The 288358-nt window shown below is 28.5% G+C and overlaps 27 protein-coding genes and 2 long non-coding RNA genes across 63 annotated transcripts in view; 14 read left to right on the forward strand and 15 right to left on the reverse strand.

Moving 5' to 3' along the window:
• Positions 1-514: 514 nt before the first annotated feature.
• On the reverse strand, positions 515-6660 carry ATP6AP2 (ATPase H(+)-transporting accessory protein 2). 2 transcript variants are annotated; one of them, XM_011643652.3, is made up of 8 exons: positions 6500-6660; positions 6052-6179; positions 5604-5843; positions 5169-5477; positions 4592-4678; positions 3017-3211; positions 1736-1844; positions 515-881 (listed from the first exon to the last, which is right to left on the reverse strand). In XM_011643652.3, exons 1-8 carry the CDS (start codon positions 6540-6542, stop codon positions 802-804), a joined length of 1191 nt encoding a protein of 396 aa, XP_011641954.2. In that variant the 5' UTR covers positions 6543-6660; the 3' UTR covers positions 515-801. The 2 variants fall into 2 exon arrangements, with proteins under 2 accessions (XP_011641954.2, XP_011641963.2); XM_011643661.3 differs by lacking the exon at positions 3017-3211.
• A 548-nt stretch (positions 6661-7208) lies between these two features.
• On the forward strand, positions 7209-23388 carry Vha100-1 (V-type ATPase subunit a family protein Vha100-1). 4 transcript variants are annotated; one of them, XM_011643674.2, is made up of 8 exons: positions 7209-7526; positions 7656-7961; positions 12390-12502; positions 20136-20262; positions 20478-20654; positions 20802-21014; positions 21089-22470; positions 22693-23388. In XM_011643674.2, the coding sequence occupies exons 1-8, from the start codon at positions 7410-7412 to the stop codon at positions 22793-22795; spliced, it is 2538 nt and encodes an 845-aa protein (XP_011641976.2). In that variant the 5' UTR covers positions 7209-7409; the 3' UTR covers positions 22796-23388. The 4 variants fall into 4 exon arrangements, with proteins under 4 accessions (XP_011641976.2, XP_011641985.2, XP_011641994.2 ...); XM_011643683.2 differs by lacking the exon at positions 12390-12502 and adding an exon at positions 18246-18346; XM_011643692.2 differs by having other exon boundaries at positions 7210-7526; positions 12417-12502.
• A 967-nt stretch (positions 23389-24355) lies between these two features.
• Gpdh1 (Glycerol-3-phosphate dehydrogenase 1) lies at positions 24356-32730 on the forward strand. Of its 2 annotated transcripts, none has more exons than XM_089079372.1 (8): positions 24356-24556; positions 25211-25388; positions 28869-29009; positions 29115-29256; positions 29753-29865; positions 29992-30222; positions 30465-30664; positions 32115-32730. In XM_089079372.1, exons 1-8 carry the CDS (start codon positions 24522-24524, stop codon positions 32170-32172), a joined length of 1098 nt encoding a protein of 365 aa, XP_088935498.1. In that variant the 5' UTR covers positions 24356-24521; the 3' UTR covers positions 32173-32730. The 2 variants fall into 2 exon arrangements, with proteins under 2 accessions (XP_088935498.1, XP_088935499.1); XM_089079373.1 differs by lacking the exon at positions 24356-24556 and adding an exon at positions 25113-25131.
• A 432-nt stretch (positions 32731-33162) lies between these two features.
• Positions 33163-42810, forward strand: LOC105429993 (glycerol-3-phosphate dehydrogenase [NAD(+)], cytoplasmic). Its single transcript, XM_089079374.1, has 8 exons — positions 33163-33629; positions 35088-35268; positions 39238-39378; positions 39871-40012; positions 40162-40274; positions 40843-41073; positions 42019-42218; positions 42641-42810. Exons 1-8 carry the CDS (start codon positions 33583-33585, stop codon positions 42666-42668), a joined length of 1083 nt encoding a protein of 360 aa, XP_088935500.1. The 5' UTR covers positions 33163-33582; the 3' UTR covers positions 42669-42810.
• Tpx-4 (thioredoxin peroxidase 4) lies at positions 35373-38778 on the reverse strand. The gene is made up of 5 exons (XM_011643280.3): positions 38578-38778; positions 36465-36621; positions 36099-36316; positions 35796-35871; positions 35373-35652 (listed from the first exon to the last, which is right to left on the reverse strand). The coding sequence occupies exons 1-5, from the start codon at positions 38658-38660 to the stop codon at positions 35524-35526; spliced, it is 663 nt and encodes a 220-aa protein (XP_011641582.1). The 5' UTR covers positions 38661-38778; the 3' UTR covers positions 35373-35523.
• LOC105429989 (complex III assembly factor LYRM7) lies at positions 42257-44083 on the reverse strand. Of its 2 annotated transcripts, XR_016139814.1 has the most exons (6): positions 43846-44083; positions 43604-43676; positions 43449-43519; positions 43214-43295; positions 42971-43119; positions 42257-42547 (listed from the first exon to the last, which is right to left on the reverse strand). XR_016139814.1 is itself a non-coding variant. In XM_011643278.2 (5 exons), the coding sequence occupies exons 1-5, from the start codon at positions 43867-43869 to the stop codon at positions 43025-43027; spliced, it is 345 nt and encodes a 114-aa protein (XP_011641580.1). In that variant the 5' UTR covers positions 43870-44083; the 3' UTR covers positions 42837-43024. The 2 variants fall into 2 exon arrangements, 1 of the variants encoding a protein (XP_011641580.1); XM_011643278.2 differs by lacking the exon at positions 42257-42547 and having other exon boundaries at positions 42837-43119.
• A 777-nt stretch (positions 44084-44860) lies between these two features.
• Sec71 (ADP ribosylation factor guanine nucleotide exchange factor Sec71) lies at positions 44861-53395 on the forward strand. Its single transcript, XM_011643277.2, has 13 exons — positions 44861-45140; positions 45210-45514; positions 45624-46954; positions 47076-47516; positions 47647-47924; positions 48317-48691; positions 48780-49281; positions 49366-49661; positions 49785-49957; positions 50084-50304; positions 50408-50611; positions 50708-51285; positions 51352-53395. The coding sequence occupies exons 2-13, from the start codon at positions 45388-45390 to the stop codon at positions 51899-51901; spliced, it is 5076 nt and encodes a 1691-aa protein (XP_011641579.2). The 5' UTR covers positions 44861-45140; positions 45210-45387; the 3' UTR covers positions 51902-53395.
• Positions 53396-53527: 132 nt separating this feature from the next.
• WRNexo (WRN RecQ like helicase) lies at positions 53528-57521 on the forward strand. Of its 2 annotated transcripts, XM_011643275.3 has the most exons (7): positions 53528-53856; positions 53919-53978; positions 54609-54736; positions 54917-55141; positions 56083-56227; positions 56309-56410; positions 57380-57521. In XM_011643275.3, exons 1-7 carry the CDS (start codon positions 53815-53817, stop codon positions 57428-57430), a joined length of 753 nt encoding a protein of 250 aa, XP_011641577.2. In that variant the 5' UTR covers positions 53528-53814; the 3' UTR covers positions 57431-57521. The 2 variants fall into 2 exon arrangements, with proteins under 2 accessions (XP_011641577.2, XP_011641576.2); XM_011643274.3 differs by lacking the exon at positions 57380-57521 and having other exon boundaries at positions 56309-57095.
• Positions 57522-59459, forward strand: Lipt2 (Lipoyl(octanoyl) transferase 2). The gene has a single exon (XM_011643276.2). The coding sequence runs from the start codon at positions 57522-57524 to the stop codon at positions 58224-58226; it is 705 nt and encodes a 234-aa protein (XP_011641578.2). The 3' UTR covers positions 58227-59459.
• A 149-nt stretch (positions 59460-59608) lies between these two features.
• On the reverse strand, positions 59609-75663 carry Epg5 (ectopic P-granules autophagy protein 5). Of its 2 annotated transcripts, XM_089079370.1 has the most exons (31): positions 75053-75663; positions 74368-74613; positions 73486-74226; positions 72854-73270; positions 72350-72754; positions 71907-72126; positions 71609-71781; positions 71284-71424; positions 70874-71034; positions 70435-70564; positions 68901-69445; positions 68041-68218; positions 67801-67824; positions 67344-67571; positions 67108-67271; positions 66569-66754; positions 66390-66513; positions 65787-66308; positions 65374-65516; positions 65037-65214; positions 64551-64748; positions 64339-64470; positions 63969-64208; positions 63646-63829; positions 62975-63534; positions 62649-62818; positions 62368-62576; positions 61448-61693; positions 61122-61338; positions 60837-61046; positions 59609-60759 (listed from the first exon to the last, which is right to left on the reverse strand). In XM_089079370.1, exons 1-31 carry the CDS (start codon positions 75077-75079, stop codon positions 60408-60410), a joined length of 7671 nt encoding a protein of 2556 aa, XP_088935496.1. In that variant the 5' UTR covers positions 75080-75663; the 3' UTR covers positions 59609-60407. The 2 variants fall into 2 exon arrangements, with proteins under 2 accessions (XP_088935496.1, XP_088935497.1); XM_089079371.1 differs by lacking the exon at positions 67801-67824.
• Positions 75664-76403: 740 nt separating this feature from the next.
• Uvop (ultraviolet-sensitive opsin) lies at positions 76404-80590 on the reverse strand. Its single transcript, XM_011643271.3, has 6 exons — positions 80175-80590; positions 79676-79891; positions 78775-79156; positions 78168-78352; positions 76838-76965; positions 76404-76756 (listed from the first exon to the last, which is right to left on the reverse strand). Exons 1-5 carry the CDS (start codon positions 80396-80398, stop codon positions 76863-76865), a joined length of 1110 nt encoding a protein of 369 aa, XP_011641573.1. The 5' UTR covers positions 80399-80590; the 3' UTR covers positions 76404-76756; positions 76838-76862.
• A 113-nt stretch (positions 80591-80703) lies between these two features.
• LOC105429981 (bifunctional FAD diphosphatase/FAD synthase) lies at positions 80704-90534 on the reverse strand. 4 transcript variants are annotated; one of them, XM_025219024.2, is made up of 6 exons: positions 90181-90526; positions 86314-86494; positions 84622-84868; positions 83802-84240; positions 82610-82751; positions 80704-81466 (listed from the first exon to the last, which is right to left on the reverse strand). In XM_025219024.2, the coding sequence occupies exons 2-6, from the start codon at positions 86470-86472 to the stop codon at positions 81041-81043; spliced, it is 1413 nt and encodes a 470-aa protein (XP_025074809.2). In that variant the 5' UTR covers positions 86473-86494; positions 90181-90526; the 3' UTR covers positions 80704-81040. The 4 variants fall into 4 exon arrangements, 3 of the variants coding, with proteins under 3 accessions (XP_025074809.2, XP_088935214.1, XP_025074811.2); XM_089079088.1 differs by lacking the exon at positions 90181-90526 and adding an exon at positions 86924-87065; XM_025219026.2 differs by lacking the exon at positions 90181-90526 and adding an exon at positions 85314-85517 and having other exon boundaries at positions 86314-86455.
• Positions 90535-90999: 465 nt separating this feature from the next.
• On the forward strand, positions 91000-102355 carry mahj (LisH and WD40 domain-containing protein mahjong). 5 transcript variants are annotated; one of them, XM_025219015.2, is made up of 16 exons: positions 91000-91131; positions 92130-92397; positions 92829-94202; positions 94528-94737; positions 95193-95359; positions 95938-96178; positions 96267-96389; positions 96479-96778; positions 97241-97438; positions 99466-99713; positions 99825-100076; positions 100184-100373; positions 100457-100750; positions 101046-101454; positions 101601-101840; positions 101990-102355. In XM_025219015.2, exons 2-16 carry the CDS (start codon positions 92137-92139, stop codon positions 102235-102237), a joined length of 4755 nt encoding a protein of 1584 aa, XP_025074800.2. In that variant the 5' UTR covers positions 91000-91131; positions 92130-92136; the 3' UTR covers positions 102238-102355. The 5 variants fall into 5 exon arrangements, with proteins under 5 accessions (XP_025074800.2, XP_088935149.1, XP_088935146.1 ...); XM_089079023.1 differs by having other exon boundaries at positions 91057-91241; positions 102005-102355; XM_089079020.1 differs by having other exon boundaries at positions 91058-91241.
• Positions 102356-102501: 146 nt separating this feature from the next.
• LOC105429979 (uncharacterized) lies at positions 102502-108488 on the forward strand. The gene is made up of 3 exons (XM_011643265.3): positions 102502-104650; positions 105308-105605; positions 106381-108488. The coding sequence occupies exons 1-3, from the start codon at positions 104226-104228 to the stop codon at positions 108109-108111; spliced, it is 2454 nt and encodes an 817-aa protein (XP_011641567.2). The 5' UTR covers positions 102502-104225; the 3' UTR covers positions 108112-108488.
• A 636-nt stretch (positions 108489-109124) lies between these two features.
• LOC105429978 (uncharacterized) lies at positions 109125-118876 on the reverse strand. Of its 2 annotated transcripts, none has more exons than XM_011643264.2 (5): positions 118482-118876; positions 116636-116793; positions 116437-116545; positions 110030-110238; positions 109125-109464 (listed from the first exon to the last, which is right to left on the reverse strand). In XM_011643264.2, the coding sequence occupies exons 1-5, from the start codon at positions 118586-118588 to the stop codon at positions 109358-109360; spliced, it is 690 nt and encodes a 229-aa protein (XP_011641566.1). In that variant the 5' UTR covers positions 118589-118876; the 3' UTR covers positions 109125-109357. The 2 variants fall into 2 exon arrangements, with proteins under 2 accessions (XP_011641566.1, XP_011641565.1); XM_011643263.2 differs by having other exon boundaries at positions 110030-110241; positions 118482-118875.
• LOC148935902 (uncharacterized) lies at positions 110237-112225 on the forward strand. Its single transcript, XR_016139764.1, has 2 exons — positions 110237-110417; positions 111726-112225. It is a non-coding gene; the product is annotated as an uncharacterized LOC148935902 (long non-coding RNA).
• A 5985-nt stretch (positions 118877-124861) lies between the features above and the next one.
• LOC105429977 (uncharacterized) lies at positions 124862-141699 on the reverse strand. The gene is made up of 11 exons (XM_089080211.1): positions 140934-141699; positions 140687-140850; positions 140157-140296; positions 139400-139563; positions 138399-138518; positions 138022-138240; positions 128777-128928; positions 128411-128640; positions 127350-127699; positions 126899-126966; positions 124862-125203 (listed from the first exon to the last, which is right to left on the reverse strand). Exons 2-11 carry the CDS (start codon positions 140842-140844, stop codon positions 124981-124983), a joined length of 1824 nt encoding a protein of 607 aa, XP_088936337.1. The 5' UTR covers positions 140845-140850; positions 140934-141699; the 3' UTR covers positions 124862-124980.
• A 147-nt stretch (positions 141700-141846) lies between these two features.
• On the reverse strand, positions 141847-149913 carry LOC105429976 (transmembrane protein 26). The gene is made up of 6 exons (XM_011643261.3): positions 148277-149913; positions 146491-146668; positions 145119-145526; positions 144178-144542; positions 143133-143462; positions 141847-142707 (listed from the first exon to the last, which is right to left on the reverse strand). Exons 1-6 carry the CDS (start codon positions 148468-148470, stop codon positions 142668-142670), a joined length of 1515 nt encoding a protein of 504 aa, XP_011641563.2. The 5' UTR covers positions 148471-149913; the 3' UTR covers positions 141847-142667.
• Positions 149914-150063: 150 nt separating this feature from the next.
• Positions 150064-162530, reverse strand: LOC105429975 (tyrosine-protein phosphatase non-receptor type 11). 2 transcript variants are annotated; one of them, XM_011643259.3, is made up of 11 exons: positions 162371-162530; positions 159636-159758; positions 159328-159522; positions 155969-156131; positions 155299-155411; positions 154833-155184; positions 153622-153801; positions 153383-153559; positions 152617-152863; positions 152167-152318; positions 150064-151598 (listed from the first exon to the last, which is right to left on the reverse strand). In XM_011643259.3, exons 1-11 carry the CDS (start codon positions 162409-162411, stop codon positions 151440-151442), a joined length of 1902 nt encoding a protein of 633 aa, XP_011641561.2. In that variant the 5' UTR covers positions 162412-162530; the 3' UTR covers positions 150064-151439. The 2 variants fall into 2 exon arrangements, with proteins under 2 accessions (XP_011641561.2, XP_011641562.2); XM_011643260.3 differs by lacking the exon at positions 162371-162530 and adding an exon at positions 160420-160720.
• A 546-nt stretch (positions 162531-163076) lies between these two features.
• On the reverse strand, positions 163077-168383 carry DNApol-alpha50 (DNA primase small subunit). Of its 2 annotated transcripts, none has more exons than XM_011643257.2 (8): positions 167296-168383; positions 166856-167028; positions 166627-166777; positions 165758-165933; positions 164590-164788; positions 164310-164520; positions 163541-163934; positions 163077-163455 (listed from the first exon to the last, which is right to left on the reverse strand). In XM_011643257.2, the coding sequence occupies exons 2-8, from the start codon at positions 166950-166952 to the stop codon at positions 163430-163432; spliced, it is 1254 nt and encodes a 417-aa protein (XP_011641559.2). In that variant the 5' UTR covers positions 166953-167028; positions 167296-168383; the 3' UTR covers positions 163077-163429. The 2 variants fall into 2 exon arrangements, with proteins under 2 accessions (XP_011641559.2, XP_011641560.2); XM_011643258.2 differs by having other exon boundaries at positions 166656-166777; positions 166856-166902; positions 167004-168383.
• A 144-nt stretch (positions 168384-168527) lies between these two features.
• On the reverse strand, positions 168528-180963 carry LOC105429973 (uncharacterized). 3 transcript variants are annotated; one of them, XM_011643256.3, is made up of 6 exons: positions 180596-180963; positions 180408-180511; positions 174393-174852; positions 173511-173773; positions 172263-172803; positions 168528-171338 (listed from the first exon to the last, which is right to left on the reverse strand). In XM_011643256.3, exons 2-6 carry the CDS (start codon positions 180507-180509, stop codon positions 170926-170928), a joined length of 1779 nt encoding a protein of 592 aa, XP_011641558.2. In that variant the 5' UTR covers positions 180510-180511; positions 180596-180963; the 3' UTR covers positions 168528-170925. The 3 variants fall into 3 exon arrangements, with proteins under 3 accessions (XP_011641558.2, XP_011641557.2, XP_088936335.1); XM_011643255.3 differs by having other exon boundaries at positions 180408-180515; XM_089080209.1 differs by lacking the exons at positions 180408-180511; positions 180596-180963 and adding an exon at positions 176987-177232.
• A 3317-nt stretch (positions 180964-184280) lies between these two features.
• LOC105429972 (uncharacterized) lies at positions 184281-194700 on the reverse strand. Its single transcript, XM_011643254.3, has 2 exons — positions 193833-194700; positions 184281-186756 (listed from the first exon to the last, which is right to left on the reverse strand). Exons 1-2 carry the CDS (start codon positions 193847-193849, stop codon positions 185787-185789), a joined length of 987 nt encoding a protein of 328 aa, XP_011641556.2. The 5' UTR covers positions 193850-194700; the 3' UTR covers positions 184281-185786.
• Positions 194701-195190: 490 nt separating this feature from the next.
• On the reverse strand, positions 195191-198220 carry Sce (E3 ubiquitin-protein ligase Sce). Of its 2 annotated transcripts, XR_016139970.1 has the most exons (5): positions 197926-198220; positions 196421-196796; positions 195993-196295; positions 195567-195860; positions 195191-195358 (listed from the first exon to the last, which is right to left on the reverse strand). XR_016139970.1 is itself a non-coding variant. In XM_011643253.2 (4 exons), exons 1-4 carry the CDS (start codon positions 198166-198168, stop codon positions 195643-195645), a joined length of 1140 nt encoding a protein of 379 aa, XP_011641555.1. In that variant the 5' UTR covers positions 198169-198220; the 3' UTR covers positions 195528-195642. The 2 variants fall into 2 exon arrangements, 1 of the variants encoding a protein (XP_011641555.1); XM_011643253.2 differs by lacking the exon at positions 195191-195358 and having other exon boundaries at positions 195528-195860.
• A 384-nt stretch (positions 198221-198604) lies between these two features.
• Positions 198605-230149, forward strand: mwh (multiple wing hairs). Of its 7 annotated transcripts, none has more exons than XM_089078811.1 (8): positions 200646-200791; positions 200940-201396; positions 214465-214744; positions 215414-215486; positions 220417-220646; positions 224520-224811; positions 225894-226112; positions 226445-230149. In XM_089078811.1, exons 4-8 carry the CDS (start codon positions 215424-215426, stop codon positions 228887-228889), a joined length of 3249 nt encoding a protein of 1082 aa, XP_088934937.1. In that variant the 5' UTR covers positions 200646-200791; positions 200940-201396; positions 214465-214744; positions 215414-215423; the 3' UTR covers positions 228890-230149. The 7 variants fall into 7 exon arrangements, with proteins under 7 accessions (XP_088934940.1, XP_088934937.1, XP_088934936.1 ...); XM_089078810.1 differs by having other exon boundaries at positions 214465-214624; XM_089078812.1 differs by having other exon boundaries at positions 214465-214615.
• A 337-nt stretch (positions 230150-230486) lies between these two features.
• Positions 230487-241860, reverse strand: LOC105429997 (sodium-independent sulfate anion transporter). 5 transcript variants are annotated; one of them, XM_089078816.1, is made up of 10 exons: positions 241505-241860; positions 236563-236616; positions 234537-234755; positions 233754-233949; positions 233252-233472; positions 232601-233165; positions 232301-232527; positions 231902-232075; positions 231432-231594; positions 230487-230780 (listed from the first exon to the last, which is right to left on the reverse strand). In XM_089078816.1, the coding sequence occupies exons 3-10, from the start codon at positions 234738-234740 to the stop codon at positions 230620-230622; spliced, it is 1911 nt and encodes a 636-aa protein (XP_088934942.1). In that variant the 5' UTR covers positions 234741-234755; positions 236563-236616; positions 241505-241860; the 3' UTR covers positions 230487-230619. The 5 variants fall into 5 exon arrangements, with proteins under 5 accessions (XP_088934942.1, XP_088934945.1, XP_088934943.1 ...); XM_089078819.1 differs by having other exon boundaries at positions 241703-241857; XM_089078817.1 differs by lacking the exon at positions 236563-236616.
• A 394-nt stretch (positions 241861-242254) lies between these two features.
• On the forward strand, positions 242255-262959 carry Ack-like (activated Cdc42 kinase-like). Of its 3 annotated transcripts, XM_089080320.1 has the most exons (9): positions 242259-242610; positions 244713-244844; positions 245482-245574; positions 246648-248243; positions 248548-248781; positions 250148-250287; positions 250696-250926; positions 259821-260422; positions 261534-262959. In XM_089080320.1, the coding sequence occupies exons 2-9, from the start codon at positions 244841-244843 to the stop codon at positions 262462-262464; spliced, it is 3831 nt and encodes a 1276-aa protein (XP_088936446.1). In that variant the 5' UTR covers positions 242259-242610; positions 244713-244840; the 3' UTR covers positions 262465-262959. The 3 variants fall into 3 exon arrangements, with proteins under 3 accessions (XP_088936444.1, XP_088936445.1, XP_088936446.1); XM_089080318.1 differs by lacking the exons at positions 259821-260422; positions 261534-262959 and adding an exon at positions 254015-259718 and having other exon boundaries at positions 242255-242610; XM_089080319.1 differs by lacking the exons at positions 259821-260422; positions 261534-262959 and adding an exon at positions 254015-259718 and having other exon boundaries at positions 242255-242610; positions 250148-250272.
• A 3458-nt stretch (positions 262960-266417) lies between these two features.
• LOC105429969 (golgin subfamily A member 1) lies at positions 266418-286180 on the forward strand. Of its 2 annotated transcripts, none has more exons than XM_089080322.1 (8): positions 266418-266523; positions 267804-268197; positions 269989-270077; positions 270884-271012; positions 275382-275909; positions 283810-284337; positions 284760-284990; positions 285819-286180. In XM_089080322.1, exons 1-8 carry the CDS (start codon positions 266440-266442, stop codon positions 285972-285974), a joined length of 2139 nt encoding a protein of 712 aa, XP_088936448.1. In that variant the 5' UTR covers positions 266418-266439; the 3' UTR covers positions 285975-286180. The 2 variants fall into 2 exon arrangements, with proteins under 2 accessions (XP_088936448.1, XP_088936447.1); XM_089080321.1 differs by lacking the exon at positions 266418-266523 and adding an exon at positions 266672-266961.
• A 383-nt stretch (positions 286181-286563) lies between these two features.
• On the forward strand, positions 286564-287220 carry LOC148935903 (uncharacterized). The gene is made up of 2 exons (XR_016139979.1): positions 286564-286787; positions 286885-287220. It is a non-coding gene; the product is annotated as an uncharacterized LOC148935903 (long non-coding RNA).
• Positions 287221-287360: 140 nt separating this feature from the next.
• The window catches only part of LOC105429967 (uncharacterized), a 3011-nt gene continuing 2013 nt past the window's right edge, over positions 287361-288358 (forward strand). The window contains exon 1 of the mRNA XM_089080323.1: positions 287361-288069. Within this exon, the coding sequence (XP_088936449.1) occupies positions 287481-288069 (589 nt within the window). The 5' untranslated portion in view covers positions 287361-287480. The remainder of the gene's footprint in view (positions 288070-288358) is intronic.

Consider the following 288358-nt stretch of genomic DNA (forward strand, 5'->3'; position numbering starts at 1 on the left):
ATAAATATTACAATGTTCATACACTTATATAGAACATACTTATATACAAGATGATATTAAATAAGTATTAAATATGTATTTAATAGTCCAGTATTTAATATGTCCCTTTTTAATAACATATTCTACTTTTCTCAAGGATGAAAAAAATATCATAAGAAATAAATTCAGAAACTCTACCTTTTCAAGATATGTAGAAACACTTATTGTTTTGTTTATAATAGAAAGTATTTTAGGAATCGTTAAAATTTATTTTAAAAAATTGTTAAAATAAATAATTTCCTTCTGCAATAATACACGCTTCACATCGAAAATTGTTGATCTATTTTGTCACATATGATAATAATCCAATTTTTGAGTATTTTCAAATTATCAATAGTATTATTATCACAAAGTAAACTTTTTAGATGTAAAAAAATAAAAATCCAAAGAAGTTAAGTTAGGAAAGGCACGCGATTACATTATATTTAGGATAATGTTTAGCCTTTACGGAATATGCGAAATAAAGATACAAAAATTTTATAATGATGTTCCCATATTTCAATAGTGATATAATTATGTATATTCTTACAATTTAATAATTCTGACAAGTTTAGATTATTTAATTGAAAGACTTCAGAAGCTATAGAAATATACAATAAAATCCTATTTTCTTACTTGATACAATCACATACAATCAAATTAAATTTGATAAATTACATATACAGATGCTCTGACGAATTACATTTCGCATAGCATTTTACAGAAACATATGTTACAAAATTATATTATCTATGTATAATATGTATAATTATGTATTTACCCTTAATTATCTTTCTTCATTCTATTCGATGTCATTCTATAAATGATGGAATCTCGTCCTGGATCCATATCGGCAATAGCGACTGAAAATATCAAAATTTACGTTCAAATTTTTGTTTCGTATAAAGAATAATTATATGTAATGATTCGTTTAAAAAAACTTGTAAAGAAGGGAGGTGTGTGTTACGACGGGAGCTTGCCCTTGAACCAGTCGTGAAAAATTCTCATTATTTTGTGAAAAATATCATCTCAGCTAAGAATCGAACTCGGATCCTCTGCTTACCGGGCACCTTTCGAGGCATGTGGTAATATAAAATTTATCGCAATAATTAGATGCGTTTAGAACAACACACCTTTTTTGATTGATATAAATGATATACAATGTAATATATATATATATAATTGATAAGGTTTTTATGGGACATTGTGTGTGTGTGTGTGTGTGTGTGTGTGTGTGTGTGTGTGTGTGTGTGTGTTTTGTACATAATATAATTGCCGAATTATTATCATAATCAATTTGAAATGAAAGAAACTTTTGTATACATTTGCAAAAATATTATCAGATTAAGATCTCATATTATGATCACATCGTTTGTGTGCAGATAAAGCAAATTAAAGAAAAGTCCTTAATCATATTGCAATTTTCAAACAATTATGAGTTATTGATTAATAAAAATCACCAAAAAAGTGCGTATCTGCTCGGACTATTGGTTAATGCAAGCGCACAGCGAGATGCAATTATTCAGCGTTACGTATATTTGGAATTACTAATTCGCGACGAGATTATAAAACAGAAAACTTTTCTTCTTAATTTGTACCTGCTCTGTCTGTACATACACGAGCACTATTAATTATAAATAATTGGAATGTTTTTAAAAACGTCGTCATATTTCCAAAATAATTATCAGTATAATCTTGTATTTATAAAAATACATACTACAAGTGGCTAAGAGGGAGAAGACGAAAACAACGCCAAACCACAGTATTATGTTAAAGATGGCAGGATAATTGTCCGTATAAGGTTTTGCGCGACCGGAAAATTCGAGCTGAAACAGAGAAATTTTTGTAACGAAGATATAAACACAATTTGAGAACCTACAAAAAAATTTCAATTCTGCAAATATCTTTCTCTGTAAAATTTGCTAAAATTATTAAATAGTACACTACATTTCTTAACACTTCGCGAACAAATACGATTAAAAAATCTAATGTATTTATAAAAATAAAAATACCAAGGCTTTGGCAATTAACATATGGAATGATCAAGAATTGGCAAACGAAATTTGCTTTCGATATTTGTTATTAACTAGCTGGTTAAATCTTCATGTTGATGAAAATTTTCTATCAAAAGTCTTATCATTTGTAGATTATTGCTAAAATGCACGCATGCAGTTGGAAAAGCTTTCATGCAAGATTATAATTTTGCACTCGAGAAGCACAAAAATTATTGACATCATTTATACGCAATAATATTTGTATAAAACGGTAATTAAACTTCTTGAACTTACATCCTTTCGCTTCTCAAGTACAGCACTTGCTATCTAAATTTTGCTATGTAATTAAAAATGTTTCTATAATTAAGCATCATTCACATAAGCAGTAATAATATAACAACAGCAAATTTTACAATCTTAATGCAAAAAAGATAATGTAATACGATCTGTAAAGAATTGAACTTAATTAAATAAGTAGATATAAAAAAATCCTTTGTTAATATTGTTTCGCTCTACTGGAGTACTTTGTAAACATTAATTATTCATCTTCCTAAAATTCAAGTGCTAATATTCTAACAAGGTCTGGCAGAATGAAAACAATTGAAGAGGCTAAGAAAAGAATTGGACAAGTCACATTTTGTTTGTTGTTGTAGTCAATTTCTTTCATATTTTAATATTTATATATTTTATTTATTCTTGAAATGATTCAAGTATTTAAATATTTTAACTCTGTTTGTAATTACATCTTAGATATGTCATTATGTTTTATTTCTTATTATTTTTTGTAAGCTTATTTTATACAAAATTTCTTTGATATAAAATTGCTTTTTTTATTGGTAATATTATACTATTAGTCACATTAGTAAAAAAAACTATTCATATATTTAATCATAGAATGGCAATATTGAAATTGAAATGAATATTGAAATTGACAAAGAAGACAGACTTATCCGATTCTCTCTTAGGCTCATCGATTGTGATGCATGTTAATATGTTTGCGATACCTGTCCTATTGTCTGTGTGTTAGTATTTATCTTATACTCCTGATTAACTTCGTCGGACTTTTCCGACGTCCCGCTATTATTCTGAACGCCCGTACGTTCAGTAGTGCTGACAGAGTTGGTTTCAATAGTACTAGTCATTTTATCTGTCCCCTCTTCGTCCTTTTTATTATTTTGCTCATCTTGCTCGTCGTCTTGCTACAATCAATGTTGTTCAATATCTGAGTAAAGTGATTAACACACGTCCAGTCTTGAAGACTCCAAAAATGCTAGAACTTGAAGCACTTAACTTTGCCAAGTACATCGATTTATTGACGTTGAATTTCAAATTTTATCGATATATAAGGATTAGAAATTTGTAGAAAATTGATTAAGACAAATATTCATATACCTATATCGAATTTCGAATTTTATCGAATAACAATTTTAGTGACAATTAGTTAAAAAAATTAGTTAATGACAATTTCAAGATTATATTAATTTATATTAACTGTTTAAAATCATCAATGTCGAACTTCAAATTCAAATTTTATCGACTCCAAGGGTGTCAAGGACTCAAAGATTCAATATCTTGTAAGTACATCTTTGTAAGTACGAAACTTCGATTGTTTGAATTTCGGAAAAAGGTGGATATTGGACAAGTTTGTAAGTACGTTATTAGAGTAATTAAAGAGTAATTCGTCGTGTTCGCGGTATCCATGCAAAAAGCTACCTCTAAGTCGGAAGAAAAACACTCTCAATCAAGTAATAGTCCATGCAATGCGATTCGAACGGTACTTTGACGAAAAAATTATCGTTAATATTAATAAATTAATTGGCGCTCCCTTGGCACCACCAATGAATTTAACATTTTTAGTATTATAAACCTATAAAATATCCCGTAAGAATTAAAAGCTGTATAAACAAAAGAGAACTCGTTTCAAGCGAATTAATATATCGCGATGCTAGATAGATCTGAATAATTGGAGCAAGATTGAAAAAAAAATTGCTCAAATTCATATTTCATAATTCTTTATACCTTTTTTTGTATTCCGACATAGAAAAGAAAATTTTAATTAATTAATATTGAGATAAAGAGTCTGACACTTACTTAAAAAATTGATTGCAAAATTCATATATCATTTATGTACTCAATTATATATTGTCGGAATTGTCAAACGGAAAAAGAACGATAAATAAGATATAAAATAATACTTTTTTGTATTTATAATTTGATATTAGTAAATTTTAATAATTATATTATGTTCTTATATTTTACTAATACCTATTCCGTTACAATTTCGATAAGAAAATGACAGTGAAAAATTTCTTTCTCCAAGAAATCTGAATCCTTAATATTCATAATTAAATATTTTACAAAATATTTAAAATAATCGAGTTTCAAATGAGTTTTAAATGAAGATATTTAACATAATTATATCGTATCTTGATCTATAACTATGAAAAGTTATGATAAGTTATTTAATTCTATTTTGAAATATTATTTTTTATTCCCAAAAATTGTTAAATATTGCTTTTGAAATACAGTAGGCTGAAAAATAGTTATATAAATGTAAAATAGTAATAGATAACACTCACCGGAGCATCTCTACGTTTTCTCTCAAGACGGACAGAGCGGGCGTTTCTCACTTTGCTGGCATCGTTTGTGAAGGCCGCAATGACAACCTAGAACAGTTTGTCACGAATTTCACAATTACTTAGTTATTAATCAATAAAAATTTGCAAATAAAACCGCAACTGTATGAAAAGATAGTCGTATTATATGCATCGATGATTGCTAAGAACATTTTATAATATATACCATTCTTCTTTAAAAAATAGATACATATTTTTTTACAATAAGATTTACTTTTTATTATTTTATTATTTCATAAGAGTATGTAGATAACATAATTATATAAATAAATATTATAAATATTTCATAAATTATTAATGTCCCACATGATATATCACATATTATAAAAAAAGATCGCAATGAATTCTAAAAGATCTAGAGAGGATTTTGTCGTCATTTCTAATAAATTCTGAGAAAACAATTTGTAATACTTTGTGAAATCCACCTTGTATAGTGTAAAAATAAGCTAAAGAATAATCAAATGATCAATACAAATTTTTACTTTTATTTGCAAATGAAATCAACAATGAATTCACATACCTTGCCGTCGTAAGTATTTACAAAAGCCTTGGAAACATGTTCCATTGCATCATTCAACAATGTGTATGACTCTTTAGCTGGTGCAGAATTGTTCCCATGCAGATCCAGAACAGGTCTGAGTGCTGATACCACCAACCAATAAACATCCGTGCCAGAATCATGCTTCTTTGCAGAGACTGCATTGTCGGCGATAGCATGGAGAAGTTGCATTTCCTCGACAAACCTGCGATCCTCCTCGACCTCTGAACTCAGCGACTTCAATTTCTCCATGTTAACAGGCTTGAGCTCACCAAGAGCTGATTGGCCAAGCTGTATGTTGGAAAAATTTTAATTATAATATCTAGCATCTTTAATGAAGTTTTATATCATTAAAACATGTTTTACATTTTATCAAGTTATTGTTTATTCATCAATAGTTGTTTATTTAATACTTACAGCATCAACTCCATCACTCAAATTAATCCTGACCAATGTATTATCATTGCTTCGCTCTTCTACTCTGCTTCTAATTGCTTGCCAAGTGGTCTCTTCCGCTTCATCAACAATCAGAGGATATGTAATTTTAGTTTTGTCTTTTAAGAATGGCAATTGTTCTATTCCATCTATAGGTATAGCAACTAATGCCTTGGGCATTGAAAATGGATCCCATATGGCAATGCTATGCTCTGACTCCCTCTGTAAGATTACAAATGCATTTTTTTTTTAGGAAATTAATCTTTAAATATATTGCCAAATGTATCAGAAATTATAGATTACATATTTAAAACTTTGAAAGATTCAATTTTATCATTCAATCCATGTTATACAAATTTAAAGATTTGTTGTTCAAAACTCTCAAATATTCTTAAAATTTCGTGCAAGAATTTAGAGAGATCAAACATACCTGCTTTCCAGTATAACCAAGAGCTGCCGATAGGATCTCTTTAAGACTGCTTTGCTCAACCTCTCCATTTACAGTAAATTCCACGCTATCAGGTGAATGAAGAACGACAAATTCGCCACTGGCGTGAACTAGAAAAACAAATATTAAAATAAATCTCAATCAAAATGCAAAGATAATATCAAGATGCAAAGACAAATATCTTGAGCAAGATCTTTTTCATTAAAAAAAATATAAATCTTAGTTTCATTTACATTCAAAACATACAGAAAAATATTGATTTTGTTTTAAAATAAAATTAAGTTCAAGCATTATAAGAATTTTGTAAATTTTAATAAAAAATTGTTTGTTAGGAAATACATCGACTCTCACGATCAGAAATATAATTGCGAAAAACTCGAAACGTTTTGAATATCCCAAAAAAATTGTTTGAAAATAAAGAGAAAATTACCTGCGGCAAAAATGGCGAAAAAGAGTGACAATTGTCGAAGCATTGTTGCACGAAAAAAATAATTAAATTCGAAAGACACTCCCTTGACGTCGATCAATTTCAGACGCGATCATGTGATTATGTCAGACAACATGTGACATCAAGAGTGAAAAGCCTGAGACATACTGAAAAGGTACAGGAAACAGGAACAGGGAATAGCAACAGGCAACAGATTTCGACCAATCAGAAGCTGTGAAGAATATCGGAGATATTTCTGATTAGTCGAAATCTGTTGCCTATTCCCTATTCCGTGTTCCTGTTGCCTGTGTTTTTTATTGTGCATCCGGCTTAATGTCTCGGTTCGCGGGACAGAGTTCGCGACACTTTTTTCTGCCAAATTCTTTCATTTTAGGCAAAAAGGAATCGAATTAATGTAAATTTATTTAATTTTAAGGTGAGAGAGACCTAAGCTAAACTTTTATCATAAAATGCTTCGAAGTATTTTTGTAGCATCACGTGATGACTGCACCCTATGACGAAGAACGGTTTCTTCCATACCTTTGAATTTTTTCTACCTTCCTCGCCTAAACTAATATTTTAGATTTCACCCCTCTATTCGTAAGTTCGCGGAGCAAACATTGCGCGATCAGTAAGTTCCTCGAATCTCCGCGTGATGGCGTCACGATCACAATGGGTGTAGCGAGGTCATCCATACCACGTGATTCGCGCTCGCGCACCTCGTGACTACTAATCGATCGTCTTGTTCTCCTGTCGTCTTGCCATCGCGGCATCGTGACTACTAGTTCCAGGAAAACGATAAGACGAATCTAGTGTCATTGTCGAAGCATCACAATTTTTTTTGTGTAGTCAATGTTCCTGGAGTAAAATCTACTCGTTTCTCTCCGCGGCGCGTTACTTCCAACCATTGAAGATGGGCTCGCTCTTCCGCAGCGAGGAGATGACTTTGTGTCAGCTGTTTCTCCAAAGCGAAGCGGCGTATGCTTGCGTCTCCGAACTTGGCGAGCTCGGTCTGGTACAATTTCGCGACGTGAGTGACGTGTTTTTCATAATTTTTTTGTCGCCCTTCCTGATAGCCAGTAATAATTCTTTTGCTATTCCTAGATTGCCCATTTAGACGTCAACTATTAGTTTTTTACGTCACTGTTTTTGATTTTAGTTAAATCCTGACGTCAACGCTTTCCAACGAAAATTTGTCAATGAGGTGCGTCGTTGTGACGAGATGGAGAGGAAGCTACGCTACCTGGAAAAGGAAATCAAGAAGGATGGTATCCCGATGTTGGATACTGGTGAGAATCCAGAAGCCCCACAGCCCCGTGAAATGATTGATCTGGAGGCTACCTTTGAAAAGCTAGAAAACGAGCTGCGGGAAGTAAATCAGAATGCTGAAGCGCTTAAGCGCAACTTCCTAGAGCTCACCGAGCTCAAGCATATCCTGCGAAAGACTCAGGTCTTCTTTGATGAGGTAAGTTACTGACAGGCACTAATCAGGCAAATATTTTTTCTCAGTTTGATGATTCAGATAAGATCAGGTGAATTTACTTATAAATTGTCAAAGATAATTTCCAAGTTTATTGGAAAAAAGGAATGACGAGAAATGATATGGAGTTATTGATGGGATTGTAAAAAGTGAATGTGTAAAGTATGTCTTTTAGGTTTTTTAATCTGTCATTTTTATATATAATTGGAATGTGAATATTGTTGGGAACAGGACTCTCGTAATGGGTTGTAAATATCAATAATGGTGTTATTATTTGTGAATGTCAAATCAATGAACATATAAGAATTTTTTCTCAGCAATATTTTACTATGAGCAACTATCAGCAACATTTTACGCGCAGTCATTTATTTGGCTTCAATAATATTTGTCACCAAACGAGGAGTGTTCCTGCTCTGTTTGTCGCGATTGAATTTTTCTAAGGAAGCAAAAACGTGAAACGTTCGTGTTGCACAACTTGCAGTCTTGTTTGGCTTACATTTCCATAAATCAATTAAGCGCCGCGACTTTTCTTTCAGATTTAGAGAGTAGTTTTAACGCGCGCTTTAATGGAATGGATTATCTTAATGAGATTTCTTCGAAAAATCGCTTGTTTTTAGCATATAATATACGTCATTTAGATATATTACCCTCGAATCTTAAAAAAAAAAAACTTTGGAAGGCTTTTGCACGAAGAAATCTCATTGAAGCGACAATCTTGCAATGTTCTATGAAAAAGGAAAAACTAAGTGATTGATCTAGCTGCACAACTGAGAGAAAGAGAGAGAGAGAGAGAAGGAGAAAGAGGAAGTTGGAGGAAAGAAGTATGAGAGAGAGAGAGAGAGAGAGAGAGAGAGAGAGAGAGAGAGAGAGAGAGAGAACAAGAAAGGGAAATAATGATAATGGAATAAGGGAAGGAAAAAGGGTGTAGAAAGAAGATGGAGGGATGAGAGAAGGAGGGAAATGAGAGAGAGGATGGGGAGGGAAGAAAGTGAGGAGATTAATGGAGGGAGAGAGGGGAGAGAGAGAGGGAAAAGGGAGAGAAGGAGAAAGAAAGAGGGAAGAGGGAGAAAGAAAAAAACAGTGGGAAAGGAGAGGGAGGGATGGAAGGAAAGAGGAATAAGCGTCAGAAAGGAAAGGGAGAGGAAGGAGAAAAAAGGGAGGAAGAGGAGAGGGAGAGAGGGGAGGAAGGAGGGAAGGGAGGGAGGGAGGGAGGGAGGGAGGGAGAGGGAGGGAGGGAGGGAGGGAGGGAGAGAGAGAGAGAGAGAGAGAGAGAGAGAGAGAGAGAGAGAGAGAGAGAGAGAGAGAGAGAGAGAGAGAGAGAGAGAGAGAGAGAGAGAGAGAGAGAGAGAGGAGAGAGAGAGAGAGAGAGAGAGAGAGAGAGAGAGAGAGAGAGTGAGAGAGAGAGAGAGAGAGAGAGAGAGAGAGAGAGAGATGCGCAATGAGCTGAGGAGCTGATCAAAATTTTCTCTGATGCATGAAAAGCTAGAGATTTACTATGTAAATTAGATTATACACAGAGGCTTGTCCTCACGCTTGCGCAACTTTATAAGAATGCAGCGGAGTTGCTTAAAAAGAAACGGATTGAGATAAAACTATCTGACAGGATTGCAGCGATCACTTTTAAGAATTGCCAGACATCAGAATATCTTCATTTTGTACGTTACTAATCATATATTGTTGAGTGATTTTAGGATTATTAATGTGTTAGTGTTGCCAACTAACCAAAAGCCACTGCTGCAAAGGACACAAGTCACTCGCTACGCCCTATCTCCCTTTATATCCCTTGAAAATTGTTCAGTGCTGTCGTGATTTCGTACGGATTTATATATATACGTATATGTTTATATTTATGATATATATATATGTATATATTTAATTACATTTAACGTTTTTAAATTGAAAAGAATATTGTTTTGTTGCTCCCTCTGTATCGTGCAATCTCGAATTTTCTGAAAAATTGTATTGTTTCTCTTGTATCGACAGTGCTTTGGCATTTGTGCATGTGAACTAAGGTTGCTTTCCTTTTAGGAAACAGAATTAACATATTTGAATATGTTCTATAATTTACTGTTAGTATGAAAATTAATAGTTCACACAACGTATATTATCACTTATATCATCACTAGTAAGAAATTTTGGGACACACCTTTTTTTACAAATAGATGCTCTCAAGAAGAGTGTCGATTGAGTTTGAACAAAATTATAAATGTGAAAGTCGTTCAAAAGATGTGTTTCAAAATTTATCGCTAGCGCTGATAATACATTACGCGAATAGACTTAATATTAGCTGTAAAGCTTTTAAAACACATCCACATATGTCAATTGTGTGTTTTTTAAAAGGAAAGCAGCTTGAGGCCCTGCGTACAATGGAAGAAATATTAGAAACAGGAATGAATATTAAATGTTAAGATCTAGGCACAGTAAGCAACAGGAATGACACAGGAAGAATAACACAAGCAATAGATTAATAAATTGATGTATCAATTGATACATTATTTTCTATAGATTGAAATCTATTGCCTGCGTTATTTTCCGTTCCTACTGTCTATTATACAAAGATCTTAACATTTAATATTTATTTATTTCTGTCCTAATGTTTTCTTCATTATGCACAGGACCTTAAGCTAGTATCAGACTAGACATTGAGATTGAAATTCGATTGAAATTCCCTCTTTGATTTTTTATTGTCTTTTTAATGTATTGACTACGTAGCTTTAATTTCTATCTCCTTTCATGTTTTGTTCCAAAAATTATTTAAATTTTTCTCTTTATATAAGGATAAAAATATAATTCATGAAGTGCATGTTTTTGGGAATAAACATGTTGCACGTATTGTATTATATTTGACAAGATATTTATATACACATAATTCTTGAAAATGATAAGTAATGATAAAAAGTAATGATAAAAATAATTTATCGATATACATATAATGATTCTTAGCATCATTTATTTAAATGTTTTATGTCATTTCTCTGAAGTTTTACGGACAGGTAACAATTTGACTGGCGAATAATAACGATATTACAGAGATAACAGTAAGTGATAAACATATAAAATATTACAAAATATAATTGTTGAAATTGACAATAATAAAGATTAAAAACGTAAAAAATTCCAATATGAAATAATTAGACGCATGAAATCTTGTTATTAATATATTAATAATAATGTATTAATAGGAATGTGCATGATTTGTACCAATGTTTGCAACAGTATGCATTTATTTGCATTTATTCAACATTTATTATTTTAAAAATTACATCTTGTACATAATATTCTTTAAAGGCTGTCCGTGATTAGTTCTTTGCACGAAATTTATTAAATTTATAAAATTTTTTTACCTGTTTTCACACACAACATCCTTTTTATACTTTCTTTTAAATCATTACAATTCATATAATATTAATGTAAGTTACTTATTAGACATTATTAATTAATAATTTTATTTTCCATAAAATATACTAAATATTTATTTCATATATTTTAATAATTTTTTATTAATATAAATCAATAATTCTTACATAAAAAAATATTTAATAATTATATGAATTCTTATTGTAATTGCTTTTCTTTAGTAAGAAAATTGAATTTATATAATTTAAATTAAAATAATTATATCCTAAATATAAGTTAAGTAATAAAAAATAATGAAAACATAATTACGGCCTTTACTGAATTAAATAAAAATCTATGTGCATGTAATACGTGTAAAAGATTGTAAGTCTATATGTAATATATATTTTCACTTTAATTAATTTATTGTAGTTATTATAGTTATGATTACAATTAAGACTCAACTATATTTTAATTGTTAAATGTAAAACTAAAAAAAATTAGAGTTGCATGAATTTTATGCAATTTGTGATGCTCTCTACTTATCAAAATAAATTCTTGATTTTGTAGATTTTGTAGATTTTTAAATTAGACTTCAATGTCTTAGATTTCAATGTCTGACATTAGGATTTTTAAATTTGAACTTTAAATTCTAATAAATTTGGATGTGCAGGAATTAAATTTTTATTTGTAATTCTGAAAATATTTTACATATTTATCAACTCACTTAGAAGATTGCTTCTATGAAAGTATTCGTTAAATTTTATAAGATTTTTATTTAAATTCTCTGATTTTTAATTTTTCTCCTATTAAAATTGTTGGGACTTTTACTTTTCTTTACTTCCTTCGACAATTTAAGTATTATCACGAATTTATTATCACGTTGTTAGACCTAGCATTAGAACGATGCAACTTCATGAAGAGATCTCTCCTTCTTCTTTTTCCTCTTTTTTTCTTTCTTCTTTGACATCGGTGAGTTGAAGAAAATTTTGAAACAGAGAGAAGGGAAGATGGTCTGATATGAGTGAGTGGAACGGGAGATAGGGCGAAAGAGGGGTGACCTGTGTCTGTTGCCAGGCTGAGCATGGAGGTGTCGTGTCGCAGATGGCAGACCCCAGCCGTGAAGAAGAGCAAGTCACTCTGTTGGGTGAGGAGGGCCTCCGCGCCGGCGGCCAGGCTCTCAAGCTCGGGTAATTAATGTGTGGCGTACGTTCATTCGAAGCAGAGCGTGGCGACTTCCCAAGATCTCTCCAAAAAGCAAACGGATCCAATTAAGCTGCTCGAAGTTTTAATCTCTAAAAATTAAAACTGTGCGGATCCTTTTAAAGTTCGTTTGAATTGAAAGCCGATAAACGTCGATAATCTTCTGTCCTGTTTGTTTTCTTTGAAGTTACTTTGTGAAAATTCTTTCACTTTTAACTATTAACACTCCAAAACTTTATGTAATTGAATTGAAATGTTAATATTAGTATTCGTAACTGATGCCCATGCAAAGTTCTTAAAATTAATTTGTTCAATTTAATTCCTTCTACTTTTAGCTGTTTTTTTTTTTTTTATATCTCTTGTTTCTTTAAAGCCTTTAAATCTTTAGATTTCTTGTTTAAATATTTGATTCCCAAAGTTTTTCGTTTATATCTTTTCAAAGTTTCCCGATATTTACCATAAGCTTATATACTGCTAATACTTGAAAATTATCATCAATTATATATCAATTTTACAACAAACTTATTTCATTTATTATATTTTTCTTATATCTTAGTTCAAACTTCAGAATTATGTACTGAAAATTTGTTAAAACAAATTTAGACTGTGCAATTCCGAATCACCACGCTCTGCATTTTAGTCTCCACATGACTGAGAATCATCATCAGTACAACATCGCATGCCATAGTTTATGTTTATGCAGAACATGAATCTGATGCACTGCTGCACTTTGTAATAATATTCGGTCTAATTGCTAATCTTCGAATTATGACGTGCAACTGTATATTTCGAATTTTTGTTTTGAACAATTCTCTTTTATAATATATAAATATACTTTTATATATTATTACCATTTTGATGCATATTATCTTTATTTTTTATATAATCTATCATGTAACTTATTTAACATTTTAATAGTTTATAGAATTTTATTGACTTTATCAAAGTGGATAAATAACGCGCTGAGGTTCGAATGGACCGTTTCATTAATTAGTAATTCGAGGATTAAAATTATGTCAGGAAATGTGCAGCCAAATAAACAAAATGATTCGATAAATATTCTTATATGTACTCTCGAATGCGATTTTGTATTAGGACCGAGATATATATCGTAAAAATAAGAACCGAACCTTTAATACAGTTTTTCAATTAAATTTATAATTCAATACTACATATGTAGTAAATTCTTTTTATATGTGTAAGTTTTCAATATTACATATATAACATAATGTAATTCTATATAACGTAACATGATATAACGTAATTATCGTTACAACATTATTCAAAAATTATTAAGAATATATTTGGAAAATTAAGTCTTTGGAAAATCGGATCATTGCGTTTTAACATTTAACATCATAAATTTTCAAATTTATTAAAATACTGAATTTGGAGCTGGATTTTAAAGATTTTGATTGTTGGAAAACTCAAGTATTTTTTAAATATTATTTAGGATTTTTAGTAAATCTTAACATTCTGAAGATTTTTTTACATAATATTTTATATATATATATATATATATTTATATAAATAATTGAAAGAATTCTCTTATTGCGAAACTAATTATTATTATCTAATGTAAAAAAAATGTTGCAAGAAAAGAGAGACGCCATGATTATCCTAATCTACAATAAATACCGTATCACAGGTTCGGTTTTCGTTCCATCGTGCAGAAATTGCGTAGTGTTCGAAAAAGAGAGAGTTTAAAGGGGATCGATCTCGAAGAAATACGCCACTGACTTTCCAAATATTTCCCCCCCCCCCCTTTTTTTTTTCTTTTTCCTGCACCTCCTCTCCCTGTTCGCGTAATTATAATCGTTACGTTGAAGATCCGTCCGATACTCATCTTAGATCCTAAATAGTAGTAGACTCGTCCTACGTTAGCGTGTTCTGTGATTACAGCACCTGTACACCGCGGCAGACATCGTAGGAGCACATTATAGGAATCCGCTCAGGCAAGCTGTTATCAACCGTTATTTATATAAAATCTGTTTGCGAAATTGTTTTTGCCTCATTGTTTTGCCTATGTCTATATTCAAGACTCTCTGTCGCTCGAACGAACCATACATTGTTGTTGGAGCACCTCTTCGCGAAGACTCCTCTCTCTCGTTTGGAAAGAAACGGTTTTTCTGAAACTAAAAATTTGATTAACCACGGATCTGAAGAAATAATTTTATCTTGGATCATCGAAATAAATTATACAGGACACTTAGGGTATGATAATAACACTAAGATTTTTGTCAACTCCGATAATTATTTTGATGCTCCAAACAAAAAATTATTTTCAAATTCTATGTTCAAATTTTTATATGTTTCTAATAAAACAATTTTTTTTCATGTCATCCCTCATTTCGACGTGTAAAAATTTCTTCTCTCGCTGAGTATTCATTTCTCATGTCTATTTCTACCAGTGTAGATTAACTGTAATTTCAGATTACCTTTACTCTTTTTGTAATTTTATGAATTAGAAAGAATAAATAAAATTGAGATTAAAGTTAATCTAGTATTAGTAGAAGTGAACACGAAAGGAATTTTTATATCTTGATTGTGCTTCCTCATTTTAAAATTCTTTTCACAATTTGAATCAGAGAACTTAGAATCTTAAATATTTAGATTGTTATCCTATTATATTATCTCTCTAAATCGTTGGAATTCCTGATCCGCAAATATTCTAGTTTCTTCTTAAAATTTGAAACGTTTTTCTCAATAAGTGTATAGGATTGTCGGAAATAAATATCTTTGATTATCTAATTTATCATATCCCCGTCCCAAAACATTTTCATTGTTCGTGCCTCTTGAGATTGATCAAATTGCCACAGTTAATTCTCACGTTAACAGATAAAATCCCGTTTTTTTTTTTCCCTCTTTTTTCCCTTTGTCTTCGGGGATGCTTCAGCAATCAGAATCGCATTTGAAAGACAAACGCGATTTTTCGCTTTCATGAATAACAGATTGTGCAAAACAGGGCTCTCACTCATTTTATGTCGCAGTTGTACGCGTGTTTTTTATATGATATGAAAGAGGAACACCGGCATATCGTCGCGCCGATTGATAACAGTTGATACAGTTTGATGCAATCACTTGTTTTTTAACACCCGCTCCAATACCCTAAGCAGAGAAATTCAAACTGTATCGAGTACTTTCGATCTATGACGAAAATGAGATCGAGATCCGAGCTCGCTTTCCAATCCAACTCTCGCGCGCAGCCAAATTGTTGTAATAATTCTCACTGTAATGATACAATTGTTGTAAATAACAGTAAATGATGATGGTGTGGCCATGGGTATGTATAACAAGGTCTCCCTTTTTAACAAAGGACTGTCTGTTTATATATGTTTCTTTTTTTTTTTTTTTTATATGTGCCGCTTACTCGCATGCTCTCGCACACATTTTTATCAGTGGATTATTAAAGGATCGTTAAAGATGCTTCGTTGAATTTTATTTTAAAATTTATTGATTGTTAACAAGACTTCAAAATTTCATGAAATCAAATAGAAGAAAGGGGAGTAAGATGACGAAATGTACAAGATGACGATTTGTTAATTTTAAGCTAATAGATAAAGAGCCGGTGCAAAACTTATTAGAGATTTGTAATGATAATAGAAAATCTATTATAATTTAACTTTAATCTATCAACGACAAACTTGTATAATTTACATAAAAAGTAAATTAGGTAAATTAGGTAAATTGTATTCGAAGAATTAATTATTTTATATAATAATTATATATTATAATTAATTATAAAAAATAATTATTAATTTTCTTAATATAATTTAAATCTATTTATGTAAATTATATAAAATTTAAAATTATATATATAAGATTATAATATGACATTATAATTATTATAAAATAATATGAATTATTAATACTAATTTTTCAAATCAACAATCATGACAATCGATTATTTAGAAAGAAAACATGCGTTGCAAATGTATTCCAATATGTATGCAAAATCTAATGTTTAGATTATTTCTATCTGTATGTGTCAAAACATTTAACATAACATTCTAATCGAAATTATCGTTTCATATTATGTCTTCATATTTTATATCTCGGAGATTTATTGTTAACTATCTTGTACGATAAGGAAACTCCGTAAAATTCTAGTACAATTTTGTAGATTTCAATTAATCCATAAATTTCTAAAACATGATTCAACGAAACTCCTTTAATGATTTAACAGCTTGGCTTGTACCGTGCTTTACTTAAAGATAAAAGTTATTACTTTATATTTTACATTGGACAATAAGAATAATGCAAATGAAATACATTAACTTAGTCATTTTTTGATCGATTAGAAAAAACTGAAAATCGAATAAATCTGTTAGCAGCAATTTCGATTTTAACATAATTTGATTGATTGTCTTTTTCGAGGGAATCTCTTTATAGCAGTATGAAGGATCACTAAACGAAATAATCATGGCTTATAAATTTTTTCCAGATTGTTCAATAAATAGGAATTGCCATATATCCTTTCTAATGTTTATTTAATAATTTCGACATTATTTAAAACCCTCAATAAACAAAAATGGATTAGATAAAATTGAGAAAATTTAAAACATTTTTTATGATATAATATTTTGTTTTTTTATTTGAATAAAAAAATTATTATTAATAATTAATAATTATAAATATTTTATTTAATTTTTCTTTGTTATATTATATATAAATTTTTTTTTAAATTAAATTATCTTGAACACATCATTATCAAATTTGTTTGTGTGCGTGCATGCGTGTGTGCGTGTGCATGCGTACGCGTGTGTGTATATGTTACATCGTAAATACATCAAATTGACTTCAATAATTTTAATAATTATACATATAATTATCTAGAACTGTATGAAATTTATATATTTTGCCTTTCTTACGAATGTTAATATAAATTTAATTTATATGTGAGCATTTTCACGTGAATAGTTTTTTTGGTCACAGTTTTGACTTTATAACCATTATTATTCAATGATTGTTTAATTTGGTATAATTAATTTCATTATTGTTATGTTACATGTTGGCAATTCCTATTTAGCTGAAGAACTTGACGAACCTGAGGTACCTCCAGCGCAATAAACTATTTTTAATGATTTTGCGCTGCTCCTAAAATTGCATTTTACAATCTCATTTTTAAATACAATTTCCAGATATGAAAATTAAATTTTCAACGTTAAAATGAATACTGTATTTAAAAATATTGTATTAAAAAAAAAAAATGAAAAATATAACAAAAAGAAATTAATAAAATTTATGAAATTTAAAATTCAAATTCTCGTAACTTTTTTATATATAAACTTATATATAAACTTTTTTATATATTTTATCACTACAATCTTTTTCATCTTAATTATGTAAATCATTTTAAAGTTTTCGTGAAATTGTAAAGCGATTATCCAATTAATTGCGAAGAAAAAACTATGTTGTTCAAAATAATTTGAATACAATAATAGTCGAGTCTGTCATATTCTCATTTAATTTACCTCAACATTATACCATTGTACCATCATACATGCGGAAGACATGCTGTAACATTACCATCATTTCTGATTGGCGTGATCCTCGCTTCTGTAAACGTTGCATCGTTATGAGATACCTCAAGTTCGTCTAAGATTCAAAAGTAACAAAAAAAAAAAAAAAAAAAAAAAACTCGGATGCAAAACAAGAGACAGAGTTTGGAGCATTGTGGTCGTGTCTAGTGTGGCTAATGTGGTTGTGTCTTGTCTGTTGTGTCGTCAGCAAGAGCACGCGGGCTTGAACCCCACCGAGTCCATGACACGCGCGTTGATTAGCGATGATAATATCGCCCGCCAGTCCGCCCTTGGCCCTGTCCAGTTGGGGTACGTACTCCCATTACTAGTTACTCCTTCCACTCTCATTGTGCTAGATCCCAGGAATCCGAAGAGTCGAATAAGTCCAGGAATCGCGAGACCGACATTAATTCGTAATTCTCCGTATGAAGTATTATTTGTACGGTGATGATGCGAGAGAAATTTGAATATCTTTGAATTGTGCATTTAAGCAGGACACGATTAAGCACAGATTATTATTGTCAAAATAGAATTGTTTATCTTTATCTTTGCTCTTCTTTTCTCATCATTGATTAATATATCCGAATAATTTTTGTTTTACTCGGCTTTTTTCTTCCTTCTTCCTTTGTTTACATTTTAATCGATGTTTTTTTTTTTCTTTCTAAACAACCTTTTCCCGAATTTTAATTACAATTTAGGAATTTTGGCCTTTTTGCAACTTTGCTTATAATTTTTGATACAATTATAATTCTGGTAAATGTTTAAAGAAATTTAAACTAAATTTAAACCTCGCGTAAATTTACACCTCGCGAATTAGGAATATCTGAACATTCGATAACTATCCGATATTTGATCAGTCCGGCTACTTTTTCTACAATCCGATTGAATAGTCAGATAAAATTGAATAGTCAGATAAATTGCTAACTAGCGATGCGATCACGGTTTGGCCATCTTTGCACTTGTATGCATTCTTGGAATTTTTGACACTTTGGATACTTGGTATCTTATTACCCCGATATATTAGATCCTTAGAACCCTAGATCTTTGGAATGTTTTTTAGTATTATAGTTTTACTATTACAGATCTTTAGAGGTTTAAAACTTATGAAAATTTGAAATTTTATTATATCTGTCAAACTCCAAAATTTGCATTTATGCTAAAAGATTGCATACTTTGAACTATTGAAGTATGCAATCTTTTCTTTTTACTTTTTATTATACGAATATTGTAAGCAATATTATATAATAATTAAATAATTATAATGAAAATATAAGAAATTTTTATAAAAATATAAGAAACCCATCTGAACCTTTAAGAATATGGAAATCCCAAGATTTAAAAAATTCGAACTATATCTAGAACTATATCTAGAAGAATATAAGGGTCTAACGCAAATTTCTCCCGTACATCTAGTAAGAGATTTATTAGGTCATTGTATATTGTAATAAGTAATAAATCTCTTACTCTTTTATCGATTTGAGGTAACTGTCAAGAAATTTATATAATAATAATAATTTTAATCGGCCTCTTTATTATAAAAATAAAAGAGAAATTGAAATGCTCAAGAAATTCTCTCCTTCTTCGTATGCAATAATCTGATAAAAATGTATTTGACAAGCAAGTTTTATGGCATAATTATAACCGGTGTACGAGCCTATATCCGATTTGTTCCTGTGACACACGTATGCTATTTATTGAAGTTAGTCGTTCAAAGAATATCTCAAGAAGGATCCCTAAACTCGTTGACAGAAGTGCTCCGAGGTACGTAGAAAGAAAAAAAAGAGAGAAAGAGAAGGACCATGGCTACAGAAATCATCATTTCTCAAATTGGTTACTAATACCACGGAAAACCCGCACCAAGTGACCGATACAGATTGAAGGCTTCGCCATAACACCTTCGTAACGATCATCATTACGACGCTTTGTTTTCAATTACCATAAGAACAATGATCCCTCGTGAATCATGATCGTAACGAATCTCACGCAGTTTTCTTGCGTTTAGTACACATACATATCTATCGACATCCTAAGTATCTGATTTTCTGTTCTATCACTGCTGCTTATTAACATGATGTTTTCTGTCTCGCCGTGCGAGCAGCTTCGTCGCGGGAGTCATCTTGAGGGAACGGATTCCCGCGTTCGAGCGTATGCTGTGGCGTGCGTGCCGTGGAAATGTCTTCCTGCGCCAGGCAGAAATTGAGACTCCTCTGGAGGATCCCTCGACGGTGAGTAATCGCATCAGTCTAAACAGTGTAAAACGAAAAGTTTAAGGATTGCGAGATTGCGAGTTATGAATTATGGATTAGTAGAGTATAATCGAGAGATTATAGAGATTAATCTAGTTATTAGATTAATCATTAATAAGTCATTAAATAAGAAATTAAATCGTTTATCTATTTAATCGGTAAACTCAGCACTAATTCGGCAATGATGGATTCAGGGGGACCAAGTGTATAAATCGGTCTTCATCATCTTCTTCCAAGGCGATCAGCTGAAGACTCGTGTGAAAAAGATCTGCGAGGGATTTAGGGCAACCTTGTATCCCTGTCCAGAAGCGCCAGCTGATCGCAGAGAAATGGCTATGGGCGTTATGACCCGTATCGAAGATCTAAACACTGTAAGAACATTATATTTTTTTATTTTTATATTAATTTGATTATAAAACAATATTCTTACTTATTATTACTGCATTGAAGAAATTTGTTTTAAGTTTTGATTAAAAATGTGTATTAAACAAGCATTATGATGCGATCTTGGTTTCCAGGTTTTGGGACAGACGCAAGATCATCGTCATCGTGTTCTTGTAGCTGCAGCGAAGAACATCAAGAATTGGTTTATTAAGGTCCGCAAAATTAAGGCAATTTATCATACTCTGAATCTTTTCAATTTGGATGTCACTCAAAAATGCCTGATCGCTGAATGCTGGGTGCCTGTTTTGGATATTGAAACTATCCAATTGGCACTGAGACGAGGAACGGTAATCAAACATTATTTCAATGATTTTTCTATCACGATATGAAAGTCTAATGTTTTTTGTATTATTGTCTTTAGGAGCGCAGCGGGAGCTCCGTTCCTCCCATTCTAAATCGTATGGAGACTTTTGAGGACCCGCCGACGTATAATCGTACAAACAAATTCACGAAAGGCTTTCAAATATTGATTGATGCTTATGGAGTCGCATCTTATCGCGAGATGAATCCCGCGCCTTACACTATCATTACATTCCCGTTTCTATTTGCAATAATGTTTGGTGACACTGGCCACGGCCTCATTATGTTCCTGTTTGGTGCATGGATGGTGCTGAAGGAGAAGCCATTAGCGGCTAAGAAGAGCGACAACGAAATCTGGAATATTTTCTTCGGTGGTCGTTATATCATTTTTCTCATGGGCTTATTCTCCATGTATACTGGTCTAATTTATAATGATATATTTTCAAAGTCACTCAATATTTTCGGATCTAACTGGATGGTAAACTACAATCGTAGCACCGTTCGACACAATAAAGCTCTGCAATTGAATCCCAATTCTACGGATTATGTTGATTATCCATATCCGATCGGCATGGATCCAGTGTGGCAACTGGCAGAGAATAAGATTATTTTTCAAAACTCCTTCAAGATGAAGATCTCCATCATCTTTGGCGTGCTACACATGTTATTTGGTGTCGTGGTGGGATTATGGAATCACATGTACTTTAAGAAGCGCGTCAATATCACGTGCGAGTTTGTGCCGCAAGTGATCTTTCTCATGGCACTGTTCTTCTATATGGTGATCCTCATGTTCGTCAAATGGATTAAATACGGCCCAAAGAATGATGTGGTCGATGGTCCCGGCTGTGCGCCTTCGGTCCTCATCACTTTTATCAACATGGTACTTTTTAAGCCTGCCGCCAAACTCGGTGATTGCGACCCTTATATGTATGGAGGTCAGAGCGGTTTGCAAAAGTTCCTAGTGATCGTGGCAGTGCTCTGCGTACCATGGATGCTGCTGGGAAAGCCAATCTTGATGATGCGCAACCGCAAGAAGCAGCATTATCAACTCAACAATCACGGCGCCGAGAATGGTGATGTAGAGGCGAGCATGGGAGCCCTTCAACAGAGCGGAGGTGTCACGCAGGGCGGCGGCGGCCACAAAGAAGAAGAGGAAGACATGATGGAGGTGTTCATCCACCAGGGTATTCACACAATCGAGTATGTTCTTGGTAGCGTGTCGCATACTGCGTCCTACTTGCGTCTTTGGGCTTTATCTCTGGCACATGCTCAATTATCTGAGGTATTGTGGACTATGGTAATGAGGAATGGTCTAGCAAGGGAAGGATGGGACGGTGGCATCGTTCTCTATGTCATTTTCGCCTTTTGGGCGGTTCTCACTGTAGGGATTCTTGTACTCATGGAAGGTCTTTCGGCATTTTTGCATACGCTTCGTTTGCATTGGTAAGATTTCAAATTTTTTTATATTTTTTTCTTTTTATAAGCTTAACTTATAATGCTTGAGCTTAAGTTTAACTCTATATATATACTGTTATATGAATAAATTGAATAATTTTATATGGAATTTTATTAATTGATTTTATATTATCGCAAATTTAGATCGATAATACTCATCGATGAAAATGTATATTAAATTATTTTTGATTGTCATTTTATATATTCCAGGGTGGAGTTTCAGAGCAAATTCTATGCTGGTTTGGGCTACAGCTTTCAGCCATTTTCCTTCGAAATTATTCTCGACGCTGCGCAGGCCACGACCGAAGATTAAAATAATTAATCGTTAATTAATAACAGACTCTGACTATAATTAATATAAGGGCGTCGTGAATTCGAGCTGCTTGATTGAACAAGTCAGTTATGAATAATAAATGAGCGAGCTGTCTTTCTCGAATCAGAATATGTATGTATGTAGAGTATTGATTATAATAATTGATCAAAGTATGAAAATTATTTTCCTCTTTATCGCGTGTAGTCTTTTAATTATACGAACGGAACTTTGATTAAAATCATAAAACATAAAAATTATGGTATATACACAAGGTCATGACAAACAAATATTTTCGTGATATTATTAAAGTTCTTCTTTAATCGAATTGAATTATGATCGAAAAGATCTAAAAAACTCTTCCTCTGAATAATCCTTTAAATGAAAAATCCTCTCTAATGGAATGTATTTGTCTCATCCGTCGTTGTTCGATGTTAGAAATATCTCGCAATTTTAGAAATTTTGATGCGAGTAGTGTGGAATTCTCCATGCACATTGTAGAACTTGTAGATCTGAAAACAAATGTATGTCGCTCGTGCGATTGATGTTGTTTCATATATCTGTACGTAATAAAAAATGTGGCATATTGAAGAATATTTGATGAAAATTTGCTGATTTCACTGTGTTTTCATATAATATATTCGATAAGATGGCTTGTATGCAATTCATCGAGATCAATTTCGTCTTAAGATTCATCTTAAGAAATATTTCTCCCATTCTTTGCTTTCATGTCCCTTTTACGTGAAAAGCGTTAATCCAATAATGTATCAATTATATTAAATTAAAATTTAAACGAAATTTACATTATAATTAATTAAATGGGATAATTGAATTTTCTGGGGACGTTTATAGAACAGGCTCTGACTATAATTAATGACTATAATTAATTATAATAAATATCGAAATTCGAGAATCTACAAGAGAATTATCTCGAAAAATATCAAAATTAAATTCTGATTAAATAACAAATCGTGATAATTAAATTTTTCATTATTGTCCGAAGAGATTTATAAAAAAAAAAAAAAACTAAAAATTTTCTCGCACAAAACAAACTTACGTCAACTAATTTTAAACTTCATTGATTTAACAAGTTTAAACATAAAATAAGACGCTAATTAATTACAAATCTTGTATAACCGATAAAAATTACTAGTGTGTAATACAATAGATAAATAATGAAATACAATTTAAATTTATAATATAAATAATTCACGATTTATATTTATAATGTAATTATAAATCATAATCTCTACAATGAGAGTTTCTAATTCTATAAACTTTCATTCAATAATTCTGTTGAATTCTGTTGAATTCTGTTGAATACTGAATATGTTGATTAAACGAAAAAAGCGATAACGTCATAATTCTGACAAAATACATAACGATTGCAAGTTTTATCTAAGACGACGATTCCAATTTGAGAAATCATCGCTACATTTTGCCCCTTCTTCCAGCTCGGGCGTTCCTCGTAATCCTACCCGGCCTAAAGAGATATTCTTATCAACCTGTGTTTCGATTGGCGTGCAGTGTGACGCACGCGTTCTTCGGCCTCGAGCGGTCTCCTCTCGCCGAGTCTCTCGGCGGCGGCGGCGGCGGCGGCGGCGGCGGCGGCGACGGCGGCAGCTCCAGTCGCTCGTCAGCGTTCGGACGAAGTAGTGGTTCGCGCGTCTTCGTCGTTGGTCTTCATCTCGCGTCTACGTCTGCGTCGAAATATATTCTCAAAGAAGCAATGGCATCCGTGTGCATCATCGGCTCCGGCAATTGGTGAGTTTGGGGGTGAGATAGATAATCGCTTCTCGAGGTGGCAGTAAATACAACGGCAGATTCAAGCAGGACCATCAGGAGGAAACGTCGACGAGCGCGGCGATCGATTCGCACGTGCCTTTCATGCGGATGTTGGCATATACTTACTTTATCGCGCGCGTGCTCCGATCTCAGGCTGCCGCCTTCGAACACTGTCCTAACGGAAATTATTTGCGTTGTTGTTACGCATCGCACGATTTCGCATCGCATTCTGCGATATTTCGACGATTCAGCACGTGTCGAGCGAAAGAATCCGGTCTCGGAGCGATTGTCCAGCTGGTTTCGCTCGAATGCCAAGAGAAAAGAAAATTAATTATCTACGCATTAATTACCTAGGACACAAACTTTGCAACTATATTGCAGCGATATTGCTGCAATATTACAATATTGGAGCAATATTGATGCAATATACCTGCGAGATCTGTGCTGTATGAGTACTATTATAATTTTGGAGGAAAATCGTAAACGAGATGTAGGAAATGTAGAGAGACGGCAAATAAGAGAGACGAAAATTGCTTCAAGTGATTAACTGATATGTAAAAGGACATCGATTTTACTTATCTCGTAACTGTTCTCCGAGTTAGAATACTAATTTACGCAATTGTAAACTTTCAGGGGCTCGGCCATTGCGAAAATAGTCGGCGCGAATGCGAAAAAACAGAGCCGCTTTGCCGATCGGGTCACCATGTACGTTTACGAAGAGATTATCGACGGGAAAAAATTGACGGAGATCATCAACGAGACGCATGAAAACGTCAAGTACCTTCCGGGACACAAAATTCCCGAGAATGTGGTAAGATGATATTTTAATCATAACTAATCACATAGGCAGTGTTATATATACATATATATAAAATGCTTCAAAAGTGGAGTTAGTCGCTCGAAAGGTAATTGGGTATTCAAAAATAAAAAAATACAAAAATAAAAAAAAGTCGGTATGAACATAGGTCTGGAAATGCGTTATTTTCGAGTTATCTTCATTTTTATGTTAAAATTTCAAATTGCTTTGCTTTCGAACTTTTTTTAAAATTGAAAGAAGAAATAGTCTTTATGAGTTGTATAGCATAATTGAAATCAAAAAGTTGCAGACTACTTTAGCATTATCCAGGATACACCACATGGACGAACTAATCTTTGTCAAGATAGTGTAATCAGCGATCCAAAAAACACATATAAAACACATATAACACACATATAAAATATAATTTAAATAAAAATTATCACCAACATACAAAATTTATTCACATATATTGGATTCGCTATTTTAAATTTTTAAAAAATTTATGTTCAGATTTATTAACCATTTAAAAAAACATATAAATATTAATGGAAATTTGTTTAGTAAAGAAATATGCTCTTCGGAGCGTTAAATTGTCATGGTTGCCACAAGTCTGGACAAAGTTATGGAAATTTAAATTGGCCAGAAAAGGCAGGGAAAAAATATAAAAAAGTCTAGAAGTCTTGTTCACAATTCTTTTTAATCTTTCTCTTCTAAAAAATGCTTATTTTTTTAGTGTTTTTATTTAATCTCTTTTTTTTTTGTCATTTTTGCATATTTGCATCTTTTTTCTGTACTTACTTATTTTTGTTGATTTAAAATTTGCATTTAGGATTGTATTATATTATTAGATTTCTAAAGTTGTATTATTTATCATCTAATAATATAAGTTACCTTTCTTGTTTCCCTATTTCTAAATGTTTAAAGTTTAATATTATTGATTATGAAAAATTTTCCACTGTTTGTAAAATATGGAAGCCAGAGAATTCATTCAGAATTCATTTTCTGTGGCAATCATAATATTTTCCGAGTAATTCTGAGTATTTCTGAGTCTGTACATTTTAAAGATATTGTGTTATTTCAAAATCGCAACTCAATTTTTTCTTGAGACTTTTGGGACTCTTTTTTATAATATAATATTTTCATAATTTTGAGAAAGGATTTTCTAAAGGTTTTAAGGTCGCTATGAATTGGTATTTATGTGACTTGGAGTCTTTTGTTTCAAATTTTTGGCGTGTGAATGAGAAGCACTGAATGAGAGAGGATACAGATAAGAAAGATCGAGCCTGGTTAATCATTATCATACTGGAAACACACTAACGTACATGGTCAACTGAACTTTAGTCGACGTACTCTGATCGCAATCAAGATAGCCGTGTTGATTTGTTGCGTATCTCAATATCTCATCTTCTGTCTCTATAACTGCAACCTTCGACTTTTTTCGTCATCTCATCAATATATATAGTATTATGTACTTTGTTTTCTATGTATTTCCGTTTTATTGTCTATCTATTTTTTTTTAAATCATTATTTCATTATTTTTCATCAAAATAACTTAATAAGAATAAGTTATTTGATTTATTGTAGGACTTTATAAAATTGTGCCCTTGAAATATATTCCTTATATACGATAATCTCTCGCTGCTTTCCCTCTCTACAAGAATTACTGCTATAAAGCTAGCTAAAAATAACATATTTTCATGAAATATTCATTTCCTGAAAACATGTCTGTATAGACGCATTTTGTTAAAACAGAATATGTTAAAAGAAAGGCGATAAAAGAACTAGCAATTTAAATAACATTTTTATTTCTGATTAATCTGGAACCAGTTTCTCTGCTGTTTCTCAATTGATTGCAATCAATGAAATTACTATAAATTTGGAGATATCCAAGAACTTTATGAGATTCTGAAAAATTTTATTAAGCAATAATTTTATTTTATTTTATTTAATATCAATAATTTATCTAAATTAATATTTAATATAATTATTTAAATAATATCATTAAATTAAATTTTTAATCTTAGTAGGCTTGAAGATACGTATACAAGTATGTGTATTTGAACGAAAACAACGGCAATGTGATAAGAATAAATAATAAAAACTAAAGATTTAACTTGAAGATTTGACTCAAAACAAAATTACATTAATGCTTTTTTTATTTCAAAACATTTAACATTATATGTTGTATCATTGCGTCACTTTTTATTTCAGTTATATTAGACTTGATTACTTTCTTTCGAAATTCTTTGAAAATAAAGATCAAATCTGTCACTTTAAACCGGTTTGTCATTAACTATGCACAACTTTCACATTGCACATTTCCAAGGAAATCAAAAGAATTCCAGAAGTCTAGTTTAAAAAAGAAGAAAAGCCGAGGGAGAATTGCAGAGCAAAGATCTATGAAGTTTCTTAGAAAAAATAAAAAAACATATGTAGGATATAAAAGAATTAGAAACATTAGGTTCTAAATATTCACATTTTTATAATATTTTTTTTATAATTCAAAAGTATCAATATTCAAAAATATCTACAAGATACCTATAATTTACCTACAAAAATCATTCATTATAATCACGATGATCTCAAATGAGTATTCGAAACGATTTTATTTTATGAAGTTGTAAATGGAAAGATTCTCTCTTTATCTATACAGAATAAATAATAATTTGAGTTATCTAAAAATATATACGAAATATCTTGAAATTCCCGCATATCAAGTACAAAACGTGATTCTTTATTTTACACAAAACAACTTTTTCCTTTGCATTCGATAAGTAATTTTTGTAAGAAAACAAGTTAAATTAACGAACGAAGTTTATCTTATCTATGGTGCTCAGGAGCGACGCACGCTCCTCACTCGCTTGTATCTATTCTGATAGTAGTCGATTTTATATATTTTATATAAATGTTCCCGAAACTTGCTTATTTTCAATTGTTAATTATTCGGACTTATGTACTACAAATATTCTCAACTCTCGGATTTATTTTAAATCATCTAAAGAATTTACGGTAAAAAGATTTCATTCGAGATCATCTAAGAAAGAGTGAAACAAATGGAAATGGTAATAATCGTTAAATTTTTTGCTATTTTTTGTATTGTACGATTGTATGTCAAGCGGTGTTCAAGGTTGCAATATTTTCTATCTGTTTTTGCCCTTCGTCGGATTAAAGTGAGTCGATAATATCAAGAATATCTCGCCGATGAATATTGCAACTTTTCTACATTATACATACATACATATCTCGGCACCATCCGTCCTTCCGATTGTAGTATAATATATTTATATAGGATATATTTCGCCGATATTTAGGGATTTTTTTTTTAATATTTTCAGATATTTTTCTAAAGATATACTAGTTCTAAGATATACTACTGATTTACAGCATTTTTTTTCAAACCCAAAGCGATTTTTTTCTTCTCATTTTTTGTAAAGATACTTATTCGCTTTAACGTCCGAATTTAATCATTTCCGAAACGTTGATTCGTTCCAGGTTGCGATCCCGGACGTAGTGCAAGCTGCGAAGAATGCGGACATACTCATATTTGTGGTTCCGCATCAGTTCATTCAAAGGATATGCAGCACATTACAGGGTAAAATTAAACCTACCGCCATCGGATTGTCACTGATCAAGGTAGATTCTTTCCCTTGTACTTTTGAGAATGTCACGTGCGACGTTTATCTAGACGTTTATCCATTGATGATTTACAATCGAACGTACTTGGAATATCTCTTACAGGGTTTCGATAAGAAGGAAGGCGGCGGTATCGAGCTTATCTCCCATATTATTTCGAAACAATTACAAATTCCAATTTCAGTTTTGATGGGTGCTAACTTGGCTTCCGAGGTGGCCGATGAAATGTTCTGCGAAACCACCATTGGTGAGAGAGATTAAAATTTCTATTTTACATTTAATTGTTTAAAAGTATATATATATATATATATATATATATATATATATATATCAGTTTAATAATCGATAATTTGAAGCAATATTTCTCTTGACAAATATGTTAGATAACTTTATCTTTGCGAAAATAAGAAATGTACATTTTGCGATAGCATAGATTTTTCTTACGAATCACGTGGTGAATGACAGAATTGCAAAAAAATCTTCTCTGATCTAATTATCCTATTCTCTAACTATTTTATCTTATTTTATTTTGCGCTTCATTGATAATTCTTAATGCTGAAACGTGATGTAAATTAATGCAAATCAGTTATCAGTTATCAGTTAAAGAGTGTTTACGAATACGCTTTTAAAGTGATATGCATGAAGATATGGAAAGTTTTGAATAAGTCAGTTCTTGTTGAATAGCTGAATTTAAGATAGTTTGCTAATGAAATAAGTTCTTCAATTCAGATTGGAATTCGCAGGCTGCAAAGACAAAGCGATGGCACCGGTACTTCGCGACTTAATCCAGACGTCATATTTCAGAGTGGTAGTCGTCGAGGATGTGGATTCCGTTGAATGTTGCGGAGCGTTAAAGGTGACAATTATCTTTGATCTCGTTAAATTTATTTTATTTAAATATGACTTTAAGATGGTTTTTTTATTCTAAAAATTTACTAAGACTAGATAAATCTTAATATAAATTTGTATTAATAATTTATAGAATATAGTTGCCTGTGGCGCCGGTTTTGTCGATGGACTGAATCTGGGTGACAACACAAAGGCCGCAGTGATCAGGCTAGGTCTTATGGAAATGATCAAGTTTGTCGATGTGTTCTTTCCGGGCGGAAAATTAGCAACCTTCTTCGAAAGTTGCGGAGTGGCCGATCTTATCACGACGTGTTATGGTGGACGCAATAGAAAGGTCTCAGAGGCTTTCGTCAAAACCGGCAAGGTTAGTAATATAACAATATAATAATGAGGTTTATCTTGATCAATTTTTGCATTTCTAACAGACTTTCTACATTGCTTAGATTATTAAAAGTTTTTTTAAAAGTTTTAGTATTCGTAAAAATGTTTCCAAGGATATACAATATTTTAATGATTGATATTGGTGTGTGTGTGCGCGTGCACGACTTTTAATCGTTTTTATAAATTTTTACATTATATAAATAAGACAATGAATGTGATTTATAGTCGATCGAGACGCTAGAGAAAGAAATGTTGAATGGACAAAAGCTACAGGGCCCATTTACCGCCGAAGAAGTCAATTACATGCTAAAATCGAAGAATATGGAGAACAGATTTCCATTGTTCACAGCAATTCACCGAATTTGCATCGGTGAACTAAAAGCAACGGATTTAATCGACTGTATACGCAGCCATCCGGAACACATGTAAGCTCATAATTGTTATAACATTTTAAAGATGGTTCATCAACATAAATTGGGATAATTAAAGCCTTTCCAGATCTATAGATCTTTTATCATTGAAATTTTAATTAATCTGACTTCCGGAAGACCCAAAATTTTGCGTGTTAAAAATTTTAAGAGTATAAATTGCTTAAATATTCAAAATTTTGTTTTCAAGCAGAATTAGTTTAAATTCTGTAAATTGAAATTCTTTGGTAAGATAAGTTAAAGAGAGACAGAGAGAGAGAGAGATTTTATAATGCAACACAGAGCCCAATAAATCTCAGATTTAGTTTAATTGTATTTTGATTAAAGAATTTTAATCAAAATATAATTAAATTTCGTATTACTCGAAATTTTTTTAATAGCTCTAAAATCTTATCTATGATTTCTACATTCAAAAAACTATGATTTCTACATTCAAATTATAATTCGTACAAGAAATTTATATTTTAATTAAAAAAGTTTCAAATATATTCTCTGTAAACATAAAATTGTATGAATATAAAATTTTATAAATTCATAATCTCGAGATATTGTGCTTTATAATTAAAAATTTAATGTAATGAGAATCTCATTCATTTTTAATTGCTTAAATTGCTTAAATTTGCAAATTGCTTAAATTTTTATTTTATAATTTCATAATCCATGTATCAGTTTCCATAATCCATGTGCCATGTTTTTTTATCAGATCCAAGGGCTCTAAGAATGATAGGTTTAAGAAGCTCGAACAATTTAGTCATAAAATCCTACATCGCAATGAGCGCGATGGATAAATAAATTGTTACATTTTAAAATGAATATATATATATATATATACATATATATTTTATCGCGACAGAGATTTTATTCAATGTTTTGACCGAGTAGAATTAGATCTGTAGATTCTCAATCGTTGATTGTTGTATGTGTTGCCGAATCAATTTCATTATGTAAACTAAAAAAGAAAACAAATATAAATAATTGTTTGTTAATAAAAAAAACCAGACACAAGACTTAGCTATTCTGTCCCTTGTTTTCCTGGAATCTTAAAGACAATGTCTCCTTTCATTCGATCAAAAAAGTCCTTTTTTGATCAAATTTTTCTCCTGATGAAATTATATTATTAAAACGTTTAAACGAATTTCAGAAGTGAACTTTTTATACTGACACAATGTAAAAAAAAAATAAAATGCATATATATATATATATATATATATATATATATATATGTGTGTGTGTGTGTGTGTGTATTATATAAATTATATAAACTTATATATACATATAGGTAACGACTTTGTTACTTCTGAAAATTTATTTATCTCTTATAACGTTTCTTATAATCCTCATCCTTTAGTTAGCTGATGCGAAAGTTATTTCGTTCGGGCTGATGATAAATAACATGAAAATTGTTATTCGGCCTGAAGGGGTTAATTCGCATTCGCTCCGTATTTAGGGACGAGGACACTTCGCTGTCATCGATGACGCTCAAGTCGCCCAAGTGCCACCTTTGAGGATGCCGGGCATCGTTTCTTGAGGGAAGATTGGTCACCATTGAAAGTCAACGTCTTAAATCGTACGAAAGTGTGATACTAGTTAAGTGATATATTAAGTTCATTCATCAATTTTCAAATCAGAATGAAATATTAGTTATCGAGCTGAAGTTTCAATTCGCATTCTTGTTGTATTGCTTATTACAATGCTGATAATTGGCTTAATTTAGTATTATTTTTTATTATATTTAGTATATTTTTTTAGTAATAAAATAGTATTAACATAACATTTGATTTATTTATCATATTTTTTTAATGTATTATTATTATTATTATTATTATTATTATTATTATTATTATATTTGTAGAAATATTATTAAATTTTGAGAATTCCTTTTTTTATCGAAAATTTGAGGAACATTTGAAGAACAAACGAATGAAATGAGTGAATTTGATGAGGAAGTCCTGGATAATCAATGTATTCAAAGGGTGTTCGATGCAACTGTGATAATTAACAGACTTGCAAATCTGTGAACTGTAATAGTTTATAAATTATTAAATAATTTATTTGTATCATGATTTTCGATTACTAAATTATTCTTTTACATATAGCAAGGATTTTTTCAAGGGTTTTATCTAATATTGCATATAATGGACATAAGGATAATTTTTTTGAAACTTTTTAAATTTTCTGATAATTTTAGTGAATATCGGTGAGATCATTAGATGTTGTTTCTTTATAAGGAATTGTTTCATAAAATATCTCGTAATATAATGAATAGTATAAAATGTAATTTGTAATTGTAATCAATATGTAATCAAAAGTTATTTTAACAAAAAATCAAGCAATTTGTAAACATTCGAGTAATTTATCTCTTTTTCTTTTATGTTGTTTCTTATATTTTTAAGAGATTTTAATCTTTAAAATCTCTTTTAATGTGTGTTCTAGAATACAACATATATATAAAATATAAGAAGATACAAATGATATTTTTGGTTTTGCTGCCAAATTCTGATTGAATTTATAAATCAATTGCTAATATTTTATTGGCTGAATTTCTTTCATTAAACTATTTGAGGAGGATTTGATTCATTTATGATATTATGTTTTTTATTATCTATTAAGAAATCTATTATCTACTAAGAAATCAGATGGAAGACTCACAAAGTCAAGTTTAAATTCCTTAACTCATTATCACGATTATCAGTGTATTGCTAATTTCATCGTGACACTTGTCTGTCGTCACATTCGCTCTTGGCTGGCCTTAGTCCAGAACTTGCGCGCAAACCGCTGCAAAATAATTCACGATCGCCGCTAAGGTCGGCAGGCTGACTTTTAAGTCAGTCGGCAGTCGAGCCTCGCGATTGATCGATTGTCAATCGGGAATATCATTGTCTGGTTAGAAGAAAAAAATTAAAAGGGGACGAAAGATGCCGAACGAAAAGAAGAAAGTGTGCATCGTCGGTAGCGGCAATTGGTAATTTTTTTTACATCAAGAATTATTAATTAAAAATTAATTGCGTGCTTGAGAGATCGTTTTTCCCCGTTTTTTTCTTTTTTCTTTATCTTGCGTTGATTTATTAAACTGCGTGTGCAGTCCATTGTTTGTTGGAGTAAAGATTCATCTAGGAATGACAGCTGTATGTTTTTTTTTTCAGGTAAGTTTATATAATGTGTGTGATGTTAAATAATCGCTTGAAAATAAATTGACAATAAAATACATTTGGAAAAATACTTATACTGTTTTTAATATTTAATATTGAATGAAATATTGAATGCATTATTATTTAATACTACCATATAATAAATAAGAATGGAATCAATATATTACAATAATGCTATCGTAACCATCTAAAATGGTTTTTGATATAAGAATTTTATAATATTTTTACAAAATTACATAAAAATAATATTTATCTATAATTTAAGAAAAAAATTTATGTATTTGTTTTTTATATCCTTAATTAAAGAAGAAAAAAGATAAAAAGTATTATAATATATATTTTATATATATATATATATATATATATATATATATATTAAATAACATTAAATATATATTATAATATATAAATATATTTGATTTCAGAATTGAATCTAATTTTAAAATCAGTAATGTAAGGACAGGTCGGTTTTATTTGATCTAGTTTACAATGACAAGCATGCCGTAATACAATTGTGCACCTCAAGTCTGTCTGCTTATTGTTCCAAAATTAACTCGACGCATCATCACGTTATTTCGAAGGCAGTTGCATATTATTTAATAATGCAAATTTGTGATTAAATGTTCAAATTAAATTTTGATATCTTTTTTTGACGTAAAGAATAAACAAATCAATGTAATACATCAAGAATATGTTTAAATAACGAAATAAATGGCATTATTTAGCAGGTGAAATTTTAAGCATCTAAGAGCATCTAATAAATAATATCATATTTGATTTATTAAAGGAAATATTTAACTATTTTCCATTTATTAAAGAAAATATTTAACTACGGCTCTGAGTTGCTAAGAAGCTGAATTATTATAAATTCATTAAAAAATGACAATTATGGCACTATATAAACATTTATCTTGAATTTATAAATATAAATTTAAAAAAAAATTATTAGGCAGATCTAAGATTTTGTCTTCCGCGTAATGTCACTTATTAATTTACTTTATTATTTGATTTTTTATATAATTAGTTATATATTTTAAATATATAATTATAATATATATATATATATATATATATATTATAATCATTAATATATAATTAATATATTAATTATTTACACATTGATAATATATCTAATTTTTAACACACACACGCACACACACACACACACACACACACACACACACACACACACTCATACAAATTATTATTTACAAAGATATTAATTATATATTTATAAAATATTTTTTTATGACAAGAACAAATTGTTCCAGGGGCTCAGCAATTGCGAAGATTGTTGGAACAAATACAATGAAATACAATAACATATTTGAGACTCGAGTAACCATGTATGTGTATGAGGAGATCATCAATAATGAAAAATTGACTCACATAATCAACACCCTTCATGAAAACGTTAAATATCTGCCTGGGCACAAACTTCCAGAAAATGTGGTAAGTACCATAGTTACCATATATTACATTTTTTTGTCTGTAATTGATATTTGATTGCTAAACCAGTAGTTTTCTGAGGAAAGGCATACTTAAAGACTTAATAATTATTGTCAAAGCTGAATGCAATTTTTATTAAAAGAAATCTTATCATGTTACGATCCTGTTTAAATCTCATAAACGTGTTTTAAAATGCTGAAAGTTGAGTAAAGTTCTGAAGTGAATAAAAATATATTTGTAAACAAAATATTTTTACAATTAGTAATTAGTAGTAGTGCGGACGTACACCTTTCCGGACGGCATGGATACGCGATCGACGCCTCCTGGGAAGAGTTTCGGGAGATCTTCCTCTTTGACTGTTGGCAAAATCATTACTTTTTCGCCAGGCTGCAACATGATTCACATAATTAAATTGAGTAAAATCTCATTTCGTCATCATTATTGAAAGTTAATTATCGTTATTTATCGTTAAATCTAACTAGATTCTATTGCAAATGGCACACAATAAAAGGGATAAAGGTAAGACTTACCACCCAATTGGCGGGAGTTGCTACTTCCGGTCTTCTGTCGACAAGTTGCAGTGAATCGATTACACGTAATATTTCGCTGAAACAAGAAGAGATTATTAATGTTTATATAATAAATTCAAATAATATACTTATCTAAAGAATATCTCAAAGATGTCTTTAAAATGTATATTTCTGCGTTTATGACATTTTTAAAACATCTCAATAGCATGATATTTTCTAAGAATGTAAATAACATATATATCATTCATTTATGAATGTCTAAAATATATCAGACGCCTACAATGCAGCATTCGATTAACTTACTCGACGTTGCGTCCAGTAGAGGTCGGATATTGCATGGAAAGTCGCAGACGATGATCCGGACTGATGATGTACAAAGCTCGAACAGTTTGAGCGGTTTCTGGATCATCTTTACTCTGCTCGTCGATCATGTCCAGTTGCACGGCAAGCTTGCGCTCATGATCAGCGATTATAGGATATGGAAAAGCCCCAGGAATATCCTTGCAGTATGATTTGATGTCCTGGGATGCGAGAAATTAGAAATTACAATAGTTAGAAAAATAATTACAAATGAAATTAATTTGAGATTTGACAAAAAATACAAATGCGCATAAACTCTGAAACGAACGAATACGAATACGAAACGTTCAAAGATTGATCGATGCCTACATTGACCCAGTCCACGTGATCTTTGAGCTTGTCGACTGAATGAGCTAACAGCTTGGTGTTGCGCTTTTCAAAATATGGCTGATGTACCGCGATACGACCTAATTCGGTGGTACACACAGGAGTGAAATCCGCAGGATGAGAAAACAGGACTACCCATCTGTGAAGGATAAATGATCGTTAACCGGGACAGCTATATTAGAAAATGAAATTAATATGAAAGTATTAAGTTAAACGTATAATACATAATTTCAAATAAAGAATATATCTATATACATAATTCTTATAAAAGTGTAATATTATATAAGTACATAAATTTTATATATATATATATAAACATAATTAAAAATATATTTAGAAAAAAAAGAAGATATTTGTGGTACAAGCGAGATATTCAACTTGAGAGAAAAAAAATTGAATAGTCAAGTGATACAAAATGAAAATTTGATTGAAAGTAATGAATTTAATTTGTAATGAATAAAATTTTAAATAATGAATTTTACTTTAATTTATATAAAAATTCATTAATCATTAATGTACTATGTAATTTTAATTTCCGAATAAAAACCGAATAAGGTTTAAGCAAATATCAGTGCGAATCCCGCTGATAAGTGTCGTATCACGTAATCACTCCGGTATTTATCAGAAATACAGTGATATAACCACGGTCACGCGATTACCCTGGTCGAGTGCGACACTTTCAAGTACGAGTACTTAATATAATCGACTGTTCACTTTGATATTGTGCCAAAAGCAGATCCAGTTGTTGCGATATACATTTTATTTCAACTCACGGTCATCCTTTGATTCTTCAATGCGAGTTGCCAGATGATCTCAATTCGTATTTGCAATGCATGCGCGTCGCAATACTGCATATTTGCAATTTTTAATTTTTAATTTTTAAATATTAATAAATTGAGTATGTAATCCTATTAAATAAATTAATGTAGTGATTAAAATTTATAATCTTTACAATACTTTAAGATCACCTTTGTTTTTTCAAGATAACAATTCGTCGTGCAATAATCAAATAATTTATAAATTAATATAAATTTATATAAAAAAGTTTCATTATCATTATGACAATTATATAAGGATAACTGGATAATTTGTTATACACAAATATATCTTTTATTATTATAAGTTATACGAATTATAACTATTGGAAAATTTCCATGATATAAGCGTTGTCTCTAACAGGTTGTTATCTTCAACAACCTGTCACACTAATGTTGTTATGATAAAGAGGATCTATTCTTGGATCATACACTTTGCTGCAAATTATACGCAGCGAACGAATGCAAATTTATCTGTTTATTATTCACATTCATTTCAACACGATTTCGTAATCTCCGTTTGCCGATAGATTATTATTACGAAAAATAAATCAGATAAGACTTCATTAACGCAACTAAAATTGACTTTGACGATATATTATCTAATATCTTCTTACATTATGTCACGTTATATTTAATTATGTAGATTTTTCCCTTAAACTTGATTACAAACATGAAAAATACAAATTCATAATTATAAATACAAAAAATATATAAGTTCAAAAGATTAAAAATTGATAACTGAATTAAGACTAGACTAATGAGTCAAGTTTAATGTTCGTGTTTTTCTATTATAAAAATAATATATAGATAAATATATAGATATTATATAGATATTATATATAGATAAATGTTTAATACATGATGATTGTGATTTTATCTGTTGACTGGATTACGACAAACTTTAATTTTGACAAATAATTTAATCTTGTTATAAATTGAAATATTTGCGTTGTTCTCACTATAGCATTTTCAAGAGTTTGATAATTAAAGTATTTAAAAAAAGATATATAATTAACGTAAATGAGTAGAATAATACATACAATAAAATGTTGTTTCTTTTTTTGCAAATTAATATATAATTATTAAATTATATATAATTATTATTTAAGCATATTTATAAATCAATATTCATATAATATTTATAATATTATATATATAATATTTATAAATCAATATTATTCATAGAAGAGTAAATGAAGAGTAAATAATGAATAGATTGTAATAAATAAAATTGTTTTATATATATATATATATATATATATATATATGCGACTCACGATTCGCCCTGCCAATCGTAAAAGTCGATGGGGCCTTGCGTGGTATCAGCCTTAAAATTTGGTACGATACTGTTAAGTCGCATTATGGCTCTGTCCTTGATGTTTAATGGAAAAAATTACTCGTGCCCACGATTATCCGTCTCGATGGAATGCTTTCCGAGCACTGATCTGGACGAGCTACATTGTCCGTACGCTTTATATACGGCGCTCAAATCGGTTCTACAACATGATGCAAACGTTACATGCAAACGTTACATCATTATACCGGTCAGATATCGTATCTCCATATCCGATGTCGTTGTTTCGATGATGTTAGGTATTGATTCTTTGACATTGATATGAGATTGCTTGATCTTTTTATTTTTATAAGAACATAAGAAAGAGGAAGCAATATCCGTCTAAAAAATTGAAGATATTCTAAAAAACAGATAGTAAATATAATTGCAACGATCATGTCATCGGATGATCATCATTATCATTAGAAATTGATTATCATTATCATTAGAATTTATGCAATCTTTAATCATACGAAATCAGCTTTTTTATAATATCTTTTCATCTTATTATTAGCAAGAACATTAGGCAAATTGACAGAATAGATTGTCTTTTTTATTTTCTTATAAGAAATTTTCTTGTGTAATGTATGTATGTTATGTCCAGGTTGCCGTACCTGACGTTGTAGAAGCTGCAAAAGATGCCGACATTCTCATCTTTGTGTTGCCGCATCAATTTATTCGTACGTTGTGTTCGACATTGTTGGATAACATAAAACCAACTGCAGTTGGTCTTTCTCTTGTTAAGGTATTAGATATGTGCAAAATATTTTTAATACCGAGTCGATTTGGAAATTCTTTTTTTTTTTCAAATTGAATTCAAATTGAAATAAATTAATGAAATTTCTCCGAAATAAATTAAATTAAATTCGGATTAACTAAAAATTAAATCGACGAAATATAATTTTTATTTATAAATTTATAAATGAAAATTATATTAAATTAATATTAATTATGTTAAAAATAATTATTAGAAAGTTGCATATAGCATAAATAATGAATTTATGATTTTATATAATTTTATTTAATATATGTAATTTGCATTTCCTGAATCTCCTGGATTTAAAATTTTCAAATAATTCAGATTCAACTTATACAGATTCGGATTTCATTGAATTCGGATTGGAATTCTCCCCTGATTCGATTCGAATTTAAATAATTTGCACCTTTCTAATGTTTCAATCAATTTTTTTCTGTGTATCTTAACTCGTTGGAATAAATTAGCACATCTGAATTGAAGGGTTTTGGCCGAGGCGAAGGAAACAGTATCGAATTAATTTCCAAAATCATCGAAAAGAATTTAAGAATACAGTGCAATGTTCTGATGGGCGCCAATCTGGCCAATGAAGTTGCCGAGGAAAAATTCTGTGAAACTACAATTGGTAAGTAACTTTGAGTTCAAGATATATAATATAAAAAATATATAATTTTAATTTTCTGAATTTTTTCAAAATTTATTTTACTCAAAATCTTTTATGTCAACATACGTAAAGCTTACGAAATTCTCTAATAACCAAATTTAAAATCACAGGATGCAAAGACAAACGATTGGCACCGATTCTAAGAGATCTTATTCAGACTCCAAACTTTCGAGTAGTTGTCGTGGAAGATTGCGAGACCGTGGAAGTGTGCGGGGCTCTGAAGGCAAGTGGATTACTTTTAAGGAAATATCTTCGACAGTCAGGGACAGATTCTGCAAAGTGTCTAGAAAGTTTGCTGGCAAAAATATTACGGATTGATTTGATCTAATATATACAATATATGTTGTTGATAAAACAACGGCAGGAACAGTAAAATTTATTATCAAAATATAATAGTAGAAATCAAGTTAAAATTATCGAGTACACTTTGACGTTGCTAGTGACAGTTTAACGCAAATTGGCAAAAATAGAGCAGAATCTGCGTTTGATAGATTACGTTTGATTCCAATTGCCAATTTGCTATTAGATTATAGAAATTATAATGACAAAAGTGAATTTAATACAGACACATTTAATGCCGATTTGCTAGCAATTTTTGAATTTACCAATCTATTAACAAATTGCACGTACAGTTTGCATACTGATATTATGACTGACTGTAAATATCACTGTAAATATACGTTTATTTTTTTCATCGTTATTTTTGCAATCATGATTTCCAATGATATGTACTTTTATAGTTTTTATTCAAATTTTGTTCATCATTTTATTAATCGAATGTTTTGTCACAGAACATTATCGCGTGCGCAGCTGGTTTCGTAGACGGTCTCGGATTAGGCGACAACACGAAAGCCGCGGTGATCCGATTAGGGCTAATGGAAATGGTCAAATTTGTCGATACCTTCTATAGCGGTTCTAAGCTCTCCACATTCTTCGAGAGTTGCGGTATCGCAGATTTGATTACTACTTGTTATGGAGGACGAAATCGCAGAGTTTGCGAACAATTCGTCAAGACTGGCAAGGTGAATAATTCTGGCAGATCTTTATGGATTCATTTCATTCTTCATTTCATTCTTCTTTGATTTATCTCTAAGAGATTAGACGAGTAAACGATTAAAACTAATAATTAAAACTCATTTTCATTATTTCAATTAAGAGTTGAAACTTCAGTTAATATTGAGATTGATTTAAAATTTATTGTTAAGCATTGTTGCATTAATAGCGAAATAATCTGCACGCAATCCATACAAATTGCATAAAAAGCTTTTATAAAGGTTTGGAAAAATTGTTTGGATTTTTCATATCTAATATGCAACAATTTTGAAAAGATTCTATAATTTGTTATATAAAATGATACAACAAAAATATCTTTGAAACCCTTTATGTAGTAAATTTAAAAACATAATTGCAGGATTGCTGTTAGGAGGCATTCGTTTCTTGCATGTAAAATTTATGCTTTTTATATATTACTGAAATCTTCGGAATTAAACTATTTTAATAATTATTAATAGTTGTAATTAAATTAGTTTATTTTTTTAACTAAATTAAGCTATATGTCACATTAAAGTTAATCCTAATAAGCATTATTTATAGTAACTTGTAAAATGTTAATTAATTTTTAAAAATTATATTTTAAACAATAAAACAATTACGTAGTAAAATTAAAAAATTTGGAAAAAACTTAGAAAAACATTACAAAATTAAAGTAATGTTTTAAAAAACTAACTGGAACTTAAAGATTAACTGATCTGAGTTAACTAAATTAAATTAAAAGTTATTAATTTCTTAATTTTATTACTTAACTTGTAATTAACTTGTAATTAACTAGTTATTAGTTACTAACCTTAGAAATCGAAAACAGTTCACGAGGAGCCTAAGTTACTTTAATAAATGAAGGATTCTAAGTTCAAGCTCAATCGAATTTGTTAATTTTTCCAATCTCTCACAATATATAATATATCGTTCAGACTATCAAAACGTTGGAAGATGAGCTGTTGTCTGGACAGAAGCTGCAGGGACCAGCAACGGCAGATGAGGTCCACGACATGCTGAAAGCCCGCAATCTGATGGACAAATTTCCACTATTTACCGCAGTACATCGCATCTGTACTGATCAGCTGCGACCAGCAGATCTCATCGACCAGATTCGCAGTCATCCTGAACATGTGTAAGATTTCCATAAGATTTATAGATACTAAATTATCATTCTAGTATTTATATGAATTTTATTATCAATAGTTCATTTTAGATAAATTTTTATTTAACATATAGCTTTTTAATCTCGATTAAAATAAAATACAAATTCTTTTATATAAAATAAAAAAATCTTGAAAATCAATTAGTTCCACTGCACTATTACAATTAATTAAAAAATGCTTTCCATTGAATCTATCCCTACAGATTTGCTCCAAAGACTCTTTATATGTACTGAGCTCTTCTCCTTGCTAAATTTTCAAATAGAAATTGCAATAATATCCATTCTGCAATCCTTACTTCCTATAAACATAAATAATTATGCAAGATGTGAAACAGGTAAGACATCATCGTGAATATAGAATTGGAATCTAAAGCAATTTTCGTATATTTCAGGATGAAACTAGAGGAAGGAAATGCATAATTTATACACAGCATATATAAATTTAACATGGGTTATAGAAATATGCGATGCCAAGAAGGAATTGTCAGCAAAGACTTGTATATACTTTGATCGTTCCCTTCTGTAATTTCTTTATTGTAAATAAAGATTAATTATAAAGCCATATTTTTCTATTAAAGCCACTAAATATGTGTAGTATACTTTTTATGCTTGAACATTTATAGTATATCTTATGTAATACATTATTTGCAAATATTACAGATTTTAATTTCTAAAAATAAAACATTAGTAATTTATATAATTATAAATTATTTTTAACTAACTTCAACAATCAATTTTTATTCTTGAGAGATCATTATTTGATATTATAAATCAGCTTATTTTTGGTCTTTGCTTTCCTTGCCTGATTTTTTCTCTTTTTGATCTTTACATGGCACATTATCTACCAAGACATCTGGAGTAAGTCGCAGAGCTAAAATTAATTATAATTTATTTATTAATTAGATATACAACATAAATAAAGCAATTCATTTCTTATTATTTTCATATTAACTTAGAATTATTACCTATTCTCCCAGATGCTGTTTCAACTGCCTGTATGACATTTGTTCGTATTTCACATTCAACTTCCTGTGCGAATTTATTCAACTGAAACAATAATAATAATATGCAAATACAAGTCTTGCCATATAAGTCTTTGTAGACTTAGATACAAAATTCATTTATAAATATGAATATTTTATGTTTTAATTATATATCATTTTAATGTATATTGTCTATATGCTTGAAATAAAAATGTACCTCTTCAATCGCCACCTGATTTGTGACATTTTTATATTTTTTGTACTCCTTGTTTATCCTATCTCTTACAACTAAAGACCACAACAGAATATTATTTATTGAAAATGCATTCGGTATATTAGGAGAGAAATACAACAAAATGTGACGTGTATTACCTTGCAATGCATATTCATCACCTTCAAATGTCTTTAACCTTGTTCTATGGAGTTTTTTAAACACTCGCAAGATCTAAAGAAATTATCATGAAAAATAAATGAATGAAGAAATCAATGAAATAAGCAAAATAGTCTCACAAAGCTAAAAATATCTTGAAATATAAATTTTTTATATATATATAAATTATATTCCTCAAATATTGTTGTCTTTATAATTCTAATATATATAGTCAATAATTAACCTCTCGTCGAAAAGAGTCACCCATTTATGCAAATCCTTGCTATTGTTGCCTATTTCAACAATAGATATCTATCTTATTTATTAAATAAAAAAAAATGTTAATGAAAATTCGCCATTTTTTAACTTGTTCTTTCTCTTCTTCTCTTTTCTATCTGGCCGTGATTCTAATTATACCAAAAGACTTAACACTCATTCTTTTAGCAAAGTAGTTCATGGGACTGATATGAAGCAGCTGTCATACTAACATTTTCAATAATTTTAAAAACGTCATTGAATTGCTAGTCGTCTGCTGATTTTTGCGTATCTTTTTATTTTATTTGCTTAATTATTTTAGCAAAACAAACAATAATAAGTAGTGGGGATAAAACGGCGAATGAATTTTTACTATTTATCCGTTACCATTATCCGTTTTTCATCAATCAGCGCTCGGTGTCAAAACACCAGCGTCTATATGAGGAGGTGATACCCATTTGACCACGTTCCGATTGACTACTAGCCATTCACAGGAGCCTAGAATTTTTCCACTGTTCAAGCGCTGTGAGTGGCTAGTAGTCAAACGGGTGTCACGGGTGGGTCCAATCGGACACATTGCCGATTGGTCGATTAAATAAAAAAATTTTTAATAGGCTCAGTAGAAAATTTCTAGGCATCGGCTGATGTGAATGGTGTGTCCGATTGAAAATGTGCGCATCTGGGACCTGGTTCACCTTAGTGTCAGTCCACAATAAGTATTTAATCTTTAAGTCGTAAGAAATTGACCAATCATAGTCGATTATTCTTTTCATATTCGATTATAATTGGTCAATTTCTTACTTCTTAAAGCTTAAATCACCTATTGTGGACCGACACTTACATGAGGATCCAAGCTTATGCTGGATTCAGACCAGCGCGATGACGTGACACGCGATATTCAATGAGCGTATAGCTTTTCTCGGAAATCGTTGCGAGCGCTAAATGGAACACAGTCATAGAAGTTTATAATCGATGGTTTGCGATCCTTTGAGCAGTCCGTTTGTGCATGCGGCTTGCGATACTGTGTGAAGTTGGCCGCGCATCGTGGAAACAAAGTGGATGGTAGTTCATAATCGTCATTCGTGGTTACGTTCCGGTGGCTGTCAGTGCGAGTGTCAATGGTGTCAGTGCCGTCAAATTTTGTTTGATATCTGTTTAAAAACCGCTGACGGGTAATGTTATAGTTATAGGCCACGTAGCGCCATTCTCGAGAAGCGCAGTGCAATGTTGTTTTTGGAAAGCCATCCGGAATAAATTTGATGCGATCATCGTTCTGTCACTTAGGTGAGTAATCTTATACCTGTGGAATTTTGCTTATTTTTATCCTACCGAATGCTTGCGTGATGTTCTCAGATTCGCAAGAGAAGATTGCGCAGTAATAGAGGCCAAAGGTAGCAAAAGATGTTGGCGGGCAGCCAGCCGCGCCATAGCCACATGTATTGCCTTTCGCTAGCTTGTTACAATGTTGACACACTGAGGAACGAGTATTGAACGAGCGTAGATCTCGAATTGCCGCGTGAGGAGTAGGGTGATGATGCAAAATAACTCCAAGACCAGAGAAATGTTTATCGTCCGAGCTTTGGAAAAGATACTAGCCGATCGAGATGTTAAGAAATCGCATCTCTCGCAACTCAGGAAGTCCTGCGAGTCTGCGCTCGGTAAGTCGAGATTTTTTTGAAGCATATACAACAGCATATACTATTTTGTACATGCAGTCTTGATAATTATTAAGCTTTTATTATCATTCATATGTTTTTACTTTTGCAGAGGATCTTCGCAATGAGATTAAAGATGTACCAACTATACAAGGGGAAGAGATGATCTCAAATGCCCTTCCACAGCCAAAGAGTGATTCTAATGTCATCACCGCTGAAAAATACTTCCTGCCGTTTGAATTAGCATGTCAGAGCAAGGCGCCACGTATTGTGGTGACAGCATTAGACTGTCTACAGAAATTAATTGCATATGGTCATCTCACTGGCAATGTGCCAGATTCGACCGAGCCTAACAAGCTGCTAATTGTGCGTATTGTTGAGACAATCTGCGGTTGCTTTACTGGTCCACAGACTGATGAGGGTGTGCAGCTACAAATTATCAAAGCGTTGCTAACTGTAATGACAAGTCAACACGTGGAGGTACATGAGGGTACAGTGTTATTGACTATCCGCACTGTTTACAATGTTTATTTAGCATCGCGCAACCTGGTAAATCAGACAACAGCCCGTGCAACTCTTACACAGATGATCAATGTTATCTTTACACGGATGGAAACTCAGGCTGAAGAGGAGAACATAAGGATTGATGGAGAGCATCAGCAGGAAGTCTCCATAAATGGCGAGACTGAATTGAATGCAGAAAATGCTCTTGGTAATGACATTATTGATTCTCAAACGATTGTCAAGAGTATCCTCAATGACGTAGTGAACTCTATTGTGCCATCGGAAGAGGAAGTTAGTCTGGAGAATGGCAGTCCAGAAGACAACGGTGACGAGGCGGCCACTGAAAATGATAACATGGTTACTGCAAAATTTACTCATGTGCTGCAAAAAGATGCATTTCTCGTGTTTCGTGCTCTCTGCAAACTCTCTATGAAGCCGCTACCAGACGGCACTCCTGATCCAAGATCGCATGAACTCCGTTCTAAGATCTTGTCGCTTCAGTTACTTCTAGGAATCCTGCAGTATGCCGGTCCAGTGCTGCGCTCCAACGAGATGTTTGTTATTGCCATTAAGCAATACTTGTGTGTCGCATTGTCAAAAAATGGTGTGTCTTCGGTACCAGAAGTGTTTGAATTGTCATTGGCGTTATTCCTGGCACTACTCGCACGTTTCAAGATGCACCTCAAAATGCAGATCGAAGTGTTTTTTAAGGAAATCTTTATGAATATCCTCGAGACTTCCAGCAGTTCCTTTGAACACAAATGGATGGTTATACATGCACTTACGAGGATCTGTGCTGATGCTCAGAGCGTTGTCGATATCTACGTCAACTACGATTGTGATCTCTCAGCAGCGAATCTTTTTGAGAGACTTGTCAACGATCTTTCTAAAATTGCTCAGGGTCGACAGGCTCTCGAGTTAGGTGCGTCACCAAATCAGGTACGTCATAAATGGTGAGAAAGGAAGAATGAGATGATAAATATATTTAGAGATACAGAGAATGTTCTTTGAGAAAAAATAGTACATATTTTTTTAATATTATAGCAATTTGCTCTTTTAGGAGAAATCTATGCGTATCCGCGGCCTCGAATGCCTTGTATCTATTTTGAAATGCATGGTGGAATGGAGTCGAGATTTGTATGTGAATCCTAGCGTGCCAGCGGACCAACAACCATTGACAGATCCACCAGACACAGCGCTGGAAACTCCACTGCCACGTTACGGCAGTGCTGGTAGTCTTTCGTCAGCCAATTCTAGTCTGACTGGTAATAAGGAAGTGCCAGATTCACCAGAACAGTACGAAGTGCAAAAACAGCAGAAGGAGGTATGGGAGACTGGCATTGAAATTTTCAGTCGAAAACCTGGCAAAGGCGTACAGTACCTGCAGGAGCAAGGATTGCTCGGTAGTTCACCAGAGGATGTGGCTAGGTGGCTACATTTGGACGAACGGCTCGACAAGACCGCTATTGGAGACTTTTTGGGCGATCATAATCACAACCAGGTAACGAGGAGAAAAATTATAATTATAGACAAATAGACTAGGATTAAAAGATTCTAAATAATGTACTAGATGATATATAATTCGATAATTAATTTGGGTAGTCATTAATTTTGTTATGCCTTTTATACAGGTAATGTACCATTACATTGACCAGATGAATTTTGCTGAACGCGATTTAGTAACCGCACTCAGGTATTTTCTGGAAGGCTTTCGGCTGCCCGGCGAAGCGCAGAAGATCGATCGCTTGATGGAAAAATTTGCTAGTCGTTATTGCGAATGTAATCCTAACAACGGTCTCTTCACAAGTGCAGATACAGCCTATGTTCTTGGCTTTTCAATCATAATGCTGACCACCGATTTGCATTCGCCACAAGTCAAAAATAAAATGACCAAAGAACAGTATATCAGGTAGATATAATAATTTTTAAAATTAATTATAATTGAAAAATTATATTTAGTTTTTTATATTTAGTGTGTCATAAAATTTATATGCATACGATGTATAGTGCAATTTTCTATGTCAGAACAGTGAATTGTTTTAATTTAAAAATTATTGCTTAAACACAATTTTATCAGAAAAGAAAATTATGTCTAACACAAGAAATCATATTGTACATTTTATATGAAATATTTGTATATAATTATTTATGTTGAGAAAGATGTGTTAATATCAAGTTAACGTATTTACGTTAATTTTTTTCTATATTCTGTTATTTTGTAATAATTAATAATACGCTCTTAGTAGTGACTTTTTATGTGAGATATATCAAGAAATATTGAAGGATCTTTTTTTTTGTCAGGCTTAATCGGCGCATCAGTGATAACGAGGATCTTCCTGAGGAATATCTTTCCAAAATTTATGACGAAATTGCCGGCAATGAAATTAAGATGAAGTCGAACCCGAATAATAGTCGGCTCGCCGGTAAACAGTTGATCTCTAGCGAGAAGAAGCGACGATTATTATGGAATATGGAAATGGAAGTAATCTCCACAGCAGCGAAGAACTTGATGGAATCTGTCAGTCACGTTCAAGCACCGTTTACCACGGCAAAACATCTGGAACATGTACGACCGATGTTCAAAATAGCTTGGACGCCATTCCTCGCGGCCTTTAGCGTTGGCCTTCAAGACTGCGATGATCCGGAAATCGCATCGCTCTGCTTGGATGGTATCAGGTAAGAGAAGACTTTGGAATAAAAGCAAACAGATTCATCATCATTGTGTCTTTCATGTTTTATATTATTTGTATGTTATATACGACAGGTGTGCCATTCGTATCGCTTGCATTTTTCACATGAGCCTCGAGCGCGACGCCTACGTGCAAGCGTTGGCGAGATTCACTTTGTTGACGGCGAATTCGCCCATTACTGAGATGAAGGCAAAGAACATCGATACTATCAAAACTCTCATTACAGTAGCTCACACTGATGGCAATTATCTAGGTAGTTCGTGGCTTGATGTTGTCAAATGCATCTCTCAATTGGAATTGGCGCAGCTGATCGGTACCGGAGTGCGGCCACAGTTATTGGGTCCACCATCAAAACCGCATTTTTCATCGCCATTAGCGAACTTCGGCAATCTCACACACTCTGCTAGTTCACATCAGACTAATAATCTTAATCTGAGTTCGTTGGACCCCAGCGTGAAGGAATCGATTGGCGAAACTAGTTCACAGAGCGTTGTCGTAGCGGTTGATCGTATCTTCACTGGTTCGACGAGACTCGATGGCGATGCCATTGTCGAATTTGTCAAGGCTCTCTGTCAGGTCTTTCTTTCTTAAACTATTAGTGATTTTTATGTAATATAAATTACGTAACGTAAATATTTAGTAACGATAAGTAATAATTAGGTATCCCTCGAGGAGCTGGCACATCCTACACAACCGCGTATGTTTTCTCTTACGAAGATCGTTGAGATCTCGTATTACAACATGGGTCGTATTAGGCTGCAGTGGTCCAGAATCTGGCAAGTTCTCGGCGATCATTTCGACAGAGTAGGATGCAGTCCTCGACAGGATATTGCATTTTTTGCAGTGGATTCTTTGAGACAACTGGCCACTAAATTTATTGAAAAAGGCGAGTTTGCCAATTTTAGATTCCAGAAAGACTTTCTCAGGCCATTTGAACACATCATGAAGAAAAATAGGTAATATATATTTTAATTCTTTTAATTAATTAATCTGTCTTGATTTATTTAATGGAAATAATTATTTAATCAAATTTATATTTTAACAATTTGTATGATATAATTTTATTTAATGTGATTCAGATCGCCTGTGATTAGAGATATGGTTGTGAGATGCGTGGCGCAGATTGTTCATTCACAAGCGCCCAACATTAGATCCGGTTGGAAAAACATCTTTAGTGTTTTTCATCATGCGGCCAGCGATCGTGATGAGTCTGTCGTCGAATTGGCCTTTTCTATGACCGGCAAGATTATTAGTGAGTGAGAATGCATGTCTTGGAGAATGTCACTACTTGTGTTGCTTTTTTAGCCGTCATTTAAAGTGATATATTTAAACGGATATTGATATTAATTCTGTTATTAATTCGCATATATGTCCACAGATGAGCTCTATGCAGAGGACTTTAGCATTATGGTGGATTCCTTCCAGGACGCCGTTAAATGCCTTAGTGAATTCGCATGCAACGCGTCTTTTCCGGATACTAGTATGGAGGCGATCCGGCTAATACGTTCCTGCGCATCTTATATCGATGCGAATCCCAATCTTTTTGCTGAGGGCATGATGGATGACAGCGGAATAGTCTCCGAGGAAGATCGAGCTTGGGTATCGTTATTCACTTTATTAGTTTAAGCTTGTTTACACTTTATGTTTAAAGCTTGAATCATTCGATATGGTCTTTATCTTTATCCTTTTTTTTTCCTTTCAGGTGAGAGGATGGTTCCCGCTATTGTTTGAATTATCTTGCGTTGTGAGTAGATGTAAGCTGGATGTCAGGACGCGCGCATTGACAGTACTCTTTGATGTCGTTAAAACCCATGGTGCATCTTTCAAACCCCATTGGTGGAAAGATCTCTTTCAAGTTCTTTTTAGGATCTTTGACAATATGAAGCTGCCTGAACAGCACACCGAGGTTCATACAATTTCTAAGATAAAATTTATCTTTAAAAAAAAGGAAATTTCCTTTAGAGATTGTACATTTAAATAAATAAATTATTAAATATTGCAGAAAGCTGAATGGATGACAACAACATGCAATCATGCATTATATGCCATCGTGGATGTGTTTTCACAGTTTTACGATATTTTGGGTCCCTTATTGCTAGAGCAGCTATATTTTCAACTTCTCTGGTGTGTTCAACAGGATAACGAACAATTGGCACGATCGGGCACCAATTGTTTGGAGAATCTAGTTATCAGCAATGGCATTAAATTTGATGAACAGACTTGGGAAAAGACTTGCCAATGCGTTCTGGACATTTTCGAGAGCACTTTACCGTCTGCGTTGCTCACATGGAAACCACATTCGCCCAAGGAATCTGATCTTGACGTGATTATCGGCGAGTCCGACGGTCTTCATGTTGGTATCCTAAAGCGAAGCAACAGCGTGCAGAGTTTGAACACCGAGACATTGCCAAAGGCGAAGCTCTTCTCCGCATTACAAATAAAATGCGTGGTCCAACTTGAATTAATACAGACTATCGACAATATCGTCTTTTATCCGGCGACATCACGTAAAGAAGATCAGGAGAATCTGGCACTTGCACAGGCTGACATGCTGAACGGCAAGTCGTCGGAGCTTGTAAAGTGAGTGTTCCATTACTGTGTCAACAGTTGATAACTTATAGTACGTGTAATGTAAATTGTTTTTAGGGCCGGCGCTGATCAGCAAAAGGAGGAACAGGGCATGTATTGCGCCCTGACGACTAACCATCTCCTGCAGTTGATAGAATGTTTGCTGCGATCGCATCGCTTCGCCAAAAGTTTCAATTCGGATCACGAACAGCGTAATGTGCTGTGGAAAGCTAGCTTTCGTGGTAATATGAAGCCAAACCTGTTGAAACAGGAAACGCAGTCGCTCGCATGCGCATTGCGTATCCTCTTTAAGATGTATAGCGACGAGGCGCACCGTGCAGATTGGTCCAAAGTCGAAACGCGTCTAATTGAGGTGGCATGCGAGGCTCTTGAGTATTTCCTGGCACTCGCCAGCGAAGCCCATCGCGACGCTTGGACTCCGATTTTGTTATTGCTACTCACACGTATCCTCAAGATGAGTGATCATCGCTTTGCAGTTCATGCCTCTAACTGCTATCCTTCTCTCTGCGAAGTTATGTGTTTTGACCTCAAGCCTGAGCTCAGATCAGTGCTGCGTAGATTCTTTCTCAGAATCGGGCCAGTCTTCAGAATCACGCAGCAGCAGTGATGGCTAGTGAATAGCAATGGACTATCAACGGGTACTTAAAATTATTTCGAATGAAATCGATTAAATTACTGTAACGTTGGCAAGAGAGATGATATTGTATACCTGTCTCTATCCCAACAATAGGATTGTAATTAAATGTAAAGCATGATTAGATACTTTGGCTCATGTTAAATTATTCATATACGAACCAACAATTTCATATAAATTTTTATATTGTGTTGAATTAACATATTCGCATTATTTTCATTCAGTTCATGCACCAATTTGTTATTATCCTTCTACATAACGCTAAATGTTTATTATATTTGTTCAATGTGTATTTTTTGCGAGCAATATGATGACATAACGATTTATTATTAATAAATATAAGCTTTTAATATAATTGGTTAATCTTTTATTGGATAATTATACATAATATACACACACACACACACACACACACACACACACACACACACACACACATATATGTACATACATACATATATAAAATTGATATTTATATCCTACATTTAGCACTAAATGTATGACAAAAATGTACATTGCTGTGTATATTTTTGCGCTATATTTATCACAAAAGTCATTGGATCGTATGTGAATGATTTAATATCACATGTACACATGCGCCTATGTAATATAATGAAAGTGTGTGCGTGTGTGTGTGTGTGTGCGCGCGCGTGTGTGTACACACATGAAAAAATTGTTCCAATATATACTGTCAATACTGAAAATCTATAATACACGTTACATATGTCGGAAATATGTTGGAAGTATATATCGCAGTGTATATTGGAATCGAATCATGGAAAATTGGGAATCAGAAATATACATATATCTTTGTCCAATAAAAAGTTGACTTTAGGATTTAATATTCAAGTGCGCTAATTAATTTTGCAATTTTTCATTTTCACATCATTTAATATCTTAAAGAAAAAGACTTACTGATATATTTATTAGTGATTGATGTGGAAATCTGATTTAAAGATCTGACAGTTAAAAGTATACACTTTTGTTGACTGTTAATTCATTTAGTTAATATCTTGTGTAAACCGACGAATTTTTTAAATTTTATTTGAAGCTTAAAAGAGAGAGGTAAAGCAGAACTGTTGCAGATTCCCATATGTCTCGACATACCGTGAGATGTATATATTATAAATAGTGATTGAATAGGTAGGTAGATAGATATTGTGAGAGAAGCAGTAGTCTTTTAATTTCAGAGAAGAGAAACGAGAAAGAGAGGGGGAGAGAAGAAAGTATGAGTATGTGAATGAAACAGGAAGAAACATGTACTACTATCAATACGTAGAAGTTCTCTATCTCTAGGGCGTCCAGAACACTAGAATCATGAACACTAGAATTATTGCATATGTATATTTGTGTCGGAACAAGAAATATAACTTATATATATAAAATTAATATATATATATAGTAATTTCTTGTGTTATTTGACGTGATTCGAGATCTTATTTAAATAAATTCGAAGAAAAATTAGTATCTTGTGTGCATACAAGATTATTCTTTTGCGCCTCTTTCTTGCCTTTATCTCTCCTCATTTTTTTTTTGCTCCCTTATTGTTTTCTCTCTATTCTCCTTTTTTCTCCCTTCCTTTATTCATTGACGTAGTTCAGGGGCCCTATTCTTGAAATCGTATCGCATGCGAAAATTCTATAATATATGTCACATATACACTATAGGATTTTCGTGCGCGTATGTTTCAGGAATGGAGCCCCAAGGCGTCAGCTGTTCTCCAGGTGAAAAATTGGCGGGAAATCGACGAACGAAACCACGATACATTATGGCACCGTCGAAGCTCCACTGGCAGGACGAAGTATACGTCCGCAAACAATTTCGGACAAAGTGACTAATATTTTTCATATTCGTTCGGCTGTCTCCGCCTTCTCTCCACCATCGTGATGACGACGTCGCGTGTCGCCGTTCAGCTCGGCAAAGAGGAGGTTAGTTACCGCGCATGTGATCCGGTCTGTGTTTCGTAATCCAGCACGATCTCTGGTTATAGGTGTCCGCATCTTCTGCAAAATTGCGTCACTCTCCAAGAAACTTGCCGCAGCATCTGAAGGTTTGTGCAATTGAACGACTGTTGTAACGAGATACATGATTTCATGTATCACGAATTATAAATAACAAAGATCCAAATAAATTTTTGTTTTTAATCTTCAACTCGAATCGAATTTACTTATTGCGATCAGTCCGGTTTGCATTGGAGTTTCTTTCTGCTTAGAGTGATATATTAAGTTTGTTTTATTTAGTTAAACTTGTATTGTTTATCTTTCCTTTTTTTTTTCTAATGTAAACAGAGAAAGAAAAGGAAAATAATGCAAAATGTTTAGCTAAAAAGAATGGATTTATTTCTTTATCTTTGCTATTTTTTGGGGGAGTTTTTCTTATTCTAATATAATATTTTTAAGTGAATGATTTAAGTGAATTTTTTAATGTTTAATTGTATTGTATACATAATTGTATATTGTATATTGTATACATAATTGACTCACATAAAAAAAAATTATAATGAAAGATATATATTTCATATTTGATTTGAAGAAAATTCAAGTGCTTGTGACTTCAAAAATCACTGATTTAATATTGATATATTTATTTCATATTTATTGAATATTTAATATTTAATAACTCAGCTTCTGTTTTTGAATTCTATGAACACCATTATTATTAATTTCTTATTTTTCTGAAGGAGAAGTTGGAACAACCAAGACCTGAAAGAGAACCTGATATAAAAACTTTGCCTTCAATTATCTTCAACGGTCGTATTCAATATGTGGATGACTTCTTTAAATGCGCTCAGATCTGTGATGATCTCATGTGAGTAGGGAAGACACAGAATATTTTTCAAAAATAGGCATAAAGACAGAAAAATCTGTAATAAAATGCAAATAGCATAGTAATAAAATATAAATATAAGCATGAAAAATAAAAACAAATAATAAAAAAAAATTAAAAGGATATGAATTTTTTTATTTATATTTCTAATTTTTCTTCCAGACAAGCAGTGAAGCACAATCAGAAAGAATTTGTGCCAGTAGGTTTTGATTTAGAGTGGCCTTTCAACTTCCAAACTGGCAGTGGAAAAACAGCGTTGGTGCAGATCTGTCTGGAAGACAGTGTGTGTTATCTTTTATATATTTATTCATTGAAGAAGCTTCCAGCAGCATTCGTGGAACTCCTGTGTCACTCAAAAGTTAAACTTGTTGGAGTCAATGTTAAGAAGTTAGTAGTTATTTTTTAATATAATTCCATGTTTTGAGAATAATTTTATTTAAGATACATGATAAACTAATTCCAAAGAGACTTTGTTTGAATCATACATAAATCATACCATATTGTAAATTTGTTTTTCAATATGTTAGAGAAACTAAGATAGCTTAAGGCTCCGTTTTCTCACGGCGCGACATGAGTCATATGACGTCAGAGGTGAGAAATAGTTTCTCGCGCTTTATTTTGTACTTTTTCCTTAAAAACATATTTTCATATTTTTAAGGGAAAAGTACAAAATAAGGCTATACGGCACCAGAAACTTTTTGCATGTCATTTCTCGTTTTTGACGTCATAATTCAATATGACTGAAGCGAGAAAGTCGAACCTTAAAAGCATAAAATAATTTTTATCTTGACGTGCATCCAAATAGATCTTAATGATAACAATAAGATAACAATAAGAAATAATAAAATACAATAAGAAAGACATAATATGAAACTGTTTTTGTAAAAGAAAAAAATATAATTTCATTGTTAGATAAAAGTAAACTCTTACTTAAATACATTATTAAAATTTTCTATTATTATTAATAGCTTAAAGGATTCTCAAAATTTTTAGGATTCTTGATTACTAAAACGACATCGCAAGTGCATTTGTTTTCTGTTAGTCCTTCATACGGAATTGATCAGTGTTAAAAGATTTCTCGTTATCACATTTAGCTTAATTTATCGAGAATCAGTAAATTCTGTGTAGGCGGTAATATCAAAGCGTAGTCATTAGCATACCATATATATTTTCTTTATTTAAATACATTGCGTTATCTGTTATTCTGTCAGCAATAATCATTGTTTCATTACTTTACAAATTTCGTTCCGCGTTATCTGTGCTATTTTACGAGCACTTCTTTGTACAAAATATATATAATTAATAATCACATATTTGATATTTTGCAGCGACGTGTGGAAACTCGGGAGAGATTTTAAAGAGTTCCCTGCTCAGAAAGTGGTAGAGAATAATTGTCTCGATTGCGGAACGTACGCCAATAAAGTATTAAAGCGATCTTGCCGTTGGAGTTTGGAAAGATTGACTGCTTACTTGGTATTATATTTTATTTTGCCCAATTCCTTTGCATTTTCATAGATAAGATTAGAATTGAAACAAAATTCTTCATGTATCTAGTTGAGGAAGAAAATCAGCAAAGATCCCGAAGTTCGAATGAGTAAATGGCATATACAACCCCTCAGTCACGCCCAGAAGAATTACGCTGCCACGGATGCTTATGTATGTGTAATTTGTCACAAATATGCTGTGATGTTAAGGCTCGGAGTTTTTTCGCCACAACTATATTGTTTATATGATGATGATCGTAGGCGAGAAATGACATGTAATAAATTAATTGCTATGTACAGCTATTTTTTAATTTTCTCTTAAAAATTTAATAATTTCCTGATCCTGAAACTTGTAAAATGTGCGAGAAATTAAGACAATCCAATCTGTCACGTACAAATGTAAAATAATTAATAATAAAATAATTCTTGAAATAAATAATCAGTTTTTAGTCATGCTCATGCGATTGAGGAATGAACCATTATTTTAGGAATTATTTTACATTTCTACGTGAAAAATCGGATGTCTCAATTTTTCGCACATTTTACAAGTTTCAGGATCATGATATTATTATGTTTATTATGTTTTTAAGAGAAAATTAAAAACTAAAGCTGTAACAATTAATTTATTGAATATTATTTCTCACTTATGATGTTATAAAATCGATATAGATATCGAGAGAATTGAGTCTTATCCTAATAAAATCATGAAATATCAATAGTACTCTAAGGTGATCCGACCACTCTTAAACTGTGGAACATCGTTTGCAACACGAGTGTGAATAGTCGTTTTCGATGTATTTTTGCTTGCTGAATTTGAGAAAAAATAGCGTCAAAGAAATAAAGCTTTCAAAATTGTAGCTTTTTGCCTCTTTGATACCATTTTTCTCAAATTGTGACGTGATAGCCAACTTTTATCAACGGATTTGTATTCATCACCTTAGAGTATTTAATTTCGCTGACCATTTTGACTATCATAATCATTGATTTGATCCCATTATAACGTATCATTGGACTCGTCTCGACGAGAAGAATCGAATGAAATCATTAATTCATAGTTCAATTTTCGGTCAGTTTTTGACATATTCTTTTATATTTTTGTCAAAGAATAAGAAGCATTTAAAATAATTTCTTTTACATGCAGGTATCTCTTCTTCTTTACATGACACTTCAAGCAAAAGAAAAGAAGAATTAAAAACAATGAATACTCATTGAATCCTTCATTTTAATATTCTTGTTTTTCGACTTTAAAAACATTCAAATTAACGTCACTGAATGTCATCAAGATGCGTTCACAAGTGGTAAAAGTTTTATTAGCCGGTCGGTTACCGTACGGGGTTGGTCTACGATTGCAGAAGACTTTAGCAAATCGGCATCATCAGCACACGGACGAAACTGCAAATACTCTAGTGCTCTTGGAGCACGAGCCGGTGTACACGGTAGGGATACGGGACAAGAGGTACACCGAGAAAGATGAGAGCAAACTGAGGAGCTTCGGCGCGGAGTTTTGGAGGACGAATCGCGGCGGTTTAATCACCTTCCACGGGCCCGGTCAATTGGTGGCTTATCCGGTGCTAGATCTGAAGCAATTTCACACAAGCATTAGATGGTACGTGCAACAGGTAGAACGTATGGTGATTCGCGTCTGCGCCGAGTTTGGTATCAAGGCCGAGACTTCGCCAGATACTGGAGTTTGGGTTGGCGATCGCAAGATCTGTGCTATAGGCATTCATGGTAGTCGTTATATCACTACCCACGGTCTCGCACTCAATTGCAACACCGATCTCAAATGGTTCGATCATATCGTGCCCTGCGGCATCGAGGGCAAAGGTGTGACTAGTATCTCTAGAGAACTGGACATGAACGTTACGTTCCTTGACGTGTTACCGATTTTTAGGAACGCTTTCAGCGATCAGTTCGAGTGCGAGTTGATCGAGTATCCGCTCGGTGAGGCCTCGCAACTGTTACGAGATGCACGTCGTAGCACGTAGCGTTTTAAGAATATAATAGTTGTAAATATAATTTGATTTTTAAAAAATAATTAGCTTGTGAGTTTAACAGAAAATGTGCCTCGTTTTTTATCTGTTTAAGATAACAATGTTAAAGATGGTATTTTTTGATTCTTTTAGAATTCTGAAATATAAAGATTAAATAAATATGAATATAAATATTTATATATTTATATATAAATATATAAATATATAAATATATAAATATATTTTAGATTATTATAATAATGCATAGAATGCAAATGAAAAAAAATTTTAATGAAACAATATTAAAAATGACAAATCTTTTAAGATGTTATATATATATGGAATTTTAAAATTTCGATAAAATAATACTTGTAAATTATTACCATAGAAATTGTGAATTTGTATAAATTTATATTAAAAAAAATAAAAATAAATCTTGTAAAACTAATGTAAAAGAATCAATTTATATTTTGAAGAGAAGTACTTAGTTCAAGTTCTTATTTAAAAGCAAATCAAAAGCAGAAAATGAAAATTAATTTAACATTAAGCTCAGAAGAATTTAATTGATATATTCAGCTTTTATACACAGGATCCCGTCAAGACCATAACAACGCTTAAGGATAAATTCCTAAGATCATTTTGAAACGAAAATCCTAATACCAAAATGTCGAGGCTATAATGCTTTCTGAATTGATTAGGATTTTCCTCTCAAAATGAGGAATCTCATTAGGCGTGTTACGGTCTTTACGGGAGACTCTGTACGCGCGTGCGCGCAATGTAATTTAAATAACACTCATTAATTATATAGTATTATTCCGTGTGCCAGGTAGTGTGCAAATACACAGCTCATGGTTCACGACTCATTGATCGGTATTCATAGTTGATTCTTATTTCAAAACTGTCCTTAAGTAAATGTTTTAAGATACCAATACGGTTCCTGTAATTGGTGGATAACATCTTAAGATAATACTTTAGAAAAATTAGATTGTCTTGAATAAAATAAAAATCGATTATGAATATCAATCATTGACATATGTTTATCCAAAAGACGACGTTGATTAGTTTTATTCAGTAATCATTGCTTTACTAAGCATTATAGAAAAACATAATTCTTTCGACTTAATTTCTTATAAGGAATACGTTAACGAATAACGTTATATAATTAGCAGGATGTTATTTAAGTTACGTGCACACACAACATATATATAGAGAGCTTAATAAAATATTCTCTGAAGTTTGTATACAATATATTACTTGTGCACAATTTATTTCTACAGTCAGACCAAATTATCAAATGTATTTTGCAATTGAAAAGTAAAATTATTTATAATTTTTCTATGTAAAAATCTTATATTTATTTTATCTTTATGATTTTATATGACGATTTAGAAAATCAATTTAATCAATTCGTTTTTTATTCATTGATCAACAATTTTTTTATGATAGTTATTGGTCTTTTCATACAGTTTCAATAATAAAATGGCAATAATCATATTTACAAATTAATTACGTTGTCAAAATCTTAATATATGTAAATATAAATCAAATATTACATTATTTTAACAAAGGGGTTCGTGTATGCAGGTACTAAAGCATCAATGCCTTCCGAATCGGCTACATAAATAAACAACAATTATGCAAATATTCTTATCTATTGTACAGTATCGATATAGATGGATGCATTTAAATTGAATGCATTCTAAATTTTACGTCTCAAATGAAAAAAGAGCTTTATGACTAGATCAGTACAGATCTAAGTAATTTAAACGCAATTTTTAAGATTGAGATCATATCACTATTGTACTTGTTCGGAATTTGATCGATTTGACTGAATATCAATATGAACGTATAGTCATATCATAATAATGATATAATCTTAGTTTTCAAAATTAACGAGCATTCAATTTAAATGTATCACTTAATGAAATTTACATAATACTGGACATTTAATGCCGTAAATTTTCAAGCATTTAATCAGTATAGAATTTACTTGATGTATTCAATATCTCGGAAATTTTTGCAAATCTTGGAACAAGATTAAAATCAACCATCAGATATTAAAAATGTTTGAAAATCTTGAAAGAACTACTAGAACGATTTGAAAGCTCGATTTCCGATCGAGAATCTTATAAAGTCATATGCGTTTCGAAATGATTTGAGACGTCAGCTCGTCACTAAATCTAAATAAAACTAGTATCACTCTGTCAGCACATGCAGATATCTTTGATTGTAGAGCTCTGTGGTAAGTGCGCCGACGATCTCGACGGCATTATGAAGAGAGTTAGCAGAATCCTTGATGAATCGAATGGCTCTTTCCACGTCTCCCCGTAGCTCTGCGTACTGCTTGTTTATCAGAAGTCCCTCTAAGCTCTGCATTGCTTTCACAGCCTCCGTGCTAGGACGGATCTCTATTGTGTCCGGATCGGTCGATCTTAAAGGCGCCACACCAGGCGAGTGCGGAGTGTATCTGACTAGCTGCTGATCGGATTTGGATTCCGGTAATTGTGCCAAACAGTAGACGGCAATAGCACGACTCAAAAATTTGCATCTAAAAATTGAGTGCGTTGATTAGAATTACTAAGTACATGCGGAAATCTATTTTTCGACAATTAATTGTCAGCTTACCGTATAGTGAGCTGAGATCCTTTTCTTAATCCGATAGCTCCCAGGATACCCCATCCTTGTCCCGCATCGTCTGCTACCATTAGTAACGCTCGTGCCAACCCCTTCAAGGCTCTCGCAGCAATCACTGTGTTCTCACTATACTGACATTGTCTATAGATCAGTTCGCACGCTTTCGCCCATAATAAGGGCAATTTTTCCTCCACAATATCTCTGGATAAACGAAATTTAACATTAATATAAGCTTAGGAGTTTTCTTAGTTTCGTTTACGCTTCGAAATCACTCACGTGGTTTTAATAGCACTGATCCAGTCCACTAGATTAATCAGAAGCATACCCTCTTCTCGGATATCCCTGCAGGATGGAAGTCTTTTCAGCAAAACAGAGTAGAGGGCTAGCAATCTTCCGTCTGACACTAATACGGATTCTAATGGTGGCTGACGTGGTATCACGGGTTGCAGGATTGTCAGTACCGACGCCCATGTAGGTCGAATGTCTTCTGTTACTAAAAAAAAAAAAAAAAATCTCGGTTAAGTACAGAGCAATAATTATAAATACTAAATTTCGCATACAAAAGAAGATAAAAATGCGAGAATAGTTAATTAATTGCTTACTATTGTGTTTGAAGTAAGCCTCCAAGGCAGCCTCCATGAGATGACCCAGGGTAGACGAGGAAGCGACTGCCATTCCGATCACTCTTAACATTCCCATCAGTACTGGACTACTAGCTGTTCGTTCTGTCAACCATGTTGTCCAACTGCTACGAAGATGATCGACTAGAGGTCCGCTTTGGTTGATTGAGTGTAAGAACTCAGTGATCAGCAAACCAGCCTCGGCAACTTGCTGCGACTCAGAAACAGCTAGATAAAAAAAAAATTAAAATTATAACAACATTTTAAGAAGGGAGATTTTTTAATTTTAGATTTTTTTTTCAATTTTTGGATTCAAGTAGGATTGGGTTAGTTAATATATATTTTATATATATATATATTATTTTTTAACTAAATTCAGTTAAAATAATAACTTATAAAATTAATTTAGTTATATTAAAAATTAAATTAAAGGTTAATTTTAAAAAGTAATATATCTAATCTAATTTATATTAAATTAGAATATTATAATTTCTTTTAATTAAAATAACAAAACAAAAATCTAAATAACAAAACAATTATAATATGAATTATCAAATAAATTTAATATTTTTTTTTGTAAATTGAGTTTATATGAAATAACAAAGAAATATGTTTTTTTATATAGAAATGCGCTTTTTTGTAATTTTTCTTTTACATAGATTAAAGATTTTTAACTTAAAAAAAAATTAATAAATTAAAGTTTATATATTTTAAAAATAATTAGTTAAAGTTATAAATTAATTCATTTAAATTAAAATTAACTAAGTTAAGTTAAAAGTTAACTTTGTAACTTTATGAGTTAATTTTTAATTTTTTAATTAATTACTATTTAATCCTCGATCCAAGTAAGCTGATTTATTCGACTTTAAATCTTCGAATTGAAAATATTTTCGAGTACTCACTGCTAGTGATGATTGTTTCCATTTCGTCGAGCATCCGTGACAATGTGCTAGTGAATGCCTTGCCGTTTGTTGAGAGGAGAGATTTATGTCTCGTAGTGCAGTTGATTAGTAATTTCACTGAAGAACGTACATACATTTGTCTCTTTTTCAATGTGGTAGGATGAAAATGTTTTATTGTGGGATCATAGGCTGCTGCTATCTTCAGTAAGCTGTATATAACATTATTTTTATAAGCAATGATTTTCTCTTACACTGTAAATAATACTATAAATTAGGCATACTTATTAATAGCTGTGTCGATAGGATGAGTCTGGTCCTTACCCAGACATAGGATCACCCTGGGATCGCAACTCATAACATGCCAATTAATAACTTGATCGTATGCCGCGGCATCGATTAAGTGCCAAGAAAAACTTTCGGCTTCCATGACTAATTGCACTGCTTTTTCGTTCTGAAACATTAATTGAGCTTTTATTTCGCTTCTAATATAAATATTTTAGCAGGTTTATATTTTATTTTTCAATCTTAAAAGTTATTCGATCTTTTCAAGTTTAATTTCTCGGATGTTTCATCTTTCAAATTTTTGAATTATGCTCTTTTCTCTTACCTGTCTGACATTTGGTTCATTCGACAATTTCACTAGCAAATTCAGTAGACAAACGTGCATTCTGGCAGCGATCGGCAATGCTTGCGTGGCCATTAACTCGCCGATCCAAGCAGTCCAATTAATCCAGGTAAAGATACTTCCTAAGAATAAGTGACAGTCTGGCAGATATTGATCAATCACCTTGATCATTAATTCGATGTCGTTGATAGACGGGCAAAAGTGATCCCAAGGAAAAGACAGCATGTTACCGTGCACGACATTCAGTACGTGGTCCTTAACGGCAACATGAGCATAATTGGATACATAAAACTGCCAAACGAAGCTGAGAATCTTGCTGGACGCCGGCATGGTGTCAATGATGAAACGAATGCACTCAGCGAACATGGCCATCGTCCGATTCGCGTAAGGGCCGTCAGTGATAATCCATGGTAGCAGTACTGATCTGTCGTCTGTCAATTGCTGGATCCACGCGGCTGTTGGTTCTCGCAGATTCCTTGTCCAATACGGAGTGATCCATGGGGCATACATCTCGCTCAATACTGGCCAGATCTTCTCACATACTGGGAGAACATGCGTGATGGATATAGATGATTATATAAATTCTTTAAATCCGAATAGTTATGTAGCAATTTAAGATATTTGATATTTCAAGATTTTAAATATTGACTTACATTGATCGGCAAGCGATCCTCTGTCAGCCTGTAGTGTCAATACAACCAGAGCATGGCCGACCATACCTAAAAATATGGTCAGAGGCTCGTTGTAACTTCTATATTTCGGATAAAGCCCATACAATCCATATTGCAATCTTTCTTTCATGAAATGTCGGCTCAGAAGCACAGCAGTATCATGCATCTGAAATTGTATAAAAATGTTATGGAATCTAAATCTATGAAGTCTTTGTTTTATTATTACACATAAAATTAACGGAATATGCTTTTTTTTAATACAAACATAATTATAATATCCAATAACGAAATTATTTGCGGATTACCTCTTGGCGAGAAAGCAGCTTTTGTTCTGTGGCATAGTGTCGGATCTCATCCCGGATTTTGGGAAAATTTTGAGAGGGCGCGATATTTCTCGATTTGCCGCTGAGAGCTCCTAGCAAGTCGCGCCACACATCTAGAGATAGATTCTGGCTCTCGGATCCTCTTAGCACTGCGCTCAATACCTCACCATAGTGTTCGGGGAATTCATGCAGAAGAATGAGTCGTAGATGATTTCGAAATAGCTACATCATATATCATAATTTAACCTGCGCTTTTTTTTAAATGAAAACAAATATGACAACGTTTCAATTCAAACTGAATTGAACTTATTAAATTGAATTGATTGTCTTCTGGAACAAAAAGATTACTTACTTCATGTAGCATCAATTTCTCTTCTTCAGGATTCAAGCCAATGTTGCATAAAGCTCTAGAAACTAAATCTATGAAGGTAGATCTTTCGCTCAATCGCGGACGACGATAGTTCAACCAACTGCTGACGTCAAACTACAATAGAAATAGTAATAATCCATTAGCCATAATCAGATAAAAAATTATCAGAGATGATAATTTAATTTAGTGTTTACCTTTGAGAGCAACACGAAGCATAAGTCTACGTTGGATCCGGTAGACAAATCTACAACGGTTTGATACATCTGCAAGAATGTGGAGGCTCCTCCGGCAACGGGAGTAAAGTGTGGTCCCAATAGGCCTCCGAGATTAGGTTTCTGGATGATGGTGCTTAATAATTGCGGACCCTGAGTCTCTTCGCCACTGATAAACAACTAGGAGCAGAATAGTTTTTTGTATTCGAGAGAAAAATTTTTAACATTGATTAATACAGTTATCATGTAATTAATACAGCTTAATATTTAAATTTTCAATTTTTTTTTTTTCGAAAATGTGGCAATTTGTGTTTTATCTCACAAGTTTGTTTTGTGAGAAAATAATATATAATCTAAAAAAAGAATTAATGAATAAATATATAAATTTATATTTAATTTATTAATTTATTAAATTTCTTATATTTAGTTTCTGTTAGACAAACATTAAAATTTAAGATTAATATGTACCTGGCCTAACTTTTCCAAGCATGTAGTGATAAGTTGTTTTGTGGGAGGACATAGCGCTGCTTCCTCTGTATAGAATTCTATTAGGTGATAGAACAATTTGACTCCGCTCTTTTGTACTTTATGAAGTACCGCGGTGTTTTCGTTAGTGCGACTGACAATTAATTCATGCTCCAGCATCCTAAGTAACGAGGACAAATTTAAAAATAGGAGATTTAATAAAAAAAAATGATAGTTTATTTTATTGTTAGCAATAATTTTGTTAGCAGATAAAATATAAAATTATGCACATAGCATGTATACATTCCAGGATTAAAATATGTCAATTAAATCTGCTTACGCGATCAAATAATCGATGAAGACGCAGCCTACAGTGACTTTGCTGGACGGCGGTTGACTAGCTTTCACCAAGAGATTCTCATACTCCGCCCGATTCTGGGTTATCATATGGTCTACGCCTTCATTGACATGCGCTTCCTCAACCTATAAAGCAAAATTTCTCTGAGAAATAATTTAAAAATTATATCTTTAAAAAAATACTATACATGACAAAATATATTATATTATACTATATTTCAAAAAATATTTAATTAATTTATATAGTTATATTTATTTTGTATTATATCAATAAAATATATTTAAAAGCTTATTTGTTAAGCTTCTGTAATTTAATCAGAAGAGATAGTATGATCTTTGACAAGATTTTTGACAAATAGTATATTTATAAATCTTGTAATATTTAATTTTCTTTACTGTAATATCGATGATCGCAGGACCTGCGCAGTGTACCGTGGGAGGTGTGCCCGATCTAGTGCGCCTCTGGTTAGATGGCACAGAGTCACAGAGAGCGTATAAAGTAACATGATTTTCGTAAATCCGATAAAGAGTTGGGATTAGTTCAAGAAAGCTGCAATCTACCGCGATATGCTCAGATACCATCAGATTATAGGTTTGCGCGTAATCAAGGATGACTTTGAGATATGGTTTGACTAAGTCAATAACGGTAGCGGAGCTGTAGAGGCATTCCCTAGCTATGCAGGCTAGCACTGGTTGATTTCGATTCAATGGCGGCGGTGGAACCGGTGGTTCATAGGAATTCAGCCTGCGGAAGATTTTGCAGAGAGGATCGATCGATTCTACGACGTTTGACGAAGGTTGTAAAAATTTCTGATATTGATTCTCGGAATCGCGGAACGTTGTACGTTCCCACTCGTAAACAGCCTTTAACTGACTCTGTTCTACTGCCCAATAATCGATGTATTCCAGCCAAAGAGTCTGGAAGTTAACAATTGATATTATCATTAATAACATTATTACACATTAAAATCAATTGAAGGCTTCATGTAATTGACTTACTCGATCTCCTTGCACCAGTAAAATTAACTTTTGCGACATGTACTGTGGTGGCAAGGCTGGAAGATAAAGTCCTGGTTCCTGAAGTCGAGGTTCTTCCAGCCACAGAGTCAACGTTTTGTAAAACCTACGATAAAAATTTTTTTTTCATCCTTTCTTTCTATTAATATATATTTACTTACTTTGCAACACTGATGTAAAATACACGCCGTTCATCTGTCATCGGTTTTTCATTATCTGTATCTTTCTCTCCTTTCGCTTGGAAATATTCTGTCGTCTCGTGCAACCGTTTTTTCAATTTTTTTAAATAGCTTAAATTTATCATCCCTTCGAAGAATTTTTCTCCAACCCCACCTTTGTCCATAGATCTAGAATTTAAGATAAAGAAATAAGTTTCATATGCTTAACATATGATCAAGAGCGAGTTTAGCAGTGTAGTAGACAGCACATAGTATGCTAAAATCAGGTTGGAATCCCGGCAGAGCCAAAATATTTTCATACGCTCGTGTCTGCTCTCGAGTCTGGCAAATCACGAGGGTATTCTCTCTCACAGAACTTTCAAATTTGCCGTTCAATGTAAATCCCATATGCCTGTGCATCATCACTTACATCACAGACATATGAGAGTGAGGTGGAAAGGGCCCTAAGAGCCTATACGAAAGTAATAGAAGAAGAAGAACATATGATTGTAAAGTTATTCTAGTGAGATAACAATAATCACCCCGGGGTAGTAGGAGTTCGTGCTAGGAATAAACTAAAAAAATTTTGCCACAAGAGAGGCAAAATTGGATGATCCATGGGTGTATCAAGAGCTTGTTGAGACCAGCGATAGATAGCCAGGTTGCTTACTCCAAACGGTGTCATCTTAACTGTTGCACAAGCTCTCTAAAACAATTTTTATAATAATTATAATTTTATATTGAAATACACGCAAAAGTAACAAGCTTGATTTTAAACCTTGAGCGCAGTGTCTAAAGAAATCTTGGATTGCATAGATAGTTCCCGTAGAATTTCGCGCCATAATCCGGTTTTAAGCTCTCTATCATATTGCTCAATTGACAGGATTTGATAAGCAAGCCATATCATTTGAATGGTTCCACCTAGAAGACTTGCTGAGTTAGAGGATCCTGTTGCCCAACTTAAAAATGATCCAAACGATCCCGGTGCTCGATTGGATGATATATTCTAAACGTGACATAACTAAATGTAATTATTAAGTACAGTATATATAAATATTTTAATTGCAATGAAGCATTTTTTATATTATTATTAAATTTTGTGTGTGTGTGTTTATTTTTTTTTATAATTTTTTATAAAACAATTTTTTATTAGTAAAATATGTAGGATTAACTTGATTAATTAAAAAAATAGAATAGATTAGATGAATTAAATCTTATATTGGTATAATTCATACCTCATTAATTCCGTCTATAGCAGGCTAAAATTAATATCTTATTAATTTATATAAAGTAGAAAAATATTCAATTGTAAAATTATAATTATTACGATGAAAAACTGTCAATTATTATTTAGCTTTTTATACAAAGTAACCACTATATTTTTATATAAAATGGCTAATGTTTTCTTTTTGTTTTTGTTTTTATTTTAGAATACTATAGATGATTAAATTATAAAAATTTTTGGAAGCACTTACATAGACGAGATTTTGAAACATGTTCTCCATTGTCGCCCTGGTTTCTAAATGAAAGAATGCTACACGGATTACATTGTCTATCAAATACATCACGCTATAATCTTTGTTCCAATCTTGGACGAGTACCAATACATTTAGCCATAGATGCACGAAACGTTCTGAATTGTTTAAACAATACCTACAATTGACATATAAAAATTATTATTTTTAAATATCTATAACTATATTAATTTAATCTTCTGTATTTATATTTCCTTTAAATTATTATATTATATTATTTCTTTAGTATACAGAGTGTCCGATCATAACCATATATCTCTTGTGAGCAAGTAGAATGGATTATATTAAATTGAAAAGTCCTCTTTTATCTTTTTACGATTTTCACAATAAATAAAGAGATTTATTAATTTATACAGATCCGATGAGCATTTGCGCGAAGGAATAGCCCAGCGCTACGCGGTTTACTGTTGCTAAGCGCGCGATAAGATGTTGTTTAAATATGATCTACAAATAATAGAACATTTGTTTATAGTGCACGCCACCAACATATTGTCGCGTTTCTGGTAATCGTGTGCATACATAACGCTGGGCTAGCTTTTGGAACGAAAATTTGTTCATTTGCGAATAAATTAATAAATCTTTGTATAAATTAATAAATCTTTAATTATTGCGAAAAATGGTATAAAATTTTTCTATTCAATATAATTCGCTCTACTTGCCCACGAGAAGTGATGCGATTATTATCGGATATTCTGTATCAGTTAGCTTTCTTTTGTGTTAATTTTTTTTTTAAGTAAAAGATCTTATTCTTCTTAATTTTATATTATTTTGTGAATTTAAAATATTTTCTTTACACTTACCGTTTATAATGATACAAATGAGATTCGATCATGTTTGAAAATTGCCTAAGAATTGGACCAGGAAATTCCGGAGCGATTAAGTTCTTCGCTATCTTCATATATGTTCGGTCGGCGTTAATAAGTGGCACAATCAGGCTGATAAATTTGTCATTCTTTAACAAAGAATCCGGACATTCAAGGAACAACGGTATAATATGATGCAAACATATTAGCACTTGTTCGTATTTATAATAGCATTGCAAGGTTTGCAATTGACTGAAGCCTTCGGCACAGATCAACGGCACTGAATGACCCCACAGAGTCATCAGCACCGAAACATAGCTGGCAATTGGTTGCCTTTCGCGTATTCCTTTCATCAGAATCTCTAAGAAAGAATCTGATTCTATGTTAGGTACGCAATAGAGACCCTCAGCCGGATTTGAGATGGTATATTGACAAACGGATTCCGATCGGTCTAACTGGTGCAACTTCAATCTGTTTATCATTTCCCAAGCCCACAAGCTGAACGCTTGCTCGCTGTTCTGAGGTCTTACCATTGAGGAAACCTGAAATGAAAACAGAAACAGATTTAAGTTTAATTTGCTATTAATGCTATTAATGCTATTAATATTATTAATATACAATATGTTATCAATGTACATATTTTGTTAAGGACAAGATTGGAAAGTAAGCGTTATATACTTGTAATACCGTTATCATTACAATTACTTTTTTTTATAACAAATTAATAGCGTTACTTTCTTTGATAATTCTAATGATACGTAGTAATATCTTTTCAGTAACGAATTTAATAGTTATTTTTATCGTTATTTTTTTATATTGAACGTATTTATAATATAATTTTTGTATAATATTTAGTCTTCAATCGAAATTTAATTCATTATTACATTTAAGACGTCTTAAAAATATTTTATCATCATAATTACAAAGTATTAACACTTTAAACTTTATAAATATCAGCCTCACAAAATTTGTAAACAAAAGTAGAGATAGAAAAGAAATATAAATTTGGCTATGAAATAAATTTAGTGAAAACTATAATCTTTTTATTTGCATTTTGGATATTTTAAAATCTTTCTTCTTAAATTTTTTGTAATCTTGTGAATTTAAGATAAAAAGTTTTATTATTTTTACAATAATGATAACAAGTTACTTTTCAGAATCAACAACTAATAACGATAACTAGTTATTTTTAAAAAATAAGGAGTATGCAAAATTAGAAAAATTAGAAAATTTAGTGATACAAAATCAATCATCATGAAACTTGACACACAATACGAGGAAAAAAATAACTGTACCACAAAATTTTCCCAATTTTGCATACTCCTTTCTCAATTTTGATGAAAGGCATAATAATATAATCGTTCTCAATATTACATAGTATAATATTAACTATAATAACTAAAAAACTAAAATTAATATAAAATTGATATATAATAATAAACTAATAATTGATAAAATATTGATACAATATTTAAATAAAAATGATTGTTTATTATTTCTGTTCTAAGTTTTTCTCTAAATGACAACTCACTTGCTTTACACCTTCGGCTAATAATGAAGCTGTTTGTACTGGGGTATCAGGTACATATTTCATTGTAAGTTCGACAATCAGTAAGGCCACTTGTCGATGTAAATCGATTGGAAGATATAGATCATCATTTCTATAAAAGAATATTGATCACACTTTAATTAGTAACTATAAATCATTAATTTTGGATTTATAGTTTCGATAATTTATTGAAAAACAAAGAAGATCTTATTTATCGTTTATATCTATCATGAAATGCATAAGCAAATATAGACAAAAAGTGTAGAATAAATATATAGATTTGAGATAAAATAAAAGAGATGATATGAGATTTGAGATAAATTTGAGACGAATTAAGATGAATTAATATATAATTAAAAAATTGTTTTTATAAGAAAAAAATTTATTTTTAAAAAATATTAGAAATATTAAAATAACTTACGTGTTAAGGCCCCAATTCAAATGTGTAAGAATTAATCGAGCTAGATGACTTTCAGATGAAGTTAAAGGATGTTGATGCAACCAAGTGGACAGAATTGCTATGTCTTGTTGTTGTGGTATCCACATTTCTATTTTCAATTCAGTGAACAAATATAAACTCAGCTAAAACCATTAAAACAATCATTGTAGAATTATTGTTATTACATATTCTCATTAAATAATAATTATTGTTATATATTATCTAATATTTTTTAAATAACTGTACAAAATATTAATGAAATTAAATATAATTAAAATCGATTACTAATACACAAATAAGAGATTTTGTATACTGTAGTAGAATTTGAAAAAAGAAAATTTAGAAAATGCATTGTATAGAGAAATATCAATAAGACAAAGTGCTTATTATACCTTTCCAACTGATACAAAATTATCCTTCAACTTTTGCAAGATATCAGACAAGAGAATAGGATATTTGCTCGTCAAATTTGATAAAAGCGATCTTGCATCCTTTGAGCAAGATTCTTGAGTTTTCTCGCTGAGAAATCCAATCTATAATTCAATTTATGAATTAAATTCAAGAGATGAGTTTTAAATATAAAATATATAATTCAGAAATATTTGTAAGATGTAAATAATTTTAAGTTTCTTATTTATTTGTTAAATATCTGGTTAAATATCTGGTTATTAAATTGTTTGACTAATTACTCTATGAAATATATTTTTATTAGCATACTTGAAACAAATCAATTGTGGTTGTTCTCACAAAATCATAATCTTTATAGCCTCTAGCCATGGCCATATTAGCAAAAGTTGTTAATAAAAAGTATGACTCATCACCGGGCATATTGCCTAGCTTTTCTTCGAACTGCTCATGAAGTTCAGGGCAACTCAGTTTCCTTTCCCAATCTGCAATATCAAATTGTTGTATAACAATTATAAAAATAAATTAAAGAATAAGTTAAAACAAATAGCAAAATATTAAAACAATGCATGTTTTCTTTATAAATTTAATTTTATCATAATTTATTTACCAGAGACTGATGTATCTAATGTTGTTATGTCAGATATGGAATCGGTATGCAGAATATAAAAAATATGCCATAGTGTAGTAGATGATATAATATGGTATGGTAGTGCGGCAAGATACTGCCAGGCACCTAACCGTCGAGATGAAAATATACAGAGAATCGCTTTTAAAAAAAAGCAATCGTATTCGATCTGAAGTTTCAGCAGCATCGACTCATCGGTTACCTGAATAAATAATTAATATCACTTTTAAAAAATAACTAAATATATAATATTGAAAATTTAAAAAATTGTGAAAAAAGTACGTTTTTTTTTTAAATTTTCAATAAATTAAAATAAAATTGATTAAAAAACTGATAAAAAAAATTAAAAAAAATGTATTTTTATTTTTTATTTAATATTAATCTACAGAATTCTGTATATTTATAGATATTTCGGTTCTACGTACTTTGCTCTTATCAAAAGCCTCCCATTGATCACTGGCATATTGAACGATGTCTCTGATCAACGCACTGAGTCTCTTAGCTAATTGCCTATATCTTGGAGAATCATAAGATCTTAGACCTTGTTTTAATAGTTTGATGAGCACACCATAAAACGCAAAAAGACGCAACATGTGATGATCCGTGATGGCATTCCCTTCTTGCTCGTACTTGTCATTCTGACGCTGAATAAACAGTACCTGCTCAAAGAGTCTGTCTAGCGGAATTTGATGGAGAAGAGAAATCAGGTCACTTTCAAAAAGATTGGCGCCGATATTAGCAATATCTTCGTCTTCCTCGCCCTCTTCGTCTAACATTACCCATACTGTATCCTCTGGGCTGTTTGTAGTATCTTGCAAAGATACCTGTACCTATATAAAAAATTTAATTAGAAATTTGCGAATTTATAAAGTCTATTAAAGTATTTTGCTGATTTCCTAAAATGATCAATGTTTTGTCTTCAATTTTACCTGTTCCAAGAATTTATCCCGATCCTTAATCGGTAGCAGAATTACTGCGAGAATAACGACCATGTGATTAAGATATGGATCATTGAACGGCGAAGAGCTTAATCCTGAGACTTTTGGCGGAACGGGCACTTGCACGAAGTATTTCGCCCAATTCATCACACCACCGGGACATCGCAATATATGATTCAGCAAAAACAAATGATCCTGCCAAGTGGCAATCCTCAAAAGCACTGCAACTAGTTTCGATAACCATTCTCTAGTGTCTGTGACGAATTTGCCATCTTTGAGAATTCGACGCTGAAAGTTGAATAGAACAGTTATGCACATTCTAAGCTCCACTAATTGTGGGGTTATCTGGAATGGTGATTGCTCTGGTAGAAGATTCGCTGGGGCAGTTGGTAAAAGATTAGCAAAATCCTACAAATAGAAAAAGATCTGAATAAGTTTTAAATTGCAAAGAATCAATTATATAGATTATACACAATTATCAAATCTCTATGTAGAATTATTTGTTTAGCTTAATTTTTTATTTTAAGTCTGTTTTATTTTAATTAGTCTTTTTAATTTTAAATTCAACAAATTTTTAGATATTTAATAGTTTAACAACTTTATTTTAATAAAAGGCAACTCACGTTAAAACTCCTAGTGACTCTCTGCACATAATGTTCAATTTGCAGACGCAGCGATTCTGCCTCATAGCAGTACAATGCCTGGCTGTCATGTAGAGTATCCTTGATTGCCGATAGCGTCTTGGAGAGTGCTACTAGTGCCTGTTGGTTGAAATGAGCGACTGAATACTCGTGAGTAGCAGTGACAGGATTGCCATCCTGGCATTCGCCGCTTTCCGTCTCTGATGTTTTCTCTAGACACCAGAGCTGCTTCTGTATCTCCCGGCAATTCTTTTTCAGATGCTCTAACTCGTATGACTTTGCGATCAGATGATTCCGTACTCTCAAGTAGCTCATCAACAGCTCATGCAGTCTGTGCTGTTGTCTCAGTGGTGCGCATCTCAACTGTGTCTCTGTAAATTCAGTTATGAAAGAATCTACCAACATCAACTCTTGGTTCTGATACAAAGATGCCAGTTGCTGTTCTGTAAATGGTTTCACATTCTTGAATGCATTCGCTATATCTTGTTTGATCTCCAAAATTTCCATTTGATTTGACAAACTCTGCTGGCATAGAATATTTACTTTGGATTCCATATCCTCTTGAACTGTTTGACTGACTTTTTCTGAAGTAGTCGGTAATATATTTAGTTGAATTAAAGACATGCCTGTTTGTATCTGATCTATTTGATTGTTTGAGGCATTGTCAGACACCAGACAAGGTTGAATAGTGTCAACTTCATCATGAGAGTTTTTAGCCAATACCTGAAAAATATACATATTAATATTTCATATAGTTTCATTTATCATTTAGTTTTTATCCATTTTTAAAAACATTCTCTTATATCATAAATATATCATTATATATCATAAATATATTAAGTGTTTTATTATTGATTAAAGTACCTCATTTGTTGTTTCAACTTGTTGATTATATTTCTTCTCATGAGCTTCTTTCTCAGCAGTCTGCTTCTCGTAAACTTCCGTATCGATAGCAGCTGAATGTAATTCGCTCTCTATATCTTCTACAGCTTCACCTTTGGGATAATTCGTAGGTGATTCCCCAAGCAGACACTCAAATTCCTCCAGTGTAGGAGCATCTGGTATTTGATGCTCCAGAATCAAATGACGTAGTTTATCCCGTTTCTTTTTCTAAAAAAACAAAAAATTTTTAAATGCACTATATAACTTATATAAGGAAGATTTGTAACTTTGAGACATATAAAAGACTAATAAAGTAACATATACACGCACACGCGCATGTTGTATGATGTATGTGTAGGTATGAACATACATATATACATATATATATATATATATAAAAAATTATCAACTTGTAATATCAATAATTGTTATTAAAAAGTTTATTACTAAAGCAAAAATAAATAAATATATATGTATAAAATATATATTTTCTATATTAAAAAGATATAAAAAAAATATTTTTGATATATATAAAATACAAAAACAATATTATAATATATTGTATTATTTTAATAGACATAAAATATAATATAAACAAGTAGACTATAAATAAATTAATCGTCATTGCATACCATTATTATGAGAAAACTTCAAAAAAAGGAAATACCTGTTTTATCTGCTTCTGCTTCTCCATGGCGCATAATAACCAAATAATCAAAGATTTAACAATCACTGTGGATCACTGAATACACATTCTCCAAAAATTTTAGAAAACTTTGCAAATGCTCTAAAGAAATTATTTGCAACATGTTGAGGCTTGACAAAGACAAGTCAATGCAGTGAAAACTATGGTAGCATCAGAAATAATATTAAATATATTTATCAACATTATCAGCATTATTTGTTGATTTAGTCGCTTGCTGATAAAGATTTAAAGGTTTAATTTTAAGGTTTTTCCCTTCTTCCTTGATAAAGGCTGACACCAGGTTCTTAAATCAGAAGCCTATATGGCCAAAATGCAATAACATATAAAAGTAAAATTCAAGGAAATTAATAGGACCCATAAGAGAAGTATCGAGAAAAGACATGCACTGAATAACACTAGTAACCATAGTTGGTGCTTTTCAGCAAGTTTTCTTCTTCCTCTTCTCTTTTCAACTGGTCGAAACCTTAGGCTATGTTCGAAAATATACACTAGTGTACATTAATTATACCAGTCGTTCGGAAAACTCAGTAGGTTCTGTTCTTTTTGGCTGAATTGATTATATTACTAATTTACAGTTTATCTTTCTTTCTTACACTGGAAGAAGAAAAAATTCTGAAGCTTAGTACAGCCAGTTCAGCTAAAAAGAACAGACCTCTTATAGTATTGGGTATCTGATTGGTCCGCCATGTCTATGTTATTCCCGCTGATTTTCAAATATAAGAATTACATTAATTTTAAATTGTAACACAAGTTTAAGAAAGTAAACGTTTTAAATTTAATAAATACTTTTTGTTATAAAAATTTTTATACCTATTTATGTTACAATGCAAAATTATAGTTATAAAAAAATAATAATAAGTAATATATGTATAATCACAAAATTGTGTTTTATGTATTTTTATGTATATTAATTTATCAAAATTTTATACTTAATTATGACAATTTTATATAATTTAGTTTCAATAAATAAATAAAATAAAATAATGTAACACAAAATAAAAAAGAAAAACAATTCTTTTTGTTTAATATAATGGTTATAAAATACTATTGTATTATTTTTTACAATAATTACTACCATGTTCATTGTCATTAATGTATTCTTATAAACAAATTTTGTAATATAATTAGTAAAATCAGGATAAAAAAATAACTTAAAGATATCATAATGTTATCAAAATTATATCAAACCATGTCAAAATAAAGTCATTTAAATATTTAATTTTATTTAGATGTCATTTTGATATTAGTATGATTGTATATAAATGACTATACCAAACACAAAAAACATGTTTCGTCAAATAAGAGAAATATCTCACATATTTAACATTTAATACAATAATTAACAAATATATAAACGAGTAAGTGATGTATACAGTAAGGTACATTTTCATGATGTAATGTTAGACATGTCAAAATTAAATGCTTTACATATACTTGATATTACATATGCTTGAATTTAATTTATTAAATATTTTTATTATACATAATCTTGATAATGTTTCCTATTATAACAGGAAATGTTATATTTTTAATAGTGGGCATATCTACATTCAAGTTGAAAATGATAAAAAGAATATTATATTAAATTGTTCATACTTAAGAATTTGCGCTAATATACTTGCTACTATTAGTATTGATTATAATATAAATTATACATTCAACAACCTGCAATAAAAATATATAGCTTTATGACATTATAACAACTGACTACATTATATAATAATAAAGTAGTACTATTGTAGTTACTATTTAAATTAAAAATGAATGAGATTTATGAAGATGGCACATTCGATATTTCAGTTGTAGAACTCTGTGTGTCTGTAGAAGGTGACTCTTGTAATTGTAACCACGGTAATCGCTTCTGCAGTTCTAATCTGTTATAAAATAAATATAAAATAAGTAAAATAAAGATAGAAATGCATCATTAAAATTTATATTAATCTTATAATATATTAATTTGTATAATTATTATAAAGTCAAAAAAGAAACAAATATAGATGACATTAACCAACGAACAGAGTCTTAGACCCTACACACAATGGAAGAAATATTAGAAATAGAAATAAATATTAAATTTTAGAAATAAAATTTGTCTACATTTGTCAATAAAATTAACGCAACAGATAAATTCATAATGAAATTTTGCAAACTTCAAATAAGCATAACTTCTGCATAACTAACTAAAATTGTCGTATATGAAAGAAATAGTTTTTCATTTTCAAAAATAAACTATATACTTTAAGAAGCATTTATTAGATTTTGAACTTATTATCTAACCGTTCCATTTTTTCAAAAATAAGAATGTCTTACATGTCTGAAAAATTGCATAATTTGACGAACTTTACGAAGTGGTCAATTTCTTTCGCAAATGTAATGGTAATCATAGTTATTAAAACTGATTTTATCAGTTTGACCTTAGGTCGTCAGGTCATCTAGAGGTTAACTTTGTTTTTTTAAACTTTGTCTTTGGAAATCCCCATTTTTTATTGTATATTCTTATAGCTGATCTCGAGAGTTCTGCAAAACTCTATAATAAAGTATTCTTTTGATGAGTATTTTATGAAGCTTGATTTTGATATGTAATTTGACATAAAATATAAAATAAATTATTTATTTTTTGGCAATTATATCTTAATACTTTTACAAGATATTTTATACTTTGTCAAATTCAAGTTTCAGAACTCAGAAAGTTACTTACTAAAAAAATATTTTATTATAGTGTTTTGCAGAGCTCTCGAGATCAGCTACAAGAATATGTAATAAAAAATGGAGGTTTTCATTTAAAAAAACAAAGATGACTTTTATATAACGTTGGCAATATTATCCAAGATCAAACTGATAAGACCAATAAATAGATCTTTTGAAACTACAACCCTACCACTTTTATTTGAAATACTTTTTCCTAAAATGTTTATTTTTTGAAATATTTACAAATACTGTCCCGGTGCTTTTATACATTCTATATGACAAAGCAAATTTGTCATTTATGATATCATCCTGTCTACAGTAATAGATTAATTATCTTAGCATATGAATTGAAATTAAAAATAAAAATAGAATTTTTCGCATTATTTACCTGTATTTTGGATGGCTTATGGCATACACATATGGATCCAAGCAAGCTACAAATTTGCACGTACATGCCGGTATCATTGTGATGCCGGGAGTTAATAAAGACTTATCTCCGAAAGCGCCAATCATCGCAAGAATACCGTACGGAGTCCACGAAAGTACAAAAAGAAAACAAATTGTTATCGCAGCCTGCAAATAAGATATTATATGTCATATTTTTTGTTTGGATGTATATGATTTAATGAATATGTTAAAAATTATTGCTTATATGTCTTAAGTAGTAAGGTGTTATTAAAAAAGATATCAATTTAATCACTTTTGATCATTCGACGTTGATTATATACCTAAATAATATATATAAATATGTATATGGAGCAGGAGTTAAAAAAAGATTTTCAAAATTTTCTTAAAAATGTTTTGGAAATTTTGGAAATTCTAATATTCATCACTTTTTTAGAAATAATTATGATAACAAGTTACTTCTAAAAAATAATTTTCTCAACTATGAACATACTTATACCTATACATTTAATTGTATATTAATTTATATTGTTGCAGGCACGAATGTGAATGCGCGCGCGCATGTGTGTATGTAAAAAGTTCAACAATACCTTGGCTATACGTATTTCCGCACTTTGAGCATTTGCATTAGTATTGCTTCTCAAACTTTCGACATTCATCTTCTTTGCTTGTTCACGAAGAGTTTTTTCATGCTCAATAACATGGCTGACAATATGACTATAATAATATATGATAAGAGTCATTGGGATACAATAAGAGAATGTGAATATTGTAGCCACAAAGTATTGTATTTCTGGTGTATCTGTTAAATAATCAAAAGTGCAGCTTGTCAAGAAACCTTCAGGCACAAACCGACCCCAGACGTGCATCAGTGGCATTAATGCCCAAGGAATCGTATACAACCATATGAGCATGATGAAGAGCATCACTTGACCGCGAGATAACTTCCCATCAAGTGGTCGAGCTATAGTACTAATTTTATAACATTGGATATACACAATTGGATATGAAGATTATGCCTTAATATGTATGTCATTAATATTATATTAATAAAAATTAATAAAAATATTTTTTGAAGAATAAAATTTAATTTAAAAAATTTATTTTAATAATTATTAATATTTAAGCTTCAAATTTATGCTATTCAATTATAAAAAAATTCCTAGTTTTAATATGTATATTATATGTTGCTCTCAACTGACGAAGCAAAAATCTTTTTCGGTTATATGTTTATTTTCAATTTTCGCAAGAATTAATTTTAACTTCCAAGTAAAATAATACTAAATTTTTTATATATGTTATTAGATAATATAATATCGTGTAAATTTAGATAACATAATAATAGTATGTTTCAAAATTTCATTAAATCTAAGAATTTTATCTTTTTTATATTCTACGAGAACAAATGAAAATATATTGAGTTCAAACTATTACAAGTGCAAAAGATTAATATATGTTTGATGTATTTACTTAGCAAAGTTTCTACAATACCTATATCTGTCATATGCAATAGCAGCATTCGTCATGCTAGCTCCAATTCCACTAAGCGATCCAATAAAGGCAAAAATCTGACATCCTAAATGGCCTGTAGCAAATCCAGTATTGAAGGAATTATATATAAATATAGGCGTTTTTATCATCATGAAGAAATCACAAAATGCCAGATTTACCACAAACAAATTTGAAGGTGTTCTTAATGATTTAGCTCTAAAAAATAAATTAACATTAAAAAGAATAATATGTTAAATTTGTGTTTTTATAAATTATTATAATATATAATATAAAGAATATAAAGAAATGATTACAATTGGATAACTGGAAAATATGAGAATTACATATTTTATTAATTCTTAAAATATTTTTATTACTTATATACTTTTATATGCTTTATTTACTTATCGTGAATTTTGTGAATTTTTACACTTGTTATTGTTTGAATATTTAAAGGACATTACTATCAAAATATTCAACTACTGTGTGTAGAACTTACGAACAAAATATCCAAATAACCAATCCATTTCCAAGTAACGCTATAAACGTAAAGAGTATGTATATAATGGCCAGCAAATAATGAAGAGAAGGATTGGGTTCGGGATAAATCAACCAATGTTCAGGTATATGGATCAATTCCTCAGGAGGAACGTTCCATCCTAGCAATCGTGGTGGTTCTGCTGATAAAATTCTCGCTTCCCAATGAATACTTTCATTGAACATATTGATTTGTCAGTTCTTCGCTTTCACTTTACTTCTCTATATTGCTGCATCTTTATATACTTACATAGTGATTCAAATCCATAAAACCTTAATCTAGTCAAACTTTAATCTAGTTTAAATGGCTTCTGACAAAGATTAGCAGAAGATAATCCTCAATTTGTTGATGGTCAAGATATATATATTGCTATGTTACGTTAAGTATCAAACTCTACGCACACATCTTTGTTAGGGCAGTTTTAAAATCTTGATTGAAATTAAATTATTTTTGAGATCAAGCTCTTGAATTAGAAAAAAATATTCAATAATTTTCATAAAAAATAATTTATTTTGATTATACAGAAGCATTCGTATAATGTACACATCTATAATTAAATTTAAACATATTAAGAAATTATATATCAATTTGTAAAAGAATATTATTTGTACTATAAATAATCAATATATTATTAAGAAAAAAGACTAATTTATTAAAGGTATTAATAATTAGTGCCGACGATAATGTATATTGTTATATACATAATATATATTGTTATATTGTTATATAATATTGTGTAGTAAGTAACAATTTTAGTTTGCAAGAATATATAGAAATTTACTATTTACTATAATATATTTAAAAGATTATAAAAGATTATATTTTTATCATGTTCTGCCTTCTCTCTCGGCAGATTTATCGATCAAAGTATACGCTGGTAAATACGACGTAGGATTGTTAGGATCCTTTAATAATGGATTTCGTGTTGTAGTATTTTTATTACCGATACTTGTATATCCTTGATCGTAAAGTGAGCAATACGCAATATTGTGTTTCAATAAAAATGTCCATACTTGATTATATGACCAATGAAGGATAGGATTCACACGCATCAGCTGTGGCCAATCCGGATCGGTGGGTGTAAATGCTTGTAGATTTTCGGAACCTGGATCACCTCTTCTTATACCCATGATACTTGCTTTCAAATTATGATTTTCTTTCAATAATGCAGATAATGCAGATCGCATCGGTTGTTGCATTCGTATTATTTTTAAACCATAATATTGAGCAGCTGATTCCACAAACGTTTCCACCTACATGTAAAATATTAATAAATGCATATGGACTTTATTTAAAAAAAAGATCAAAATTTATAAAGAATAAATAATTTTGTTGTGTATAATATTTTACGCAACATAAAAATTTTACTAAGTTGAATAAAGTTGAAAATTAGTTTATTCTCTGATATGGACACTTTTTTATGAAATTATCTTTTTGCATATGAAACATTTTCTAATTTTTTTTTACAGAAATAAAAAACAACAAAAGGCATAAATTAACGTTTTTTTCACTTTTCTTTTTAATATAAATTTCAAATGTTTTTTTTTTTCAAAAAGTCTTGAAATGTTGTTAGAATATATTTTAATAAAATTTTAATTCTTAAGAAAATATTTTTAAAATATTTTTAGAATATTTTTAGATAAGTGTATTGTCTAAATATCAAGAATACGATCCTTATGAATAACTTCAACTTTATTCATGTGCTAACTTAAAGTGTTCATTTGTTAACATTAAATTGTTTTCATAACAGAGAGCAGTAAGACATCACTCGGCAGGCAAGATCTTAGATGCATAATTTCTCTTTTTTTTTATTTTATATATATAAATTTAAAATAACAAAATAATAAATGGCAATTTTTAAATAATTAATTACTTATATCATCACATACTGTTATTTTTTAAATAGACTTGCAATGTTAAATTGATAAAGACATAGACAGTCAGGAAGTTTGAACTCTGATTAAAATGATATTTTTTGCAATAAGAATTTTTCCTGAAGAAAGGGAGTGATATTTGATTATCGATTTATTGAAAAGGAAAAATTAGTCCATACGATCTTGAACTGTTACATTGTACGGCCATTAAAAAAATAACGGCACATAAATATCGCGATATATAAACAGTTATCCTGAATTTATATAATTAAAAAAAAAAGAAATTATAGACGCTTAAAATCCTGTCCACCAAGTGCCATATATTGTTTTTGTTATTTGAACTTATTCTCAGATTATTATATTGATTTGTTTAAATTGTTATTAAAAAATTATTATGCAAATGCAATTTTACAAGAAAAAAATTATTTTGGCATAAAAATGGCATCTTTTTGAGCACTTTACATAAACATATGCATATACGCATATATTCTTGTTATATATTTTAATAGTCGTGATTCTTACCTCCAGAAAGGAATCGTCAGTTATATATAAACATAATAAAGATGAAATGTTACGCAATTTAGCAATAGTTGCAGCTAAGTGCAAGACTACTGTGCAATCTTTCCCACCATTGAAACTTATAAAAATTTCATCTGGACTATATCTATAAAAAAAGTATACATATTATCCATAACAATATATATATATATATATATATATACACACAAGTACGGAGTGATCCAAGTCACTCAGAAGAACCGGCACATACATATTCTTCACGAAAAAAGTCGAAAATATTAATAGTAAAATGTTGTGATGTCAATAGTTTTTAAATGGTGAAACTTTGAAACTGTCCAATTCAGAGAAAAAAGTCGTAACAGCAATTAGAAATTTGCACAAATAGGTATGATATGCCACAATTATGTATAATAAATTGTAATAAAAACAATCAACAAATTATATGAACCAAGAAAATATAGTAATATTAATCATTTGTAGAATAAATCGTTAGATCGTTAAATTAATGGATTGTACACTATTGTTATCAGTATATATTTTTCCAACTTATGTCAATGATATTGTGGTATTCTGTTTACTTCACAAAAATATTTGTTTAAACTGGAACAATATAACATCATATTACATTCGGTTGACTTGACACTCGAGACTATCGTGTCTCCTGATCGCTAGATCTTATAATGACCTTGATTTATCAGTCTGATGATCCGCTGGATCGATAAGATTAATAATGACATTTCGCGACAGACATTGCAGCCGTACAAAGGCGACGACGATAATAATAATAACGACGTTACGTTTCTTACAGTAAAAATTTCCAAATCGGACTTGCGTAGCAATATCTTCGTTCGTAGGTACAAAAAAATAAAAATACTTTTATTATGCATTATCGAACTCAAACTATCGATCAAGCCTACTTAGAACTTGATCAATTTAGCCGTTATTGAGATCCGATAATTTCGGATACTCGCATCTCGCCGATAAAGTTACACGGTAGTGTTTCTCGGTTGACTTGACATCCGAGACATTACCGTTGATAAAATGTTGATAAAATGTATACATAAACGCACGCGTATACTCATATACATATTTCACGTTACACACATTACTCATACATTACCTATTATATATGTATGGATAAAATATATTCATATTTATTGAACTATAATACATTAATATGTTCGTATTTACGTACCTTTCATAACATTCATTTAGTATATCTAATGAACATTTAACGTGCGCTTCATTTTTGCTATTTTCTAATATGACATTCATTTGAAAACGACTAAATTTATGTTTCAGATTTATTATTTTTTGTATCGGCAGAACGTATAAAAGTTGTTCCTTTGCTTCTGCCACTGTCTCTTTGGTTCCTTCTAATGTTATTCTTGTAAAAGGCGTTTGTGATTCTAATTGAGAATAGCTGCCAATTTTAACTTTGTCATTCAATCGTTTTATTTGTTTATCTAAAATATTTATTAATGCTAATTCATTCAGTTCTATGTCTATATATTCGAAGTGCAATGGCACACATCCTTTCAAACGAGAAATTATTGTGTCGGTAGCAGGCTTAAAATATTTTGGAGAACCAGGTAGCATATAAACATTTTTTACATATATCACTGGAAAAGTTTCTGAAAATTGTAACAATTATAAGCAAAACAATTATAATATGGATCATCAAATAAATTTCATATTTTATTTGTAGATTAAGTTCACATTAAATAAAGAAATATTGTTGTTTTTTTATATGGAAATGCGTTTTTCTTTTCCGATTTTTTCTTCTATATTGGTAAATTTTTAATTTAAGGAAAAGGTTAATAAGTTAAGTTAATAAGTTAAGTTAATAAGTAGGTTAATAAGTAAAGTTTTATGTTTTAAAAATAACTAAAATTATAAAGTAATTTATTCAAAATTATTTAAATTATTAAATTTTTAACTTTTTAACTATCTAATCCTGTATATAACTAACTTATAATATAAGTCTTAATAAAAAGATATATGTATAAGTGTACCTGTAGAATCGATGTTGATAATTTCACAAGGACTAGGAACAAGAGCAAGTCGTTTTATGTCATATTGACCAGGAATTAATTGAGTGTATATATTTAACAATTCTTGATGTAATTCAAGTTTTAATTCAAAAGCCTTTGCTACTGCCTCATATGTTATATCGTCATGAGTAGGTCCAACTCCACCAGATGTAAATACGATAGAATACTGCTTTGATGCATTACTTATTTCTTTAGCAATTTCATCTATCTAACAGAAAGAGTAGTGAAGTATTATATACAATTTATATAAATTTAAACATTGATAAATTAATTGGACATTGATAAAACATTGGTAAATTAATAATTTTTAAAAATTCAGAATACGAATTATTTATTTATGATGTTACACAATTTACGCTTTCAAATTAAAAAAAGAGAATTATGAAAAACAAGATTTCAATCCGCAGCAATGTAATGTTCTCGCCGTAGTAGCCAGCTACGCTACTGAATTCAAAATTGTCAAAAAATCGCGGTATTTTTTCTTTCCTTTTTATTAAATTCCTTTTTATTAAATTCATCAGATGTTAGCAGCAAAAGTAAAAATTTGTGAGCGCTCATGTACCATCACAATCATGAGACACAAAGATAAAATTTGCAAGTTAAAAAAGAATTAAAAGAAGATACTAGGGTGACGAATCGAAAAAAATAATTACCTTTAGCATGCAATTGTATTGTACGTAATTTACTTAGATTTAATTTGATAGAAATTAAAAATTTCCATTTTATAGAATATATTAAAAAAATGAAGTAAAAGATATTAATTTATGGTTGAAATGCAATAAATAATATTCCTTTTTAAAAATTCTTTTTCAATGTAAACATATATTAATATATTATATAATTTCCTTTGTAAGTTTCTGAAACAAATGAGCTTGATGTCATTTTAAATGATATTGCTATCGTTTGATCGTGGTTTTTCTTAAAAATAATAATTTGCAGTAAACTGGCGACAATATAAAATTAAAGTTATGATTTTTTGATACAAATTTCATCTTTTTCTTTTGATGGCAGATGATAGATTTTTTTCTCTATTTTTCTAATCCCTAATAATCAAACATATCGATACGTTTTGCAGCACACTAAATAATTAATATGCATATCATTTTGTTTCGATAAAGCAAATAACGTTTGCATTACATCATTATAATATGCAGTCGAAATTTAGGGATATCAGCACATCCTACAAAATGCTTGTAAATATTGGCACAACACAGACAGAACACGATATTCCTTCAGTGTGCTGTCAGATGCAGAGTTAGCTGGAAATCAGTGATAACATGCTATCACATATATGCATGCATTATGTGATATCATCATATAAACATTTGATTATCTATACTTTGACATATCTTAGTTTCTGTCAAATGCTCAAATTCTGGGATTTTTTTTTATGGCAACAAGTTTTACTCAATTTTTGCAGTATTTTTATTAGCATGCTGTGTTTACAGATTATTAGATTTTTGTTGTATTTCTGCTCTCTAATTTGGCAGTCTATGCTTGATCGTTGCTTGATTTTTGCAAACATGATATGTAAACATAAATTTGTATTGCGTATTCTGAACACGTTTGGCTATTTAGATATGTATCTTTTTATACATATATAAATATATATTACTCATTAATATTTATTAACAATAGTAAAATAATACACACAATGTCAGGAACCACTGTGACTCTTTGTAGTCTTATTCCAGCGGCAGTTAAATATTTTGCCAAATATTGTGTATTGGTATCAACTATTTGACCACGCAAAATCTCATCTCCTGTGACTATCAAACTTGCTGTACACGCATGACATGTTTGTTGCGACATATTGCTCTAAATTCTGTTTTCACTAAAACAAAAGAAATATAACAAAAAATAATTAATGATTCTTCAATACTGAACAATATATACAATTTATATATTTTTCTTCTCACTTATGACATTTTTATAACTTATTTTATCTATATTTTATCTAATTCATAAAATTTTAATACATATAATAAAATTTAAGAACATATAAAATATTAAGAATATCGGGTAATTTTAAAAAGGTAAAAGAAATAAAGAAACATATTTTTTCTTAATATTTATTGTAGAAATTATGATAAAAGCATGTATCTGTTGTACGTCTGCATATATGCGCATATGATGTATATGTGTGTGTGATATGTGATATCGATAAGGGATTAATAATTTTTTTATGATACTATACAATGTATTCTTAAGATGAATTAAATTAATAAAAATAGAATATTATACGATATATAATAATAGATACATTAAGTCCATCTATCTTCTTTTTTCTTTATTTTTAAAGTTGCATCTGTTCCACCATCGAAACTGCTATATCCGTCTGTGGTGACATCGTTTTTTTCTTAGGAGATATATTTCCTTTGTTTATCTTGATTGATTCCATTTGAATTGATGTTGCATCAAGTTTTGCCTTGGAATTGTAAGCTTGCAGATCTCTGTCTAATTTGTTTAATATTTGATCCATATTGATTGTTTTATTCTTATTTGATTTCTTATTTCCTTTTGGATCAAGCTAATTTTAAAACATAAAAATAACTTTTGTCAAAAATATTTTTTCAATATTTTATTCTTATATTCAAATCTGTTTAAAGGCATATATTTTTAAATTCTTACAATATTTAATTAAATAAGAAACATTCGATTCAATTATTAAATATTTATTTTTATTTTAATTTACACTTAAGAATTTTAGATTGCTTAAGAGCTATAGAAGAGACTTGAATTGGGGGAATTTATATTTTTATTTCCAAGAAATATTCCCAAAAACTAATATATAGAGTCTAAATCCTATACACAATAACTTCACATATTATTATTTAAATTTGTAATCATTCATCACTTACTTTTTTCAGATTAGTAAATATTTTTTGTGCTTTAGTTTTTAGTTTGGTACTGCGAATTTTGACTTTGAAAACATTTGTGTTTTTATGAATCCTCTTGTTCTTTCCCATTTTTTTTTTGTAATATTGTAATATTATCTGTTACAAATAAATTATTAGACATTAATGTTATTAATGTCATTAATTTTAAGTTTCTTCGTTGCTGGCTCCTCGTTTTTAATCACTTCTGGTTTTAATAAAAATGATACTCGAACCATCTGTTTATTTGGTGAAACATCTCTAATATCATGTATACTGATAATATAATTATTAGTTAGAGTATAACCAAGCTTCTGTTCAACCAATCTCTTTCCAAGCATACAAACATCATCTCCTTTATTTGCTTTCACGAAGCAATATACATGGAATATAGGTGGCTTAAGGCTAAGTTTTTTTAGTTCTTCTTGTGTAAACCAATCAGGTAATATATCCAAAAATTCAATAGCTGATGCAGGTAAATTCATTATTATGTGTTCGGAACCAGATAAATTTTGAGCTCGTCTGGCCAAAATATCATTTTTAACAACTTTTCTCAAAAAATCTCTACCATCCATGTTAAAAGCTTTAAAATTATCTTTTAATTTATTAATAGCAGCATTTTTTTGAAGCCACTTGTAAGATTCAGGATTTAAGTCATTAGCAAATACTTGGATTTTTTTACGTGCAGCAGGAATTGCAAATGGTCCCACTCCTGCAAATACATCGTATAAAACATCACCTTGCATCATAAATGTTATCATACGTGCATGTTCAGTAGATAGACGTGGATTCCAGTAAACTTGTGCAAAGTCAAATTGATATGTATAACCATTTTCTTTTGTGATTGTTACTGTGTTTCTTTCACCAGCCAGAATCTCCATAGCAAAATAGCGGAATGATGTATCAATTGTGTTAATCTTGTTTATTACTGTCCGTGCACTTGCTGTTTTATCAAGAAATACTTGACCAATAATGAATTTATATGGCAAATGTACATCACGTAAATTCAATTGCATAATATGTCCTACTAAACTGTATGCTGTAGGAACGTTAACATCTTCTGGAAGAATTGATTTTAATATTTCTTCACGATTCCAATTATCATATTTTATTGTAATGTTTGTTGTATTAAAAATGTTTGTTGTTTCAAATTGGTCCAATAAATTTCTATCATTTTCAGTAATGTCCTCAAATCTTGTGACAATATCTGGATTTAGATAAACAATAATTCCATCGTTCATTTTTTGAACTGATTTAAAATTACATATTTTTAACAAATATTTTTTTAACACGTGTATATTTTTGAAAATAACAATATCACGAAACTTTAATATTGGTACAGTCACAATTGTTGTAAATGCATCACGATCCAAATATGTCATCCCACGGACAGATGCTGGAGGAACCAGCAAAGAAGTCATAGTAGTTGTATAAAAGTTGTACTGGATTTTCAAGGAGGTAGAATGCCAAATAGCGCTGAAGAATCTGCCAATTGCCATATACAGGATCATACACTGTAGAACAATACAAACAACTGACCATAATAGTTGTTTTTTGGTAGGGTTATTTATTTCTTTAAATAATTTATATTATTTAATAATAATAAGTATAGTCATAGCAACACAACATTTTATTTTTTATATATTTGCAAAAACTAATAAAAAATTAATAAGAAAAAAATTACAGCATATACATATAATGCAAGAAACTTGAAATATTAAGAGGTATAGAGAATATAATATATAAACTGATATAGGGTTCCATTTAGTGACACAAGTCGACACAAGTATCATTCTATCTTTCTTGGCTTTCAATGATTAATAAAAACAAAATGATACTTGTGTCGACTTGTATCGCTAAATGGAAAGCACCCAATAACTACACTATAAGTAGTAAGTTTATTTTGATTTAAATCACAAATCAATTAAATTAACACGCATACTTATATCTTTAGTAAAATATTCATTTTTTAAAATCTATAATTTTTTAAAATCTAGTATGCAAAAAAATAAATATTTCAAGAATATTTAAAACATTAAAAAATTAATATTTTTAAACATTGATATACACATGCATGCACACGCTTACGTACGCACACGCACACGCGTGCGCGCGCGCGCGCGCGCGCGCGACATACCATATATATATACATAATTTTTTCTCAAGTTTTTATGATCCTGTATATTGACAAAAGTCTCATTTTTTAATTATATCTTGTAAACTTTTTCTCATATTTTTCTTTTAAAAATTTTCTTCAAAATCAATATAAACATATCTTTCTTTGCAAAATATAAAAATCAACAAAAAAGAATAAATCTGTCTACATCACATCTTTTTGTACGTAAATAAAATATTATCACGCATATCATACATATTTTACAATAAACATAATGCGTAAATTAAATATTTCAAGAAACGTAGAAATCGCAGACAAAAAAAAGTAACGTCTTTATCAACTTTATATAAGATGTCAAGATTGTGTGTGTATTTTAAGTTTACTTGGGATGGAGAATTAGTGCCTTCAACTCGATCGCCGAGTTATATGGCACAGATTTCAAGATTGGAGATTTTTAGGTTAGATTAAAATTTTATATTTCTTACTTATTATAAGTACGTACGAATAAAAAATATAAATATTATTTACCTGATTCTTTCTTTATAAAAAATTTAATGTATTTAATATAGATGTTACGTGCTAATATTGGCTGAAAAATAGCAAATAAATTCAAATTCGACAAAAATGACAACCTGACATCAACTACAAACACGTCAGCGATCCGAATATAGGAACTATACTACTATTGCTTCAACATGGTCGTGACTTCCTAGCGGAGCCAACACAGGTCACGATTCAAAACGGGACATATTTAAGAAAAAACGATAAGTGTCGGTCCACAATAGATGATTTAAGCTTTAAGAAGTAAGAAATTGACCAATTATAATCGAATATGAAAAGAATAATCGATTATGATTGGTCAATTTCTTACGATTTAAAGATTAAATACTTATTGTGGATCGACACTAATGGCGTGGTCTCATAAGTCTCGGTCCACAATAGTGTCGGTTCACAATAAATATTTAATCTTTAGCCGTAAGAAATTGAAACCTATCATAAGCGATTATTCTTTTCATATTCGATTATGATTGGTCAATTTCTTACTTCTTAAAGCTTAAGTCACCTATTGTGGACACTAAAGGAATAAAGGGTGAGATCCATTTACTGCAAGTAGCTTCGAAATATTTGATTAACCAATCAAACCAAAGAATTTTATGAATTTTATAAAGTGATCAATCAAAAAATACTTTGAAGCATCAAACGGATCGCATCCAACAGGTAAAAATTACAAGAGGAAATTCACTAGAATACTTGCAAATTCATATGTCAAAAGCTAGTAAATTTCCTCATTTTTGTAATTTTCATCTTGCTTCAAGATACACAATTGACTCCCTATTCTCGAACATACGCACATGAAAGTTCTATACTGTACGTAACATATATTATAGGATTTTTGTATATAACACATGTTTCAATAGGATCTTTTATATACCGTTGTGCGTAAGCTGCGTAGCCGGATAAACGTGATAACGTAATTTTGTAAGTTTCGAAATTGCCTTACTGTGTATTTAAGTCGCATGTATTATTCATATTACTGGAGATCTTGTCAGAAAAGTTGTCAAATAATATTCTACAAATAAGATCATTTGGTAAGCTCTAACCTACAAGAGACACGCGCCATTGTACGTAGTAGAGTAGTATGTGAGCTATGAACTTCACGCATATTACTAGTTCTCAGATGTTATAATACCGGTTGGCTTATGGTCTGATTTTTACTGCGTGATTTGAAATAAATTGTGGTGCATCTAGATTTTATTTCCTTATACTGTTCATTTCTCTATCTATATTGGATCTTTTGTTTGTTATTGGTATTTTGAGGTTAGGTCATCGAAATGCCGCGACTCACGCGTAGTGAGATTAATGTTATATTAATAATGAATTTTCTGCTTTAAGTTCGATTAATGGAACATTTTCTTCAAATAATTTGAAATGTCTAAAAGTTATAAATGTTACTATTATCAACTGTCTTGCATTGCATGTCTCATGTAAAATTTAATCTTAAGCCTAATTTTTATTGTTGCATTGGATCGCATTAAGATTTTCTTTCTCATTTTTACCAAATTTCGAACTTGTGTTTATTCAATCAATACAAGTGTACACTAATATACTATTTCAGCCATAAAAAATCTATTGGTTCCAAAAATGATGTTTACTAAATATTTAATTAGCTTTTGTATCTGATTGATATATTTTAATGTAGAGTATATTAATTAGAGAATATATCATTTAGACATAAGAGTTTGCTAAATGCTTATGCTTGAATGGATTGTGCTTCTGGATACATTTAATAATTTATTTTGTTTAGATTGCATATGTATATATATGTATGTATATATATATATATGTATATATATATATATATATATATATATATATATATATATATATGATATATATGATACAAAAGTTTGTTATATATTAAAATATTAAGAAATATCAACTTATAAAAGAAATTTTAAATACATAAATATTTATAGGTAAATAATGGCGAGTGGAGAATCACTTGCAGAAGTAACAGATGTTATACAAATTCTACGACAATGGGAAGAAGAACATAATACACCAACCTATGATCCTATACCTGTTCTTCAGAGATTAGCAGATATAATAGAACTTGAGACAGAAAATTATATGAAAATGGATCCTGATCCATTTGATGAAAGACATCCATCACGTACTGATCCAGAATGTAATTTTGGACACATATTGAAAGTTTTATTCAGAAAGGATAATTTTATGACAAAGGTAATTTATAAAGTAAATATCTTGTAAGAATTATAGATCCAATAGGAATATTTTAATAAAGTAACCCAATGTGCACTTTATTTTTAAATTTTACTTTTGTTTAATTTATGTTTAATTTATGTAAATACTATGTCAATTGATATAGTAATTGACATAGTAATATATCTATGAAATTTAAAAAAATTTTGTTTTTATGATAATTTTAAAAATACCTGCTTAAGATTTTCTTTTAATATTTATTTAATTTATATAGTTTTTAATATTTATTTTTTAATTTATAGTGATTTTTTAATAAATACAAAAAATGTGATATTAAAAATATTTTTGTAACAAAACTACAGCGAAAATATAGGAGTTATATAATAATAGCATTTTACATTTTTTTAAAAATTATTTTACATATAAAACTTAATAATAATGTTTGTTTTTAGTTAATAAATGATTATTTGAGAGATACATACTGGTCTCGAGCAGGAATAACTGGAAAGGATGTTAGAAAGCTAAATATTGCTGCTTGTCGTTTAATGCTAGATATACTCCCAGGATTAGAAACCTCAGCAGTATTTCAGCCAGACATGGAAGGTCTTATACACAGATTATTTTCTTGGGCAGAAAAAAGCATTGAACCATTGCAGAGCTATTCAACTGGTCTTCTGGCCGCTGCTATGGAAGTACAAGATATAGCTACAGGATTTAGAGATCAAAATGCTAAAATGGTACCTTTAATGTTGCAACGATTACATAAGTTACAGCAGAAAGCACATGAAGAACGTCAGCAAAAGGTATATGAGGATTGTCAGAAAAATGTTAGGCCATTTGCTCACTTTGGGCATGACAGGAATGGTGTTACTGATTGTGACGACAAAGGCATTTCCGAAAAACGCAAATTGCAAGAGAAATGGCAAAAAAACGGGGTTATGAAGAATCAAGATTCTCCTTCTTCTGATGAAAATGATTCGACGTGCAATTTCAATGATATGCCAGCCATTAAAAAAAAGAAAAATAATTCTGGTTGTGAAACACCTGTAACGAATAGTGAGCTATATCCCGAGATTATGTCCCCACCTTCGTCTATACCGAAAATCATGAACAATCCCATTAATTTACAAGTGACACCATCTAAACAGGTGTTACAGTCTACAAGGATTGCGAATGTGTCGGCATCCACTAGGTGCAATTTTCAAAAATCTATTCTATCTCAAAGTTCCAGCACACATTTAACACTTTTAGAAGGAAATTCAAATTCTTCTTGGGCTGAAATGGAATCATATGTTATTGGTAACGTACAGATGTATCCTCCTACTCTTGCAACTCGTCAGATGCTGATCTTGCGTTATCTAACACCAATGGGAGAGTATCAGGAATTCCTTGGCCATGTATTTGAGCATAACGCACTAGAATTGATACTGAAATATATAAATGTGCGAGAAACTAAAGATAGCAGATTGGCTTTTGAAGCTCTCAAATATCTTGCATCTCTGTTATGCCATAAAAAATTTTCAATTGAATTTTTAAACGTTGGTGGCTTGCAAAGACTACTAGATGTACCGAGACCGAGTGTTGCAGCAACAGGTGTGTCTATATGTCTTTACTATCTCGCGTATTGTGAAGATGCTATGGAACGAGTGTGTTTGTTACCAAAACACATTATAACTGATCTTGTGACTTATGCATTATGGTTACTGGAACGCAGTCACGATTCCGGACGATGTCACGCAACGATGTTCTTTGGCTTTTCTTTTCCATTCAAAGTTATATTGGAAGAATTCGATGCGCAGGATGGTTTGAGAAAATTATTTAATGTGGTAAGAAAATAATAAATATTTATGCTTTTTATTTATGCTTTTTAACAATAAATATTTATGCTTTTAAGTAAAAAGAAGAATTTTGATTTTATCCTTTTACATATCTTATTTGTTTAAAGCACAAAAAGGTCAAAATTAATTGGGAAAAAGTTAACTATTCGTGCTTTCTGAACAAAAATATAAATCTTGATATTATTCCTTTATCTTATTGCGTTTTATTCAAAACGCAAAAAATGCAATTTTATTACAAAAAAAGATAATCCAGGTTTAAAAATAAATTAAAATTATTTTTTGTATAATAAAATTTAATTAAATTTTATTGTAGATATCTACCTTACCAATTCTAAATATCGAAGAAGAACCAACTATAAATGATGATGAAGAATGTGCGTCAAGGCAGATTGTACGACACGTTGCTGTTGCTTTGAAGAGGTATATGGAAGCCCATTTGCATCTAAAAGCAGAACAATTGCAACGTGCAGAAAATGTTAGAGTTGAACGCGATACGTGGCAGCCTTCATTACCACCTTACAAGGTAAAATATATCATATATTTAAAGGATTTTTTTCCTATCAGAATTATCGTCAAAATAATAAATTTTATAAATTTTGAAAAAAAGAATGAAATGACTTGTAGTTAAAATTATTTTATATTTATTGCGTTAAATTCGAACTATCTTTTCTCTTTAATCATTTGAAGCATTTTAACAAAAATGCTTTTTGTACTTATAACTATTGTGTAGCTTATTGAAATAGCTATGAAAAATACAAACTAAAGAAAACATATTACATAATAAAAGATATATTCTATTTACAAAAATGGTGACTATAAAAGGACTTTAACAATAGTTCTATGTCACTTTATTTGTGAGTATATCATTAGGAATCAGATACCTTGTGCATGCATGCGTGCATGTGTGCGTACGTATGTGTGTACATGCATCGTGCGTGCGTTTGAGCACGTTTTACTTTTGCGTTTTTACTTTTCTAGGCATGCAAACTTAGTAGCGAAGAAGTTCAGGCAAAAGTGGAAATTCTTCAAGAATTAATGTCAGTCAGAGCGACATGGCCACCAGTGGAGGAACTTCATCGGTTAGGCGGTATCACATTGCTTTTGCAAATTATAGCTTTTGCTCGCGAATGGAATTACAGTGGGCGGTAAGTATAGTAATAATAAAGTATAGTAATAAGTATAGTAATAATAAATTGACAGTAAGTGGAAAATAAGTTATATATAGAAGTTAGATATAGGATACACTTAATATACACTTAATCTAGAACATATACTTAATCTAGAACAAACTTTTATTAAATATCACATTTCTGACTTTGTTCTAAGACAAGTTTTTTTTTTTTTTTTTTTTTTTTTTTAATTTTGTTCGAAGAGCTTAGTTTTCGAATTATAAAAATTTATCGTTCACGTATTATAAACCGAATATAGGAAGTAGGCAAATAGGCGACGCAATCTACTATTAGATATGAACAATCTGCAAAAATACTCATATAAATGCTAGCATCCGTATAATCAGTTATACCCTCTTTGCATATTTTCTTGATCCAATGCAAACTATTTGTTTTTATAAAAAAAAAGTGATTTTTGAACGAAGTTTTTGCAAAAGGAGAAGTCTCTGACTCAAGTTAGAAATCTATTATTTAAGAATAAAAGATTATCCTGTATATGTAGATACAGCTGATAGGAAAGTTTTATAATTTTTAAATTAAATGATTATTTTTAGGGTACATACTACGTCAAGTGCTGAAACGGTTAGGTCATGTTTGGACGTAATTGCAATTTGTTCCATTGTACCAAAAGTCATGTTGTTGCTATGCGAAAGAGTTGATATGCCAGACATGTCAATGACAATGGCAATTAATCTTTTACTAGCTGCTGCTGAATGTGAGATTATTGCAGATGCGGATGTACAAAGAGCAGCACTTAGAGCTGTAATTAATTGTGTGTGTGCTCCTATAAACAGAGTATGTTTTTCTATAAAAATTTTCTTTTTTACTTTTACATTCTCTTATGGTATTTTATTCAATTGATGATATTTATTAACTTTTTAAGATCGGAGGAAATGTAGCTAGATATTCTATAACTGGATCTGCTAAAAAAAAGACAAATATTCACAATAGTGAAGAATTGATACAAAAAGTATGGGAAAGTGTTAGGTCAAACAATGGAATAATGGTATACATTGATAATTATATTATTATGTTATGTTATTTTAAATAATCATTTGGATTATATGATTTGTAAATTATTATTTTTTGAAATAGGTATTATTGCAACTAATGATGGTAAAAACACCTATTACCGATGCCGATAGTATACGGGCGTTAGCATGTCGTGCACTAGCTGGACTAGCACGTAGTGAAAAAGTTAGACAAATTATTAGCAAGTTACCAATGTTCACAAATGGACAAATTCAGTCACTTATGAAAGATCCTATATTGCAAGAAAAACGACAAGAACATGTTACTTTCCAAAAATATGCTCTTGAATTAATGGAAAGAGTATCTGGTAAAGCAAAGCCAACAGGAGCAGAATACGAAATTTCCTTAGTTAGTTTACATAGGGTAAGCTTCTTTTAATTTATATATATAAATTATTTTTAAACAATCGTACATTTTGTAAAACCGGGAATTGTTCATTTCAAGAATCCGCGTAAAAGATATGAAAACAAATTTTTTGCTATAAGTTGATACCAATGTACCTAATTGTCACTAAGCTGCAGGCCATATCGGAAAGTGCTTATAAAAAGTGTTTCGACGACTGGATTATTTGTTGTCGTCATAAATGTGTCAAAAGGGGACGACAAAATAAATTTGGATGATTAAATCAATATTTTGTATTTTATTGAACAATTCCTGGTATTTATTTGAAATGTATTTTTTTCAATTATGCATTTTTTGATTGAAATTTGTTTTTAATATTTAGCATTTATTTATCTTATATATCTATTTTCTCTCTCTCTCTCTCTCTCTCTCTCTCTCTCTCACTCACTCTCACATTATTTTTACATAAAATGATTTTTATAGGCTAATGTTGTAGCACAAACGAGAATTCAGTATAATGAACAACAACTTAATCAATTAATATATCAGCATCTCATGTCAAAAGGTTTAAGTGAAACGGCTAATACATTACATAAAGAGGCAAATTTGGAATCATCTACAATTGTAAGAGCTGCAACAACATATCAACCTTTTACATACAGGAACCCTTCAAATGTAACTGTAAGTTGAAATTATTGGAATAAATAGGAAGTTTTAAAATTTCCTATTTATACAGGTTGTCCCATTTTCCCATGTTCTCAAATGACAATGTCAAATATTTCTTGAACAGTGCATTTTACAAAAAAATATTTCAGATAAAAGTTTTATGACTTCGAGGGAGGCATAAAATAGTACCATTTGTTTGAGTTCGGATAGTCATTTGAAGATTACATAAAAATTACCTTTTATCTTAAATAAAAACTCTCATTTTTTATTGAAGTCATAAAACTTTTATATGAAACATTTTTCTCTAAAATGCACTGTTCAAGAGATTTTTTTTTTTGAAATTATCATTTAAAATGGGATCCAGTATGCACGTAGGTGCGTACGCAAAGAGTATATGCACACACATGCATGCTCGCACGCAACTTATATTCTATATGCGTGTGTATAGGATATGCATATGTGTACTTGCCAGCGCGTGCATATATATCGAAATATGTAGAGCATTTAAAGCGTTGCAAACTATTGTTCTTGAAAATTCGTGTTGTGTAAAAATCTTTTAAACAAAAATTATAGGATTTCGAGAAGATTACAAAATTATGTTATTTAATCATTTGCAGATGACACTTATTGGTTCTTTATAAGTCATTTTTTTAATAGAATTAAGTATCTTTTGTTACTTTTTTGTATAATATGATTCTTGCAGTTATTCTGGCATATTTTGACATAAGATTAATGTATTTCGTTACGTCCGTACTTTCATGTTTTATTTTTAAGGGTAATAGCTTGTGCATTTAAATGTCCTACTCTGTGTATATACTGTAGAAATATAAAATGTAACATAACATTGGGAATCTACTTCAAGAATGAATTTAGCATTAAAAAACAATCAAGGAGATAATTGTATTTGATTTGATCTTGATTCAAAATTTAGCGGACTGAAATTATTCATAAAACATTATGAGATAATATTTAGAAAATAATCAACAAAGTTATATATAAAATATCCAATGTTTTTTAATAAGTAATATAGAATTAAATATAAACTTAAAATTATCGGAATATTATAGAATTTAGAAGAAATTATTGGAATATAAATTTTATTAAAATTTGAAAATAAAATTCATTGGGCAATATTTATATTAATTTTTTTTATTATCTTTTAATATTGAAATCATCTTTGAAATAAATTCCATATATCATGTTACAGTCTGAATATATATAGGGTGATTCTTATAAAATACTCGATATGAATCTTTGCAAAATTTGGAAATATGAGAGAACAATTTATTTGGAAAATATTTGATATTTGGTACAAATGAGACATCACATGATGAAAATTGTAAGTAATATCAGTAAAATCTCAAGATCAATTTTGTTTTTTAAAATAATATTCTATACTTTCGAATGCATTAATAGTTTTCATTCAATTTTTATAAATATTTGTAGATATTGAGAGATTTATGAGAAATCATTAATTTAAAAGATATTCTGATATAAGATATCAAAATATTATTTTTTAATGATCTTGCTTCTTTATGCATTTAATACTAAAGTAAATTAATTGATGTAAAAAAAGTACTTGTTTTAAGAAAACATTTTTGATTATTACTAATTACTAATTTTAGATTTTACAAATATGTTTTTTCGATTGCAAATATTGCTTTATTAAAAAATATTTTAATACATTCGTTTTGTAAGAATTTTTATTATTTTTTTTTATTTCTGATGTCAGAATCCATGGTATCCGTCGTTCAGATAATCATGGTGATTAGATTATAGTCATTAGAAGCCTCCCAAAAAAACTAAATTGATCTTTATATTTCAAGAAAGAGTAAAATAGTAAAAAGCAAATTCATGTGCTATATCTCTTTTGAAATCAAATAATTTTTGTTTTAAATATTTATTAAAAAAGATTATCTTCTTAATTGAGTATTAAAAAATAAAATAGGACACCCTTTATGTATTTTTTTTAGCAATTATGAAATAATTTTTTGTACTAAATGTCTATTATAAATATCAAAATGTTAATTTTTCTGTTTTAGCCAAGGAATAGTTTTTCTCCAGGTGCCCCTGTTAATTTATATAATACCAGTAGATGTACACAAAGAGAAAATAATTGTAGAAATAATACTACTCCCACGTCGTCATCTCGATTTATATCCCATACGGGTGCTTGCACTGGTTCACCATCTATAACTAATAATGTTCGATTAAAACTTGCTGATTGCCTGAATCAAAATGTTATTTCAAATAATGCAAATCAACCAATTAAACTACAAATTAATCAGAAGTAAGTTGCTTATACTTTTTTTCAATATTTTTATAGCTTGTTATAGTAATATATTTTTATAGCTTTTTATATTTTGTTCTTCTTATATTAATATTTGACATTATGTTATAGGAAATCAATGTCATCCGAAAGACAACCTTTAGTTATTCCAACAAATCATCAATCAACAATGCAGTCTCAACCAACCAATTGTAGATCTTTACAAAAACAGATTTTTAGAGATCCTGGAAGTGGTGGAGGACCTGGTATAGCCACCTCTAGTGTATCTGTTACTCTTGATTCTATTATTACAGAATATTTAACTAATCAACATGCTCTTTGTAAAAATCCTATGGTAACATGTCCACAATTTAATCTTTTTGAGTAAGTAATAATATTTTTCTATTTGTAAATAAAAAGTTACATAATATGTGATATAATTACTTTTAATTGAAAACATTTATTTAATTTATATATTTTAATTAATATAGACCACACAAATGCCCAGATCCATGTACAAAAAATTCTTCACCTACAAATGTAACAGTAAGATTAGCAAGGCGAGCATTAGGAATGGATGGTAGAAGATTAGATAGAAGACATATTTATAGTCGCTTTTGTCCTGTAAAAACTTTTCGGCCTACTGATGTAGGAGGAATATTCACTTGTTGTACTTTCTCGGTAAATTTGTATTCATTATTATAATTTATTCTCGTTTTTAAACCGTTATTTTATATCTCTCTTTAATTATATTTTTGATACAGCCTTGCACACAATATCTCATTTTGGGTACTCATGCTGGAGACATCAAAATGTTCAATATCCATACAGGAATGGAAGAAGCAACTTACCAATGTCATGAATCATATGTATATCATATGGAATGTAATCAACGTGGTAATCTTTTATTGACTTCCACTGCTTGGAGAAGTCCTATGTCAGCACTCTGGGATATAGGAGCGTTTTTTGAAATGAAGTTGCCTTTAGAAAATGAAGATTATGTTGAATTTGGCAAGTTACAAGATAGAATAATTGGTACCCAAGGAGAAAGTGCGACGGTAAATATACATATCCATCTATCCATCATATATCCATGTTCATACGTCCATGTCGATATTCACATTCATTCATTTTCCTTCCTTACACATATATATACATGTATATATGCATGCATGCACATATGCATATGCATATACACATACATATGTATATACATGCAATATATTATATATAACAGACACTATATACGTATGTACAAGGTGTATCATTAAAAGTGTAAACTTATTAAAATCGAAGGGGCACGGTTGGTTGTGTAAAATATATTTTATTAATGTTTGTTTTTTTCTATTATAGATATACGATATAGGAACTGGAAAATTATTAACAACCTTGACGCCATCTATTTCAAATCAATATACTAAAAATCGTGCAACTTTTAGTATGAATGATGAATTAGTACTTAGCGACGGCATATTATGGGATGTTAATTCAGGCAAAGAAATTCATAAGTTCGACAAATTAAATCAAACGTTAAATGGAGTTTTTCATCCAAATGGAACTGAAGTTGTATCTAATACTGAAGTATGGGATTTGAGAACATTTCATTTACTTAAGACAGTTCCTACTCTCGATGAAATGGAAGTGATCTTCTCACCAGTTAATAATATTATATATGCAGTTTCGTTAGATCAAGAAAGCGAAAACGATTCTCATTATGTAACTTCCTTTAAGACCTTGGATGCTTTAGATTATAGTAATATCGGTAAGAAAGGAATATCTATATATATATATATATATATATATATATATATATATATAAAATATAAAAAATATATTATTATTTAAAAAGTATACAAAATATACTAATATTATATGTTATAAAATGATTTATATATTATAATATTTTAGCGACGTGTGATGTAAAAAGAGGAATTTATGGTCTTGCCTGCAATAAATTTGACACTCAAATTGCCATAGTGGAAAATATGGGTGAATTTTCAAGCATACAAGAATCATGTGTTAGATTGTATGATGTTGGAAGACGAAGAGATGATGAGGATGAAGCTGATGAAGATGATGAAGAAGATGATCTTGATGCTAGTGACGACGATGGTTCAAATTCTGCATCTGATGATAATAATGCAGATGGTAAAACTTAATATTATTTATTTTTGAAATTTTTATATATTTCAGTATTTTATAAATGTTAAATATATTTATATTAAACTACAACATCGTAATAAAGTATATGTGTTTAAAACATGAAACTACAATTTATTTGTACTCTGTTAAAATAGATGGTAATAATGCAGATGCTGGTGCAGAAGATAATGGTGATGATAACGATCAGAATGATAGGGGAAATGATGATGACGATGATGATGACGATGATGAAGATGATGATGACGGTGATGATGAAGATGGAGGAGATGAAGACAATTCTGATGATGATAGTATGGATTACAATCCTAGTGTTGATATCCATAATTTATCTGATGATTTCTCTTCAGATATAGATGATTTGGAGATAATCACTTTCCGCTAACGTCATTGAAAAATAATTTTGTGTATATGCACATGTGTACGTACATATGTGCGTAATATATATATATACATATATATATATACATATACATATATATATATATATATATATATATATATATATATATATGAATAAAAACAAATTTTATCATGGTTCATTATTAATTTAATATTCTAAATATATAATTACAACTAATTTGTATTGTAATTTAGATGTTTATTGGTTTTATGCAGAAGTACATATTCATACTTTTAAAATTAAAGAAATTAATTGTAAACGATTATTGATCTTCAGTTTAATTCAGAATAAAAATGTTCCTCTTATCATATGTCAAGTATCAATCTGTGATATATGCATTCATTAATCAAGTTCTTTATGAGCGTAAAATAATACGGATAGTCAAGTGTGTATCTGTCTTGTTTTTTTGAAAATATATGTAACGAAGCTTAAAAATCTATATCTACGCTTTTCAAGAAGGACTTGATTAAGGATTAGCTTGTTACATGATACTTTAATCTATTTTAGTAAATTAGAAATCCAAAAGGGAATCATAGAAGAAGTCAGCAGAGACTATGGAAACACCACTCGAAAGAGCTACAAATTTATATCTTTATTACAAAATCACAAATCAATTATCGTTATGATATTTAGCAAAAGTCATATTATAATTATGATATGATTGTAATCAGTAATATCATTTTCAGGATTCTTAGAATAATCTTTTATAAGAAAGTTAAAATAATTTTTTTTTTGCTAAGTTTGTATTATACTACTACTAAGTGTACAATTTTCATTTATTAAAAATTGTTAAAAGTCATATAAAATATAAAATTTGGCTTTATACAAAGGTTTTGGCAATAGTGTAAGAAAGAAGTTGAGAAAGATTTTATAGGAAATATCTCTGACTGAAAAAAATCAGCTTGATTGAATCAATGATCTATATTGCATCAAAGTATAAATTATATTGTTATCCTATCATTAATTTTTATGAGTTAAAATACTAAATCTGGTTCTATATAAGTTTTCTTAATAATGCAAGGAATAAATCATCATATAGATTTGTGAAGAAATATAACTGTTCGGCTAATTTTCCGAAAAGAGAAAAACAGTTAAATAAATATTGCTATAGCTTTATAGTCAATCTTTTGCATTGCAATCAAAATGCAAATCATATTTTCATTTATTAACAATTTTTAAGTTAAAATCCAACTAAGCTTTTTCCTCCACTATAAAATTTATAATTTCTAATTAAACTCTATATGTGAGCCTTGTGACGAGCATGCAAGAGAACGGGTTAATTTAAATGTTGAGATTACACAATTTGAGGAAAGCAAAGAGAAGTTTGCATAATTTCGATGACGGATTGCTTAGAAGGGATAAGAGATGATGATTAAAAAGAAATTCCATATAGGATGGTGCCCGATTATTAACGTTGTCATTTAGCAATTTAAAATAAAATTTTTTAATTGGTTGATATAGTGGAAAATCTCCAGGCATTGATCTATAAGTGACTGTGTCCAATTGCAACGTGGTCAAACGAGATGCTCCTAAGCTACAATAGATAATTTAAGCCTTAAGCCATAAAAAATGGACGAATCATAGTCGAAGAAGAGGAGAATAATCCACTATGATTGGTCAATTTCTTATAGCTTAAGGTTTATAACGCATAAGAGAATTAACCAATTAGAGTCTTTCATTTTCATTCTGCGGGTAGGAAATGGAGAACTATGATTAGTTCATTTTCTTACGCGCGTCTTTATAATAGAAATGTGATTGGATAATTTTTTTATGCATTTTATGATTATGCAGTTGTACAAGTTTGCCTGGGTATAACTGCAAGTAGGTCTTGTTTAATATTTAATAAACAGGAGTTACAATGACGTATGGAGAGTACGAGTAGCGAATCCGAACGCACCTTAAGAAAGTAAGAAAATCTCATAAACGTCAATTTATTGATCGAAGATCAAAACAAAACTATTGCCGAAAATATGACATACGTTTTCTGTCACAACTCGAGTACAAATTCAACATTAATAAATGAAGAAAAAATATTGGAAAAATCAGAAACGATCATGTTAGAACAACAAATAAATAATCATGACAGAGTCAACGACGCAAATTGTCACGTAATCGAATTAAGCAATAATGATTCGAAGAAGGTCCTGCAACGACAATTACAAGAAATAACAGAACGCGGGAGTTCAAATCTTCGAAGCAACGCGGTGAATTGTGAAAATATGGAAATTCTGCGAAAGCTACCACCAGATACAATCGTGATACGACAAAAAACAAAATCTGTTAAAGAAAACAATGATTTCAGGAAATTAACAGAAACAAATAATAATCAACGCCCGATGTCCAGTTGTACGGTTGTTAAAATGAGAGGAATTTCACGGACTCTCAGAAGCAAAACGTAAGCAATATTAAAAAATCCTTAAGTAAGAGTTTTATTGTTAAATATTTATAAATACCATTTTAAATATTATCAAACTAAGTTGAAATGGAAATTTCATAATTCATGTGTTTTATATTATATACTTAAATATAATGTTACATTATTATATACTTATATATAAATATTTACAAGTTATATATGTTACATACAATATATAAATTTTGTGTACGTGTGTTTTAAAAATAATTTTTATTAATCAAAATAAGCAAGTTAGCTTAAATATTTTTATTTTATATATATATATATATATATATATATATATATATTCATACTTCTTATACCTAAATATATCTAATTATATCTTTCAAATTTTCTTTTCAATATATAATGAAACAATCAATTTTATATAATGAGAAAATTTATATAGAGAAAGTATATATAGTTTGTTTTCTAAAAAAAGTACTCATATTGCTAATTATATAATTATTTTTAAACAATTATATATTTTCTTTGCTACATTTAACTTATACATATATATATATATATATATATATATATATATATATATATATAAGTTATATAATTTTGTATGATGAAAAATTGAGCTAATTAAAGAGAATTATTATTTTTTTTAATTATATGAGTTTTTTATATTTTACCTTTATATTTTTTTAGTCTCAAAACAATGGAGATAAAAGATAATCCTATGCGAGTATCCAAGAGAAATATGGATAAAAATTTTTCTCGACCCAAACAAAGATTATTGGTTAATAGCAAAAGAGAGATTTATTCAGATTATGAATCCAGGAAACGCATAAAATTATCCACAATGCCATACATGAATACCAGATCTGTCACTCGGAAGATGTATACTGTAGGTGCTACTTATCAAGCACCTACAAAAAAAGACGAGATGGAGTGGAAAGAATGGCCTGTGCATGGAATGCATGAGCGACCGATTTATCATCCTCAAGTAAGATTTTTTTCAAATAATATAATATTTATAATTCATATATTTTTTAGATGAGTTATATTTTTGAAGAACTTGTTAACTGTTAATCTTATCAAAGATTATTGATTGAAGATTGTTATAAGATTATTTATTGTTAATTAATTTTAAAATTACTAACAATATTAACAAGCATCTTAAAAGTTTAAATAATTCGATAAAAAATATCTCTGTAAATAATTTAGTAAAAAATATCATCTCTGCCAGGATGAACTTCAATCTTCCTACTTTCTCTGGAACAAATGTCTATCAATTCGAACATTATGATGATATTTATGGAAAAGATATAATAAAATATTACATCGCATATCACATTAACAATGGTGATGCTTATTTAGCATTTATCTCTCACTTATTAAAAACTCAAGAGCTTATTTATATTATTTATATCTTTTAAATGATTTAATTTAAAAAATATCAATAATAATTAGTAGATTAGAGTAAAAAGTTGTAATTAAATCGTAGAGAAACACATAAATGACAATAATTATTATAATTTTAGTAATTAGCATCTAAAATTTTATTACAATATTGAGTGAAAACTTTATTTTATAGAACTTAATTCTTAATAACAAAATTTAAACAACAAAATTTAAATTTTTAAGAACATTTTTTTAAAAATTGCAAAAAATAGTAATTTTTGTTAATGATTTTTATTAAAAAAAAAACTTAATTCCAATTAAAACCAAAAAATTGAATAATCATACTTAGAACATTTTTCATGCAATTATATTTCCAGACTGGTCTAGCGGTGGAGTATTTAGGAAGATACTTCACTAGTCTCGATGGATTATCTTATTGTGAGATTATCGATAAAGCTGATATTGAAGTAGTTTCTGTCGAACCATATTGCAATAAACAAATTTCTTCAACCGAGGAAAAATCAAAAGGAAAAACGAATATGAAAATGGAACATTTATCGAATACCAAGAATGCATGGAATATCTATCTCTCTATGAATAACAAATCTTTTGAGACATGCATGCATGAGAGTCTTCATTATGTACTTGGTTATTGTTCACAAATCATGACACCGGTTTATAAACAAGCTGTAGAAAAGAAGATGACAAATCTGATGATTTCTGCAGCAAAACTAAACTCTTTAGAATTGGCGGATGAAATGACAAAAGTCCAAAATAATGCTACAATATCTTCAAAAAATGAAGCTAAGTTGATAGATGAAACAAAGTTATTAGAAGCTTATGCCATTGCTATGGCACAGAATATTCAAAATGAAAGTAACACTAATAATACAAATACAGAAGGAGTCATCTCGATTTTTCCATCATTTTCTGTAACACAGAATGTACCAGAAGCACAGAAATCATCTGTTAATCTAAAGGTCAACAATTCAAAGACTAATCTGCAGAATAATGAAATAATAAAGATGAAACAGATGAATCAGATTATTCAAGATGCTTCAAATAACTCCTTAATTTTACTGGATAATACAGCTGCAAGATCTGCAAATGACAATATCTACATAACTACAAAAAATTTATTCAATTCGGAATTCATAGTAGAAAATACATCCAACAATGAAACATTAATAGGGACGTCGTCAAGTTGTAATAAATTAGTATTTGCAGATGAACCAATCTCAAAATGTAAGGAGTCACAGATGAATAACAACTTGTTACTTACGAGACATACCACAAATATACCAGAAAATATGACAAAGATCTTCTTTGAAAATCTTGAGAAGTTGGAGAGCAAAGCAACTGATATGAAAAAGACATATGGAAACAAAAGTCCTGATAAAAGAAAAATTAACAGACAGTCAGATGACAAAATATCTATGACGAATATTGGTAAGAATTTCGCATGTATCAATGAGACTTCAAAGATTGCTAGAATCTTGTCGGAATACAATGAAAGCACATTAAGAAGATCTATGATAAAGAACCAGAATTATAATTCAAAAGATATGAAAACTAATTTGATAAATTCAAATATCAAAAATGTACCAAAAAATCTTTGGCAAAAAAATATAATAATGGGAAGTAATCAACAATTCATATCCAATCCGAATGCAGATTTTCCACAAGAAAAATGGAAAAAGTTTCATGTCATGCTGAAAAAGACCAAAGACGGTCAGTTTACCGGTAATAATAATATTTGGGAAAGGAAACCAATATCATTAGAGGATAACAAAACTTCTCTAATGAATCAACAAATGAATTTGAGTACATTAAATTATACCAAAGAAAAATTTGTTGACTATCCTAAAAATCAAAATGAATACGAAATTGTTGCGGTTGATATGAAGAGAGAGAGAGAAAAAAATTCGAAACATTCTGAAGACAAAACAGAGATCGCGAATATGGAGCCATTGCAGAAACTTCTAGAGAATACTGCAATCTTATATTGTGCTGCCACTGGAGTTCATCAAGATGATCTATCTAATTATATCGATACTCTCGATAGCAAGCAAACTATTCAATGGCTAGAGAATTGCAATAATTCCTAACTTGAAGATAAATGAATATTTCGTTTAATATCTGTGACATTATTAAGTTCAAAATTATATTTGCTCATTAAAAAATTTTTATTAAAATAATTTTATAAAAAAGTTTAACTGTTTCAAATAAATTGATATTTAAAATGTTTTCCATCAATAATAGTTTGATGTTCTAATTTTTTTATAATTTATTTTGTCTCATTAAAAAAACGTATATGAAGATATATTTTTATTATAGAAATAGAAATTATATTTTTACACACTTATGCATACATGACTATGCAAATTAAAATTTTGTAAATTGAGAGTTTAACAATAAATTAATAAGTTCCTTTTATATTAAGATATTCGTTTAAATAAATCGCTTTGCTAAATTTTTTCCTTAATTCTTTATATTATCTATGTATATATAATATTGTTTCAGATAATGTCTTAAAAACGGTTAAAAATCCTATCCTATCCTATAAGATATGAAACTATTAAAAAGATGTCATTTTGACCTAATTTATGGTACGTTTGAGGCGTCTTATGTAGGGTGAATAATGCCTTATAATGTGACGACTTCAAATATCAAAGTAGAATATCTTAGAAACTTTTACTTTAATATATGACAATTATAAATGAGATTATTTTAAGGATCTTTTTTAGTCTTGAATTAGAATGGAATTGAATTGATTAAGTTAGGACATTTTATGGAGATACATACTATTAGTAGGATGTATTTTCTTGTTTTAGACATCGTCAATCCAAATATCTGCGGTGAGTGATCAAGAGCCTTAATAAAAAAATTATATTACACATTAAAATAGATGCATACTTTCTCATAAAAAATAGAATATGTTACTATGCGCGTGCAACATCAAAATATAAATTCTATTATAACAAATTTTTTAATAATATGAATATTATTATAACACTGGTTAAAATCATCAATATTAAAATAAGGGTATTAAAGTAATATATGTCGCGTTGTCTTAAATAATATATGATTTTTAATTGTTAAGAATATATACAACAAAAAATCTCGAACAGCATCGATTTTATTTCAAAGCAAATACTAAATTACTAACTAGATTTTTTTTGCTTACACACTTAGATATTGAATACGATATTCCTATTGCACGTAAATTGTAACGAATCCGAGATCGCAGGAATTCTTTTTTTCCCTATATCATAAAGATATTTACAAAGAAAAGAAAGTCAGCGCAAGAGAATTTTATTATATGTATCCCTCATGTATTTTATTAGTATGTATTCAATTCATATTGTCGGTTGTTAGTGCAAGAGTAGTGAGTACTGATCGCCGATTTGGGTTTACTCCTAGATTTTCCCAGTTTATCCAAGATAAGCGTGCCGTCAAATCTGCAATAATGATCAATATGTAATATTTAATATACAAGGGGGAAAATTGTAATGTTATACGTATGTATTTTATAATTCAAGCAAAATTTGTAAGATCACTTTTATAAGCAAATATATAATAAGTTATAATTTATTTATAATTTTAAATTTTTGGATGAGCTGTACATTGTCAATTTGAAAACGTAATATTATTTTTCTCAAAATTCTTCGGAATTTGAAAGCAACATATGATAGATCTAAATGAGATCAAAATTAAATATTTTGCAGAAGGTAATGTTTAAGTTATTCAAAAAATTAAATATTGAATTAAAATTCAAAATCAGTCGATATATAATATCAATAATTTAATATTAAATTTTTCTCAGTGTATAACAAAACGGACAAATGTAATTTGCATTTTCTAATTAACTAATAAAAATGTGCAATTTTTGATGGTAATTATTCCATTAATAAAATTTTTTCGAAATACATCGAGACATTTATGATTTTTATGTACGTTATGATGTATTATGATTTTCAGTGCATTATATTATTCATCAGATAATTATTACAAAAATAAACATACCGCTTGTATTCCATTCGGCACGTTCACCGTTTATTTCACCCCTAAGGCACCTCTCAACATATGTTAAAGGATCAAGCCTGGCTGCTAGAACCTCGCGTAAAAGTGCAATATACGCTATGGCCAGACGCAGGGTATCGATCTTCGACAGCCTCTTTTCGTAAGGAAAGGTTGGCACGTGGACCCGGAGCTCGTCGAAAGCCGAGTTGATGCTGCTAAAAATTGCAATCACACTGACAATCCGCTTATGTATATTTCATAAAAGAAGTATAAAAAGTAAAATATTATGTGAGGGTCAGTTCAAAGGGAAGTTTTTCTATTCTTTTTTTCTCCCAAAGAACGAACTTGGAGCGAACTTGGAGTCCCTCGAACCTTAGAAAGTTTCGTTTGGGTATGTTAGCAACATTATGATGGCATGATGGGGAAGTTTATAGCTATCAGTATGCTTCCTGCAACCATAGAGACACCATTGTTTAGTAAGAGATTTTTGGAACGTACGCATAAATGTGTACGATGAGAAGCGAAGCAGAATCTTGAGCGTCAATTATGACGAGTCATTTGAATGCTCAGACATTTTCTCCATAAATTTCAATTTCAATTGGTGGATGTCCATTGCATTTTCATTTTTCGCAATCAAGAATCGGATGACCACCCGCATTTCGCAATCAGACACGCTAAGCAATCCATGGTTGCTACGTGGAACATACTGACAGTTGCGAGACTGTTTCTTCATCATACCATCACAATCTCAGGATAATAAAATATTAGCAACATGTCAGCAGTATGCCGGCAGATTTGATTATGACTTTGCAACAGATTTCAATGTCTATTTGCCGATTCAAATTTCTATATGTCTTATTATATATATTAAATATATTTTATATATATATATATATATATATATTCTGCTATGACAGACTTTGCATAATATTTGGTACATTTTTGCTATTATAGTGAGATAGCATACAATGCCTGATTTCTATCGCATTTTTGTCGTCATTATTGTCTGACAAGCTGTGCCACAAAAAATTAAGCTTAATTAGGAAGCAGCAGTTTGGAATCTGTTGTGAAGTTATGTTCTGTCAGTATATTGCTGGTATATTGCTGGCATTTTGTTACCTAAGTAAGTACATTTATGTTACTAAATGATCTTGTCACTTTAGTAAAGTTCTTTATCTACGCAAATTATATTGATTATCTGTGATATTTTATATTATCTAAGGTAAATTTATACATTTCGAAGCATAATCGGACACTAGAACATGGCAAAATAGTGCACAATACAAAGTGATATTATGCGCCGAGTCGTGACAGAAGATAGTAAAAATAAAGTTAGCTTTTTGATATCACTTTTCTAATCCAGAATTAGTTTACATATTCGGTTCATATACGAAAGAATAGTGTTTCCTTTAAACGAATATTTAATGTTAAAAATGATATCATAGTGATACATAATGTGATTTTTTTTATATTAATTGATAATGTAACATATTGTAATACTATATTTAAAAATGTAATACTACATATTGTAATACTATGTTTAAAAATGTTTTTACTTAAAAATGTTTTATTTTTTCTGTGCTATCTTTCTTTTTCATGCTATAAATATATATGTTATGTTTTGCGTTAAATGTCATATCAAATTTGTTGTGATAATCACAGATGTTAAAAAATTTTAATTTTCATTTATATTGTGAAGGATGTTGGTGGAGGTTGATCGAGCTCAAGAAGATGATAATGTCGAGTTAGCCTCTCTGTGGGTTGTTCTGTGACGATGGTACGAGTGTGAGAAGTTGAATCCGGAAAAAAGAGTTGAGTTCGAGAGACAGAACGTTGAAGCGTAGCGTTGCTGAATGCGGCGAAAAAACGGAATACATTGATGCCATTTGTATGCAATATGCGCAACAAAAATATTCCATAAACAATACTCAAGCAAATCTTGTACAAGATTTATATGCAATAACGCGTGCAAAATTTGTACGCGAGGAATGTTAACTGGAAATGTTAGTTTTTTTTTTTTTAAGAAAATTGGAATAAAAGACAGAACAAAAATAGAACTGGCTAAAAATTATTTCATATGTAACATTAATTAATGTTTAAATCCTGATTGAATTTTTAAAATTCCATAAAAAGCAAAGTTTTCTTTTTCCTATGATATTTTTAAATTGTATTTAATTTTCTTTTCTTTCGAATTTATTTTTTTTTCAAAAAAATATTTTATTTGCCTGAATTGAAGACATTCACATTCACATATCTGAATTTAAGAAAAGAGAGAAGAAAATAAATATTAAATAAAAAATGATGAATTTTCAATGTGAGAGAAGTTTAACGAACGGCTGAATTATAAAAGCTCAATTACAAAAGACGAAATGCGACATTTCGTGCATATTTCACGGAGCATTCTGAAAAGGTAACCAAAACTATAAAAAAGAAAATCAAAAGTATAAAAATGTTGATCATATGAGGAGCATATAAGAAGTAATTGAACTAATTACTTTAACAACTATTGAAAAATATAATATACAAATGTAAGTTATATAACAGTTTATTAAATTATTGAATAAATTATAATTTTTATTTTTATAATTTGTTCCTTTATTATCACTTATTGATTCAATAATTAATAAGAGTATTTAATATTTAAAAATTAACTTGTTATTTATTAAATCTTATATTTTATTATATTTTTTTTAAACTAAAATAGATTTATTTATTATATAAAGTGTCTGATTCCTAATGGTACATCGCTTGTGTACAAGAAAAGTGGAGCAGAAAATTTCTCTATCGTTTCACAATTTTCACAATTAGTAACGAGTTATTAATTATTAAAAATTATATATATATATAGAATGTATATAAAATGTGTGTTAAATAAAAAAATATAACATTTTTATTGAAATGACGAAATCGTTTGAATGTACTAAAATTGTTTAAGTAAAAAACGAGAGTTTCTTTTAAACAAATGTTTTCATGTAAAAATATACGTTATTTAAAAAGTCAAATAATTACATTTTTAGTTTAAACATTGGACACATTCAAGCTGGTTATATCAGTTAGTCTGCTTGCCGAGCGGTTGATTGATTCTTATCTGTGGAACAAATCAATCATATTCAATTGCTCGGTGAGTAAGTTAGCTGTTTTGATCGATTTGAACATATACATTGATTCGGATTGGATTATTTCAATAATCCAATATATTTCTGTGGATTTAAGCAAATTTCTAAATCCAAACAAACTAATTAAGAAATATTTTTCTCTGTATATAATACATGTTGCCAACGGAAGTTTAATTCTTATTTCAGAAAGATAATTGGAAAATAAATATTTTATGAGATATTTTATTAGACATTGACAGGAAATACAGTTTCAGCAAATCATGATTAGCTGTAATTGTGAAAATTTGTTTTTTGTATTCGAATTGAAGATTAACAAGCGTTTTCAATTTGCTGACTCGAATCGAGCTTAGCTCTATCTCTTTTTATTTAATGTTTTTTTTAATAACTTTTTCTCTCTGTCTTTTCATCCCTTATGCTCGAAGTCAACAAATCGAATACGCTATAAATGAAACTTCTTTTTTCAAAGAAAGTTTCTTTTTTGAAAAAAATCTATTTTTTTCAAAAAAAATCGTGATAAGTTGTATAAAAATCTTTATAAACAATTTCAGTCATTGATTGACCGTACTATTTGCTGTATTAATGGTGGAAAAATTTCCAATGAAATAAAACTATTTCTATTATAATCACTGAATTTTTTATTCATAGTCATTCATAGAAATTTTTATTCATAGTTTATAAAGTCAATCTCATTTAATGCATGGACAATACATGTTATATAATACACATATATATATATATATATATATATATATATACATATATATATTATTATATGGGGTATTCAGTAATAATCATATCACCTCTCGTGAACAAGAACAACGAGTTATAAGTTTAAATATTAATATTAATTTTTAATAACTCGTTCTTATTCACGATATTAATATTAAATAAAAAAGTCCCGTACTATTTACAATTTTCATGATAATTAAAGAGTTTACGGTTGCTAGGTGTATGATAAAATTGGATTTGGATGTGATCTACAAATGATGAATATCTGTTTATAGTGCACGTCTTCAAACATATTGCCACGTACTTAGCAATTCTAAGCGTGTATAATGTTGGACTGTCTTTTTGTACAAATACTCGTTCATTCGCGGATCTGTATAAACTAATAATCTTTTTATTTATTGCAAAAATCACAAAATAGTATAGGATTTTTCTATTCGATATAACTCGCTTTACTTACTGTAAGAGATGATATAGTTATTACCGGACATCTTGCATACACAGGATATCCGATTTAAAAAGATGACAACGCTCGTATGCACGTAGAGCGAGTAAAACTAAGTAGAAAAGTCTTCTATTATTTTGAAATTTTTCACAATTAATAAGTAGTTATTAATTCTTAAAGATCGCCGAACAAATGCGTATTCATCTGACTCATTGATAAATGTTAAGCGCATAGCAAGATTGTCTAGTGTTATGCACATTCGCGATTGCTAGAAATGCGACGAAATGTTTGGAAGTATGAACTATAAACAAATATGCCATTTAGACAGTGATCTACAAATACTCGTTCAACAAATATCTCTTTATTTCATTAAGTTTAAACTTTTATTAATATACTAATTTCATAGCTTAATTGTATTTAATGGCTTTATAGGTATACTAATTTTAATACTTTTCTGACAAATTGAAAATTTTTAAAAGTCAGAATCAAATTTAATAACTGAAAAATTATAAAAAAAGAATACCGTTTTTATTTCCCGCTCCAGCGGCCCATTTTTATCTATCGTTCTTCGGAGAAATAAAATAATTGGAGGCAAATACAGGAGCGCGGCTTACGTTGAAGATGCTTTAATGTCATCAATCAAGTAACCAGATAAACTAAATTAGATTGAGCAGAAAAGTCTTTTATTAATTTGCAAACTTTGAAATAAATAATAAAATATTAATTTATGAATATTCACACATAAACGTGCATCCACATGGGACGCAGTCCAGTTTTACATACATTTATAATTAGACTAGATGAGATATTTAGAGATCTATAGATAATAAAGTATCTAATAATACAATTATTTTGTAATGTATATTTTCCATATATTTTACCAGCTTAATATTAATTTTTACTTTATTATAAAAAGTTTACAGATAAAATGTCCCGAATAAGACATTTTAAGGACTCTTCAAATTAGATGTTTTAAAGACATTTTTAAAAAAATGTTTCAGATTCTGAAATCAATTATTTTTAGATATTATAAAAACATTTTTCTAATTATTTTATGAGATATCTTTTTTACATCTTAATATCTGAGAAGCTTCAAGTTTATTTTATTATTACAATTTAGGGAAATTAAAAAAATTTTTTTATACTATATACTTATATATTATTTTATTATATATAATTTTTTTATACTATATATTTACATATAATTTACATACCTTCTATATTATTTCTTAAAATAAAGTTTATAGTGCATTTTACAATATATATAATAATTTTGCTAATTTTATTTGAAACATTAAATATTCAATATAGGCATAGAATATTCAACATTATTAAGAGAAGCTCTTCGAGAACTCATATTTAAGAGTATGACATTAGACAATATATTTTTAAATAAAGATGGTATTAATAACCCAGCTAATGATACTAATAATCGAGACACATTATATTTTTAAAAGATGAAATGATCTACTAATAATCTACTAATTAAATCAAACTCGCGATCATACAGTACTCACAATAAAGAATCCAAACTATTGACCGAGCAAATAAGATGTTGATATGTTGATTGTAAAATATTTACTAGAAAAACTAAAACTGTAAAGGATTTAAAAACCAAACGAGGTGCAACGCTTCTTCAACGATATTAAAGAATTAACAATTGAAATGCAATTAGAAATCTATCATGTACATTAAAACAGTGTAATATTCGAGCAAAAATGCTCGAATGTTGTCAAATGCCATTATTTTTAATGGATTTGTAATGTTGTAGTTTAAAGCCAGAATTCAAATTTTTTTTCTTTAGTAAATTGATAATTAAAAATGATATCAATTGCCCTCTTTCTCTCACGTAAAATTCTGTTGCAAAAAATAATTTCAGCCAGGGTTCGAATTTAGAATTTTTCGATTATCCGCGCCGGATAAATTCGATCACGGAACCATATGGTGATATTTATTGCAATAATTGGATTTATAACTAGGATGTCAATTTTTGTTTAAAACATTTTTCAATATCTTTCATATTTTTTGAGAAGTTTGTCGACAATTAAAATAATTCATTAAACACTCTGATGCGCGTAAAGATTTATTTCTTTTATTGCTAATTGTTTTTGAAAATTTCTTACCTCAGCATACGTTTTCGTTCACGAATATTAGCTGCATGTCTTTGAATTCTATAAGGACTACCATTTGGATAATAACCCTCTTCTACGCCATTCATATCTGTATCATGATCTGAATGAAAAATTTATATGATAAAATTCAAATTCAATAATGCTGCTTTATTATCTAATATTTATTAATTATCTAATATTTATTTATTACCTGGTGTTGAAACTGGCATATGATAGTGTAAGGGAGAATGTGTATGTGGCGATGTATGTGTGACATGTTGCGTAGATCTGCCCGCATAAACGCATGAAGGTAATTCTGCCAAATCTTCTTCAGTGATATCGCTATTGTGTCCCACGTAATATTGAGTACTGCAAAATTATAATAATACGAAATTTGTTTGTGCCACTTAGATATTTATATGATATGATCCTAGGTATTTGACGCAAATTTTGTATTTATATAATTAATTAGAAATGACATTTTTATTATTTCTATGACGTGATATGCATACATCAGTTTTCTAAGTTAATGCGTTACATAGTTTTATATAAATATTATATATTACGTACTAATATTATATATTACGTACTAATAAAAACAAATTTTATTATGTTTAATGAAGCCATAACAATTTTTACATTTTATTATATAATTGATTGATTTAGATTAATATTGAAGAGGTAAATTTTAAATTATATTATGGTGATATATCTCGATAAAAAAACCTACATGACAAGAAACAAAGATTGCTGTATTATAAACTCCTTTTGACAGCATACAATTTTTGTTTGAAATAATTTTTCATTAAATAAATAATTTATGAGTAATTTGAAATTGTTGGGTTAGACGATTCCTTCATTATATAATGCTCATATTAAATTTTTATATGAATGATGCTTATAAATTCTATATATATATTTTTATTTTTTGTATTATTACTTTTATTCTATTACTTTTTCATAGCATGACTTTTCTATTACTTTTTCATTCGCTAAACTATCTCCTTTTAAGGAGTAATATTCATTTTTATTGTATTTAAATTATAATAATAGTATTTTGTTCTTCAATTTATATTTTAAAACATGATTACAGTTCGTTAGAGATTTATTTTAATAATCTAGAACTTTTTTAAATAATTATTTGTTTTAACTACTTTTTTGTTTTAAAATTATTATCTAATAAGCTCTTTTATACAACAGATAATATATGACAAAAGAAGATTTTCATTCTTTATTTTTTGCTAATAATTATATTAAATATGAATTATTGCGTAATTAAAATAGCATTTAATACGCAAATTGTTTGATAATTAATGGTACATGCGGTGAAATATTTGAAAGTATAATTTATAAATAATATATATATCCGTTTATATGATGCACACCTCCAACATTTCGCCGCGCTTTTTGTAACCGCGAACACGCATAGTGCTGGACGTTCGTATTTCTTTGCATTTGCCTATAAGCCAAGTAAGGGGATACTCGATTTTTAGTCATTTTTAGTCATTTTTAGTCAAATTTCTCATTAATTATTGCGAAAATCAGTAGAGGACTTTTCCACTGTAACTGCACACTGATGATGTACCAGTAATTATTAAACATCCTATACATATAAAGCAATCATATACTCGTAATTAATTATACATTAAGAAATTATTCCATATGTAAGACCAAATATTTTTAACATATTTTTTTGAAAGGAAATATTTTATACTGATACAGACTTTAATTAATCCTTTATTGTTAAAATTAATAATAATATCAAAAATAATATAAAAATTTCAACATATCTTTTTTTGCTACAAATTACAAAAATCTGCAATTGTTATATTTGCACGCGCGTTCGAACGATTCTAATATTATATTGATATTTCTTTACTAAATTTAAATTTTAATTGAAAAAGTTAAAATGGAATCAGTGGAATAAGTGGAATATTACACTTTATTATAATTAATTATATTCAAATTAACTATTTTCTCTGATAATAAATGCAGTTTCTAAATTTGACATATCAATGTGACCGTGATTTCAACTGAAAAAAGAAGTGAGATAGTACCTCGTACAAGCCACAGTGGAATCTGCAGGTCTTGACGCAGTACCAACTCGATGGCGGATCCTTTGACTTCTGTCCTCAAAATCGTATGAAGGATGATGATTCGCCATAATATTCGCTTTCACAATTTCATTCGTTGTTACTATATGTCCTCGTGAATTGTATCTCACAAATTAATTAATAACTACTAAACGCAGCTGAATTTTTCTATCTTATAGTCTATTATCTTTTTCTAAATCTTTTCACAATGATTTGCAACAAAGTTTGTACTAAAAGTGTCAAAAATTGTCTTTTTTTATTGATCTGATTATGATTAATCGAATAATTGATCACTCAAATGGAAGTATCCGTACGGAGAATACGCGGATTTGAACTATCGACGATGTCCCTGGGAAGATCGCTTTATATATGAAAAGCGCCGGGCTTGCGTGAGGGATGATCAATACCAACCCCTGGGCGGGTTTGTGACCAATGGCGAGTCGAGATACATGTTGGATGCAACTATCAGACGTGCACGGGATTGGCGGGCGGACGCTCCAACGAGAAATGGGATCTTTTGCCGGATGGAACGACGGGACGCACCCCTGCAGAAATTTTATTTGTCCCCACCCATTATTGCTCGTCGTCATCTCAACTGCAGACGCGGGGGCAGATTTATTCGCAAGGAAAACGAAAGGAACGTAGCAAGGGGTGACCGAATAGTTTTTCAATTTCGCCAAGCGTAAATGAAATATTGGAAGTTTTCTTTTGATTGAAAATTATTTTTTTCTCTTTCTTTGGCTCAAACTTTCTCCCTTTCTCTCCCTTTTTCCCTCTCCTCTTTTTTTCTTTCACTTTTTCGCTTTTTGCCCTCGCATTGATTTAGCATACATGAAATTAATTCCTTTACAAGAGATAGCATTCTAACTTCAAAAAATAGATTAGAAATAGCTCAAACTTTGTGAGTATATTGTGCTTATCATAATAAAAAAAAAGATTATATAAATATATCAGTTAGAAAACATTTTCTTTTCGAATTGTAGAACACTAAACACCAGAATTCGTTATAAATTGGTAGTACATAACTAAATACTCATCTTATTGTAATTATTTCATGTTTGTTATTGAATTAATTTTTTGTTCTTTTTCAGTTCCAAATTTATTTATTACAGATATTGAATATTTTTCTTATTTTTTCATTTTAAATATAAATTTTTAATTATTTCAATTATTATTATTATTATTAAAAAAATTTAATATTAAGAATTACTAGAAAATTTATATAATAATTTATATAATAATTAATACTAACAATATTTCAATAATTTTTGTATCACATATTACATTGATCACTGATGTTGATGAAAAAATAATACGAGTATTAATTCAATGTGCTTGATTTTTTTATTTGATCAATATATATGAAATGTGTCTTTTCATTTTTTAAACACATCAGATTATGAATTTAGGAACTGCGATTAAGAAAGTTATTATAAAATAGTGAAATGCACGCACACATGCATACTTATCTGAATTCTTTATTATTTTAGACAAAACGCGGAATAAAATATAATTAGTTACATTCACAGTTAATTGGTTAAAAATTATTAACTGGCTACGCACCTTTAGAGATACACAGGATATATTTAAATGAAATGATTACGTAGATTCTCTCTTTCTCTCTCTCTCTCTCTCTCTCTCTCTCTCTCTCTCTCTCTCTTTCTCTCTCTCAGTTTAGGTGTTATAAGATATTATAAAGAGATAGGCAGATATAAGTAGCTGTCTTTGTTAATGATATTTTATATAAAACTTGTTTTGAATGCATAAAATTTTAATACAAAAAAATAAATGAATTTTCACGATTAATGTACTTTAAATTAATCTATTTATTTATTTACAATAGATAAATAAAACTGCTCTTAAATATAATATCGTTCGAGCCTCAAAAAACTACAATATTTTGTAGAATATAAATACGAGTTTGTTGATTAAAACAATTTATATTTAAATATTGACAAAAACGTTTAATCGATAATTTAATTCATAGCATTGCTTTTCATAGATATTTTATTATTAGATTATTTTTATCACTTATAATTATTACTAAACTATTTTTTATACATTAGTATTCAAATATTTATATAAATCATAAGGAAATACTTAGTTATGGTAACTCTAAGTGTTGTGTTATAATACTTATTATCATTACGAGCTTTGTAATTAATTCATTAGATATTAATGAGATTAATATGCTGTTCACAGTTAATACCGCTTTTCATGGTCAAATAAATAATCATTAGTTTATTAATATTAAATTTTTATAGAAAGTTTTAGAACTTTTTGTTTTCTATTTCTATTTTATTAAAAAGATAAATATTTATATTAGATATTTAATGTAGACTTATTTGGGAAACCTTATATGAAAATATTTTAACAAAATTTCTATGTTATTAATTCTATATTATTATCATCTCATTTAAAAAAATATTCTATCGTTAAATTAACATAAATCCATACAGTTGATGTATATTCTATCGCAATACATAGTCATTGTTTTTGTTTCTTCCTTTTTTACAAAAAATAACAAGCAAAAATGTTTTAATTTAAACACGTTAAATGTTAAGATTTATTTTTCTAAAATTGTTTAAAACAATCTGAGGAAATTTTGTCTACGTTATATAGAGAATACGAAATGCTCGAATCGATCAGTTCGTGGTGGTAATGTTCCTTACAAGAGCGCGATTATTGGCGTTCCCAACAGTATGAATGGGCCAATATTCAAATGAGCTATGTTTAGTGCACGCGCGATGATAGAAGCGCGGTGGTGCAATTATGCGAGGTGTTAATACGATCACAATGATGGTTCGCCGGGGTTGTACTAATCTACTACACGCGAACGAGATAAAGTTTTGTCCTTATTGAAACGAATGGAGTGAGAAAGGGCTCGCGGTCGAACTTCACCGAAGATATCGCCGGATTATTATTGGCAGGCCTACCAAGCGATTCATTGATATATAATTGGGATTAGATCTGTGAGAATATGAAACGATGAATCTTATATGGAAATCTATCATCGATTGATCTTTCAGTGACTCGCTTGTTTTACATGTGGCAAAAAATTGATTCGAAATTAATATGGCAAAAAACTGCAGGTAAAAATTATAAAAAATCATGTATGATTTTTTTATAATCTGCAAAAATTATATATGGTTTTTTTATACTCTTTATCTGCAGTCTTTTGTATACAAACATACACACATTAGTCCAGACTATTTTACATATTATTTTAAAATAAAATTTTAACAACGAAATTTTAACAAAAAATTTTAAAATAAGAGATAAACAAATTATTTTTAATTTTTTTCATTTGGTGACGGATTTCAACTTATTTAATAAATAAAATGATTCAAATTTACGTTTAATTGCGGAAATTTACATTAATTTTTCTTAAAATAATTTTTAAAAAATGATGGTTTTTAAAAAAAATTTTTGTTTTGCTTTATCGAATCACTTATGTGGAACATATTATATGTAACTTGAGTGTGTATCGTTTCATTTGCTTATCTATCCGCAACTACTTGGGAGCGTGCTGTTTCGAGTATCACCAAGATGAATCTCAAGTGAGCTTTGTATCGCCACAAATCGTTATTTATCTCAATTTGTCGCGTTCGGTTAAGGGAAAACACACAGAATGAAAGAGCAGTAGGGAGTAAAGAGGGAGGGAGAAAAAGAGATCAAGATTTGCTTTGAATGCCTTGCTTGCTTTTTTCTTTTATCTCATTCGCACGTGTGATTGATTCAACGCCAATTGCAATCTATTTAAATAAAATAATAAATAAATAAACAAAACTTTCACATAAAAATTTATATATCACGAATACGTATATTATCATATTTATCTACATAAATTTTATCTTTTTGATTTTGTGTTATTTTTTTGTATAAGATTATTTTCATTTTATTAATAATATATAAAATATAATTATATAAGTCAGATTTTTATATCACGTTACATTTGTATCAAGTATTAAATAAATTTAAAACAAATTTAAAATAAATTGGGGCATATAAAAAGTGTTATATAAGTGTTATATACACAAAAATACAAAAAATAATGAGAAGGGAGAAACGGGGATGTAATCGATTTTCAAGTTTGATTGTCAATTCAAGAATATAATTTTACTGCATTAGAAGCATTCGTTAATGGTAATATCGCGTAGTTCGCGATATTAAGCAATTATTATGAATTTATAGATATAAATTCAATTAAGAAAAATGAAAAAGTATAAGCTACATAAAATCCTATCCTACCAAGCAATATCATCTATTGTTCTATTATTTACAAAAAATTATGTTATAATCTTAATAATTATTAATAATTTAATTATATTTAATATTAATACTGTTACACACACACACACACACACACACACACACACACACACACAAACAAACAAATAAAACAACATATAATAATCAAAAAACGATTATCTGAATATTTATACTCATATATTATATATCATATTTATACTCATATATTTATATACAGGGTGTTCCACGAGACTTCTGCTCGTAAAAAAATAGATAGGCCCGAGATGAACATAAAAGTCCCATACCATTTTGTGATATTCGCAATAATAATCGAGATATTAATTATTAAAAATCATTTCTTTTATGTTCATCTCGAGCCATCTATTTTTTTACGAGTAAAAGTCTCGCGGAATACCCTGTATAGTAATATTATAGTAATATATTTCTTCTTTATGATAAAAATATCAATAGTTTATGAAATATTATGTTGTAATTTATTCTGATATATTTTGACATGAAATATAAAATATCTCATAAAATATTAATTTTTTAATAGTACATTGTTGATATTTCTATGCACAGAATAATGAGAAGAATTAATTGGTGTAAAGAAGACATATAGTTTAAAAAAAAATGTATGTATTTGAATATGAAAAATTGCAATTTTTTTGTACAAACTATATAATCTATACATGACTTATATACTAATAAAATAATATAAAAATACAGCAGTACAGGTTATTAAAGTAAAATTATATAAAAAACAAATTAGCAAATCAATAATATATTATGGGATGATACAACTTGTTTTTAAGATTAATTAATATATTTCAATTTATATACATACATTACCTAATAGAATCTATCTCATAGAATAGAGATATCTTGGAAAATTGCTGTTGTCGGAGTCGCATCCACTTCTGATTGGTTTTTTTCTTCAGACGAGAAGTTCGGTCGAAGATCGATGATATCCGAGCAAACATTTAATTCGCGATTACATTATTTTCAAGGGGCGAGAACCAGTCGACTGCCTCGCTCCCCTGTCAGCACCAATGCATCTCCCTTGGCAAGCACACGCGTGTCCGTCGAACGGTTTGAAACGTACTCAAACCACTCTTCGACCCCTGGAATAATAGAGATTTCACGCCGCGGGGCCCACTTTGGTTCTCACAGTAGGGGTCTGGCCATCGAACGATTTCCTATTGTCCAATAGTTTAGTTTATACTTGTGCTCCTGTGAGGACATTTAATTCACCAGACGACGAGATCGCGTGCCTCTAAGTATCTGTTTATAGTCCTTGGGGATCAATTTGTTTGCCAAATTATTTATTGGTCAAACGGGTAGACAAGAAACGACATTTCGCGCTACTACGAATTTATTTGATCTATGATTAGGAATGCGGTTTGGGAAAAACAAACACTATGATCTGCACATTCTTCTATTTTGTTTTTTATTCGTTGAACCGTGATATATTGATTTTTTAAATCATAATATCATATTTAGAATTTAAAAATTATTTATAACAGTCTGAGAAAATATTGTTTAGACATTTAAAAAATAATAGAAGTCAATCGATTCAATAGCAATATCTTTTTTAAGTTGCAGAAAGTAATAATAAGGGTGTGACACTTAGCAGGCAGAATTTTAGCTTAATAATATTTTTTTTTAAGGGGATGCTGAACTCGTTTACTGGTGAAATACTGATGATATATTGTACCATTTTATATTGGTTTTATTTTTCTATTTTCAATTTTTAATAATATTTTTTTTTTAAATAGAAGCGATGTTAAATACTAATGACCTTTTTCAATACTAATGATCTTCTTTTTAAAAGTCAAAAATATCAAGATCAATCAGAAGTCATTTGGAGCTGATTATTTAAAACTATATATAATTATTTTTTAAATTTTATTTGTTAATAACTTTTTAACGAATAACGAGCGACGTAAATGTCGTTTGAATATTGTTCAGGGTCATAATCTTGACAACATATGTCAAGATCAAGATCATCGGGGCAGATTCCCCTCAACGGTATATTTACCATAAATTTTTATATGTTATAACATATCTAAAGGTCATTAATATAAAATATAGGATATATTTTTTTATTAGTTAAAGGCACTCTTTTTTTACATTAAATACAATATTTTTACATTAAATACATTAACACATAATATTAAATACAATTACATTAAATACAATTAACACATAATTAAAATAAATATATAAAATTAGCCTTGCTATCAGAGACTAAAATATCGTAATTATTTGTCACTAGCAAACCAGATACCCATGCAAATTTATGTCCTTGCTTTTTTTTGGCGCCTAACATTCGTAAGAATTTACCTTCCGGGGTAAAAATCTGCACTCTTCCATTTTCAGCGTCGCCGACAATGATATATCCTTTCTCATCAATTTTTAATACTTCAGGTGATCTACAAATTAAAAACTGTTTTCTAGTAAAAATTATAATCTTAATAACAATATTAATTACATAAAAAAATTTGTTAAATTCTCTTTATAGCAACATTAAAATAATTTAAGGCTTTGGCTGACTCACTGCAGCTATCTTGCTAACAACAGAAGAAAGAAAATACATAATGAAAATTCTAACAAAATACATTAAAATAGAAATAAATACTTTTTAATAAAAAATAGAAATACTTTTTGATAAAATAATCGTTTGCAATCAATAGAAAAAGCTTTTGAAATATATTGAATCTTTTTTGTTTTATTACAGTAATCAACCGTTTATGTAGAATTGAATTGTGTTCTTCATTAGAATGCATTTTCGGTTTTGTTTTAATAACAGACAATAAAAAATGGATAATGGAACATTATAACAATTCGAAACAAAAAAAGTATGGATAGATAATTCTAGCTAATAATCCATTAATGTCACATCGCCATATTTATGCCAAAAAGATTATACGTGCTTTATAAGCTGCACATTAGATAAAACCATTACCATTGCGAATCACTATAAAGTAATCGAATATTTCATTTGACAAATGAAATAAAAAAAATTAGTTTTATATATAGCAAATGAACAAGGCAGATCAAATTGCACCACGATAATATCAGAGCTCACATTACTATTAAAGATATTTTACTGACATTTGATGTATTGGAAGGTTCTTTCCACTCGTCGTATTTATCTAATATTATTCGTTGAATTATGTTTTGATCAAAGCAATTTGAAAGACTTGTATTTTCATTGAATAATTGAATATATGGAAATAATGTGATGATTTTATCTCGTCTAAGCTACAACTTTTACAAGGAATACAATAAAATCGCAACATGGAAAATTATCCGATAAATGATACAAAGTGATTGACAACTGTTATTATTTCGATGATTAAATTTTTAATTTTTAATTTTTATTTTTGATAATTAAATTTCAAAAAGATAAATATTAAATTTAAAAAAGATTTCAAAAACTTTATTTATTTATATACCTAATATGCAGAGTAATTCTAAGACGATTTTTTTCTTTACCAAAATTTTGTTTAAAGCTTAATTTTTTAATTATGAGAAGAAACAGTTTGCCGAATACTCCTTAATATCTCTCTCTCTCTCTCTCTCTCTCTCTCTCTCTCTCTCTCTCTCTCTCTCTCTCTCTCTCTCTCTCTCTTATTCATTCACTTACCACTCACTCATTCATTATTCACTTATTTATTTATTCATTTATAAGTTACTATAAATACAAGATAGAATGAGCGAGTAAGCGATATGCGAATGACAGAGAGAGAAAGAGAGAGAGAGAGAGAGAGAGAGAGAGAGAGAGAGAGAGAACGAGAGAAAGTGGAGGAGGAAGAGAGGGGGAGAAAGAGAGGGGACGTGTATATATCCGTACTATTTGTATAGCAAATAGCTGATCGTAACAAGCCTTATGTAATTGCCCGCATCGGACAGTTAATTCGCCGCTTCTGCCTGTCTTCTATACTCATTACGTATAAGCAAATTATTCTTTCTTATAATTTAAAAACTAAGCTTCGAACAAAAGTTTTAAAAGAAAAATCGTCTTAGAATTAAGAAATATGTCATTTTAAAGACAAATGGTTGTTCTAAATCACTATATATGTACAGTTGGTGTTAGTAAAAATAAATAATAAATTAATATTAACCTAAATAAGCCATTTGCTGTGCCAATACCACCGATCGATTGAAGAATTTCTCCATCATGATTAAATATCTAAAATCAAAAAATGAATTTCTTTGTTTATTATATCTCTTGTAGAAATTTAATACTCACTGAGAAATGACTCACTGAGAAATTTGCAGTAATTATATACTAACAGTATACAATAGTACGCCAGTAATTATATAATAATAAATAACAATTACGCAACGTAAACATTTCGTTTAGATACTGCACGAACGTGCGCGTACAATTTTTTTAATATTTCGTGACGTTTTAAAAATTTTAATATAGTGTGCAAATTTAATATAAATTTCAGTTCATGAATAAAAAAAATGAGAAAAAATTAGAAAACACGTGATTTATTTTGAAAACAAGATAAAATAGGTAAATATTGAAGTCAAATATTAAGGCAACAATTTTAAAAGTTAGTGCACCTTTACTTTGTGATTGCCGGAATCAGCAACGACAACACGCGTTACTGTTACGGCTACATCCGTTGGTTGATTCAGCTGACTCGCAATTGGATCAGTTTTATATGATTGGAATGTAACAGTGCCTCTTGTACGTTTATTCTTGGGACCCAAGGTATTCAAATATGTACCATCCTTCTCAAGAATTTGGACACGATTGTTACCAGTATCGGCGATGTAAAGCACGCTACGTTCTGGATGAAACGTGATTCCTTCTGGAGAACACAGCTCTGACTCTGCATTACCTTTACTGCCTATGCGATGAACAAGATCCCCTTTGTGATTAAACACGAAAATGCAATGCTTCCATTTATCTGTGAAAAATACCAATTAATTCGAATCCAAATATAAATAATTCGATGGGATATATCAGCAATTTCGTGAGTAATAGTTTGAATTAACGTAATGATACTAGAACTCATCAAAAGGAATAAAAAAATCTTAATATAGGTTCGGAAATTTGCTCTATTTTTATAATATATTTTTATAATATATATTAATCGCTTTAGCCGATAAACAATATATTATATCTATAAACTTCTTGGTAAAAGTTTGGATATCGTTAAACAACTTTTGATCGATCTGCTATATGTTTCAAAATGACTACGAGGAAATTCTTTGACTAATACAATAATATTAAAAATAATTACTTAAAAACTTATATAAAAACGTGTATAATATGTAATATAGGGTTTTTGAAAAGTCTAGAAACTGTCGAATAATACTCGAAAACAAAGCATTTTTGAAGAAAATGTTTCAGACAAAAGTTTAAAGTAGAGTTTAAAAAAAATTAGCTTTGTTCTTAATTAGATACAATTAATTTTTAGATATATGTTTATTTATTGATTACTGAAGCAAAAGATTCAATAATTAAAGATAATTGCATTGAATTAGCAGAAGCTTTAAAAACATAGGTATATCACAAAAATAAAAACTAATAAAGTTTGTTTAAATGTGTTATCTACACTTTTGTGTTTGTATCAAATGCTCTGTTTTTCAATATGGATTAAATAAATATTCAAAACCTGTTACATATATTTCGTCGTGCATTTGCAAAAAAGTAACTCCTTGAGGTGCTATCATTTCCTCGTGACGAATCCTTCGCACAAGTTTGAACTTTCTATCGAGAATGACAACTTGTCCTGATCCTGGACAAGTTGTAATAATGTTATTCCTCCAAGAATCAATGGCTAATGCTGACGGTCGATGCACTATATCACGGTTCACAATAACTTTTGGTGTGAAAGTTCTTCGCCTGTTATATCAATTTCTCATTTCATAATTTTGCATCATCACAATCATACAATTCTTGACATGATGCAACATAAAATGATTTGCACGTAAATTTAATTAAATTAATATAATAAATAAATATAAGATAGTTTTTATACTTGTATAAAGGACTTGCGTTCCTTCTTATAAATGCTTTGTCGTCATTTACTTTTCTGAGTTCTGTTTGAATATCATTTAATTCTGATTCCCAAATGGCAACTGTTGCCATTATTTCTGCAGCTCTTTGTTGTAAATTCAAAAATGTTTTTACCTGAAAAAGATATAATTTAATATTGTTAAAAATGGATTGTTAAAATTGTCATACTATTGTTTTGTTTTCTATCCAAATTTATCTTAAAGCAATGATGCCAGGCAAAAGACATGGTATCATATAGAAAAGTAAATGGAAGAGATATGCATACAAAGAGAAATCCTCGGTGTGTGTGTGTGTGTGTGTGTGTGTGTGTGTTTATATATACACACTACCGTCCAAAAGTTTGGAAAAACTTGCGATTTTTTTCGCATCTCACGAAAAGGTTAAGGTATCTCTGAAGAAAAATCGCAGAGAAATTTTCAATCATGCATTAGTTGTTCAAAATGAGATTAATGTTGATTTTTAAGATACCGATGATACGATGACAGTTTTCCTTTACTTGAGTTTTTTTGTAAAAATGAAGAAAATCGAATGAAGAAAAATGAAATGTGCGCAACAATGCAGTTCTTTGCCACAAATCCCGCACTGTGTGCAACGACTTGTCGTTAAACTGCGGTCAGTTTCCATATAAAAACAAATGTAAAGAGAGAGAGAAAGAGAAAGAGAGGGAGGAGCGGAGAGAGCATGAAAGAAGAAAAAAGAGCGGTGAAGCTTTGTGCTTTCTGGCATTATGGCACCCTGAAGTCGTACCACCGGCAGTCACGTGGCGAAGTGTGCAGACCCTTTATTCTGATTTCAGTTTTCTCCTTCTTTCTTTCTTGCTCGCCCTAGTCGTTTGATCGTCGCAAATAGGAGGATCGCTGCAATTCAGTGCAAGGACACGTGTACTAAATAAGCTTGGTTGCCTAAAGCCTCTTTTCTCTAACGATAAATCCTCGACATTGTGGCGATTTATCAATAACATAATTTGAAGAATTTTTACCGAAGTGATTTCTTTCTCATTTTTGATGAAAATTAAAGATTCTATTCTTCACACATTTCAGCTTAGAGTTTAAAATATTGTTTAGTAATATTTCTCTTTTTTTTCTTCCTTTATCTTTATGAATTATAAAAATGTCTTTATTCAAATATTTTTTATAATTTTATAATTGTTTATACTATAAAACTTATTACTATGAATTTATTATTATTTGTTACTAAAAATTATTTTTATTAATATGAACTTTATGTATTATATTTATTTTTAATCGTAATTATGAAATATTTTCGTATTAAATCTATCCGTTTTTGTATATATAACTATTTTCGTATTACATTTTTCTAGAAGAAAAAGAGTTTAAAAAAATGAAAAGAAATCTTTATCACAGACTTATCTAATTATTAGATATATATCTTTCTGATACAAATCTTGGTACAAATTTGTAATATTTACTTTTGCCACATGCATTTATTGGATCAGATTTAAAGTGTATCTAAATGGTGACTTCAAAGCGGTGGTACAAAGGTTTCTATCATTGTTTTTTCGCAACACTTAGTATGTCGATATATTTCACGCCAATCAGGTAGACAGAAAGACGTACACCGATAAAATGGGCATGCCGATAAAGTGGACAATGATGTCGATTCTTGGTCACCCAAGAATCGACATCATTGTCCAATAATTCAATGCCTTTCCAAGAGTAAAAATTCCTACCCGATCATTTTTAGCAATATAAAACATTTTGAATGAAAGAAAATATTTTTTAATAAGATAAATTCAAAGATAAAAATATATTACAATTGGACAATTTTAGGAGGTACTGTAGGTAAAATTTTTATCATCTGCTATAGAAAAAGCAAATAAAAATAGATTACAAAAATAGATCACAAAAATGATCATATAATTTGAAAACAAATAAAATCAAATAGTAGAAATGTACAAGACGGATTTAGTCGTGACTGAAACGTGCCTAATAATTTTTGAATTTATATACATAATATTTGAATTTATATTTCATAATTAATTATACGTCGCTTGTGCACAGATAGAGCGGGTCAAACTGAAATGTCTTATTTTGTGATTTTCGCAATAGATTACGAGAAATTAAATGACTAGAAATGACTAGAATGAACGCTTGTCCGCCCGATTCATCAAGCGAGATACGATCACCTAACATATTCACGCGTATTCACTGTTGCTAGAAATACAATGTACACTTTAATTAATGCTCTATCATTTGTAAATAACTTTCAAACTTTGTCACGTTCCTATGTATTACAATGTATACTATATTCTTTGCTTCGCACAGATGCACGCTCATTCATATTTATAAATTAATATCTTATTAATAATTACAAAAATAAAATTTTCTATTCAGTATAACTTATTCTATCTGCCTACGAGAAACGCGTCACTTATAATTTACCATATAAAATATTTTCGTTATTTTTTTAAAATAAAATATAATGTAAAATGTCAATATTTTAATTTAAAGAAACATATATATTAAAATTAATAGAGAATTTTTTGACATAAAGAAACTTGGTCCAGGAGTTCTGAAAAATTTATAATTTGTTATTGAACGACATAATAATAAAATAATAAAAAGGTCACCTTTATTAAGAATGATTAACCTTTAAGAATGATAATAAACAAAAAAAATATGTTTGCGTTGTAAACGATTATAATTTTTTAATTAATTCTATTCTATTATATTATGTTATGTTCTATGAAGTTGTTGTATGAAGTTTTGCATTAAGCTATCAATTTATTGAATTAATTTTTCTTTATGTATGAGAATATAAAAATATTGTCAGTGATAGAATGTCTGGATATAACATTTAAAAAAATGGAATGGATTTTTTATAATAAATCTTCTTCGTTCTAGATAAAATTATTTAGCAGCAATAACATTATATATAATAATATATCCATTCCAGTATATAATAAATTACAAATGACAAACAATTTTATAATATAAAATTACATTTTTAATTTTAACGTAAAGTTATGTTACAAGATCAAATAATAATCGGCAATTTAAAAGCATTAAGATGAATTAAATATATAAAACTCACAAAAATTATTGTCACAAAATTTTCAAAATTGACAGAAAATATCAATATTTATGTCATTATGTCATTATATATATATTTGTTTGTTATAATATTACTTTTATATATTTGCAGAAGACATTATGTGTTCCTTAGGTATTTTTAAGTATAGTATTCAATATAATCTATTGTATTTATAATAACATCGTTTTTTAATAGTTTTTATACACGATATACAAATGAACCAATCTTGAATTGAAATCTAGAACTCTTTCGATGATTATAATTAGAAGAGTCACACCGAGTAGAGCCCTATGTCTCCACGCGCGTTCTTTAACCAGTGCGATATAAACATACATGTCGGAATTAATGATACACCGTTTAGTTACGCGTCAGTTGATTTTCCCACTGCTTTGGCTTTGTGAGTTTTAGAAGGGGAAAGGGAACTCTGTTTTCGGGGATTCGACACGCGTTCTTCAATATGTCACTGTGGCTAATTTTAGGGGCCAACTATCCGCCACTCAAGCGCCTCCGAGTTTCAAAGATAGAGAGAGGTTGTATCGTGTCCTATAGTAATTTAAACGATTGTGATATTTCTAATCTTTAATTTTATTAAAAATATTATCGATGCTATAGTATGCTACAGTATGCGCTATGTCTTTTGTAGATTGTGTTAAATCTAATAGAAACGTAATAAAAAAAGAAGAGAATTAAATTGATTAAATTCACAAATTATTGCATCACATTTTGTATGTTTTTATCTTATAAATGTAAAAGTCATATTTTTTTAACAAATTTATTTATAAAGTTTACACATAAATAGAATTGCGTGACAATTCTGTACATATATAATTTATTTTTATGACATTGAATAATAAAGAATAGCTCTGATTAAAAAATTTTGTCGTATTTATTTTGAGCATTTTAGCTTGTTTTTAGGCCATTTTCAGCGATATCACAGATTTAATCTTTGACTTTGATCTGAAAACAATTATTTTAACGTAACGTTAAAATTTCATCTTAATTTTATTTACTTATATCTTTCATCATCAATTGTCATCATCAATTTTCTTTCTGATTTTTGTATTTCTTCCGCCTCAAAGTTCACATTGTAATCTATTTCTTAGTTGGTTTTTCATTCACTTTAATAATTAGTGAATATACGCACATTAATTATGTCAAATTAAAAGATGTTTTATTCATTACTTGCCAAAACCATGGAACTGCAAAAAATTCATTGTGCATATCTCTAAAGATGATTTGAAAATAAGTCGAAACGTTCGATTGATTAATGAATGTAATCAAGGAATAAATACATTTTCATACTTTTATATTATATAAATATTATATTATAAAATATTATATTATATTATAATAATCGCACCGGTTTACTCTCGGTTGCCCTTTTGACACATTATTTTATTGTTCTAATTTTAGATTATAATATAAATCCGAAACTTGAATTTCTAATTTAATTGCATGAAATAAATTGAAAAAGACTGATAGAGATACTGATCTAGTGTATAATTTTAATTTTTAGTGGATATTTTTTGACATATTAAAGTATTCTTCAAGGGAACATAATAAATATTCTCTTCGATTTTAATGAGCTATGGATATGTTAAAATGTAAATAAAAATAAGAGATGCTTTTTTTATAAATGTTGAATCACACATTAAAAGAGTAAAACTTTCCTTTGAAAAAAATCGATTTTGCAAATTTTGCATAGTTATTTTGAATTACTATGTTATAATAGAACTAATTATCAGAAATTAAGCATCATACATAAAATGAAAAAAATAATTATTTTATTCAATATTACTATGTAATTTTATAATTTTTTTTCTCTTAGAAAAATTTATATTAAAAAAAAAAAAACATTTTGTGGAATTAATTTCTTTCTATGTAATTTAATTTAATTATGCAATGTAATTTAATTTAATTAGTGGATTATTGAAGTAATTACTGCATTATTGTTATTCATCAGATCAGACGATGACGAGTTCGATATTTAAGTAACTTCGGCGAATGATTCGGCGATGTGTTACATAATTGTCAGGTCAGTCAGTCATCGAGCGAATTTTCCGAGCTCAGTGAATATTCGTGCTAGCAGGTGCGGTAATAAATTATAAAAGATGATCGGTAATTAACAGTAACTGCAACTGGATAGCGTTATACCGTCGCTGTGGAATACGCCCGCCGGTGCCTGTAGCTGACTCTTTATAGTGGGGTGTGCTTGTGACGTGAATTATTAGCCCTTGGGCTCTACAGAGAACCGTCGGGTGTCTACACGTGTGTGTGTGTGTGTGTGTGTGTGTGTGTGTGTGTGTGTGTGTGTGTGTTTCGCTCTATGTATGCGGGATTATTCGCGGGCGTGGCCTGACGAGAGTGTCGGGCGTGGCTAAGAGCCAACCCCGAAAAAGCTACCCGAGAGAAAGAGAAAGAGAGAGGGCTGAAGGAATATATACGGCGAATTGATTCAGGATGGACCCCATTTTGCCCATACAAATGTATAAATTGCAAAATTTATTTTTCTAACTAATGTACGAAAAACTAAATAATCTTTTCCTTCTATTCGTGAACTCATGTTCCGTTAATATGAAGAAGTGATTAAGTTATGATTGACTCGGATGTCAGAAGAAATTTGGAAGGCCATTCGAACAGACATGGTAAATTTCATATAGAATATTGTAGGAAATATCAGGTAAAATAAATTTCCTCGGGTTACAATTAGATTTCCAAAAGATAAAGTTAAAAAATATATATAAATTATAAAATTTTTGTTTCTATTTAACTGTAATTACATTCCATGTATTAAAAGAAATTTATATTATATTACGTGTACATTATCAATATATTTAATATATTTAAGGTTGAAATATAAAATTAAATCATGATCTAATTATCGTTTTATGAAATCTTTAAAAGAAATATAAATCAAAATATCAGGAAAGAATATGGATAGATACCACAAAAAGAATATGTAGAAGTTTCAAAAACTATATACTTTTATTCTTCATATTATGCAATATATGACAACAAAATAACAAATTCAACTTATCATTTCTATTACTATTTTTTAACTTCTCATGGGGTAAAAATGTTCACTTTTTTAAAAATAGGTAACAAAGTGAGAAAGATATATATAACGTAAATAGACAGAAAAGAGAAAAACGGGAAGAAGAAGAGGGGGAGGGAAGAGAGAGAGAGAGAGAGAGAGAGAGAGAGAGAGAGGGAGGGAGGGAGGGAGAGAGAAAGAGGGAGAGAGAAAGAGAGACGTAAAGAGACAGGCAGAGAAAATCGGGAAGGAGGAAAGCCGCATTATGGAGAAAGAGACAGGATTCAGAAGAGCCTTCACCATCGTACCAGACCACCGTGCCTGCGTTTGTACAGTGGTAATGGGCTGTCAGGAGCAGATGTTGGTTGCTCGTGCCTTATACACCAACACCATTATCTTCTTGCTATCCCGGGTTAGGTTCTGTCGGTTCGCGAATCCGCCCTGAACACTCTCTCGTCGCATCCTTCTATCTTTCTCCCAACCTCGCAGTTCATTCTTTGTCAATCCCGCCAACTTTTTACTCGATTTACGCCAATATATTACAACATTTCGAATATCGCTTTTTAACATTCTAATCTAAATTTAAAATATTTATTTAATTTTAAATTCATTAAAGCAGTTGTTTTGAAATCTATCAGACATAAAGCATTTATACACAAAAGCAAAAAAAAAAAAAAAATATTAAAGTCTGTATATTTTCTAATTCATGGTCGACAAATTAGAGATTTCTTTTTATCAACAAAAAGTTTAGACTAGGCTATAAAAAGATTATTTGTATTGTGAGATTTAAAAACAAATTTTAAATAATTAATGAATTTGCTTATTACGTTAGAATATATTAAAAGCAAAGCTATTAAAGTATAATTGAATATTGTCTGAAGTACATATAAAATAAATTTATTGGATTAAACTGGATAAAATGTTAAGTAAATTTATTAAAATAATACATTGTATGATAATTATATAAATTTAATTCATTTAATTCTCTTTTGAAAAAAAAAAATTATTGGATAATGTCTATTGTTAGATATATACATACATACATACACATGTGTGTGTGTGTGTGTGTGTGCGTGTGTGCGTGCGTGCGTGCGTGCGCGCGTGCATTTATATGTATTTTATTCAAAATAATTTTCTTTAATATATCACATTTATATCACTTATATCCTTTTTGGACAGTACTTATCCTAGTGGACAGTACTTATATTAAGAACATTTATATCCTTTTTGAACAGTGTGTTGGAGATTTTCATTCGAACACTTATAAAAATAAAGTCTATATAGCATTGTACATCTCATTCACCGAATTGGGATTTCTGGTTATTGCTAAATCATAATACTTCGATTTTGTATCAGCTTCTCTGTGAGTTTTTCTTTTTCTCCAAGTTTTCAAATTTTTTCTTATATTTCTAAGTCAAGTATTCATTCATTTTTTGGTATGATTTACGCCTTCATTCTTTTTTTATGATAAAATTATCTTCACAAAAATTTAAATCGAGAATCACTTTAAAAGATTTCAAACCGCGCAACTCTTGCGCGCCTAAATCTCTATCTATGCATCAGTTTAATAAACATAACTCCATTATTTTAGTTATCTTGATGAATAGTTTCAGCAATATATTTAAAAAAAAATAATGCTAATTTTCCGAAAATGCAATAAAAAAATCGATTTTTTTTTATTCGACGTAACCTCTTATGTGAGTGAATCATTTTAATCAATCTATTGGAACATTTCAAATTCTTTAATCGTAAATAATTTCGAAGTTATAAAATTATATAATTTCGCGAATATCTTTTTATCAATCAATTTTCATAATGCAATATATCTTTTGCTACTTACAATTTTTTTTGATAAAGTTTATTTTGTATCTTATATTTTATCATTATTATATTCAATAAAATATCGTAATGCAACATTTTCTGGTATCATATCTGGTCATACTTCTCTGTCAATTATTTTTCATCGTTTTTTCGCGTGCATTATATAATGTTCCTGTTATCGATTTTCCAATTTTTGGAATTTTTTTATTTATCTTATTGAATTTGCAGAAAATGATGAAAATTCCGATTAGACTTGGCAATTGATTTTCATCTCAGCCAACCCTATATGTTCACTGTCCACTCCCCTCCCTCTTCTTCCACGTGCTTTTCTCCTCCCAAGTAATCAATACTATGAGGCACTCTGCAGGCACAGGGCAGGTACAATGATAGCCCTGATTTTTTAAAATTGAAAGAAAGAGAAATCGAGATACAACATCAGAAGAAATAAAAGAAATCCCAGTTTATTTCATTTCGGAATGATTTGAGAGAATAAACTGTATATGTTATAATAGATATTATAATAGATAATTCAATAATATTCTTCAGCTTTCTCTTTTATTGTTGATAAATTTATTACATTGTACAATGTTTATTTAATAAATATATATTAAGGAGCCTTTCTATTTTTTTACTTAGATTTTGTTTCTTTATTATTTTCTAATTTGCATTTAAAATATCGTGCAATAAGTTCAAATTAAAATGTTTAATCTATTAATGTCAAATTAAATATTTTATCTTTTTTATCAAAAATTAAAATTAAATATTTTATCTTTTTTACCAAAAACTAAAATAATAATTTTCACGATAAAACAGTAACAGTAAAAAGATTTAATTTAAAATATTAGATAATTAGGTGCAATGTAATAAATTCATCAATACGAGAAAGAGATCGAAACTGAGGAATATTATGGAATTATCTGTCATAATATATATAGTATCTTCTCTCAAATCATTCTCTTCTGAAATAAAATAAACTGAGTTTGCTTTATTTCTTTCTGATCTCGATTTTTCTTCTAATTCTAAGATCTTCTAATAAAACTTATGGTTGATCAAGAGATAATGATAACAAATAAAGAGAGACGTAATGCTTCATGTTAATAATAACGTTTCATTAAACATATATTTTTCTAACTAATAAGTAAACTAAAATTGCAAAATAGTTTAAATATTTCATGATATATATAATTGTACTATTGTGCCACGCATTCTGTTGTATATTTTAAATAGATCGATATATTTTAAACAATTCCTGTTTTTATTTGATTAAAAATAAATACTAAATGTTCAAGATGACATACCTTTTCCTCATTATCAGATAATGTAGCATATGATGTGTCCTGTTCTTTTACATCAATCTGAACTTTTTGCATTCTTTGTCTAATATCATCTACAGATGTTTCTTCTGCGGCAACTATACGTTCTATTTTTTTAATTCGATTCTCTCTTTTTTTATAAAGTTCATTTATTTTAGCTTCGATATCCCTATTAATGAATTCTATCACTTCGTTTGCTTTGTCCTATAAAAAAAATTAATTTTTTTTGTGCATTTTATAAATAAACCTTTTAGCTACAAGAAGTGATATTTTAAGACATGGAATAAATATTTTCTGAAAATATTATTATAGAATTTATATAATATTATAGAAAAGTAACTTAATTAATAATTTCAAGTTACCCGAAAGTTGTTAATTTTATCTTCAAATTTCGTCGCTAATATTTGAAGATCTCCGTTTATATTATTTAATTCATCTTTTAAATCATTGACATGATTTGTCCAGCAAGCCTCGCAAAATTTCTATAAAAAAGTTAAAATATAAATTTTATGATATAAATGTTAAAATATGAATATTTTATGATATCATTCTTGATTGTTATAATTGAAAATGTTAAACATAAAAATCTATTATTTTTTATATACAAGATAGGGAAAAGTATGGAAACCCTGAAAAACTTCGAAAAATATAAGTGTTATAGAAAAGTATTTCCAAAGTTATAGATTTAAAAAGATTTATTTACTTATAGTCTTATCAGTTTGATCTTAAATGGTGTCGCTAAAGTTAAGATCATCTTAAATTTAAATGAAATCCCGTATTTTTAAATGAAATCCCGTACTTTTATTGCATATTCTTATAGCCTTCGTTGAGACTTTTTCAAAACAGTATAATTTTATTCATTTTGAGTAAATCGAAGTTTCGAAAGTATCGAGTTTTTTATGTTAGTAGTTATTTAAGATTGTCTTAAGATAACATTTCAACAGAATAATTATATGAGCTTACTTAAGATGATCTTAAATATAAGAGCGGACTATGAATATCAACTATAGTGCTACCCTTAACATTTCCATTCAATGTTAAATAAACAATGTAATTTTTTTATCACTTAAAACCAAATAAATTTTGTCTGAAACATTTTCTACGATGATATATTATTCACAAAAATTCATTTACAAGAATCATTCGACGAAGGCAATTAAAATCATTTACACACACACACACACACACACACACACACACACACACACACACACACACACGTGCGCGCGCGTGCGTTTAGTAGACAAGACATGATTGGAATACAAGAATGAAATTTAAATTTAAGAAATTAATACATCGGCATTAATATTAAAATAACTTAGAAATTAATACAATTATAAAATATGCATCATGAATTACTTACATTCTTACAGTGTTTACATTTATTTATACTTTTGCAAACTTCACTGCAAGTACGGCATCTCTTATCTCGTATTTTTGGTGGTAATGGCGCAAAGCTCACTGTATTTTTCGATTCTTTCTTATCAATTATTGCTACATTGCATACAGGACAAACAGACTTGCCATCTAAAAACAAACCTAACTTTAAAACTTTTATGCTAGAAAAATAAATTTAACAATCTAATTTATATATTGTGGGATTTAAAAATAATATATTATAAAGCCTGTAAAAGAATATACGAAAGAAATATATAATACATGTAAAATCTCACAAGAATATCTGGAATATCAGTTAATGTCTATCTATCAATCGAGCTACAAAACCATTCCAAAATCATTTCATTCAAAATGTATCTTGCAGAAATTGCACGTGAGAAATTGCACGTGTCAGGTTTATATCTCTCTGTACGCGTGTATGCGCATGTGTGCGTGCGTGCGTGCGTGCGTGCGTGCGTGCGTGCGTGCGTGCGTGCATTGAAAAAAATATTTTTATAGAAATAATAAAATTTTTTGAATAATGTAATAAAATTGTTTAAATAAAAAACGAAACAAATTTATTTCAAAAAATATCTTCTTTAAAAATATATATTATTTAACAAGTTAAACAATTACAGTTTTTTGCTTAAAATATTGACTTGGTTCCAATGAAATTTTTTTTTAACAAATTTTTATAGCAAATTTATTAAATCCAAAGAAATATTTTTCTTTATATAACATACCTTTTTTGCGTGATATCATAAATCGATTTTTGAAACAATGTACACAGAAATTGTGTCGACATTTCATCATTTTGGATAAATTTGATCTGCTCTTGCATATCACGCATTGTAATATGTCAATAGATTCGAACGAAGTCGTCCTACAATGTACCAATAAAAATGACAATTAATACTTTTAACAATTCATATCCAACAATACACATATATGTGTGTGTGTGTGTGTGTGTGTGTGTGTGTGTGTGTGTGTGTGTGTGTGTGTGTATGTATGTATGTATGTATAATGAATAAATAAAATACATTAAATGAGGAGAGCTGATCATAATACAATAAGGCAAAAAATGGATTATTTTCTTTTTCTCTAGATGTTTTTTATTCACTTTTATAATAAAATAAATCATGTGTGTAATTATTTAAGGAATACTAACATTTACTTTCTGTAATTGTTTTCCTTGGTTTTGTTTATCGTTGATTTTCATAGTTAGATTACTAACTTGCATAAAAGTTAAAGATAAAGGCCAAAATAATCGTACCTGCGACGACAAATATTTTGTTTTTTAAATAAATAGTTTCTGGATCCCGTCGGTTTTCTGTCAAGAGAAGCAGATCTCCGCAAAAATTGTGGTGTTTGTCGCATTTCCTGTCTTGATGTGACGTTTTCTAGATTGTGTGATAATCGTCGCTTGACCATTGTCTCCTTTCATCGTTTGAAAATATTATAATTAGACAATTTAATAATAATATTAGTGATTTTATTATAGATCTTTAAATGAAACTTACCTGCACAGAGTAGTTTAGTGGTAAGAGAGAATATAGAATATAGTTCGGTTGTAATTATTATTTAATTAATAATTAACACATTGTTAATTAATTAAATATTATATATATTTTTTCAATGTTTTTATTTCTAAAGCTCTATAGACGTAAATTTTCATGAAAATACGATTATAGTTTTTAAGCAATATAGTAGCAATATATTAAAAAATACATATTTTTTAAATTGCAAAGATAATTTATTTTACCATATTATTATATGCACTTTTAATTAATATTTTTCTTATCGAAAAATATACAAGTTACTGTTGCATCAAATTATATAAGATTTAAAACGTAGCCTATTACTTATAATATTACATGAAATAAAAATAAAATGTTATACTATCGTTCCGCCGCGTTTCATAATGCAAACTGATAAAAAATATTTGGATGACATACTTTATCTCATCGAGCTTAATATTAGTAATAGTGAATCACATATATCATGATAAGAATCATATTTATTGTGATAAGATAAACATTAAAAATCTTTCATTTAAAATTTTTATAATGAAATTCACATTTAAATTAAAGCCATTTATTTCAAATAATGCATTCCAATAATTTATTTATAAAAATGATAAAATAAAAAATAAATATTTTTTTTCTTCTTTATTCAAAAAACTTTATTTAAAAGTGTTTTAACAAATATTTAATTAAATTAATATCAAGATTTTTATTAATGAAAGTATCAAATGAATAAGAAAAGTAAAAGAATTTAAATACACGAACGATATTCTGTTTTGTTATCTCATGATTTCTTAGCTGAGTAAAATACAATCTAAATAAAGAACAGCACTGGAAAGTAAACGCGTTATTTGTAAAACGCGTCATTACCGTTACAATTACTTTTTTTAGTAATAGATTAGTAACGATGTTATTTTTTTTTTTTTTAATAACTGTAACCAGTCGTGAAAATCCGTAATTATTATTTTTGAGGATGAATCGTATCTTAGCTGGTAGTATGTATAACGGAACAAATTTCCAAACTTGATTATCTCGAAAACTAAGCCGAAAATGAAAAAAATTGTATTCTTTATATTTTTCTTAATTTTTTCATAAGGGATCACCTCCCGCTCGCTTGTTACATGTTATTCGGAAACACCCTGTGTATACATTACAATATATGAATATATATTCTCGAATCTTCAATCAACTGATACTCCAAAGAGATGATGGTCTTATTCTCTCGATAAATGCAGGTTGGACTGCAGCGATGACATCCTCTAACGCCAATTACAAATATACCAAAAATCCTCCCGAAGCGCGAGATTGCACGAGGCATGGCTCGAACCTCCGAGTAAAAAGGAGGGGTGTGCGTCACGGCGGAAGCCCGACCTTTATTTCAATAAAATAAAGATACCAATATTTTTTTAAGCTCATAAATACAAAAAAGTACTATTATAATATAACTTTTAAGTATTATCTTTTATTATTATGTTTTATTTCTCTTAATATCTCCACCATTAAACAGCGAATTCTAGTAATTATTTATGGAAACATGTATTTAATAGTCTGTCGTGCGCAGTGGTGCTAATATATTAATACACAATAGCATTACGCCAATATAGTCTTCTAAGTGTGTCAATAATATAACCTCTATTTTAAGAGTTTCAGAGATATCGAAGTGATCGATTCGATAAGAGTCAATTGTAGCTCTTCTGCTAATTTATAGTTCACACATTCAGATGTGGATATTTAATATACGAAGTGTGAATACACATTATTTGCTCTGGAGCTGAAAATAATGAATATGTTTATGATTTTTGCAAACAACCTTTATTATAAGATTGTTTACTTCTTTTAAGACAAGACTTTAAAAAGATTGAGAAATTAACAATTCAAGTTAAGTTTAAAAGTTTATCCGTTTTATAGAAAGCGCTCTAATAGTTTATCTATCTTCTGATAAATTAATATCTGCATTAAATATTTATATCTCTCTATAAGCCGATTTTAGCTAATTTTTTAATTTTACAAAATCAATAAGTGAGAGTGGGGATAAATGGAAAATGTAATATTTAAAAAAATTGAATACATCATTACAAAGAGTATAAAATATCATAAAACTTTTGTATAAAATATTTTTTTTCATATATCTGATAGCTTAGAAGATATTCGCTGAAAATGAAAAAATCCGAAGGGACTCGCCTTTTAACAATTTACCTTTTTCTATCAAATTCCGATTCGCTACCTTCACTAATGATTTTACTTTTAATCGACTCCTCGCTAGAAGATTCATTCTCACTATCGAAATTTCGACTGGAGCTCTTACGAGAGCCATCATTATTTTTAATCTTCGTCAACTTTCTCTCGCCTTTTGCAACAGATCTTTTGTCCCTTCTTCTTTTATTTTTATGTCTCTCATTGTCAGAAATGTCACGTCTACTTTTTTCTTTTCGTGATCTTTTCTTTTCTTCATGTTTATATAATTTGTCATGTTTACTAGAATTGCGAGAGCTCGACGTGGAATATCCAGTATCTTGGCGATTTTTCCTACGATAATTCATTCAATTAAATATATAAATTCATTCAAATAAACATATAATAAAATAATAATATTTTTGTAGACATAACGCATTAATCATTTTCATTTTTCGAATATTTAAAGATTCATAATATTTTTTAATAAAATTCTTCTTAAAATTTTCTATAAATTAAATAATAATGAAGCACAATGGGTAAAATAGATCGACCAGGAATTAAAAATTAAAATATTTTTAAATTTTAATTTCTAAATCTGAAATATCAAAATATTTAAATATATTTTTCACATATTTGTCCCTTTTTACAAATAATTAATAATTTTATTTCTTTCTATATAATAATTTAAATAAATTTTAAACAACACAAAGTCTAAAATTATGACTTAAGATATCTTAAGAACTTACAAAAGATAGATATTTTTGCTAAGATGAATAACAAAAAGATGTTCGAAAGAATTTATAGGTATTTCTAACGTTTTTTGGATATATTATATATTTAAAAGGAGAATATAATTTAGTATGACATAAGTGAATAAAAAATTAGATTACTTAATCCAATTTAAAGTAAAAGAAATAGAAAAAAATTTTGTAGAAATAATTTATAATAGTGAAAAACAAATATTTAATTTTATAAAATTGCTTTTTTTTATAATTTTATAATTTCTTGCATTTAAAAGTTTAAAAATAATTAAAGTTAATTTAAAAATAATGAAAGTGCCAAGTACCGTTTAGAACGAGAGACACTTTTTGGAGACAAATCGAACTTATCGATATTTTCTCTTGAGTCTTCGATCTCGCTGTAATTTGCTTCTATGTCCTTATCACATCGGTTTTTATATCTCTTGTAATCTCGCAAATTTCTCATTTTTATGTCATTGTCATCTCGGGAAATAATACTGATATTCGACACATTCATTTTTTTGTTATATTTTTTGTTCTGTTTATACTTGCTTTCACTTTTCACTACGTAAAGTCGGTACCATTGTAATAGTATCACGAGCGTATTTTTGCATGTAAAGAATATGTTCATGTAACTAACTATTTGATAATGAATTATCAATATTAAACGAAATGCCAGAAACGGCCCATCCTGCAAAAGAATGAATACATATTAAATTAAACAAACTAGTTCAAAGATTTATGAAAAATAGAAAAAGGCATTTTTAGATTTATCGTGATTTGCCATAATTTACCATCATGATTATGTTTATCATTATTTTATCAAAAGCGTTTTATTTTAAAACACTTTTGAACATCAATTATTATAAAGTATTAAATAAAAAAAGATAATTTACAACATAATTGACAGCTATAAAATAATGTTTCATATTTTTCACACTACTTTTATGATATTTTATGTATGCTGTTTAATTCCTTACTTAATCCTACCTCGATATCATTTGTTAATATTCAAAGAATTCTGAGGACATAACAGCTTTATCTACACATAAGCAGTGTACTATTAGGAATCAGATACTTTGTATATATTATTTATTATTTAATACTTAATAATAATAAAGTGCATTAAGTAAATAAATAAGATGAATAACAAAAAGATGTTCGAAAGAATTTATAGGTATTTCTAACGTCTTTTAGATATATATTCAATATATATTCAATATATACTCATATGTATTCAATAATACTTATCAAATTATGAGCATACTTGAAGAATCATATTCAAAGCGATTCCCCATACATCAATGCTGCAGCAACTGGTTTCTGTTCGAATTTTCTTCCTTGCGACGCTGCCGGATGATAATCGGGACTTTCTCGACTTAGTGGCAGTCAGCACGACTGTAAATTGCATCAAGGACCATGCCCAAATGCCCAGTGTTAGATATACAAGTACAGGTTCTCTTGCTATCCTATCTTCTTTAAAGGAATCGAAGAACTCGATGATGTCGGCTGCAGTACCAATGTAGACTAACAACAGTTGACTTAATTGGTCGCGAGTCAAATCACCTTTCGGTAACATCCATCGACCAATTATTAAAATCAGCATTAAGAATTGCTCAATCAGAGTGACCCACGTTTCTGTGGAAATCTGTATATCCGGTAATTGAATATCAACCTATTTGATGAAAAAAAATAAGCTGTATTTCAATTAATGAATTTAAATAGAATTGCCATTCATTAGCTCTACTTTTTATTATAAAATTATACACATGTACATACATACACATATACGCTTATTATTATTACTATTATTATTATTATTATTATTATTATTATTATTAAAAGTCGCAATTTTTTAACATGTCTCCCCAGCGCTTAGCAATACTGTCAATAGATCAAGTTAAAAGATCAAGAGGAACATTGGTGACTAAGGAAACAATATCAAAAGAAACTAGTATATAATCATTGGCTACATGCGTGTCAGATAATAATTTTTTAATAAATTGAAAATTATTCTCAATATGACTCTAAGATTTTGGGATACTGTTTGAAAAGAGTTCGTTCAGGAAGGATGCTAAATTATATAAAAGACTATTGAGGAAATAATTATTCGAAGGGAACACTCTTGTTTATCTTCTTTGTATCTTAGGGAATCTTAATAAGCTTTGGGGAGAATCCCCACAAAGAAGATGCTCATATGTTTCGGATATATAGAGTGTCTGAGATCACTCGCATCACACCCCTTTTATCTCAGAAAGAGCATTAAAAAAAAAAACATTTCAGACAAAAGTTATATGGCTTCTAGGTATACATAAGATAATGTCACTAAATTGATTTTTCCAAATGGATCCCCTATTTTTCAATGCATATTCATTGTGTGCGTGTGTGTGTGTGTGTGTGTGTGTGTGTGTGTGTGTGTTCTCAACCCTCATAACCGGTATCCAGAATGTATATAATATTTACCTCTTCAAACTGCATATCTTTTGTTTTGGAAAATTTTTTTGCATTATTAAAAATCACGGAAATATCTTCGAATATTTCGGAATCGTCACATTAGATAAGACATTTCGAATAAAGATTATATATACTCACTTTTTATCAAGTTTTATAAAAAAGATAATAATAAAAATGGTACGCACGCCTAAAGCCTCTTCTAAATGTTTTAAATCTCCAGCTGCCAGATTGGATAAGTCAAAATTTTCGGATATATTAATATTCGATCCACGAGATTTCAATCTCTTATCTACTTTATCCAGTTCTAACAACCAGATTGCTGGTACCACGCTACTAAGATATAAAAATACAGATGGGCAAAACCTAGAAATATAATAGTCATGATAAATAATAAATTATTTCATTATAATAAATTATTACATTAATAATAAATAATCATTAATAATAAATTATTATATTTATTTCAAGTTGTATCAAATCAAAAAACAGATCAAAAAATACATAATCTCATTTTAATCGTTTAAATATCACGCGGCGCGATGGTGGAAGCAATTGCTTTTTATCGCTACTATATTTTTATTGACATGAGATTGGCTAATTTATACCATAATGTATTCCACTTTATCTTTCTATCGAGCCAAGCTGATTATGATGCATCTCTATTTTATTTATCACAAAAAAGACACATATAAGATTGTTCATACTATGAAAATATAGAAAGATTCTCTTTATTATTTTATTATAGTCTATTGCAACAATTATTTGTGTGAAAATATATAATGCTAAAATTGTGAAAACTTTAATATATTAATAACTCTCGGTCTCCCTTATTTCTTTCATTCGTGTTTTTATTCTGAAATGAATCTTATACTTTTCATATTTTTAATTGTTTAAAACTTATATTATATCGATACTTTGCATCGCACTTATTTTATATCGTACTGTTTATTATAATTTTTCAAAAATGGGTTTTCAAAAATAAATATATGCTGACAGAATATCATACGCTACTATCCAATTCCAAAGTGATCGATGAGTCAGGTAAATCAGGTCACGGTTCACTTTTTCGCAGATGTCAATAATTTTTTATCTGTCCGCTCACATTTCGAACAAAGTAGATTCTAACACGTCGGCGTGCTCGTATTACTAATGCTTCAATTTCCGTCTGTCAAGTTGACGGTCTCAAAATATATATACTTCCGAAAGATACTTTTGCACTAATCTTTGCACTAACAATATTTTATCTAATGTATATTGACATTACATACATACATACATACATACATACATATATATGTGTGTGTGTGTGTGTGTGTGTGTGTGTGTGTGTGTAATATACTATATATATATATAATATATATTAGTTTGGAAAAATTATTTTTGTTCAAGTCTCTTGATAACTTATAAAATCAAAACTAAAATGCTTTAATAATTTAATTAACAATTATTACAGTATCGCATAGAAAAGTATAGAATATAAAAAATGAAGAAACTTTGTATTTTATATATATTAATATGAATATTACAATAATAAATATTATAATATGAAAATGTATATCGACTACAATACATAGTAGTTTATGCGATTGTTGAAATAAACCATACTTGTAAATTATGAACAATTAATTTTAAAATTTTGTAAATCAAAATCATATTAATATATTAATTATTATATTTGATTTCTCGTATATACTTATATTTAAGTGAAAAAATATAATTAGTTAAAAAATTAAAATATACTTCTATTTGTTCTTTTTAGTCTTTAAAAAGAGATTGGAATTATGTTTCTTCAGATTTCAATATTTTCACACAATCCAACAGAGATATATTACAGTATATTGTCATGATATACACAATTATTATTAATAATTAATATTATCTGTTATACAACATGTTATCCTAATTCAATATAGTAATTATATTGTTTGTTTGAAAATTGAAAGCATAATCTGCAATATATAATTGACATACCATTTCCATTCCTGATTTTCCTTTATAGTGACCGTAAAAATGCCTTCGAAGAACAGCAACAAGATAGGACAGCTCAGATACCAAAAATATGGATTTTTCTTGAAAGTTGTTACCTGCCAGATAGCGATGAAACCATGCGATGCAAATACTAAACGCGTAATTATTGCCTTAATTGTTGCCAAAAATTTTGCCATAACCAGTAATTATAGTTCTTCTTGTTATTCACGTGTATTATAAATAAATAAATAAATAAAAAAAAACTGTAATTTCTTGTATCACTCACACATTAAATGCATATAACGTATACATTCGCTATTCAAACGTAAACACGTTTCTATATTCAAAAAGAAATAAAAAATAATACTTGCTATTACATACAAGTAAAATTATGAAGGAGTATTTATGAGAGAGTAATCGAGAAAGATACAGCGTCGAAGCACAACTCGCTAAAGAATAGTACAAACTATCTATAGTTCGTAATACGCACATGCGCCCATCATTTGGAATAAAAGGCATGGCCTTTTCTTAGATTTTCTTTTTCTACTAATTCAAATTATAAAAAAGATCTATACGGAATATTTTATATGTTTCGCTCTAGTAATTGTTGACAACATTTGGCAATAGAATTATTATAAGAACTTTACAATTTAAATAATACCTTTTATTATTTGTTATTATTATTTATATTACCTTTATTTTGTATTTATTAATTTACATATATATATATATATATATGTGTGTGTGTGTGTGTGTGTGTGTGTGTGTGTGTAATTACGGTTAAATTTTATTTAAATTGTTAAGTTCTTTTTATTGTCTTCTATAAAGTTTTTAAGACTATAAAATAATATAAAATACATAACTCATGAAAAATATAATGGGATTAATATATATAAGTAGGCTGATGATGAATTTGGAACGGTGTTCATAGTGCTGCTAGCGCTGACAATCAATTTTGAAACACAGCCAATATATATAGCGTAATTTCAGCAATGTGTGCCTTGGTTATCTACGTACTATTACATAAACTATATTGTAAACATATTGTAAAAGAAATATATTTTGAATAAAAAGCTTATAAACTATTAATTATTAAGAAATTAATATATCGTTTCAATCGAGAATAAAAATTAGTTCATTTATTTTTATTCATAAAATGAGAAAAAACAATATAAAATATTCAAATTATGGATTGTGTACTAATTTCGAATTGGACTTTCTTATGAAATTAATTAAAAATAATTAAAAATATTAATAAAATAATAAACTAAACTAAATAATATATTTTTTAATATTTTTGTAATTATTATAGCATAAAATTTTTTCGTTTTTTTTTAAATATTTACGAAAAAGTAAAAAAAATGGATTTTTAAAGAAATAACTTTTTCTTCAATAATTCTCTGAAATTATATAGAGTGCATAATGGATTGTATTAAATACACCATCATACCTTGTAAAATAGAAAATATTCCAATCTGTAACTGGTATATATAAACATTTTTAAATTCTGCAATTCATAATTGATTTAATAATTAATAAAAGCATAATTATTCTCTTTAAAATTATGATATTCACTGCTTATATTAAAAACATTTTTTTAAATTTTGATTATAAACATGCACTAATAAATAAAAGTTTTAACTTTATATTGAAACTATCATCTTTTTTTCTTTAGAACATTTATATATTTAAAATTTGAATCATATTCAGTATTGTTATTTATTACAGTTTTTCAATTTTTAACATTAAATATCTCTATAATTAATATCAAAAGCAGATATACTAGCCACTTTATAATTTGTAATTCTTCTTTTAATTTATAATAGTTTACATTGTTTATACTATTTATATAAAAAATATCCGTGCAAACATAACATAGATCCATAATATATCCTTGTAAGCATAACCTTAAAATTATAACTTATAATTATAGAGTATAATTTTAGAGTATAAATTATAATTTATATTCTAAAATTTCTATTAATAAGTAGATTTTACTAAACAAAATTTAAATCACATAGTTCGGACTTTCTTTAAGTAATTTAAGGCTCAATCATAAATATAGAGCGCTCTCTCTCTCTCTCCTCCTTCCCTCCCCTTCTCTCTTCCTTTTTTTGCTTTCTTTGCTTCTTTCTTTCCTTCCCCTCCTTCCTCTTTCTCTTTCCCTCCTTTGTTCCTCTTTCTTTAAATCTTCATTAAATAGAACTCAAGCCTAAACTGATTTAAATGTGTATTGAAAGTAGAATTTAAATTCTTATTATATGAGATCAAGATTTTAATATTATTGTCTTGTCAAGACTACACATAACACAGAACAGATATATAAATAAAAAAGAAAAAATAGAAAATATTCAGTAGTTTTATATTTTTAGTATTTGCATCAAATTAATAAACTATAGATTGATAAATCGTATAGTTCTTTTTTAATTCCATAATTTATATATTCACGATTTAACTTTTGTAAAAAATATATTGCATCGTGATTATACACATGATAAAAATATATTTAACAGGAGACACAAAACTAAATTCTTGGTAGCAAATAAATTTCTACAAACCTTAAGGTATGTCATATTATGTTCTTCTTGTAATATTATCAATAACATATATACACAGATTACAAGCATTGAAATCAATTTGCATCAATTTTTAAAGTCTGTATCAGACTAGATTAAAATTAAGATTGAATTAGAATTTAATCAATCTAAACAAAATTCAGATTAAACTTGAGATGGTTTTCTTTTTTTTGATTAAGTTTCAATTTAATCTCAATTTTAATCTTTAGTCTGATAGGCACAAGATAAATGAGATATTTTATTTGTTTCAGTTGCTTCCTTATTCTATTTTTCATTCTATCTTATTTTATAAATAACATGTTGCTCTATTCACTGTCAATATACAAAGATAGCTATAATATCTTATAGCTATCCTTGTATAAGGCAGTAATTGAAAAAAACCAATTATTTCATTTTATCTTAAATTATCAACTTCGTACTAGTCAAAACATAGAAATATTTATGTATATGCAGTCTATGTATATATGTATGTTGCACATTATTTATAATAATAAAGAAATAGAAAATACAAAGAGAAAGAAAGAGCAAAAGAATAATAAAGCCTCTTCTTTGCTTTCTCAAATGTACTGAGAGATAGAGCATGAGAAAAATTATTTTGACTTCAGGCTATAGATGGGTGTTGGTAATGTTGGAGGAATTGTTGGCGTACAAGTAGGAGTAGAGGTTTCACCTACAATAGTATTGGTGGAAGTACTTATTTCACTTTTATAACGAATGTTGGTGTATTCTCTGCCCAACTGAAGTGATTTCTATAAAAAAATAAATCAGTATGAGAATAGATCTAGATCTTTATACAGCTATTTTTTATAATATCATTGTATGATATTAAAACTCGGTTTTCTCGAGTTAACTGAGATATGTCATAGGTGAGAAATGATATACAATAATTTCTTTGTGACAAATAACTTTATTTTTTAGTTTTCCCTCAAAAACATAATAATTTTGTAATCATGAAACTTATAAAATGTATAGGAAATTAAAATATCTCTATCCGATTTTATATAAAAAAAGTATAAAATTATTTTGTGACGCTGACGAGTCATTTTTCAGCTATTCTTAAGCGACCATAACAGCTGATTATGGCTGAAATATATAATCTGTTATTTTAGGGATTATTTTCTTTCACTTCTATGTGATAGATGAGGCAAATGTTTCAATTTTCCCCATATTTTACAAATTTCAAAATTACGAAATTATTATGTTTTTAGGAAAAATCAAAAAGCAATTCGTCACAAAGAAATTACTACACATCATTTTTCACCTATGACATTATGTCAATATGACTGCAACAAGAGAACTGAGCCTAAAATTCAGTACCTGTTCTGCTTGCATCCGTTGAGATACAGTTTCGATATAGTGTAGAACAGCGAGATAGACAAATTTATATTGTGCCTCTGTCTGAACCATTCCAGATCTTTGTGAACGTACTCGCTGTATTGTACGTTGAATATCAATTTCACAATCTAATCCTAAAGAATTACATTATGTATTATTAATATATTATTTATATATTATATAATATAGTATTATATATTATATATTATTTATATATTATATAATTATATTATATTATATTATATTATATAATTATATTATATTATATAATAGTATTAATAAAAGTAAGTTAATAAAAATATCATTTTATGATAAAGTGTAAAAAATAAATTATTATTATTACAATTATCACAGTATTTAATTATATTATACATAAAATATATGAGCAATTTTAATTATGTTTAATCATTTATTAACTGTTACTATCCTTACCATGACATTTAATTTGATCCAAAATCATATCAATAACAATAAATGTACCAGTTCTACCAATTCCAGCACTACAATGAACGAGAATTGGTCCTATAGATGGTACATCCTGATTGCTGTGATCTTTTGATGCCTGATCTTTTGATGCTGTGATCAGAGATGCTTCAATCGATTCCTGTCTGGCATTTACATCATGCAAAAAGTTCAATACACAACCAGGATCTGATGGAACACCATGATCAGGCCATGCCTAATAATTAAATATACAATTTAGGTCTATTCTTATTATATACAATTATACATATCCAATTCATTAAACGAAGTATATGTCAATTAATTTAATCAACATTTGTTAATAAAATATCACTTGTATAATACAATATATTTCTAATTTATTCAATAATTATTTAATATTTTTATAGATAAGTATTTAATAAGTAAGATAAGTATTTTTAAAAATAGCCAATCTTGCAAAAACAAATTTTAATATTTACTGCAGATTCAAAAAAAATACAACAGGATTTGAAAACAACAAAAGTATGATAACAGAAAGATGACAGAAAGCAAGCAGGATTTGTTGTTCCAATATATTTAAATAGAACATATTGCAGATTTTCTTTGCTCTTTTTCTACCATTAATCTGCTGTTCAGAGTCTGTCAGCAATGTCATAAAATATATATATATATATATACATACATACATACATACATATATATATATATATATACATATATATATACACATGTATATATGTATGTATATATGTACCTGAAAATGGTAATGATAAATTCTCCTGGATTCCGAAAAATTCGGTTTAGTTCCTTGTAAAAGAAATTCGCGCAAAGTATAATCAGCAGTTGAGGTTCGCGATATAGCACGCACTTTCCATTCATTACCATATTCAGAAGTTGTTCCTTCTTCTGGCCAATAACGTGCACATTTATTCTAGAAAAAAAGAATGTATCTAAAATTAGATTTCCAATCAGTAACAGTACTTAAACACATACCTTTCCTCTTTCTATCTCCTTGGTGGTCATAACAATGACACGAGTATTCTCTTGGTAGACCATATGCCAAAAATCTTGTATGGTATTTGGTAAACAACCTTGAGTAGCTATATAACACTTGCCAAATGATGCGACATCATCAAGATTCTCAATGGCACTTGTATCATCAATTTCTATGTTCTATATAAAACAATTTTATTATATTTGATAAGAACAATTTATAAATTTAAATAAAATATTTTAAAGCCATTAAATATTCTTTTAAATTCTTTGGTTAATCTAAATAAAATAGATCTAAAAAAAATTCTAAGATTACTATAATTTCGAGTAATTTAAATTATTACTGAAGAAAAACTAAATTTTGAAGAGGAAAGTAATAAAATCATATTTGATTAGTCTTAAGTGAATTTTAACTGATTTTGATGATAACTTGATGACTTTATTTTTAAATACATAATTACACATATATAACATTAGATTAGTATTGAGAAGATGCAATAAATTATAAATTTGCTCAATGTATTTATTAATCATTTGAATGCCACAGACAATTGTGAAAGTCAATAAGTCGACTGTCAAGTAATAGTGCTTTTCTTATACAAAAAAGGATCAAGCAATGCAATTGCACTGTTTTTTATTTGCATTTTTTATTAATTTTTTCAAAAGTACTAAAACACTATAAAATGCACTAATATGCAGGATGCAGACTAAAGCCTGTTGTATATTGATCAATCTAGATATAAAAGCATAATGTAAATACTTTTATTAATATAAAATGCTTAATATAGATTTTTTTAATTATATTGATTTTTTAATTATATCTCACAATCCAATCTTATGTACAATATATAAATATATATAATAAATATATATAATAAATATATATAATAAATATATATAATAAATATATATAATAAATATATATTTTTTACATTAATTTATATAGGGCAGTCTTTAAGATGCATCAGTGTATATGCGATCGAATTTGTTATTAATAACGCTTTGAGTTGTAACGCTAACAATGCGCTAATAAAATATTGAATGTATCATCAATTGAATTTATTGAGATGCCATGATTATGTATTATGACAGATTAATAAAAACAGTGCAAATGTGTTGCGTGACACTCAAATGATTAAGAATCTTCTTCTCAAAGAAATTTCAAATTTTTGAGGAATTATAAAATAAAAATATCAATAAAGAAATATTACCCTTATGTAATTAGCATTAATATAATCTGCTCCAGGAATATTAGAATCTACGTCTTTTAATTTTACCCTAGTATAATCAAATGGTAAAATGTTTTTATAACGATTCTTAGAACGATTCTCTGGACGTAAACCTTCTATTCTCGAAAACATATTTCGACATTCCTGCTGCTGCAGAGACTCGAATTCTTCCCAGAAGCCAGCTTTTCCTTTACTACGGCCCGTACCATCTTCACTATTTCCAGTAGTACCATTCCAACACAACCAGCCATTGGAACAACCGTTTTCTTTGTGCAATTGTCTAACTCTGCTTTCAATACTACTAGCATTAATACGCGTTGCATTAAACGGTTGTCTGCAAATAATTGATAAAAATTATTAGATATTACATATATTACGCCTAACATTTTAAAACTTAGAAAATATTTTAGTTTATAAAATAAAGTATCATAAATTAGCAAATCCTTACCGAAGATGAACAACACTTCCACTTGTTTCAACCATTGGATTCTTTTTATAGTGTTCTATTAACTCGCTAAGAGTATCAAATTTGTGACCACCGCCAACATCATATTTGTTATCCTGCAATATTCTCTATTTTCATTTATTTGATTTATATTGTACATAATCAAATACATAATCAAATATTTATTTTAATCATTCACACACAAGTGTGTACATGTGTGCGCGTATGTGTGTGTATGTATAAAAGCAAATATGCAGCAATAAGTATATACATATATAAGCACATTCATATATCATAAAGAAAGATAAACTCTATATAAAAAAAAATTACAAAATATAAAATAAAAGATGTATAAAACACGTAAGAATAAATGGTTAATGTCAGAAAATTTAAACCATGTAGTAAGAAACTAAAAGATTTTATTTCAACAAGTAATATAAATAATGTAATACTTCATTCTTTTTGGAATCTTTTAAGCTAAAAAAATAAATTATTATTTCTTTAATATTAAAAAAAAATTTTAATAAAAAAAATTTATATAAAAAATTTTCTATTTTCAAATAATTTTTCGATCTTGAAGAATTACTTTGGTCTGTTGTCAATGATTGTACAATTATTGTTGTCTAAGTATGTATGTTAGATGCTATATAAAAGATATTAATATATACCTAACCTGAAATCGTATCATAACGTGCGTGACACGATCGTCAGTGCGTACTGATAAAACAAAATCGCCAGGTTTACTTTGAGATTCACGCACTAAGAAAGACCCATTTTTTCCGCGTTCCAGCATTAATCGTTCTGCTTCTTTTGCTGACAAATGGCCATGAAACCACCTTTAGGGATATATTATTATTATTATTATTATTATTATTATTCTCATTATTATTATTATTATTATTATTATTATTATTATTATTATTATTATTATGACATATTAAGCATATACAGAAAATTCTAAAATTTGCACATCTCTTCTTTAACAAAATTGCATTTAAAGTTTTTAAATAAAAGTAGTTTAATGCTAATAAATAAACGCTATATCTAAATTACAATGCACAATGGTTTGTTTTATTGTTTCTGTAAAAATTTCGTGATTATAGATATAATAACATTATCTTCAGCATAACTTAATAAAAGAAAGTCTTTAACTGATATCAGCTAAGACAATAGCTAAAGAGATAAAATAAATATATTAAATAACATGTAAATAATTTTTATTAAAAAAAATTGCCTGTAAACATAATTGTTTCATAACATTTAATCGACTCTTTTTATAGTTGTAAATATCTTCAAATATTAGAATATTTTGAATAAAAATTTTTTGTATTTATTCTATTTTTAATTGTTGTCTTATTAACACAAACTAGAAAATAACTTAGCTTCAAATTGTATAAGAAAAAATTTTTTTATCCTTTATTACCTTCCATATGGGCAAAAATATAGGTAACAATGCAAAGTTAAAATATATAAATGTTTTCTTAAGAGATGTTTGGTCGTCATCTCGCATTATTGTTTTTGTCATTACTAGATGGCTTTAAGCCTTTGAGTGTCCGATTTCAAAATACATGATTCAAAAGTGGATCTAAAAAGTCCTATGTATTGAACAATAGATAACAATATACAAAGATTTCTGAAATCATTACAATACAAATTTAATGTCAGAATTTCAAATTTTAAAATAGGGGATTCAATATGGAGTAAAACTTGAAATAAAGTAGATTGTATTAATTTTATTTTGTGCATCTTTTAATAATGTCCTGGAGATTGTTAAATATGAATTTGACGTTAACATAATAAATAAATTTTAAAATGATGAATTCAAAAAATGATGCAAAATTTGATCAAATTCTTAATAAATCTTCTTCATATATCTTTTGTGTAAAATAAAGATTTTGGAGTTTCAAGATACATACGCATACGCACCCGCACTCGCACCCGCATCCACACTCACACATACGCCTTTAATTTTGTTTAAAATAAGTTTTTAAAAATAAATCCACCATATTGGATATTTAAAAGCAAAATTAGAAATTTGAATTTTAAACCTATGTGATATCTCTTATTTTATTAAAAAAAATTTATCACAACTGTTTTATAAAATATTTAATAATTTTGTGAACTTTAAAGGTACCGTTTTAATTTTGCATTATTAAATTTTGACTACAAATTCAATCCTCGATTTTAAAAACCTTTAACTTATAAACAATTTTAATATATGTAAAAGAAAACAACAATTAATTCTATGCGTCTATAGACATTATTGACATCATTCATTCTGGCATCATTCTTTCTAGTCCATGATGTCTACAGATGCTAAGAATGATAGTCAATCCTCGATTTTTTTCGATTGACTATAAACCATGGACTTAAAGGGATGTAAAGCTCTAGTTTAAGAAAGGAGTATGAAAACTCATGCCAGGAAAACCGGTTTTCGCTATATTCATTTCCACCATCTTTCCAACATGTCTATGATATCTTACTTGGTTGTATTGATGTCACAAAATAAATACACATACGTACAGGCATATACACGTATATACACATGCACGTTATGTGTTTCCATGTGCGTGATCTTTAAAACAAATATGGCGGATTCTGCCACTGCAAATGTGCTTTTCCTCTTAGCTTATGCTCCGCCCTAAATCCACATTATAAACGTATAAACGTGTGCACATATGCACGCATGCACGCGCGCCATGAATATCAGAAATCTCATACTTTTACATTTGCATATCTATATCTCCACATTGAGTATGTGTTGTATGCCCGCTAAATTTTACACACTTACACTTTCACACAGTCTTGTATCTTCGTATCTACACATGCCTTCATATGCTCACACATTCAGTGTCTCATACTTTTATTACGTTTATTATGCATACCTATGCTTCCATACTCCCATACATTCATGTAATATTACACATATTCATTCTTTTGTGCAGTCATGCATCTCTGCATATATTCATACATTGACACATTTGCTGTGTCACACTTTTTTTACACATTTGTACATCTATATCTCCATACTCCTACATACTCCTACATACTCATGTAATTTTATATATTTTTTTCTTGCAATTGTGCATTTCCATATCTATATATTTATACTTCCATACATCTATATATCTGTCTCATATCTTTCTTGTATCCATATATCTCTTGTATGCACATTTCACATAATCATACACTCACATATCCATCATTTCATATTTTTATATATTTATACACTTGTATCTCCACATCCCCATATGCCCCATACATATCATTTTATACAAACATTTTTTCACAGTTTCATATATCTTCATACCTATAGTCATATCATATATCCGGAGTCTCTTTAACTAAATGGTAATTTTATCTCTTTTAGTATATTGAACATTTAGAGAATGCTTCAACAAATTTATATTCATCAATAATATATATTTATCAATTTTATTGTAATGAAATGTATTAGAGTAAAATTTAGTTTTCAAATTTATAAATTTAGTTCAGATAATAATAAAATTATTCTAATATTATTATTAAAAAATAAATTTTTATTCTTTATTGTCTAAAAAATATTTTTTTATTATATTTTGAGTTTAGCAGCACAAATTTTTTTCTATTGGATATTTTCTTATTTCAATTACTGATTACTGATATATTTTTATTTTTATTTTTATTCCATTAGATATGTATTTGATTTTCCATATTTTGAAGAACTCTTTATGAAAATGTATGTGTTTAAATATTACATATATATAATTGTAATTGCATTCAACTAAGTTCATGAAAATGTTATACATTTATATAATAAACATTTGTTTTAATATTGGAATTATAGTTAGTATAATTTCTCATCTTAGTATTTTTTCAAAAATTGAAGCATTTACATTGTATAAGTTTCTTTTAATTTATAAATTTAAACAATATATGTTTTATTTTTTGATATTTTTTTCAAGATAAAATGCACATACTGGATGTCATTACTTTTACTTTTTTGTGAATAATTATTAAATTAAAATGCATGTTATATAAAATTATATGTACCTTTCAGATGTAGGATCAGCACAATTGAGAGGATATTTAAGTTCAATAATTTCACCATTTTTTTCACGCAATTGCCCATCATTGTCCATATAAAACTGTACTAATTCGGAAAGTGTAGCAAATTTTTCACCACCATAAAGATCATAAAAATCTCCTGCATTTTTTATTTTAATATGAGTCACTTCACCATTCCGTCTATAGATAGACAAAGATATTCAATATTACACATTAATTTATTTTTGTATAACTTATTTAATTAATAATTAATTCATATAGCAAGAGTTTGACTATAAATTTAATATATTTACCTAACGGATAAAGTAAAATCACCAGGATTTGAAGAACTCGGTCGTGCTAAAAATGAACTGTCAAATCCACGTTCCATTAATAAACGTTCTGCTTCTAAACCCGTAATATTAGGGTGAAACCACCTGTAAGTAGAATTATCCATGTTAATATTATTATAATTTGAAATTTATAATTAATTGCTCTAGTATCCATTTAAAAGATTAACTATAAGTATATCAATTGTCAATTAATCAACAGCAGCATATAAAGGATAACTCAGAATAAATATGAAGAGAGCATCATACAAAAAAAGATAAGTATACAAATATCATATATATAATAAAGAGTGCATAGACTTTCTGATATTCGCATTGCTTTTGGCATTATTTCATTTCATCAAATTTGAAACGAAGATAAATGATGCTCAACGTTGCAAGCGTCTAGTGAAACATACACCGAGTGACGATTTATTTCTTAGTACATTCGCTCACGTTCATTCTCGTATATGTGAATAACGCGTTATTTTCTCAATTAGGATACGAGTACGAGTAATATAAATGAGAGAAAAAACAAGATCAAAACAAGACAAACGATACTTAAAATTAGAGGATATTTATTAACTTCGCGCAAATCCCGTGCCCGAATCCCCGTGTTTGAATGTGTCAGATTGTATTTAACCACTAAAGCGAGTCATCAAGAACGCATTTGCAGGCACTCTTATAAAAAAAATTTAAATCACATTTGTCCTCCAATCGTAATAAAATTTCGTGTTTCTCGCACGCAGAGCAGCAAAATATATCTTACCTGCGAGCCGATACGCTGCGGGATACCATTTTCACAATTTATACAATTAACAATTCATAACAACTTGTTAAAGTACACAATTTGTCTCACGCACGCACACACAATATACAAATTCAACTATTTAACGTTTCTAAATGCACATCAAATTAAGAACGATGCCATCATTATCTTTGACATGACCACCTTGCATAAAAGTAAAAAAATGCTTATAAATACAGGACGAGACTATGTAATTGCTCCAGATGTGACAAAAGAGCATCGACTCGCTTCGATTGTCATTCGACGCGAAATGAAATAGTATCAAAGCATAGAGCAAAGCTTCTTTAGAGAAGCCTAGAATTTCTCAAGTAAAGGCTATTACACATAGGACGCGACAACGCGATAATGCCGTCACCAGGCTGGGTTCAGAAAATATCGGATATAACATTTTATTCTTTTATTGTCCATCGAATATTAAACAAAGATAAAAACTATACTTGGATGCACTCGGATGTTATTTCTAAACGCACTCCTACAATCAGTATAGGCACTACGGTCGACATTTATAGTCAGTTCTTACATTTAAGATCGTCTTAAGATAACATTTCAACCAATAGAATAGCTGTATGAGCTTATTTAATTAATTAACAGTTAATTTTTTTTCATCTTGGCCGGTATTCATAGTCAGTTCTTATATTTAAGATCATTTTAACATTTCAACCAATAGAACAGCTGTATGAGCTTATTTAATTAATTAACAGTTAATTTTTTTCATCTTGGCCGGTATTCATAGTCAGTTCTTATATTTAAGATCGTTTTACGATAACATTTCAACCAATAGGACAGCTGTATGAGCTTATTTAAGACGATCTTAAATATAAAAACTGACTACGAATATAGGCCCTTGCGTGTTTTTTCTTTTACATAAATAACAGAATTGCATTATTTTCTTGTTTATGTAAGCCAAATTTTACCGCTGAAATGTGCACAATAAATATATGTGACAAAATCATATATGATGAAATTAATTAATAACGCGCACATGCGCATTGCAGAAGTATATACATATGAATTGTGGAAGAAACGATCATCTACACCGTAGTCGCAGTGTAAATATGGCGTCGGGGAAAAGATTGACGGTAGAGACGGTAGAGAAAAGATTGACAAGATACAAATCACAGACAGAAATCAGGATAGAAACTATAGACTTGCTTGATGCAGAAACAAATAATATAATATGTTAAGTAACATTAAATGAAAAAGCTGCATGTAGAGCAAGAAAAAAATAAAAGATATATAATTAATTTACACATATATTAGTTTTTGTCTAGCCAAAAGTAATAATTTTTTTTATAATTGTATTTCCGGATGAATTATAAATCAATCACATCTATTTGATTAACTTTCTAATTTAGGTGCAGCTAAATTTAATAAAATAATAAAATCATATTACATGAATATATCAAGTGATAATCTGCAATTAAATGTTATTTTTATAATGAATATTAATTCGCATTTTCTACTTTTTCAACATTAGCTAAAATTTCGATACAATATTAATATAATTTTTAATTCGGCCAATAAATTTTTGAAAACATATCTTCTAAGAATTCTTCTTCAAAACTATCAATTAAAGTATCCATCACAGATATACATATTGATATCATAGGTTTCTTATACATTACATCTATTTCTACTTATTTTTTATTACACTATTTTCACACCAATTTTTCTATTTAAGTTAATAACTTTTAAATGATTACTGAAACTACTGCAGAAAAGTGTTTATTTATACATTATAATATTTACGCTGGCAGCAGAGAAAGTGATTTCCGAACAACATGGCAGTACATTGTTATAATATCATTTTGGCAATACTGCCAGTAAAAATGAACACAGCCTACTTTACGGTCTAGGTTGAGTAATCCGGCAAGTAGCAGATAAAAGAGAGTTTCTTTCAGGAATCACTTACCTAGAGGATATTCTCACGTTCTCTGTGACCCCTGGAGACATTCTAAAAATTTTAAGATGTCTTGTACGTCGTCTACAATGGGCAGTAGCAGTAATGGGTGAAGCTGTAAGACGTCGAAATAAGCTGGTTTTTCGGTGTAGTAGAACGTAGAGTAAGGATCCTGGCACATAAGAAAACCCAAGCGGTAAAATTAAGCAGTAAGGAAAATTATCCAATCGCATTTTACATGTGTTTTTATGATAGAAATGCGATTGGGTAATTTTCCTTATGCATATGGCTGCTATGCAAGGTTGTCTGCTGAATAGGCCCTAAGGAAATCAACGTTATGGATTTGCTACTGTTTAGGTACTGCCTTTCGTTCTCGATTGTGATTGGCTGATTCGCTTACTGCTTAAGTAGTTAAAGCGACGTCTACAATGCGATTTCAAGGCGTCGAATGTTCTTCTATAAATCGATTATGATTGGCCAGTTTCTTAAGTCTTACGTCTTAAAATCTTATTGTAGACGCCACTTAAGATATTATTTAATACACATCATGTCTGATACGTCGATAGAATTGACATTTATCTATTTGCTCCTTTCTTTTTAACATTTTAAAAATATTTGAATATACAAAAATATGTGTGGTATGTCACATACATACACGTATTTACTGATTTATTTATATATAGGTTGTAAAAAAAAATAATAAAAATGAAGCAAACAATGAAACACAATCATTTGCTGTTTTACTCTGTAATTTTACAAATTTATAAATTTTACAAGTTTTGGGATGATAGATGAAGTATACTTTTAGGTTCATGTTAAATATAAAAGAATATTCTAATCGAAATGAAGCGCTGAATGAGAATTTATTGAGTAATTATGTTATTGAACGTACTCGGTATGTCCTCCCTTGCTTTTCCACAACTGTATTATTTAGTAATTTAATATGAAAGATTTTGATACATTGAACTATATAAAATATATATTCCTTTTTATTTTGCAAAAATATATTTAAAGCATTATAAATAATATTATTTTTAATAATTTCTAAAAGACAATTTTTTATAAAATCTCTTAAAATTCCATACGGTCAGTTGAAACTGAAATTAAACATTAAAATTTATAGTTAATAATTGCATAAAATTATATAAAAACTGATAATGTATATTAATATGATGCACTTACTTTTGCCTTTTAACCTCTGTTCCCGCCGCTCGGCTTCCAAATGTTGTAAGAACTCTTGAAAAATATGTAACGACTTGTTCAAGCTCGTTTTTTTATAATCTTTTATTCGTTTTTTATTTAATTCATATGTTTCTTCTTCAACTTTATCCTTTACATCGTATATATTGATTTCTTCTATCAATGTCATTATTGTAGGAACCTTATCAGGATCAAATTTATCTACTGCGTTTGCACTAAATGGTATACAAATTTTACCAGTTTTCGGATGAACACAAAAAGGAGATTTTAGTAAGTGATTTAAACCTTTGCTGACATTTATGTCTAGCCTTGGATATGAATACTGTAATTTTATTTCTTCGATTAAATGACGATATAAATACCATTTTCGATCTCCCTAAAATATGTAAATCAAGTATCAGATGTACAAATAAATCCAAATTGTTTTTTAAATTAATTTTTTATCTAAAAATTGTTCCGGTAAATGCAACATGCCTCTAATACGTATTTCGAATCAATGGATGAGGTACAAAAGCTTGACGTATAGTTATTGTGTTAAAAGGCATTGCATTTTTCCGAGATAAAATCCATAAATTATTTGAAAGATGATTTAAAGTAATAGCAATACTTTGAAAAATTTGTTTTACTTTCTTTTGAAATAAACTTTTAATCAAAAAAATTGGATTATTTATTTGTATCTGATAATTTTAATATTTTTTTTTAATTTAAAAAGTATAATAATATAATAAAATTGCTACAGATTTAACCATACCCCTGTTCGTTTAGATTCAATATATTGTATGAATATATTCCATCTTGCTTCGCTGGTGCCCTCTTTACTAAACAGCACTTTCATTTCTTGTCTATCTTCCTCATTAGGCAATATCACAAGAAATTTTTCAATTCCCTCTTCTGTACCCAACATATTCTGCTCTTTGATGCACATTTCGATAAAAACAGGATCGATTATATCGAGAGCACGCCTATAACATATAATGCCATTTTTCTATTTCTGCTTTCTATTTATTATTACGAGTGCCGTATAAGCTTACTTGATGGAATGATGAATTTTATCACCTGTAAGATGTACTTTCTTTTTCATGAACTCACCACCACCTATAATCTGTAAATATTCGGCAACTGCCGCGCGTACCTGTCCTGATAAGGTGCGCGCTTTAGAATCACATACCCAACAATGAATACCTCTTCTGCCAGAAAATACCCATAAGATATGTTTGTATCCAAAATCCACTATAAAAGAAAATTTTCAGTTTTGGAAATATTGCTAATGTTAGAGACGTAAATCCAAAAAGATTAAAAGAATGGATTTTTCATTTTTTATATTCGCTTCAAGTATATCTTAAGAAAATTTTCCTAAAATAGATACAAAATAGAAAAAGAAAAAAATGGTGCATTGAGTACCAAAAATTTTTTTAAATGTAAGGAATAAACACAAATATAAATATTCAAAATTATTCAAAATATTCATTATTGTTAATAAAGAATTTATTATTTGTTATGGAATAAATGGTATGGAATAAATGGTCATTTCAGATAAATAATTTCAGTTTTAAATTGATTTAAAGTATATATTCTATTTTTAAATTCTATTTTTATTCTGTTTTTCTGAAAAATGTATTGTATTTTTAAATTCTATTTTTATTCTATTTTTCTGAAAATTGCGTTTTCAAAAACAATAATCAAAATATTTCGGAAACAACTATATGGATTTACATAATTCTTTTTTTCTATTTAGCTTGCATAAAATTGTGCAGTCTTTATCATAGAAATATTTTTATAGTTTTTCCCAACCGAATATAAACTTTTCTAACGAAAATTGCATTATTGTCTCAATCAGAAACTTATTGTTTTGTAAATTTTTAAGTATTTTAAGTGTTTTGTAAGTTTTTAAAGTCAATAATAAAAATTTATTCATATATTTCAAGAATTTGAATTTTTTAGTTTCAAATAAACTGTATAAAAATAATTAATAACAATGAACAAGCCTGGCATCAATGATTGTGTTAGTACTATTTTTTCATTTCAGAATTTTATATTCACTAATACATGTGTAAAACATTGATAAAAATTTTGCTAAAGTAAAATTACTAGTTTTTGTATAAAAAAAATCTTTTGATCTTTCTGGATATATGTCTTCCCTTATAATATCTCTAACATAATCCCTAATGTAACATGATACATATAAATATTATATCTTACATCTCAATGCGCTATCTAATATTTTGCAAGCAAGCGACATAAACTTCCAACATTTGCCACAAATGTCTGCTCCTTTGCAACATGTTCTTACTTCATCATAATCAGTCATATCTATATCAAATACTAATTCTCTTTCCACTGGCTGAAAATTAGAACCTCTTCTTTGATCTCTTGGCCTAAAATTAAATGCATAATTTTATTCATTATACTTTGTTTTATCAATTTCATAATTTATTATTAGGAATAATGTTGAATAATAAACTTGTTGACTAACTGGATAATATATAGAAACATCCAAAACATATGTTTTAAATATGATAGAAAACATCATTTTAGGTAAAAGATCATGTATATATTAATTATCAAAATAGATTTTACAAAACCATCAGATTTTATATATTATAGATTCTAGTATATATTTTAGTATAGATTTTATTTATAAAATTTATAGCAAATTACAAAAAATAAAAGCTGCTGTTATTTAATCATTTAAATAGCATTCTATTTAAATATTCTATTTTAATTCCAAAATAAATTCTATTAGCAAAACATGAGCTTAATGTTGATGCGATGTATCAATCTGTAATATTTTAGTAAATTTTAGTAAATTTAGTAATTTTAGTAAATTAGCATATTATCAACATTTTGTTTTGTAGAGCTTATATAATGATAATTTATTACATCAAACAGTATTAGAAAGCACTTCAAAGAGTCAAAGTTAAAAATTTAAAAATTACTTAAGTTATAATAAAAGTTATAATTAGATGTTAATTCTCATAAGCCAAAGAAATATATTGAGTTTATAAAAAAATTCAAGAAATATGACAATTTAGAAGTCATATCATATTATGTAAATTATGATATTTTACTGGATATTATAAATTGCTCCTATATCTACTTTATGTGGCAGCAATCTTTTAATTTCATCCGATAATCCTTTCAGGTCGGTGAAAGATTGATAACGTATATAAACATCATCGGAGAGTGTAAACGAGAATTCTCTCTTACTAAAGGCAGCGGCTAAAAAGAAAAATAAAAAATATATTGTTTCATACATTACATATTATATTGTGTGTGTGTGTGTTTTCTTATTCTTACCATTTCCATAACTCAACCATCTGTAGTAATCAACAAAGGGAAACAATCTTGAATAATAAACAGGCAACAGATCAAGTAAATTCGAAACATCACTCATTTTAATGTTACTGAACGTATAAAATTATACTCTACTATACTCTATACTAACTATATTCTAGGTTATCAGATTGTACACAACACTTCGATTTTTTTTTTTTTTTCTCTTTTCCTCCGGTTGGAGGATGTCGGATTAATTCCGACTATGTGTCTTCAACCCTAGGGTTATATAACACAGGTTTATCTAAATCCTTTATAAGTTTCTCTGTATTCTGTGATATTCTAGTTCAACTTTCTCTTTATCCACGTTTAGCTTTCTCTTTATCCTTAACAAATTGCATGACGCAACACAAAAATTCATGTGAGGACAAAAGACGTCCCACTCACTCGACTAAAGACCAACTACAACACTTCGATAATTATTAGTTGGTTGCATCAGGGAACGGTTTGTTTAGGCCGGTACTATAACTTTCAATTTAACCTGAGTTTAGCTCATGAAGTAAGAGTAAGGAGACTAGACAGCGTAGAGAGAAAAAAAGTTGGTCAGAGAAAATGTTTCATATAGAGCCAGCTTCACCGAATGGAATAAAGCTGGATGCACAATGAAAAAGACAGACAATAGGGAATAGGAACGAAATTTTCGACGCGTTGGACTTCTGTTCCTTATTGCCTGTTCCCGACCAATCAAGTCTTATAACGCGGAGAGTACTTAATGAAAATAAACTTCATTATTTTGAAACTTTTAAACTTATTACTTCATTGTTTTGAAAAACTATTGTTATCAGCTCATTAGATTCTAGAATCAAAAATATGGGATCCCATTTAAAAAATCGATCTGATCTTGACCTGATCTTAATTTTGGCAAAATAGAATTGCATTATATCCTTTGATTTTTATGTAAAATGTATTAATATTCTGTTTCAAATTTGAAATATTATTTACCATGTACAAAATGTCCAAAATACGTTGAATAAATATATTTTATTTTTTTCATTAGATTAAAAATATTTATTATTCATTTTCAATATCACTTTTTGAAAAATCTTTGAAATTAGATAATTTACTTCTTTTCGTTTTCCACGATTTTTCATTTATATGGATAGTTTCATTATACAATTTATATACATATACAATTTAATTTATATTATTTTAATATCTCATCACGGACTTTTCTATATAGAATACACTGCTAATATTCCTATTTATATCCTAAAGACAAGAGTATGTTACTTTATTAGGCATATCACTTTTATAAATTATGGCTACTATTTCCATCATTATTTACAGTGGATTTTACGATTAAAATTTAACAGATATTAGCGATCTATTTTATATAGAAGTCTGTATCTATATCTAAAAAAAAAAAAAATATGAGAAAATATTACACGTGATTGATATATGCGCACATATAGGAAAAATAAGCGCGGACATATTGATAATTTTTCAATAATTTGACCATTATAATTGTAAAATCATTTTTATCACTTATAATATTATAAAAACAAAATTAACACAATATTATAACAATAAAAAAATATATATGTTTGAAATTAAAATATTTAAGATATAAATTGAAACACCTCAATTGAAACAAAGTCAACGCAAAAGTAATATATTGACATATATGGACATTACGTCATTATAAATGTTTTTCTTTAATAGATTACATAATACATTATATACGAATACTCATTCAGATATTATATTACATTACATATGGGTATATATTTAGATAGATTATATACATTATATGTAGACATACATTCATACAAACATTTAATTATCGTAAATGAATCATATCTGGTTTATACTTCTATTAATTATAAAGATATATATTTTTTTATTTGTATGTTATTTAATACTAATATTTAACATTAAAGTAATAATAGTATGTGATACAAACTTAATGTATGTACGTTATATTATTTATAGAAATCTTCTTATATACATATATAATTATTTTAAAACATATAATAATTATAAGACTCTGAAAATAATATTTATACTTTTTTTAAATACATAAATAAAAGTTTAATATTATCTCTCCTCTGTAATCTATAAAAATTCTTGAAAAATTTCATAAAGTATTTTTTCCTTATCTTTCTTCATTCTTTTCGCTTACATATACAGGATGATTCGAAACAGCCTTTTGTCCTTAAAATATCGCATTCATGACTTAATTCTAAGACGATTATTCCTTTTCTAAAAGTTTGTCCAAAGTTTAGTTTTTGATTTATCCTCCTTTCTAAAAAAAAAGGCATGACATCGGTTTGCTCGCATTTCTTGAACTTTATTGTGCCGCTTTTCCGCAATGCCAATTAATTCTTTCGTTGCGCTAATTTCGAATAGCTGTCATTGTATTGATCTCAGAGGATCGTTTTGACAATTGTGTATCAAGAAGTTAAAAATATTATAGTGTAATATTATAGTGTAATAGTAATATAATAGTATTATATTACTTTTTGCTTTTGTGTTGAAAAAGATAAACAGCGCAGCACGTTTGTAATGTCTAGGGTGCTTTCCATTTAGTGACACAAGTCGACACAAGTATTTTGTTAATCCTTGTTAATCATTGAAAGCTAAGAAAGATAGAACGATACTTGTGTAGACTTGTGTCACTAAATGGAAAGCATTCCTAGTCAAAAGATAAAGTTATCATATCGAATCAGAAACAAAAGATAGGCAAGGATAACTCATCGTCAAATGCGGGCGCTTATGAGGGGCGTTTGCTATGATCAATCGATGGATACATAATTAGTAAACACGTATGTACACATTAGCATGCTTTCTAAGAAGGAAAAATCGTCTAAAAATTAAGAACTTAAAAATCGTTTCTCTCACGATGCGACACGTGATACGTTAGAAGCGAAAAATAACATATAAAAAATTTTTTGCGTCGTATAGCTTTATTTTGTACTTTTCCCTTAAAAACATTTTCATATTCTTAAAACTCGTAAAAAAGATCAGAAAGTAAAAGACAAGACTGTCTAATAAATCATGTAAAAATGTAAAATAATTCTTGAAATAGATCATTGTTCAGCTATTGTTCACAAACTAGATCTAGTGATCTGGTGATCTCTGATAGCTGAACAATATATATTATTTCAAGAATTATTTTACACTTTCACGTGATTTATTGGATCATTCAACATGACTGCAACGAGAGAGCCGAGCTTTAAGGACAAAGATTATTTTGTTAGCAAACATTCTCTCTCACATGCATGCGTGCGCGCCTGTCCCACACGCATGCACACATATTTATGAATTATATTAAGTGAGAGAAGAAACATTTTCATAAAAATGTTGAACTGTGGCCACTTGCAATTCACAGCATTTTTTTTTTTTTTTTTTAAATTTAATCTTATTAAGGCTCGGCTCTTTTAGCCATAGCCATATTAGATTGAGACGTCAGAAATGACATGCGAAATTTCTTGCGCCATATAGTTTTATTTTGTACTTTTTTCTTTAAAAATATATTTTTATACATATTTTTATAAATATATTCTTAAAACTTGTAAAAGATACATGATCTATTGGACAGATATCTTACTTTCTAGTATTTTGCAAATTTTAAGAATATGAAAATATATTTTTAAAATAAAGCTATATGATGCAAATTTCTTGTATGTCATCTCTGGCCTCTGACGTCACATAACCCATGTCTCGTCGCGAGAGAGTCGAGCCTTAAATCGTTATGTTATGAAATAATATGTAATATCAAAAATTTGATATCCGTTGAGAAATGTAATGATTGCATTCAGAAAATATTACAGTTGAATAATTAGCCATCGGAAAATCTCTATAAATATTATTTATTCACAATTGTCACTAAGTGACTATGTAATGTGACTATGTATGTTACTTCTAAGTATTATTATTTCGGATATAAAAAAGCTTTATAATAAAGTTTGTCATTAATAATAAACGAAACAAATTTATTATTTCGTTGCTTTTCTAATGTTGAAATATATAATTCTCAATTTCTGTAAATTAAAAGATATTCTATTGTTGCAAGAAAAAGAAATAAACATATTTTACATGTTTTCTTGAGGCATCTTGACAAGAACTGTTCTGGTGCCTTCAGCATCAGAAATATTAACTTTAAGTTCATTAGTAAAAGTTTCGAATTGATCTACTTTGACTGTTTTCTGTCCACCTGGATTTGGTGGTGGCCATATATCATCCAATGGAGGTTCAATATATTGTTTCTTTGCTTTTGAAATAGTAAGATCTGATTTTAAACCAAGCGTTCCTCCCACATGGTTCATAGAAGAAATATATTTAGGTGTAGCTTCGTTATCAATGCGAGGGCGTTTGTAAAGAGGCATTTGTATTACTGGACTGTAATCATGATCTAAAAGACCCTCAACCTCTTGTAACAACTCACCATATTGTTGTAGTTCTTCATTCATTAATTGTTTCGTATATAATAAAGTTCTGGAGCGACCTAAAATTAAAATAATACCCCATAAAATATAATTCAGCCATGATTAGTATGATGTTAAATATACAATGTTCATTGATAAATATAGAGATGTATTACATATTTTCAATATAATCTACTATTTGTTATGTAAGAACATGTTTAAAATCAAAACTTTTTATATTATTTGTGAAAAATTGGTAGGTTATATTCTCATTATTTGTATTTATAATAAATGTTTTCATATATCAAATTAAATTGCAATAATAATTTTATTTATATTAAATATTTTTAAATTCACCATTTTAGTTTAATCAAAAAAATGTTAAATTGGAAGAATTTCACTTTTTACTGCGTATTACATAAAGTCTTGTAGATATTCTTATCAATATCCGCGACTTGTTAATATATAGTTTCGTAACTGTGTAAATAATGATAAAAACAATACATAAAAACATTTTGAATACTGCTTACTAAAATATTGATATTTATACAAATATTGATAATTTTAAATTTATATTCAGTTATATCATCTATATTTTATTATATATATATATATATATATAAATAATAAAATGTATTCAAATGTAAAACTTCCTTAAGAATTTCTTTTAAATAATTTCTAAATAATTTTTAAATAATTTTAAAATAAGTTTTTTTTATTATGATTTTTAATGGAAAGCTATTTAATATTTGAATATGACTCCTAAGATATTGAATTTTCTTAAAACTTACAAGTTACATGTGATGTACACAATGTACACAGATGTCTTTTTACAATTTAATGAAATTCAATACTTCAGTATAATATATAATATTATTAAAATATCTATTACTATTTATATAATGATTGTATTTAAATAATTTGTAAATTTGTAAATTCATAAACTAAAAAAAAAAATAAATATTTTATAAATATTCTTTTAATAAGAAAATGATAAATCTTACCTGTAAGTGATGTTTTTTCTGGTTGCTCCTGCTCTTGTGTCAAATCATTATTATTATTATTGGAATGTGGTCGCAAATTTGGTAAAGCAACGAGAGCTAATGAAAGCAGCAAAACCATTAAACAAGTTGCTGGTTGAGCACTCTTGTTGCCCTTTTGTATAAGAGCTTGTAATCTCTTTAACTGGCCGGCTAAACTTTGATTTTGCGATTGTAAGGCCTTGATCCGTTTTAACAAAGTTATATTCTCTTCAGTGCATTGTTTCACGCGATCCTCTAAACCATCCACGTACTCCTTTTTTCTTTTGCGAGAATCCTGTGCAGATATCTTGTTACGGATCTTACGTCTGATTCTCTTTAATTCACGCTCTTCGTGCTTTGTCAGTGGATAATGGCTGGGCAACGTGATGCCCTCTTTTTGCAACAATCGTTTTTCCTCGGCATTTAATTTTAATCGTGGATATGGAGAGTCTGTTTCCGATGCCATTTCATCACTTGAATTAAAACCTTTATCACTACTGGAATCTTCTTGCTTGATAGTCATCTAATTATAACATGAAAAAAAATTTGTTTTAATTTTAATTTGTATCATTATGATAAATGTAACATCAGTATATCAGTATATATAACCATAAATGTATATAACTATAAATATAATAAATTATAAATATTTTAATATAGTATTCTAAAATTACTAGACGGTTTTTTCAATAATACATCTATTAGCAAAAATGTATAGCTAATTTGTTTTTTAAAAATGTTAGGAAAGTCAATCATTTTTGAATTATAAACGAAGTCGAAAAAGATTTTTTATAAAACAGATTTTACAATTTGACAAACCAAATAAATAATAATATTATATTTTTTTAATAATTCTAATTTTTAATTAAAATGTATTATAAAAAATTTTATTCTAAAAGATAGTTGTAGAAATATAGGATATAATAAATTTGAAAAATTAAAATAAAAAATAATTTCCTACTTTTTCATTAAGAAAAAATCAATTTTGAATCAAGATCAAAGAATCTGTTACTAAAGGAATTTCTAACAAAATATCTGATAATTTCAAGATATCTTAACGAAAAATTAACAAACATAATTATTAATAATTGTGTTGTATTAATTATTATTATATTAAAGGAAACGTAATAAAAATATAGGTAAGTATATCTATAGATAGACATTCATAAATAAGACTTTCAGATTCTATTGAAGAGCTCTTTGAATATTACATTGCAATATATTGTATACCTGAATAGGTTTATTGATTACGTTCGTCTGATTGATTTTCAAACTTTTCAAGTTTTTTGCTTGTGTTGTCATGATTTTAATAGTTCGGACTTCCTTCATATCTTTCAAATTCACTGGCAATAGGATAGATCGCGGATTACCAGAACCCATTGGAGTGACACGTATTAATTGTCGAATATTCCGCTTTCCATTGCATGCTAAATTGCGAATATTTACGACATTCTCTTGTGGTATCAGATGTACTTGTTGTTTAGGGGCGGAATCTGTATAATATGAAAATCTATATTCTATCTTTTTACGTGTTTTTGTTTAAATTTTTTCATAATGTTAAAAATGTTTAAAAAAATTTGTTTTTAGGATTTAGTACTATATCTAAGGCTTACTGCTGTTTTTCATGTTAATTTGCATGCGATTTAGTAACTTATTAAAAATGCATCGTGCAGGAGCATTCAGATTTTTCATCCTTTCGAAGTGTCCTCATGTGTCATTTTATCCTTGTTGCTAACTAAATATTAATCAAGAATAAAATGACACATGAAAGTACCTCTGCATGCAGCATTTACTATAATTTACTAGATCGCATATAAATTATTACAAAAAATAATTGCGTGCCGTAAGCTTAATTATTATGTGCAATATTGGAACTTTTACATCAATGCAGCTGTATACGTTAAATCAATAACATATCTTAAATATACACATGATGATTTATAAGAACATGTTATCAAAGTCAGAAATTTCGTCATGTTAAGAATATTAGAATAATGACGTTATTTAATAATGTTATTTAATAACATTTCCCATTAATAATAAATGTTACTTACGTTTAATATTATATATCGTGAACATATACATATTTCTTTTGATACGATAAAATCTTACCGATGTCATTAATTGGTTGTCCCGTGGTAATAGTGGTATTCAAGTTTGATATAGTATTGTTTGGTGTTACAACGGCAACCAAAGTTTGCTCATAATCCATCTCTTCGGTTGCGTCAGTAATCGGTGAGCCAATATTCGAGCTCATAACAGATCTAACGGGACTAGTGATGCTACCTAAAGATGGACTGGTCGCAGGCTCGAAGTCGATAAAATCTTGCGGACTGTTTAAGTTAGAATTACAGATCTCTATCTCCTCTTCTTCATTGTTATCTGTTCTCGATAGGATCGGACTTAATTGCTGTTCATAGGAAAGACTCAACGCACTGGAAAGTCCACTATCCGATGAAGAGGACGCAATCGTTTCTAGATTTTTCTCAATTAAATTAAAATCAAATGAATCTTCTTCCATCTTTAGGATCGAAGCGAATAAGTCATCGGGATTTGTTGGACATTCCTCTGCCTAGAATATTATATAATTATATTATTATCACTTTCAAGCCAATCACAAAAAATTGACAGAAAAATTTCTACTTTGACATAAAAAAAAATTTATTTTTATTTTTCGGTGTATATGACTTTGAAGTTGAAGTTATTGTATCAATATTTTACAATCTAAATAAGAATTGTCAAAATGAAAGATTAATAATGTTAAAAAACTAACATTTAAGGCTCCTATTGGTTCACTATAATAATCTTGAATTATGATGTCAAAAATGAAAAAAATATATGAAAATTCTTGCAAAATACAATTAAAACAGAAACTTCCATAAAATAAGGTTCATAATTGATGAAATAGATTTGTAAAATATATCGAAAAAAAGCTCTCCTTTTACTTCGTATTAATCAATGAGTAACTATAATTGAATCTATAATTATATATATCTATAATTGAATTGTGATTATTTTTAATTAGGCACAATTCACTTCTAGATATTATTTCTTAATTATCAGAGCAAAGGAGAGTTTTTGATATATTTTAAATTTGTTTTCAATTGCATATTTTATCGAAAAACATTTTTATTTTAATGTATTTTGCAAGAATTATCATTCTTATATTGTCTCGCTTCTGATGTCATAATTCAGAATTATTGCAGGAATTAACTGAAATATTGTGATTATTTTATTCTAGATAAGCAATAAAATAGATAATAATAGTAAAAAATATTGATAAAATTTAATAACAATTTTCAAGTATAGATGTTTTAATTCGATAACCAGATATTAAAATATCTCTACAATGAGAACAATTAGAGCTTCTTATGTATGGATTCATCAACTTTATCCGAAGTAGAGTGTATATTTTAAAGCTATATTATAAAGCTATTTTAACAGAAAGACATCCAAATTTTAAATTTAACAATTTATCTTATTTCGTTATTCGTTGTTATAGATCTAACAAATAATATATTTTTTCTATTCTATGCGATAGTGCCTTATTTGTCACTATAAATCGCTATGCCGCATAAACGGCACTATTTCTCGCAGTACGCGGCACTTAGAATAGAAAAAAAATGGCAAGATTCGGATTCTGATAATAACATTTATATATTTATTTATTTATGATTGCTCTATTAATTATTATCCGAAAAATATAAAATTAATAATTTTTATTTACGCACACAGAGGCACATACATATACACATATACGTGCGTATGTGGAGGGGAGGGGGGGGTGTATATAAAAAAAAGAAAATAATTATAATATAAATATAATATAAATTGGGGCATATATGTGCCATACAAAAAGTAAAGACTTTCATGGTAGGCACAGTTCCGTAACGTAACGGTACCCATTCGAAGGTCATTCACCGCATGAAGATCAAGTTGCCAGTTTCTGATCTCGATGAGATATACGATAAGAAAAAGAAAAAAAAAACTTTTGAATCGAATAAATAATTAACGTAAAAACGTTAATACTATATGATAACTTAATAAAAAAATCATGTGAAGAAAATTGTCAAAAAAGGAATTCTATGTTCATCGCTACAGATGAACATTGTTAACATAAAGAGCGGTATGTTAAACATATGTACATATTACTTTTCAAATATGAGATGCAAATTAAGATTGTGTGATGATTCGCGCCTTTTAATTTTCTCAAAAAGCCATTCTGTCGGCGGATTATATACAAATAGTAAAAAATGAATAGCATTTCAAATAGGATTATAAATTTGCACATTTATATTTTTATAAATCTTATATGAATATTAAATTCATTAGGCAGTTCGAGTCCCACGAATATAACGAATCGTACTGTTTATCGACAATTTTAATTTTATGATACGTTTTGTACATTTAATTACACTCGATTCATATTGGTAGTTGATAAAAATATTTTGTATTTTTCGTATTAATAATTGATAGAGCAATCAGATAAATATAAATTTAATATCGCGCGATATTCGTTTCAGAGATTTAATAAGTTTACTCTTTATAATTGTAGTTGAATTTGGTATTTCATAATATTCATACTTACAGTTAAATTTTATAATGTATATTTATACTTAAATTGAAATATAGATATATGTTTGACATTTGACGAAAGAGAAAAAAAATACTTCAATGCAATGCAGCATGGTGTGGTGTTAAAGTACCGATCTGTTAGAATTGAGGTTGTATGCGAAACCACGTGGGTTGGTTGGCGCACCATATGTTAAAGGGGAAACTCGTGTAACACGATAAAAATTCACTTTTCGAAACTTTAAAAAAAAGAAAAAAACTGTATGAACAACTTTTTTAAACATTTCGAGCTATTTTATTGTACTATTGAAGTCAAATAAAAAAATTAGTAATTAAAAAAATGTTCATTATAAAAGAAATAATATTTCATATATTCAGCACGTCGACGATGAGCTCGTCTTACTATGCGCAATGTAGCGTCGTTTGTATTCATCTGAAACAAAAAAAACCAAAAAGATTTATCTTTTTTAAGAGTTCACGTATTAATTGAATCTACTTTTTCAAAAAATAATGCAAAATTATAAAAATGACAGCACTTGGAAGAAAATAGCGATCTTTACATCTATACAAAATTTTCGTATCACATTATATAATTTAAATAAACAATACAATTATAAATGTTGATTCAATTTATGCGGAATATATCTATGTAGATGTGTGCAGAAGGAGAAATCAATTGAATAAAGCTAATTTTGGAGTTATCTTACACACAAATTTTAAAAAAATTTAAAAAAAAATGCATTTAAAGGTTTGGGTGTAGATAATTTTCGAGTACTTACAGCTGTTTTGCGAATCTACTATTTCAAGCCTATACAGCAAATCTTCTGTTCTTTCAAAAAACTCTTTTAAGGCCGCATTATCCTCTCGATCGAGCCTTTTTAAAAGCTGCTATGGCTGCATCGCCCCTATCTCCGTGACCGTTATGTATCGTAATTATCAGCAAATATTTTGCATTGTTAGCAATAATTATATCTAATGAGGTCATAATTTGCAAAATTGCATTAGCCCTCGTTAAAAACACCAGCAGCTATTAAAATAATAAAACTAGCGAGTTTTATTATTTTAAATATATATTTTTATAAAGGTAAAATTATATATTTACACAAAATCACACGAACTATGGCTTTGTAGAATATACATAGAAAGACATGACAATATAGACATAACCGAGTATAGACATACACAGGTATATACTGACTCTTTTAGTCCAGCTGTTATTGGAAGTTTATTATATTAAAAAAAAAAAAAAAAAAAAAAAAAAAAAAAATGCGCGGACGCTACGCGTGCTCGCTGTTCGCTCAGTAGGAAAATCGTCTATAATTACGTGAATTTTTCGAATTTTCGTTATAAAACTTCAGGGAAATATTCTCGACATGTTAAATTATTAAATTATGCAAAGAAAATTCTTTTGATGTGTTACACGAGTTTACCTCCTTAAGACTATGATATATAGTATTATTTTTCATTTTAATTTGCATGTGATTGATAAATTACTGAAAATGCAACAGATAATATATAATATTTGTAATATATTATAATATGAATAATATGAATAACATGTATAATATGAATAATATGTATAATATGAATGTATATGAATTAACATGAAAAAGACATCCATGTACTGTAAGTTTTAAAATCGTGTGTGTGTGTGTGTGTGTGTGTGTGTGTGTTTTAAAAATTACAAATTTAACAAAAATTTGGATTATACAATCTTTTACACACACGCACATGCGTATATGGTATACCATATGTTAGCATGGATTAAAGTTTCATAAATAACTAAAACTTATCAATAAAATGTATATATAGTTGTTGATAACAATAGATTTGTTATTGCAAAAATCATCAAAATAAAACTTTACAAAGTTAGAATAATTATTAATCATAATTGTTGACCAAAATGATCAATACTAAAACAATCATTACATAATTTCATATTTGAACAAGTGTGAGTTTCTCTATATTGTAGTAGAATTTATAAGAGAAAAATATCATTTAAAGATAAAGTGCCAGTTGAGTTGCTTGATAAATTCGCAGTAGAAATTATTTTGATTCAGTTTCAATATGCTTGAGTAATTATATGGCTTCATGCTCTGCTTTAGCTTTTTTAAAAGTATATTTAAGTAGAATATATTAAAATTCATTATATCAGTTACTATAAAATACTTATATGAATTAAATAAATGGAACAAAATATCACTTCTTTTTATAGTAAATTTTCTAAATTTCAATCCTTTATAGAATAATTATTTTTAATATCATTTAATCCAAATAAAACGTAGTATAAACTAATAATTTCTAATCATTAACTTTATACAGAATTCTATAATAAATATTATCACATTTTTCCTCCCTTCAACAATGTATGTATGACATTTAAATCAAGCATAATGCTCTTGCCAAAAATGCATTTAATGATAAAATAAATTATATCTACTAATTTAGCATAGTTATTTACCTTGTAATCATATATCAATAAAAAATAATACAATGAATTTAATTCTTCTTATATTATTTTCTATATTCTATTTTATTTCTGTATCTGTTATAATAATAAAAAATTCCTTCATGTCAATTTTTAAAAAGAAGTTAAAGCCCTTATTAATTAAAAACCTTAAATTAATTACCTTATAATTCAAAGCTAATTATGTACTTTTAATATACATAGTTTAAACTTTAATGCATCACTTTTTATACTAAAAAACAAAATGCCAAAAATAATCATAATTCCACAAATTTCTTAAATCTTTCTCTCTTCTTAATCTATTCCATGATTTCATTCCATGAAAAATATGTAAAAGAAATTCCATGTAATTCCATTGATTATTTCATAGCAAACAAAACATTGAATGGTTATTTTCCATAAATGAAAATATATCAGTTAATATGTATCTTTTTGTTATGTGTGTATGTATATGTTTTGTTGTATGTGTGTTACATATTCTATATAACTTGAATTCATAGAGTACCTATATATTTGATTCAATTAAATAGATAAATCTTTTCTACATATTATCTATATTCTCAAGTTAATCTTTATAATAATTATTTAATCCAAATCTTTATAGAATAAGAAAAGACAAAATTTAAAAAAAAAAAAAACATTTTTATCAGCACCTATTTTTAGCGATTCTTAATTTCTATTAAAGTTTATTATATGTCCTTATTTTATTTTAAATACAAAATATAATACAGCTATATAAAAACCAGAATCATTATTATAACATTAAATAAATAATTTTTTCTTGTACGACATGAATGATAAAAATGGTAGAAAACAGATTTTATAGAACTGTATATATTGAAAACTAAAATTAACATATTTTTCAAATATATAATAGTATACAATCATACAATTTTTATATTACAACTTAATATAATTTAGAATCATTTTACTACTGTATTCTTTCAATTGTACAATGCAATCTGTTGATACTCACCTTAATATTTCATAAATTATTATAATATTCTAGTAATATTTCCTATTTTTTTTATAGTGCATCAGAAACTTATAAATAGAATTAGAGAAGATACAGAAAATTCGGAACTTACCGTCATATCACCATAATTGTGTTCAACAAATAGTTCATCCTTACTGTTTTCTCTAAGAAACGTATCGTCCAGAAAGTCAAACAGGTTCATGTCTGACGACATCACTATCTAACATATAAAATTCACAATTAAGTATAACTATAAATTTATCTCAGTATCTATGCTGTGTCATTCAGCAAAATACTAACAATAGAGTTATCGTTGCACCAGTCAATACTTAACGACGCATGTGATCATCATCTACTGACATGAGATCACGATGCAAGGTAATGCCACGAAGCAACCTGATTTCGCTTTTGTTCATGCCCCACCCTCATGTACTCGTAGAACTGACGGAAGATTCGGTTTTATACTTTCGACACTCTCCAACATCGATATTTTCAAAGTTTAATATTCAACACTTTTCACAATATTAATACGTAAATTGACAAAATATGTCTTTTCCAAAATGCTACGTTTCACTTTATCAAAATAAAATCTAGGAATAAAAATAACTGCCAACGTGGCACAAAACTCTCTTATTAAATATATGTATGTACGTACATTCGGTGAAATGCATTAATATCACAGTATAACCAGTAGTGACACTCAGGCTGGTTTCTCATGCAGTGTAATAACGTTTTTCATTGGCAGAATTAAGTCAGCGGCACACGATACTTTTTTTCCCCGCTGATTTGCTAGCTGGATTCGCGTGCTTGCTAAACTCTTGTCTTCGATTGGTATATTTTTTTAGATCTAAAAGAATATACCAATCAAAGACAAGAGTACCAAGCACGCAAATCCAGCTAGCAAATCAGCAGGAAAAAAGCATCGTGTGTCGCTGATCTTTAATGCGCGTGAGAGCGATCCGCATTTGATGACATTGCAAGTGGACATAGCCACTTACAGCGACCTGGAGATTTTCCATAGGATTAATCAATCAAAAAATTTTATTTTAAATTGGCCACTCGGCAACGTGAGCAATCGGTCATCCGATCCATGCATACTAGCCGCGAACTGCGTATTTCACTGGAGATTTTAATACGCACGAAGATCGTGCGCGCTAAATTTCATTGGCTGCATTTAGCAAAAAAAGCAGCTTTGCAACTGTGTAAAATCCTTTAATATGACTGGTTTATACATTTAGATCCATAAGGAACTAATGGTATTTCCTTACTTTCGTAATTTTCACCTTGCTTCAAAACTTCCACAATTGACTCTCGGATGAATTTAGCATATAGCGACGTGGTCAACTCAGACAATATGGCGGCGCGCGTAAGCGCCGCCTGACTACACTACTAACGGCAAGGCGGGCTTCCAAATTCAGGACGAAGGGTTACTTTTTATTATGTGCATCCCACACTTATATTATAACAAAAATATTTATTTGACACATTATTATAAAACTATGAGATCTAAATCGACTTAAACTAAAATAATTTTCAAGGCAGCTTTGCCTTGATTGGCTGAATTCTGATCCGTAATCCCAATCCGATCCGCTTCCGCGTAATACGTAGTGTGACAACGACTTAACTCTAGCACTTATGCCAGCGAGATCGTTCGTATAAACCAAAATAATTCTTAATTTTATACATCGCTGCTTCGTCTACGCCTAGCTTCCTTGCAAGAAGTAGGAAGAGAGAGAGAGAGAGAGAGAGAGAGAGAGAGACAGACAGAGCAAAAGAAATATGCGATTGTGCGCCGCGATTCGCTTCTGCGGCGTCACAAGCAGTCAGGAGCTGGCGCCATCGTACGGCCGCTATTTATACTAGTACTGCTGACGATATCTTACAGCATCAACTAACACCAAGATTGTAACTATTACCGACCGTAACATTTGTCGGGAAGCAACTATATATTTATTGATTGGGATAAATGACACACACACACACACACACACACACACACACACACACACACACACACACACACACACACACATCATATATAATATATATTTATTAATATATTTATTCTACACATGTTATACTAAGTTAACGAGAAAAAATATTTAAAAAATTGTAAATGTTTTAAAACAAAATTTATAATTATGCAATTTCATAAAAATTTAAAAAACCGCTCTAATATTACGCGGAAAACTGAAATGCATACGCATGTGATCACAGCGCATGCCCATACATTTCGTCGGTATGACAGGTTTCCTAACCCTGAATAACGCAAATTTTAATGATTAATATCTCGGTTCGCGAGGCAGAGCGACGCTTTTTTCTGTCTTTTTTCAGATTTTTTCATTTTGTGCAAAAACGCGTCGAATGAGCCTATTTTTATCAAAATCGGAGGTGAGGGACCTAAACTAAATATTTATCAAAAAATTCTATAATCTAATGAGAAAATTGTTATGTATTTTAGAAATAACAATGTAACATTGCCTTTGTTATGCATATGATACATGATACAATTATATAATAACTTGTGTTATTTATTACGTCTATGTTACATTGTTAGACTAAACAATATTTACAAAATATTGATTATATTCAGCTTGACTTTAATTTTCGAAAAGAATAGATATATGCTAGTTTATCTGACAATTTGTTACTAATATAGAAATATACACTTATACAATGTAATAAAAAATTTAGTAAAATTTTTTTACTAATTTAAGTGTCAAATTCCTAATTGCATATATATCTTTGTAGCTTGTTTTACATAATGACAGACTTGCTCATGTACGCAATTTTAATCATTCCCTGAAGCATATCGGAATATTTGCATATACAGGACATTTGAGAAGTATAAATCAAGGCTTTTAAACATCATTGAAGTGCACAAAAAATATAATATAATATTTTGTATACGCTTTACAGAAAATTCTCAAATTATGTTTGATGCGCAATATCAGAATAATCGAAAGAATATTAACGAATTTTTTTTTGATGTTATAAGAAATATCAATTCAATGATATTTCGGGAAGTTCGGGAAGATTTTCACTATCTTAAGATATTTAAAATAATAATATTAAAAAATAATATTTCAGCAATAATTCACTAATATTATATACAGAATGTTTTTTATTTTGATATAAGGAATCTCAGGGACGTAAAATGAAAGGAAAATATTTGTAAATAAATCTTTTTATTAACTTTTCAATTTTATTTGCAATAATTTTATATTCAAAATATAACATTATAATATTATATAGCTGTAAAAGAGATATTCAGACATAACTTAATATCATAAAATTAAACTTACGTTTATATAAACCAATTTTTTATTTTAAATATAATTGCACATTTATATTGTATACATAATAATATGTATTGTACATAACATTATATAACGAAATATTTATTTTTATATTTATTAAGATGTTTGATTTTATTCTTTATTTCTTTAATTTTTACTTTATTTATTTATTATTTTTAAATAATTCACTTTGGAAAAAAATCATAGTATATTTTTCCAACATTTTTGAAATATTATATGTCCGCTAATATTATGTTATAATTTTGCATATCTACAACGTCTCTGTCTACATTGCAATCTGCAATGTTGCAATATTATCTGCATTGTTACTGTATATCTAGAAGGATCTGTGTTGTATGGGCAATTACCAAAAAATGTGGCTCCAAAGGGCCAGCGACTGGTCACCAGTGCGGTCGTTGCTTGCAGATATAAAGTAAATGTTCCATAACGGGTTGTAAGTGGTTCTCATCCAGATACAGAATAGTCAGGCAAGGTCAGCAAAAGTTTACAGATTTGATAGTTTCTATCTCTTTCTGTATCATATTATTGATAAATTCTCATTTGCGCATAAGAAAGAGCAAAAATAAAGTATAAAAAATAATAAGTATAAAGGTAGTAACTATAATAATATAATAATAATATAAAGTAACTATATGATTATAAAAACTAAATTAAAAGACAAAATATACAAAGAACTATAAATATTTTTATTCATTATACTAATATCTCAATACACATTCGTTATCTCTAATATCTAGAGTATAGAAAAACATTAATTTAATACAAACGATATTCATATTATAAGAGTAGAAAAAACAATACAAACACACACACAAATACACACATACACACACACACACACACACACGCGCGCGCGCGCGCGCGCGCATGTTTGTAAAAACGTATTGTCCAGTCTTGATAAAAAGTCTATCTATAATTATGGAAGTATTTTATATTTGATTAACTAGTCAACATACTCAATCATCCATTAATCATGTCTTTTTGATGATGCACAGATAATGAACGTGTAAAAATATGAAAATGTTCATATATTTATTATATTTGTAGTATTATTTAGTGGATATGCGCTCATTCGACGATTTTTAATAGTTAATAACTCATTACTAATTGTGAAAATTGCAAAACGAGAAGACTTTATCAATATTGTAATAATCAAGTCAATATTATAACAATTCCAAAATAGTAGAGGACTGTTCTACTTAGTTTTCCAGCAAACGGAAATGAAATGGATAGAAATGTATTCGTATGATCATTGCCGAATCCAAATTCTTGATTTTTTTAAAAATTCCGTTTCAATCCAATTCAAATTTATGAATTCTTTTAATCCATTTTGATTCATGAAGTGGAATTGAAGATTCTTCCAAATTAATCCAAAAAAAATTACGTGAGCCATGTCAAATTTTAATTCATGAAATGGGATTGAAATGAAATACTTCCTATTCTTTCAATTCAAAATATATTAAAATGAATTAAAATGGATTAAAAATTTTCAATTCATTTTAATCTATTTCTGAATGCTGAGATGTTTATATTTAATGTATATTTTTAATGTCTACATTTTGTCATCGTGTCTGCGCATTGAACGATATGTTGAATATCTTTTCTATTTTTTCTCAAATAATTAATAATTGATAATCCTTCAATGTTACTTTTAGTTTCATTCATAGAAAATACACCAATAAGAGTATTACATATATGATTTGCACGATTATATTTGCTGGTAAACCGGGTGAACGTGCACTCATTTAGCAATCTTTAATCTCTATAAGATACCTTACACACATACACACAACACACACACACACACACACACACACACACACACACTCACCCACTCACCACACGAAGACTGCAGTGATAAAATCTATACTTGCATTTATAACATTTAATTATTGTGATACACTTTTTATAAGCAAAAATAATAATATATGATTAACAAAAATGAAAAATGCATATAGTCTGGAATAAGAATGATATGCAACATAGAATAAAAGTCTCTATTTCTCTTTTTCTCTCTCTTTCTCTCATTCTTTTTTTGTATTTTATTACTGTCTATTCTAATGATGAATCCTGATCCTGTACAAAAGAATAATACTTACTTAAGCTAACAGGCTTACGAATCATTTTGGGATATTACACGAATATGCACAGTTACGCGAAACAGTCAAAGATTAAGGTAGAAGAGGATGATAATATATTGGCTTGCGACTTTTCTCCATAATGTAGAATGCTTTAGGCTTGCCATTTCCGGGGAAGTTCTTGTGAATGCTGGTAGAACCCGTTTTGGTAGCGATTGGCGCGTAATATGACATAGCAGCTTTCTTTCTATGTTTCTTCATCTTTGACATAGAGTTTCTCAAGTTATAAAATTCATTGATTAAATGGATCCTAGGTATATTCAGTTCGTCTGATAAATCTAATCTATAGGCTTTGTTGCTAGTATCGTTTTTTTTCGTTAATTTAAATTTAATATTGTCATTATCACTCTCTGGATAACTAAGCCTTTTATCATTGTTCCTGACGTTCTTCGTCATTGTCGGCTTTTGATGTAAACGTAGTTTATTATCAGCGGTATAATGCTCATAATTTTTGGTTGTATCAAGAGAATAAAACTTATTCAATATAGCTTTTGTGGAAGATATTTGTTGCCGTTTCTTCATATCCTCCAGTGTTTTTCTAGCCTGATCGAGCTTCAGTTGACTTAATTGAAGACCCTTTTTCTCCGTCATTTTCTTTACAATTGGTAAATTCCAATGATAAATTTTGGCAGGTCTACCGTTTCCTTGGAATCCCATCGGAAAATTTAGATCGGTCTTAGTTTTTTTGTCACCGTTGACAGATTTGTGCGGCTTTATAATAGTGTAATATGGCGGACTGGCTGGAAGTTTCACAATGTAAATGTGGCTGTCGCGGTGTCCGTGACGATGATTGTAAGGTTGATGTATACGCATCTGCGAGTCGAGTCCTGGTGGCTCAGGACCAGCTAATCGCTTCTTGTGATGTCCATCAGGTATTTGAAGAGGTGTCAGGCCGAGTCTGTTTAGAACAGCCGCGTTGCTTGTATGAACTGTCTCGAAATTTTCCTCGGAAGTGGCGAAACTACTGAAGAACATCAGTAGAGAACCACTTAAAAGTAATAATCTAAAACAAAAATCATTACTTATATTATGTATATGTATTCAATGTAATGATAATATCCAATGTAATATGATCCAATAATGAATAATAATGAATCAAAGATCGCTGACAATGTATTACAAATATAAGAATCTCATAATTATGACAATTATTGTTTGTAGTGCATAGATAATTTGAAAGAGCCATCTAAATGAGACTTCAACTATGCCACAAACACATAATATTCATTTGAATATGAGAGATTTAAATAAAGAAGAGTTACATGTACTTAGAGAACGATTCATTATGAGTCGTGATTGCCATATCGTAGAATGAAAGAAGTTGTTTAATCGCAAGCAATGTAATGAGGAATTCAAAGGAAAGATCGTGAGTGACCTTTCAGTTATCTAACTGCTCGTAAAACTATGTGTGAAACGAGTTATATGTGGAAAAAATTTCAATGAGGAAGAAATTTCAAAGCAGGCGTGAAAGTGATGACTTTACGCCAATAAAGAAACAAGAAATTTTACGAAATGAGAAACATGTAAAAACATTATAATGATAAATACGGATCAACCTGTTTTGCTATTATGAACAGCGCGATAACTTATCCTTCTACTTAATTACTTGTTACAAGGATAAAGTATGTTAATTTTTCTGAGTCTCTCTTATTTCTCTCTAGGATAAAACACAAAATACTATTTCTAAAATAGATTATGTATATTTACAATGAAATTAATAACATTTCAACAATTTGTCATCATCCAATTAATATATTTAAGAAAGAATAAAATAAATCCTTACAACTTCATAATAAAAAATATAAAAGTTATTACAATAATAAAATAATTTGTCATATAAGATTAAAAAAAAAATATATATATATATAAACTGAATTATAATATACAAAACACAAGTCAAATTTATATAAAACGCAAGCAAATTATATAGGATGTTCTAAAATTTCTGCAAGAACAAGACGTAATTCTTTATACTAAAGAAACAATTTTTTTTATTCTTTAATAAATTTATTTAAAAAAAAAAGTGATTATAAAAAGGTATCATAATAACATCATCTGCAAATGAATCAATGTTACAATTGTATAGTCATCTTAAAATCTTGCAACTTTTAATTAAAATATCTTTTTCAAAAATACATTACATTTTACACTCTTTAAAGATATAACATATATATTCTTTATATATGAAGATAAAATAATTGAGAGGAATTTGTAATTCTATAGAAAAAAATGCTTAATAATAATCGATGATATTAAATGTTCTTTTATTTCGCCCTATTGTTTCACGACTATTGGGTTTTATTTTATACGATTCGAAAATTGCATTAATAATATTTTAAACAGCCATTTATCGGTCATTACGATATAAAATCTCGTGAGCGATGTACTCAAGTATTTATTAAATGGCCGTAGTGCCATGTCAAACAACGAGTGTAGATCGAGAGGGAGGCATTTGATTATACACGCACGTGCTTGTATCGAAGGGTTGCATCCAGGAACAACCTATTAATACTTATTAAATTAATGTCGTAAAGATTTAAATAACTTTAAATCATATTTATGAACAACAGTTTATCTCTACAATACAACACAGCGATGATTTCTCAAATAAAAATGTTAATCATGATTAACGCAGATATTTCGGGAAAATTTTATGGCAAATGGGAAACGATTTAATTGCGTTTGTCACAATGTTTTTCCACACAAAGCCAATTACATTGCACATATAAAGAGTTCACATTAAAAAGCAAATTTGTGTTTATATATAAATTCGAATTATATTATTAATTATAAAGTAAATAATGCATATTACATTTAAAATATAAAAATTATGTTTTAATACCTAAATGTCAATGAAAGATATGCTTAGAAATCGTGGTCTGAACAATAGTACCAAAATATTCATCTACTTATTAGAAAAAATTCACTTGGTTGTTTCTCACATTGATTTGTTTTGTGATTACTGAAATATTCATGAACGAACAAATGTATCTGATGCAACTCCGGACGAATCGCAGACTTCGCTTCTTCCCTTTCTATCGGCTCTTTGACCTCAGCACCATTCTGCATAACGGTGCATTAGCCTGGACGTTTGCCTATTATGTCACTATATTCATATAAGGACATCATATACCGTAAGTTTAATTTAAACAGAATTTCTTTAAATTTTTCGAAGTCACAATCAATCTTTATATATACAATAATATTGTAAGAAAGATACAAAATCATGTTCAGTGCATCTCGCATGTGTATGTGTGTGTGTGTGTGTGTGTGCGCGCGCGCGCGCGCGCGCGCGCGCATATATCTCATGATAAAAAATATAAATAAGAAACGTTAAAGAAATTTCGTACTTTTATTAAAATATTTATACTAGAAGTCAAGAATATAAAATAATTATATATACTTCAATATCTCATATGGAATCAATATATTTAAGTCACACATAATATAATATTTATAAATTAAAATAATTTTTTAAAAAAGATATAATCTAATTCGACACTGTCGCGACATCTCGTATTTATAATAATATTATCATTTTGTAATTTAATACAATAAATGTATTAATAAAATATGAATATATACATCACATCCATACATGCATCACTTTATGTTCATAAAGATAATAATAGTCTGTAATTACTTCGATAATAAGTAGAAATTCTTCCTGAACTTTGAGCATACGATAATTCTATATTAGATTGTTATTTGTAATTCGTTCTATATGAGAATTTTTGCTTTGCCTCGTCGCACTGCAAACTCTGTTGCTTGCTATATTCATGCAGTGATTAATTATCACAGACTAATTGTCACTAATTACGATTGAACACGAGAAGGAATTCCTATGATAAATATAACAAAATCATAAAAATTATAATTTTTTTTAAATAAAAAGGTCTATATTCTTGCATTTATATATCTCTACGTTTTATCTTAATCCTATCCTAATTTATCTTAAAAAACAAATAGACATACTGTCTGGAAATAATCTAAACCCACCAGTCTTTCCCTTTCTCCCTTCTTTATACATACATAAAACACATACACATACGCGCGTATGTATAAATATCACGCGCGCGCGCGCGCGCGCGCGCGCGCACACACACACACACACACACACACACACACACACACAAGCTTATTATTAGTCTTATTATTTTAATAAAAACATTCCATTAGTTTAATAAAAAAGTCTTTATCATTTTGATTTTTTTAATATAATGAAAGAGTCATTCGTTTATATTTAGATTTTGCGAGCAAGTATATTCATGCGAGGAAACAGTCCAGCGTTAGGTATATTCGTGGTTGCTAGGCGCGTAGCAAGATGTGTTTTGAGGTGTGCACTGTAATGCGCTATCATTTATAGATAATTTATAGATCCAAACATCATGCCGCGTGTCTAGCAACCGTGACCTATACGTAACGCCAGTCCCCTCGCGCGCGTATATCATTCATCCCCAGATTTATATAAATTAATAACTTTAATTATCGAAAATCTTAAAATCATAAAATGGAACAGAACTTTTCTATTCGATATAATCCGCTTTATTTGCTCACAAGAGAGATGATACAGTTATTATTAGATATCTATGTATTGCGTGTACAAGATGTCTCATAATTAATTATATATCGCTTGTATGCAGATAAAGCGTGTTTAACTGTAGTGAAGAAAAGTTCATTTTACGATCTTCGTAATTAGTAATTAGTTGTTAATTAAGTAAAAATGGCCAAGGTGCGAGTGCACCACAAAATACGATCGTCCAACATCACGAACATTCACGAGTTGTTGAAAAGGTGATAAGATATTTGGAGGTTTACACTAAGCAGATGCTCCATTACTTGTTGACCACACATTTAAACATTTCGCTAGTTTCTAGTAATCATAAATGCGCGTAATGTTAGGCAATCTCTCTTATTGTGCGTTTATATTTGCCGACAGACCGAACGGTATATGCGCTTATTCAGAAATTTTTTTATTAATTAATATCTCATTATACTAATTGCGAAAATCACGAAATGGTAAGAAACTTTTGTACTTGTAATTTAATCTGTTCTCCCTGTGTGCGATGTTACCATTAATTATAAGATACTCTGTATATTTGCCTCTTTTTGTTTTTATAGATATTTTTATATATTCTAGATGCATTTATTTAATAGACGATTTTAAGAGATTTGTATTATGTTATAAAAGCAGTTATTTTAGCATAAAGCAGTAAACTTTATGTAAATATTTATGCGAAATATGTTATTTTTATTTTTATTTTTATTTAAAGCTATACTAAATACATATAAAATACTTATAAAAGAGATTAAGAGAGGTAAAAGAGAAATTTCTTTGTGTGCACATACTTTTACAGAGTATTTCTAGAATAATTCTATTTGGATATCTAGACATCTAGATGTAAGATGTGTCTATATATGAATACATACTATTATGATACCTGTACATGGAAAGAATGTTTTTGCTGGCAAATCTAAAAATTTAGCTAAATACAGATCTGAAAATAATTTTAGTGAACTTTCAAATTTGTATGTATGACATTTAAATAGAAGATCAAAAATTTGCTATAAGATCAAAAATTTTTGCAAATTATTATTACCAGAATAAGAGTTCTGAATAATAATTTTGATGATGCAACAAAATTATTTCCAGATCTGTATCTGGTCAAATTTTTAAATTTTTTGTCAGTAAAACTGTTCTCTCCGTGTATTACTTTTATTTATATTATAAAATTATCCTCCTTCATGAAATTTTACTGTGTTTTTTAAGGAAGAATGTAAAGATAATTAAGAGGATCCATATGGCAGAGTACAGAGTACAGAGAAAAGCTTAACATCGCATAAAGTTTCTATCATCCGTGTAATGATTCACGAGGGATGATTATGCTCTTGACATGCAACGTCCGTAAAAAGAAAAATGAATGCGAGCATGTTCATAGGGGTTTCTTCGGGCTTATGCGCTTGTATCACCTTTCCTCTTTCATTATCGCCCCTACAACGATAGTTAGTCTTTTTCACCCTGCGTAATTAGTGATTAACACATGAAACAGATGATGCCTGCCCTCACGAGCAATTGCCCGCGTGGAAAAAATGACGCGAATGAACATAGCAATGCGCAAGACGATCCCTATAATGAAAAGAAAAAAAAATGCTTATATTTCTATATGCTAAATTATACAGCCTCTTGGAAATTTGTCACGTTAATATAAAGCGTGTTGGATGTTTATTTGAAATGCATGATGTCAGGCTATACATGAAGATTTTTTTTTTATATATTATTTTACTCCTGATATTTTGAATAACATTGTAAAATAAACTTTTTATAAACTTTTTAGAGGTAATAATACATAAAGCATATCTAATCATGTATATATAAGTATTCTAAGTTTAGTGTTCTTAATATTTATGTATCATTACTTGATGCATTGAACATAATCTTATTTCAAATGTTACCATATCATTATTAAATTACTATTACATTGTATTCATTAAACATCATCACACTTTATTAAAGCGAATCGTCGAACTATGATAGCTGATTGATGATGCAATTGATCAATGATGCAATTAAAACTAAGATCGCTGAATCTTTCTTATTTGAAAGCAATGCGAAAAGATGGAAGCTTAATAACGATTTACGCATCGTATAATTTGAAAGCCTTACGGCAAACAGTCTCGATCAATACTTTCTTGCGTTTGTCTGATTCCATTCGAAGTTAATATTGAGCATACTGAGACTTTGCTGCTTGACGTTATGAATTTACGTGAATTTAATAAAAACGATGTTTGTTGTAAAAATATTTGCCATCATTTTCAGTCATTTTGAATTTTCAAATATACAATAATACCTGATTGTTATCTTAACAATATCATATTCATTATATTAAAGTATATATTTTTTGTAATAGAAGAGCTTGAAAATAACTGTCTGTCTCGTTGCCTAAGGCTTAAAGAGAAAAATGCAGCAGAGTCAAATGTAATAAAGATAAAAGGGAAAGAAAAATATGAAATGAACAAGAATAAACACGAGACAGAAGCGGAGAGAGGAGAGAGCAGTAGGCGGACTGGTCGCAGAGGCGGAAAGTCAATATTGTACGCAATGGGGTACACATGGAGAGAATTATTATCGTGTTAAAATTTATCGAATATATTGGAGACGCGTCTAAATAAATTTATTTCATCATGTGCATAAATTTTTTACGTTTCCAATATCCTACTTATTGAAAAAAAAAAAAAAAACGCCAAAATTGTGAATGGAGAGTCAGTGGATGACGAATGATAAACGTGTAAGATTTTTTCAATTGCTTGAACTTCAAATTCGACCGCCGCTCAAACGTCACGTGTTTTCGATTATCAAATAAATAAAATTTTAAGCCAGACAAATCAAATTAATAATCTATATCTTGAATATGTTCCTTATTTTATATACATATTTTGTTTTTACAAAAGAGACTTCAAAATTGAATTTTTATTATCGAGTTAAATTAATTTTTCAATTGCGGATTATATAAATGTAAAATTTTGTATCAATCAAAACATTAAGTATTTTTCTATAAACAGCACGAGAAACGTACAAAAAAAATATCTGCAACAGGAAGTGTTCGATAAAGTAAAATGCTTCGATTACATTTATGATTGGAATGTGCTTCAACGAGATGTGTAAGGAATGTCATTTAAACTGTCAAGAAAGTTTTGAGAATGTCATTAGTAATACACAAAATGCATAAAAGAATAAATCTGAAAATGTTTTTTGTTCTCAACACATTCATTTTTTTATAAATAATTATGAATCAATTAATTCGAGATTTATTTTGTTTATTATTTTTTTATAAACTAATCTTACGTGTGTGTGTATATATATATATATATATATATATGAAAAAACAGCAAATCGCAAAAAGCTTTTATCAACATTCTACACTTAATGCATATCAATGTCTAAGTGAATTAAAATAAGACTTTAACAAAATGGATTAAAAGATAATCTTAAGATTATCTTTCCTTTCAAATTAGAAAGCAATCTTGATTAAAAAATATATATTTTAAGATAATCTTGAATTAATTTAAAAAGAATCTTACCTAAGCTTTTTGTACATATTCTTCAGCAATTTACGAGAAATCACAAAAGTAATGTTATGCTGAACTAATAATAGTATTGCGCGGAATTGAATTTTAACCGATATTTGATTATAATATACATTTACATGCACAATACCAAGATACTAAATTAACACAAACCCGACGCAAACTAAACGAGCGCGCAACGACGACTGAACTCCCCCACTGAATTCTCATTGACACCAGATAGAACAGCAGACAGAGCAAGTATGCCGAGGAATCGCACGAAGTATGTCGATCAGCACCGAAGATGGCCGAAGCTTCAGCTTTAAAAAGCTGATTGTCACATATGTCGCGATGCCACATATGTAAATGTATGAATTTTAACATGATTATACGTTATGCGATAAACAAATTTGAAATCACTCTTAATTACATACAAATATATTTATATGTATTTTTAAATTCTTACAAAAGAATAGAAAATTCAACTTTTTTAAACGATTTTGAATACATCATTGATGAAAATATTTTACTGAAATTGCAATAATGACTTACATTGAAATATTATACAAATTATTGAAATTGATTAATTAATAATATTAATTTATTTTCGATATTACTTCATGAAAATTTTAATTAAATTTCAATGTAAAACATAAAAAAATTCAAAATAAAAATTAATGCGTGCAATGATCCAATGAGAAATAATCAGTTGAAAAAAATGATCTAATCGATATATTTATAAACTGAGATTAACTAGTTGATGTATTAAAAGGATTCCGCATATTTTATGTGAAAAAAGTGGCTTCGGTTTAATCGGCCGAAAATGAAATACGTTTCAGATGATACTGATCAAAAGTTTCTTCTGACAAAAAGTCCAAAAATCAATAGATAAAAGATATAATTATTTGAAGTGAGTGCTATTGGAGTTTAATCCATTAAAGCCCTATAGACCAGTAAGGATAGCCAAAAAATAATTATTGGAAATAAGACCGGACTATAAAAAAATATTTCTGACATAAAAAGTACATTATAAAAATCAATTTTGCAATTACTTTATAAACAAATAATGTTTTACATAAACAAAGAATGATTTAAGAAAGAGAATACTTTCTCCTTTCGCCACATGTCTTTTTAATGATTTTCTCTGTACAATCGATTAGCATAATCAGTTTTTTCTCTACAGTCAATTTCTAATAATTTGTTTATAATAATTAGTTGCAAAATCATTATATGTTCTTTTAGACAAACCTTCTTTAAATTTTAAATTATTTAAAAAACATTTCATTTTAATAAAATAATATAACATTATACACAAATACACAACATAAAAAAATTATTTAAAATAATATATTAAATATCTAAATGAAACATAGTTCAATAAAAAATATTTATATAGTTGAATTTGCTGATTAAATATAGTTATTGCATAATATATGAAACTAGTTCGAACGACATAGTACCGGGATGTACAATGACACTTAAATCAGTTTTGTAGATATTTTTGTCTTATCTATTCTCACAGAAAGTTACTGCAATCGGTTCTAAAGATATAAAAATTGCACCATTATAAATGATTATGAACGTTTGCTTATGAACTTTTCTTGTTGTGTTCAAATTGAAAACATGGAAATACAACAAGATCAATAGTATATATATATATATATATATATGTGTGTGTGTGTGTGTGTGTGTGTGTGTGTATTTTCCATATTTTCCATATTTGATATATATTTTATTGTATTTTCTTACATATAATATAAATAACTATTTATCCTTTTTTTCGGAGCAATTAGCTCCCGTCCGACTGATACTTCCGAAGTCTTCCCTAGGTCTTTTTCCATGAGTAATACATTTCCAAAGGTCGATTGACACGCCAAAATTTATCGTTCACTTGTCGTAATGTTTGCGAACCACTTAATACTACAAGTTGTCCAGGTGAAGGTGCGATATAGATACAGAAATTTAATAGTCTATCTGATTCCGACAGTTCTGTATCCAAATCTAACGTTAAACGCATTGCCAAATATTTACTTAAGTGATCCACTGCGAAACAAATAATTTGTTAATACTTGCTGAAAAAATTGTTTCTTCATTTCGTGTTTTCAATATATTTATATCTATGTATTCACAACTTTTTCTTCTTATCTATATGTATACATTTGCAAAATATTTTACCTGTAGCATTTGCTGTTGTTTTTATATAACGAATGCTGTTTTCTTTCAATGCTTTTATTAGAGAATTGTCACCAGCCATTTCTGTAGGATGTGGTTTAAAGACAAGTTCAATTTCATTGAGCATTAAAGGCTCGCTAGGACCTTCACCTTCTGTATCAACCATAGAATCCCCACCGCCTGTCTCAGCTTCTGCACTAGAGGAATCATTTTCTGAATTTTGAAGGCTTTTCTGTCGTTTTGATGGTTTTGGAATTTGATTTGCAGGGTTTGGTGATGGTGTAGTAGAATTTCTAGATGTTGTTCCTATAAATACATATAAAAATTACATTAATATTATAAAATTTATATAAATTGTTATAATCCAGAAAAACTGCCGAACTATTTATACATTAAAAAATAACATTAGTTTTTTAAGAATTTAGTCGTACCTCCACTGTTCATAAGTCCTGTTGTACTTTGAGACGAATCACTTTGATTTGCTACATTTGTAGATGGATTTGGTGTTGTAGGTGTGCTAATATTTGGCGTATTGCTATAAGATGTCGCATTATTTGCATTATCAGATTCATTGGCATTCTTTCTTGAACGCTGTGGACGATTTTGACTTTGCAACTTAATGCCCTCTGTAATAGAATTAACGAGTGCAGCTTGTGAATGTGATTTATTCAGCTTAGCCAAAACTCGTTCTTGATGAGCCTCATACTCATCTCTGCTCGGATAGATTTTTGAGATTAGCAAATCAAAATTTGGATCCGGTCTAAGAGATCTCTTAGAAACCAATTTCTTTCGACATGTGGGACATTCCTGTAAATGACATTACAAAAACACTTATAAGAATGCTTTAGGAATTTCCAAAAATTCCTTATAATGTAAATTTACTTTTATATAAACATATATAATGTATATACATTTTATTTAGATACATAAAAATGCAATGCTTTTTTTAATTTTAATTTTTAATAAAATAATTGCATTTTTACTACAGATACATAATTAATTACAATATATAATATCCTAAATTTTTATTAAAAAATATTAAAGTAAAAATATTAAAGTAAAAAATATTACTTAAGGATTTATTTTTTGAAATATTTTGTAATATTTTTTGAATAAAAGTTTTATTCAAAAGAATATTAAAGCATTAAAGAATATTATAATCACGACATTTCTCATTCCTATACTTCATTTATTCCTACATTTCTTATTCCTGACTTCAATTTGCCATAGCAATGGATATTCTCTATATATAATCTCTATATATAATCTGTTGATCATAAGATTCTTGAGGTAATTGTTATTTTGTTTGTGTTAGTTTGTTTGTGTGTATGTGTGTGTGTGTGTATGTGTGTGTGTAATATGATTGCAATACTTAGCTAAATATCTAGAAATAAACTTTGCAAAATACATATAATAAATTTTAGAGCCATTTTTAAATCCATATAATATTATTGATAAAATGCTAACAATTCCTTAACAAAATGACAGTAGATTAATGACAGAAATCAAGTAGACTTTAATAACTTGTTGCATAATTTGATATAGACTAACACCATGAACAGTGCAAAATCCTTGACAGATTCTGCTCAATTTATGATTAGGTTATGACAACAGGTTCTGCTAATAAAATTACAAACTTAACACAGACAAAATTGATGTCATTTTTCTAAACAATTGTTAATTGAATTTAATTTGAATCTATTAGCATACTGCAATTTATTTACTGGAAAATTTTATTAACATATTGCAATTTATTTACTGGAAAAGAATATTTTTTTATATTTCTATAAATAGAAAATGCATTAATGATACACGAATATTATACTATACGTACGATATAATACAAATATTTTATATAAATATAAATATTTTGTAAAAAGACACAGAACGATCTTATTCGCAGTGTTGTAAATATAAATTTGTTATTTTAACGTACTTTATTGCCGCTACGTAAAGCCGTAATGATACAGTCCGAGCAAAAACGGTGGAGACACTCCTTGGTGGTCATCGTCTTTTTTAACATATCTAAACAAATAGGGCACATAAGTTCACTATGCAGACTGCGGGGACTGACGGCGATTTCTGTATTGTCGGTGATCGCATCCTGCGGAGTACGGTGTAATTCGTAGAGTGATAATTCCCATGTTTTGTTGAGTCCAACTTGTTCCGTAGATGCCATCTTGATTACAACGCGTGCGACCGGAGGTGGGTCGGGGAGTTTACTATCAACGCTATCAACGCTAATGCTGCCAACTCCGTTCGCGAAGCCAAAATAGCGCTAGCAAGTGCGAACTCCACGAACAGCGGTGGTAAATGTAGCATTAAGGCTGAATTCTCATGCAGATACTGACCGTGAACGGAGTTGGCAGCACTAAGCTGGATGCTGGACAATAAAAAACACAGGCAATAGGAACAGGGAATAACGCAGATAACAAATTTCAATTTCTGGGGAAACCGTGTATCAATGCACAATGGAAAACACAGACAACAGGAACAGGGAATAGAAATAAAATTTTCGACGCGTTGGATTTCTGTTCTTTATCGCTTGTTCCTGACCAATCACAGTGATCCGACGTTTGCGATGACGCACCGAGTCGCCTTCGGGCCGTTGAGTGGAGGGGACGTGTTTTGTCCCTACGATGATTTTTGTGTTGCATCATCGCGCATTTTCGGTTTTTGCTCATCACGCAAATTTTTTTTTTTTATCTTTACTCACACAACTACTTTCTTTTTGGTTAATTATTTTTCGCATTCGTGGCCTGTGTTGGCGCCGTTTGGAAGCCGCGGCCATTTTCCAGGAGTATCAATATCAATGCGACGATGCACAGTCGATGTGAATCAGGTATCACTGCCCAATGCGCTTTAAGGTACGGAGATACTTTAAAATGCTCCTTTACGGAGCTCGATCATTTTTTTTTTTTTTTAATGTAATGTTTAGTGTAATTAAAAAACAGCGTTCTTTTTAAATTTGATAACTCGGCGAGAAATGATTGCATCGGGCTCCATAAAAAAAAGTATTTTAAAACTAACACTCCATTCTTTAAAGCGCACTTTGCATTAGAAGTCTGTAAGAGTTGACTAAAATATTAAAAAAGAATCTTTGTGACGTCTGTTAATTCTGTCTTTAAGACGTCTTAAAAAGAATGATTTCTGAAAAGAGACGTCTGTAAGATTTGATTAAAAGACGTTCTATGGCGTTTTTAAAGAAAAGTGAACACAATAATAAATATAACAATAAACATGAAAATTCTGATACATATCAAATATCAAGCTGAAAATTATAAATAAAACATTAACTTTAAGATTAAAATATATATGACATATTGACATTAGAATATAAATGTTGTTTCATTGAGTTCATTGAGTCTGTTCTTTTTAACTGAACTGGCTGCACTAGTTCAGAGTCTTCTTCCAGTGTAAGAAAAAAAGATAAACTGTGAACTAGTGCAGCCAGTTTAATCAAAAAGAACAGGCCTATTAACTACATAGATCTACTATTAAAATTTGAATTATTGATCTAGGTGAAACGCTTGATGTAAGATGAAACGGTTTCTACGGATAATTTCCTATTGAATACATGTGCGACAAAATTAATAGTTTTCACGGATATGGAAATTTATTAGACTATGACCGATACTCATAGTTCGTTCTATCCAGATATCACAAGGATATTTTAAATACATACTAAAAAAACGTATACAGACATTAATAATGAAATATATTAAAATTAAAAAATTTCAATATTCTATTTTCAGTAAGAAAGTATTAACTTAAACAACAGAAATTGTAAAAGATAATCAGTTAATATTTTTAATATCGTTTAAAATATACATATTTTTATGTTTTACTTTACGTAATATCTCGATTTGACATTAAAATACACTCGTTCATACATCAATAAAATTGGAAAATTGTTTCATATGTGATTATTGTACTTATCTAATAAGAAGTAATTTGTTAATTAAATATTTATAATAATATCATATAGAAACAATAAAATATAGTTAAAATAATACACAATTTATGAATAACAGAATTATATTTAATATTATAATTATATTTTGTATGTAATTTTATATATAATCAACATATGCAAATTAATTATTCGTTAATAATTAATCACAATTAATAATTAATATAACTTCATTGATGTCATTTAATGATGAAATTATAATTCATATGTGATAAATAGATATATTTTTGCAATCTTTGCAAAATTGCAAAAATATACCTATCTATCACATATATGAATTATAATTTCATTAGTGAGAAAGTTTATAGTTTAGAAATTCTAAAGCTTTCTTTCATGAAATGTTATTTGGAATTGAGATTTTATAGAAGAAATTATTAAATAAGCATTATAACATATTGTTTTATTTAAAAACTCAATTAAAATAAATAAATAGGCAGATGGATAGATGAATAGATGAATAGAAAAACAGATCGATAGATAGATGGATAGATAGATAGATAGATAGATAGATAGATAGGTAGATAGATAGATAGATAGATAGGTAGATAGATAGATAGATAGATAGGTAGATAGATAGATAGATAGATAGATAGATAGATAGATAGATAGATAGATAGATAGATAGATGATTGATAGATAAATAGATAGATAGATAGATAGATAGATAGATAACACACACGTAGGAAGAGAGTGGGAAAGACAAAGAAATTGTTTTCTATTTAAATATTGCTGATTACGAACGTACGATTATAATTGTATAATAGATATAAACGATAAGAGATTGATAACGTAATAAACTATTGACATATATACGTAACATGTGTAACATGTATGTATGATATATTGCATAATCAGAGTTTTTGTTTTAATTCATAAATTTGATAATAGTGACGTAATGACGACATTAATTTATTTGTAGCATAATCCTAGTTCTATATTTGCGTTTCTTATATTTGCATTTTGTGATTATTCAACAGGCAAACAATAAGTGAACATTACGTCGGTTTTATCGGTCGGTTACATCAGTACACGTATGTAAATATGCGACGATGTGTACGTATATATACGTACGGATATACGTGCCCGTTCAGTCACAGCACGCATGACGTATCGTGAGATAAACTCGGATAAACTCTGCTTACATTATAAGCAGGTGAAGGCGCTTCAACGCGCGGTGTACTCTGCGTTACATCGTGCCGGTTGTTCTGCGCCGGTGTCAGTAAACCTCCAGCTACCTCGCGGAGCGGAGTGGAGCGCAGTGAATTCGAGTGTGATAATAAAAACACAAACTCTCCAAATGCCGCGTTATGCCGATTGCGTACGCAATTATTAATACGACGGGTCATAATTAAAACCGGACGGGTATAATTTCATTTATTTGTAATTACACGTGTGACCACGAAATTCAAAAAAACATCCAACTAATTAATTAAGGTAACTGTATCGCATACTTCCATTTATCATCATTTATCAACGGTTTACAACAAGAGATCTTCAAACGAAAAGATCAATGAATAAGATTGATAAATTTCAATAAACAATTGTCGCCAAGTTGTAAGAAACACAATTTAAGGAATGTAGTTTTTAATATAGTGTGAACACGACTGTAACTAAAAATTACATGGCAAAAGCATAGCGCAAAAACATAGGTCAAAAGCATAGCCGTAAATATTGTTGTCTCGAAGACTTTTGTACGATTTCATGTTTCTGTTTTGCGATATAGCACTGTATACAATACAGTAGAAATAATGATAAATAAAAAAGATAATTTGTTATTAATTATTTCTTAATAATCGTTAATTAATAAATAGATATAAATGCCATTTATCTCTTATCTTTGCCGAGAATACGAGAATTATTGTCGCCCCATAAGATGCTATTCTTTACGTATTGACATTTTTTTTATTTAAACTTTTTATTTTCGCGAGAAACTACAATCTCATTTGAGTTTTCTCGAGGATCCCCTTAATGAAGAAACTGTTATATTTCTTTCTTTTTTTCTTATATGTGCGTAAAAGCGCGCCTAACAATGCGAGTAATTTAATTTCCATATATATATAAGATATATAAAATATGGTAAAACCTACGAGCAAATTGTAACAAATGAAACAAGATGGCATTCATTTGAGCTCGAATACAAAAACTACCGCTAGTCGTTACTTTCATGCCAATTATCACAATTGCAAAAACTCTTGCCTCTTTAATACGAAATCATAATGTGTTTTCTCGCATTGTTGCCGTCACTTTACCTTTGAAGACGAACGTGGATACGGCAAGCGTCAAGACTCCATTGTTTTCAGAACGGAAATTACCGGTGAAATGTCCGAGTGTGGGAATCCGAAAAGAGCTATAAAAAAAATATTGTGTGTTCCACCGAGCTAAATTTTCAATAAATGCACTATGTAATGTAACATGATAGACACTTCGCTTATAATTAAACGCATAATTAAACGTGATATCAGAATTAAATCATATATACGTATATCTTTGAATTTAATTTATTTCATTAGCTATGTATTTGTTTAATCAGGCCCAATAAAAAAATATCAAACAAAGCCGAAGCAGCTATATTTAACGCTGAATGTTGAGAATATAGTTTAAAAATTTGATACTTTTCTCTGGTATAATCGTGACATTGTCACATTGTACATATAAGAATTAGCATGATTCAATTCTTTTTTATTATCAAATTATATTATTAATCTTATTTTTTTTAATTGTGAAAGTGCATTTATAAAATGTTGATCAATATTGTACATGTTGCATTACACCTATAGTATGTTATCAATATATCGGGATTCATATTTTTTATTATATTATCTTTCCTCTGTATATGTATGTATACGCGCATGTTTTTCTGTTTTTTTTTTTTTTATTATTATTAGATAGGATAATAAATAATCATTTTGCCAATATCAATCAACGTTTAATTAGACATTATCGTTAGCAGAAAAAAATATGAAATTTATGTCATTAAGAAGAAGGATCTTCATTAAGTTCATTTGTTCACAAACACGTTAATTTGTTCAGAAAAGCCTTATACTAAAAAGATTTCTCTATTTACAAGAAACTGAAGATAGGTCTTATAATATAGAAATAAATTGATGCAGTTGTCACCAAATTTGAAAACGTCAAATGCTCTAGATCACAGAAAAGTTAACTACAAATATTTATGAAAGTTTATAATAAAAATATTAGTCATATGTTAAAAATAAAAAGTTTTTATGAATAAAAATTTATATAACGATTAAATAAATTTAACGAGATTTCTGTAGATGACGAGGATATTTCATCTTATAAATTAAAATAATCGTTTATTATATCGTCACGGATGTTGTCGTCATTGTCTTAGTCAGCATGCTTTTTGCAAAATTAGATATCACAGATGCATATTACGCGCGTGCTATATATTTTTTTAAACAAAAGGAACAGAAGTTAATATAATATGATTATACTATTAACCTTTTGATATACATACAACTATCTAAACGATCTCTGCGATGACAGCTGCTCATGAAGTTAATGCAGTGAGAGAACCAATTGGCATCGCGGAAAAGAAGCAGTAATAAACTTTGGAAGATGCGAGTAATTGACTCTACATGCCTTTTAAAATACTTATGTATAGCTCTTGTCGCATAGTTTTACTGATTATATGTAAATTTTATTCTTTCTAGGAAACTTAAAAATTTCTAGGGAAATAGTATTTTTAGGTGAGATGCTTTTTCGTACATGAACACTATAGAAATCTGAAAAAAATCTAACACTCTATATAAGTGTAGAAAATAAATATTTACAATTTCGACAAGATTTTAGGAAATTGTAAAAGCTCCGTTTAAAAATGTTTACAAAATTAATAAAAAGATTAAGTCAAGTTTATATATATATATATATATATATATATATATATATATATTTGAATCGAATGCAAGATTTAATTGTATAGCTTAAAGAGATAATAGTATAAAATGAAAAAAATTAATTTAGATAAAAAAAATGTTTATATAAAAAAAATTGATAACAAATCTTTTATACAAATGATATATGTATTTAGTTGAATAATATATTTAACTGTCGAGCTAATGATACAAAGATGAGGTAATGATACAAGGAAACCTATTTCCTTATGGCTCATGAATTAGTTTTTAGTAAAAAAAAAAAAGAACTTTTGTATTCATAATTTATTGCAATAAAATCAGCGCTTTAAGATATGAAATTACTGAAATATAATAAATATTTCTGTCAAGAGAAAAAAATTGAAGTATTCAATGTAAAGTTTTATTCGCAGACTCTCTTTTGAAATTGTATAAGTATGTATGTGTGTGTGCGTGCGTGCGTGCGTGTGTTATGAGATTTCTTAATAATTGTATAGCATTAGCATTGGGAAATGATTTCTCACGTAACTAATACGCTCTAATTTGGATTTGTATTATAATCTGCAACTGGCACATCATACAAATTTATGATATTGTATATATTGCAAATCTCTAATTAGGCTTAATAATATGTAACATCTATCTAATACCAAGATTATTTTTGTAGTTCTTAAAATCCAATCGTGAGTAATAGATTAAAGAAAAAATTTTTAAATTTGGAGTTTATAATTTGATAAATTTGCTATAATAACGATATTATACAATGCGAATATAATATTGCTCACATAAAATTGTGTAAGCAGCAAAATAATTCCTAATTATTTTTTAAAACAAATTATTACTCTTAATATGTATTTTAAAATCAAATCCTTTGCAAAAAATTAAAACAAGAAGTATGTGAATAGATACAAAACTGATTGAAAAAAGAAAATATATATTGACGAAATATAATGTGTTTCTTGAATAATCACAGACAGATTTTCATCAAGATCTTATTTGCTTCTGCACTTGCTCTTATGGTATTACTTCAAAAAACTACAAGTTACGCCGATCATATCTTGATTGCCACCTTCAAATTAATATTTTGTTGGGAGTTGACTTTCAAAAAACAAAAAAAAAAGGGAAGAAAGGGGGATTTAATATTTTCTTAGTATACTCTGTTAAAATGAAAATAAAGTGCGTTGCCAAAGATTCCTTTTCCTTCAAACTCGAGGAAATACCAAAATTGTTATTTATATTAAATTGTTATTTTATATTGTTTAAATTAAATTATTTTAAATATAATTATTAAAATTCAGTGTAAGTTAAACAAAAATTCTTTTCGTCTTACTTTCGATTCTTTGTCCAAAAGGAGCAGGAGAAATGATATAATCTCAATCTTTATCATCATCATAGTTAGTTCGTGTCGTCGACGTGATAAGTGTATACTCGTCTATGTGGGTATAAACACATGTTATAATGCGTGAATAGTAACGTTGGATAAAAAATTGTCCGGTATGCCTGAATTTCTACCGATGCATATACTATCCTCGCATTCCATACTCGTTGCACACTTGACACGACTTGGAATTCCTTCGTGAAAGCAATGTAGCAACTTAAGGGACTGGCTTACAGTGTGTAGAGAAGCATTCGGTATTTGCTTCTCTTTATTTCAATAAGGAAACAAAGATTTCAATAAGAAACGGAGATATACTTGGAATGTAACCCAAGTGATTGCGACGCAATGGAAACGATGTTTTGTAAACGCAAAATCATTTTCTTTGATACACAAGTGTATTTTTCTGAAGTCGTGTAATCTTTACAATGATTGATAGCGCTTGAGATAGATCGATTTTACGTATATTAAATTATCATTTAATTATCATATCATCTGATGTAATTAGTATTCTATTGTAAGCACATTCTTTATATGATTCATTTATATAAATTTATATAAATATCAAGTTATAAATGGGATACATCAGCACAAAAAAGGTCTCTTTATATATCTTTCAATAAAATAAATCATTTTTGAAAAAAAAAAAATTCAAATTCGTAAATTATAAATGAACAAAATTTTTATTTGATTATCAGATACAAAAAATGAAAAGTAAAAAATGAAACTCTAAAGTAAATGATCAAAGTGGCCATCTTGTGTCATAACGCATACATTCGTTTGAAATTTTTGGGAAAAAGAAAATTTTTTCTTTCAACTTTGACATCCTATACCTTTGAAACCAAGCTGCTTCAGATATATAAAGTTTTCGTCTTGAATTAGTGAGGAATTGCTTTTTAAAAATCCTCTTAGATCTTTTACTTAGCTATTACCTGTATTCGTATTGAAGATGCTGTAGATATATTCAACAAAATTATTTTTTAACTGCGAGAAGAAATGCCATCTATTGGATTAATCTCAAAATGTACAAATTAATATAAGAAACGTATGAAAATCTATAGGCTTATACATATTATACAGTGTGTAAGAAAAGAGAATGTATCCACCAATTATAATGTTTATCTAATATGTTTTTCAGTATATAGTTTTATATATTCATGAATTTTTATACATTTCTTGCATCAATTCAGATTAGGATATATACCTTTATAAATAAATTCATGTATATCATAAATATGTATATCAAATCACAGATATATCTAATAATTACATACGTTTATCTAATATGTTTCTTACACCATATGATACTTATGAGTTTTAATATGTTTTTTATATCAATCTGTATTTATGGGGCGTATGTCATTTCACTTATGCCAAAGAGTTCACTTATGCCAAAGTATTAAAAACATTTAAAAAACATTTATTTATTACAATTTTTAAACATACACTTATTATATAAAAATCGTATACTTCTTATACCTATATCAATTCTAAAGCACTAATTGTGTATTATATCATATTTTTACCAATAAATGCCTGAGCACCGTGTAATATAGCGTATACTTTCTTGAAAACGATTTATTGTTGATTAGTATTTTTTTCCTTAATTATGTCTATAATGTTCAAGTAGATCATTCCAACTGAATCATGTCAAACAGTGGATGTACTAAATTAAATGTCATCTTACTAAATGCATCGAAATATCTAACGGTAGAGAAACTGCAGTTTCACTGTAAGCATCATACCGTTGTAAATTAGATTTCCTTGATGCGATAATTCGAACTGTCGAGCGCCATCCTAAATTCGTCTTCACTTATTTATTTTCTTCTTTTAAAAAGTATTCTTTCTTTCTTCCTCCTTCTTTTTCTCTCATCTCATTGGCGTACGTTCATGGACATTGACGCATGCGTGCGTATATGTGTGTGTGTGTGTGTGTGTGTGTGTGTGTGTGTGTGTGTGTGTGTGTGTGTGTGTGTGTGTGTGTGTGTGCGCTCGTGGAAAAGATACAGTTATACGCTTTACTAGAGAGAAAGAGAAAGAGAACAGGGAAAAAGAGGAGAGAAAAGAAGAAGATACCACGCCAGACGGAGGACCTGTTTTATAACTAGAGATTCATAACGGCATATGATCTTACAATGGACACTCTGGCAAGCAATGACAAACAAAGCGGAATCTAAATCGACGTTTCACGCGACGTTAACTTCGCACACATTAGATCTCGTAAATTTATTTGCAAAATGCCTTCGAAACAAGCGTGAAATATTTTTACGATATTTTATAGATTTCAATTTTATTGATTGATGTATTTCATATAAAAAGACATTTGGTGACGTCTTTTTTCCCTTGCTCTAAAAAAATATTTCCCCCTCCTCCTTTTTTTTTTTTTTAATCGGAGTACGACATTTTATAAACTTTTCTAAACATTTTTATTATAATTCTTTGTATTTTATTATAATTCTTTTTTTCAGAATCTTTAAAAATAATGTTTTTGATTACTTTCAAGCTATTATCTTTTACTTTTCAATGATTATTTATTTAATTTTTTTAATCAGTGGAGGAAAAAAGAAAAAATGAAAAAAGTTTTTTAAACAGTGATTTTAGAGAATTTTTGATTTTTAAAAAATAGCATGTATATGTATCATATCAAATAATGCGACTCGATACTATGCATATCTTGATCAATAGGGATCTCGTTTCTTTCGATCGAATATTAATGACTTCAATTTCCTGTGAGCACATGTATATCATCAACATTCAAATCAATTTCTTCGTGAAACTGTTTTCGATCGAACTCTGATTGCTAAGAAAGCGATTGACAGTTATTTTTATAATCGATGGAAATGCGTTATTTGTGGACAATATGCGTTTTGCATTATTTAGAACATACTTTATTTTCTACTGGAATTAAGTTATTAAAGTAATGAACATGCGAAATTGTATTTATTATTTAAATAGTTAAATTATAATTATCTTTTATGTGTATACATATATATATATATATATATATATATATATATATATATATATGTATACAATATAATAAATAAATATGTATATATTTATTTATTTTATGTGTATATATTATTTGAATTAACAATCACTCGAATTTTATAGAAAAAGATAAAAAAATTATATATATATATATATAATTTTTATTTTTTTCTTATCATCTTCTTCAACAAATTTGAATGATTGTTAATTTAGATATTTTACTAACTCACATAATTATTTTCAATAAGATCTGATATTAAATTCAGATGAAAATTAAGCATTATGTAGGATGCTAATATTAATGAAATCACAATATAATGTTTTCAATATAAACAACATTAAGAATAAATTTGTGAATTTCTTTGACGAGTCCTATTAATCCGGACTATGTTTATTCAATTGTATTTAGTCAGTCGAGCCAGCATTTATAGTATGATATTCAAATAATCTGAATCGTTACTTGCTCAAGCAATTTCATACCAATAAACAAAAATAAGCAATTAGATCAGATTTCACATTTATTATTATCGTTCTGGACCGTGATCGCAGTTTTCCTTCTTCTTTCTCTTTTTCTCTTTCCTTTTCTCTCTTGTCATTTTTTTTTTGCTTTGTTTCCTTTAGTAGCGCATATACTGTTCATCGCAGGATAAAATCTATAATCAGCATATATAAACCGATGGCTTTCCCGTTCAAGATCCTGGTTTGCGCGCGCATCTTGAATCTTCCGTTTTCTAGATCGAGGTCATCGAGTCTTTTTTAATGTATTTTACAAGGAATGAAAGATATACGTATAAGATAAAAATGTGAACCGTATATAATCAGAACGTGAAAATGTCATAATATATAATGGGAGGATATACATATATGTAAAGGAAAATGGAAAACAGAGAGAGATGATACAGTCTGAGTAGTTTCTCGAAATTTCTTTTCATGAGTTCTATAGTGATTTTATGTGATTATTTCCGAGATTGTTTATTTTAGCAATTTAAACATAATTGGTAAAATAAGAAAGATTTGAAAATCCTTTTCCATAATTATACATTATACATTAATATATATTTTCATAATAAAATACCAAATAATAACATATCAAAAACACGAAAAATTTTTTAAATTTACATGTTTATCATTTTCTAGTTTAATATATTTAAAGTTGCCGATCCGTGACAATATTTATTTTAAAAAAATTTTGCACTTTATATTTCTCTTCAGACACATAGATGATACAGATAAAATAATGTTTGGCTTTTTAGAATTAGAGATCTAATATGATATCAAAAAAATACATATAAAAATGTATATATATATATATGTACATATGTATATATATATATATATATATATATATATATATATATGTATGAATGTATGTACATACGTATAAATGCATGTATGTATATATATGTATGTATATATGTATGTATACTTTCCTACAGAAATATGGATGTTCTTTTATTGAAGTCCGGTTTTCAATTTAAAATTTTCTTAAATGATTAAGTAATTAACTCATCACATAGATAGAATGTGAGATTATTATAAATTGCATGACAATGTTGTTAGAATCAATATAGTTATTTGAGATTGAATAATATCATAATTTTTATTACATAGATAACTTGAAGCATAAGCAGCTTCATATTATATTACATTGCGTAAAAAGATAACAAAATAAATATGTAATTTTATATATAAATTCGTCTTACATTTTATTCTTACATTTTATTAATAATCCCGCATGCATTGTTTAATTTGATATTGATCGATTACAACAATTTCAAAATTCATTCTACGATTCTGCGGCTCGATGTACACAAAAAGACAACGATATAAAAAATTTTATGTAGGACATATAAAAGCTATACACCAGGGTGGTACAACCCTCGAAGAAAATGTAAACATATTTTTTTACAATTGACGAAGAATCATATATGAACTGATTATATACACACGCACGCACGCACGCACGCACGCGCGCGCGCGCGCACACGCGCACATCACCGGATATTGGTATAATTCGATTAGCATTCCAATGTGCATACCTGTCGGAAGAATCATAATAAAAAATCTCTCCGGATTCATATGTATTCCGTTAATAATCGTCAATATCGATGATTGAGGTTTCGAGGATCGCGGATCTTCTCGTGTCTCGATGATACCCGAACACTCGAGTATTCTCTACTCTGCAATATCTTATGCGATAAACACTCGATGGAAACCATAACGAGCGTGCCATGCTTACAATGTCTTTCTTCTCCTTCTCTCTTCCCCTTGCAATCGCTCTCGCGATGATCTTTTCTTGTATTCGACTATACCCTGTCAATCATTGGCGCTAACATGATCTCGATTTTAATAATTGTGAAATATGGATCTGAAACAGTGTTACTTCCTATAACTATAAATTTTACGAATACTATTTTATCGATTTTGTCATTTAAAATAGCTACTTACGAGTTGAAATACAAAATGTGCAAATTTCACAAATTTGATTCTTTTAAATCTTCAGAATAATTAATTAAATTCTTGCATTGTTTGCAAATAAAAATAAATAAAAAGAAACAAATTTAGCTAATAATTATTAATTAGTAATTAATAACTTTGTTAAATTAACTGTTCATTATTATTAAAAGTCAATGATCTGATTCCAAAAATTCACTAATATTTTTTGTTATAATTTGATCAAATAAATATAATCAGTATCTATCAATTTCTTATATAATAAGCAAGCTTTTCTGCTTTTTCCCTGTAACTTTGTAAGTTTGAAAACCTTTTTTATTTCGACGAAAAATTGTATCATTGCTGCACAATCATTTAATAATGAATAAACGTTTTGCTTTAAAACTAAATTTATTTTGTTGTTAAATTATGTGCAAATACTGGATATTTTTACAATCTTTAGTCATATTGATCGATATAAAAACATATAAATAGCATTTGACGAGAGATCTTTGTATCATGTATCTGTCACTTATCATGTATAAGATGTGTTTGAAATTTTTTGCGAATCAGAACAATGAAAAAAGGAAAATTATTCAAAACAGTAATTACTTATTTTTTAATATATATATATATATATATATATATATATTATATTTAAATATATTCTCTTTTTGATTCGATATACTTACAATTAGCTTAATGATTTTCGAGAACGATTTTTATAGAAAAATTCGTCAATAACCGATTTGCCGCTCTGTATTCATTATGTTGACTCTTCGTTTGTGTTAGATGTATAGTACTGGATCTAAACATTGTTAATTATGAATCGGCGCAAATATTCTTTCGGATTAGGTGTATAATGCTCCAAACATTCGGATAAAATTCAATTCGATATTTTTTATAAACGCGGTATCCATCGCGCACTCCTTTATACTCAAATTTTTGTATAATTACGTAACGTACCGAGCTAAAACTTTTGACGCTTATTTGAGTAGAACAAGATGATTGAAAGAGAATTTTGTTAATATTGCTATACATATGTGATTTGCAAAATTTTTCAAACATCCTTCATACTTTAGGCTACGACAATAATAGATTTTTACTAAATCGCAAATATACCCATTTTTTTCGCCCTACGCTTCCGATAGATATCATCACGGTGAAAAATTCCATAAAAAAATTAATAAAGGCAAAACGTGTAAATTATTGTGTTTTTTCTTGTTGTGTAGAGAAAAAGGAAAAACGTATATCATTTATTACTGTAATTAACTTTACTTTTATTAGGAAATAAAATCCCTAAAAAGATTAGGACTGCGACGAACTCGAGTTCGATGATTTAAAAATATAAATATAAAAATCTGGCAGATATAATAGCAAATTGTTTGGAAAATTGTTTGCATTAATTAATAGCCGCGAAGAAATATAATGGGCACTAGGGGCCGTTTGCTATTAAAACAGCGCGCTGTGCGTGTATTAAAATAATATATATATATATATATATATATATATATATATATATAAACAGGTGATCTACGTGTGCATATGTGACTAACCGCTCTTGCGCGCGGGTCAATGCCTCGGCTGTCTCCGAGTAGTAGGTATGTACTTACGCCGCGTACTTACGCCTTTTCCTTTACGTTGGACTCAAGCGTTTCAAGTGTATCCCTCGTGCATACGCACATACGCATCTACGCACGTGTCCTGTTTCTCCGCGAGGGAAGTTCACACATGACATCCGAGAATGGAATAATCTCATATATATAATCATATATATAATCTTCGAAATATATCAATAATCCAAGTTTCCAAAATATTAATTTAATTAATAAACTTTTAGCATTTCCCATTTTAAACGGGTCTAAAATTATGCCTCCAGAGAGGAATTGTGATGATTAAATTGTGATGTAAAAAAAATATAAAAAAATAGAAGAATACACTAATGTTATTATTGTATAACAATTTCTTCAATTGTGTTATTTTAATCCAAAAAAATCAAAATTGATGCAATTAAATTCATTATGCAAAGTTTCTCAATAAATTTTGAGTTGTTATTCAAAAAAAAACTTTAACAGATACACAAACAAGAAAAAAAATTTGAAATTTTTGAAAATAAGTTTTTAATAATTCTTTGAATTTATTTATTTAAAAAATCCTCCAAACATCTCATTTATTTATATTATTTTGAGTGTTAAAGACAATAGTTAACACTTTTATTTTAAAAACTATTTTTAATTTTAGAGAAAATATCAGTGTCTAAAAAATTTTTAACTTACAAGAATCATAAATAAAATATTTCTTAAAAATTTGAGAATGTCAAAATTTTTATCTCTCTTTTTTTTTAGATATAATTATATTTCTATTATTCAAGTTCCCATTAATTTTCCTCCACTCTTATCGATTTAGATTGAAATTAAAGAGATAAAAAACAAAATTTTATGGGTATATGTGCGTTTCTGTCAAGACGAAAAAGTGCTTACAGCTGAATGGCTGTCATTCACCAGATGAACACAGTTCACATTAAAAACACAGTTCACGAAAAAACATGCAAGAGTACAGGATAACGCTTTTTTCAAGAATGATAAATTTTTTATCATAAATTAAATTTTGTTATTAAATACTGTTCCTAAAAAATTATCAGCAGAAGATTAAAATTTTTAAATATTATTCAAAAAAATTTTTATATTTATTTACAATATCATTAAAGCACTCAAAAATCTATAGGAAATTATAATTATTCTCGTTCTTATATTCTTGTAAAAAAAGTATTCTTTTGTTAAATTTGTAATTTTTTATTATAATAATAATTTGTAAGGTCACGATAATAATTGATTATGTGATTGCACATCGATGTCTCGATGGTAAACCAAATGAATCAGAAATATACTATGATAATCATCAACTTTATAATATACATTTCTGATTCACTTGGCTTGCCATCGAGGTATTGAGGCGTGTCATATGGTCAATCATTACCGCGACACGATCATAACTGTTATTATTATTATTATCACATGCAACCTACAAAACTAAGCATCTGTTACCTTGGTCTTCGTAATATATGTAGTTGAATCATTACACTATGCGGCATTGGACCGTAAAATGCTTATAAAAATTTTGCTTTTATCGATAGATGAGATTATATGTACATGTACTGTATAGATGTGCAGCTGCAAAATGTAATTGTAAAAATTAAAAAATTAAAAATTAAATTAAAAAATTAAAAGATTATCAAAATTTTTACATTAAATAATTTTTACACTTACTGGATAATGGTAATACGGAAAGAACGAAGATACGGTTTTCCTAAAGTCTAAAGTGTCTATCAAATTTGGCTAGATATAGAGTTGAAAATAATGTTAGAATATCAAAATTATTATGTAGGACACTTAAATATGATGATAATACCGATATAAATCTTTTATATTCTAATAAATAATTTAAATGCCTTATATAAATATTTTTGGTTTAAAACAATTATATTCAAATCTGTATCTGGCCAAATTTTTAGATACTTCAGCACACAAAAGTATTTTTTCCGTGTACTATAATCTGCTCGCGCGTAATTATTGTGAATTTACGATATAAACATTGCACATTCAAGGGAAGTATAACAAAATTAATGTAATTGGACTTAAAATCTTTCTTCTTGATAATTTCTAATTAATTTCCGATAGTAAGTATTTTTTGTAGTTTGATGAAATAAACTTACATGTACAGTATAAAAATATATATTCATCATTGGAAGTACATCAACATTTATCGATCATGATATTTTTTTTTTTTTTTTTTATATCCAATTAAATTATACGTATGCTTATGTTTTTTCAGAGAAAGCATAAGTGAAATTTTAGATGAAGTAGATGAAGTTTTAGTACGTAAAACAAGCAGATAGCAATCAAGGAAAAATTAAAATTTCCATTTTTGTTACGTACTTAGAGTTGGTATGTGCCGTCATCTCCGTTCTGGCAGAACGCACCGCGTGAGTAAGGTACCGTTTGAAAATACCGAAGTAAATTCCGCAGAGCCGTTCCATGCATGGACGATCAACGGCGTGCACGATTTTTGCACTCAAATCTAATTAAACGCAACATTCCAAATCGATTATATAGTAAGAGAATAAGAGAAAAGCGATAAAAATATTTTTCGAGAAAAACGATCGATTTATTCTGAGATTTCCCGCCGTGTGAACGTAAGACTTTATCGTTTAAAAAGAAATTATCATCTCTTGCAGAATCAAAATATTAGAAACAATTACACGACTGTGCATTATGTATTGAAATAAATTTTTTATATTAGTATTTTTTAATATTTTATCAGTTTTATATTTTAATATTTTACAATGAGTAAAATACATGAATGATTTTTTTTTTGTTGATTTTGAAGTAAACAAAGTTATATATTGTTACAAATTGTCATAAAATTTATATATATATATATATATATATATGAAGTTTGAGACACTATAAAGTTGGAGACTCAAGAGACAGCTCTTGATTTTGACATATAATAGAAAAATATAAATTCGCATTTCTCTCTTTTAATATCTTTTACATAATACAATATTTTTAATGAATATTCTTGTCAATTTTAAATATAACGCGTATATTTAAAATTGATAAAAATACCCGTAAAATAAAATTATATATGTGTATAAGCATTTATATGTTATATTTATTTATATACATGTATATATATCTATTATGTATATATTCATCCTTTAAATTTAAAGAGTCGCAATTTGTTTATTTTTTAAATACTCTACTTTTAATTTTTTTAGCAAATCGGACATGGCGCCTAATGCGGAGGAAGAATTGTTGATTGTGAGACCATGGGGACCACAATTGGAAAAGGTAGTACACAACATTAAATAAATTAGATTATACAACAAACAATACTGAAATGATTATATCACATAAATAGTTTGTCAGTGTGTAACTGATTCGAAAGTTGTTTATGATATATGAATCACATTAAATAATAATTCCACGCACGCAGCAATTGATAAAATGTTTCCGATATCTTTCAACTTTGATTAAATGTACAAAAGACAGATCGGCTCGGCAAGATAATTGATTCTTCTTTTCGTTGTACTATGAGAATTCCATTATCCTAAGGACAACTCCAGAAGTGTCCGATCGAATTTTTCGATATCAATTTTTTTGGCGATTTTTAAGATAAAAAAATTTACAGATCGTTTATCAACATGCGGCTTTGTTTTTGACTTAAAAATTTTTGATGATCCGAAGAATTGGATGACTGCTCTGGTGAATCCGATTCGCATCCAAGATTCAGCAACCTTTTTTCTTTCTTTATAATATGTGTTTTTTACCTTGTTCTAACAATTGGAATATAGATATCATTTTGCGCCTTTTATGATGCTGATAATTATTTTAAAATAACTATTTCTATTTTTCATCATAAATATAGATAGAATACTGTTTATTAAGAGTAAAACTAAAATATATACAAATTCTTATACAAGTTATATATACAAATCTACATAACTTTTGTGTGTGTGTGTGTGTGTGTGTGTGTGTGTGTGTGTGTGTGTGTGTGTGTGTGTGTGTGTGTGTGTGTGTGTGTGATTTATATATATAGTATTTTATATAAATATTTTCGTATATTTTTCCTATTCGTAGTATTTTCTTATTTAATGATATAAGGTGGCATATATCTCATCCTATTATATATACATTATAACAAGCAATTAATAAACATCAATTTATGATTCAATTTCTTTTCGAACTATTCAGTATACATATATCGTAATATCACAGTCGCGATTAAATTCATCTTATAAAATAGGATAATCAATATTAATATACACCGAGATAACGATAATAATCACTAACAATTTAACTAATTAGGACAGAAATTATATGCAATAGATATTATTAATTGTATGTATTTATCCAAAAGATATCGCCGATTCATATCGATATAGTTTCACTTTAACGTGAAAGTCACAAATTTTATGAAGATCAAAATTGATCAATGTCGAGTGGAAATAGAAATTGCGGATGAACTCGAAATTAGATCGACTGTGACGAGAGAAATATTATGCGCAACCATATGCAATGTACCATCATAGTGGGAAAGTTTGCAGCGATTTCACTTAAATTGCGGAAGAGATTCAAAAGAATATAAAACTGATGTATGGAAAATATTGTTATAAACACTTTCGATAAAGCATCAATTTTATAAGTAGCACGCATCAATTTTGCATTTTCTTTCACTCTGAGCTAGAAAGATTGAAAAAAAAGCGAAACAAAATAATTTATGTCCTTTTATTAAATTAATGCAATGTCGGATTTTCATTAATTAAAAATATCGGTTGTTACAGTCATATTGATTTTATAATCTAATATAATGCTTACTATTATAGTTACAGTATACTCATAAATTTTTTTTTCAAAAACATGTTTTGTTTAAAGTTCAAAATAAGCGAAAAATGAATTTTCTTGAAATTTTCTTAAAATATAACTTTCTTATATGAATTCATATTAGGTAACATTGTTATTATATAGCTACTTGCAATATTAATAGAGGAGAAAACATATCTTATAAGTTCCAAATAGCATCTTTTTCTCATGACATTTACATACATTTTAATCCAGTTTATATTCATACATCCATGGACACAAATCGATTTAAATCAGATGTCCCATTTTAAATATGAATCTGATATCTAATCAGTTAATCTATGAATATTTAACTTATGTTCAAGTTTAAATTGATAATCTTTCTATATCAACATTTCAAAAATAATATTTTTTATTATTAAAATTATTTATAATACTTAAAAAAATGTTCCATTCTTTTTTATTATTGAAAATATTTTATTAATTGTAATTATGAAAAAATATTTTTAACATTTGTTTATAATTGTTTTGAAATCTTATTTTTCATTATTATGATGTCTAATGAAGAAAAGTCAAAAGGAAAATAACTTTGTCACAACGTACTTATATTATAAAAAGATCCAATTATAAACATTCGTCAGAGAGACTAATAATATATACCGAGTATGATAATTATTAATAATACTCACATTGTCATCCAATTTTTTTCTCTTGTAAAATATGTTTATTCTTTTTTCCATTTTATAGAGCCATAGCTTCAAAAAATGGCATAAATATGATTGCTACAATTTCATCAATAATAATATTGCCATTCTCCTTATCTTTGATTTCTAATATGTCATCACGCACATATGCATACGTCGACGCACAGAGCAAGCATGTACGTATTTCGACAAATTTGGTGTACAAAATTAATATTAGAAAACCAATATAAAAGATGAACATTTATTTTTTGAGAATAATGTGCCACAGGAAAAGTAATTAAGAAAAAGTAATTAAGCAGCTAAGTAAATGGTAACGTGCAATATTGCAAAATATGAAAATATTCTCTTTGTCACATCATGATTTATTTTCATCTATAAATAATATTTATTTATTCGCATCTATAAACTAACGCGAATGACAGCAGCGAGTAAATATGATTGATCACGTGCTATAATATGACATCCAAAAAATTAATATGATCATAAATCAAAAATGTAAGAATATTGTAGATAAATTTTTTTAATTATTTGATTAATCATCTTTTTATTATCTTTTATTTCGATTTTGTTTTATTTTTCACTCAAATTGTTTGAGTAAAAAACACAATGAGTCTGTGTTTTTATTATTCATACTATTTATGCATTAATTGTTACTTTAATTATACGAATAAAAATGAAATAGTTTTAATTCAGATAATGTATTTAATTAAGGATATATATTTTAAGGGATGTTTAATGTAAAAACAAATTTCTTAAAACATTTATTCGATTAACGGTATCGCCATTTGATAACGTTGATACACGTTATATTGAAATAGCAGAACCGTACGTGCTTACGGAAACGATTCTAAATCTAATTGTCTTATTTGAATAATTTATACCGCTTCCGCGTGCATCAATGGCAAATTGCTTCATAATTTATACATTCTGAATTAACCGTAAACATGAAAGTAAATCAATTTTATGTAATTATGTTCATCTGGGGTATATACTAGATAGTGCATTAGTGAGAAAACGTTACTAATTAGAATCGTTTTCAACTTAAAACATTTAAAAATGAGAAAGGTTTGTGTATATTTAATTGTCGTAATTAAAATTGCAGAATGAGTTTATTATAATTGTATAAATTTATGCGATTATAATTATTTATAGTCGCATTTTTCGGTTTTATTACTTTATAATATTGCAATAATATTGCATCGATACAAAATTATTATTAAGTATTTTGTGTAAGTTTCGGGTAAATTTACAAACGAGATATACACTTGTAATTGATGTATTCAAGTTGCAGATGAATCAATCAGAGACAGGCAGATTTTTATTTATTATAGCATACCCTAATGCAAGCAACATAAGCTAATAATAACTAACTAGGAGCAAGAGCCATCTATTAAATCATAAATATCAAATTTCTAGCCGAGTTCTGAAAATTAATGAAGAGTTCTGAAAATTAATGAAAAGTCATGATAAATCAAATCAATAAGAGTGTTGAACGTAACTAAATTCGAAATCATAAGAATACAAAACAATTATGTTTTCACGAAAAGGCAGAAAAAGAATAACTATATTGTCTTGAAAAAAATATTAAGAAACAACAGAAACAACAAAATGTGAATTTATTTTTCTTAAAAATGTATTGATATTAAATTCTCAGAGATGTTGTTTGTTAAAAAACGTGTTTGGTCTATTGTAGACTCAGAGAACATTATGATGTTCTTAAAGATATTTAAAAGACGTTTTAAAAAATCGTAAAGACATTTTTACTAAAAAATTTTTAATAAAAATAATTTTTAATAAAAAAGACATGTCTTTAAGATGTCTTGTAGACATTTTATTTGAAATCTTTTAGGCATTCTACACTGATACAATAATTAATTATAAGAAAAGCCTTGAAAAAGTATACGAGGCAGAATTTGAAATTACCTAATAAATTGCTATATCATTGATATAATACTTACACAACTTTGATAACGATTTATCTGTTACAATTAGAGCTCGGTTACAATCAGTTTTGTCGTTAGAAAAATTGTATAGATATTGAATCATTGATATATCATTGATATCACTTATTTATCGGGTAATTCCAGTTTTTATCTGTATTTTTCCTCTTGTCAATACATTTCTTAATAATTTGTGTATTGTAACATTATAATAGTACAAAATATTAGAATACTGGATTAACTGATTGCTAATATTTTTATAGATTATATCGAAATTGGTCATGTCATTTATCTCAATTAATAAATATGTAATCGTTTTTCGATAAATGTTGCTAATGCAAATACCTAAACAGGCTCCAAAACATGTCTCATAAAAGACAACATTTCAGGCGTCTTTTTATAAAGTTTTTAGGATATCTTTAGGTAAGGTCTTAAAAATGATGTCTTTTAAGACATCTTTTAAGACATCTTTATGATGTCTTTTAGACATAAATGTCTGGAGGAGGAAGCTGCTGAAAACAGTTACGAAGATGTCATCATTCATGTACTTAGATCGAAAAGAAAAAAAGGCACTAAGAAGTTAATCCAAGAGTCAATCATTTTAACGGTTTACTTTAACGGTTTATTTCATAAACATTTATCACAGATGAAAGTAGTCGTCTTTAATATAATAAAAAACGATATATACTCTCCAATATTCTCACTATCAAATATAATAATCTAATTTAAAGAATCTTTCAAGAATTTAATCAAATAATCAAATTGTTTACACAGGAACGCTTAAGACCACCCACATACAACGCCGAAGATTACGCAATTGCATTAAGACGATGGGGAAGACGTTCATTAGGAACCATTCAAGATTCTCAAGGTACCTTGCCGTCGACGACCAGTTCGAGTTCCGGTTACGCATCCGGAAGTGGAGAGATGACCTTGAGACAGTTTACATCAGTCAGTGAGCTGTTAAATAAACTCAGAGCTGATCTCAGACTTGCTTTTCCAAGGTTAGATGCTTATGAAATCAATTATCTATCATTAACAAATAATTCGAAATTGGTTCTTTGTCATTTCATACAATTATTTAAACATCAGATATTTAATTATCATGACATATAATTAAATTAAGAAACAATTTTTTTTACTCATTATGATAAGTACTATGTAATTTCGATCTTGAACCTTTCTTTAATATTTTTATAATTATTACTTGATTATAGGAAACAATTCTACAAGAAGTATATAAATATTATTTATTTTTGTAAAATTATTTGTTTCACTCTTATATTTTCAGAATAGTGAATTCCTAAAGATACACGCGAGAAACATACACGGAAGTACTAAGTATGAATTATTTGCGAATGTTATTAACATAACACTCAGTATTTGTGTTCTCTGAGTGGAACTAATGATGAGAGAGATGTAAGATATTAATCTTCTGAGAGACGCGAAGTATAAATTGAAATGGAATAAGTATTTAAAGAAACTCAGATTGTGTAGAAATCCCATGTTTGCATTTTCATAGGAAAAAGGCAAGTTTTTTAATTCGTTGATTAATGATCATATAAAACAAAAATACAGTAAAAAGTTTTCTTATTTGTCAATGAAATACATCTTATTTGTTATGAAATCATCACAAATTCATCAAACTAATCAACTCTTTTTATTGATTCTGATAAAATTTCTGATTGAACGAAAATGATATATCTTCAATTTTATTATTAGCGTGTCACTTAATATAAAGATGAATAAAGATAAGGATAAGATAAACAAGGATGAATAAGCTTCTAATTTTTATCGCGACGCTGAGTCAATCCGGAGTTCTTAGCTGAATAATCAAGAGCTTTAAAGATTATTTGTCGATATTATTTCAAGTATTTCTACCAAAAGTTATAATTAAACGTGGATTATTTTCAGAAATTTATTCAGAAAATGTAAAGTTATGACATCAAGTAGCAGCATTAAAATCTTTAAAGCACTCTTCTATAAAATATATTGTTTTACTATCATGTATCTTTTTCTGAGAACTCTTAACCTTATTTTTAAAATCTTTTTTATTTCTTCAGAAATGAACGAGTTACAATTTAATCCGTTTTAATAAAAGTACAATTTTATCAAAGTTTAAGAGCAATTAATATAAAAACTGATATTTTTTTCGTAAATCGCAAATCCTAATTAAAATTTAAAGCTTTACATAAAAACATTAATTAATTACAGCGTAACTAATTATATGAAAAAAGAAAATGAAAAAATGATTTAAATATTGACTTAATATTAAGAAAAAGATACACAAAGATGTAATTTTATTCTGTTATTTCGCAACTGTATCTTCCTTTTAAAATATGAGTTAAATAATATTTTTTCCACTATTTATAATCGAGTTCCAATCATATACGAGACTTTATATCTTTACAATCCAACGCGTTCAACTACGTCACAATTATATTTCACTGTTGTTCTAAAATTACAATGTATTTTGCCATTCCTCAATTCTAGACAATTTATAAAGCGCAAAATGCCGTACGATTCATTCAAAAGAGAAAAAAAAGGATATAACAGAATAACGAAGATCCGTTAGCTTGGCAGACGATTAAAGATGTTTCTTAATACTATTCGTTCACAATCTGTCGTTGACACATGTTTTTAAAGGAGAAATGTGCGCGCGCGCGCGTGTGTGTGTGTGTGTGTGTATGTGTATGTGTAGGTGTTGATGATTCTATCTCCCGTTTGCACGTGCGCGTCATGTGGTAAACGAGAATGTCCTAGATAAATAATAAGTTATAATACGGTGCATCTCTCAATATATATATATATATATATATACAGATAACCCGTAAATAGCGGTTTTAGATAACCGAATATTGATATTATGATTAATATTGATATTATGGATATTATGGTGTATAGTGATGATTGGTTTTATCATCAAAACCAATCTTGCCGAGCTATATATTTTCTGTTTTTAAACTAAAGAAATAGCTGAAATGTCAAATGTATTCTACTAGACTTGGACATGTTCTATTAGACTTGGATTCGTTATATATATGGCTACATACAGAATGGATTCTTACCTCCTTCACAGTGTGATGGAAATGAGATTTTCATGCCATCACTGTGTGAAAAAAAAGCTTCTTAGATTTCGATACGATTTAATATTAAGATTTTGAGATCACTGAATCCGAATATCAGAATTCAAACTTCAAAATAAAGGATCTAAAATAGCAGATTGAAGTTGAAAAAATAAAAAAACGTTTTTAAATAAAAGAGTGAAAACATGCAGTCAAAATTCGCAAAGAAATAAATTAGTTTTTAAAAATTATTATTATCTTAACTATATTATTTTTAACTATTATTTTTAATTATTATTATTTTTTTATTCTTTAACTATTTTCTTCTTTACGCCAACTTTTCTAATATAGTGTTACATATCTTCTAAATAATGTGAATGAGAAAGTTAAACTCATTGGAGAAAAATTTTAGTAATTATAATGGATTTAATGCGCATTATTTTTATAAAATCGAAAAACAAATATAAATAATCACAAATATAGATATATCATTGCGTGACAAATAATAACATGTATTTTCTCGTCTTCGTATATCTGTTTATCTTAAGATATTGCGAGTGGTTGTAAGGAAAACTATCTTACATTGCTGCTTGCCTCGATGCAACTAATAAAGTGAAGATTTCATAAAAAAAGAGCACTGATCAATCGAGAAAACATTAATAAAACTCGATTTACATGATGTTAAGTAGAATTAAGAAGATCACGCGCGTGTAAAGTTATCGAGCTTTTTACTAGCTTTTCTATAATTTCTAACTAATTAATAATAAAATTTGTCTAAAATTTTTTAAAATTTAAGAAACATAAATAATAATAAATCTTATTTTTTTGTTGCTTTACTAGAAAAAAAAGGAAGTCTTATTCCAACATTGTAAATTATAATATATTATTATTATTATTATATATTTTTTTCATAAATAATATCTCCAATTTTTATTTATCGACTTCTAGCCTCGTCATGCGTGACGAGAAGTCTATCCCACAGATGCTTGGACAAGTTTCTCTTTGTAATGTCTTTAATATATTCAGCATTGATGATGTTCGATTTTTTTCATTTAATCGCAAAGCCGCTTTCTTCGTTCTCACAGTGACAATCTCGAAAGAAACTTGCTGAGTTGCACATGCATAAACCGGATCAGTCTTCTTGTCGAACGGGAAACTGCATAATTATGTAGTTACTACCTTTTTTTTTATACTTTGATATCTTCAACGTTTATTGATCATTTTTATTCAAAGAATAAAACTGTTGTTACAACTAGTATTTATTGGCCTATTACGTTAGGTTTAAATTTGAATAAGAAATTTTTATATCACCAGTCACAAGTATCTAATATATAAAATGATGCATATTTAATAACTTGAATTGCGATTCAAATATGTAGAATGGATGAGTTACTTATACATATATTCCATTATACATACATATATTCTACTACTATATTTTCTGATCTTAAAACAGGTTTTCTACAACTTATAAATAATTATAAATCACGCGATACGTTATTATACGAAATGTGAGCTTCAAAATATTTTACAAGTATTTATAATTTTATCTATCAATTAGATCATTTCAAATTTTTTTTAATAACTAAATTTAAAATGCAATTACTATGTCAAAATGCAAAATAAATTTTTTTTTTTTTGGAAATCATTTAAGATAGTAATTGAGATTAGGAGAGGAATGTAATCGCATGTTTTTCATACTGTACAGCTTGCGTTAAGAACGCAAAAGTTCTTAAAACTCGGAAAACTATATAACATTTATATAAAATACATTGATTCGATATATTTATATAATATGTATGATCTTTTCAGCTTTGTACAAGAATTTGCCTCCCCGCCTGCGGATGGAATTACTTTGCTGTTAGAAACATTACGTGGTGTCCAACTTATCCAAAATTCACCGCCGAATTCAGGGCAAGCTGGACCCAGGATTGGTATCAGAAGGGCTGCTCTGGATGAATTGGGATGTGTGGAGTGTTTGGCTGCGTGCGGCGAACGATGCGCCGATGCGCCGCGATTATTGGTGCAGGCGCAACCTGGCCTCCTAGCTCTTGCCGTGTGTCTAACTAGTAGTCTGAACCGGTCTCGAGTTCTGGCTCTTCAGGTAACAATCGCCGCTTTTGTTGTCGCAAAGCACCGCGATATTGTTTAATAAAAAGAATCTATTGAAAAGAAGCCGTTGCGTCGCAAATGTCAGTATGTTATCGTGAAGTAACGCGAGATTCTTCCCTCTCTTCCATATGATTAATTATTATCATTTGATCATTTCGTGAATTTTTACATATATTTAATATAGGGTTTTACTATGTGTGTGTGTGTGTGTGTGTGTGTGTGTGTGTATATATATATAAAGTATTTTGAAATACTGACAAACAATGAAATGATTTAATTGAGAATGATAAACTAAGTATTTTTAAAACCGCCCAGTTCATGTGGCCCAAAATGTCGCGTTTCTTTAAAATTGCATTAGAAAATTGTATTAGAAAAATTTTATCAAACTTTTTAAACAAATTTCAAGATTATTATTTGCGATATTATTATAATAGATGATCATGCAAAATGTATCAATCACTTACGTAAAATTATGCATATATTATAAATATATGTTATAGCAAATTTTTAAAGATATCTGTTTTAAAATACTTTTGATTATGATTTAACTTTAAAACTTTATTGTTAAACATTTTACAAAAAAATATAACATTGCCAGACATAAGTTACCGTCTCAAAAATATTTTATTTATCATATATTCTCTATTAATCTTTAAATGTTATTAGTGTTATTTCAAAATACCGAAATATATAATTAATAAATTTAATAAATTTAGTGCAAATAGCAAAATCTGTGTGCAATTCAATTTGATTTCTGCTATCAAAATATGTCAGCTGAATCTGTCAATAAAACACATAATAATTTGTTAATAATTTCTAATCTTTGCTCTTAACTTGCTGGCATGTCACAAATAATAACATTTGTTTACAAAGATACTTATTATAATAAAATTTGCTCGTATATAACCATTCATAGTAACAAAATAAAAATAATCAGATTTTAAATTACATTTTTTATATGAATTCTTCGATGAATTCCAAATTTATTTTTTGTTAAATATTGCAATTTTTATTACTTTTCATGTTACATTATTTTGATAAAATGAAAGTAATTACAGATATATGGCTTTGCAGCTCTTGACAAAAGTGTGTCAAACGCCAGGTGGGCATGCAGCTGTTTCGGAAGCGGTGTCAACTCTAAGACTCAAATATGGAGAAGGAGGAAGATTTCGATTCTTAGCAGGCGCTCTTTTAGCTCCTAGAGCAGCCATTGCATTAAGAGTTGCAGGAATTTCATTTTTGAACGCCTTTCTGAAATCTGCACCTCGTACACAAACTAAGTTGTATATTCAGGTAAGAGATGTGATAAACTCACCGATTCGATATATTTATTTTGATATTTTTGTTTAAATAAGCCCAATTTCAAAGAACAAATCAGAGAGGATATTATTTCGTTGATTAGCTTTTAGAACTCTAATAATCTTTTACTGAATTTATATATGTATAAATTCAAAACAATTACTTTACAATCGCAAATCACACTGTTACTTTACAAACAGACAAAATGCGATATCTTAAAGCTAAAGCTAAATTTATTCCTTTTTAATAAATCGATAAATCGAAATTTATGAAAGTCGATTTTCCTTATATTATTTTGAACTGTGTTAATAGTTTGCTTTTTTTAGGCCGAAGCCTGCGAAGCTGGCTTAGAGCCGCAGGTACTTCAGGAATGGTTAAGAGAATTTGATGAATATGAAGAGGATACTTTAACTGATTTGCTACACAAGGAAATTCAGAAATGGACGCATAATTGCGTTGACGTAGATGCTTTGCAGCGCAGAGTTACGCATGCAGAGGAAACTTGCAGAATACTCAGCAAAAAAGTATCGCTTCTGCAAATGCAACTTGAAAAACAAAAAGATAGTAATTTTGAAGAACGAAATAAATCTGCACCGATGATTTTTATTGCAAAAAACCCAAAAGTACCCTCGAACGCAGATGATGAAGGTATCAGCTCCTCGGAGAGATCCAGCAGTCCTGAAAATACAAAAACAAGAATTAATCGGCAAAAAGTATCATCTGCGCAAAGCAATGATCAAGAAATAACGATAGATGATGTAATTGAGGAACTAAGGATTATAGTGAAGGATGCTGAGGAAGAATTCAGCGACAGAATTCAAGAACTGAATTGTCATACTAACGATCATGAGACTGCCTGTAACAAGCTGGAATCGAATAAAAATAAATTATACCGATCAAATTCCAAAATTTCATTAAATAACTCGGAAAGATATGTACATAACAAAATATCCAAGAAAGATCAATATACAGATTTGAAGATGTTAAAATCGAGTATGAATTCTAATGCGTTTCAGAATCATCTTCCAATAAAAGGTGAGCAAATTACTTATTTCGGTAATGATCAAGATTACAGTGCAGAATCGGATGGTATAAAGAAATTGAGTTCGGATGGACCGCGTAAGATGTCAAAGTCATCGATAGATGACAGTGTTAAAATCATCATAAAAGGACCTGACGTAGAAGAAGCGATAGTACCGGCTATTCTACATCCACAACCACCACGGAGAGCTCCGCCATGTTTATCAGCCATTATGGCTGCCAGGCATTATGATTTCATCGACACAGTGATGTATAATTCTCACGACGAAGAAGTAGAAGAAGAGGAAACCTTAGGTGATGGTAGTGATTCTTTGCTAAGCGCTTCGAAACTCAAATATAACAACAAGCATCAAATCTATGACAGGCAGACGAGGAGTGTTAATGAGGATAACTTGCAGAAACAAGCAAAAAACGACGTATTGATAAGCTCGAATCACACTGATGTTAAATTCAGAAAAAGTCTTGATGACCTATGTCACTTCGAGAATGATGATACAAAAAAAGATAAAAAAACGTTAAGAAGTTACGAAATTCAAAAATCAAAAATGGTTATGGATGTTAGATCTATTAACAGACAAATTGACATTTATAGACAATTCGATTCTATTCCCAAAGGATTTGAGATGTCCTCTAGATCGACCGATCAACGGAAGATTCAACATAGCTCTAAATATAGAAGCGAAAAAGAAAAGAGGAAATACTTACGTCGCTCGGCTAGTCATGATTATCTTGAATCAAATGTGTCCAGTCCACAATCAAGACGATCGGGAAGCAGAGTGGAATGTCGCATCAGAAAATTCGAGAGTTTAAATTCCTTCGACGAACATCAAAGTTTGCAAAATTATAAAAGATCGAATGACTTAGAGAATCTTGGTATACAAGAGCAGACATCCCTTTTAAACGATCCTTCTAGATTTAAAATGCGCAGATCGGAATCTTTTCATCACCTCTCTCATATATCGAAAAGGCATCAATGCTCATCAAAGGAGGAAAGCGACAACGATCTTTTTTATATCACCGATTTTAATCTAAAGCCTTTTATTACGAGAAAACCACAATCACTTGATGCGCAAAAATCTCCTAGCCTGATAACAAAATCTCTGGATAGGATTGATGAGGGGCTAGATTCGATGGTTGATATTATTATTACACAAGAACAAAATCAATGGAATAAACATCACTCAAAGAAGATCGAGTCCCACGACGAGAAGCAGTTAATGAGATCAAAATCGATCAGACCTGATGATTTTTGTGATAACTCTTCAGAATTTCATCAGCAGGAAAAGTTGGATAATCTTATTTCTGGAAACAAGCATCTCAGCAATGATGAATTGTATTATGTTAACAATGAGCGGTTAAAAAACAATGAATTTTATGAGGAACAGACATCTCACGAATGGAATTATCATAATGCATTAAATTATACAAAAAGCAAGAGTGAAACTATTTCAGAAGATTTACCAATAATATTAACGAAAAATAATATAAGACATAACTCCTTTTGTCAGAAAGATAAAATCAATAATAAGCTTGCTGGCAGACCGAGCGAGTCGAAAATTTTTGCTGGACGAACATATGATACATTTGGTCTGGGGAAGAATCGTTTCAACGCGGGCAAATATTCGGGAAATCAACAAATTAAAGAAAGTCCAATTGGTCGAAGAAACACGACGTCATCGGTAATTGGAAAACGTGATAAGGTAACAGACATCGTTTCGGGTCTTTATTGAATGAGTTGAATTTTATATTACATATTATATTTTATATTATATTTATATGGAGTTTTAAAGAATCAATTTAGAAATAATTTGTACAGTCTTTATTCTTCATGATTATATCTAAGATAATTAAGAATTCTTGTTTAATTTATTTAAAGATATTTAAATTAACAATTGTTTTGTTAAGTAAAATAATAATAAAAAGTTTTGTTTTTAAAGTTATTTTATACCAAATATTCCAAATTTCCAAATATGTTATAATATTACAGCAAAGTTTCCTCAAATTTGACATCTTTAATTTATATTTCTTCACATTTATATACTGATTGCATACACAAAGTCTGATTCGAAATGGTACAATGCTTGTATGTAGATAGAGCGGATCAAACTGAGCAGAAATATCCTTTATCATTTTGCAATTTTCGCAATTAATAATAAATTATTAATTATCAAAAATTGCCAAATGAGCGCATATCTATTTGGCCCATTGACGAGCGCACAGCAAGGTCAGCGATCACCCAACACTACACGCGTTCGCAATTGCTAAGAGTGCAGCGAGATGTTTAAATACATGTTCTATAAAGATGATAGAACATCTGCTTATAGTACATATCTCCAAATATTTCGTCACGCTCTTAACAACTGTGAACAAACGTGCAGAACGCTTGACGGTTATATCTAGCTATATATACTTAATATTTGTGCCAGTAGATCAGGCAGGTACTTATTCTATGACGTTTAATAATTAATAACTCATTACAAACTAATAAATAACTAATTATAAAAATCGCAAAGTAATAGAAAACTTTTGTATTCAATTTGATCCCTTCTATTGGTACGGCTGCTACCATTTCTAATCAGGTACCTGTATATATGTACAATAAACGGATTATACTTTTAAATCTAGCGGATAATCTTAGCACAGAAAGTTTACAATGACAGTAAGATAAATATTCCATCGATCGCGACCATTATTTTATTTCTTGCATCTGCCGTATTGGATTCGCTATTTTGAATTATATTTTTATCTCATTTATTGTATTCAATAATAAATTTTTAAAAATAACTAAATGGTTGGCAGAAGCGAAAAAGGAGAAAAAGAGAAAGTGAATGTGTGGAGAGATTCATGGGACAAGAGAATTGAAAGCGGTACTTTGTACTTGTCGTTAGTTGTAAGTAGTAATAGTTGTAGCGCGGACAGTAAGCGTTTCTAATCAAATATTGTGTGCTTCTCATGGAGAAGAAGAAATACACTATTCATTGGCTGACGCATGACTGTATTATTTCATTCTGTTGTCCCGCTTAATCCCCTCTATCGGATAGACGAGACCATTTTATCCTGACATTAACAGTGACTTTGGAATCGAATTATCTGAAGCAGAGAAAGCAGCTTTGCAACCGTTGTAAAAATTTTTGATATGACTGGTTTTTGCGATTAGTTCCTCATGGATCTAAATGTATAAACCAATCATATTAAAGGATTTTGCAACAGTTGCAAAGTTGCTTTTTCAACTGAACGCAGCTAATACTTAGGTTAAATAAGATATAGAATTATCTTAAATTCTTAAATTATGAAATTATTTTTCGCATTAAGGAATAAGACTAAATCTTGATGTTAAAAAATAATTTTATTTCTGTTATTAATTTATTGTTTTATTATTTAAATAAAAAGATACTTATGTAGCATTTTTTTAAAGAAACTGGTTTTTTATCGATATAAAAATTAATGAGATGATTCAGTTTCAACTTGCAGTTGCATGTAAAAGCGTACTTGTAACTTGATCAAGCTCATGATAGGAACCACGTGTATTTCTATGGATCATTTCTGAATTATTTATTGTTGAAGATCCATGTAATGATAATTTGTCATGTGTTTGTTCCAGAAGTGGTCGTGAAGATTTATCTACAAATAAGATAAAGATATAAATTTTTTGATTATAAAAATAAAACATTTTTTTATAATAAATCGAGATAAGTTTCAAACAATAAAATAATAAATGGCATTACTGCTCAGCAGAATTGGATCTTAAATATCCTATAATTTTTCATCTTTTTAAAGTGAATTTATGTGTGTAAATTCGGAATAATTGCTGTTATCTATGTGTCGTTATAATTAATAGATTTTCAACGCAGCTCAAAGCTATATTCCTAAATTATAATCAAAAAATGAAAATTAATTAACCCTCGTTAAAATAAAAAAAGACACAATAGCAGCCTAAATTCATTTATTCCCATCACAAATTATAATATAATCATTTTATTAATATAGAAAGTATATTTGGTGAAACTCAAAAGATAAGTTAGTTTAATAAGTCATTACTTGATTTCATATTATTATATGTCATATTACATAAAGATTTATTTCTTGTCACTGATTTAATGTTTATTTATTTATGTTTATATATCTTACGAATAAAAAATATTCCCTATGTTTTAAAACATTTAGAATTTAATATATCAAAATCATAATATTCATTAAATCAATATCATTCTTTGCAAATAATTATTATATTTTTATTCCATTTTTTCCATAATTATAAAATAACTAGATTACCTGGAATTGTTGATAACAAATAAGAGAGCTCTTCTTGAGTCGAAACATACTGAAATTCATCGCCGCAAGCACCTTTCAAAACCGCAATCACATCTGATCTTGGATTATAGAAATATAAACCTTGTTTGCGACTACTAAATTCATTAATCAATGTTTTCATACCCTAAATTAGAAAAATTAGCAATATTTAAATTCAGCATAATTTATTATTTAGAATATTCACATTGCTTACTACTAGACAAATTAAATATGCTTTAGCCGATAATATATCGTTCTTTTTTTACTTCAGAAAAAGGAAATTAAACTAATTGCCATAATCTTTTCTAGCAATGAATATGCTGACCTATCCAGATACTATGATTATATGAGAACTTAAGATAGAAATATAATTTATAATAATAGATCTACAAAATCTAGCATAATGATAACGAATATATTAAATATATTTAATCTTTTAATAAAGATATTACCTTAGCAGCTGTAAAATCTGCTCCTAAAATATATCTACAATCAATAACAACTGGTATTTGACTAGACCCTTGCTTTATACCAGCATTACCAACTGATTGTTTTATAAAATCAACAGCTGGGAAATATAAGCTGTTTCCTGGAGTAACTAACAGATACTCTGCTCCACACTCAGTCTATAAATATAAATAAATATAGAATTAATTTTATCGAAATATAATATTTAGGCATAGTAAAAAAAATTGTAAATTTCAGAAAAAGTCATCAATTTACTTACCAGATTTTATAGGTTATAGTTAAGATTTTATAGTTAATAGGTTTTCAATAATAACTTATAATAAATATTAAAAAAAAAAGAAAGAAAATTTCCTTTGTTTAAATTTATTTACTAATATACTTACTGTATATTTTTCGATATGAACTGTAGGCCTTGCAGAAGGATATAATAAGAACATCAAGTTTATACCAACTCCTAATAAAATGCCATATTCTACACCAATAATGAGGCAAAATAGAAAAGTAACAAACATCGGTATGAGATCCTTTTTGCTCGATTTCCACATCAATTTCACAACTTCATATTCGATCATGTATATTACCGCACAAATTATTACGGCTGATAATGAGGCTAAAAAATAAAAAAATTACATCAAATTAACATTCTCTGCATGTTGTTTCGTACATTAAAATGTTTTTACTACCTTTTGGAATAAAATAGAAATATGGCGTTAGCAAACTGAGAGCCAACAAAATCAGAATTCCAGTATATAATCCACCCATTGGAGTTTTTACGCCACTAGCATGATTTACCGCCGATCTACTGAATGATCCCGTAACTGGCATAGAATTCGCACAGGATCCAAGAACGTTACAGATTCCGAGTGTGAGGAGTTCTTGAGTGGCATCAACTTTACCTTCAGTCACAAAAGCCTTAGCTATGGCTACATTGCCAAGCACAGCTATTATCGGTATCAATATTATGGAAGTACCCAGTTCGGAACACATTTGTGTAAAGGTAAAAGTCTGATTATTTATTTGTGTGGAAAAAGGTGGCAAGCCAAATGATGGAAGACCAGATCTCACAGGACCTGTTAGAATAAATGGACATCCATATTCAGATGACTCGTATTTGTAAGCGATAGCGGAGCAAATAAAAACAACAATAGCATTCCGTGCAGTAGAAATCAACCATATCACTTTCGTCATTATATATTGATAATTCGTTGACCTTTTGCTAATGACATGTAATCTGATATCTTTCATTTTCTGTAAATTGTACAAAATTTATCAGAAAGATGTATCACATATGATCTAAATATTATAAGAACATAAAAAAATAATTTATCTATTACCCTAAATAACAATAGGATTGTAATACAGGAGATACTCATTCCAGCATCCCATAGATTTGTATTGCCAATATTTTGAAAAACTTTGGTTACAGTATCTATAAATCCTTGAGATGAAATTTTTAAACCTAACAATCCTTTCAATTGCGAAACAACAATTATGACAGATGTTGCTGAGGTAAAACCCACAGTAACTGGTATCGAGATAAAGTCTATCAGTACACCTACAAAATTGTTCTTTAAAATGCAAATAAATAATACTCATTAAGTTATTAAAAATAATATTTAATTAAAAACAAAATGAAAGTTTAAAGTAATATTTGATTTATTTGGAAATTCTAAAATTTGCAGTAACCTTGCGCATAGCAGCCTGTATACCTCGCGTAAATCTTACCTTATGCATTTCTGAATGAAAATATCTTTTTTCATTCGAAATTTATATTCTATCATATATCCGATGTTCACTTAAAATAAAACATTTTCTTATTCATTTGAGACAGCATACCTAAACGTAAGCATGCCATTAGTAATTGCAGACAACCAGATAAGAATGCGAGAAGTATGGCAAAATCAACATTTTTTCCTTGCACATAGTCGTGAGTCATTAATGCCATGAGCGCTGTAGGACCAATTGTAATGTCTTTACAAGAGCCAAACACCACATAAACTATTGCGCCCATAAATGCCGAATAAAGACCATACTGGAAGCAAACACAATATTAATAAAACATTCTCATTTCCTATTAAATATGAATATTGATAAAAAAAACATTAATGTTTACCATTAATATTAATTAAAAGTAGAAATAGAAATAGCTTTTCAAGTAATGTATGAAATAATAGCAAATAAATTTATATAACACATACAATAATTGTAAAATTAAAAAATAAAAATTATAATAATTATTATAATTTTTATATACACATTTTATTTAATTTATAATTTTTTATGTATTTTATACAACAAGAAGAGTTAATGTCTAATATTAATAATGATGAAGACAATTACATCAAAAACTCTGATAAAAAAAAAATTTTTTTTTATTTGTAATCTCTCCTCTCTATCTATCCTCTTATAAATCATCTAACATATAAACAAATCTATAAAATCAATTCAAATATTTGTAGCTTTATTTTTGTAGATATAACTTTATATAATTACTATAAATTCATATTAATATAAGAAACTATATATATATATATATATATATATATATATATATATATATATTTATTTGTCTTATAATCATCTAATTTTGTAATAGAGAGTCAGTATCGTGTAATATACCTGAGGTTCCAAACCAGCCAATGTTGCATATGCAAGTCCCTGTGGCATAACTGTAAGACCAACTGTAATGCCGGCTATAATATCACTAAGGAATTTTTCCGAGTTATATTTCGGTAACCATGCTAAAATCGGCACGCGTCTTAATGCTAATTTGCGTAGCCGATTTATATAATTCCCTTTCTTCCGATAATCAGCTTCAGCCATCTTGGATCAAGTCAACTTCATAAATAAAGCGATGAATAAATAAATATATACAAATCTTTCCGTGTATGTATATAGATATAATGTTTATTTTATTATATTTTTAAATAAATATAAATGTAAAAACATACAGATATAAATATATATACAAATATAACATACAGATATAAAAAATATATAGAAATTTTAATAATTGCTGTTTTAATCACAAAATTATATAGAATATTATTCTATTCCATTTTCAAATATAAATATTTTACTATAAATAATGAAATAATAAATTTTACTATATATAATAAATTTCCTAGTACTTCAAAAACAAAGAGGAACGTCAATTAATATTTGCATAAATTTATATGAATACACACATTTTTCAAATCTCATATATGAATATATTTAATATGAATTAATTATATTCATACAAGCGGTATTGTCACATCAAATAATAAAGAAGCCAATATTTTTTGTTCCTTTTTATATTTACATAAATGCATATAACGTTGAGATGTGTATTTATATATTTATGTAAAGCTAAACTATTAACCAATAAAATGTTAATAATAAAATACTTTTTACGAAAAAATGTGTCGAAAATATAACAAAAAATCGAATCCCTTTTAAAAAAATTTTATATAATTTTATATAATTTTTTGACCGGAACGATGTTCATTGTTGTCAAAGAAACATTAATAATAAATAATAATATCTTGTTTTTTTAAATCATTCGAACAGATATTACAATGTCAATGGATATTACAATGTCAATGGAAAAACAAGATAACATGCAGGATAATATACTTCATGAGATACGGCGCATAACTCGACCATATATTCATGAAACTTTTTGAAAAAATTTATGTTTTTTTGTCTAATTGTATATAAAAGTGCCTCTAAAATTTCAATTTAATCGAAATTATAGTTTTCTCAAAAAAAAAAAAAAAAAAATTCTAAATTTATCCTATTTCTTAATGTTCAAATCAGAATCCCTCTTTAAAGTGACTAATGCACAGATAAAAAAAACGATAATTTCCATAAATATGCACGAAAAAAATCAAATACAAATACAAATCTGCTTTTTTTCTGCTGAAAAATACCTATTGTCGGTTGTATTATGTTGTTTTCTTATTATAATACAATTATATAAATTGTGAAAATACAATTGTGAAAATTTATTTTTAGTACTAAAGTAATTAAAATCGCATTTTATATAAGTAATGTGCATTATAATTGAATAACAAGCTAAAATTTTTACGAAACAAAAAAACAACAAGTAGTGTCCAAAGTGTTGAAACTTTAAGATATTCGGTACAAGAAGAAAATCAAATGATTTACAGAATAATTAATTCAAAAATATATCGAAAAAATAAAGGGATTAATTTATAACAGCAAAACAACAAAAAATAATCGTTATGTAAAAAAACTCAAAACTTAATACGTCATTTTTTTTTTAATTGACGAGGAAATGTGATAACTCAATCACCGATAATTTAATCAATGATAAAGTAATCACGTTCAAGTTATATGTGCTTACAAAAAAAAATATCTTTCGAGAAATAGACTCGATAAAACTTCTAGTTACACTGCAATGCAATAGTTACTTTATTGTCAGCAAAATTGTCAGCAAAAGCTCAATTTTTGCTATTGTAAACAGTCGCCATTGTAAAAGTAAATCTTTTTTTAAGAATTATAAGATTTACTATTTGAGTTTAATCAAATAATTACAAGCATCACTATCATTTTCAATAGCAAAAGAGATTTTCTGTAATCAATATTGTATAACAAAGATGATTAATTTTATGACTTAAAAATTTAAATGTAGGCGTACCTTAAAAATATTAATAAAGTATGTAAAAGTCTATAGTTGATATCCATTTAGTTTCTGTAAAAATTTAAAAAATTAACTTTTGTTAAGCATGCAAACATTATGTATATTTTCTTAATATTATCTGATGCGCGAGTAATTTCATTGTATATAACAATGAATTTTACGTTTTGTCGAAATATTTTTTAAACTATTACATTTTCTACTTATTTTAAAAATAAAATAAAAGATAATATCATTTATTTACCAATTTAGAAATTCTTATAAAAAAATTCTTGTGATTCTCTTTAAGAAAAAATATTTTAATAAAAGTTTTACAAAAATTATATATAATCATATATCACATTTAAGAATCTGGCTATATCGAGTATACCGAATATAATTAGTATTGTAAATAACTGATAATTATGTTTATTATCTTAAATTATTTAGAAGTTAAAATATTTTAAAAATATTGTGATTATAGAATTTATATAAACTAAAAATTCTTGCTATTTTAAAAATCATCACTATATCAAAACTATATATAAATACATCTCAATATAAAAACTATAAAGAAAATTAGAAAAAAATATTTGCTTATCTACTTTATCATAAAATCACTTACATATTTATTTAGATTTCGTTAATTAACAAATTATTTCAAAAGTATAAAATTACACTTTGTACATAGAAAGAACAGTTTTGCTGAAATATATTTAAAAATTTGGCCAAATATAGATTTGAAAATAATTTTTATTGAACCATTGAAATAATATTTAGACTTTAGTAAAACTATCTTTTTTTTTTTTTTCGTGCACATATATATGTGATTAAATTCTTTCCGATTATTCTGAATGAATCTATCTGGCGTTATCTGAACCGCGTGTTTATTTGCAGAAGCATTTATGATTCATCGTTCATCATAAAACATAACTCTTACAAATGTAAAATCACATTGTCTCTTATATCTTATATGTAATAAGTGTGTTAATTATTATAAAAATTTGTATATTCAAAGCCAAATACTTTCACTAGAAGGTTTCCTCTAACACAAATAATTGTTTTTTTTTTCCTCCGAGAAATCAATTCATTGAAGCTACACGTGCTACTTTATTAAATTTATTTACTTATATTAAATGTACTATCTCGTTGAATGCACTCAAACTTCTCTCGCGCTAGTAAATTCCTGTAGGCTGTAAACTGAAAGTACGTATGCCCCGTCGTGCCCATTATATACTCGGATAACGCGTAGAATTTGCATTGGTCGGGGGAAAGTCGCTGTTAACCTTCGCTCTTTTTATGCAGAAATCACAAAAATATGTTAATCACTACGTTTATGCTCGCCACAGAATATTTATTAACATTTATTTGAAAAATTTTAGCATCATCAACTATGAAAATACAAGTGTGAGTGTGTGTGTGTGTGTGTGTGTGTGTGTGTGTGTGTGTGTGTGTGTGTGTGTGTGTGTGTGTGGTGTGTGTGTGTGTGTATTTATATATTTATATACAGTATGTATGTATATATTTATATTTATATACAGTATTTTCACGATTAAAAATATTGACGATGCTTCAAAACAGTTTAGATTGATCGAACATATCTTCAGTTTGAAAAATTCAAATTGTTTGATATTTTTAATCTTGATTTTTTAATCTAAAAACAATTGTAAATTTTGTTTATAACCTATTTATCTAAATTTATTAATTAGATTTATTAATAATTAGATTGGGACATTAATTAACTGAACAGTTTGGTTTGTACAGGTTGTATTACACATATATTACAATTCATATTCGATTATCAGCCAAATAAGATTGTATTTCATAACTGTATAAAGGTTGTAAATAGTTCCAATATGATATAAGAACGTATTAAAGATATGTAAAAAATATAATTGTGTTATTTTTATATAAATTTGTATTATAAATTGGTTTTGATTTAATTCGTTTTCTGAAAGAATAAATCTATTCCTTCAATATAAATTATTATTTAAATATACTTATTGCAATATACAATTGTCAGATAAAGATTATAAGGATAATAGAAATTGAACACAATAATGTAATAAATAATGTACACAATAAAAATGCAGTACATAAAAAAATAAATATAAATGAACGAAAATGTTTATTAATTTTAAAAGATATGACCCAGTTTTTATAAAAATTCCTACAAACTCTATTCAAAACTTATTTGTTTAAATTGTGACGTAAAATTGTTAAATAAAAATTACATATAAAAGTAATATATTATAACTTTATATTAAGTTTCATTTTTTTTTTATTTTAAAGAGTTTGAAACCGGGTTATTCACTAGCTATCACACGCGAGGCTACATACGCGAGTGATACTTTCTAGAGAATAAAAAACTTATGTAGATTGCTCAATGAACACAGCTTCTAGATCACAGTTTCAACGTTTCTATAACAATTGATTATGTAATTAACATCTTTAATATACTATAAATTCACGCATTTTCAAATATATGTACGGAAAGTTGAAAATCGCAGTAAATTTTGAAAAATAAATTTCTCTTCTTTCCTAGATGTCTTTTCATCGTCGATTTCATGAACTAAATCAAATTCATTTATATCAAGAAACATCAACCTATTTTATGTGATTACTATTTGTTGTTTTTTACAATCAAGATATACTGTTTCATATCAATTTTTCAGTCTCCTATAGATGTATGTACATATGTGTACATATGTGTGCGTGCGTGCTGTATAATGTAGTTTTTTTAGAAAAATATATACTCGTATATCACAAATTACATAATTTTCCTTTTAAAACAAATATATATTTTCTTTATTCCAATTTGTCAATAAAAGATTTTCAGAACGCCAATCTATTCAAAAATAAATATAATCTTGATTGTCTGTGTATACTGAATCTTTTAGAATATGTTAATGCATTTCTCTTCCAGTAGCTTTTTAAGAAGAAATAGAATTAATAAAGAAGAAATAGATTTCTCTTATGATATATGTGATCTAACATTACGCGTGATATATCTTGTATTAAGAACTCATTTGATTGATTTATGTACATAGATTCAGTGAGAAAAACAAGAAGGAGAAAAACCATGTTAGAATTTTGCAATAGTTGCAGAGTTGCTTTTTCTACTAAACTCAATATCACTTCAATGGTCACAAATGATCAAATCTTAATTGCATACAACATAATTATTGAACATTGAGTCTTTTAATTTGGAAAACACATTTGGTTTTATATACCAAAAATATCATTAATTGTCTCAAGATTCATACACATTTGTAATATCAATAGAAAAAGGATATATTTTGTATCCATTATTTTTATTATTCTTTTATTCTTTATTTTTATTATTCTTTTATTCTTTATTTTTATTATTCTTATATATTTTTATTCTCATGTACATTTATGATTTCAAAAAATATCATTTTTGCTACTTTGTAGAATTTAAAGTTTTAAATAGAGGAGAGATCATAAGATAGATGTAGGATGAAATACTAATTTGTGTAATTTGTGTTGAAATCTAGGAATAACTATTAAATTTACTTCATTACAGCCTATTAGACATAGGACAATTATTGATCATTAGTATTCATTATGTTTTTATTAAATTTCAGTTTTGCACATAGCACTTTTATAGATGTATACTCTATGAAAAGTATGTTAAGTGTTAATTTTTATCTAGTAATTTTTATCTAGTTTGAAGGCCTTTTATGACATTAATTGTGTGATAGTATGTCACAATCCCTCTCTTATCACAAAAAAAACGTATCTTTTTTTTCCCTCTCCAATAAATTATAAATTACATTCATTCTATGTATTCAATAAACTACTACCTATAGGATGATTGATAAAACTCTATGCCTAACAAACTTGTGTTCGTATAAATGTCACGTTAATATCTAACAAGTTATTTTAAGAAAATAAAAGAGTATTCCACCTCTCCTTCTCTCCTCTAAAATGTCTATCATGTAAAAAAATATAATATTTTTAAATAGATTTCAAAAAATGCTTTCAAAAAAATTTTGGAACCATTTTTTTCAGAAATTTATAAATATAGACAACAAAACGATAATGATATTCAGTACAAAAGCTACTTCTATATACATATCTAAATACAATAAAAAATATTAATTTAAACAAGATGTGACAAAATAATCATAAAAGAAAAAACTAACACACATAGAAGATGATAAACATACAAGCATTTCACTTATTAAAAAAAAATTTTTTTGCTTTTATATATGCATATTTATATTGCAGTTTCTCTATGAATACAGCTTTGTTTACGCATAAAATATGATCCACAACAATAATACATGCACAATAATATATGCAATAAAAAATGATTTGACATTATTAGATTAAAGTAGAACATTAATAATAGTATAGTGATGTTATATGATAGTGATGTTATTCTACTTTAAAATTTTAATTGAAAACACTTGATACTTTCTTATTATCTACAAAATTCTTACATAAACAGTTGGAAATATCAATATCTAAATGAAATTTATATCACACTAATATTATATGATAATATCGATTGCATATTCCTTCAAAAAACATAATTGAAACAATTGTTATATTGTGTCATTCATGCATCCACGCCCACGCCCACGCCCACGTTCATGCACACACACCACATACACACTTTATTTTATTAAAAATTAAAATAAATTAATACTTTTAATACAAATTAATATAAATATTGTATTTCAAACGCGATATTTCTCAAATAAAACAATTACGAAATAAATTTACATATCTGTTTTTGCTATTTAACCAAAAAGGTATTTATTTAGAATACTCTTCTCATCTTAAATCTTAATAAAAATGTCTCATTCGATGCATTTTCACTCGAAATTAATCTTTAATATTTTAAAAAGTATATGGTACGTTTTATATATATATATATATATATATATATTGATAATTTAATGAAGAATGTATTTAATTCCTAAAAACTTACGAAAAGCTAATCCATTAGCATAGCAAATATCATTGATATGTCGAAATGAATTATAATACTCGTAATTCTAAATACAAAGAAACATACATGTTTCAGATATATAAAATTATGCACATAAAAATATCTTGTAAAGTTCTACTAAGACAAAAAAATACTGCTCTTTTCTCTCTTTTACGACCGTCTTGTTCCAAATTCTACCGTCTTTTTGTTTCCCAAATAGCTTTATTATCCACTGAAGAATTTCACTGTCACTACTTGCTTCTGGATCGCCATTTAGGCTAAATCAATCAAAACCAATACAAGCCATCTTCCTGTCAAATTAAGGTTAGGCTAGAAACCATGTGTAATAAAGAAAAGAGGTGTTCTTGTGAGGAAGATCAAATTTGAATCCATTCTGCCATGGTGTAAAGAAACAAGGTGCTTTTGCGCATGAAAATGTTTAACCAATGAGGATGATAAAACAAGTAGTCGGTCATATTAATATATCAGCCAATCAGCGTTTTTCTCGCGATATTTAAAATGTAATCTGATTTAAACTCTAGTGTAAACATACTCAATGGCTGCGTTCAGCAGAGAAAGCAAATCAGTGAGCGTTCAGTGATTTCTTTATTATGATTGGTTTCTACACTTCCATTCAACGAAGATCTAAAGGCAAGGACCAATCTGCTTTCTCTGCTGAACGCAGCCAATGTCGCTTCTAGATCTATGAGGAGACAAATTGCTTATGGATGTATATCTATTACTTTTTACTGTTCGTGGTTATCGAGGACAATCAGTTGTACAGAGTTTTTTTCTTCTTTTAATAATCATAGACATAAAGACTGAGTGAAAAGTTTTATACATTTCTACATAGCGAGTACGATTAGTTGTAATTATTTAATATTCATTAGCCTTATAACGTATTAAGTACATAGGAAAAAGATATAAAATTTCGAAACAGAAATGAATTACGTCAAAAGTGTGAAAAGAAGAGAGACGAAATGATAAGAAAGTGAGAGATGAACAGCTGCCGTACCGAAATATTCCGAATTCCTTCGGAATAAAGAGACACAATAACACAAAATAAGGAGTTTTTCGGTATTTTCAGCATTTGTGATAATAAAACGGTGAGATATGCATCTAGATAAATAGGCAATACTAAATTTGGTTTTGTGTTCTTTGATCTTTTTAAATCTAATCCTTTTATTTTATTTATTTAAAATAAATTTAAAATTTGTTTTTTAGACACATTACAGATTATAAAAAATAGTTATAGAACAGTTAAAAATTAGATGGCTCGTTTTTCTTACTTTTTTTCTTATCAGATATATTTTTTTCATAACTTCCTTTTTTATTCCTTTTTTTTTCAGAATTTTGTATATAATATTCTGAATTGCAATTGCAACTCAACTATGTAAAATATTAGATCAAACATTAGGTGTATAGCAAATATAAAAGACAAAAGTTAATTTGAAATATAAAAGATAAAAGTTAATTTGAAATTTTTAATAAATTTCTTTTGTCTACAAAATATTAGCAAATAAAAATATTTGCAAAATATTTGCAAATAAAAATTTTCAGGATGTTTAAGAAAAGTTATTATATATATTATATATTTCTTAAACATCCTACATCTTCACTTACAGTATTTGTTTATATTTTTTGGTTCAAAATTAAACATTTGTTTTTATTTTTATATTTATGTTTTGTTATAATATGTTTTAATATTTACTCTAACATTTTGTGTAGTTTAATTAAAACAACGATACACAGATTAGAATAGATATAGAAAAAATTTATCAGAGAAAAATATAATGAATAAATTATAAATAAGAAAGATGAAACATATAATTTTTAACTGTTCTAGACTAGTATCTAGACTCTAGTTATCTTTTTACAGTTATAATTTTTAACTATTTATTATACTTTTCATATGAGAAAACAGAGAACAATATAAAAATAGTACATCAGATCATGTGTGTGTGTGTGTGTGTGTGTGTGTGTGTGTGTGTGTGTGTGTGTGTGTGTGTGTATGTGTGTGTGTGTGTATGTGTGTGTGTGTGTGTGTATGTGTGTGTGTGTGTATGCATATTATACATACATACATATATACATACATATGTATATACATAAATACAGGGTGAGTTTTTAAATGACATATTAATTTTTTCTTTTTTTCGAAAATACTAAACTTTTTGGATTTTAAGTTTGATTTTTGTTTATCCATCTTTATCTATCTCTGAGATATCGACTTCACACGTGAGCTAAAAGATATGCCTTCAGTTTAGAGATATAGCGTGACAAAGTTACAGGGTTTCACAAATTCCAGTGTGGCGGGGAAGGTAATAACTAAAAATAGATGTGGCGAGCTAGAGTTGATGGTGGGTGCTAAAATTCATACTGCAATTTCTTGTCAATAGTTGAGAAGTGCATCGTCTCCGAGTAATATTTGTTATTTCTATATTAATATTCCAGCAAAAATTTGACAAAATTGATGATAGAAAGGAAACTTTCCTTGTTAGTTATCGGGATATATATTTATATATGTTTGCTAGGATTATGTTCAAAATCTTACAATTTTTGTTTGAAATATTTTCTAATTAAAAAAAACTGTTATAATTGTTGTAATAACTTTCTGTATAATTGGAAAAGTATATAAATGTGTGTGTGTGTGTGTGTGTGTGTGTGTGTGTGTGTGTGTGTAGTGTGTGTGTGTAAATATATATATGATATGTGTATATATATTATATATATGTGTATACATATATATATATATATATATATATATATATATACATATGTGTATATATATATATATATATGTACCACACACACACACACACACGCGCGCGCGCGCGCGCGCTATCACGAGACTCGATGAGTTAACAACATCAAAGTTATCATAGAAATATGCAATGGTTTTTATTAAGAAATCGAATTTTGGAACTTATTTGTTTATTATATAATTAATATTGTAACATATCATAAAATATTAATTCAATAACGATATTATTATGATATGTATCAGCTGTCAAAATAAATTCATCATATCCATTTGTCTCATATAATAGAAGGCACTGGAATATATTTTTTTTTTCTATTTATATCAATATAAAACATTAAAATGATTTTATTATTTTAAATTAAAAGAATCTGAAGCATTTGTGTACTAGGAATGGAGCCATAAAAGATTCTTATAATAATAAACATATAATGATAATGATTCAAGGCAAAATGATGCACTGAGAGAGAAAACGGAACAAATCATACTCTTCTGAAAGGACAAGAGCAATTGTGTTTTGTGAATCATTTCAAGAAGAAACAAAATCTTCTTGTACGTCTCTAATACAGTGTAAAATGGGTGAGAAATTTATTTAACTATTAACTTTGTTAGTTTAGTATTAAGTTTGTAATATAATTAATTCTGCGCGATTATTTATTTTTACATGGAATATCTATATTGTTTATACTGTGATCTCGAAAGCTTATAATTTTTATCTGAAAACATTCTTCTAAGATATTTTTATATATTCAAAAGTTCTGATATTTTCCACATTCTGTATATATTACAATGCGAATATGTATATTTAAACATGTAAATATATAAATACATATATATATATGTATATATATATATATATATATATATATATATACAGTTCAATAAAGGTCAGAATTCTGGATTTACAGAACGTTGACGTTTTTAGAAGAAATGTTTCAGATAAAATTTGTAAGGATTAAAAAGATTTATTTGTCTCACCAGTTATGATCTTACCAGTTTGATCTTGGGTGGCATTGCCTAAACGCACGCGCGCACACATAATATATAATACTATCAAGGTTGCTAGAAGATAAAAAATTTGTATCTTGTTCAATTGTGCGAATATTAATATTGTAATGCTTCAATTTTTTATATCTTTAAGAATATGCACTTATATACGTATGCAAGCGTGCATGTATATACAGAATACAAATATTTAGATTTATTTTAATTTTAGATATACAGGAGGGAATGTCTCGCAATAATGGACCTGGTCTTTATGAATTTCTTTTGGAAGCCGAGTTACAACAATATTATTCCGGCATTCGAGGTATTATATATTTTTATTCAATTTTATATTTTGTTATAGTTTTAAATAGTGTTAAAGTGTTAACAGTATGCATTTATATACAAGATAATCTATTTTAATTTTTATATTAAAATTTATTGAATCGCAAGGCTTTCGTTGAAAAATGTTTTATATAAAGATTTCTAGAAAAGTTTATATAATGTTAATGTCAATTTCCAATCTAAACTAGGAATGGCCTTAACAAAAATTTTTTAATGGAATAATCTTATTTTTTATTGTGAATTTGTTTTATTATGGATACTTCCAAATAAAACCAAAATGTGCAAAATGAAACAGTATTATAATGATGAATTCTTTTCTAAATTTTATTTTTATACTTCAAGTGACACTTGATTAATATTAAGAGAAAATATTTTTTGTTAGAAATAAATATTCTTATATTTTTTTATGATAATTTGGATTATTCAGTATTATTATTTTATTTTGGATAAATTGATTAGACTTGAAGTTTAAACAAGTGCCTAATTTCAGTAGATGACTATACTGACTTAAATAAATATTATTTTTAATAATTCTATTAATCTTGGATAATCTTTATGAAAGTCAATATTTTTAATTTTTGAAATATAAAATCTCTATTTTTTTTATATTTTAAACATTACAGCTGCATGTTACGCACGTACTATTCCTTTTTTTGCACTGTAATTTTTCAATATAAAATTTATATGAATAATATCAATCTGATAGTAAAATTATTCGATACAGCTCTTAAGCATTCGTGAAAAAATCGAGTTTAAAATTTCTCATGTACCAAGATTTTTTTAATCATCTTTCAAACTCAACGTGGCATTAATATGCAAAGCGCTTGACTATTATAACAAGAACTTTGCGTGCATGTTCTTTATAAACATTTCATAAATTTATTTATTATAAATAGTTTACGACCAGTGAGCACGTTGGAATAAGTGAACATTGGCATGTTTTACAAATATTAAAAAATTAAAGATTTCAACAGTCCTAAAACATTTATATAATGTTTATATTTGTGTATTGGGGTAATAGATATTTAATAAAAGAAAACTATTTTTAATTAGGAGACTTAAAGGTGCAAACAACAGCGCAATTGAAATACGTAACAGAAGAAGATTTGAGTGCAATAGGGATGAGCAAGCCAGAGATGCGCCGTTTAAAAAAATATTTCCAGAAACATTTTCCTCAGAATTATTTATCTAAATTTAAGAAAATGTTGCTACATACTACCACAAAACGCGAAGAACAATCTTCTGGTGTATTGGGTATGTTACCAGAAGAGAGACAAGATAAACCGTCAATTCGCGTTCCCAATAAACATATGATTCCGGCTGATGCAATTATTGTAAACAAAGAACTTGGTACTGGTGAATTTGGAGTCGTACAGCAAGGAATATGGACGAACGATGGAGAGAGAATACAGGTTGCAATTAAATGTTTATCGCGTGAAAGAATGCAGAACAATCCCATAGAGTTCTTGAAAGAGGCCGCGATAATGCACGCAATTGATCATGAACACATCGTGCGACTATATGGCGTCGTACTCGATACAAATTCGTTAATGCTCGTTACAGAGTTGGCACCATTACGCTCATTGCTGGAATGTCTTAAAGAACCTAGTCTGCGTACGAGTTTTCCGGTCTTATCACTATGTGATTTTGCTATACAGATTGCTGATGGAATGCAATATCTGGAAGCAAAAAGATTGATACATCGTGATCTTGCTGCCAGAAATATTCTCGTATTTTCAAAAAATAAAGTTAAAATATCAGATTTCGGATTATCACGCGCGCTGGGAGTAGGCAAGGATTATTATCAAACAAATTTCAATGTCAATTTGAAGTTGCCCATTGCATGGTGCGCACCTGAATGTATATCTTACTTGAAATTTACATCAGCAAGTGATGTTTGGGCATATGGAGTAACATTATATGAAATGTTCAGTTATGGGTTTCAACCCTGGGCAGCATTGACCGGTCATCAAATTCTCGAAGCAATAGACGAGCCTAATTTTCAAAGACTGGAACAACCTGAATGCTGTCCAAAGGATTACTTTTCTTTGATGCAACAATGTTGGCAACATGAACCTTCAAAAAGGCCCAAATTTTCCGAATTGATTAATTTATTACCCGATCTAAAACCAGAACAGGTGCAAGCAGTTCAAGATAGTACTGAATCCAGTCAACTCATTTATAGACAAAGCGATATAATTACAGTTCTGGATAAAGGTAGCAGCAATACTTTATGGAAAGGTGTTTTAAATAATGGCAAAACAGGTTTCTTCAATCCAGCTCACACAATCGCATATCTTGGTTCTAATCTACCTAGTAACAAACCTGGCGAATTTACACGGGGAGATGGTAAAAACGCTTTCTCCTCACAGCGCAGAAAAATTCGTACAGACATGATATCTTCACCTCAAGGTGATCTTAAGCATACCGGTCACGTAGGTCTAGATGGAGCATATTTCGGTGATATCAGTTTTCTTGGTGGAAAGTATCCACATCTGCCTCGTCAGGTAGTGACACCGTATAAACCGCAGGAGGATGCAACTGATAATTCTAGTCAAATTTTAAATCAGAATACAAGAAATATAGATATGAATAGGGAATCAACAAAAGACAGTAGAAGTACACAACAAGAATCTCAAAGCAAACATGGTACGTACTTAGCTTTTATTATGATAACCTTTTTATAACACTAACATATTTTCTAAAATTATGCATATTCACATAAAGATTGTTATTATTATTATTATTATTATTATTTATAAGAACATAGAATATTTATGAGTAATATTACAAGATAGATGTAATTTGTATATATAAATATGGAAATAACTCATATAAAATGAAATATTAAATATTGTATTTAATTTTGATAATTAAATTTGTCCTATTTTGAAATAATTTATGTATATTGTTTATAATATATGTTTATTAGTTGTATTATATATTTATTTAGGAAACTTATGGTCTGATATGAATTCAGAAGTATGTCATGTAACTACAAGCAGCAATGCAAATAAGCAAATCATAACGTCTAACATAGATAGCAACACTGATGGAGCAGACCATGAATATCATGAAATCAGTGATGAAGAAAATCAAGAAAGTCCGTTAAGATTTGATAAAGCCTTAAATTTTGATTTTGGACCAAGTCTTTTAGCAGAAATGGATCAAATGTTCAGATCATTAGGTAAAGAGAAAAAGAATAGATAGATTATAAAAAATATTTTATAATATCTCGCATTGTATTAAATGCGTTAATCAACATAACATTTTTCAATAAAATAACATTTATGATAAAAGAATAGACTTGTAAAACACTGAAAACTTCTTTTTTGTTAAAGTAATGAATAAATAATAATATAGTTAGAATTAAATTACACTTTATTTTTGATTAGGCACGACTTAATTTTAAATATACATTTATTGATTATCGAAATAAAAAGAGAATTCTTGATATATTGTAAAATACAAATCTATTCTATTAATATTAAATAATGTTTTATTAATTTCATTTTAATATGTTTTATAAGATTTTTATATATTTTCTTGATTCTGATATTCAATTCAGTTGGTCATAATAAGCTAGCCAAGTATTTTAAATTATTTAAAAATATTATTATTAGAAAGATAATACATTAATATTATTATTAAAAATTGTTATGTACATAATTATTGATTGTTATTTTGTTTATAACACGATATTTACATATTCTTGATGTAATATTTTTAATTAATAGATAAAAGAGAAAAATAGATTTGTTGATTAACATATTTTTTATATTGCAGATCAGATATTTCATATTGCAGATATTTTTTTTTATTTAAAATACTATATACATATATATGTGCATGCGTGTGTACAATGGTTTTTTTTTATAAATAAAAATGAAGCTCTAACTTGATGTATAACATATTACTATTGCCGATGTTTTGCTCTAAAATTTCATCAACTGTATGTATAATTACATGTATATAAGCAATCATATTGCTGCATTTATAATGTGTCCTATTTTGATATCAGCAAATGTACGGCAAATATGTAATACCACATGTAATGCATTACCACATGCAATGCAATTTGCTTAATATGCTATCACGCTTAGTTATCTGGGTTGACAATATATATAATTCTATTCAAATAGTAAAATTATTATCAAAGTTTAAGTTTTATTTGTTTACTTTATTTTTTTAAGTTAAAGAATATTTAGAAGCCAATATGTAAGCAGATCTTTTAATTTTTGTAGTTACAATATTAAAACATTTTTTTATTTATATAATCATGTAATCACGTTAGATTATTAGTTGAGCCTTTTGGAACCTATAAAAGAACATATATCAAAAAATAAATAGTTTATTTTAAAGATAAATAAGAATTATTTTGAAGTGTATCCTTAAAAAGCTAATTTAAAAGTATTTTTTTCCTGCTATATCAATTCTGTAAGACTAAATAAATGTACAATATTTTTTGGAAAAAATTGGTTATTTAAACATTTTACGTGATTATGATGAATTATTACATATTTTTTTTACTTCATATTTTTTGCTTTTATTAGGTTCTTCTCCTCCTCCTCCTCCACCACCTAGCCATTCTTTATCCACTGAACATGAATCAAGTAATGTGAGAAATGAACTGAAAGAAATTCAAGTAAAACAATGTAACAAGAAGAAACAAGCCACCGTGAGTCCAATAAATGTACAGTAACTTTTTATTTTAATTATATATTTATATACATTTATATACATTATATATTTATATTATCTAATGTTATTTTTTTCTTTTTTGTTATTATTTCCTGCTTATTTTGATATCTTTTAATATTTTAATCTTTTAATATTTATATAATGTATTATTATAAACAATTAAAACAATTTTTAAAACAGAACATTTTATATTTTATTAACATTTTACAGAATATTTATATTTTATATTTTATTAACATTTTACAGAATTGACAATGAAAATATTATATATTATGTTTCTAAATGTTTTTAATATAATAAATTTATGTAAGATGTTTGTAAAAGAATGTAAAAAAGGAAATCGCGGAAATGTTAATATATTATTTGCATAGCAGAAATGATAAATATTTATCTTGTGTAGGTGAAGCCTATTTCGGCTGCCGATCAGAAAACTCTCTACTCAGCTATTGCTATGGCACAGGAATTGACAGCACGTTCCATGACAGATCTTGAACATCCGCCAGAATCTCCTCGAACACCTGCTAGTCCTTCGAGACGCAGGAAATTCTCTTTTAAGTTGTCACATCAGCACAGTCCTAAACCAGACAGACGACACTTTTCCGAAGAAGCAGCGAGCATACCAGACATACAGGTATATAAAATAATTTTTATTTTATTGCAGGAATAAAAAGATCTAGAGATTAAAATATTTACAAAAAAAAAAAAGAAAAAAAAAGATAGACATCAACAAAAGAGAAAGTGCTTATTATATATTTTTTTTAGTATCAATCTTTCTATTAATTTACTATGATTGAAAATTCTATTCTATTCTATTCTATGATATTATTTATCAATACTACATCATAATTTATTAATATTACATTATAATTTATTAAATTTGATATGATTTAATATATAATTGTTTAAAATCATTTATAATGCTATAGTTTTTACTTTGTTTTAAAATACTGAACGTACAATTAACACAACGCGCGCGCGCACCCACACGCACTATGCACGCACGTGTACACACATGCGCACGCATGCACACGCACGTACGCACGCACGCGCGCGCGCACACACACGCACCACACACACACACACACACACACACACACACACACAATTACTATTTTTTATATATTTAAATATTGTTTCTGTGATATATTGCTTTAATAATCAAATTATTCATATCGCAAGATATATTCATAGCTATATTATATAAATATGCTGCAATTTTATTTTATTAATAACGAAAATAACTGCAGTAAAAAATTTCGTCCGCACTTATATAAAGATGAATAAGGACAAGGATAAGATGAACATAAGGATGAATGAGCTATTTTTCATCGCGACGGTACGTCGCTACCGTCAATGCGGAATTCTTCGCTGAGTGCTCAGGGACCTTAATACTTTTATATTTAAAATATTTCTAGAAGAATCATTTGCGTATAATAAAAATATATATTACTGTTTACACGGCGACGTTAAACCGGTTTAAGGATAACCATAGTTAATGATTTCTTGTATTTAATTGGATCACAATTATAGATTTAAAAAAAATCTAACGCAAGGTTTCACTAACTATGGTTGTTACTAAGTCGGATTAATGTCGCCGTGTAAACATAGTAAAAAATTCTGGCAATAGCTCCATCTATGCATCATCAATCAAATGCATCAATATCATAATTATGTCCCTCGAAACCTAATTTTTCAGCAACCAAGATTCTGCTTGCCGAGAAAATGGCCATGTTTCTCGTAGTAGTTTTATAATTTTTCTTTGAAAAGTTTGATCTTTCTTTTGTTCAAAATTACGTTATTTACGAGATGTTCGATTACATACCGCGCACACACGCACGTACGCACATGCACACACACATACACACACACACACGCACGCACGCACGCACGCACGCACGCACGCACGCACGCACGCACACACATACACGTGCACGCACACGCACGCGCACGCAGGGTATGCCAAAAGTCTGGATAGAGTCGAATACCTCATAAACAATGCAATTTTGAAAAAAAGTTTCAGACAAAAGTTGTAAGATTCATATGTAAATATGAATTGTTTTTGTACCAACAGTACAAAAATTACACACACGCGCGCGCGCGCACGCGTATAGGGCGTTCCAAAATTCACGATTCAAAATACTATAGCAAGAAAAATTGCTATAGAAAGAAAAATTATGTCAAAAGTTTACTTATAAATTTTTATTTATTACTTATTAATTTTTAAAATATAAAGGATGTAAGCTGGCCAATCATATACTTTAAATGAATATTTATAAATTATCTATAAGTCGCGTGCAGTAACGAACACTTCAGATGATGTGATCATTAATGTTATTGTATTAATATGGATTGTAATAATCTTTCTTTATAATTTATAATAGCGATATGATTTTAGTGAGTTAAAGATTTTATAATGCTTATTTATTGGCATTAGTTAATTTACGATCAACATATTATGATATCTTATAAAATATCAAAAAAATGCATACATGATCTGAATTATGTATTTAATAATATTATTGCACACGCGATTTAAACGTTTAAAATCCATTTAAAAATAATATATGATTGGTCTTGGAACTTACAATGTTTATATAAGTTCTCAGCTCGTGGAGTGGGTCGGATGTGTTTTGTCTCCACGAAATTTTGTATTGCATCATTATGCATTTTCGGTTGTCGCTCACATAATTAATGTTTTTCTCAAATACATTCCATTTGAATCGTAACCTTTATATGATCATTGGCAATCCGCAAGGAAGCCACGGCCATACAAAAGTAATAGTAAATCTTTATCTTAAAAGTTTTAAAACTATTTAAAATAACTAAAATAAAAATTTACAAATGAGCTTTTTATTTAATTTTTCGAGAACTTTCTTGCTATAGTATTTTGAAACGCGAATTTTAGGACACCCTGTATATAAATGTTGAAATGTTATAAAGTAAAAATAATAACAAATAAAATATTTTTACAAATATTTGTCAAATCTGTATATTTGACGCATGTGATACAACTAGATATACATATATACATTTAACGCTAGTTCTGATATCAAGAAATATTCTTCCATATTATTTTTTTATATTTGTTACATTATTTACTATATTTTTTTCATATTATCTATTTAAATAAGTAATATATAAAAACATTGTTGAATTTGTTTTCAAATTTTAAAATAAATACTTAAAATGTGATTTTATATTCCAAAAAAAATCAATTATGATCTTGAAGTAATTTTTCTATTATCATATTTTTCGCTTTAAATAAACTAATTTTAATGTATTACTATTATAATATATTACTACATTTTTATATATTTAAACTTAATGGAAATATTAGTATTTTAGATAATTTGTATTTACTTTTAAATTAATCAAGTTAAATCAAGTTTTTTAGTGTAGTGCTTATTCATTAACTAATATCGATTTTCCTCTGACCTTTTCCTTCTCTCTCGTTATTTATCATTTATTTTTGTATTTTTGATTATTCATAATTTGATATTTAATTTTTTTATTGAAATATGAATTGAATTTCATTTAATATCGTTATAATCTTTAACTTTTTGTTAATTATGGAATGTTATGTATGTATGTCATATATTTTACGTCATGCGATATACTTGCATGAATTATGTGTATGTTTGATTCATTAAAACTATCGATTTTTATTCTCATTTTCTTGCATGCCGTTTTTATTAAACTTTTTTACGTGTTGCGTAAAGTGGTTATGCTCGAGTCTGCAATCACTCTCATCCACAGTATCTAGCATAGAATCCCTTGGTGCTCCATCGACTTTAAAACTTCCTTTATGGGATAAAGCATCGGCAGAATTTTGTTTTGCAAAATCGCGGGAACTATTGACAAAGCCAAGTACTTGGACTTCATATATAGACACTGATTTGAATGCGCACATATTAGATAATGCGGCAATGAAACAGAATCTAGTTAAGTCTACTGAGGTTTTGGAAAATGAAAATAGAAAAGGTTGTCTGAATTGTAAGAGTATTTCTGACATGGATACCAAATTAAATATTCGACATCAGAATAGTAAGAAATTCAATACCGAACATTCGGACTTTGATTTTCCACGTGAAATAAAGAGAATATCTACTAATTACGTTGAACGTTATTTTGAACAACCGAAATTTGAGGACGATGAAACTACTCTGGAGTGTATTAATGACAAGACATATTTTGAGGACGAAAAATTGAATAAATTCGACAAAATCAATGATCTAGAGCAGTCTAATAATTCGAACATTCAAGAGCAAAGCTCGTTAATTAACGATAGATCTAATCAAGTATTGCAAAATAAATTAGGCAATTGTGAAGTGGAATTGAAAGATTGCAATGTTACATATTTCGAACAACTACCCAACGAAAATTTAAACAAAAAAGCGACAAATTTTGAGCGTGCTCAAAATAAGTCGGATAAGTTTGACATAACGAAAGATAAAACGACGAATTTAGCTCTTGGTACACGATCGAAAATTCCCATTAACTTCACAGAATCTAAAATGAATATCACAGATTTTACTAAGAAAATTGATTTGTCCAAATCCAGAGTCGCAAAAATGTCCTTTGTGTCTATGAATCCCAATCAGGACACGAGCATTGTTTATGGTTCATCAGATAATATTAAGACCAATATGAAAACGAGTGGATGGGATAGTTCAAAGAACAATATAGAAACGGTAAAAGTAAATATGCAAAATTTTCGTAAGATTGAACAAAGCCAGAATAATCATGATGGCTTTCCATATGTGATATCTAACAATCCTATATTTATCGCTGAATCAGAGAAAATGGAATCTCCTATATATAGCAGTTCTGAAAGTTTGCGAGTAAATTTCCAACGTCTTAGAAGGAAATCTGATGTGGAAACTGGTCAGATGGAACTTAATAGCAAACTCTTAGCTGAGAAATATCAGCATGAAATTTCCGGCTTGGAGGGTGTTAAAAATTACTTAGACTCTAAGAAAGTTCATGGTTTAAATTTAGGCTTAAGTAAATTGACACAGAACATGATACAATTAAACATCGCACAGAATTCAAGAAATCTAGAAACTACTTTGCCAAGATCAATGATAACCAATATGAAGAATCTGGATTTAAATACGTCATCTCAAACACCTGTACGAAGTTTAAATGTGTCGATTCAGAAATCCAAACATATGGATCTGAACACTCCCTTGCAAAATCAGTCAACAATTAATACAAACTTATCTCAGAAAACAAATTTGTCAACAAATCCAAATCTACATCACCATGTTTTGGAGCCATCAAAATCATATCAGAATGATTCCACCAGAAAAGAATTACCAAAATTAGATACGCTTACGGAAAAATTGTCTGGCGCTACTACTTATCGATACAGAACATCATCCTTATCGGAAAGTAGGAAATCTTCAGTAAAAAACTTACGCAGATCCTTTCATCCCATAAATGATTCCAGCGAGGATTCTGATTCAATTTCGCATTCAGAGACAGATATTAGAAGTCGTCTGCGTTACAAACGCAAACATAAGAAAGTCCCACATAATTTATGTTTGAATTTAAAAAATAAAGCTGCATTTCTGCATCCTAATTTTACTAAAGAATCGTCCACAGTTGAGCTCTGCGGAAAGTCACCGCCGCCATCGACAAGTTTCTTGAACTCGCTATCACCACCGTTTTACTCTAAGAACAATCTGCCTTCTTGGCCAGAAAGTGCGCCGAGTTCTACCTTGACTTTTACTAGCAATTCCGATCTTGATTCGGACACTAGCTCTGAATATCCAGAGTTTACAAATGACGCATTGACATTTCCTCCTTCTCCTGCTCCTTGAAGTTTTAAAGATAGATTTACAATTTTTGATTTAATTAAGCTTTTTTATATATGCTCTTTTCATATAAAAGAGGAGGCTTGAATAATTTCAAAAAATAATTGATGAGATTATCACGTAATAAATGCATGCTACTTTAATTAAAGTAAAAAAAACTTATTAATTTAATCTATAGGTCATTAACTAGAAAATTTAAAAATAATTAGATTGATTTTATTTAGAAAATAAATATATTTATTTTCTCAGTAAAATGATTAAAGGATAAAAATAAGTTTATGCAAAATTTATTTTTTTTCTAATATTGAATTATACAAAATGAGATATTGTTAACATAATTCATATTGGACTAAAAATAATATCTTCTTATAAATACGCGGTAATATATCACGTGTCAATAAACAATAAGTAAAAAAATGTTTTTTGGTTTAGTATATTTACTAATAATTAACTTTACACAGTTTAGAAAAAAATCTACAAAAAAAAAAAAGCGAAAAGGATTCAAACGTGTGATGTCCAGCGTTCTGACTCATTAGCAAGAGCATTATACTCATTTAATTAATGATTAATTGCGATTCAAGCTTACAAACTTGATATACGAACACATATGGAAAACTTTAATGATATTTTGCAACTACTATTAATATAGTCAAGATATATTAGTCAGAATAATATACTATATATACTCAAAATTTAACGGAATTCAGGATGTCAAAAGTTGATTGTCCCTTTGTCAGTTCTATTGATCGTAAATTTGAGATTCGATAGTTTTATTTTGGAGTGCATTTATCATAATGTGTAATCTCATAACATGAAAAAAGTTTATTTCGCCAAAATTTGTATCAAAATATTAACTTCTCTTTTTTTCATAAATTCTTTAGATAAAATTGTTTAGATATCATTCATTATTTCTTAATTTTTATGCAGTTTATTAATGAAAAATGAATTTAATTTAATATTACATTTATATTTATATAATAATTAAAATTAAGCTATTTTTAATTTAATAAATGCATAATTAATCAATTGATTAAAAGCACAACTGAAAATAGATGAATAAAGTGTTCTTATTTTCAATTATGAAAACATTAATGCATATTATGGTAAATGGACATTTTGAAAGCAATGACTTGATATTGGTCAATAAATTTTATAAGCTAAAATTTTGTTATTGAATGTAATATTTTAGTGATAATTTTCATTCTACATTTTCGAACATAAGTTTACATGATTTCTTCTTCTTGTTATAATTGAAAAGTTCATTGCAAAAGTGTAGCAAAGAAATTTAGAAACATTGTACGCTACACGCATGTATGCATGCATACGTGCACACACATGCATATATATATAAAAAATATACATATACACATATGTGTACTCACACACACACACACACACACACACACACACACACACACACACACACACACACACACACACACAAAATATATAATGTACGAACATGTGCTTAGCATGTATGCATGTTGTACCAATTACTAAACTATGAATTAGATAATATGAACGTATAATAGAACATTTGGATATATTTATATATTTATATATTAATATATATTATATATATATATATTTATATATAGATATTTATATATAGATATATATAGATATTTATATATATTTATATATTTATATATATTAATATATTAATATATATCATATATTAATATATACTCATATATTTGGATATATTTACAAAGTTCTAATAATTATACATGTATTTAAAAAGTTGATATAAAATTCAGCAGTATATATAAAGCGACTTATTATTAGCAATTTTTACACAAAATTTTTATACAATATATAGGAATAATTTATACATAATATATATCTATATTTACATATTTTTAAATATTTGCGGTATTTTGTAATTAAGGTGACCAGATAACATTTTCGAAAAATACGTGCACTTTTTTGAATAAGAAGAAGGAGGGACAAATACTTTTATCTTTATTTTCTTTTTTGTGAAAACGTATTTTTTGTATTTTTTTTTCTATTTTTAATATAATTTGAATATAATAAGATTATATTAAAGGGACCAACATTAGTTTGTGCTTTTTTGCTGCACAAAAACAGCATCAATTGTATTGGCTTGATATTAAAATTTAATAATATTAAAGGGATGTTATTTTGCCTATATTTTAACATTTTGTTTTAATATTTAATTTTAAATGCTTTAGTTACATATAATAATAAATATTTAGTTTTGTGAAATTATCCACATGTTTATAACAGTAATAAAAGAAAACTAATGTAATAAAAACTCCTTGTGCAAAGTTTTCACTTTAACTTTCCATCGCTTAACTGATTTCTCCTATACTCTTTTTCTAATCGAGTGATCTGGTCACTTTTAATAGAAATAAATCAGATGTTCTCAAATTAAAATTTGTATCATTATTGGATGTTATTAATTCTTTCATTAAATATTATTTGGATTTTTTTTTAGTAAAGGAATTAAAAAAGTAATAATCAGTTTGATGCTGAGAATTTGTCACTAGAGAAAGTAATTACGATGCATCGAAGAATTATAATAATTTTAAAATAATGTGTGTATATAATCGAACTTCCGTATTTTATACTTTTTTTTATATTTTTTAATTTATTTTTTTGTTTTATATTACTTTTTTACTACTACTATTGCATACTTATTATTTAAACATACATCCATAAAATAAAAATGTTATATATACAAGCATTTTATATTGATGATCAAATGCTAAATCTAAAAATGCGACCGAGCATTACAAAAAATATAAGGGAATAGAAAAATTGAGAAAAGTTTACAGCTGTTTGACTATATTTATACTAATTTATAAAAGCAAGATGTTTTTATGAATTATATTTACAAAAATGTAAAAATTAATACAAGTTTTTAAGTCTTTTTATAAAGAGATAACAGATTTTTTTTGAAAAATTTACAATATCCTTGTAGAATGATTTATAGCATTATATAAATCAATAAGTAAGTTATAAAAGAAAGTATCATTATACAGAATATTTACTGTAACAGTCTACATAGTTTTAAGAATAATAATTTAAAAAAGTTTGTAGAAATATTTTATTTATTTTATACAACTTATGTTTAAGAAAACCTTAAACATGAAAATAAAATTTTGGATGAATATTGGCTTTAGAGGCATTATGATTTTGATTTTAACATATATTATCAAAGTTATAATTCTAAGTAATTTTTTAATTATTTTTTTTTACTGATTAATTTCTCTTCTTTTTAGCAATCAGTAAGGAAAGAATAAGTCGCACAACTGGCTGAATTTTTGAGTAATGATATTTTTTCCAAAAAATTAATATTTCTATGCAAAGTTAAATTTTAGAAGTATACATGATAAAAAAGTTTGAGAAATCAATTACATTTATTAGTAATTGAAGACATGTTAGATTGCTTATTGCATGAAACATTGTAACGAACGTCAGATGTTGTCGTTGATGGTTTATAAATAGTTGAATCTTTAATTTAATATTGAGCTGATACATAATATTAAAGATACGCGCACACATATACATGCACGTATAGAAAGAGAGGGAAAGGGGACTGAAAAATAAAGAATGCAAATGGAAAAGTGTGAACGAGAGTTTATTTAGTATTTTATATATTTATAATTTCTGTTTTTATTTCTATTTAATTTTATTTTTTTCTATCCTTGTGTCTATCCCAATCCTGCACCATATTCAGGCCACCTTGTCGGAAGAAGCTAAAGAAGTATACAACAGTTTAGTGGAGACACCAACATTGGAAAGTACTGAAGATACAAATCCGTTACGCATGTTGCGTTCTGGTCTACCTGTAGTAAGGCCCAGAATTCGTGGGAACAAGCATGCCACGCTAGGCTACCCAATGTCATCGCAATCAGATGATATATCCGATGAACACTTCCATTTCGAGATGCATCATAGCGGTGCGAAGACTCTACCTAAAGTCCGAGCACCTCCTGCATCTCATGTATCTTTATCGCTACCCCAATCGCGCATTCTTGAAAGACATCATTCTACCTTGGAAATAGAAAATAACCAAAATCAAAACAATATTGACGAGAATCCGATACCTCTGCCGCCTAGAGATCGTTCTAAAATACTTCAGGCCAAATCCAGCCTACCACGACATCAGAGGAAGCATCCTTTAATCATACCTGGAGGCGGTGTCACTAGAACTTTAGCAAAGATGACAATGACTACGCCACCTGTAGAGGATCAAGTGGATGGACATTTTATATCGCAAAGCAATTCAGCAATCACTAGTACATCGCAGGAAAATTCTTTGGAAACTTCTGCAAATAGGTGAGCTTCAATAGTATTATATAGGATTCACAATAAATTTATATTCTTATTTGAGAAACATTAATTATATTTTTATTATACTATCAATATACAATCTAATGTCTCAAATGTTTTAAACAAAAAGAATAGCACAGTATATGATAGTAAACTCTTTGAAAATTATAATTGAATTTAGAACTCCAGAAATGAACTCCACCTTTAATCCTTAACCCTTAAACTCTGAATGCTGTGAAAATTCTAAAGCCTTAAATCCCGAAACACTCCAATCCCTTATCCTAGACCTTTGAATTTGGAATGTTTCAAAGCTCATCCTCAAAAACTTTAAGCTCTTAAACCTCATAACTTTCAATTCCTTCAACCTACTAACCTTCAATTCCCCAACTTCTAAAACTTTAAGCTCCAAACCCTTAAATCTGAAGACCCTGGGAATTAAGAGATTGGGATTCAAAGATTTAAGGTTTCAGAGGTTGAGAGTTTGAAGATCTAGGATTCGAAGGCTTAAGGTTTTAGAGTTTTTTGCAACATTCAGAGTTTAAGAGGTTTGAGGTTCAAGAGTTTGAAATTTTGTCTTGAGTTTGTATTAATCTTCAAGAGTTTGAAATTTTTTCTTGAGTTTGTATTAATGAGTTTGTATTAATCTTGGGAAAACTCTTACTTCGTTCATTCCCTTCAAACGTTCTAGTCCTCTATGTCTATGTCTCCAATTCTCTCTGTGCCTGTCTTTAATTAATTTAGTTAGTTTGTTAGTTTTTTTTTCATACCTCTTCTTCTGATAATTCTTAACGTTCCTAGTATGTTTCTGCAGCATCAGTTTATGTACTGCATTCTTATTATACTATTTTTATTATCCTATTCTTTAGTTTTTGTTCATTTTTTGACGAGTATACAAAGTTGCATTTGCATTTTTATACATATTCATGAAAAAATTATTCAATTATTCAAAAAATTATTCTGTAAAGCCAATCCATAGATTACTTATTTTTAAAAAAATATCGGTAATTACCTAAATCCAATATCTTTTTGAGAATGCATTTAAATAGCATTCAACTATTTATTCTTATTTATTCTTATATTATTCAGTATGTATAACAGGAGTATTCAAAATTTTCAGCCCAGAGGAATTCGAACAACGCATAGATTCCGAACTAACCGCACTGGATTCTTTATCTATCGAGGAAAATCGACTTCGTCGATGTAGCGTAATCTCGGAGGATTTGTTGGAATTTTCAGACAATTTAATCGAATCCAGCGATGTATCGAGTTTACATCAAGATGTCTGCGAAACAAATAATGATGGACAATCGAACAACTCGGCGACTAATCATTTTCGCAGTAAAATCAATGTCGATTCGAAACACTCCTTAAAAAATTCCGTATTTAAACTACAAGAAAACGTTGAAACGGATTTGTGTCGAAATGCAACACCAATTAATTCTTGTAAATCAGAAAATCAAAACAAGATAAACCCTCTGGTCAGATCTCAAATTCCGTCTGCACAGATTTCTATAATGCATCCGCTAAATTATTCTTCACAAGTGAACGTGGAAGAAATTTCTTCCAAATCTGAAACGTTTCAATGCGAAGAACCATTGATACAGATTGGCTCAAAGAACAACATTCATTTGACTACTTTTTCAAACACTTGTTGTTCATCCAACGAAAAAACAAATTGCGACATTGCAAGCGACTTATCGCGGCAATCGGACCATGTTTCTTGTGAGGATCTATTAGAATTTGCCTGTGACGGACCGAATACACGAAGAACACGTGGACCCCGTAATGGAGAACAGTCTGACGAAGTACGGATCATGCTGAAAGTATTACAGGAACAGTCAACTCCAGAATCTTGCATCGCTGCATTAAATGTCACCGAATGGGATGTTCTAGCTGCAATTAAACTGGAGCGACTCCAATGTTTGCTAAAAAAGGAAAATAATTTTGTCGGTCTTGAAGACTGCAAAATGATGCTGAATCAATGTGGTGGTGATGTTGTTAAAGCGGCTGCATTATTGCGAAGTACAGACGACGCTACCGCTGTCTAGTTTAATTTCAATCAATTATCATTTGAAGCAATGATCCACGAATATTATAAAGATCGATTGAAAATTTTAATGTTAAAACTTTCTATTTCGAAATAATTTTTTCTTTTATAGTCTTGTAACAATCCAAAAATTTAAAAAAAAACATATATAATGCATATACATAGATTATTTCATTTTAATCAGCTTGAATATTTCAAAAATTAAATGGAACATTGAACTCGAGTTTTTTCAAGATTGTATGATTTCAAAGATATCATATGATTATAACATTGATTCATTGGCAGATGGCAGTTTACTTAAAAAAAAATTACGTATAAAATTTGCAGAGAGTATATTAAATCTAAAAAATTATATATTTTTTTTTACATCTATTGATTTCTCTTATTATTCCATTCATAACAATATTAAAGTGCGATTATCAAAAAATGATTACTTCATGAGATATTTTATGTTAAAGTATGTCATAGAATAAAATACAAAATATCTTCTAAACTATTGAGTTTTTGATAACTTTATTTTAATATCTTTTTATCCAGACTAGAAGAATTATATAAAAAAATTATGTAATTTATTAAATTATTATATGGTTTATAAAAAAATAGCATCCATAAAAGAATATCAACAGTGGCTGCATCTACGAACAAATTAATAATTATTAATAATTATCAATAATTATTAATGTGGCCTCTCAAAGCTCTATAATTTTTATCCAAAATATTTTTATATAAATCTAACCGTTTTTATATTATTTCAGTGGATTATTAAATTAAAATGAGATATGTATATACGTGTGTGTGTGTGTGTGTGTGTGTGTGTGTGTGTGTGTGTGTGTGTGTGTGTGTGTGTGTGTGTGTGTGTGTGTGTGTGTGTGTCTATATGTGCATATGTTTATTTTTACAGAATATACACAGTATGCAATCTCATTTTAAAACATCAATTGAATATCTTGAAAGCTATTCTCTTTTAGACTGTATTATTTTATTTGATATATTTATAAAAATACTTCTTTTCTAAAATAATAATCTGATAAGATTAAAATGAATCACTCTATATATATATATATATATATATATATAGAGAGAGTGATTCATTATATATATATATATATATATATATATATATATATATATATAAGGGTATATATATATTATATATATAAGGGTATATATATATATACATATATATAAGGGTAAGGCATATATATATATATATATATATATATATATATATATATATATAGGGTAATTCATTTTAATCTTATCAGATTATTATTTTAGAAAAGAAGTACACATACACACGCACACGCACACACACATATGTATATATATATATATATATATAAAGTAAACACTTGATATAAGTTTTAAGAGTTAGGTGAAGAAAAACTGAAGCGTACTACCGCTAAATTTAAAAAAGAATTTATTACAATTTTTATATACTATTAAATGGTAATTAATTAATTAATACTTACAAGATTTTCAACGAACATTTTTAAGATTATCTATATATGTAAAAATATAGATAAATTGACATATAGAAATATAGAATAAACAGACATTTATTTATTGTTTTAATATTACTATTGCACAGACAATGTTTCAAATATTCTTTTTGTTATCTAATTGAAGATTTGCTAAATTAAATATATTAATATGCTTTATAAAACTATAAAACTATAAGGTTTACAAAAAAACTTTATAAACTTTACAAAAGAGCATTGATTGACATCTTTTCTACAAAGTTTTCTATAAAGTTAATGTAATATTCGCTCAATAAGGATAAAAAATTTTGAGTGAAAGAAAATAATAATTGATATGTTTTATATTTTTGGTCACATAAATTTTTCCAAGAAAATGCCAAGAAAAATAAATACAAGAAAGCTATATATGTGATTATATACACATATTTTTACAATTAAACAATGCCTAAAAGTATTTACAAGAAGAGAATACAATAAACACCTCGTCGATTTTGAACTTTTTGCACATAGTGAATATAATATAAAAATAAGTATATGTACATATCCAAGCTTTTTGTTCAATACGGCTTGTAAAACTTTATTATTATTTATAAAGTGCATTATGCAAAACAGTCAATTATGTATCTATTTTATTTGATACAGACTCATCACGTGTAAGAAAATTAAAATCGATAAGGCATTTGCTATCTCAATTTCTTGTAAACTTTGATTATATTTTTACTGTAATTTTTTTTTAAATTAACATGTTTATCTATTTTGGAATAATATATTATTTTGTATCTCAGAAATAATATACAATTAAATGTCACAGGGAGAAAAAGATAATTATTTTATGATATTTATGATATTTATATAGACTCACTGCTCAATGACAAATTTAGAAAGATAATATAACTCGTAAAACTTAATAATATAACTCGTAAGATAATATAACTCGTAAAAATTAATAAGCGCAATTAATAAAAATAAGTCAAATTAACATAAAACATTACTAACTTGCAATAAATGTTTGATCATTAAGAAATAATATCCAATTCCAAAGGCTCCTTCAAATCTAATATTTCTTAATTCTTATTTTAATTTTTATAGATAATGATAAATGTATAATAAGCATACAACTAACGTTATTTTGTATCTTTCTGTACATTAAATTATATTTTTAAATTATAATTGTATATGTGTGTATGTATGTATGTATATATATATATATATATATATATATATATATATATATATATAGTTGAAATTTAAAAATATATATAATTTAATGTGTAGAAAGAAATATATATATAAATTTTAGTTATATGAATATATAAGCTTCTAGTTTCTTTAGACAAGAATCTATAATATAATGTGCGTAATTGTATTAAATTCTACTAATTAATTTAATATGAAAATATAAAAACTATTCATAATGAAATAAAGCATCAATTAATCATTAAAAAGTTTTTCAATGTGTTATAATTTATTTTAAATTTTTTTTAAGTTTTTCATTTGAATTTGTCACTTGTGAATTTTTATTTTGAATTTGTTAATTCTTTTTTGCAATCACTATAACTTATACACTTACTATATAACTTATACTATACTATTATATAGATACTTTTCATTTATTTTTTTCCTAGATATTCTATTCACAAATAAATAAATGTGACAAATATGTGATTATAATTAAAAATTTAAATTAAATTTTTATATATTTTTTTTTAATTTCATTTAGTATGTAACAAAAACGGATAATTGATTTATGCACCAACAAAAATTTTAGCTATACATTGTATGGAGCATCTGAATCAAAATGATGATCTTGTGCACAGCGGATCAAACTGGACAGAAAAGTCCATCATTTTGCGATTTTTATAATTAGTATTGAGTTATTCATTATTAAATATCATTGAATAAGCACGGAAGTGTCCCGTTTGATCACGTTGCAATTACAGCTACTTACAGCGACCGAGACCTGGAGATTTTCCACTGGATTAATCAATCAAATATATAATTTTATTTTAAATTGGATGCAATCCCTCCCACACACACTGTCTTGTTTTTTTCTTTTTCTATATCTATCAAAATAATTTTGATTCAATACTCCGACTATATTCGATATATATGTCGATGAATGCAGTTATAATCGACTCCTAGGGATCAATTGTGTATTTTGAAATGAGGTGAAAATTACAAAAGTGAATAAATTTACTATTGGCTTTTGACATATGAAGTTGCGAATATTTTAGTGAATTTCCTTTAATTTTCAAAATACATGATTGACTTCCTGATGCACGTCACTTACGCGATAAGGCCTGTTCTACAATGTGTCGCGTGTCAGTGCCGTAAGCCACAAGAATTGACCAATCACAGACGAATATGAGGAGAATACTTGATTGTGATTGGCCCATTCTTATGGCCCACGACCCACGACGCATTGTAGAACAGGCCTAATTCCTAGTAATAGTGTATGCTTCCAACAGAAGCCATCAGTTGCTTTGCAGGCTGGAATGCGTTCATTGATTCCTATACCAATGACGTTATGGCTCTTACGTCACCGATCAGCATGGCAACTGTTTTCGCCCAAAGATATGGTATTGTTATTCTTATGCCAAGTCGAAAATTCAACTGGGAATAATAAGAATGATAGCTATAGTAGTAGTGGTAGTAGAGTTGTTGCTATTCGTGTGATGTGTTGTGTTGACAATTTCGTTTGTAGTGTAAATAATAAATTATACAAGTGATAATTTTATGGAATCGTACATGTAGAAGTTACGCGATGCATTTCTTATGCTTTGATATTCACTGTTAAACTTTATGAATACACAGTGGAGTGTCGTTTATATCGAATTAACAGGTAGTGGTGATTATTGAAACAGTTGTCATCTGCATGTTGAGTTTAGTCATCGTCATATTACATTATGTTTGCTACCTTAAAAAATAAGATACGTGAGGAAATCGGCAGTGACGTGTCTACGGTTATCAAGAACGCTGGAAATATACGCGGCATTAATTCTAAACATTTGTCTCAGGTAAATATAATGTCATCGAATATCATTAATCTATATTTTAAATTTTAATTTAATCAAGTATTTTTAAAATTTTTAAAAACACTAAATTTAATAAAAAAAAAAGTATAATATATTGGTTCAAACATTATAAATTATAGACGTGAGGTTAAGTATATGTGTGTGTATAATGTTAACTTTATAATGTTGACTTTATTAATTAGTCTCTGCTTACCGGACTTCTGATTAAATGAATAATAGGTTATTTGAAAATATATATGTAAGACCAATTTTTTATATATATTTTAAAACAATTTCTATAAAAAAAGAATATCCGATCTAATATTTTCCAAATTTCCCATCTAATATTCTTCCACTGGAGCATATATTATATTCCACTATCATTAAAACGTACTTGGAATCCGTTCATCTATCTTGTCTTCAAAATAACATATATACAAAATCTTAGACTTCATATTTCATTGCTATAAATTACTGCATATCGAATAACAGCAGTATCATTCTACTGAAAAAAAAAAGAGTACTCTCGACACCATCAACATTAGGAATGGTTTCGAGAGGAAGAGCAAGAGTATATAAAAAAAAATGGTTATCCAAGCCTTAATGGTTTAATATTATATTTCTAAACTTGACATAAAATTATGTCAAGGTCAAGTAGTAACCAATGCATGCTTCAAGTACATACAAATAGAATATATAAAATTTCCATAAAATCTTATTATCAGACATTAGATAATGCCTGCTTGAGAATAACAAATGTCAATTTTTGTTTTATTTGTGTTAGAAATATAAAGCAATGTTATTATGCTAGTTTTCTAGTACGGATAATATAATTATTATTACAGACAGGTTCTACAAGTAGTATTAGTGGTTCTCAAGTATCATTAGATGGATCAAGAGAAGAAAATGCAGTATCTCCTCTGCCATCAATTTCACCAAAGAGAGAGAATAGTTTTGAATTTAAGTCTAATGATGGAATGCAAGTTTCTGCAAAAGATATAAAAAAATTTGAAAGTAAAGAAGATGAATGGAAAAAATGTTTAGCAAAAAAAGAAGCAGAAATATTGAAAAGGATGGAAAAGAAGGAGGAAGAATGGAAAGTCAAACTTTTACAAAAGGAAAAGGAATGGAAGAAAATTGTAGAAAAACAAGAGAAAGAGAAACAGCGATTAGAAGAAAAGATAAAAAAAATGGAATTTGCAAAACAGTCATTGGAACACGCTGTTAAAAATGCCGAAGGTATTTTTAGAGAATGTAAACTTGTAAAATGTTACATTTTATTTTTTATAAATTCTTTATTTTGTGTGTATATATGTGCGTCATATACTATATAATTTCATTATCAAAACATCACATAAATCACTAATATTAATATTTGACAGTTATGCTTTGCTAGTATGAAGTGAGCAAAGTGAAACAACCGATCAACATCGCGGAAAAACATCAACAATTAAAATTTTACACGGCCTTTTTATAAATGGACTCTTGTAAAATTATGCTTTTGATGTTTACTTTTTTTTTGAAAACTACTCAATTTTTATAGTTTTTTTTTTTTTTTTTTTTATAAAACTTTGTGAAAATAAACTCTAGTTTGACCGTTTGTGATTTTAAGAAATTATGTTTTCAAAAATGTCTTCAAAAATTATGTTTTCAAAAATGTTTTTAAAAATTACAAGTAAAATTGTAAAGAAAAAAATAATTTCAAGTTTTAATTAAAAGGCAGAATATATTTGGATAGTATTAATCATGACAGAAGAAAGTATTAATCATGATGTAATCAAATATATTACAAAAGGAATAAAAAAACAAATCAAATGTGTTGACCCAATAATAAGAAAAAGAAAATAAACATAAGTGATTTTGTTCTGTGATTTTGCAATTGCATATTTAAGTTGAAACTCGTAATTCTCACAAATAAAGTTTATACTTATTGAAAAATGCTTGATGCTATATCCTTAATTTCATTATTCAAACTATTTAATTATTTTTAAGTGGGAAATTTTTGAGAGTGGAGCAATTTAACATTAACTTGGATCGTCTCTTTATTCGTATAAAAAAAAATTATATAAAGTGATTGCATCAGAAGATCTAATATATTTGAATATATTGCTAAAAGCAATCAAATTATTGTTTTGGATATATAATGTTCAGGAAATACCACGTACACGTATGCAAAAGTTTGGAGTCGTTAAATACTATAGGAATGACGAATCATAGGGTTCTTATCTCCATGTGACATACATATACATGCGTGTGTGTGCGCACGCATAAACATAGTTTTCCATTAAATCACGCTCTTTAGGCACCTATACACTTATACTTTCATACATTCATACATCTGCTGTTTCACTCTTATATGTTTACATATTTATATCTTCATATTTCCATACATCTCTATTTTTACAATTTCATATTCATACATACATATATATATGTATATATGTATCCATTCATATTTTCATGTATATATGTATCTATATACCCACAATCTTACTTCTACATGTGTTTGCATCCTTATTCCTTTATACATTTATATTCATCAAAGGATAAATTGAATATTGTTATTATATGTCAAATTAATTTTTTTGTAAAAGTCAGCTTGAAATTCTAAATAAATATAAATAAATAAATATTTTCTTTATACCCCTCCTATTAAGAATTTTTTTAGAATTTTAATTAAGCTGACTTCCAAATAAAAAGGGAGGGTGTGCGTCACAGCAGGGCCCGACCACGAATCAGTCGTGAAAATTCGTAATTATTATCCTACTGAAGCATGTGATGATATTTATCACAATAATGCGTTTCAAACAACATGTTAAACAATACATTGTCATACATACACATATACATACATCACAATATACATATTTGTATATACATTCTCGAACTCTACGACCGGTACTCCAGAGAGATGATGGATGCAAGTCGGACTGCAGTGGTGACATCCTCCAACGCCACTTTTTAATACTTGATGTAAATTTGAATATAACTTTATTTTATCCACATTTTGAATTTCATTGTTATTTCTAGAATATAAAAAGAAATTGTACAACTTTCAAGAAGATGCAGAACAACTGGAAGGTTTTCAAACACAGGAAATGGCAAAAATTAAACATCTCGTACGTTTTTTATTGAATTAGTAATTAGCATATAAATTATATGATTTATCTCTTTACAAATAGACAGTTTCTATTTATATAGAATTTTTTATAAATAAATGACAATATGATGGATATAACAGATAAAATAAAAAAAGATTATAATATTTTATGCAAAATTAAGTTAATACTGAACTTTAAAACAAATTGACTATATACTTTATATAAATTTTAAGAAAAAAATCAACTTTAAGATCTGGAAAATTATATATATTATATATTATTATTTATGTTTTTCTTTTATATAGATTACAAAGTTATCATAAAATATTTTAAATTCTATATAAAAATATAAATAATTTTCTCGATTTTTCAAAATTGTATTTTTAAATTTCTTACGATATTATTATAATTTTAAATTATTATATTTTTGATTATTTTTTTCAAATATTTATTTTTTTCAAATATTTCTTTCAATAATTTATATTTACATTCATACAATATTGAATTAAGTTCAATGTATATCTTAAATTCTTAATAATTCTTAATAATTCTTATTAAAAATTATTTGAATTTAACAATATTATATAACAATATTATATATTATAATATTAAACTGTTTATTAATAATTTAATAAGTATTGTTAACAAATACGTGAAAATTTAAGAGAAAATATATTTATTTTTATATGAAGATAATCTCTTTTCAATTATACCTCAATTTATACATTTAATTTATATATAATTATGATTACTATTTTTAATACTATCTATCATATTTCAATATTTAACAAGTAACAAAATAAATAATAACTTATTTTTTTTAGTTGTTGGCAAAAGAGCAAGAAGTAGAAGAGAAAACACATCAGTTGAAAATTGCTACAACAGAAATAGAAAATCTGAAGACAGAAGTTTCCCGTCTTAGACGATATGAAAGCGAATTGAACAATGTACAAGTGAGTAAATTGATCAATATTTTTCATTTGTTTAAATTAATTTTTATCTAGCTATTATTTATTGAAATGATTTTCATTTTCTTTTTATATGGTTATATAAGATTTATATTTTATAATATTTTTGATATTATTCAAATTATGCAGTTTAACTTTGATTATATTATAAAAATATTGAAACTGAAAAAAGTAATTCCTTTATTATATAAGTTAAACAGAATTTTATTGGAATAACCTATATACTTTTTTATTTATGCAAAATGAATTTTAAAGATTATAATTAACGGGTGAGATTTAACTTTTGTTTCAAACATTGTTTATTATACTATACATTAGTATAAAACTTTAAGCAATCTGATTTGCTGATTTGTAATGTTTATAAATTGAAAACTATTAAAAATAAGAAAGGCAGTAACGGTCATGACTAGATTTTGGTGTATATGGTAATAGTTAGTTTTTGATATAATATTTTGATATAATATTTTAATAAGATATATTTCTGTAATCGAATTTTTATTAAGTTATTATTATGTTATTAATTAATTATTAAATATTATTATGAGATATTAGAGGGAATGTAAGGATCTGTGCACAATGGAGGAAATATTAGGAATAAGAATAAATATTAAAGTTTAGAAATAAAAATTTAGAATAAAAATTAAACGTAAGGCACAATGAACACAACTAAGATATGATTATATTTTATACTTATTTATATTCATTGTTACATTTATTTTTATTCCGAATTTTCATTTCCAAAATTTTATTTAATTTATTCGTATTCCTAATATTTATTATTTCTCTATTGTGCGCAGGATTCTAATTTTGATTAAATTATTAATTCATTAGTAGATACATAATTGGTAGCAATAATATAAAATTTTGTATGTGAGTGTGCATGTGGATACGCGTGCGTATATGTGTACATGTGCATGTATACATGCGTACGTATTTATGTATATGTGTGTATGCGTGCGTGCGTGCGTGCGTGTGCGTGTGTGGGGGAGGGGAGAAGGGAAGAGAAGCATGCATATGTGCATTAAAGTATTTTTAACAATTAATATAATAGATAGATATTAGAAGTTTATTAAATCAAATCTTAAGTAAGTTTTAATATTTTTCTATATCTTCTTCAAGTGCCATACAGTATCAGTATGTAGACGCCTCTCTCTCATTGAATAGTATACCTAGTGCTCGTTTATCAGGGATTTTTCATTGTTGGTCCAATGCGTTTCACTGATCCCCATGATATCTATGGCAAGTCTATCCATTTCCTTAATGGCGATGTATATTTTATCTGCTTCGTACATAGTTTTGACGTTCCAGGTGCAGATTTTAATTGCCCTGGTAGTCTTTACGGGCGCGTCGCTGTTGATGTTTGTTTCGCTTGATGACGACCTGAGAGGCCCCGTAATCTGGTTGAGATATTCCTCCCTTACCAGATCTTGTTTTCCAATGTCCATGATCAGTAACTTGTCTTATTCCAAATAACTTGCCTTAATCATGACACTTTACTAGAGAAGATCTATTGGGATGGTTTCTCGTTGCCTTCTGCAAAGCAGTATCTTAGCCGATTTATTCTTACTGCGAGTATCGCCTGTGGATGTCTGGTGCCGAGCCTTTAGAGAGATAATTTCTCAATAGCTTCGACTCAGTGATGGCATAGCTGTTGCCCTATGTCATGCTCTCAGTTAATCCGCGGTTGTTTATTTGATGAAATCCTTATTCGTATTTGTCCTATATGGTATATCTATAGGAATGTTCCCTATCAGCCATTGGGACGCGCCGTGTCGAGTTTAAGGACATCCCCACAAATTCATTTTAATACATGAAACGGGATTAAAACTACGGGATTCTTATTCTTTTAATCCAAAAAAAGTTACACCATGCAATCCATGCGATCCGTTTTAATCCATGAAACGACATTGAAAGGAAACACTTCTTTCAATCCAAAATATATTAAAATAAATTAAAATAGATTAGAAATTTTCGATTCATTTTAATCTATTTCCGGATGCGTGGCGGCAAATATGTAAAAATACATGCAGTGCATTAGTTTATTTAATATTTTGTGTCACGTTTGATTATCTGGAGATATTTATCACAATAATCAAATAAGTTCAAATGTCATTTTTTCAGTCAACATGAAGAATAAACAATCCAAATAACATCAACTTGCTACTTGGGAATGTAATAAATCGAGAGACAAGTTCCAAAGAATTCCAAATTCCAAAGATCAGAGAGAGCATTGTTCGCTGGATTAGATTTTAGAAATCTAATAATTTTTTTTATTATTGAATTTGTATCTATATACTAAATACCAAACTATAAATGTTTTTGTAGTGACTTCTATAATCCAGTTCACCGAATAATGCTCTGATTTGTTTTTTGAAACTTGTCCCTCGGTTTATTATATTTATTGTTTATATAATATATATATATATATATATATATATATATATATATTAATGTAATAAAAAGGATGAGTAAATATTATATACGTATATATTCTACGTATTATATATAAATGTATATTATAAATATACATTAGTTTGGATATAAATATATGAAATTTGATCCATTTTTATATGAATATATAATTATATACATTTATATCATTAACCTATATTTGTTTTATTTAGAAGTGAAACCAATTTTTTTTTTATTATATTATACAAATACTATATGGTAATTCATTATAATGTTTCTTTTGGCGATTTTTCGTTTTAATGTTACATCTCACAAAAGTATGACAAATATGATATCCATATATATATATATATATATATATTTATATTTATATACATTCGATCCCCTTATATCCATTATTACCACAACTTTTGCTCTCATAGTTAGCTATGACTCCGTCCATATATTTTTAAGTTTAAGTAATGCTTACAATTTGTGCCTAAAATGTTCTTCCGCATTTTTCATATTTTTCGAGATATTTGCCTGGGACAATTACAATGGAACATCTTATAGATATGTATTAATAGATATGTATTATTTTCCCCATAGTTAGGGAAAATAATAATATTCATATTATAATTACAAATATGATTGAATTGAGATGGATGCTCATAATTTCCGCATTTCTTAAGCACGCTTGTTTAAAAGAAGGTATATTTATATTTGTATTAATGTTTTTAATTATTATATTATGTTGCTTTTGTTTTGTCACGATTTGCCATACTTTTTTCTGCACTTTTTTTTATCAACACGCTGCTCAAAGTGAAGTCTTACAACATATGTGCATATTAGATATAAAAATCTCGCTGTAGAAATATGTTAAAATTGAAACGTGAGTTCCATAACTCTTATGTATAATTCCGCGCATGATACTTTTCTTTTTATAATAATTTATTTTTCTTCCATTGGGCTGCGCGTTGAGTTATTGATTGGAAAACTTCCAAATCAATTGGAAAGATGTTGCTGGCACATTTTTCCATAAAAAAAGAATTATTTCTTTTATATTATTAAGAAGAAGAGAAATGGCTTCTTAACTCGAAGATAAATATTTTTGTGCGAGTTAGTCTCATTTTTGAGACTTATAAATATTTATGTTCCGCATACATTTCGAGGTATCGCTGGATACAATGAATGATATTTTCTTAGAGTTATGGAACAGCAACGTTATTAAAAGTGATACTGAAAGTTCGGTGAACACATCGCACGAATGAAGATTGGAAAACTTTGATAAACGAGAACATCGAAGATCAGAGTTAGGCGGTTATTACCGCTAATTCGCTGCTGCTACCGCTGATGCTAGAGGTATGTCTACAGAGCTTCGCTGTTAGTCTGCTATTCTATAATGATCGTCTAATTGCTTCTTATGCTTACTATGCTTTGATATAAAAGAAAATATGTTGGAGTATTTCTTCTATAAAAAAATATTATACAAAGATTGAAATACCTAATAATAATGCACATATTATATATTTAACTACAGCACTTACAAATTTAAATCAGCTTATCTTTTTTATTTTTTTTTCTTTTTTATAATATTACATTCTTTTGTATTTCTATGTTATTTTTTGATCTTATTTTTTAACTTTATCAAGTTGATTGCTTTATGTGTACAAGAAATGCGAAAAATCTAAATTTATGTTTCTAGCATGTGTCTGAATCATGTCAATTCTAATTTAAAAAAATTCGAAAAGTTGTGAAAACTTAACAAGCGCCAGTTGTATTCCACAAATATTGCTATATATCTTTTCATATTTTTATTTTATCTTGAATGGATTATTCTCATACTTGTTACTTGTTACTAGTTTATAAATATATAAAACATGCCCGTACCGCTTCATAAGAAAATTATGTTAAATAAAGTTGTGATAAAAACAAGGTCAGATAATCATGTATTTACTTTCAGGATGAAATGGAGACAATGCGTCATTCTACACAGCGAGAGAGAGCACAACTTTCTTGTCAATTAGCACAAACGGAAGAAGAGGTGCGTCACTTAAAGGATAAAGTATTTGTATTAGAGCAGAGAATCGCTCTAGAAACAAATGATCAAATAACAGTTGATGAAAGAATAGCCGATTTGATGCGCGAGAGGACACTATTAGAGAGAAAACTTGAAGAAGCACATCTTCACCTCTCTGATATAAAAACCAGTTGGTCGGGTAAGATCTCCAGTCTCGAGACACAGGTCGGCAGGCTTAGTAGACAAGCTGGTGAAGAGGGATTGGAACGCAGGCGGGTCGAACAGGAAAAAGAAAGGCTTATACATAAAATTAAGCAATTAGAGGCTGACATAGAAGTGAATAATGTTGTTATGGCAACGAAAGACGCCAAACTTTTACGCATGACGGAAGATATGGATGAAATGGCCATGGAACTGAAAGAGCTCCGGGCTAGTGTTGATGATGAGGTGGATGAATTTAAACGACAAATTGTGAGTTACCGCAATATGTAATGACGACAGAATGTGCATGAATTAGATTGTTTCTTACCGAAGATTTTTCCGAATTCCTATTTTAAAGAGGCATTTCTTGAAACGGAACAGATTTCGTTCACAATAAATTCCTACACTAATCGATAATATATAAAACTTGCTGTTTGTTGGTCTTAGGCTACTATTGGCTACAGTTTTTATGCAATAAGAATACAATGTTTTTATAAATATGTTGCATTCTCAAGATACAATAATTTTGCAATGTGATATATGACTTTGCTATTATTCTAAACAAAAACAGTAAAGTATTGATGTTTGAGGTATTGAAGTTTGAAGAATCTTTTATTATCTAATATTTTTTATTTATCTTAACATATCGCAAAAAGTGCCCCTTGTTTATATTTTTAACATACGCTTGTCAACAACAAAATTAGCAGCTTTAATTATTCTCGATTTTTATTATCTTTTGTAACATATTCATATTTTAATACGATCATTTATTAACATTCCTGTTAACTTACTGCAATCACCTTGAATTATGATATCAGAAGCGAGAAAATACATGATAAAAACTTTTGTAAAATACATTAAAACAGATATATTTTCCAATAAAATAACATTTACAAATATAAAATATAATTGTAAAATACGTTTTGAAAAATTTTCTTTTGCTCTAATTAATAAATAACTATACATATGATTAATAATAAATCACCATATAATTAAATGATGCCTAATTAAATATAGAGCTATAGATATATAATTATTTATTGATTATCGATGCAAAAGAAGAATTTTCGATATTTTATAAGTCTATTCCACCGATTGTAATCGTTATTTTATCAAAAAATGTTTCTATTTTAATGTTTCTATTTTGCAGAAATTTATATCATACATTTTCTCGTCGTTCAACATCATATTAAAAGTGCAGTGAATTAACAGAAGTCTTAAAATTTATAAATCAATAATTCTTTAGAGGAAAAATACATTTACATTGCTTTTTATTATGTAATGTATATATTTGTTTTCTAACATTTTTATCTTTCAAGTTTAACACAATCAATAAAACAAATCAATCAATAAAACAAATATACAATCAATCAATATAACAAATATCAAATATAATAATCTAAAATGATCACAGAAATAAATAGATAACATTTAATATAATGCATTACATACACACACAAACACTATGGCTATATATAATTATTTTTTCTTTTACGTTTTTAACATTAAATATATTGTAGAAGTTGTAACTTGTATTAGTGTAATTATTTGTTTGAATTTAATAATTTAAGTGGGACATATTAATTTTCACATATAACAATCACATTAACTAATTATATACTATCGAGTGGATTATGTGCGTGCGTATATTTGTTTATTGTGTGATAATTGCATGCATATGTGCATGCGTGGCAAGTACGTGTGCGCTTACATGTGCATTACCCATGCATGCGCATGGTATGTATGCACACATACCCACATACATACCGCGAATGAAAATATCAAGAAAGTTCTCGAAAAAATAATGAACGTATTAATACCTAACTAATAGGAATAATATTCTTTTAGATATATACCATGCACATATTAAAAAACGTCTTAATGAAGTTATTTTTAATTACATCTGAAAATTATTATTTTATACGATATTTTGGGAAGCTTATACATCTATTCATATTATCGATAACACATTTATCCATCAAGATACGTGGTGTTATCAATCTAGTAACATGCGCGCGTGCACGCAGAGAGAGAGAGAGAGAGAGAGAGAGAGAGAGAGAGAGAGAGAGAGAGAGAGAGAGAGAGAGAGCACATTTACACATTTATACATTACACATATTTACGCTTATACATAAAGACATATATCAGACATACGAGATTAAGCTTGACCGTGTAATTGACCACTTATGATACATTTTAAGGCTCCTGACTAGTCACCATGGTCATATTGAAATCGTAGGCAGCTTTACAGATTTTTAGAGAAAATACCTGGAAATGGATTATTCCAAATCTTCATAACTCAATGAAAAAGTAAATGTAATAATTAAAAAAACATTTTATAAAGAGAAAATATTAATTTTACAATATGGCTAAAAAATTTTAGAGCAAAAATTTTATTTCTTCCGTACACATTATCAAAGTTAAAATTTATTTTTCAATTTTTTATAAGGTTCATTTTAAATTAGCATCGTTTGTAGGAAAATCTTTGAAGAAAACCATGTTTTAGAATATTTAAAAGTTGAAATTTTAAGCTTTAAAATGTGTTGAAAAATTGTCCAGAAAATTCGGAGTGGTAAACGATCAATTCTATTCGCTTGTTCTGTGGCTTTAACAAAACACGTATGTATTATAAGAAATTCTTTTGTCCTTATTTATTTGTCGCGAGAATACATTTCGCCAAGCAACATTTCATCGATCCGAGTCCTTCTGTTTTCGAAACTGTTAATTAAATGTGTGACAACTTTCCGCAACGTTTATACGTTTTTAGTCCCCTAATACTCACCATTAGCCAAGAATTAGTTTTGTGTCGCGTTTCTCTGAGAGGAATAGTGAAAGCTATTCAGTGAACTTCGGAATTATGTCGATATTGTTAAGCTTTTCGAAACTGTGTCGTTGAGTTACTCCCATGAAGAGAGTGGAGATTGTGTTATTGGGTTACTCCCACGAAGGGAGTATTGGAAACTTTTTTTTTTTTCTTTTTCCGATTTCAGCGTTTCTGAAATCCTATCAGCAGTGATTCTCCGCCGTCTAATGTACTACTACTTCCTAAGTTCCTGCAGGCGGCCCTTTGCCGCCTTCTGTATTACGCTTCTTGAATTTCTGCAGCGGTCATTTCCTGCGTTCCCACAGCGGCTTTACGCCGTTTCCTAAGTTCCTGTAGCAACCCTCCGTCACCTTCTACACCACGCATCCAATGCTTTTGCAATGATTCTCCGCCGCCTCCCAATACGCTTCCTGAATTTCTTGCAACATCTCTCCGTCGCCTTTTGCACTTTCGAATTCCTGCAGACCCTACACCACTTCCTGTATTACACTTTCTGCGTTTTCACACGGGCTCTCCGCTGCCTCCTGCATCTTCGCCATCTTTATCACAAGCTCTTAAAATTTCTTCATGTCAATCTTTTTGTCCTAAATTAAATTGTCCTTAAAATCTATAAATTCCTTGTTACATTCTTGTATCAAATTACTCATCCAGTATAGTGAATTTTTTGCTAGCAAAATTGCGATCCTAAATATCTGATTTAAAACAGTTAACACTTTTAGTCATCATACAATATATTGTAAATTAACGGAAATTAATTAACAATAATCGTTTCGCTCGCATTAGAAAATTTACATAGAATCAAATAATTGAATTAATAGGGGAAGCGTTCCGCCTTTGTCTCAATTCAGTGTCCCGATTTTGCCGAAATTTAATCATAACATGGTGTTGATATACAAATAACAAATATTATTCGATGCGCTTCTTATATTAATTATTAACGAGAAATTCCGATTTGAATCTTAATATCCGCTCCATTAGTATCATTACAATAAAATGTTTATCAGGCATCGGTGTGGCATAGTATGCTTGATGCTGCGATGAAAATCTGAAGGTTGCGCCTCGATACTTTATAACTTTTTTTCTTTTTTTCACACTGATTTTAAATGATCTTTTTTTAATTTTATTGAGAAATTTATTATTATTTATTATTACACTATTATTACACTATTACACTAATAACTTTTTTGATACACAATCATCAATATATGTGATTTCTAGGATGACAGTTGCTGATGAAGTAAGCGCAGCGAGAAAACCAATCAACAAAGTGGAAAAGGGACTTCAACATTTCGATATATTCGAGATTTTGATAACATGACTTTTTTGAGGAAACTTTTATCTACCGATAAAGTGCTATTAAAAACTGCCAATTTTATAGAAATTTACATCTCACACACACACACACACACACACACACACACACACACACACACACACACACACACACACACACACACACACACATTTGTTATCGCTGTTAAGCGATTGTCTTTCCATGTAACAAATTTTTAATCATAATAGCATGTAAGTTCATAAAAAACTGATCAATCGCAATTGATTATTCTTTAATAACAAGGAGAATCAATTGTGTAATTGGTCAATTTTCTTGCAAATTTACGATTATACGACTATAAAAACTTGTTACGTGCAAAGATCTTTAGCGCCAACGCTACATACCAATACTACATCCGGCATGCACGCTTATCTGTCATCATAAGCGCACTTTCATTTTATCACGATAATCTGATCGAACAGGGCGAAACAAATATTATAAATATATTCTTTAGGACGATCTGTAAATCATCATCATGACATTTACACATTCAAAAAAATGTTCCGTTGATCTAACTAAAATTCTGAATGTTTATAGCTGCATGTTTAAAATGCATCGTTATTTTGTGTATCTATTAGAAAATTATCCTATGTAGAAGTCCTTATAACAGCATCTAATAATATATACAAGAAAATTTAAATCTCATAAAAAATTACACACTTTTATAAGTGTGAATGACTATTATCTAATTATAATAATATAGAGAGACTTTCTTGCTTGAAATTTGATAAATCATTCAGATATAAATTCTGTCTTTATCATTTATATTGATAAGATGCAAAACATATACGACACCACGATATGATATCATATACGAATGCTTGTTTTTTTATTTATATTTTCTTAATTCTATTTTGCTAATCATTTATATATTGCTTGCTATTATCATTTAATATTTTAGCTAATTTTTTGTATCTAATAATTGCGCTATGATTGCAAAATCATATTTTTCAATGCAGAAAGAAATAAACTATATTGTTAACTTGGCTACAATCCATTTAGGACTGCTATAAATACTTGGAAATATTTGCTCGATCAATTAGAACAAAGAATTTTTATCAATTGTTTGGTCAAAAAATATTTCGAAATATTTACAACACCAAGTGAATTGCATTTTATAGTTCTTATGTTTCGTTATTTCTTTTCCACTTGGCAATCGATTGACCGCATCTATATGAAAATAAAATTGGTTTTAAAGACAAAAGCATGTATTACAATTGATTAATTTAAAAATAACATATAAATTAGTTTATGTAAGCATAAAATTATTCTAACAGCATTATTAGCAAAGAAACTTTATTCCTTATGTTTTAAACTGGAAACATTATTTGTCTTCATTATTCTATTATAACTTGAAATACCTTGAAATACCTATATATCTAGTAATGCTAAGTATTTGCATTAAATATTTTTTATTTTAATTAAAACACGCTTCACAATGGATCATTCTTCTTTTATTCTTTTTGATTTTTTTGATGCATTTTTTTCATTTGAATAGGAATATATCCAATTTTCCTTATCGTGAAAAATTCTTTATGGAAATGTGTGCGTGCGTGCGCGTGTGGCCATAGGCATGGGCATGAGATGGTGAGATGATGAGATGGAGCAGAGTGCTAGAGTGTGGGTGGGTAGGGATGTAGATTTGGATATATGAAATAATTTGGGTGTGTTGAAATATTGCATAGACATACCACAAATAATTCCATAATTACATTCAGCTAAGTTCGTTAAAACATGCTTATATATTTATAATAAATATACATTCGTATTAATATGAATTATAGTTGGTGCAGTTTTTCATACCTTGCCTCATTTTTTTTTTAAACATTTACATTTTACAACAGGTTTTTTTATTTATAACTTTAAACAATATGTTAATCTTTATTTACATTTTATTATTTTTTTTCTAGACAATATATGTGCGTATATACTTGACACCATTTTTTTTTCTTATATATAACTTATATATGACATGAACTATACATTTTATATATCAAAAATTATTAATTTGAAAAATGTCAAATTATGCATTTCAAAAATTGATATTATGATTTATTTTTTCGAGAACTTTATTATAGACATATATTTAGATGGCATTTTAATTCATAAATTTTGTAGCTGCACATTTTATACAAATAGAACATGTGTGTGTATTCAGTTAATAAATTGTATTAATTTGTTTTCATTTTAATACGTCAAGTGCATTCTAATATATTAATTACATTTTATATCAATTATTTAATGTATGGAATTGTTGCTAATGATCCAAATGAAAATTTTATAGACATCATTATAATTTGCTACATATAATTATTTAAATACATTAACTTAAATACTTATAATATTTTATTTGAGTCATTATCTAAAAATTGACAAAATAATGAATGTATCTTTTTAATTCTGTACATGAAAAATATGAATGTTATAAAGCTGCTATAAAGCTTTATGTTTTTTACATGATAAGCAGTTTATTTTTTTAATTCTTAGTGTATACGATAATTTTATTATGAATTCTTTAATTTTGCTTTTATAATATTGTTTAAATGTTACAAGTTATTCGGAAGCGTGTTAAAAAAAATTGACGTTATAAGAAATAAATAATTTATGCAAGCGGTATCCTAATATTATGAATAATACAATTTATCTTTTTATATTATTATACATGCTTGTGTACATTCGTGCGAAAGAAAAAGGCCGCGCATAATGAGAGTAATGCGCGTTATGTATGTTTTATTTACTAAATAAAGAATACAAAGATTATAATTTCTTGCTTTTCATTCACCTTTAATTTTACTTTTTCATCATTCTTTTATTTCCATGTCCTGTCATAATCTCATCCCAGAATGTTTAAAAAAGTGTTATTTCGAAACTTACGTCATTAAGAAAAATAGATTTCCAGATAAATACGGAAAATTTTGAGGGCGCGCATTCATTTCCTCTCCTCAAAACAAGCGCTCGCGAGCGAGAAGAAAGAAAAAGTTTTTTTCTTTATTTTTAATTTATTATTATAGTATTGTCAGCTGCGTCCATATAGTTACTATTTGTAAGATTAATAAATGAAAATATCAAGTCCTGGAAGTATAATACATACTCATCAAAATAAAAAAAATTTTAATCTTTTCGCTATTGTAAGCGATATTATCCGTCATAAAACAATTTCTGTATATTATAAATGATTATAATCTTAATGCATAACACTCATATTTTAATATTACTACAATACAATCAGTAGGAGCACTTCGTGTCTGTGAGACATGAAACTGCAGTAAGACATATAACAGATCCGATAACTATAAATCTAACATATGAGAATTTTGAAAATCAAGAAATTATGAGATATTTTATATTTTATTCTTACATATTTTGACATGAAATATAAAATATCTTGTAAATTATTAATTTTTTTCATAATCATATTGCGGTACTTTTATGTACAAATGAGACGAATTAATTATATATAAAAAAATTAATAATAGAACAAATATATTGCAATTTATATAATTTTTTAAAGTAACTTTTCCTTAATATCTTCTTTCGATCAATTGATTTCTCTCATTAATCTGAGTATAAAAATATTAAAGTCCTCAAGAATGTATCAATAAATAGTTTGCAAGGTATTTTATATTTGATGTTAAAATATGTCAGAAATATAAGGTGTCTCATAAGATTATTGATGTTTTATGTTGCCTCAATACTTTTGTATTTAATAGCTAGAGAAATAAAATTTTATAAAAAAAATTGGTAAAATAATTTTATTTAAAAATAATTAAGATAATCTTTAGAAAACTTTGTTAAAAAAGCTTGAAAAACAAAAAAAAATAATTTGAATAAGTGCAGAGTAAACGGAAATAATTAAAATGACCAATTATGTTGTTCATCTTATGTACAATTTTTTGAAAAAAATTAATATTATTATTTAATTATGTGCAAGTATAAACCAAGATTGCGATTAAATTATATATATATATATATATATATATATGCTAATTAAAATAAATTTGTTGTTTTCTTAGGAATCCTCCTCAAAACAGATAAATCAATTGAAATCAGATCTTGAAAACACATCAAGCAACTTCATTGCAGTTACTAACGAGTTAGCAAGCCTTCGAATGTCTTTAGAGAAAGAACAAACGAATAATTCTTCCTTAAGTTCGGAAGTGAAATATTTACGAGAAACTCTTGAATCTGAACAAGCAGCAATAGCAGAGTTGCGAGTCTTTTTAGAAAAGGAAAGAAATGAAAAAGACACCGCTTTGTTAAGAAATGCCCAGATATCACAAGACATAGAAATTGTAAAACAAGAAAATCGGCAACAGAAGATTGAGAATATGGAACTTCAAAACAAAATGGAGGGTCTAGAGGATGAGCTAGTGAATAAGATAAGAGAAGGAAAACAGACGATGAGTACATTAAAAGAATTTGAACAAAAGATCGCGAAACTAGAAGAAGTAGAACGTAACAGAGAGAAATTGGAAGGAAATGAAAAAAAACTGAAGAATAATTTATTAGATTTAGAAGATCAATTAAATGAGAAAAATAAGGTAGATAATTATATATATATATATATATATATATATATATATATATATATATATATATCAAAAACCTCCTTTTGCTTTAATAGTTGATTATTTATTTGTAATAATCATATTTAAAACTATGTCTAATTCAAAGCTGAGCTATAGCAACAGCTTTAATATTTCAATAAATCTGCCTTTAATTATTAATCTTTTATTTATTTTCTTTAATTATTTTCTTAAATTTAATGAAAGCCGAGAAGAAGTGCATTTTAATCATAAAATATACTTATAGTGAATATCAAAAATTAATAAAGTAATATGAGTTAAGTTCGCTGAAATCCAAATTTTTTTACTTCTATGTATTTTTTTACATCAACTATCTATATTATCTGTAAATAAATATTGCGATTGTATTTTTAATTGTCTTTTTTTCTTTTTCACAGACAATTAAAATTTTGCAACAACGATTAAGCGATATGAAGAAAACGCTGCAACGTGAATTAAAAATTCCATTCTCTTCGTTAGATAGTGACATTGATGCTCCTGCTGCTATTCTTAATCCAAGTTCATCCAAAACTGTCACTGCCAGACATAATAATTCTAGGGAAGATGACGTTAATTTTAAATATTTGAAGCATGTTCTCATAAAATTTCTCACTAGCAGAGAATACGAGGTGCATATTTATTCTGAACTAATTTGTCTATTTTTTTATATACAATTACACTTAAATTATAAAAATTTAATTTAAGATTATTACAAATTTGAAGTATGTAGATGTATTTGTGATAATATACTTTTTTATGCATTTCCACAGATCTATAATCAAATTGAATTACTTCTACGTTTCAAAAACTCTTCAGTTAATATAATATTAATGTAATATTAACTATTGATTTCAACTAAAATCCTTTTCAATCAATGAAATATACCAAAAAATGAATTGAGTAAATTAGAATTCACAAAAGTGGAAAACTTTTTTCTTTTTTTGTACTTATTAAAATATTACATTAACACATCTTTTAGAACGTAATTACTGATAATAGAATTGTTTAATCATATAAATCTTTCTTTTATTAGAAAATTTTATAATTAATTTAATTTATAGGCAAAAGAATTTAATATAATTTGAATCTGCAACAAAGAAATACCATAACGTTTGAAGAGGAAATTATTTAATAATGGTATTTGAAAGAGGCCATTGAATAACTTTAAAAAGGAGAAAATTTTGTAATTTCGTTTAATGTATTTTTTGTCATTGAAGAACATTAATGTTAATAAAAACTGATATGTAATATCAGTTGAAACTTAAGTATATAAGGAATTATTAAAGATCATTGGAGATACATAAAAAATTGAAATTAAATTATCATAAATATATCTATGCTTTAGATATGTGTTAATTTTGAATAGAATTTTTATAATTTATCTCTAGATAAAAAATTATTTTCTATATATTGAACTTATTTATTTATTTTATATAATTACATATTATTTCTTAAAGGCTCTCCATTTAACAAGGGCAGTGGCGACATTGTTACATTTTACGCCAGAAGAGGAACGTCTACTTCAAGAAACTTTAGAATGGAAAATGTCATGGTTTGGTACCAGGCCTAATCTAGGATTTGGACAAACTGCCAAGGCCATACCACCTAGCTGATAATAAGAAGACGTTTCGTACTGTACGAAACGTACTTAGAAGAAGCATAAATTTTTGTTCAAGTTTAGTTTGTAATATTTATATCAAGATTAGAAGTAACCGCAATTAATTCGAAAAATATATAAAATAATTAAAAATTATATAAGAAATGTAAATGATAATTTTATATTTGCATATATAATAAATTAATTATAAAATGTTCATAATTCGCAATAGAATCATATTATGATAAAAAGAAAATTTGATATCATATTGTAGTGGGATCTCATATATGTTATCATTTGATAAATGTGAATGAATAAGACAGCGTTGGTTTGAAGCTTGGGTAATCGATTTTTTATGTATATTTATTGTATTAACTTATGTACAAAAATTATGCAATAGGAGAGGAAGAGCCTTATGTCGGCCTTATTCTGCTATCTTGAACAAAAATACCAAAAATATTTTTTTTTTTTGTTTCATTTAGAGCATCACTATTTTCGATGAGACGTATGAAAGTTTTACGACTTAGCCTCGGTTGTCAGAGATTGGGTATTATGTGAGCTCGTCAATGTGCAACTTTTTGTTGGTAAATGCCGCGGTCGCTTAAATGTTTACACAGGCACGATGGAAAATCGGTTTGAGCTTGTTTATCGATCCGGAAGATGCGCGTATCTCGTCACGAATGTTGTTGCGGTCTACTGGAGGTTTAATTAAACATCAAGAAAATGGAGAAGCTTCTGATTCTCAAGATTGTTATTCAAATCTATCCACTTTTCGAGCGTTGGAAAAAATGTTGAACGTGATAATGATTACTCCCATGTGCATCAATTCGTGAGTATGGTATACTGTAATAGTAATGTTGAACAATTGTTTTAAAATAGTTTTAATTTTTATGATACTATAATATTTTCATACTTATTTTTTCCAGCTAGATACGCAATGTTATCAAATCTATACCACTGCATTCTAGAAATAAAGATAACTATATAAAGCAGAAATGAAAAGAAATTTTTAATACAAAAGAAAAAAGATAATAAATGCATAAAATTCAATGAAACATGCAATCCATCAACTACACGAGCAAGGATCAATCATTGCTCGTAGTTGATGAATTGCGTGTTCCAACTGTTTGATTGTTACGGAAGATACATGTCACGATATATAAAGATTATACAATATTAATGTTATTTTATATAAAAACACATTTATATTGTAATAATTGGTATAATAATTCTATTAGTAAAGTCCACAATTAATTCTTTTATATCTCTCTTTTTTGACTTATTCCAACTGTGAAGAAATATTTAAGGAAAGCGAATTTTCGAAAATTTTCTTTTTTATATTTTAGATTTTATTACTTTATAAGCTTTGCACGCAATAGAGACAAATTACTGTTATTATCATATCTCTCTGTCTCATCTGAAATAATAAAAAAGTTTATCTGCACTTTATCATTAACATAAATGAAGTCTGGCGAGATGTTCACAATGATTAGAGAGCAATAAAGTCAGTTCTTATACAACTATGCTGGAAAACTGTCGATGGTTGCTATATCTATCGCGTTTTTATGGTTGTCATCCACATACGATTAACGAACGTTCGGTATTCACAAATTTTCGTCTGTTGACAGTATATTCATTCATCGCATGTGGCATGTATTGCGTTACAGCATATTATTCATTCGATTTCAATACTTTCTGTGTAGCTAATAGTGTGGAATGTGTTCTACGACGGATCAATCAATACAACCGAACTCTTTATATGATATTGACGACATTGCTGTCATATGTGCGACATTCACAATTTGAACGTGCTCTAATCACATCTCGTAAATTCGATGATTTAATACAACATCAATGTCGAGATATTAATAATGAGCAAAAGAAGCGCTATATACAATGGTTGATCATATTATTGATTATCGGCGCTTGGTTCTTATTTGGTGTACTAGAAAAGTTTGTTATTAAAGAAACAGAAAATATGACTAATGAATTGATGATACAATACACGATGCGGATATTATTCTCCATGGAAATCGCAAAATTCTGCTTCTTATATGATGCATTGCGTCGTAGGTTCCGTCACATCAATAAGTTATGTCATAAATTGATTGGTATGCATCTAGATATTCATACATTATAATTATGCTTTTATAATTGTAATTATTAGAAAATGTTCTTGAAAATTTGTAAAAACAAAAAATTTTCAAAAAATTATATTTAAAGATTATGTTTTGATTGATTAATAATATCGTTAATAATCGATAACTAGATTTAATAAATAAATCAAATCAAATTAATTTGATAATAAAAATGAAATAAAATTTTTTAATATTAATCTTAATAATTTACAAAAAAGCACACATGGTGTATATTTCGAAATATCAAATCTAACATCTAAAA

Source organism: Pogonomyrmex barbatus, unplaced genomic scaffold (genome assembly GCF_055798465.1).
Source record: "Pogonomyrmex barbatus isolate J1 unplaced genomic scaffold, ASM5579846v1 scaffold3, whole genome shotgun sequence".
Taxonomy (NCBI): domain Eukaryota; kingdom Metazoa; phylum Arthropoda; class Insecta; order Hymenoptera; family Formicidae; genus Pogonomyrmex; species Pogonomyrmex barbatus.

Excerpts from the sequence above, each read along its gene's own strand:
- LOC105429973 (XM_089080209.1), bottom strand. The coding sequence starts at position 177,136 with ATGTTTAAAAAAGTTGTTCATACAGTTTTTTTCTTTTTTTTAAAGTTT. Across the intron at positions 174,853-176,986 it reads ACCTCAATTCTAACAGATCG|GCAGAGGAATGTCCAACAAA; the intron begins GTACTTTAACAC and ends ATAATATTCTAG. Across the intron at positions 172,804-173,510 it reads TAATCAATAAACCTATTCAG|ATGACTATCAAGCAAGAAGA; the intron begins GTATACAATATA and ends TGTTATAATTAG.
- Gpdh1 (XM_089079372.1), top strand. The coding sequence starts at position 24,522 with ATGGCATCCGTGTGCATCATCGGCTCCGGCAATTG. Across the intron at positions 29,257-29,752 it reads GTTCTGCGAAACCACCATTG|GCTGCAAAGACAAAGCGATG; the intron begins GTGAGAGAGATT and ends TGGAATTCGCAG. Across the intron at positions 29,866-29,991 it reads AATGTTGCGGAGCGTTAAAG|AATATAGTTGCCTGTGGCGC; the intron begins GTGACAATTATC and ends AATAATTTATAG.
- mahj (XM_025219015.2), top strand. The coding sequence starts at position 92,137 with ATGGCGAGTGGAGAATCACTTGCAGAAGTAACAGATGTTATACAAATT. Across the intron at positions 96,390-96,478 it reads GGTCAAACAATGGAATAATG|GTATTATTGCAACTAATGAT; the intron begins GTATACATTGAT and ends TTTTTGAAATAG. Across the intron at positions 97,439-99,465 it reads GGAACCCTTCAAATGTAACT|CCAAGGAATAGTTTTTCTCC; the intron begins GTAAGTTGAAAT and ends TTTCTGTTTTAG.
- Sce (XM_011643253.2), bottom strand. The coding sequence starts at position 198,168 with ATGGCATCTACGGAACAAGTTGGACTCAACAAAACATGGGAATTATCA. Across the intron at positions 196,797-197,925 it reads CTTTACGTAGCGGCAATAAA|GAATGTCCCACATGTCGAAA; the intron begins GTACGTTAAAAT and ends TGTCATTTACAG. Across the intron at positions 196,296-196,420 it reads AGGACTTATGAACAGTGGAG|GAACAACATCTAGAAATTCT; the intron begins GTACGACTAAAT and ends ATGTATTTATAG.
- DNApol-alpha50 (XM_011643257.2), bottom strand. The coding sequence starts at position 166,952 with ATGAGTGATGTTTCGAATTTACTTGATCTGTTGCCTGTTTATTATTCA. Across the intron at positions 165,934-166,626 it reads GGAGCAATTTATAATATCCA|GCCAAGAGATCAAAGAAGAG; the intron begins GTAAAATATCAT and ends ATTTAATTTTAG. Across the intron at positions 163,456-163,540 it reads ACAGAGGTTAAAAGGCAAAA|TTTCAACTGACCGTATGGAA; the intron begins GTAAGTGCATCA and ends GTTTAATTTCAG.
- LOC105429975 (XM_011643259.3), bottom strand. The coding sequence starts at position 162,411 with ATGTCTCCAGGGGTCACAGAGAACGTGAGAATATCCTCTAG. Across the intron at positions 159,523-159,635 it reads GATTTTACTTTATCCGTTAG|ACGGAATGGTGAAGTGACTC; the intron begins GTAAATATATTA and ends GTCTATCTATAG. Across the intron at positions 153,802-154,832 it reads TTAATGCTAATTACATAAGG|AACATAGAAATTGATGATAC; the intron begins GTAATATTTCTT and ends TGTTTTATATAG.
- Ack-like (XM_089080318.1), top strand. Across the intron at positions 248,244-248,547 it reads AGAATCTCAAAGCAAACATG|GAAACTTATGGTCTGATATG; the intron begins GTACGTACTTAG and ends ATATTTATTTAG. Across the intron at positions 250,927-254,014 it reads CGAGCATACCAGACATACAG|TGGTTATGCTCGAGTCTGCA; the intron begins GTATATAAAATA and ends TGTTGCGTAAAG.
- LOC105429989 (XM_011643278.2), bottom strand. The coding sequence starts at position 43,869 with ATGGGTGACTCTTTTCGACGAGAG. Across the intron at positions 43,296-43,448 it reads ATCAGGTGGCGATTGAAGAG|TTGAATAAATTCGCACAGGA; the intron begins GTACATTTTTAT and ends TTATTGTTTCAG. Across the intron at positions 43,120-43,213 it reads AACAGCATCTGGGAGAATAG|CTCTGCGACTTACTCCAGAT; the intron begins GTAATAATTCTA and ends AATTAATTTTAG.
- ATP6AP2 (XM_011643652.3), bottom strand. The coding sequence starts at position 6,542 with ATGCTTCGACAATTGTCACTCTTTTTCGCCATTTTTGCCGCAG. Across the intron at positions 6,180-6,499 it reads TTTCGCCATTTTTGCCGCAG|TTCACGCCAGTGGCGAATTT; the intron begins GTAATTTTCTCT and ends TTGTTTTTCTAG. Across the intron at positions 882-1,735 it reads CTCCCTCTTAGCCACTTGTA|TCGCTATTGCCGATATGGAT; the intron begins GTATGTATTTTT and ends TGATATTTTCAG.
- LOC105429979 (XM_011643265.3), top strand. The coding sequence starts at position 104,226 with ATGACATACGTTTTCTGTCACAACTCGAGTACAAATTCAACATTAATA. Across the intron at positions 104,651-105,307 it reads CGGACTCTCAGAAGCAAAAC|TCTCAAAACAATGGAGATAA; the intron begins GTAAGCAATATT and ends ATATTTTTTTAG. Across the intron at positions 105,606-106,380 it reads GACCGATTTATCATCCTCAA|ACTGGTCTAGCGGTGGAGTA; the intron begins GTAAGATTTTTT and ends TTATATTTCCAG.
- Epg5 (XM_089079370.1), bottom strand. The coding sequence starts at position 75,079 with ATGGAGAAGCAGAAGCAGATAAAACAG. Across the intron at positions 68,219-68,900 it reads CATTTGTATCATTATAAACG|GTATTGTTTAAACAATTCAG; the intron begins GTAAGTGTAAAG and ends TGTCAATTGTAG. Across the intron at positions 67,272-67,343 it reads CTTTAGACACTGCGCTCAAG|AGAGCTTGTGCAACAGTTAA; the intron begins GTTTAAAATCAA and ends AAATTGTTTTAG.
- WRNexo (XM_011643274.3), top strand. The coding sequence starts at position 53,815 with ATGACGACGTCGCGTGTCGCCGTTCAGCTCGGCAAAGAGGAG. Across the intron at positions 53,857-53,918 it reads TTCAGCTCGGCAAAGAGGAG|GTGTCCGCATCTTCTGCAAA; the intron begins GTTAGTTACCGC and ends CTCTGGTTATAG. Across the intron at positions 55,142-56,082 it reads GTTGGAGTCAATGTTAAGAA|CGACGTGTGGAAACTCGGGA; the intron begins GTTAGTAGTTAT and ends GATATTTTGCAG.
- mwh (XM_089078814.1), top strand. The coding sequence starts at position 215,424 with ATGGCGCCTAATGCGGAGGAAGAATTGTTGATTGTGAGACCATGGGGA. Across the intron at positions 215,487-220,416 it reads GGGGACCACAATTGGAAAAG|GAACGCTTAAGACCACCCAC; the intron begins GTAGTACACAAC and ends TTGTTTACACAG. Across the intron at positions 226,113-226,444 it reads AAACTAAGTTGTATATTCAG|GCCGAAGCCTGCGAAGCTGG; the intron begins GTAAGAGATGTG and ends TGCTTTTTTTAG.
- LOC105429997 (XM_089078817.1), bottom strand. The coding sequence starts at position 234,740 with ATGGCTGAAGCTGATTATCGGAAGAAAGGGAATTATATAAATCGGCTA. Across the intron at positions 231,595-231,901 it reads CAGATTTTACAGCTGCTAAG|GGTATGAAAACATTGATTAA; the intron begins GTAATATCTTTA and ends TTTCTAATTTAG. Across the intron at positions 230,781-231,431 it reads TTTGTTATCAACAATTCCAG|ATAAATCTTCACGACCACTT; the intron begins GTAATCTAGTTA and ends TCTTATTTGTAG.
- LOC105429976 (XM_011643261.3), bottom strand. The coding sequence starts at position 148,470 with ATGGCAAAATTTTTGGCAACAATTAAGGCAATAATTACGCGTTTAGTA. Across the intron at positions 144,543-145,118 it reads CTTTGAATATGATTCTTCAA|GATGGGCCGTTTCTGGCATT; the intron begins GTATGCTCATAA and ends ATTCTTTTGCAG. Across the intron at positions 143,463-144,177 it reads AGTGTCTCTCGTTCTAAACG|GAAAAATCGCCAAGATACTG; the intron begins GTACTTGGCACT and ends GAATTATCGTAG.
- LOC105429981 (XM_025219024.2), bottom strand. The coding sequence starts at position 86,472 with ATGTCGCAACAAACATGTCATGCGTGTACAGCAAGTTTGATAGTCACA. Across the intron at positions 84,241-84,621 it reads TATCAACATCGATTCTACAG|AAACTTTTCCAGTGATATAT; the intron begins GTACACTTATAC and ends TACAATTTTCAG. Across the intron at positions 81,467-82,609 it reads CTGACGATTCCTTTCTGGAG|GTGGAAACGTTTGTGGAATC; the intron begins GTAAGAATCACG and ends TTTTACATGTAG.
- Tpx-4 (XM_011643280.3), bottom strand. The coding sequence starts at position 38,660 with ATGCGACTTAACAGTATCGTACCAAATTTTAAGGCTGATACCACGCAA. Across the intron at positions 36,622-38,577 it reads TACGATTGGCAGGGCGAATC|ATGGGTAGTCCTGTTTTCTC; the intron begins GTGAGTCGCATA and ends TATCCTTCACAG. Across the intron at positions 36,317-36,464 it reads ATCACGTGGACTGGGTCAAT|GACATCAAATCATACTGCAA; the intron begins GTAGGCATCGAT and ends CTCGCATCCCAG.
- LOC105429969 (XM_089080321.1), top strand. The coding sequence starts at position 266,851 with ATGTTTGCTACCTTAAAAAATAAGATACGTGAGGAAATCGGCAGTGAC. Across the intron at positions 275,910-283,809 it reads ATGAATTTAAACGACAAATT|GAATCCTCCTCAAAACAGAT; the intron begins GTGAGTTACCGC and ends TTGTTTTCTTAG. Across the intron at positions 284,338-284,759 it reads AATTAAATGAGAAAAATAAG|ACAATTAAAATTTTGCAACA; the intron begins GTAGATAATTAT and ends TCTTTTTCACAG.
- LOC105429993 (XM_089079374.1), top strand. The coding sequence starts at position 33,583 with ATGCCGAACGAAAAGAAGAAAGTGTGCATCGTCGGTAGCGGCAATTG. Across the intron at positions 35,269-39,237 it reads ACAAACTTCCAGAAAATGTG|GTTGCCGTACCTGACGTTGT; the intron begins GTAAGTACCATA and ends TGTTATGTCCAG. Across the intron at positions 41,074-42,018 it reads AATTCGTCAAGACTGGCAAG|ACTATCAAAACGTTGGAAGA; the intron begins GTGAATAATTCT and ends TATATCGTTCAG.
- Sec71 (XM_011643277.2), top strand. The coding sequence starts at position 45,388 with ATGATGCAAAATAACTCCAAGACCAGAGAAATGTTTATCGTCCGAGCT. Across the intron at positions 47,517-47,646 it reads GCGATCATAATCACAACCAG|GTAATGTACCATTACATTGA; the intron begins GTAACGAGGAGA and ends CCTTTTATACAG. Across the intron at positions 48,692-48,779 it reads CTCTGCTTGGATGGTATCAG|GTGTGCCATTCGTATCGCTT; the intron begins GTAAGAGAAGAC and ends TATATACGACAG.
- Vha100-1 (XM_011643674.2), top strand. The coding sequence starts at position 7,410 with ATGGGCTCGCTCTTCCGCAGCGAGGAGATGACTTTGTGTCAGCTGTTT. Across the intron at positions 20,263-20,477 it reads CTCTGGAGGATCCCTCGACG|GGGGACCAAGTGTATAAATC; the intron begins GTGAGTAATCGC and ends TGATGGATTCAG. Across the intron at positions 22,471-22,692 it reads CATACGCTTCGTTTGCATTG|GGTGGAGTTTCAGAGCAAAT; the intron begins GTAAGATTTCAA and ends TATATATTCCAG.
- LOC105429978 (XM_011643263.2), bottom strand. The coding sequence starts at position 118,588 with ATGGCGAATCATCATCCTTCATACGATTTTGAGGACAGAAGTCAAAGG. Across the intron at positions 116,794-118,481 it reads TCCACTGTGGCTTGTACGAG|TACTCAATATTACGTGGGAC; the intron begins GTACTATCTCAC and ends ATAATTTTGCAG. Across the intron at positions 116,546-116,635 it reads TATGCCAGTTTCAACACCAG|ATCATGATACAGATATGAAT; the intron begins GTAATAAATAAA and ends TTTTTCATTCAG.
- Lipt2 (XM_011643276.2), top strand. The coding sequence starts at position 57,522 with ATGCGTTCACAAGTGGTAAAAGTTTTATTAGCCGGTCGGTTACCGTAC.
- Uvop (XM_011643271.3), bottom strand. The coding sequence starts at position 80,398 with ATGTTCAATGAAAGTATTCATTGGGAAGCGAGAATTTTATCAGCAGAA. Across the intron at positions 78,353-78,774 it reads CGGAAATACGTATAGCCAAG|GCTGCGATAACAATTTGTTT; the intron begins GTATTGTTGAAC and ends TCTTATTTGCAG. Across the intron at positions 76,966-78,167 it reads ATAAGCCATCCAAAATACAG|ATTAGAACTGCAGAAGCGAT; the intron begins GTAAATAATGCG and ends ATTTTATAACAG.
- LOC105429977 (XM_089080211.1), bottom strand. The coding sequence starts at position 140,844 with ATGGTCAAGCGACGATTATCACACAATCTAGAAAACGTCACATCAAGA. Across the intron at positions 138,241-138,398 it reads ATAAAATTAACAACTTTCGG|GACAAAGCAAACGAAGTGAT; the intron begins GTAACTTGAAAT and ends TTTTTTTTATAG. Across the intron at positions 128,641-128,776 it reads AACGCAAGTCCTTTATACAA|GCGAAGAACTTTCACACCAA; the intron begins GTATAAAAACTA and ends TTGATATAACAG.